The sequence below is a fragment of the Copadichromis virginalis genome, linkage group LG6, assembly GCF_057382275.1.
Source record: "Copadichromis virginalis isolate Kocher_CV1m ecotype Utaka linkage group LG6, C_Virginalis_male_GT1.1, whole genome shotgun sequence".
In the NCBI taxonomy this organism is placed as follows: Eukaryota; Metazoa; Chordata; class Actinopteri; order Cichliformes; family Cichlidae; genus Copadichromis; species Copadichromis virginalis.
Genome location: NC_140623.1, coordinates 9,452,049 through 9,659,081, shown reverse-complemented (window position 1 = coordinate 9,659,081; position 207,033 = coordinate 9,452,049). Strand labels below are relative to the sequence as shown.

The 207,033-nt window shown below is 36.4% G+C and overlaps 6 protein-coding genes, 2 long non-coding RNA genes and 2 pseudogenes across 10 annotated transcripts; 5 read left to right on the top strand and 5 right to left on the bottom strand.

The window, feature by feature from the left end:
- The first annotated feature begins 23,509 nt into the window (after positions 1-23,509).
- Positions 23,510-29,064, top strand: LOC146707172 (trypsin-4-like). The gene is made up of 6 exons (XM_085458499.1): positions 23,510-23,566; positions 23,871-24,063; positions 24,183-24,389; positions 28,297-28,358; positions 28,627-28,766; positions 28,860-29,064. Exons 1-6 carry the CDS (start codon positions 23,521-23,523, stop codon positions 29,016-29,018), a joined length of 807 nt encoding a protein of 268 aa, XP_085314625.1. The 5' UTR covers positions 23,510-23,520; the 3' UTR covers positions 29,019-29,064.
- A 13,254-nt stretch (positions 29,065-42,318) lies between these two features.
- On the top strand, positions 42,319-47,028 carry LOC146707171 (serine protease 1-like). 2 transcript variants are annotated; one of them, XM_085460842.1, is made up of 6 exons: positions 42,319-42,433; positions 42,739-42,931; positions 43,050-43,256; positions 46,268-46,329; positions 46,598-46,737; positions 46,831-47,028. In XM_085460842.1, exons 1-6 carry the CDS (start codon positions 42,388-42,390, stop codon positions 46,987-46,989), a joined length of 807 nt encoding a protein of 268 aa, XP_085316968.1. In that variant the 5' UTR covers positions 42,319-42,387; the 3' UTR covers positions 46,990-47,028. The 2 variants fall into 2 exon arrangements, with proteins under 2 accessions (XP_085316968.1, XP_085316967.1); XM_085460841.1 differs by lacking the exon at positions 42,319-42,433 and having other exon boundaries at positions 42,569-42,931.
- A 16,901-nt stretch (positions 47,029-63,929) lies between these two features.
- LOC146707170 (F-BAR and double SH3 domains protein 2-like) lies at positions 63,930-70,139 on the bottom strand. 2 transcript variants are annotated; one of them, XR_014920770.1, is made up of 5 exons: positions 69,921-70,139; positions 67,923-68,006; positions 66,249-66,432; positions 66,020-66,164; positions 63,930-64,552 (listed from the first exon to the last, which is right to left on the bottom strand). XR_014920770.1 is itself a non-coding variant. In XM_085458498.1 (4 exons), the coding sequence occupies exons 1-4, from the start codon at positions 70,020-70,022 to the stop codon at positions 66,079-66,081; spliced, it is 456 nt and encodes a 151-aa protein (XP_085314624.1). In that variant the 5' UTR covers positions 70,023-70,139; the 3' UTR covers positions 65,287-66,078. The 2 variants fall into 2 exon arrangements, 1 of the variants encoding a protein (XP_085314624.1); XM_085458498.1 differs by lacking the exon at positions 63,930-64,552 and having other exon boundaries at positions 65,287-66,164.
- A 357-nt stretch (positions 70,140-70,496) lies between these two features.
- On the top strand, positions 70,497-146,602 carry LOC146707169 (uncharacterized). The gene is made up of 2 exons (XR_014920771.1): positions 70,497-70,996; positions 146,477-146,602. It is a non-coding gene; the product is annotated as an uncharacterized LOC146707169 (long non-coding RNA).
- Positions 144,759-149,340, bottom strand: LOC146707168 (ras-related C3 botulinum toxin substrate 2-like; annotated as a pseudogene).
- An 811-nt stretch (positions 149,341-150,151) lies between these two features.
- On the top strand, positions 150,152-153,364 carry LOC146707167 (uncharacterized). The gene is made up of 3 exons (XR_014920772.1): positions 150,152-151,426; positions 152,608-152,784; positions 152,945-153,364. It is a non-coding gene; the product is annotated as an uncharacterized LOC146707167 (long non-coding RNA).
- Positions 153,365-160,535: 7,171 nt separating this feature from the next.
- Positions 160,536-163,908, bottom strand: LOC146707166 (uncharacterized). The gene is made up of 2 exons (XM_085460840.1): positions 163,699-163,908; positions 160,536-162,234 (listed from the first exon to the last, which is right to left on the bottom strand). Exons 1-2 carry the CDS (start codon positions 163,748-163,750, stop codon positions 161,006-161,008), a joined length of 1,281 nt encoding a protein of 426 aa, XP_085316966.1. The 5' UTR covers positions 163,751-163,908; the 3' UTR covers positions 160,536-161,005.
- Positions 163,909-166,575: 2,667 nt separating this feature from the next.
- LOC146707165 (uncharacterized) lies at positions 166,576-172,756 on the top strand. Its single transcript, XM_085458497.1, has 5 exons — positions 166,576-166,650; positions 166,796-167,112; positions 167,231-167,380; positions 172,293-172,353; positions 172,424-172,756. Exons 2-5 carry the CDS (start codon positions 166,842-166,844, stop codon positions 172,626-172,628), a joined length of 687 nt encoding a protein of 228 aa, XP_085314623.1. The 5' UTR covers positions 166,576-166,650; positions 166,796-166,841; the 3' UTR covers positions 172,629-172,756.
- A 5,326-nt stretch (positions 172,757-178,082) lies between these two features.
- Positions 178,083-181,617, bottom strand: LOC146707164 (ras-related C3 botulinum toxin substrate 2-like; annotated as a pseudogene).
- A 2,601-nt stretch (positions 181,618-184,218) lies between these two features.
- Positions 184,219-196,258, bottom strand: LOC146707163 (somatostatin receptor type 3-like). Its single transcript, XM_085458496.1, has 2 exons — positions 196,156-196,258; positions 184,219-185,365 (listed from the first exon to the last, which is right to left on the bottom strand). The coding sequence occupies exon 2, from the start codon at positions 185,298-185,300 to the stop codon at positions 184,518-184,520; it is 783 nt and encodes a 260-aa protein (XP_085314622.1). The 5' UTR covers positions 185,301-185,365; positions 196,156-196,258; the 3' UTR covers positions 184,219-184,517.
- Positions 196,259-207,033: the final 10,775 nt, after the last annotated feature.

The following is a 207,033-nucleotide window of genomic DNA, read 5'->3' as shown; positions in this document are numbered from 1 at the left end:
AGGAAATATTCTGCAGTTATTCAGAGGTCATTTACATAAAATGGACAGATGTCTAGTTTACCACTAAAAGAATGTCAGAACAGAGGAAAGAGGAGCTGATGTCTGAAGATATCCAGAGGAGAATAAATACATCAGGAAATTTGTTAAAGGAGTTTGTTAAAATGACGGTGAGCTGTAGGAACGTGTTCCCAATCTTTTGCTACTCCTCAGCCTCGTGTTTTCAGTAAAACCAAACAGCAACAATCAGAGGCTGACTTAGCCTCCCATGAAAGCAAACTATGAGAACTTTGAGAGGACGACGGTTCACCAATGTGAGGCAGCAACGTTTTTCAGAGACTGTTCCATGTGAAGTCCAGCTGTGGACATAAAACGAAATGACTGATTGAGCGTTATTAGTTTAAGCTCCAACATATGCTAGCAGGGACAACAAGAAAACCACAGTTGTTGTTATGGGCACCAAAAGCACACAGCATGCAGCTAACATGCAGCTAGTGCACATGGTGTTTGTCAGCAGCAGAGCTCTCGTACAGAACTCGTTTGTTCCACTGTTACTTTTAATAAAAAGAAAAGACGCACTAAGCCAGAGGTTGCAAACAGAATATAATGGCTAATGTGCCTGGTTGGTCATTAAACAGGACATATCACACTTGTTGTTTCTGTAAACTGATTGTTTATTATGAATGTTTATTTTTTTCATTTACTTGCTAATTTCTTTATTTATCCAAACAATGTAAGAACACACATTTTGCCATGGTTCTGGGTCATTTTCACCCAGCTTTCTGAGTTTCTATTCTCTGTTTAGTTCCCTGTTTATTGGGTTTGCTTGTGTCTCTGTCCTCTACGTCCCTCTCTGTGTGTTCTTGTGGATTTCCTTGTGTCTTGCTTTCCATCTTCTGTTCCCGTGTTCCCCTCAGTGGGTTTCATCCATGTTTCTCCAGCTCGTCCTGTCTCTTTCATCCTCTCTCTCTCGTGTCCCCTCGCTCCCTCTCGTCTGCCTCTCCTCCACTCCTGTGTCAAGCTCGTGTGTCAGTCTTGCGTTCCATTGTCTCCTGTTTTATTTTGACAGTCTTGCGTCCCATATTCAGTGTGTCCAGTTTGCTTCCTCCTCCTTCCCATTACGCTCATTTATCCCAGCTGTGTTTCCTTTTCCCTCATCACCCTCGTGTGTATTTGTGTGTAGCTATCATTCAGTGATTGTCAGGTCATCTCTTATGTTCACGCCATGTCTCCAGGTTTCCTCGTATCCACACCTTTATCACTCTTTATCAGCCCAAAAAAACGGCTCACCTTCTGATTGAACTCACTCACACCTCAGTGTCTGCATTTGGGTCGTCCTCCTCTCACCACGTGACACATTTACAGAAGCAGCTGGTGTAATTATTAGCTATGTGCACACCATAAATCTTGTTTTTGTATATCACAAAAGGTCTAAACTCATCTATGTTTCAGGAAAGTTTCAGCAAAACAATATTTCAATATCACAAAATCCATCAATTTTAGGAGTATTTCAAGAACTTTTGGTGGTGTGCATGTTTCCTGAGGGGAAAAAAAAGTTTTTCTAATCGACTGAATGTGTGCCCATGTTAGAGTGAAGATGTGTCGGAAGGAGGGTCACTCTTTCAAGGGTGCCAGTGTTCACATTTTGGACAGAGAAGGCAGATAGTTTGAAAAAAGGAGTGAAACAAGCCTTTTTTGTCCACTGTGAATGACCATCTTAGAACAGAGGGGGTGGCCTAAAACACCAGCTGTCTGCCACTTATAATCCAGTTTTGAGATCCCTACCCAGGCACCTTAACACCCACTCACATCTTGTCTCAGTTGACCTCAGCAAGTCACATGATAGGGTGAGGCAAGGTCTCATAATGGTTTCACCCAAAACCTCTCTGCTGATAATGAACCACACCCTTTTTCACATCTTAAAATCTGGGACTCTCCACCATTTGTGTCATACGGCCCGAAGGCCACCTTGAGAAGTGCAGACACCAATGCAGGAACAGCGATCAGATTCACAAATCCTTACTGAACACACTATTTACAACACTAAGAATGTGTGGGAAATGAATGGGGTGAGGTAGACTGAACACTGGGACTGAAGAGAAGTAACTGACTTGTCACGGAGCTGGAGCAGAGAATGGCTAGAAAGCAGGGAAAACAGGATTAGTGGTGGAGTCCCAGAGTCTGGGACATGTTTGAGAGTAAGAGGTTGCTTCTTTGCAGTGGAGGATGTTCTCCGGCTAGAGGAGGGAATCGCAAACAGAGTGAGTAGCTGGCTGTGCAGTGAGTTTGTCTGTCCTGAGGTGGAGAACTTCCAGAGCTGACTGGAGAGCAGGAGGGCAGGCAGCTGAGGTGAAGAGAATCCTAAATTCAGACAGCGAGGCTAGACGGTTGATGTGGTGTTGTGCTGGAGGCAGCAGACTACTGTCGGGGCGAGTGGTAAAACCAGGACTGTGAACACAAGGAGATGAGTTAAGACAAATGCACATGAACCCAAAGAAAACACCTGAGGTATGTGGCCTGATACCACCATTAGTAGCTGACAGACTCTCAAAGGAGAGAAGACAACACCTGGGTTTATATGCAGCCTACTGATTGCAGCTGATGAGACACAGGTGAAACAGATTCTCCTGGGATCTGCCTCCAGGTGCATCCTGGGAAAACACAGCCAGCCTTGAAGGCACACCCACCACTCACTCAGATCATGACAATTTGGTCTAGAACTGAAGAAGTTTCTCGGATGAGACGTGAGATGTCCTAAGAAAATTCCAGTTGCTTTTCTTTCCAAGCTCCTTGGACTTCTAAAGACTTCAACTTTATTTATTTAGTCCAGCCAACATGTTGAGTGCCCCATTTTCTTTCCTAATGTCCTGTGGGTTTAGAAATATTTCCTGTGTGCAACATTTAGAATTTGGCACATTTATATTTGTGTCTGATAACAACAGCAGACTCTGCCTTGCAGCTAATGTGCAGCACAGCTGATTCTTTCTAGAGTTTTTATTTATTTATTTGTTTCATTTTTTATTGGAGTCCCCTTCAGTCACAGTCTTGCTGTGAAACATTAACACATAAATGAATGTGCATTTAAAAATAAAATACATATTATTTATGTATTTATCTATAATGTATTTATTTAATATTTATGGGAATAATATTTATGGGAAAAGTAGTTTATAATGTAATACTGTAATTTACTTGCACCTTCCATACTTTACACTTTCACTCTGACAGATCTACTGCCTGGAGCGAGGCCTGTGATCCCAGAGGAGCTATGAAGGAAACAGAGTTTAGGAGCTGGAGATGTTCCAGCAGTGATCATGGGTAACACGCGGTGTTTGTACAATAATATGAACACACTTGGTTAGCTGATTGATTTGTTTGTTTTTAGTTGCAGTAATTTATAAACTATTGTAATTAAATTGACCTATTTGATATCTTACATCTACTTTATTTATAACCTGTTTTCATGGTAAATTTGTTTTGCTCTTTTATCATTTTTATGAATGGAGTTACTGTGAGTATAATATGGCTTTTTTGACAAGAATGTGTGTAAGAAATAAAAATTTGTAATATAATGTTAATTAAATCATTTAAATGATTATGTAAATTAACATCATGACATACGAACACCCAAAAACATGGTGATAGCAACTTTATTTATACCAAAGCATCAGACAGAGAAAGGCAAAAGGGAATGCAATCATTTAAGTATGTATGAAGTTGAACTGTGTGCGATGCTGCTTATCCATCTATACAGGGACAGCTCCTAACCACCCAGTTTATTTATTTGGTTGGCTGGTTGGATGGATGGATGGATGGATAAGTTTCAGTCAGACAGTTTCTGATCAGTCTGTTGGAGGAGGGATGATGTCAGGACAGAGATGAGCTAAGATAAAAACAGGGGGAAGAGGAGGGGAAACATGCTATTTTGTACACTGTTGTAGACACTATTGAAAACAGTGTCCTGTCTTGTTCTGTTGCCTTGACCTCACACACGTGTGGCTCCATTAAAGTGTTTTCAGTGAGTAAAGTTGTAAAAAGAAATTGTGAATGAATCCCACACACATAGAGACTGTTCAGGAAGTGATCCTGAGCTGCTGCTGTGAGGTTTTTTTTTGTTTTTGATAGGTTTGTAGCTTGTACCTATCCGCTGGAATGTTGAAGACAATATAGTTACACTGCAAAGCAAGACACAAGCAGGCTGGTTTACTCATGCATGAGGGAAACCTGGCTGGGGCCAAGTGTCGTCCCACCACCTAGCCCCCGTCAGTCTCAGCCAGGCTCCCCATAGCACTCCTTTTATTGTGGTTACATGAATATGCATAGGGTCATTAACATATGACATCTTACATAGGTATACATGTGAACAAAGAATACTGTGTGTGTGTGTGTGTGTGTGTGTGTGTGTGTGTGTGTGTGTGTGTGTGTGTGTGTGGTCAAGGTGTGACCCTGTGAAGACTCCCCAAACGCTGGTGCCAGGAGCGGGTCCATCTGAACAAAAGACTCTTATACTTAAACAGATATACGTGTGTTTGCTATACCATATATCAGCAAGAGAAGATACGACCTCTCCTAGGAGGTGTGTGATCTATGCCAGAACACTCTGTAGAGGGAGTGAACGCCCTCCCCCTTCATGCTACTCAGAGCTGTTACAGACCTCCTAGGATGAGACATTCTTTCAATCTACAAATGATTATACACTTCTAAGCATATGTGGGTAAATGTTTCTAAGCATAAATGACAATCAACAATACAAATCTAACAGTTTTGTTTTGTTTTGTTTTTTGTATTGTTTTTATTTTTTGGGAGAAATGTGCTGCTGGATCCTGTTCTTGATCCCAAGCAGATAACATTTCATATTCAATGTGTTGTACGCACAGGTGGCATATAAATCTCCCTAATCCAAACCTAATTCTAGCAAAAATTAAGTACTCTTAATATTTTAAAAAGAAGGCGAGTGACGGAAGAGAAGGCGAGTGACAGGTAAGTGACAGAAGTGACGGGAGAAGGTAAGCGAATTATGCTGTAGGTGACGTCAGACGCCGGAGATTTGGCGGAAAAAAGTAAATGGTAGCATAGAATTTAAAAAATGCTTTAAAACTTCAGGTACACTAATACACTAATCAATTGTCATTTAACTAACCACATTTGTCCAACTATCTCCAACACCCTGGAGGACAATGAGGAGAGTTTAGACGCTCTCCAAGATTTCGTCGACCGGTGCTTCCACGACCTACTCTCAGAAAAAGGATGATGTCTTCATGGTGTTTTGAATGAATAGAAATGTGACACATGAGAAAGCGTGTCTTTGACTGTTCCTGTATAACTTATTTTCACACTAGTTGACAAATTATACTCCGGTCATTTGATGTTACCAAGATAGATGTTCTTTTGTAATATAGTAAATTTTCTTTGTACATTACATTTATCCACCATCATACATTAAGCCAAGAAGAGGTCATTATACTAACAAGTCGTATCAACGCTGGGCACGTGGTTAAAGTGGGCACGTCTGCACAGTCGGCCCCCTGAATTATTGGTGGACTCTACGCATGTTTTGTTTTTGGACTCGCTGCGGCACACCTGCACCAGGGTAAACCTCCGCCTACCTCACTCCTGCTTTACAGGTGAAAATAGAGCAACAGGACCGCAAGTCTTTGATTTTATTTATTTTCTGCTGTGTTTTACTTGCATCTATTTGAAAGACTGAGTGTAAACACACACAAAAAATTATTTTATGTGCTGGAATGTGCAGAAAATAAGTTTAAATGTTAAACTAATTTCTTCCAGTCAGAGAATGTTGCATATAATTACATTTTTGTTTGATGCATAAAGTTAAAAGATTAAAACTAATAAAACAAGTTTTAAAAAGAGACTTTTCCATTTGATTACATTTTGTATGATGAATTATGCAGAAAAAGTAGAATTGGGCTGAAAGATCTATCGCTTTATCACCTATTCAGGTTGTAAATCGTGTTTTTAAAAAGTAACTAAGTAATTAATTACTTTTGAAAATAAGTAATCAGTAAAGTAACAGGATTACTTTTGGGGGGAAGTAATCAGTAATTAGTTAGAGGTTTGAACAGCCGGTTACGCTTTCTTAATTTTTCGATAAGTCAGGGCCAAGCCAGCTCCGATCCGCCAGAACCCTGTTACCATGGTTCCGAATAGGTAGATATCTTCAGCACTCAGGCTCACCCAAGCCCAGACTTCTTGTTGAGAAAGGGGGGTCAATTGCATTTAGGGACCAGTTGATCCAATCCATAATTCCTCTTTTAGGTTTTAGAGAACAGACTGTGAGAGAAAAACACGAAAAAAGTGTACAGTCGAGTCTTGATAGCTTACTTACAACTGGGCTCGTCAGGCACTCTTTTTGGTTGCAGTGGTTATTATTATATTTGCATGGTTCCATCATCCGCTTCTGCTCGGTGGCAACTCGTACTTTTTGACTCTCCTTTTTCTCCCTCCCTCACTCACAGACACCATAACGGGAATGGCAGTCCATTCTCCCTGCAGCACGGACTACATTGCCCATGATGCTACATTCTCTAGGCCTATGCCTGTAACACTCTGCCTGTTGCCTTCATATTAAATAATTTTTGTGAATAATTTTTAAAAATATTTCTTCACGCCATTATGCGGGCCGCAAGTAGAGGTGACATGGACTGCAAGATTGAGACACAGACATTAGAGCCTCTTAATGCGTGTTTTGTCAAAAATAGAGAGGGCATAGCCAAACATATGAAACAGGAAAATACCGCCGTGTAATCCCTTTATTTTAGCAAAGTAAATGTATTCTGAATACCACCTTTTTAAACGGTAACTGTAACGGAATACAGTTACTCATATTTTGTATTGTAAATACGTAACGGCGGTACATGTATTCCGTTACTCCCCAACACTGCTCTTCAGTAGGGCGCTCCTAACGAGGCCATCTGCTGCAGCTATGGGTGATGAGCAGCAGGTGTGGCAGCATCCAGTAAGGGAGCACTTCCAGGGTCACGATCCCTCCGGCGACCCAAAACATCCGGGAGCGAACATAAACATAGGCAGAGATGGAGGGAGAAGGAGAGAACAGAACAAACACTGCACACAGTAAATAGTACATCATCCAGACTGCTGGGCTGGACGACCTGCGAGGATCGCCAGTCCAATGAAACACAAAATACACACGAGTCCTGGGTCCCTAGACAGTGATGCACACGTGTGGCTCCATAGAAAGTGGTTTCAGTGAGTAAATTGTGAATGAATCCCACACTGTTGAGGAAGTGATCCTGCTTTTTTTTTGGAGAAATGTGCTGATCCTGTTCTTGATCCCAAGCAGATAAGATGTAATGAATTTTATATTCAATGTGTTGTATGCACAGGTGGAATATAAATCTCATCAATCCCAACCTAATTCTAGCAAAAAATAAATACTCTTAATATTTTAAACTCAGTATACTTGCGTGTACTTGTGTGCCTCCATAATGTACTGGTTTACATTTTCACTCAGCCAGAAACACAAATCACCTTTGAGGACTGCATCAGGAAGGTCTTTTAAAATGCTGGTCTGGAGGGTGTGCTCCAACTATGAGGGGGATCTCACTCCTCAGCCACCTGGTCCGTCGCTATGAGCAATTTGATCCGTGCACAACTCCTGTTTTCCACCTGGACTCAGCGTTTGCATTGCAATCTGTCTTTAGTGGCTTTTTGGCTAACAACTGTGACATTCACTAGTTCCCTCACTGTTTTGACACACAAAACAGAACAAACCACTAAACTACACATTAACTACACAAGGCAAACACAAACTAACTACACACTCCAAAAGATTTGTAAATGTCAGACATCTCTAACAATAGTTGGGACAGGGCCATTTTTACCATGGTGTAGCATCTCCTCTTTCCAAAACATTTTGAAGACATCTGGGCATCGAGGTTATGAGTTTCTGGAGTGTTAGTTTCCAGGACCTAAAGAGTTTGTGCTCATCTTTGATGTATTTTTCATTTAATGATACGCCAAATGTTCTCTACAGGTGAAAGATCTGGACTGAAGGCTGGACGATTCAGCACCCAGGCTCCTCTCCGATGAAGCCATGCTGTTGCTGTAGTATGTGGTTATTTGTAAACTGTAATTCCCAGCACTGATTTGAATTGGCATTAAAAGGGGGCTGGGGAGGATTAGATGTTTATACATTTTAAATATGTTTAATACAATACAACTGCCCATTAGCAATCAAACAAACTTGGTATAATTTCCTTTTAGCATAATAAACACAGGTAAATCAGCATGAAGGTACTGAGGAAGACCCTTGCTTAGTTTGTCAAATAGATGAGCTAATGCTAATGTCAGGGCAGCACACTGACTGTGTGGATGGGTGGGTGAATAGTTTTGCCAGTGTAGTATATATACATACATGGTGATTTGGATTTCTCTTCTAATGTTGCAATTTAGTTCCTTTTGTTTACAGCGAGCTTGAGAACATCTGCTGTTTGACTTACAGATTGAAGAAGTTGATATCAAGTAAACAGGAGCTGATGTCTGAAGATATCCAGAGGAGAATATATACATCAGGAAAAATGGTCTAGAGTTTGTTAAAATGACAGTGGGCTGTAGGAACGTGCTCCTAATCTTTTGCTGACAGACTTCCTGTCAAATGTCCAGCAGATTCACTGATGAATGGACTGATGAATCAAACCCATCTGTCCGGACACTCAGACGGCCAACACTTCTCACTCCTAGGCACTCTCTACCTGCTCTTAATTGAATTGAATTGAATTGAATTGAATTGAATTGATATACCTGTATTAGTCCCACAAGGGGAAATTTCATAAGGCTGCCGACCTATTGCACGCAATGGCGGTGCCATCTTACCCTCCGACCATACATACATTACACAAAACATCACATGGGGAAGACAGGTCAGAGAGGTATAACAATGGAAAATGCACCACATGAGGAAAGATAAGGAGAAAAAAATAACTCCCCGCAGTCTGAGCTCCAACAGGGAGATCAGTTTGAGAACAGAGAAAAACACCTCTGCACATAGCACATGAAAAAACTCTTAGTACACCAAAGAAACACATGACAAGCAACAGGGGTGGGTAAAGGGTGAGAGACAGCCGATTTAGACAGTACATCCGGGCCTGCGTGCACTGGTCTCCTTGATCCACCATCAGCATCGGAACGGAATAAGCGTCGAAGCCGTTTGGAAAGGGAGGGGGGTGAGTGTGTGCATATCAGTGTATATGTATGTGTGTGCGTGTCCAGAGTTCAGCTGAGACAGTGTCCTTCGCCCTGCCAGGCTAAGTAAACAGTCTTCCAGCCAACCCAGGTGGCCTTGCATGGAATGGGAAGGAACAGTCTAAACACAGTCGTTATCAGGGTGTTTTTGTTCAGCTCCAGCCTTGAGACCGCAGCTGGCGCCAAAGGGGTATCCGCATGAAGTGATGTTGGTTTTTACTTTAGTGCGAACAGCTCATATGAATTTCAAAGCAGTTCTACAGTCCAACACTGGTCTCTCAATCTCCCGTTGGAGAGCCGCGAGCTTCGCCATACTTGCGTTCTGTGATGTTGTCATTTCTTGTGCTCAAGGACCCAGTTCTGAGAACTCATGGCAGTGTGCCTCCCCGAGATGTTATCCAATTTGCGCCCAGAGATGTTATTCTGAGCGAGCCCTTCCGAGATGTATCCAGTCTGCAGTCAGAGATCTTACTCTGAGTATTCACAGCAGCCGTAGCCTCTCCAAGATCTTATCCGTGCTGCACTCAATGAGCCCATTTTGAGAAACTCATGCCTCTCCCATCGTTCCAATCCCAGTGGGCAGCCTTGTAGAGGTTTGAACAGCCGGTTACGCTTTCTTAATTCTTCGATAAGTCAGGGCCAAGCCAGCTCCGATCCGCCAGAACCCTGTTACCATGGTTCCGAATAGGTAGATATCTTCAGCACTCAGGCTCACCCAAGCCCAGACTTCTTGTTGAGAAAGGGGGGTCAATTGCATTTAGGGACCAGTTGATCCAATCCATAATTCCTCTTTTAGGTTTTAGAGAACAGACTGTGAGAGAATGTTTCAGGGAAAAGTAATACAAAAATCACAAGACTAGACAAGGACATAAGAGGCTAAGCAGGGAAGCTAAGGGAGAGGAGGAGAGGAGAAAAGTAAGTCTTGTAAGTCTTGTAAGTAAGTCATAAAAGATCAGAGTACCACATCTCCTCTCGTCTCCATTCCCTGGTGTACCTGCTTATCACTCTCTCCCTCTGTTTCAGAGACCTAGTTCGAGTTCCACATGCCATGCACATTTGCCTCATTTACTGTAGATAAAGTCTAGTTAAATCTGATTCCTGCTGTCCGTGTCTGAATCTATGTTTGAGTCCACGTTTACAACCTGGCTTCCAGGCCTGCTTTGACAATTGTCATTTCCAACATGTTGCTAATACAAACAATGGCAGTTTAAGCACAGTTTCAAAGATGTTTTATGTTTGACCTTGAAGTTTGACTTTGAAGAAGCGGGTCAGAGGTCCAAAGTAAAGCCTTTATGCTGTGAATACAAACACTGACAGTAAGAAACATAGTTTTAAAAAGCTCTATATAGTATTATTAGCACTTTGACCTTTAGCTCAATCTATTGACCTTGAAGGGGAGGTCAAAGGTGACATGACATTATAAATCTTTATATGAACTTTCTTTATGTTGACCATACTCACCACACCTTTAAAAATCCCTATTTTTAGTTATAAGACACAGACGCAAATGCTACCAAAAACATCAGCTTGTTGGTGGAGGTTATAAACGGCATCATGTCAGTTTGATATAAGCAATCATTACATGATAAGAATATCAACAACCTTGTTTCTTCATCTTCACCAAATCACTCAGAGTCGTAAACATTTCAAACAGCAATCATTTTTGTTTTTCCAGGTGTTAAATTCTCCAGTTCTTTTGATCTTTGGGCTGAAGGAAGGACAATACTTGGTGTATAAATGCTCAATAAACAATCATTTTATTAAATACAATTCTCATTATTCCATACAACACTTTTGAGCATAAACCATCCAGAGGGGAGATGAGCGCGGGAGAGTGTCCGCCTGATCTCGACGTGTCTGAGCGTTTCTCACATTCTTATACCCTCAGCCCCCCTCCAAAGTCATAAAACCTAAACCTATCCACATTCTCTCTCTCAGTGAGCCTGAGTTATGACCTTGGCTTCCTGTGCAGTATGTTCTGTTCTTTTCTAATCAGACAAATAAGGCGATGACTCTCTGTAAACAGTATTTCTTATACCTCAGCAGTATAATGCATCATAAAACAATATCATTCATTCACAATAAATCAGCAGTCTAATGTAATACAAATCAGTTTAATAACTGTAATAGTTATCACCTTCTTCTAAGTTAGGAGAATAATGCAAACTAAAACTACATAATGATTTCACAATCTTTAATTAGGAGTATAATGTGGCATAAGATAATATAATAATCTCACACAGGTCATGTTGAAATCCCTCACCTAAAAGACTAGACGGATTCTTATGTGTGGAGACTGGATCTCTGCAGTGTTTTGTTTAGTGTGGACGTGGAAGAGGGAGAATTCGCGATGAGGGCTTGGGGGTATAATGGACATACAACTGTTTTGATATGTAGTTCGACTTTGCTGTTGCTAACTTTGTATGTCATGGTTGAAATCAATAAAACAAAGTTGGAATAAAAAGACTAGACGGGCATGGACTGTAACAGGAAGATAGCAGCAGGCAAAACCACCCTTTAATCTTTGATGACTCAATTGTTGTAGCTTATCAAATAAGGAAGGTACAACAAAATAGTAAACATCCTTAATCAATAAAAAGATTTACTGAATGATGAGAATCCATACTTACAAAATTACATGAACTACTAAAACCAACAGTTTCTCAAAACAGTAGGATTTACTGCTAACATCATCATCTCAATCAGGTTATCCTTTAAGTTAAAGATTTTTATTTTCAGTGTACCTTAAGTCATCTTGAAGTTATATAGAAAATTTCTTACAAAAATGAAAAATCAATCTATAGTTTTCTACAGTGAATCAGAATAACCGCTGTTTTATTTCAATGAAGATGATTTACAGAGAATGTGCTGTTTTGACTCTTCATCCTGACTTGCAGATCGAACAAACAGATTTCACATGAAGAAAAAGAAGAACAAAAAACAAAGAGTCACTCTCACAGAAGAAGTTGGCATTGAGCAGATGTTTGTTCTCATTGCAGAAGGTTTTGCTGAGTCATCACCCAAATGTACTCAAATATTATACATGCCAACAAATAATGAGAAATGCAATAAAGGTTGTAAATAAGTTCACAATTTGTTTTGATGACTTCCACTGCTGTTTTATAACTAAGCCAGAGTGGACACTAGTATGGATCACCAGGTTCAGCATGTGATCCATATGCTTTCAAAATGTGTTACTTCCATTATTTTATGTTAGCATTAATTAGAATGTATTTATGGTATGTTATGGCTTCACCTTGCCGAGCAATATTTGTAGGATTAGATGATAATTTAGAATTCCACATTATACATCAGAATATCATCAGAATGGTAGTGTGCAAATAAACAGCTGAGTTACAATTGTTCTGTAATGTTGGATAAGGATGAATAATTAAAGGTCACAGTGCTGTAAGATCCATCATATGTATTTTCACAAAACCAAACAAGTTGCACAATAAAGGTGTATTCATACACACACAACTTGTGATCTTCTTTGCTAGAAGACAGTAAATAAATTTTCTGTATTTACCTTTAAGATGAAAAGAAAAATAATAGGAAACTATTGTTTTCCAATAATAATATTAATTTAGAACTCTCTGATGTGAGAGATCTATCATCAGCTAATTGGAGATCCACTAGTCTTACTTGCCCAGTGGAATCCAGATCAGTCTGTGTCACAGCCACAATGCTGACTAAACACTTTACTTTACTTTGCACCTTCCTTATTTGATAAGCAACAACAATTGAGTCACTGAAGGTTAAAGGGTGGTTTTGTCTGCTGCTACCTTCCTGTTACAGTCCATGCCCGTCTAGTCTTTTAGGTGAGGGATTTCAACAAGAGCTGAAAAAATCTAAATGTTTGCTGTGTGAAATGTTTATGACTCTGAGTGATTTGATGAAGATGAAGAAACAAGGTTGTTGATATTCTTATCATGTTATGATCACTTATATCAGTGGTTCCCAAACTTTACAAGAAAATCTTTGCCCCCACAGCACAAAAACATTCTCCAACAATTTCACACCTCAAACCTTTTGTAAACAGTAAAACAAGTAATGTAAACTGCAATAACAGGTTGCAATAAAATAAACTACTACCTCTTTTAAATAACAGAAAAATAAACCATCTTTATGGTGTAATTATTGTAGGGGGAGTTGCTTTTTTTTTGTTTTACTGCATAAGACTATTCAACATCACTATCAATACATTTTTCAAAAAATGCCTCTCTGTGCAAAATGGGTTTAAAAACCTGTAGGATACTGTTTGCCTGTGAATTGGACAACCCAGCGCATGCTCCTGATGCAGGGGAAACAAATTCTGTCGGGGATACCTATCTTGGCACTATGGCTGGGTATCCTCATTGATTTCTAAAATCAATTGGATTCTGATTCGACTGGATTCAATTTTGACTCAGTCAGAAATATTATAAGGATCACAGCAGATGCCTTTGTGTCAAAGTAACTGAAGATAAAACACAGAAAAACATGAAGGAGATTTTCCTGGCCTGGCTTTTTATAGCAGATAATCTTAAAAATATTCTGCAGTAGATCAAAAACTGAAGAAAACCATGAATTAACAGATGAACATTACCTGATCCTGCTAAAGTGAACCAGACCAAAGTTACAGAGGTTTTATTGAAGAAATGTCTAAGAGATTTTCAATTTGGCAAGTTTAAATTTTTTTGGTATTGAACAGCAGAAATGAGGCTTTCTTGTCAGAAGTCATTTTTGAAAAAAAAAAGAAAAAAAAAAGAGTGACAGCATTGTACACAATGGTAGACTCGTGTGAAATAAGCAAGCAAATAATGCAAAGAACTGAGATTTTTAGATGGGAAACTGTTCTCCTCCTCTTTCCCTCATCCACCTGCTGGCCTCTGAGGAAGGTCCTCCATAGCTGCCACCAAACAACTGAGTTATTTTTACACATCAGCCAGCATCTGGCCAATCTACCACCTTTCATTGTTTATACCGTTACAAAAAAACCGAAACCCCCCCAAAACACATCGGCCCATAAAAACAAAAAATCACCATCAGGCATACCGGGCAAATGGTATGCCTGATGGCCAGTCCAGCTATGGTTGTGCCATCAGTTAACCCTTGGCATGCCAGCTGTGGCATGTATGCCCAGGGTTGCCGACCCCTGACTTAGGACTTCTGATCACTTCTTCAAGGTCAGATAAGGTCAAACTTTCATAAAACATCTTTTATCTTTAAAATTGTGCTTAAACTGCCATTGTTTATATTAGCAACATGTAGGAAATGACAATTGTCAAGCTGGGCCAGGAAGCCAGGACGTGAACGTGGACCCAAACACAGATTCAGATACGGACAGCAGGAATCAGATTTAACTAAACTTTATTTCCAAAACAGCAAATAAACAGTTCATGAGGGAAATGCGCATGGCGTGTGGAACTCGAACGTGGGTCTCTGAAACACAGGGAGAGAGTGATTAGCAGGGGCACCAGGGAATGGAGACGAGATGAGATGTGGTAGTCTGATCTTTTATGATCTTTTATGACTTACTTTAAGACCAGGAGGAGAGTGTTTTGGCCGAGTGAGTGTCCGGACAGATGGGTTTGATTCATCAGTCCAAGCTGAATAATACAGTGATTCAGGATTGCAGCAGCAGGAAGACAGGCAGGTGTGGAGTTGTGAGCATGAACCAGCAAATACTGTTTCCAAAGATGACCAGTGTCCAGGTGAGTGAGCATCTGCAAATGATGAGTATGGTTTATCCAGGAAGCTACTAGAGATGGCACGATACCACTTTTTTATGTCCGATACCGATATCATAAATTTGGATATCTGCCGATACCGATATGAATCCGATATAGTGTTTTTTAATCAACAAAACTGTTTTTTAAATATCTTGCTGCATTTTGTATAAGTTCATACTCAAGTTTAAAACAACAACTACACTAAAGCTATTCTGTTATACCTGTATGCAAAAAAAAATATTTCATAGTTCAGCAATACTGATCAATCTAATAAACTTAAACCTACACCATCCTCCCTATTCTGGTATTTTAAAGAGTACTTAGCGTAAATATTAAGCAACCTAACTAATAGGGTTCCAACTCCCAGCAACAACAAAAATAAAAAAATAAAAAATAGGGAACCACCCCTCACGCGCCACCTCATGATGTTTAATCGACGTAATCAACCTTAATTTGATGCAGTGTGAAAAAAAATGCACAGAAATCAATTATTTTTCAAGAAATATTAAATAGATTCAACATCTTCAACAAAATTGCAGACTACACAGATGGTACCTTCCCAAAGGAAAAAGTACTATAGCTTACTAGGGTATATATATTAGACTTAATAGTTACTATATACAGTAATTGACTTCTATTCATTTTACATCAAATTAAAACTTTGGGTGTCAGATAATTATTTATTAAAAGCTAGACATTTTAAATGAGAATAAGAAAGAAAAGTATGTCTTTGTGCCCCCTTTTCCCTGTTAATGCCCTATCGGCCCCCCTGGCTAAACTTTGCTAGATCCGCCCCTGCACAGTTACCAGCGTCAGCTACGTAGAAAAAGATCCTGGAGTAGAAAGTAATATTAAATACATTCTAACAACAGCTGATCAAGCTTAAACGTGCTGCTGTTGTTCAGCCGCTGGTTTCCTCTTTCTGGTGCAAAGTGGGCCAAAAACAAACTAGAGACAAGGACTGGCGACAGAAAAGCCGATCAGCTGATCGTTAAGCAGTTTCATGATCGAAGTAGCAGCAGGAGAGGCAGTCGCTCCATATATCGCTTGTTAAGCTTAACGCAGGAATGCTTTACATTCAGAGATGGACTTACACACTTGCTTTACTTCTCTCGGGATAACTTTGTCGGAGATGAAATGCCAGGTTGCTAGCGAAGCTCCAAATGCTATCCAGACCACCGACAGGTCCCGCATGCCACAGCCGCTCTATCACGTGATGCATACTGCTCTGACGTGCTAACGTTCTGAGGTGAGTTACGGCGTGTTGCAAGTTTTGTGAGGTGCTTTCGTGATATTTAATGGATCGGATTACATTTTTTATTTTTCTCCGATATCCGATCCAGTAATTTAGGTCAGTATCGGACCGATACGTAATATCGGATCGGTCCATCTCTAGAAGCTACTAAGGACACAGGGAAAACGAGGTAAGTCAACTTGAAGATAAAAAACTAAGGCGACCTATTCTAGCATGGGTTAGAATAGTTGTGAATGCTGCTCTTAAATACTACTTGCTGATTATCCCAGATCATGGACAGGTGAGTTGCCAGGTGGACTGATGAGGGCTCCGCCCACAGGTGGAACCACAGCCAAAACATGGAGAAACACAGCCACTCACCGGCCTATGACAGATAATGTTATATGGCAGGCGTGTCGAACTCCAGGCCTCGAGGGCCGGTGTCCAGCAAGTTTTAGATAACACCCTGGGTCAACACACCTGAATCAAATGATGATTTACCAGGCTTCTGGAGAACTGCAAGACACGTTAAGGAGGTAATTTAGCCGTTTAAATCAGCTGTGTTGGATCAAGGATACTTCTAAAACCTGCAGGACACCGGACCTTGAGGCCTGGAGTTTGACACCTGTGTTATATGGAGATTCTAAATATCACATTATAGTTAGGTATAGTTTGCATTCAAAAATCATGACACATTAGATGTCTGCTGTAACTTTGTTCTCCTCTGGATATCAGACATCAGCTCCTCTTTACTCTGTTCTGACATTCTTTTAGTGGTAAACTAGACATCTGTCCATTCTTATGTGAATGATCTCTGAATAATTACAGAATATTTCCTCTTTCTAAAAACATCTTCTCACTTCTGTGTAATGTGTCTGTACTTTAGTTCTTGGTATTCTTTCTCCCCTGATATCACCTTCTTCAATCTGTAAGATAAACAGCAGATGTTCTCAAGCTCGCTGTAAACAAGAGGAACTAAAATACAACATTAACACAGAAATCCAAATCACCATGTATGTATATATACTACACTGACAAAACTATTCACCCACCCATCCAAATCATTGAATTGAGTTACAGTCTCTTGCATGTACACACGTGTATAACATCAAGCACTTAAGCATTCACACTGCTTCTACAAACATCTGTGACAGAATGGGTCGCTCTCAGGAGCTCAGTGAAATCCAGCGTGATACTGAGATGCCATTATATTGACTCACTACTAAATATTCCACAGTCAACTGTTAGTGGTATTATAACAAAGTGGAAGTGACTTAGAATGAACGCAACTCAACCGCGAAGTGGTTGAACACATGAAATCACAGAGTGGGGTCAGAGGATGCTGCTGGTGTGCATAGTGTGCAAAGGTCAACAACTTTCAATAGAGACAATCACTACAGACCTCCAAACTTCATGTGGCCTTCAGATTAGCTCAAGAACAGTTGCAGAGAGCTTCATTGAATGTGGGCTTCCATGGCTGAGCAGCTGCATTCACGACTCACATCACCAAGTGAAATACAAAATGTTGGATGCGGTGGTGTTAAGCACACTGACACTGGACTCTAAAGAAGTGCAGATGTATTGTCTGGAGCAATGAGTCACGCTTCTCCGTTTGACAACCGATGGATAAGTCTGAGTTTCGTGGATGCCAGAGGAATGGTACTTTTCTAAATGAATTATCCCAAATGTCCCAAGAGTTTGAATTTCTTTGTTTTATAATATTTGTTTGACACAAATCATTTAGACTTTTTTCCAGTTTCTTTGGATTAATTCTTTTTTATATATATCTTTTGGGGCCTTTGTCAGTTGAAAGTGGAAAGACAGCCAGGACAGAGAGCAGGAAGAAGAAACACAGCAAAGGGCCCAGGGCAGATTCAGTACCAAGCTTCTGCAATAGCAATAGCTTTACAGCATATGTATCACATACTGAACCTGGTGATCTATACTAGTGTCCACTCTGGCTTAGTTATAACATGGCAGCGGAAGTTATCAAAACAATTTGTGAACTTATTTACAGCCTTTATTGCATTTCTCATTATTTGTTGGCATGTGTAAATATTTTTGTACATTTGGGTGATGACTAAGCAAAACTTATGATGTGGACAAACATTTGCTCAATGCCAACTTCTTCTGTGAGAGTGACTCCTTGTTCTTTGTTCTTCTTTTTCTTCATCTGAAATCTGTTTGTTCAATCTGCAAGTCAGGATGAAAAGTCAAAACAGCACATTCTCTGTAAGTCATCTTCACTAAAGTGCTAGCTAACTAGCTATCCAGCTTAATTATCCTGATCAGTGTGTGTAAAATTTGATCTGCTTGGGATCAAGAACTGGATCAGCACATTTCTCCAACCCCCCCCCCCCCCCCCCCCCCCAAAAAAAATAAAACAATAAAAAAACATATATATATATATATAAAATATCACTTCCTCAACAGTCTCTACTGTGTGTGGGATTTGTTCACAATTTCTTTTCTTGACTTTACTCACTGAAAACACTTTTATGGAGGCACACGTGTGTGAGGTCAAGGCAACACAACACGACAGAACACTGCTTTCAATAGTGTCTACAACAGTGTACAACAACAGCTAAAATTTAATATGTAGATCTATCTATCTAGCTGTCCCTGTATGTTAAGCTAAATGATTTTACTCCCTTTGCCTTTCCCTGTCTGATGCTTGGGGATAAATAAAGTTTCTGTCACCTGCAGGTGTGGGTCCTTTGGGACGTCTTAGTCAAACTGCAACTTTAAAGTTTTAAAACTGGCAAAAAGAAAGAGAACTGGCTTTTCAAATTTGGTCTGTGTCACAGCCACACTACAGACTTTTATTACAAAACTTCTCTCACAATCAAAACTCAGTGAGAAAATTTCCAAGTCTGTAGAATAAGACATGCAAAATAATAAGCTCACAGAACAGTTTGGAATGTAATCTGCTTTCCCCAAATCACAGATCACAGATATGTGATCGCACATATGCGATCGCACAATGGGGTGCTTATGTGTACATGTTGAATGAATGATGAATGACACCATATATGGTGTATTATTTATAGGGTATTTATTATTATTATTATTATTATTATTATTATTATTATTATTATTATTATTATTATTATTATAGTGTCGTTATCAGGATAATTTAACAAACCTTTGCAGTTATTGAACTTATGATGTTTCTTTAACAAATATAGATAGATAAATAGAATAGATCTCGCAAGTCAACATCCACAGCATGCATTTTTACAAAGACATTATAACATTAATGCCGACAGCGAGAGGTCACAACCTTGCAGGAGGACAAAGTATTCATTTTGTGTATCAACTTTTTATCAAGCTGATAAATACCTGACGGTTACAAATGGACCAAAAATTAGTTAACGTTCCAGGGAATCTGCTTCCTATAATTCAAGGATTTGGATCCAGCTAGCATCCAGGCCACATCGCTGTCTTCACCCACATTTCCTATTATAAAACTGACAGGAGGTAAATGTGGTCATAGAATGTCTTTTCCAAGCCACACATATGCATAGATTCAGATAAACATGCAGTACAATGGGGTGCTCGTGTGCATGACTCATGTAGCACCAAGAAACCGATTAGATGTAACAACAGGAGAATGTGCAGCACCCACTGTACAAAAGTGCACATATAGAGTGTCCTTTTAGAAAAGTACACATGACTTTTGAATGAATTTATGCTGACATACATGCCACAGTCTGACACAAAGAATATTAGCAACAATTTCCTTCTCTTCCTACAAAGTGTGCAGCATTAAAGTTCAAAATGAATAAATAAGTAAATTAATGAATAAAATATCCCAAAATAGTCCCGCAAACAGAAGTGAATAAAAATCTTTAAAAGCTAACAAACAACTCTAATAATTTTTGTTTTCACAGGCAGTGAAAGAATCAGAGAGAGAGAAGTGTCATGAGAAATAGACGGTTTGTTACCAGGTGTTCAACCTGTTCACTCCCTGTTCACTCCCTCATCACCTCGTTTTTGTCTCTCTGTCGTCGACTACTGTTTATGAACGTTATTACAATGAGGTAAATTTAATCAACTTTAGCGAGGAAGGTGACAAACTGTCTCTGCTTGCCTCTGTTTGATAAGCCAACAGCAGTAGAGGCTATTTTACTAATGAAATGCAGAAAGTTTTACAGTAAAGTAGCTCCTGCAAGTAAAACACAGCAGAGCCAACAAGCACAATTTTCATCATAAAAATACACTTAACACCATCTTTCTGTTTATTGAAGGGGCACAGTATCCTTACATGTTATTTAGTGGTTCTAGTTACACTTGTAAAGAAACATTGTGCACAGACATACTTGCCTTTCTATCCTCAACATAACACACATCCTGTCCCTGTAACCCTAACCCAAGGAACCCAAGTGGAAAGACAATATGTTAGTCTGATATGTTTATACTATAGGTAAAACTGCACTGATCTTAGGAACCTGTACTAGTTTCTAAGAGCATGTTAGCAATATAACACCATGTTAAAAAAATGATGAACAGTTGCATCATCCTTTGGCCTTTCAGCAGCCCTTATGGAGTCCTAAAAGTGGTAGAGCAAGACAGAGAGCAATTAACAAGCTACGCAAGCTTTTTATGTGTTTTGCTCTTGACCAAACCAGATGGAGCGTGTGTTTATTTCTTGGAAACTATGGTGAGTTACTAAAATTGATAAGCTAGCAGGAAAACCTATGCTAACTTTACACGTGGTAACTACTGCAACAGTGTGAACCCTGTAATGTCTAAAAAAAAAAAAGCGAAAACCAGTTGGAGTACTTGACCTGTGTGTGAAATGGAGTGTTATGTTTTATTTTATTGTCTATTTGATTAAGCACCTTCACAAATGCACCAAAATAATGCAAGATGCACTTTTCTTTTAGTTGTTATTCAGTGCCTTTTCGGGACATTGTCATTTCAGTTATAAGTTATTTCATATGAATAAGTTGTTTAAAACTAATTAAGTTACAAAAATTTCATGATTTGATTACACATGCCCTAAAAAGGGATCTATAAATATATTTGATTGTAATGCTGCAAAGCAATACGAATTCATAGAAACTGAAAAGATGTTAAAACAACAGTGTACTTGATTTTGAAAACTTTATGAGATTTCATTTTATTTAGAAACAACTGTAAGAACTATTTTGTTCATTGCTCTGTACTGTATGGGTAGACTGGATTTTTGTGATCCTGGATCTGATCTTATTTACATTGGTTTATCACACCATTGTAAAGTTGTAATAAACCTGTTCAGTTCTCTCAAATTTATTTTACTCCTATTGAATCTAGTCTCTCTATATATAGACTATAATAATATAATATCATATCATATCATATCATATCATATCATATAATATAATATAAATCTGACTGATGTCTGCACTCATGTCCATTTGAAATCTAGCTTGTAGAGCACGATTCATGGTTTAATGTTTGTAACATGTAAAAAAAATTCACAATTAAAATCTGAACATTTCTAATGTTTATAATATTTATGGGGAACAAATTTCACATGACATAACAAAACTACAGTAAATTTTCAATGGATCTCTTCACTTTCTGTGGAGCCCAAACCGGTCATGCTGAACGATGTTAGAGGCAGCATATTCTCTAGACTCTTTCATGTCTGTCACATGTGCTCAGGATGAACCTGCTCTATCTGTGAAAAAGCAGAGGATGCCAGTACTGGACCTGTCAACTCTCCTATTCTATGACAAATGCTAATCAGGCTCCACGGTGGCAGACAGTGAGCACAGGGCACATCAGAAGACTGGGCCCTCAGGCCACCCTCATGAAGTCTGTTTCTGATTGTTTGGTCAGAGAACTTCACACCAGTGACCTGCTGGAGTTCATTTTGTAAGATTCTGTTGGGACTCCTGTTCTTCCTTGCACAAAGGAGGAGACTGTACTGGTCCTGATGGGTTAAGGACCTTTTATGACCCTGTCCATAGAAGGCATCAACACGTGTCTTCTGGCAGTGGCACGTGTTGATGTTCCATCCTGGAGGAGTCCTACATGCTGTATATTTACATTACACAGTGTTCTTCAGGATCTGCAGCCCGGGAAAATACACTGAACTGTAACAGTGAAACTCTGCTGCTAGCATGACATGGGGCAGGATAGGCAATCAGATGTAAGTCTAGACACAGCAATGCTCAGTAGCTAGTGGATCTGAGAGCAGACCACAGCAACCTCCTTAAGCACGGTCCAATAACCATTACAGTGGCAAGAAAGGGTCTCCAGTATGAAGAGTTGGATAGCACCAGGCCCCGATATAGTTCATGCCTACTGGCTGAAGAAGCTGACTGCACTCCATGAGTGTCTGGCAGCACAAATGAACCAGCTGCTAGTCAATGAGAGACACCTGGAATGGCTAGCTGAAGGCCGGACAATCCTGATCCTCAAGGAACCCCAGAAGGGACCGGCCCCATTCAACTACCGACCAATAACCTGCCTCAGCACCACATTGAAGCTCCTGTTAGGAATCATAGCGGCTAAGATGAACAGGCACATGGGTCAATGCCTGAGTGGGGCACAGAAATAGATTACTTTACTCCTAAATTTCCTAACAGTGATTCCACTGGTGCATCCAAGTTTAATGAGAATGTTTGTTTGGCAGCATGGTGGCACGGTGGTCAGCACCGTTGCCAGCAAGAAAGCCCTGAGTTTGAATCTGTGTGTGCATGCTCTCCCCGTGTTTGCGTGGGTTCTCTTCATGTACTCAGCATCTAAAGAATGTAGGCAGTGGGGTTAGCTTAATTGATGATTCTCACTTGCCCATACGTGTGAATGGTTGTTTCTTTGTGTTAGGCCTTTGATAGACTATCCATGGTCTAACCCGCCTCTCGCCCTATGATAGCTGGGATAGGCTCCAGACCCGCCCCCCTCAACTCTGATAAAGTGGAAGAGAATGGAAGCAATGCTCATTTATCTTTTGCTTTTTAAAAACTTTACCAGACATTTTGGCGTTCAACATTCATCATATTTATTTTAACAAAACAAAATTTTAATAATTCTTTTAGCGAAACTAACAAGTTGCACATTAAAGATGTATTCACATATTTGGATACATATGTTGAAAAAATATATATTAATATATATATATATATATATTAAAAAAAGAAACTTATCTTATTTATGTCTGGAGTGTTTGAGAGAAAAATACTAATTAATGACATGCAACACGTAAAAAAAGATAAAGTCATATTTAAAATTTGCATGAAGAATGTCCCAACCAATGGGGTTTTGTGATAAAATTATGCTCTGTGATTGGTGGCTTCATGGCCACCAGCACAGTGAGAACAGGCTTAAAAAGGTCCCAGCACAGCATTCACTGCAAGCTGAATGACAGCAATGGCTCATCTGAAGCTTCTTCTTCTTCTGTGTGTTGGTGAGTGAAATATTGCACTTATTTCTCAGGTTGCGACAAATTCTGTGTTACTAAAGGATTATTTAGGTTTTCACTAAACCACCAGATACTGTTTTTGTTCTTCTTTGTCTCTGCTTTGATATCAGTTATTATACATTTGTCAGAATGTTACAGTATCAGGAACACTGTCTCTACAGTATGATTGTACTTTTTCTTCTTTTCATCAATTTGCAGACACATTTCTGCAAGTATAATAGCTAGAAAGAATATGTTGTTCTTCAGATGGAAGAACAACCAGTTGTGAGTAAATTATTTTCTTTTTCAGGCATCACAGTCAGCACAGGAGTAGATTTGCACAAAAGGATCTATGGAGGCCAAAAGTGTCCAGACACTGAGCGTCAGTATCACGTGAAACTAAAGGCAACCAGTGCAACACATGAAAGTCTCTGTGGTGGCTCACTGATCCATGAACGGTGGATTCTGACTGCAGCCCACTGCTGGAAAAATGAACCTGGATGGTGAATAAATAACAGTTTGACTTAAAATTGTGTTTTATAAGAATTTAAAAATAAAGATAGCATTTCTTATGCTCATGTTCACTAATTACAGTCACTAACACCCATTTCTCCTTGTGCAGGGATATGTATGCAATTTTAGGAATTCATCCAAGTCCATGGTGGACAAAGTTATTACCATTTTTAAAAAAACAAAAAAACGTGAAAGTCACAAGTGGACCAGTGTTTGTGGGCACAAATACGATTGATGACATCATGCTACTGGAAATTCCTTCACAACCAGGCAGGAAAACCGTTGCCTTACCGGACTGTGCAAATCCTCCCAATATGTAAGTTGTGCGCTTACCTAATAAGTCTGAATCCTTTCTGACTTTTCCACTTTTTTATTTTTATTTATTTGTATTATGATATTTCTTTATTCACAATGTTGAATATAAATGAAACTTGTATGTTTTGGATACTTACTAAAACAATATATGAAAGTGGCCACTTTCATGAGTAAACCATATCAGCCTTATATGATTCACTATATGAAGTAGGCCAAATCTGCCAGTCTTTTATAAGTTTTCACTATTGCTTTTCCATATGGGACAGCTCAATCAACACAATATCACAGTAAAAACTTACATTACACTAAAGAAGGAGTTTAAACATAAACAACAGCAATGACAAACTCCCTCAGCAAGCATAATGTTTTTGTGGGATTGCACCACTATTGAATAACAAGTACAATCCTTCCAACTTTTCTTTATGTCAGGGCTCTGTGGCAGGCCTGAGGTGCCTCAGGCAGGGATGAGGACCCAAAATACAGGACTCATAGAGAATGAATGGCAAACTCAAAGAACCTCAGCTTTATTGCTGGCATGAAACAAAACATAAACCAAACTGAGAATGGTATGACAAGAACACATAGGCAATTCTGAGGATACAACACAACAGCGAGCAAAGGAAAACACAGGGCTTATATACACAGAGGCGTAATCAGGGAATGGGAAACAGGAGGGAGACGCAGCTGGGAGAAATTAGGGGTAACGAGTAGGGATGGGTATTGATAAGATTTTCACGATTCTGATTCCATTTTCGATTCTGTTTAACGATTCGATTCTTTATCGATTCTTTTAAAAAAAGGATAACACTAAAGTCGAATAGCTTAGAACTTTGTTTTATATCTTCTCTTTGAACAAGATAGAAATTTAGGAGTAACATGGCCTTACAAACCCAACAGTGAGATCTTAAGAGATCCACAGCCTACGGCTCTTCAATGGGGTGTCACAGGGTCCCCAGGAAAAAACATTGTAAATGTAAAATAATAAAATAAATATTCTTCTGTAGCAATAACAAAGTATAACATAAATTATTCAGTAGCAATTACACAAGAATATCCAGTAATGTCCCTGCCTACAATTAAACACATTCACTTACCGAAAATCGGGGCATCTGCTGGCAAATGGGTGCAAGCCTTTGACCACAAACTTAGTCACTGCTCGGTGACATTCGTCTATCCTGGCCTGAAAGGAGACGCTACCGGTAGACTTCAGCGAGAACTGCCAGCATCTGAGCCAGACTCTGTCTGTCTCTCTCATCATGGTCACCTAAATGCACAGTAATGGCAGGTTTTGTAATAAGGCAGATCGCGCTAACATAATATGCGCTGTTAGTTGATTATTTACCTGCCGCATTAACGGGAGAGGACGTGCAAACGTTACCGCTGCTGCTGGGCTGAGATTCACGAGTCTGGAGCGGAATTAAAGAAGCGACATTCATTTAAGGTTATCGTGTGTCTTGTGAGCAAATGCTTTTGCATATTCGTAGTGTTTCCTCCCTTAAATGAAATATCTACTTTGCAAGTTGCCCCGTTGTCATCCGTTCTCGTAAAGTATAACCAAACTTTTGAGCGTTTGAGCCGCCATGTTTCCTGCCAGGTAAATGATGCTCCGCAACGTGGTGATGTCATTCGGGGCGACTGGAATCGATAAGGGAATCGTTTGCAAAAATGGCAAACAAGTCCAAGGAATTGAAACAGTGGGAACCGGTTCTCAACAAGAACCGGTTTTCGATACCCATCCCTAGTAACGAGACAGGGGGAAGCAAAACTGAATACACTGACATAAGACATGGACCTCCAAAGTAAAAGAGGAAACAATCCACAAAGGCGCAGATTTGACACTGAACTAAACCTACACAAAGTACGAGGGCACAAGACATAAAACCTAAGAACAAAACCCTAAACCAGAATAAACTGAAACATGGAATTAAAACAAGACAATCAGAAGACATAAAAACCATAATACATAAAAATATAACAAACTGCAAATGCTGGGTCAAAATGACCCAGAACCGTGACACGTTATACTGTACACATTAACATCATTAACAACATTAAAAATAGTATTTCTGTGTCTTTTAGACAGTGAATTTCATTCAACAAGTGGAATATGAAACATGAATGAATATAAAATAGGACCATTTAAGAAAAATAATATAATATAGTAATAATAAACATACTAATACCAGTTTAAAATAAATGATTATCATTTTCATTCATTCCCTCTAAAGAGAAAATCTCCGTCCCAATCACACAACTTCAATAACATTTCTGTATTTTTAGCATATTATTATGATGTACTGGGTTGGCAGCCTTTTCAGAATTTAGTCTCCCTCTTCTGGGCGACTGGCTTCAGAGTGGTGGACAGTGAAGCAAGGTTAATCTGTTAGTGATGCACGCTGAGCCTAATTTCTAAGTTTCCAGTGTTTCAGGTGGCTCTCTTGTTACCTGGTAAGATCACCATGGAAATATGCTCCTGTTGAGATTATGTTCAGAGTTTTTGTGTAAAATGAGCAGGAAGCATCAAATTTTCATTAGTTATTTAATTTATAGTATGCTTTAAACATGACATAGATTGTCTGCTGAACTAATAAGTTTTATATAAGCAACTTGTTAAGACATACATTACTAACACCATCAGTTTAGGAGCAAACAGGTTTGGTTTGAATCTGCTCTGCTTCACACTGCTGGAAATACAGCTAATAGAACACAGATTAGAAAATGTATCAGTTACATTTGTAAACTATTTATCAGCTGTTCAATCTATAAAATTTCAATTTGATCTGGAGCCAAAATAAAGTGACTTCCTGGCCTTCTTTATTAAGCTATGGGCATTGAAAACAGTGAGTGACCTGTTTTAAATGTACGCCGTTTAAAGTTTCAGATCTCCAATTTGTGGCTGTCATGTTAGATTAAAAACAGCAGCACCAATAGCACAGTGATGATCAAATCATAATGTTTCTGCAACTTTTCTTTGATTTGCAACACCAGTGTTGTATTTTGCTGTTATATATTTTTATATTATTTATAGCACACACACACACACACAACCATCTCTAGGGTATACAGAAAGTGGCATGAAAAAGTAACATATATCCAGTGAGTCGCAGTTTTCTGGATGAAAATGCTTCGTCAGTGCCAGATATCAGAATGGCCAGCCTGCTTTGAGTTGATGGGAAGGCAACATCTCGAACACTTAAAATAAAATCGCAGGAAGGTTAAGAGCCTCTGTAACCACATGTATCTTTGTTTTGTTTTTTTAAACACCATCTAATATGCTTAACACAACTTAACACATTAGACATAAAGACATAACTCAAAGCAACACTGTAGCAAGATCTGCAACATCTCTTCAACTTTTATTTTGAGTGTATTTTTACATTTTGAGTAGATGTTTGCTGGGTTTCTGCTGACGTCAACCCATTTTTGCGATCATACTAATTTGCCCTGTCTGACTAATGCTGACAGTCTATGGCTGAGAGGATTGCGCCTAATTCATGGATTCTGCATTGCTTGAGAACTGTTTGCTCATCAAGATGACCAAATCCCAAGACTGTAAAAAAACAGCTCTCAATTTGTTCATTCTTGTGTTATAAGCAGACCTTGACTAAAAAATAGTATCTAGTATCTTGTAGCCCATACAAATGGAGCCAAGCCATGAGGCAGTAGCAGGTAAATGACAGTGTGTTGTTAATGCAGCAGAAAGTGTCAGAATTTTCCTTGTGAATCAAACATGTTTATAAGCTTCTTAGTAAAGCTGTGTGGAAGCGACTTGATGACCAGAAAAAAAACATAGTATAGATCATTTTGAGAATAAAGTTGAAATTTTGAGATTTATTAATTTATTTGATGTTTAAAACACATGGATGGACCTGAAATTAATTGATTATTATTTATTGGTCTGTTTCTAGAGGAGACGTCGTTCAGGTTGCAGGACTTGGTGGGTATAGGGTAAATGCGACAGGCCACACACGTAAGAAAGTTTTTTGATGAATTATTTCACAGTTTATGCTAGACTTTATTTTGGTTTCTGTGTCTGTTTTACAGTTACATTCGCGTTTTATTTGACTACTGTAATATAAACAAAGATTTTATATTTTATAGTAGATATACTGTATGCCAGGTTCCTTGTTTAAAAATCATTTGGAAACATCCAGAAAAAAGACAAAACATCAATTTCCTCAAGATTTTAGTTTTTGAAAGGTTATGAATGACTTTTGTTCTTTGGCTTTTTTCTCCAGTCCCTGGCCAACCACCTCATCTCCAGTGTGCAAACATGCATGTTGTTGACTGTGAGCCTACCAGAAACGCTCGATGTGATTCACATGTGCCGTATAACAACAGGCTGTGTCTGAAAGAACCTAATGTAGATATACGTAAGGTAAGTTGACTGCTAACATCACTGTATATCATCTCTGTATGTTTTAGATCTTTTGGAAGAAACTTGAACACAAACTATATTTTTCTCTCTCAGGGTGATTCTGGTGGTGGAGTGATTTACAACAACATGATTTATGGTGTAATCAGTGGCTGTGGTGTACGTGTCTGTACTGTACCAGCTGTTACTGTGAATGTTTGTTCTTACATGAAATGGATAAACCAGACAATTTATCCAAAAAGTAATGGAAAATAACTGAATGAAAATAACATCCAGAATAAACAATCATCTCTACATGAAACTTGTGTGCTGTGTGTTGTTTCTGCTCTAGAATATCTTCATGTTAACTGCAAATTGTGAACCTTTTTGTTTGGTCTAAATTATTGTGTTAGATTTGCAGCTTGTGTGTGTTTGAATGTGGTGTCAGGTGTGTAGCAGCTCATCCTGTTGTTCAGAAACTCTCAGACTCACACTGTGAAGATGCAGAAAGGCTTTCTGATCAGACAATCCACCAATCAGCTGCAGGGCCTGAACATGATAAACTTCATAAATCTGAGTTGATTGTTGGGGGTGGAAATGTTTACGTGGAGGCTGTTGGCTCATTGGTGGCAGATAAACTTTTCTTTTAATCACTTCACTATACAGGGCATTAAAATAAATACAATAACTATCAAAATAAGTTTTGTTGATAAAATGCATTTTTTGAAACTGTCCATTGTTTTGTCCCAACTCTAATCACACAACCCCCACCCCCAAAACAGAACATAAATAAAATAAAATCATAATACATATGAACATATGTATTTTATATCTCATAATACATTGTTTCCATCTTATCTTCAGTCCTGCATTTTTATACTTCTAAGACCAAAGTGAAAACTAATCTTTTAATATTCACAAAGCTCATGGACACTATTACTCAAACCAGATGTCGCTGTTACACAAAACTATTTCACTCTAATGCTTCTCGCGTAAACACTGTCATAACTATTCTCATAACCAATAAACTGAGAATGTGTTTCACCTCATCAAAGCTCTATAACATATAGTTTTTAAAAAAAATATTTATATTGCTTATTATCACTGGAGGTTTTTATTTTTAGACCTGTAGAACATTAAAAGAAAATTAATATGAGAATAGATTTCAGGATTTCATCATGATTCATTTTCCATATTAGGCAGCACGTTCAAATTTCCTGGGAAGTAGTGAAAACATTTAAAAGTAGATATCATTAAATGCTAATTAAAACAACGTCTTTTAAATTGCATCAATATTTTCCTACTGAGCAGTAAAAGCACACAGAGCTCTTTTAACGTGAAGCAGCAAAGTGATGTTTAAATATTGTTTATTATTACAATAAGAGACTAAATTAACTTGTTTTGAACTCTTCAGTTTTCTCTTTCAATGCTGCTGTTTGTTTCCTCCTCCACTTGTATTTTTCTTAACGTCAGGGAATGTGCATAGCGCCCTCTGCTGTGTGTTTGAGAGCACTGCACTGCATGGTCATTAAATTAAACTGCCCGGAGGTATAACATGAGCAAAGGAAGCTCATGAAGTGAAGACGTTTCTTGGATAAGAAGTTAAACATCATCCAGAACCTTAAAGAAGTAAAGTCGCTTTCTTTCCAGGCTCCTTAGACAACCATGACCTGGATGACTGAGAACCTACAAACACACATGAGCAGCAGTTTATTTAATGTGGAGGTGAGCAGTGCACAAACCAACAACCAACAAGTTTTATTGAACCCTACTTCAGCCAATCAGCTGTGTGTGTGTGTGTGTGTGTGTGTGTGTGTGTGTGTGTGTGTGTGTGTGTGATTATATTGTATGATATTTTAATCGTGCTCTGTTACAATGTTACTGTTTTGGTTGTGCTGCATGAAAGACGTTGAGTGTGTATTAGGGAAGGTTAGTTACCGGAGCTGGAGATGAGTTATTCAGGCAAACTCTCGACAGCATTAACTGTCCTGTTAATGTAAAACCTTAATAAACCACGGTGAAGCAAAATGTCTTGTGCTTAAGACTCTTTTTTTTTTTTTTGTCCCGTTTGGATCTTTAGCCATCAGAATTGTTGTCTTAAGGCCAAGAAAGATGTCAAGCGGATCTATTTTACCGAGTGGATCATCATGGCCTTGCCATATTGGTCCATTTGATTGACCTTTATTATAATTATGTATTTATTTTATTTTATTTTCGGTTGCTACAAACGGGACAGACATGACTGAGGGATAGGACAGGGAGAAAGAATGAAAGAAAGAGAGGGAGAGAAAGAAAAACAGAGGGGAGAAGAGACGGTGAGAAAGGGGGGAAGAAAGAAAAACAAACAAAACACCTGGATCACCTGTATGGAGAGAAAAAAAAACAGAAGAGAAAACAAAACACAAAAAATGATAAATACAGCACCATCACAATAAACTAGCTAGCAGTAGATAACAGTAGATACTAAATATTAAACGCTATTGTGCAGCACGCAAGATAGACAGCGCACAATGTGCTTTGAGGCAGCAGCCAAGAAAGGTGTAGTCCGCTCAGATGTAGTGTTGCTGTGTGCTGTTCTAAAGTGCATGCTTTACTAGCTGACTCTACTTTTCCAAGCGATATTTAGAATAGATAACACTCTAATCGAATTTTTAAGTTGTTCCATTCTCCAGGAGAGCATGGTCCTGCTTCCTATCAGAGAGCAGCACGGCTCCTCCCGAAAACCCTGTGCTTAAGACGCTACATGAAAGTTACAGTGAAAATTAGAGTATATATGTTCAGTGCAGATAGGCATATAGTGTATATAGTTAGATAGTTATACATATCATACAAAAATCCACCACAAACTATTAACTATTTTTCTTCCTCACTCCCTTTCCTCTTCATCCACTTGCTCTCTCAACCAAACCTGTTTTATTCTCTCTTCATTCATTTTCCTCAGTGAGGAAATGAAAGATGATATCTTCTAGAAGTATTGAACAGACTGTTAGTGAACACAGGCTTGTAATTGTTACTTTTTATTGGCATTAATCACAACAGAGAACAGAGTAAACTTCAGACTAGTTGCGATCAGGTTCTAAACCTGCAACATAAAGTAGAGACCAACACAGCAGTTTACAACAATAAGAGTTTCAGTTCAAGAAAATAACTGAAGATAAAATCTTGGGGATGAAGCACCAAACAGACTTGAACTGCCTTTAGTGACTTTTTACTTGATACATGACCTGAAATATTGATTTGAAATCTCAAACATGATTTCACATCGTCATCGACTTGTCTGAACTTTTCTCAGCTGACCTGATCCAAAACACTGAAAACATCATAAGTTCATAAATTCAAACAATGTTTTGGAGTATAACTAACAAAATAGTAAGAGTGCTTTAAAAAAGTGCTGAACTTTTTAGCTCACAATGTCACACAACATCATTGGTCAAAATGATTTATTCTTATGATCCTAAACAGAACAATCAGAGATAAAAAGACAAATGGATACACCACTACGAAAAGTCAATAAGAAATTCAACATCAATATTTAACCAGTTCATTTAACCCTTTAAAACCGGTCAGAGCGGGCACGCTCCGTTTTGCGTAACTATTTTAAAATCCCGGTAGCACTGCAACCACGTGAGCTAGCGTGGTAGCGTGGTAGCGCAATAATTGTTTTTGCATATGAAACCGGAGGAGTTGTACTTACATCTTATGGCATCAGCTTGTCCTAGGTCACAGTTTCCTTCCACATAAAGCTTTGCAAAAACTGCATAAGAAGCACTTGCAGCAAAAAAAACCATAATATTCCAGAAACAGGCTTTGCCGATCTGATCAGCTGTTCATAACACTTCCTACGTCCATCAGCACAAACTATCGCATGTCCGTCATGTCCTGCCCGAAACCGGAAGTGACATCATTGTCGCGGAAATGTAGTTTTTTACCACCAAGGCCTCATGAGCCTATACTGGTGTTTTTAAAAGTTATGTTTGACTTTATGACTTTCTCTGTCGTTTCTGGGATGCTTAGGACTCATATTGCACTGCTGGAAATAGTTTATTTTGATGCATATGCTGCTTTTTTGCAAATTTGCACTATAATATTTATTTTCGTTTTTCCTGCAGTGTATAGAAATTGGTGTATTTCAAAAATAAAACTATGAAGACACTCAAAATAAATTTCCTGTGGTGGGAAACTTGTTTGTGCAACTTTTTTGTATTTACAGTTTTGAGGGATAAGCCTCTTAAATTTCTCTAACTAGAAATATATGTTAAAAAACAAAAACGATTTTCAATTTTTTTGTAGTTTATTGCAATTTTTTGCAATTTATGTAATTACTATGCACTTAATGCATGCATATTATTAACATTTAGGCTGTAATGGTTGTATTGATGTATAGCAACTTGAAATGCTCCCAAAAATGGCACTACAACATGTAAAAATATAATATAAGCTCTGGCAGACTTGGTTCTGTGGTAGGTCTTAAAGGGTTAAACACTTCATTCTGCCCAGACTGAAGGGGACACTTAGGCTACGTTCACACTGCAGGTCTTAATGCTCAATTCCGATTTTTTGATCAAATCCGATTTTTTTGTCTGCGTGTTCACACTACAAATAAAATGCGACAGCAAACGCGCTCTAGTGTGAACGCTAAAAGCGGCCCGCATGCGCAAAAGAAGACGTCACACACAACGCACTCCGGTTATACCCTGAGCAAACAATATTGTTTGACTGATGGCCGTTAATATAAAGACTTCCGACTTTACGTTTCCCAATTTTTGCTTTAAGTTATTTTGTTATTTACATAATAATGTAAATAACCTAATAATTATCCTTATTGCTGTTTTAGAGGAGCGGTGCTTCAAAGGATAGTTGCAGATTTCTGTCAGAATCTACAGAGTATACAGTACAAATAAAATGTTCACGTTTCTCCAACGTTGTCTTCCCAACAGTTTCACTAACATCTACACTGGATGGCCAGGAAGCGTTCGCAATGTCTTATCGGGCGCTTCTCCGACGCTGATAATTGGCGTCTGTCTTGTGTCAGTGACGTAAAAGACGGATTTAATGCGAAATGACCATTCACACAGCAGTCGCTTTCTGAAACATCGGATATGTATCGGATTCAGTACCACATACGAAAGTGACCCAGATCGGATTTGAAAATATCGGATTTGTGCCGTTCACACTGTCATACCATGATTGGATATGGGTCGCATAGGGTCAAAAAAATCGGATTTGATGCGCTTTCGCCTGCAGTGTGAACGTAGCCTTATTTCCTGTCTGCTAATTTTCACCAGTCCAGCTGAGGGAGACATTGTTGAACAATATGACTGAGGACACATCATCACTGTAACATCAGCACATTCAGTTTGTGTTAAAGCTTGTTTTTCCTGAAGAAACATGCACACCATCTTTCAAGTATTATGGCGTCGGAAAAGATCACAAAATCTTGAGATGCTCCAAAAAGATGCAGACAAAAACACAACAATGTTTGTCATATTCTCTAAGGTCTCCCAGGCTTGAAATGGATTCTTGTATAACAGCATTTTAGTGCAAATATGGTTAAATGAACAGATATTGTGATAAAGCTTAGAAATAGAAAATGGTGCTAAATAATGCAAAGTTTAATGAGAAACACAAACTGTAAACTAATAATGGAAGCTGTGATTCATCCCAGAGTGTGACAGAGAGCAGAGACACTCTACATATTAGAAAACACAGAATTTGACCATCTGGAATGCAGGTGACAAAAAAAGGCATCAAAACTTGAAGGCTGGTGTCCTGAAATAACATAATACTAATACTACTAAAACTACTACTAATAATAATAATACATTTTATTTAAGAAAGCGCCTTTCAAAACACTCAAGGACACTGCACACAAGCAATAACAACAACAAACATAACAATTTACAAAATAATAACAACAAGTTATTAGAAAAGTTGAGTAAAAAATAAAATAAATTAAAGTAGCGGGATGGAAAAATTGATGGGGAACAGGCTAATGTGGATAGGTGAGTTTTGAGTCTGGACTTAAAAAGAGGGAGGGAAGTGATGTCATTAGCAAGACTATAGAACTTGACTGCACGCTGAGGTGTTCAGGTCAGGTTCAATACCAGGGGTGGGCAACTCCAGGCCTCGAGGGCCGGTGTCCCTGCAGGTTTTAGATGTGTCCTTGAACCAACACAGCTGATTTAAATGGCTAAATTAGCTCCTCAACATGTCCTGTAGTTCTCCAGAGGCCTGGTAATGAACTAATCATGTGATTCAGGTGTGTTGACCCAAGATGAGATCTAAAACCCGCAGGACACCGGCCCTCGAGGCCTGGAATTGCCCACCCCTGTTCTATACAGTCTTGCTAATGACCTTCTAATTGTATTCAGATGTGTTGCAGCAGGGGCACATGTAAAAGTTTCAGAACACCGGCCCTCGAGGATTCGAATTGGACACCCCTGATCTAGATCCACTGAGTAAACACAGCACTGCAAACACAGAAATAGAGTTGGTGGAAATTTCAAATATAATACTTTTACTCAAATGTTTGACTCTCACTTCTCCTCCACCTTGTGCTGTTTAGTCTTAAATGTCTGACTGTGCTGAGAATATGTGTCAGCTATGGTCAGTGTTTTACATGAAGTTTATGATGTGGCGATGAGGAAAAAGGTGGATCTATCTCTAAGTTCGATCTCTTAGGAATAACTCAAGTGCTTTGAATATATTATATGATTTGAAAACAAATAATTGACATTAGAGCCCAGGTTTCCTGTCCACCATCACATTAGCTGAGTAGTTGGCAAATCTGTGGGGAACAGAGAAGATCAGCCATCAGTCAGTCAGAAGTTTCTGTTTTTTGAAGAAAAACAAAATCAGTTGATTTTGACTACAGACACTCCATCACACTAATGCAGGGACCCATTATGAGACATCAGTCCTCTGAGATCTGAGAGGAGACGGTTTGTATCAAGTAAACCAAACTGACAACTGACCACAGAGCATATAATTAAAGTCATTTTGTTGCTCTGTTGGGCATTTATAAAGAGACCATGCCTGGTAAGATAACACAACATTTATACAGCACTGCCCCTGTGTGGTCACACTGAAACACAACAGCTTCTCATTTTCTTTACTAATCACTGCTGAAAGTGTAATTTTAATCATCCCTTCACTAAAAACAAAACAGTAAGATAAAAATAATGAAACTAATCAAATGAATTAACTCTTGATGATCTTATTATTAGTTTCTATTATCCACCTACTTTCTTACTACCTCATCTCACATCCACCCTCTCTACTCAGCATCCTCCAGTTTTTATTTGTCTGTCCTTCCAGAACAATCAGTCAATATAATCTGTCATCACCAATAAAATCCTGAAAGTTTATATAAGAACAACTTACAAAATATCTTGTGTAGTATTTTGCAAGACAATCCAGGGATCAGAGTCAAGCTTTTAAAAATGGGTTAAATAAAATTATGTGGCCACATGTTTGTAGTCAAAGTAAATTATTGTGTTTGTGTGCAAAATCCCAGTCATAAAAAGAGCAGCTTATAATAATGTGTTCACTGTTATAACAATGCAAATTGAATCGAACGCACTCTGAGGGAGTATAAGTTAATGTACAACACCACCTCGCCTCTGTTTGATAAGCCAACGGCAGGAGAAGACATTTTACTAACAGAGATAAACGTTAGCAGCTGCTAACCATCTGCAGGCAGACTGGAGGTAAAACAGCTCCTGCAAACCCAAAACTTGCCACTGTTTTATCTTTTTATATAAGTGGCACAAAAATGTAAAGAGACTAAATTTAACTTCACTTGTAAACTGTTGTTTTTGTTAGTCTGTGAGCTTTGAGTGCAGAAACAGTGAGTATCCTCAAACCACAAAACACATACTGTGCACACTTTTTTCTTTCTGCTGCATTAATAAACGTGCTTGACATGAATTCTCCTGTTGTCATGTCTTGACCACAGCTCTGACTTACAGCTGGAATTGAGTGCCAACTTCGCAGTAGCTCCAGTAGTGATTGCAAAATGCATGGACGTGTCTTCTCTTTCAAAATATTGTATATAGTCAGGGCTGGACTGGCCATCGGGCATACTGGGCATTTGCCCGATGGGCTGCTCGTGATTTTTCGTTTTTATGGGCCGATGGGGTTTTATTTCTTTTCTTTTTTAACGATATAAATAAATGGTGGTGGATTGGCCAGTTGGTCATGATCGACTCTGGGCTTGACCAGTTACAGCAGAGGAGGTCGAACTTTAAAGTTGAGGTGAAAAGGAACGCGATTTCATAACTACTTCAGCTAGAAAGATGCTAATTCAATCATGAAACTGATCAATGATCAGCTGATCAGCTTTTCTCTCTGCGCCAGAAAGAGGGAACCAGCAGATGTCGCGCTAAACAACAGCAGCACGTTTAAGCTTGATCAGCTGTCGGTAGAATTTAGTTAATGTTAATTTCTAGTATCAGCTGATGTTGGCTGGAGCCACGGCTGTAAAGCTGCTGGTCATGATTTCGGTTTGGATATGTGGTGAGAGGGAAACATGAAGATGAAACCAGGAGATGTCCTTACTGAATCATCAGAGCTGAACAGGTGATGGAGAAACAGGGTTACCTTTTAGGTGACATGAATGAGTTGAAGGGAAGTTATGAACTGTTTCTGAGAGACAAATAACATCAGGATCCTTACGTTTCTTTCATATTCTCATTTAAAATGTCTCGCTTTTAATAAATATTTATAAGATAAGATAAGATAAGATAACCTTTATTAGTCCCACACGTGGGAAATTTGTTTTGTCACAGCAGGAAGTGGACAGTGCAAAAGTTATGAGGCAAAAATTAGAATACTACATAATATCTGAATCTTACAACCAAAGTTTTCATCTGATGTAAAATGTATAGAAATACATTATTGTATTCAGTAAATATTAAGTCTAGTATATACCCTAGTAAGTTATAGTGTTCTTTCCTTTGGGAAGGTACCATCTGTGCAGTCTGCAATTCTGTTGAAGAAAGATGTTGAATCTATTTGATTACAGGAGAAAAATAATAGATTTCTGTGCATTTGTTTGGTACATGCATTAAATTAAAATCAGTTTTGTCAATTAAGCATCTTAAAACAGAGGGTGGGGGAGTGGTTCCCTATTTTTTTCTCTTTTCTTTTTTTGCTGGGAGTTGGCAACCCTATTAGTTAGGTATATGTAATTATAAATTTGGTTGTTTTATATTTTTGCTAAAGACCGTTTAGAATACCAGAATAGGGAGGGTGGTGTAGGTTTAAGTTTATTATAAAGGCTTTATGGCTTTTCCTATAATACCATGGTGGGCCGGTCACTAGTCAAAATGCCTGGGCTGATTTTTTGTCCCAGTCCAGCCCAGTATATAGTCAGCAGAGCAGAGAATAGACAATAGACAACACAATGGGTATTATGAGAGGAAGTGTATGAATAACCATTGATGTCTCTGATTTGCCTTCCTCGGCTGTAGTTTGCATTGAGTACAAATGACCACGTTTGCATTGATAAGAAGCAAATTTTTTACTGTGGAACTGATGCTGATATTTCCAAGAGCAGTAAAACAGCAATAAAACATCATGAAGATGAAAATGCTCCTGTGTCCCCTTACCAACCTAAAAGGTGAATTTGACTTGCAAATGGCATTAAGGAGTTCTGTCTAAGTAGCAGCTGCTTCAGTGCTTACTTATCTTTCACCACTATAAGGAACTGTGGGCACAGCAACATTAACTGCCAAAGAAAAGACGACTCTCTCACTTCTCTTCAACCTCGTGCTGTTACTGGTTGAGCTTTGGTCTTTTGAAGAAACACATGTTTCCAATTCAGCTCCCAATTTTAACCAGTTAAGCAACATCTCAAAATTAAAAACACTTCTGGAGGTGAAGAAGGCACATCTGGCTGCCCAATATATATCAACACAGCAGAACCTGTATGACAGTGAATGACCTGGACATAGTGCTTTTAATAAGTAATTACTGATTATTCACGTGAAATAAAATTCATATCAATCAACAAGGAACATTTGAATTTGAACTAGCACCACTGAATGAACAATGGTCTGGGAGGTCAGTTCCTTGGTAATTAATATACAGATTCTCATGACCATTGATGAACAACTACTGATCAAAGGCCATTGATCAATGGGATCAGTGGTGCTAGTTTCAGTCATTTTGCAAATGTACTGTTTATAAGACTGGGGAAACCTGCAGTCAGCTGAGACTGAAGAAGTCACTTGGATGAGTGACGAAACGTTTCTCTCACTGAAAACGCTACGTCCAGATGATGCATGCTCAGTCATCCAGGTAAGTAAATCCCAAAAGGTTGATTCTTTTCAAGTCAAGTAATAATTACAATAATTAACTTGTGGGTGGGGCAAAACACGCCCACACTACTGTTGCTGTGCTCTTAGCTGCTTCCATGCTACGTTAGCCCTCCTGTGGCATGTTGAAGTAAAACCAGAAGTGAATAATAGATCAGCTCATTGTCACCGATATCTGACCAAGGTTTTTTTGTAAATATGGGACTGATATCTAATCAAACTATTGGATTAGTGGGTCCCTAATACTAATAGCCTATGCAAAATAAACAAATAAAAATCTCTTCCAAGGTTGTTAGTGAGTTAAATTTTGTTTGAACAATTATTGCACACTTTCTGTAAATCCAGTAAACTTCATTTCACTTCTCAAATATCACTGTGTGTGTCTGTTTAACTGACATTTTTTATTGTAACAACCAACGATTTATACAGGAAAATAATGACTATTAACAATGTTGCCCAAACTTTTGCATCCCACTGTACGTTATACTAACAGTGGACTATTGCAGGCTGCTCTTTTCTTACTTCTTTACTGATTCATCTCACATCTACTCTCTCTACTCTGCATCATCGCACTTTATATTTTTCTTTTCTTTCCCCCGTGTCCTTCTCTATTCCTTTTTCATCTTCCTTGTCTGATTCCATCTTTTAATATTCTCAGCCACAGCCTCTCAGAACAATCAGTCAATATGATCTGTCATCAAAAATAAATGCTCAAAGTTAATATTACAACGACTTCTCAAATAAGTATTTTGAAATTATGGTCAGTGATCATAAAATATCCTCCACAGCGTTTGCCATGACACTGAAAATTGAGCACAGATACTTCCTGTTTCGAGTGATCATCTGTTAGTTGCTCATGTGCACGAGTCATGTAGCACCAAGAGACTGATTAAATGTTAGAACAGGAGACTGTGCAGCACCCACTGGACCATAGTACATGTAGAGCACTTTTAGAACGGTAAACACGACTGTTGAGTGAATTTATGGTGACATACATGGCACAGTCTGACAAAAATACTATTAGCAACAATTTCATTCTTCCTCCAAAGTGTGCAGCACTCATACTGTGCAAAACAAAATCCCCAAATGCCAAAATGGAACAGAACAAAATAAAAACCTTGAAAAACAACAACTCTATGAATAAAGTCTTCTGTTTTCACAGACAGTGAAAGAATCAGAGAGAAAGAAGTGTCATGAGAAACAAAACAGATGGTTTTATCAGGTGGGAGTGGGAAAACTGCATAACGCTCTCTCTTCACTTCCTCATCTCACCTGTTTTGTCTCTCTGTCCTCAACTATATGTACACTATTACACTGTGGTAATATTTAATCAAGTTTAGGGAGGAAGGTGACAGACTCTCTCTGCTTGCCTCTGTTTGATTAGCTAACAGCAAAAGAGGCTATTTGCTAAATGCAGAAAGTTTGGAAGTAAAGCAAACAAAGCAGCAGCAGAGCCAACAGAGCCAAACTAGAACCACATATCTAGTGGTTCTAGTTTCACTTGTAAAGAAACATTGTGCACACACACACACACACAAGGACCATGTTAACGTTTCACACTCTCAGGAACCGAAGCTGTAGGACATAACTCTAGTCTGATATGTTATATACTGCAGGTGAAACTGCACAACACAACAGCTGTCAGGCTCTTTCTTGTTCACCTTCAGTTGACTCAGCTCATATTTCACTGCTGTGGTTTAAACTCCTGTTTGCTTTGAAAAGACAATGACAAGAAAACACAATTATGGATTGGATTATTGTAATTATGATATTCAAAAAACACATTTTAAAGAAAATACATGATTGTATTTTATACAATAATACATAAACGTTGTGCCTGCACCGAGTGGATAGTCAAACAAATTGAATCATCATACATACATTATTGTATATTTATTACTTCATTTTTTTATTCTTATCGCTTTTTTTTTATAGCACTAGGAATTAACAATAAGGGAAGGATTCTGGATCAGCGCCATGATGCAAACTTGTGGCCACAGTTTGAGTATGTGAGCGAGAGGAGCAGCGGAGGAGAGGAATTGGACTTTTCTGTGAGAGAGTGGAGCATGTTGGACCCTTTCCCTGTTTCCTTCGGACCCTGGAGCCCCGGACCGCCTTTTCACTGGCACTCTGTACATATATTCACCTGGTGTTTTCTCACTGTAAATAAACGCACTGTCTTCTTTCACAAGGAATTCCTGGTGTGCGCCTGAGTCCGTCTAAAGAACGTGTCAGAAAGTGTTACAGACTAGTTGAGAAAAACTGCTGCACTTGTTTTTAGTCCGGGTAAGAAAAAACATAAAACTAAAAAATTTAATCTTCTGTTGCACCATCTGAGCCCATAGTAGAACCTTTGAAACATCATCATATGTGACAACAGTCAAGACAAAGGCCACTTTAATTTACTTAGCATAATATCACAAATTTGACCCAAAAGGCTTTGTCACCTGGACACATCACAAACTGATCTGAAACAGCACAGAGTGAATATCAGAAAAATATGATGAAAAATCAAAGAAACAAACTGATTATTATTAAAATTGTGCTGTTATTAAAAAGCTAAGAATATGATCCGGGAGGATGTCAAACAACTTTTTATCCAAAAATTGATTTATATTTGATTATGAGTATTATTATTTATCCATGCGAACATGAATGACTAAGCTGCGCTGAAAGAATAAGAAATACCAACAAAAACTTAGAAAGTAGTAGCTGACCACTGAAAGAGGCACAGAGAAAAGTTTTAAGGCTGTTACCACAACTGATATGTGTTGCTTCTTGAAAATATTGCTTCTCATAAGCAAGTATTGAACTGAACAGGAAATTCTAAGGCCCCGAGTTTTGTGCTCAGTGAGCCAGACGTAGTTGTTCAGCAGTATCACTTATTAAAATACAGGAAAGTGTGATACAAAATACAAACAAAAAAGAAAATAAAAACATTGTTAAATTAAGTCAGTCAATATCTTGCTAATTGAAGAACAGATGTTTTATAGTTTTTCCTTTATGCTACTCTTAGAAAAAGATATACACACACCCTAAAAAGTTGTGTGTGTATAAATTAACTTCAACTTTGAAATTATTCTGTTAAAAAACAACTTATTTTAACAAATGCAGTATCATTTCCTGGAGTATGTGGATGACAAAGACTACAAATAATGAGGACACTTTTTTGTTAAGATGAAGAGATGTTCAACATTTGCATGAAAACTGTCTCAACGAACCAATGGGGTTTTGTTGATAACATTAGGCTCTTTGATTGGTGGATCCATCACTAACTAAAAAATGAGGCTTAAAAAGGTCCCAGCACAGCATTCACTGCAAGCTGAATGACAGCAATAGCTCATCTGAAGCTTCTTCTTCTTCTGTGTGTTGGTGAGTGAAATATTGCACTTATTTCTCAGGTTGTGACAAATTCTGTGTTACTAAAGGATTATTTAGGTTTTCACTAAACCACCAGATACTGTTTTTGTTCTTCTTTGTCTCTGCTTTGATATCAGTTATTATACATTTGTCAGAATGTTACAGTATCAGGAACACTGTCTCTACAGTATGATTGTACTTTTTCTTCTTTTCATCAATTTGCAGACACATTTCTGCAACTATATTAACTAGAAAGAATATGTTGTTCTTCAGATGGAAGAAACAACCAGTTGTGAGTAAATTATTTTCTTTTTCAGGCATCACAGTCAGCACAGGAGTAGATTTGCACAAAAGGATCTATGGAGGCCAAAAGTGTCCAGACACTGAGCATCAGTATCACGTGAAACTAAAGGCAACCAGTGCAACACATGAAAGTCTCTGTGGTGGCTCACTGATCCATGAACGGTGGATTCTGACTGCAGCCCACTGCTGGAAAAATGAACCTGGATGGTGAGAAAACAACAGTTTCACTTATAAATGTTTTTAATAGAATTTAAAAGTTAGGACAGTATTTCAAATGCTCATGTTTTGTAATTAGAGTCGCTTACACCCATTTCCCCTTGTGCAGGGATATGTATGCAACTTTAGGAGTTCATCCATCATGGATAAAGTTATTATTTCAACGATCTTCAGATAAAAAAAAAAAGGTGGAAATCACACGTGGATCAATTTTTGTGGGCATAAATACAATTGATGACATCATGCTACTGGAAATTCCTTCACAACCAGGCAGGAAAACCGTTGCCTTACCAGACTGTGCAAATCCTCCCAACATGTAAGTTGTGCGCTTACCTAATAAGTCTGAATCCTTTCTGACTTTTCCACTTTTTTATTTTTATTTATTTGTATTGACATTTTACATTTATTTACATTATGATATTTATTTATTTACAATGTTGAATATTAGTTACCTGCTTACTGAACCCTGACCATATATTTGTATGTTTGTATGTCATGATGTTAATTTACAAAATATATTAAATTATTTAATTAACATTATTAACCTTTTCCTTAAGTTTTTGTCAGAAAACCATATTATACTCACAGTGTTTCCATTCATAAAAACAATGAAGGGAAAAACAGGGGCGCACACTTTTTATAGAGCTGTATGGTACAGAATATAAGACAAACATAAAGAAAAAAATCAAAGTAGAAAGAACCATAAAATAATAATGTGCTCTGTCTATAGTACGCCTCTCAAAGCACAAGTGTAGTATCATATAATAAATCCCCATAGTACCTCACCACTTGCAATATCTGCAGCATATAAAGAGTTATCTAATACTTTATGATAAAATTATGACTTTATCATCAAAACAAAACTTTGATGGTAAATAAAATAGATAAAAAATAAAATAGATAAGTAAGTAATTTCCAAAATAATGCTTTATTTTGGAAATTACTGCAACCAAGAACACACAAATAAACAAACCACCCCATATGGAAAAGATATATATAAATCTTATAAAGTTTGTGTCTGTCTTGTGTGAAACTTGTATGAAAAGCATACAAGAGTGAAAACAAGAGATATAAGATCCCTTGAAAATCATATAAATGAAACTTGTATGTTTTGGATACTTACTAAAACAATATATGAAAGTGGCCACTTTCATGAGTAAACCATATCAGCCTTATATGATTCACTATATGAAGTAGGCCAAATCTGCTAGTCTTTTATAAGTTTTCTCTATTGCTTTTCCATATGGGACAGCTCAATCAACACAATATCACAGTAAAAACTTACATTACACTAAAGAAGGAGTTTAAACATAAACAACAGCAATGACAAACTCCCTCAGCAAGCATAATGTTTTTGTGGGATAGCACCACTATTCAATAACAAGTACAATCCTTCCAACTTTTCTTTATGTCAGGGCTCTGTGGCAGGCCTGAGGTGCCTCAGGCAGGGATGAGGACCCAAAATACAGGACTCATAGAGAATGAACAGCAAACTCAAAGAACCTCAGCTTTATTGCTGGCATGAAACAAAACATAAACCAAACTGAGAATGGTATGACAAGAACACATAGGCAATTCTGAGGATACAACACAACAGCGAGCAAAGGAAAACACAGGGCTTATATACACAGAGGCGTAATCAGGGAATGGGAAACAGGAGGGAGACGCAGCTGGGAGAAATTAGGGGTAACGAGTAGGGATGGGTATTGATAAGATTTTCACGATTCTGATTCCATTTTTGATTCTGTTTAACGATTCGATTCTTTATCGATTCTTTTTAAAAAAGGAGAACACTAAAGTCGAATAGCTTAGAACTTTGTTTTATATCTTCTCTTTGAACAAGATAGAAATTTAGGAGTAACATGGCCTTACAAACCTAACAGTGAGATCTTAAGAGATCCACAGCCTACGGCTCTTCAATGGGGTGTCACAGGGTCCCCAGGAAAAAACATTGTAAATGTAAAATAATAAAATAAATATTCTTCTGTTGCAATAACAAAGTATAACATAAATTATTCAGTAGCAATTACACAAGAATATCCAGTAATGTCCCTGCCTACAATTAAACACATTCACTTACCGAAAATCGGGGGCATCTGCTGGCAAATGGGTGCAAGCCTTTGACCACAAACTTAGTCACTGCTCGGTAACATTCGTCTATCCTGGCCTGAAAGGAGACGCTACCGGTAGACTTCAGCGAGAACTGCCAGCATCTGAGCCAGACTCTGTCTGTCTCTCTCATCATGGTCACCTAAATGCACAGTAATGGCAGGTTTTGTGATAAGGCAGATCGCGCTAACATAATATGCGCTGTTAGTTGATTATTTACCTGCCGCATTAACGGGAGAGGACGTGCAAACGTTACCGCTGCTGCTGGGTTGAGATTCACGAGTCTGGAGCGGAATTAAAGAAGCGACATTCATTTAAGGTTATCGTGTGTCTTGTGAGCAAATGCTTTTGCATATTCGTAGTGTTTCCTCCCTTAAATGAAATATCTACTTTGCAAGTTGCCCCGTTGTCATCCGTTCTCGTAAAGTATAACCAAACTTTTGAGCGTTTGAGCCGCCATGTTTCCTGCCAGGTAAATGATGCTCCGCAACGTGGTGATGTCATTCGGGGCGACTGGAATCGATAAGGGAATCGTTTGCAAAAATGGCAAACAAGTCCAAGGAATTGAAACAGTGGGAACCGGTTCTCAACAAGAACCGGTTTTCGATACCCATCCCTAGTAACGAGAGTCAATATGATCTGTCATCAAAAATAAATGCTCAAAGTTAATATTACAACGACTTCTCAAATAAGTATTTTGAAATTATGGTCAGTGATCATAAAATATCCTCCACAGCGTTTGCCATGACACTGAAAATTGAGCACAGATACTTCCTGTTTCGAGTGATCATCTGTTAGTTGCTCATGTGCACGAGTCATGTAGCACCAAGAGACTGATTAAATGTTAGAACAGGAGACTGTGCAGCACCCACTGGACCATAGTACATGTAGAGCACTTTTAGAACGGTAAACACGACTGTTGAGTGAATTTATGGTGACATACATGGCACAGTCTGACAAAAATACTATTAGCAACAATTTCATTCTTCCTCCAAAGTGTGCAGCACTCATACTGTGCAAAACAAAATCCCCAAATGCCAAAATGGAACAGAACAAAATAAAAGCTGTGTGGAAGCGACTTGATGACCAGAAAAAAAACATAGTATAGATCATTTTGAGAATAAAGTTGAAATTTTGAGATTTATTAATTTATTTGATGTTTAAAACACATGGATGGACCTGAAATTAATTGATTATTATTTATTGGTCTGTTTCTAGAGGAGACGTCGTTCAGGTTGCAGGACTTGGTGGGTATAGGGTAAATGCGACAGGCCACGCACGTAAGAAAGTTTTTTGATGAATTATTTCACAGTTTATGCTAGACTTTATTTTGGTTTCTGTGTCTGTTTTACAGTTACATTCACGTTTTATTTGACTACTGTAATATAAACAAAGATTTTAAATTTTATAGTAGATATACTGTATGCCAGGTTCCTTGTTTAAAAATCATTTGGAAACATCCAGAAAAAAGACAAAACATCAATTTCCTCAAGATTTTAGTTTTTGAAAGGTTATGAATGACTTTTGTTCTTTGGCTTTTTTCTCTAGTCGATGACCAACCACCTCATCTCCAGTGTGCAGACATGCATGTTGTTGACTGTGAGCCTACCAGAAACGCTCGATGTTTTTCAGATATGCCGTATGACAACAGGCTGTGTCTGAAAGAACCTAATGTAGATATACTTGACGTAAGTTGACTGCTAACATTACTGTATATCATCTCTGTATGTTTTAGATCTTTTGGAAGAAACTTAAACACAAACTATATTTTTCTCTCTCAGGGTGATTCTGGTGGTGGAGTGATTTACAACAACATGATTTATGGTGTAATCAGTGGCAGTGGTGTACGTGCCTGTACTGTACCAGCTGTTACTGTGAATGTCTGTCCTTACATGAAATGGATAAACCAGACAATTTATCCAAAAAGTAATGGAAAATAACTGAATGAAAATAACATCCAGAATAAACAATCATCTCTACATGAAACTTGTGTGCTGTGTGTTGTTTCTGCTCTAGAATATCTTCATGTTAACTGCAAATTGTGAACCTTTTTGTTTGGTCTAAATTATTGTGTTAGATTTGCAGCTTGTGTGTGTTTGAATGTGGTGTCAGGTGTGTAGCAGCTCATGCTGTTGTTCAGAAACTCTCAGACTCACACTGTGAAGATGCAGAAAGGCTTTCTGATCAGACAATCCACCAATCAGCTGCAGGGCCTGAACATGATAAACTTCATAAATCTGAGTTGATTGTTGAGGCTGAAAATGTTTACGTGGAGGCTGTTGGCTCATTGGTGGCAGATAAACTTTTCTTTTAATCACTTCACTATACAGGGCATTAAAATAAATACAATAACTATCAAAATAAGTTTTGTTGATAAAATGCATTTTTTGAAACTGTCCATTGTTTTGTCCCAACTCTAATCACACAACCCCCACCCCCAAAACAGAACATAAATAAAATAAAATTATAGTACATATGAACATATGTATGTTATATCTCATAATACATTGTTTCCATCTTATCTTCAGTCCTGCATTTTTATACTTCTAAGACCAAAGTGAAAACTAATCTTTTAATATTCACAAAGCTCATGGACACTATTACTCAAACCAGATGTCGCTGTTACACAAAACTATTTCACTCTAATGCTTCTCGCGTAAACACTGTCATAACTATTCTCATAACCAATAAACTGAGAATGTGTTTCACCTCATCAAAGCTCTATAACATATAGTTTTTAAAAAAATATTTATATTGCTTATTGTCACTGGAGGTTTTTATTTTTAGACCTGTAGAACATTAAAAGAAAATTAATATGAGAATAGATTTCAGGATTTCATCATGATTCATTTTCCATATTAGGCAGCACGTTCAAATTTCCTGGGAAGTAGTGAAAACATTTCAAAGTAGATATCATTAAATGCTAATTAAAACAACGTCTTTTAAATTGCATCAATATTTTCCTACTGAGCAGTAAAAGCACACAGAGCTCTTTTAACGTGAAGCAGCAAAGTGATGTTTAAATATTGTTTATTATTACAATAAGAGACTAAATTAACTTGTTTTGAACTCTTCAGTTTTCTCTTTCAATGCTGCTGTTTGTTTCCTCCTCCACTTGTATTTTTCTTAACGTCAGGGAATGTGCATAGCGCCCTCTGCTGTGTGTTTGAGAGCACTGCACTGCATGGTCATTAAATTAAACTGCCCGGAGGTATAACATGAGCAAAGGAAGCTCATGAAGTGAAGACGTTTCTTGGATAAGAAGTTAAACATCATCCAGAACCTTAAAGAAGTAAAGTCGCTTTCTTTCCAGGCTCCTTAGACAACCATGACCTGGATGACTGAGAACCTACAAACACACATGAGCAGCAGTTTATTTAATGTGGAGGTGAGCAGTGCACAAACCAACAACCAACAAGTTTTATTGAACCCTACTTCAGCCAATCAGCTGTGTGTGTGTGTGTGTGTGTGTGTGTGTGTGTGTGTGTGTGTGTGTGTGTGATTATATTGTATGATATTTTAATCGTGCTCTGTTACAATGTTACTGTTTTGGTTGTGCTGCATGAAAGACGTTGAGTGTGTATTAGGGAAGGTTAGTTACCGGAGCTGGAGATGAGTTATTCAGGCAAACTCTCGACAGCATTAACTGTCCTGTTAATGTAAAACCTTAATAAACCACGGTGAAGCAAAATGTCTTGTGCTTAAGACTCTTTTTTTTTTTTGTCCCGTTTGGATCTTTAGCCATCAGAATTGTTGTCTTAAGGCCAAGAAAGATGCCAAGCGGATTTATTTTACCAAGTGGATCATCATGGCCTTGCCATATTGGTCCATTTGATTGACCTTTATTATAATTATGTATTTATTTTATTTTATTTTCGGTTGCTACAAACGGGACAGACATGACTGAGGGATAGGACAGGGAGAAAAAAAAACAGAAGAGAAAACAAACAAAACACAAAAAATGATAAATACAGCACCATCACAATAAACTAGCTAGCAGTAGATAACAGTAGATACTAAATATTAAACGCTATTGTGCAGCACGCAAGATAGACAGCGCACAATGTGCTTTGAGGCAGCAGCCAAGAAAGGTGTAGTCCGCTCAGATGTAGTGTTGCTGTGTGCTGTTCTAAAGTGCATGCTTTACTAGCTGACTCTACTTTTCCAAGCGATATTTAGAATAGATAACACTCTAATCGAATTTTTAAGTTGTTCCATTCTCCAGGAGAGCATGGTCCTGCTTCCTATCAGAGAGCAGCACGGCTCCTCCCGAAAACCCTGTGCTTAAGACGCTACATGAAAGTTACAGTGAAAATTAGAGTATATATGTTCAGTGCAGATAGGCATATAGTGTATATAGTTAGATAGTTATACATATCATACAAAAATCCACCACAAACTATTAACTATTTTTCTTCCTCACTCCCTTTCCTCTTCATCCACTTGCTCTCTCAACCAAACCTGTTTTATTCTCTCTTCATTCATTTTCCTCAGTGAGGAAATGAAAGATGATATCTTCTAGAAGTATTGAACAGACTGTTAGTGAACACAGGCTTGTAATTGTTACTTTTTATTGGCATTAATCACAACAGAGAACAGAGTAAACTTCAGACTAGTTGCGATCAGGTTCTAAACCTGCAACATAAAGTAGAGACCAACACAGCAGTTTACAACAATAAGAGTTTCAGTTCAAGAAAATAACTGAAGATAAAATCTTGGGGATGAAGCACCAAACAGACTTGAACTGCCTTTAGTGACTTTTTACTTGATACATGACCTGAAATATTGATTTGAAATCTCAAACATGATTTCACATCGTCATCGACTTGTCTGAACTTTTCTCAGCTGACCTGATCCAAAGCACTGAAAACATCATAAGTTCATAAATTCAAACAATGTTTTGGAGTATAACTAACAAAATAGTAAGAGTGCTTTAAAAAAGTGCTGAACTTTTTAGCTCACAATGTCACACAACATCATTGGTCAAAATGATTTATTCTTATGATCCTAAACAGAACAATCAGAGATAAAAAGACAAATGGATACACCACTACGAAAAGTCAATAAGAAATTCAACATCAATATTTAACCAGTTCATTTAACCCTTTAAAACCGGTCAGAGCGGGCACGCTCCGTTTTGCGTAACTATTTTAAAATCCCGGTAGCACTGCAACCACGTGAGCTAGCGTGGTAGCGTGGTAGCGCAATAATTGTTTTTGCATATGAAACCGGAGGAGTTGTACTTACATCTTATGGCATCAGCTTGTCCTAGGTCACAGTTTCCTTCCACATAAAGCTTTGCAAAAACTGCATAAAAAGCACTTGCAGCAAAAAAAACCATAATATTCCAGAAACAGGCTTTGCCGATCCGATCAGCTGTTCATAACACTTCCTACGTCCATCAGCACAAACTATCGCATGTCCGTCATGTCCTGCCCGAAACCGGAAGTGACATCATTGTCGCGGAAATGTAGTTTTTTACCACCAAGGCCTCATGAGCCTATACTGGTGTTTTTAAAAAGTTATGTTTGACTTTATGACTTTCTCTGTCGTTTCTGGGATGCTTAGGACTCATATTGCACTGCTGGAAATAGTTTATTTTGATGCATATGCTGCTTTTTTGCAAATTTGCACTATAATATTTATTTTCGTTTTTCCTGCAGTGTATAGAAATTGGTGTATTTCAAAAATAAAACTATGAAGACACTCAAAATAAATTTCCTGTGGTGGGAAACTTGTTTGTGCAACTTTTTTGTATTTACAGTTTTGAGGGATAAGCCTCTTAAATTTCTCTAACTAGAAATATATGTTAAAAAACAAAAACGATTTTCAATTTTTTTGTAGTTTATTGCAATTTTTTGCAATTTATGTAATTACTATGCACTTAATGCATGCATATTATTAACATTTAGGCTGTAATGGTTGTATTGATGTATAGCAACTTGAAATGCTCCCAAAAATGGCACTACAACATGTAAAAATATAATATAAGCTCTGGCAGACTTGGTTCTGTGGTAGGTCTTAAAGGGTTAAACACTTCATTCTGCCCAGACTGAAGGGGACACTTAGGCTACGTTCACACTGCAGGTCTTAATGCTCAATTCCGATTTTTTGATCAAATCCGATTTTTTTGTCTGCGTGTTCACACTACAAATAAAATGCGACAGCAAACGCGCTCTAGTGTGAACGCTAAAAGCGGCCCGCATGCGCAAAAGAAGACGTCACACACAACGCACTCCGGTTATACCCTGAGCAAACAATATTGTTTGACTGATGGCCGTTAATATAAAGACTTCCGACTTTACGTTTCCCAATTTTTGCTTTAAGTTATTTTGTTATTTACATAATAATGTAAATAACCTAATAATTATCCTTATTGCTGTTTTAGAGGAGCGGTGCTTCAAAGGATAGTTGCAGATTTCTGTCAGAATCTACAGATTATACAGTACAAATAAAATGTTCACGTTTCTCCAACGTTGTCTTCCCAACAGTTTCACTAACATCTACACTGGATGGCCAGGAAGCGTTCGCAATGTCTTATCGGGCGCTTCTCCGACGCTGATAATTGGCGTCTGTCTTGTGTCAGTGACGTAAAAGACGGATTTAATGCGAAATGACCATTCACACAGCAGTCGCTTTCTGAAACATCGGATATGTATCGGATTCAGTACCACATACGAAAGTGACCCAGATCGGATTTGAAAATATCGGATTTGTGCCGTTCACACTGTCATACCATGATTGGATATGGGTCGCATAGGGTCAAAAAAATCGGATTTGATGCGCTTTCGCCTGCAGTGTGAACGTAGCCTTATTTCCTGTCTGCTAATTTTCACCAGTCCAGCTGAGGGAGACATTGTTGAACAATATGACTGAGGACACATCATCACTGTAACATCAGCACATTCAGTTTGTGTTAAAGCTTGTTTTTCCTGAAGAAACATGCACACCATCTTTCAAGTATTATGGCATCGGAAAAGATCACAAAATCTTGAGATGCTCCAAAAAGATGCAGACAAAAACACAACAATGTTTGTCATATTCTCTAAGGTCTCCCAGGCTTGAAATGGATTCTTGTATAACAGCATTTTAGTGCAAATATGGTTAAATGAACAGATATTGTGATAAAGCTTAGAAATAGAAAATGGTGCTAAATAATGCAAAGTTTAATGAGAAACACAAACTGTAAACTAATAATGGAAGCTGTGATTCATCCCAGAGTGTGACAGAGAGCAGAGACACTCTACTTATTTGAAAACACAGAATTTGACCATCTAGATCACAGGTGACAAAAAAAGGCATCAAAACTTGAAGGCTGGTGTCCTGAAATAACATAATACTAATACTACTAAAACTACTACTACTAATAATAATACATTTTATTTAAGAAAGCGCCTTTCAAAACACTCAAGGACACTGCACACAAGCAATAACAACAACAAACATAACAATTTACAAAATAATAACAACAAGTTATTAGAAAAGTTGAGTAAAAAATAAAATAAATTAAAGTAGCGGGATGGAAAAATTGATGGGGAACAGGCTAATGTGGATAGGTGAGTTTTGAGTCTGGACTTAAAAAGAGGGAGGGAAGTGATGTCATTAGCAAGACTATAGAACTTGACTGCACGCTGAGGTGTTCAGGTCAGGTTCAATACCAGGGGTGGGCAACTCCAGGCCTCGAGGGCCGGTGTCCCTGCAGGTTTTAGATGTGTCCTTGAACCAACACAGCTGATTTAAATGGCTAAATTAGCTCCTCAACATGTCCTGTAGTTCTCCAGAGGCCTGGTAATGAACTAATCATGTGATTCAGGTGTGTTGACCCAAGATGAGATCTAAAACCCGCAGGACACCGGCCCTCGAGGCCTGGAATTGCCCACCCCTGTTCTATACAGTCTTGCTAATGACCTTCTAATTGTATTCAGCAGGGGCACATGTAAAAGTTTCAGAACACCGGCCCTCGAGGATTCGAATTGGACACCCCTGATCTAGATCCACTGAGTAAACACAGCACTGCAAACACAGAAATAGAGTTGGTGGAAATTTCAAATATAATACTTTTACTCAAATGTTTGACTCTCACTTCTCCTCCACCTTGTGCTGTTTAGTCTTAAATGTCTGACTGTGCTGAGAATATGTGTCAGCTATGGTCAGTGTTTTACATGAAGTTTATGATGTGGCGATGAGGAAAAAGGTGGATCTATCTCTAAGTTCGATCTCTTAGGAATAACTCAAGTGCTTTGAATATATTATATGATTTGAAAACAAATAATTGACATTAGAGCCCAGGTTTCCTGTCCACCATCACATTAGCTGAGTAGTTGGCAAATCTGTGGGGAACAGAGAAGATCAGCCATCAGTCAGTCAGAAGTTTCTGTTTTTTGAAGAAAAACAAAATCAGTTGATTTTGACTACAGACACTCCATCACACTAATGCAGGGACCCATTATGAGACATCAGTCCTCTGAGATCTGAGAGGAGACGGTTTGTATCAAGTAAACCAAACTGACAACTGACCACAGAGCATATAATTAAAGTCATTTTGTTGCTCTGTTGGGCATTTATAAAGAGACCATGCCTGGTAAGATAACACAACATTTATACAGCACTGCCCCTGTGTGGTCACACTGAAACACAACAGCTTCTCATTTTCTTTACTAATCACTGCTGAAAGTGTAATTTTAATCATCCCTTCACTAAAAACAAAACAGTAAGATAAAAATAATGAAACTAATCAAATGAATTAACTCTTGATGATCTTATTATTAGTTTCTATTATCCACCTACTTTCTTACTACCTCATCTCACATCCACCCTCTCTACTCAGCATCCTCCAGTTTTTATTTGTCTGTCCTTCCAGAACAATCAGTCAATATAATCTGTCATCACCAATAAAATCCTGAAAGTTTATATAAGAACAACTTACAAAATATCTTGTGTAGTATTTTGCAAGACAATCCAGGGATCAGAGTCAAGCTTTTAAAAATGGGTTAAATAAAATTATGTGGCCACATGTTTGTAGTCAAAGTAAATTATTGTGTTTGTGTGCAAAATCCCAGTCATAAAAAGAGCAGCTTATAATAATGTGTTCACTGTTATAACAATGCAAATTGAATCGAACGCACTCTGAGGGAGTATAAGTTAATGTACAACACCACCTCGCCTCTGTTTGATAAGCCAACGGCAGGAGAAGACATTTTACTAACAGAGATAAACGTTAGCAGCTGCTAACCATCTGCAGGCAGACTGGAGGTAAAACAGCTCCTGCAAACCCAAAACTTGCCACTGTTTTACCTTTTTATATAAGTGGCACAAAAATGTAAAGAGACTAAATTTAACTTCACTTGTAAACTGTTGTTTTTGTTAGTCTGTGAGCTTTGAGTGCAGAAACAGTGAGTATCCTCAAACCACAAAACACATACTGTGCACACTTTTTTCTTTCTGCTCCATTAATAAACGTGCTTGACATGAATTCTCCTGGTATCATGTCTTGACCACAGCTCTGACTTACAGCTGGAATTGAGTGCCAACTTCGCAGTAGCTCCAGTAGTGATTGCAAAATGCATGGACGTGTCTTCTCTTTCAAAATATTGTATATAGTCAGGGCTGGACTGGCCATCGGGCATACTGGGCATTTGCCCGATGGGCTGCTCGTGATTTTTCGTTTTTATGGGCCGATGGGGTTTTATTTCTTTTCTTTTTTAACGATATAAATAAATGGTGGTGGATTGGCCAGTTGGTCATGATCGACTCTGGGCTTGACCAGTTACAGCAGAGGAGGTCGAACTTTAAAGTTGAGGTGAAAAGGAACGCGATTTCATAACTACTTCAGCTAGAAAGATGCTAATTCAATCATGAAACTGATCAATGATCAGCTGATCAGCTTTTCTCTCTGCGCCAGAAAGAGGGAACCAGCAGATGTCGCGCTAAACAACAGCAGCACGTTTAAGCTTGATCAGCTGTCGGTAGAATTTAGTTAATGTTAATTTCTAGTATCAGCTGATGTTTGCTGGAGCCACGGCTGTAAAGCTGCTGGTCATGATTTCGGTTTGGATATGTGGTGAGAGGGAAACATGAAGATGAAACCAGGAGATGTCCTTACTGAATCATCAGAGCTGAACAGGTGATGGAGAAACAGGGTTACCTTTTAGGTGACATGAATGAGTTGAAGGGAAGTTATGAACTGTTTCTGAGAGACAAATAACATCAGGATCCTTACGTTTCTTTCATATTCTCATTTAAAATGTCTCGCTTTTAATAAATATTTATAAGATAAGATAAGATAAGATAATCTTTATTAGTCCCACACGTGGGAAATTTGTTTTGTCACAGCAGGAAGTGGACAGTGCAAAAGTTATAAGGCAAAAATTAGAATACAATAAAATATCTGAATCTTACAACCAAAGTTTTCATCTGATGTAAAATGTATAGAAATACATTATTGTATTCAGTAAATATTAAGTCTAGTATATACCCTAGTAAGTTATAGTGTTCTTTCCTTTGGGAAGGTACCATCTGTGCAGTCTGCAATTCTGTTGAAGAAAGATGTTGAATCTATTTGATTACAGGAGAAAAATAATAGATTTCTGTGCATTTGTTTGGTACATGCATAAAATTAAAATCAGTTTTGTCAATTAAGCATCTTGAAACAGAGGGTGGGGGAGTGGTTCCCTATTTTTTTCTCTTTTCTTTTTTTGCTGGGAGTTGGCAACCCTATTAGTTAGGTATATGTAATTATAAATTTGGTTGTTTTATATTTTTGCTAAAGACCGTTTAGAATACCAGAATAGGGAGGGTGGTGTAGGTTTAAGTTTATTATAAAGGCTTTATGGCTTTTCCTATAATACCATGGTGGGCCGGTCACTAGTCAAAATGCCTGGGCTGATTTTTTGTCCCAGTCTAGCCCAGTATATAGTCAGCAGAGCAGAGAATAGACAATAGACAACACAATGGGTATTATGAGAGGAAGTGTATGAATAACCATTGATGTCTCTGATTTGCCTTCTTGTCTTACTGCTGTGGTTTACACTGAGTACAAATGACCACGTTTGCATTGATAAGAAGCAAATTTTTTACTGTGGAACTGATGCTGATATTTCCAAGAGCAGTAAAACAGCAATAAAACATCATGAAGATGAAAATGCTCCTGTGTCCCCTTACCAACCTAAAAGGTGAATTTGACTTGCAAATGGCATTAAGGAGTTCTGTCTAAGTAGCAGCTGCTTCAGTGCTTACTTATCTTTCACCACTATAAGGAACTGTGGGCACAGCAACATTAACTGCCAAAGAAAAGACGACTCTCTCACTTCTCCTCCACCTCGTGCTGTTACTGGTTGAGCTTTGGTCTTTTGAAGAAACACATGTTTCCAATTCAGCTCCCAATTTTAACCAGTTAAGCAACATCTCAAAATTAAAAACACTTCTGGAGGTGAAGAAGGCACATCTGGCTGCCCAATATATATCAACACAGCAGAACCTGTATGACAGTGAATGACCTGGACATAGTGCTTTTAATAAGTCATTACTGATTATTCACATGAAATAAAATTCATATCAATCAACAAGGAACCTTTAAATTTGAACTAGCACCACTGAATGAACAATGGTCTGGGAGGTCAGTTCCTTGGTAATTAATATACAGATTCTCATGACCATTGATGAACAACTACTGATCAAAGGCCATTGATCAATGGGATCAGTGGTGCTAGTTTCAGTCATTTTGCAAATGTACTGTTTATAAGACTGGGGAAACCTGCAGTCAGCTGAGACTGAAGAAGTCACTTGGATGAGTGACGAAACGTTTCTCTCACTGAAAACGCTACGTCCAGATGATGCATGCTCAGTCATCCAGGTAAGCAAATCCCAAAAGGTTGATTCTTTTCAAGTCAAGTAATAATTACAATAATTAACTTGTGGGTGGGGCAAAACACGCCCACACTACTGTTGCTGTGCTCTTAGCTGCTTCCATGCTACGTTAGCCCTCCTGTGGCATGTTGAAGTAAAACCAGAAGTGAATAATAGATCAGCTCATTGTCACCGATATCTGACCAAGGTTTTTTTGTAAATATGGGACTGATATCTAATCAAACTATTGGATTAGTGGGTCCCTAATACTAATAGCCTATGCAAAATAAACAAATAAAAATCTCTTCCAAGGTTGTTAGTGAGTTAAACTTGGTTTAAACAATTATTGCACACTTTCTGTAAATCCAGTAAACTTCATTTCACTTCTCAAATATCACTGTGTGTGTCTGTTTAACTGACAATTTTTATTGTAACAACCAACGATTTATACAGGAAAATAATGACTATTAACAATGTTGCCCAAACTTTTGCATCCCACTGTACGTTATACTAACAGTGGACTATTGCAGGCTGCTCTTTTCTTACTTCTTTACTGATTCATCTCACATCTACTCTCTCTACTCTGCATCATCGCACTTTATATTTTTCTTTTCTTTTCCCCGTGTCCTTCTCTATTCCTTTTTCATCTTCCTTTTCTGATTCCATCTTATAATATTCTCAGCCACAGCCTCTCAGAACAATCAGTCAATATGATCTGTCATCAAAAATAAAGGCTCAAAGTTAATATTACAACGACTTCTCAAATAAGTATTTTGAAATTATGGTCAGTGATCATAAAATATCCTCCACAGCGTTTGCCATGACACTGAAAATTGAGCACAGATACTTCCTGTTTCGAGTGATCATCTGTTAGTTGCTCATGTGCACGAGTCATGTAGCACCAAGAGACTGATTAAATGTTAGAACAGGAGACTGTGCAGCACCCACTGGACCATAGTACATGTAGAGCACTTTTAGAACGGTAAACACGACTGTTGAGTGAATTTATGGTGACATACATGGCACAGTCTGACAAAAATACTATTAGCAACAATTTCATTCTTCCTCCAAAGTGTGCAGCACTCATACTGTGCAAAACAAAATCCCCAAATGCCAAAATGGAACAGAACAAAATAAAAACCTTGAAAAACAACAACTCTATGAATAAAGTCTTCTGTTTTCACAGACAGTGAAAGAATCAGAGAGAAAGAAGTGTCATGAGAAACAAAACAGATGGTTTTATCAGGTGGGAGTGGGAAAACTGCATAACGCTCTCTCTTCACTTCCTCATCTCACCTGTTTTGTCTCTCTGTCCTCAACTATATGTACACTATTACACTGTGGTAATATTTAATCAAGTTTAGGGAGGAAGGTGACAGACTCTCTCTGCTTGCCTCTGTTTGATTAGCTAACAGCAAAAGAGGCTATTTGCTAAATGCAGAAAGTTTGGAAGTAAAGCAGCTCCTGCAAACAAAGCAGCAGCAGAGCCAACAGAGCCAAACTAGAACCACATATCTAGTGGTTCTAGTTTCACTTGTAAAGAAACATTGTGCACACACACACACAAGGACCATGTTAACGTTTCACACTCTCAGGAACCGAAGCTGTAGGACATAACTCTAGTCTGATATGTTATATACTGCAGGTGAAACTGCACAACACAACAGCTGTCAGGCTCTTTCTTGTTCACCTTCAGTTGACTCAGCTCATATTTCACTGCTGTGGTTTAAACTCCTGTTTGCTTTGAAAAGACAATGACAAGAAAACACAATTATGGATTGGATTATTGTAATTATGATATTCAAAAAACACATTTTAAAGAAAATACATGATTGTATTTTATACAATAATACATAAACGTTGTGCCTGCACCGAGTGGATAGTCAAACAAATTGAATCATCATACATACATTATTGTATATTTATTACTTCATATTTTTATTCTTATCGCTTTTTTATTATAGCACTAGGAATTAACAATAAGGGAAGGATTCTGGATCAGCGCCATGATGCAAACTTGTGGCCACAGTTTGAGTATGTGAGCGAGAGGAGCAGCGGAGGAGAGGAATTGGACTTTTCTGTGAGAGAGTGGAGCATGTTGGACCCTTTCCCTGTTTCCTTCGGACCCTGGAGCCCCGGACCGCCTTTTCACTGGCACTCTGTACATATATTCACCTGGTGTTTTCTCACTGTAAATAAACGCACTGTCTTCTTTCACAAGGAATTCCTGGTGTGCGCCTGAGTCCGTCTAAAGAACGTGTCAGAAAGTGTTACAGACTAGTTGAGAAAAACTGCTGCATATGTTTTTAGTCCGGGTAAGAAAAAAATAAAACTAAAAATTTAATCTTCGGTTGCACCATCTGAGCCCATAGCAGAACCTTTGAAACATCATCATATGTGACAACAGTCAAGACAAAGGCCACTTTAATTTACATAGCAAAATATCACAAATTTGACCCAAAAGGCTTTGTCACCTGGACACATCACAAACTGATCTGAAACAGCACAGAGTGAATATCAGAAAAATATGATGAAAAATCAAAGAAACAAACTGATTATTATTAAAATTGTGCTGTTATTAAAAAGCTAAGAATATGATCCGGGAGGATGTCAAACAACTTTTTATCCAAGAATTGATTTATATTTGATTATGAGTACAGAAAAGTGCAATACAAAATACAAACAAAAAAGAAAATAAACACATTGTTAAATTAAGTCAGTCAATATCTTGCTAATTGAAGAACAGATGTTTTATAGTTTTTCCTTTATGCTACTCTTAGAAAAAGATATACACACACCCTAAAAAGTTATGTGTGTATAAATTAACTTCAACTTTGAAATTATTCTGTTAAAAAACAACTTATTTTAACAAATGCAGTATCATTTCCTGGAGTATGTGGATGACAAAGACTACAAATAATGAGGACACTTTTTTGTTAAGATGAAGAGATGTTCAACATTTGCATGAAAACTGTCCCAACGAACCAATGGGGTTTTGTTGATAACATTAGGCTCTTTGATTGGTGGATCCATCACTAACTAAAAAATGAGGCTTAAAAAGGTCCCAGCACAGCATTCACTGCAAGCTGAATGACAGCAATGGCTCATCTGAAGCTTCTTCTTCTTCTGTGTGTTGGTGAGTGAAATATTGCACTTATTTCTCAGGTTGCGACAAATTCTGTGTTACTAAAGGATTATTTAGGTTTTCACTAAACCACCAGATACTGTTTTTGTTCTTCTTTGTCTCTGCTTTGATATCAGTTATTATGCATTTGTCAGAATGTTACAGTATCAGGAACACTGTCTCTACAGTATGATTGTACTTTTTCTTCTTTTCATCAATTTGCAGACACATTTCTGCAACTATATTAACTAGAAAGAATATGTTGTTCTTCAGATGGAAGAACAACCAGTTGTGAGTAAATTATTTTCTTTTTCAGGCATCACAGTCAGCACAGGAGTAGATTTGCACAAAAGGATCTATGGAGGCCACATGTGTCCAGACACTGAGCGTCAGTATCACGTGAAACTAAAGGCAACCAGTGCAACACATGAAAGTCTCTGTGGTGGCTCACTGATCCATGAACGGTGGATTCTGACTGCAGCCCACTGCTGGAAAAATGAACCTGGATGGTAAGAAAACAACAGTTTCACTTATAAATGTTTTTAATTGAATTTAAAAGTTAGGACAGTATTTCAAATGCTCATGTTTTGTAATTAGAGTCGCTTACACCCATTTCCCCTTGTGCAGGGATATGTATGCAACTTTAGGAGTTCATCCACATCCATCATGGATAAAGTTACTATTTCAACGATCTTCAGATAAAAAAAAAAGGTCAAAATCACAAGTGGATCATTTTTTGTGGGCATAAATACAATTGATGACATCATGCTACTGGAAATTCCTTCACAACCAGGCAGGAAGACCGTTGCCTTACCAGACTGTGCAAATCCTCCCAATATGTAAGTTGTGCGCTTACCTAATAAGTCTGAATCCTTTCTGACTTTTCCACTTTTTTATTTTTATTTATTTGTATTGACATTTTACATTTATTTACATTATGATATTTATTTATTTATTCACAATGTTGAATATTAGTCACCTGCTTACTGAACCCTGACTCTGACCTGACCATGATGTTAATTTACAAAATATATTAAATTATTTAATTAACATTACATTTTGCATTTAACTTAAGTTTTTGTCAAGAAGCCATATTATACTCACAGTGACTCTTATTCTGGCTAGACACGTGGCAGCACTTCTGCTATCATTTTGCATGTATTCAACGAAAGAAAAAACAGACATAAGTGTACACATTAGTTTTTGACTGCTAGTGAAAATGGTTTTCTTTACAAATGACTCTCTCACTGAACTAACACAGCCAGTCCCTCAACATGTTTGTACTCTCTGCTCATATGGCCTTCATGTTAAATCACATTTTTCTTAACTTTAATTGCATTTAACTTATTTTAGCATTGAATAGAATTAGAATAGAATAGAATAGAATTCAACTTTATTGTCATTGCACATGCACAGGTACAGGGCAACGAAATGCAGTTTGCATCCATCCAGAAGTGCTTTAGTGATATAGATATATTACAATATATATTAGCAATAGTATAGATATGTGAGTATATTACAGAAATGGGTCTATTATGGTATGTTATAATGTACACGGTATGAAGTATGTTGTGAATATTCTATAACTATAGGTATGTACAGGCTGTAGTGAGTACAAGCTATGTACAGGATATGAACAGGATATAAATATGAAAAACTATACAGAATATGAAATAAATAACTTTACAGAATCTGAGATATACAGCTATACAGAAATGGGAACTATGCAAGTTGTAAACAGTTGTAGGGTTAAAAATTATCGTATGTACAGAATGATTATTACAGAGCTATACAGTAGTGCAGTTAAGATAAGTGAGGGTGTAGATAGTTTCTACAGAGGCTATATAAAGTGCTAGTGGTTGTGAGTGGTGGTTCAGTCCATGTTATTATTGTGTGTTTGAGGGTACGGTTGTCCATTGTGGGTGTGTGTGTGTTCAGTCCATGTGTTAACGTGGGTCAGAGGGTACAGTTGTCCATTGTGGGTGTGTGTGTTCAGTCCATGTGTTAACGTGGGTCAGATGTCAGGAGGCAGAGTTCAGGAGTCTGACAGCTGTGGGGAAGAAGCTGTTCCGGTACCTGGTGGTCTTAGTCCGGAGGCTCTTGTAGCGCCTCCCAGAGGGCAGGAGGGTGAAGAGTCCATGTGATGGGTGACTGGGGTCTTTGATGATTTTCCCAGCCCTTTCCAGACACCGCTTTCTGTAGATGTCTTTTATGGCAGGAAGTGGTGCTCCGGCGATGCGCTGGGCAGTTTTCACGACCCTCTGCAACGCCTTCCGGTCCGAGGCAGAGCAGTTCCCGTACCAGACTGTTATACAGTTGGTCAGGATGCTCTCGATGGTGCAACAATAGAAGTTCACCAGGATGTCTGAGGACAGGTGGTTCTTCCTCAGAGTCCTCAAGAAGAAGAGGCGCTGGTGAGCCTTCTTGACCAGCTTGGAGCAGTTGGTTGTCCACTCAACAACAAACAAATCCTCCCTAACAACAACAACAAAAAACCCTTCAAGGGTCAAATTGCATTATATTTCTTCATGTCAATATACCAAGTAGGGTTAACTTGGGCTGCAAGTGGACTCAAGGCTTGAATCCCAGGTATAGAATATAATTGGAAATACTTATTTTTTGTCTTTTTCTAGAGACAAAATTCAGATGGCCGGCTATGGTTTGTTTGAAAAAGATCCTAACACTGGAGAGTTAAGTAAGACCATTTTTGCTTGATTATGTCACAGCTAGACAATTTCTGTTTAATTTGGGGTTTTGTGCACTTTTGAAATTAAATTTTATTTAAAAAATGTTTTGACACATAGTATTTCTTCCGTTCTTCTTTTAACTTCAATTTCTCTTGAAGAATACATTTCTTTTAGTTGGTAATATCCTGAATAAGATAAAATATCCGTCTTGTTAACATAGCATTTAATTTAATGTGTATAGAATTCAACACTATAAAGTGCTTTGTTCTTTTCACTTTTTTGTAGTGGAAACAGAACCAAGTAAACTGCAGTGTGTAGAAATGGATGTTGCTAGCTGTGAGGATATCAGACACAAAAAGTGTTATGACAATGTGCCGTATGATAACAGGATGTGTTACAAAAAATCTAACATGCGTACATGTCCGGTGAGTTGGCATTACTGTTATCATTATTGTATATTTACTGTGTAGACAGCAATTATCCTGAAACAAACTCATAACAAATTACATTTTTGTCTCTCGCAGGGTGATTCTGGTGGTGGAGTGATATACGATAATAAGATCTATGGTGTACACATAGGTAGTAGTAGTTGTGGCTGTACTAGACTATCTGTTTCTGTAAAAGTCTGTCCTTACATGAAATGGATAAATGAGAAAATTAATCCAAGAAGTAATGGAAAATAACTGAATGAAAATAACATCCAGAATAAACAATCATCTCTACATGAAACTTGTGTGCTGTGTGTTGTTTCTACTCTAGAATATCTTCATGTTAACTGCAAATTGTGAACCTTTTTCTTTGGTCTAAAATATTGTGTCAGATTTGCAGCTTGTGTGTGTTTGAATGTGGTGTCAGGTGTGTAGCAGCTCATGCTGTTGTTCAGAAACTCTCAGACTCACACTGTGAAGATGCAGAAAGGCTTTCTGATCAGACATGCCACCAACCAGCTGCAGGGCCTGAACACGATAAACTTCATAAATCAGAGCTGATTGTTGGGGGTGGAAATGTTTACATGGAGGCTGTTGGCCTCCGTGCACTGAGGGCATTAAAATAAATACAGTAACCATGAAAATAAGTTTTGTTGATAAAATACATTTCTTGAAACCGTCCATTGTTTTGTCCAAACTCTAAACACTGAATCCAATTTTCAAACTAAAAGCAGTGCTTTCAAAATTTACACTAAAGCAAAAAACCTACAAGAACAAAAAATAAACAAAATAAAATGATAGTACATAGTGACATGTTTTATTTCTCATAACACATCATTTCCATCTTGTCTTCAGTCCTGCATTTTTATACTTCTAAGACCAAACTGAAAACTAAACTCTTCATATTCACAAACACTATTTGTTTCAGGATTTCATCATGATTCATTTTCCATATGAGGCAGTGCTTTCAAATTACTTTTGAAGTAGTACAGAGAAATTACTCTTCTCCTCTTCTTTTAAATTGCATCAATATTTTCCAACTGAGCAGTAAAAGGACACGGAAGTCAAACATGAAGCATCAACGTGATGTTTAGATGTCGATTAATATTACAATAAGAGACTAAAGTAACTCGCTTTGAACACTTCAGTTTTCTCTCTTGATGCTGCTGTTTGTTTCCTCCTCCACTTGTATTTTTCTGCACTTCAGTGAATGTGCATAGCGCCCTCTGTTGTATGTTTGGGAGAACTGCACTGCATTGTCATCAAACGAAACTGTGCAGAGGTGGAAAATGAGCAAAGGAAGCACATCAACTGAAGAAGCTTCTTGGATCAGAAGTTAAACATCATCCAGAACCTTAAAGAAGTAAAGTCGCTTTCTTTCCAGGCTCCTTAGACAACCATGACCTGGATGACTGAGAACCTACAAACACACATGAGCAGCAGTGTATTTAATGTGGACCTGAGCAGTGCCCAAAACAACAACCAAACAATTTTTATTGAACCCTACTTCAGCCAATCAGCAGTCTTTATCTCTTTCAGCATCAAACACAAACCACACCTTGAAGAGAGGTGACAAATCCACAAACACCTTCAAATGTAAACACACATCACACATGAGGAACATGGATCCTAACATAGTTGATACTTTTTTTTGTAAAGCCTGATACTAAATGTGTGCAGGCCACCTGAACTGCTTCGTCTCGAGTGCCGCCCACTGGGTTGGTCACTAGAACTGTGTGTTGCCATCACTGGAGCCGTGGTTGGTCTTTTAGATTATTTAGACTGGGACTGTTTTTTGTTGATTAGGCGGCATGGTGTCCTGACGGCTGCCTCTGTTGTTTTTTTCCCAGGAGGAGGAGAGTGGAGCACAGGTGGACAGCAGCCACGGAGCAGATAGCACGGAGTTTTGGGTGAAGACATGACACAGGAGTCGAGGGAGCTCACTGGATTGTTGTGTTGTCTTATTTACTCCACTGTAAATAAAGAGCACTGTCCATCGCACGAGTCCTGCTTTTGGGTCCTCCTTCCCCACTTCACAAACACTGAAACTAATTATACAGGTAATAATAAAGGAACCAAAAGTTCACATCTATAGCTTTAAATTTGGACAAATCTGTCAACACAACCATCAATAATAGAATAAAATACAAACAAACACTGAAACTAATGAAAAATTACACATGATATATGAACTGTGGAAACTAACTGAACAATAAAACTCAGAATAAACAAATTCAAACATTATATGAAAGGTATAAACTGATTTGCATCTTATTGATTTGCAGGCTCACTTTGCTCCAGGACTTGACGACTGGCCCAACCCGTACAGTCTTTGTCTCTTAATACTGAATGTTGAAAACTGATACTCATGGACACCTTATTTCAGCCTCTTTACTTTGCATAAGAGACCCAAAGCTTTACATCAACATGATGTTGTCTAGTGGACCAGCACGTCCATTACATGTTTTGCCGTTATTGCTGTTTGTTACGAGTTCAAACATTGAGGGTGAGCACAAAACAATAATGGTCCAGAAGAGCTTCGGTCAAACAATGTTTTTAATGAACACGCGCGTGGGGAGATGAACACTGCCCACAGACAGCATCGATCTCCGCCCAATGATACACAAGCAGTTGTTTTATACCATCAGGGTTTACTTTTATGACGCCCCCTCATGCGTCAAGCAGATACAACACAGGCATAAGTTTCAAAACCACAAATGTTCTGTTGACGACTTTGGACACATTTAAAAGGACATCTTCTCCGTCTGGAGGCCAGGTGCTTCCTATTAATCTTCTAACTCTCGCTTATCTCCTGGAACAAACTGTCCCTTAGGCAGACACAATTTTGCAGTCACAAGCTTTTGCAAACTATTATTTGAACTCTTACACCAACAACGCCGTTAAACTCGCCCTCCCAGAAGCCATCGTCCTCGTGGGTCTCTCTGCTCAGGATGGGGATGATGGCGCCTTCTGGGAACGACAGCTCATCTTCCGTTTGTCCGCGTAGTCGTACAAAGCCTTTGCGAATGAAACTGCAACACAGACAGTGGCAACGAGGGTATTAAACAAAGCAGGAAATCAAAACTCCGATATTATCTGGTGGAGGCGGATCTCACTCCTCGAGTCTCCGTTGACGGAGCCGGTTGGGGGTTCGGTTTCAGGTTCGGTGGAGTTGCTGGAGGAATGGGATCGGGCGTCCAGCGCGGCCAGCGACTGCAGCATGCTCAGCAGGCTGTTGGAGGAGGGCAGCTGCAGGTATTTCTCCGGGACGTAGCCCACCTGTCCGCTACGGTTTCTGGCCTGGAAACACAGACAATGCACACAGACGATGACAACAGCCAAAAATGTTTCAACAGGAAAACTCCTAATGAGAAAAAATAAAATCAGATGTAAAGAGTAGGGCTGTAACAATATCACTGCATCGTCGCCAGAATTTAATAACAGCCACAAAGAGAATAATAGGAGAGCTTTTGTTCGCTCTTCCTGAATTAACGAGAAATCTAAAATCCTAAACAAGCCTCTGCTGAATTCATGAAGCTTGATTTCATGAACACCGGTGGCCTCCCCTTCCGCTGCTTACTTATTTTTATTCAGATTGAAAACACTCAGAGGTATTGGGATCTCTGTTGGGGCATGCTGTGGGGAATCACAGCACTAAAACAGATCTATATAAATGATATTGCTCACATTTTTATGTATGATTATATTCATTAAAATAAATACCCCATTAAAACACTATATCTGTATATGAAAAGATAATCACCTAAGTAAATATACATAAAATATTGGCTCAACACGTGGAACATTTGCACAATGGCTCACAGGAAAGCCAGACTTACACAATAAACAAAAGTAAAACAGCAACAATGCACAATGTTCCTTCAGGGAAATGATCTGAAAACAACCACACACAAAGTACACAATGACTACACACCAGCAGCTCTGCAGAGGCGTTTATAAAAGAATGACTTCACACAATGATGGGAGCATCCACAGCTGACATTTCTACATTTAAGTAGACACCACTGACCACCCGAAAAATGTCCTCAAAGACTTCTCAAATTTTCTCCCAAAGGTCCAGGAGCAACTTTGTAACAGTCTGTGACAAACAAAGTGAAAATGACAACTAAGTAGCTGGGAGATCATCAAATTAACATTTTATATCCATGACCAGGTCACTCCGCAGATCTCAAACTGATCAAGAGTCCACGAACCGCTGTTAAAAAGCAGAAGCTGACAAACTGTGATCAAACCGGAGCGCTGCTGAGGCAGGATTGGATCACCATCAATCAGGATTTGGTCCAGATTTTCAGTAGCTGCACTTAAGGTATGAATTTAAAAACTGCCTCATTCATGAATTATTGCATTCACAAACTTGGGTGCCATGCCCGCCCACCTGCCTGCCCGGCTGCGTGACGAGAATCTCCCATCAGCCCTTTACGGCTGCAGGGCCAAAAAAGAAGCAGAGAACTGTGTATTTGTACATTTTTTGATTTGTCTGTATGTTCAGCAGAGCTTCTACCACCCAGGCCAACCTGACCTGCCTCAATGCACCGCACGCATTTTAGTTGAATTATTCTAATTCCTGAAGCCACATCAGTTCAACTGATCCCAGAGAAACACTAAAACGTCCAGTAGATAGTCTGTACCGGTGCGGGGTCTTATAAAAACTGAAACTAAATGTTTGTCAAACAGTCTAAGAGCCAGAGAGTGAACTAATACACAAAACAACCAACCCTCAAACATGAGAGTGCATCTGCTACATAACTGTGTTTGTGTTATTTTTGTACCTTGACCCAGTCCTCCATGTCGCCATCATCGATGACCTCCAAGATTTCCTGCTCCTCGATGGTCAGCTCGTCTGGCTGAGAAGCCTGCAGACAGACAAACACGTTCATTCAAATTAAAGCTGCGATGTAACAGTTTAACCATCTTCATTTCACCCGTGATGTATATTTTTCAAATACCGCCACACTGGTGAACGGACAAAAATGCTCACTGTGGCTTCAATAACATCAGCCAGAACACTGAAGAAAACACTGAGACCATGCCTGCATTTATACCACACTTTACTCAGGACTCAGGTAATATAAAACAACTAATACTCCAAAGCAGCACAAAACTCAGACTTAAACTAGAATTTCTGTACAAATTCAAAGAGCAGGTGTTTTAAACCTGGACACAGAATCATTAGTGCCACAAAGTTTGGGAAAGTAAATCTAAATGGGGGTTAAACACGACTGGAACTGATTAAAAACAGCCAAAACAAAAAGTGGCTTCACTTCAAAGTCAGAATTATAACTGGTATCCCAGTATTCGCTGCCTGTCTGTTGTCAGACGCATTTGTGTGACCATAAATACCACTTAAGTGGGAAAAGGAACTTCTGGTCATCTCTGCTTGGACTGCTGACTCAAGTGTCAAAAAATGATTTGATAGAGGAACTTGTATTGGAAAAAAGAGGAGCAGGGTATTGATCCCTGTTGATTTACCCGTCAGTCTACAGTCATAACTTTACCTATGACTAAAATCTGACACAAATGAGCATCTTCTGAAGGATGTCACCAGTCCTTCACCTGGTGACATGTTAAAGATCCACGTCCAATCCAAATATTTAATTAAAAGTGGAGGTTGTGCATTTATTTAGGAAGATAAACAGTCTGATAAAGTCGGAACAAACACGAGCTGGAAATAGTCCCACGGTGAGGAAATGAGACGACACATCTGTAAATAAAAACTAAAAATGGGAAATAATCTAAGTTCCTGTGCAGGGCAAGGAGTACAGTACAAAGTTCACTGTTCTGCCTTCAGGCTCATAGTTCAGACTAACAAAGATAAAGACCAATCACGCAGGACTTATTATGTTTCCTGCTTTGACTTCTTACCCAGACTGTTCCATAATGTGTGTGCAGCACTTTTGTGATTAAAATCTATTTAAATTAGTTGTTTATTTCAGTGCAGACAGATTATTGACACTCAAACAATGGAGCTACTTTGTCTGTTACTTACAATTTTTTAGAAAATTAGAACAGTTTTTCCTGCTTGTGTATCAATTTAGAGGAAAGGTCATCACCCAGCTTCTCAAGCTTCATACTCCAGTGATCATGAATGTCTAAAAAAAAAAAAATCTTTTCTGCATCTGGTATTGTTGAGATGTTTAACTCTGGACCAAAAAGGTGGATCTGCTCTGCCTAAAGCCGCTTTGAGCATCAAGGTCCTGAGCCGAGTCCAGTCCGGGCTTTTGTGGCCACGGCCAGCTCAGCTTTCAGGATGCCCGTGAGCTGCTTGTTCCACTCGTCTGATTTTGTATTGATTGTTGTCTAAACAAATTAATCTGTCATCTGTTGAGCTTTGTTCCACTTCTCAACAATCTCCTCTGATCTGTGTTCATTACAGCATTTTACCTGTGGTTTCCAACCTGTGCAGTTCAAACCTGAAGGATCCACATTTCACTTCACTTTTCTGTAGAAATTGATTTTCCGGTAAACTGATTAACACCTCCTGCCAACTAAATTAGTCAAACACGAACCTTATTTTATGCTACAAAATTTGTATTAAAAGCAACCCAAACACTTTGAGATTTGGATTTTAATAGTTTCAAAAATTATTCTTCAAGTTTTACTTGAACATTTTAGAGAAATCATGTTAAGTTCTAAATTTTTAAGGTTGGGGATTTCATTCCATGCATAATAAATACGAGTTTATTTTCCCCAATAATCACTAAAAGCAATCGCATGTGATATTTTATGCATTTAATAATGAATAAAAAGAGAAAAACATCAGTATTTACCGTACTGCTTGCTGGAACGCCATGTTCTTCTGCACAAACAGCTGCTGTTGAAACTCCTGCAGAACCTGCATGCGTTTCAAGGGAACAGACAAAAATATACATATATACTTATTTAAGGTTTATCACAAGCTTACAAATCAGCCCATGTCTAAACCTGCATAATTAACACTTAGTAAAGCCTTTAGGGTTCAGGCTTGCTCCCTATTTAGTTTAAATTTCTTGCCCACATTTATTTCTATTTAAAATTAACTTTGAAAAAAAAAAAAGACCTCCAGCTGAATGAATTGTGGCCAGTGATCCGTGTAGCTTTGGGCCACATTTATAATTTTTTATTTTCCATTACTCTGTCAGTTTATTTCTGTTGTATTAAGTTATGTGATTTGCTTATAAAATGAACCCAAATCAGCTTTTTATTATTTTAAACAAGTCAAATAAAAGAAAACGCCAATAACAATTAAGAGAATGACCATAAAGCCGTTTCTGGTTACTATCAGCTGATCTGAATGCTGATGACCACTCTGGTGTTTGTGGTCACAGCCTGACATTAAAAACGTATCACAGGCTCGAGTTCACCGCCTGCCTATTTTCACACAGACTATTTTTAACTCTCCAGCTGCTGAAAGCTTAAAGAGACAGTTAACAAATTACATAACATATCACTGTAAGTAACACAGGTGAAGGTACAAACAGTTTTAATTCTAATTTCAGGTTTTTTCTAAAGCCAGCTAAAGCAGCCTGGACCACAACCTGGACCACAAAGCTCTCTGCCCACCCGAGGGAGGACGAAGTACCTGTGTGGATATTTTAAGCTGAACTCATGGGGCACAGCTATTAGCTGTTCTGGAAAACAAAGAAACCTCCCCAGTACTGGTCCCAGGCTAGTAACTTTGGTCTTTTGAATTGTACTTAAGTTTGGCCCCTCATCAAGAACCAGTTGCCTTGGGGAGACCATACCAGGGGACAGCATAGCTTCTCCTCCTCAACTGCGATCATTCACAGAAAGGAAAGGAACCAGTGTAGGTGGTTTGACTGGCATCTGAAATAGGAGGCCTCCAGAATGTCTCCTAGACGAGCTGGTAAGGGCAGACCAAACACACACTGGACACATTATGTATCTCGGCCGGCTCGCCGTGGTATCCCAGTATTCGCTGCCTGTCTGTTGTCAGACGCATTTGTGTGACCATAAATACCACTTAAGTGGGAAAAGGAACTTCTGGACATCTCTGCTTGGACTGCTGACTCAAGTGTCAAAAAATGATTTGATAGAGGAACTTGTATTGGAAAAAAGAGGAGCAGGGTATTGATCCCTGTTGATTTACCCGTCAGTCTACAGTCATACCTTTACCTATGACTAAAATCTGACACAAATGAGCATCTTCTGAAGGATGTCTGACCTCTGCCTTAGAAACACGATGAAGAGCTGAGTTATTTGGAAAGCTACTCGTTTACACCGAAAGGCACCAGAGTGGCGGCTCACTGTTCTCCAGGAAGAGCAGGAGTAGGTGGCTGGGGAGGGGGACGTCTGGGCATCATGACCGGACTCAGATAAGCAGCAGAAAATAGATGGAAGGAAATCAGGTTTAGTAATATCAGTTTTATATTCTTTAATCTTGTACACCGTATAAATGCTTAACATTTTAATCAGGCTTCCTGTAGAAACAAGATGCTGCTGCGTCTCTGCTCACATGGAGAGGCAGAGGTTGAGGTTGTGTGTGAGAAATATATTACTATGAATTACAAGGCTAACAATTACACCAAACTGCCAGGCTTGACACCATCTGAAAAGTAAAATGAGCATAAAATGAGCAGCTTACCCAAGCCAAGTTAAATAGTATCCCACAAGTAGCTCATTTTACTTTTGCTCCCCCAACTTATTTAATCAACCAGCCACAGTGTGGAGCTGACATTCCAATCAAGCTTAATCAAACAATTAAGCTCTCTCTTTCATAGATATAAATAACTGCTGCTAGCTATGACGTTTAAGGAGTGAATAGTGAACTTCTTTTAATGGTGTGTTTAATTAATTTTATTTAATAACTTGTGACCTTTGAGTCCCTTCCTTGCAAGAATTATGGCCAATGACGGAAATGTATGTATTACATTTAAATCAAATCAAATCACTTTTTATTGTCACATCACATGTGCAGGCACACTGGCACAGCACATGCGAGTGAAATTCTTGTGTGCGAGCCCCACAAGCAACAGAGATGTGCAAACACAACAACACAAACGAGCAAAATACAAGAATGGCCAACCTGAAACTAATAAATATATGTACAATATATAATAGTGTATGCATTTCTGGATGTGTATACTAAATATTTTCCTACGTGTGTGTGTGTGTGTGTGTGTGTGTGTATACACATTTTTACAAATTAAATAGTAAAAAAATAAAATAAAATAATAATAATAATAATAATAAAATATATAAAATATACAGAGTTGAATATGTGCAAAACAAGTGGCATTTATATACAGTGTGGAGTGCATAATGTTGAAGTTCCAGTAGTGAAGCTGAGGTGTCTATGACGTGTTCAGCAGTCTGATGGCCTGATGGAAAAAGCTGTCTCTCAGTCTGCTGGTACGGGACCGGATGCTGCAGAACCTCCTTCCTGATGGAAGCAGTCTGAACAGTTTATGGCTGGGGTGACTGGAGTCCTTGATGATCCTCCCCGCTTTCCTCAGGCACCGCTTTCTGTAGATGTCTTGGAGGGAGGGAAGCTCACCTCCAATTATCCGTTCAGAGCACCGCACTACTCGCTGGAGAGCTTTGCAGTTGTAGGCGGTGCTGTTGCCATACCAGGTGGTGATGCATCCAGTGAGGATGCTCTCAATGGCACAGTGATAGAAGGTCCTGAGGATGCGGGGGCTCATGCCGAATCTTTTCAGTCTCCTGAGAAAGAAGAGGCGCTGCTGTGCCTTCTTCACTGTTTTGTTTGTGTGTACTGACCACGTAAGATCCTCAGCCAGGTGTACGCCAAGGAAGCGGAAGCTGCTCACTCTCTCCACAGCAGCGCCGTTGATGGTGATGGGGGTGTGTACTTCTCTGCACCTCCGGAAGTCCACTATCAACTCCTTTGTCTTTGCGACGTTGAGGGTGAGATGGTTGTCTTGACACCAGTGGGTCAGGGCGCTGACCTCCTCCCTGTAAGCCGTCTCATCACCGTTGGTGATAAGACCCACCACTGTAGTGTCGTCCGCAAACTTCACAATGATGTTGGAGCTGTTAGTGGCTGTGCAGTCGTAGGTGTAGAGTGAGTACAGGAGAGGGCTCAGTACACACCCCTGTGGAGCACCAGTGTTCAGTGTGATGGGGGATGAGGTGATGCTGCCCAGTCTGACCACCTGGCGTCTGTCAGACAGGAAGCTAAGGATCCAGCTGCAGAGGGAGCTGCTCAGTCCTAGATCCTGCAGTTTCCTGTCCAGCTTCGAGGGAACGATGGTATTGAATGCTGAGCTGTAATCTACAAACAGCATCCTCACATACGTGTCTCTCTTCTCCAGGTGTGACAGGGCAGTGTGTAGTGTCAGGGCTATGGCATCATCAGTGGACCTGTTGTGGCGGTATGCAAACTGTAGAGGGTCCAGTGAGTCGGGTAGTGCAGAGCAGATGAAGTCCCTGACCAGCTTCTCGAAGCATTTGCTTACGATGGGGGTCAGGGCTACAGGTCGCCAGTCGTTCAATGAGGAGATGGTGGAGGACTTGGGTACAGGGACGATGGTGGCCATTTTGAAGCAGGCTGGGACTACAGACAGAGAGAGGGAAAGGTTGAAGATGTGCGTGAACACTCCAGCCAGCTGAGCCGCGCATGACCTGAGGACGCGGCCGGGAATCCCGTCCGGACCAGTAGCTTTGCGTGCGTTCACCTTCCTGAAGCACTTCCGCACATCCTCCTCAGACACAGTGTGCGCACTGACGTCATCCGCGGTGCGCACACTGTCCGGTCTCATGGTGTTCGCTGTGTCGAATCTAGCGTAGAATACGTTTAGATCCTCACACAGAGAGGCCGTGGTCTGCGGTGTGCTGGTTTTCCCTCTAAAGTCTGTGATCGTGTTTAGTCCCTGCCACATACTCCGAGGGTTGTCAAACTGTTGTTCCACCCTGTCCCTGTACTCACGTTTGGCTGCTTTGATCGTCTTCCGGAGTTGGTAATGTGCGTGTTTGTAGTCCGATGTGTTCGCGGAGGCAAAGGCGGTGTTCCGTGCCGCCAGTGCCGCGCGAACATCTCCGTTAATCCAGGGTTTTTGATTTGGGAAGGATTTGACTGTTCTGGATGGGACGACATCTTCCACGCATTTCCTGATAAATCCACAGACTGAGTCTGTGTATTCATCAATGTCTCTGGCGGCCACGTGAAACATTTCCCAGTCCGCGTGATCAAAACAGTCCCGCAGCGCAGACTCCGATTGGTCCGTCCAACAGTGCACCGCCCTCCGGGTTGGAGCTTCCTGTTTCTGTTTAAGATTGGAAAACAATGTTAATGCCACAAACGTGAGTTGTCATATACATCTGTGAGTTAATCTGCACAACCGTGTGCACATGTGCTCTGTGCATGTACACACACAAAGAATTGACCTTCGTTCCTTAAATTTGTAGCATTGCCTCTGTGCTGACTGATGGTGCTCAGTGGCTTTTGGTTCTTGCTTTTAAATCAGATGTCACTCTCAACATAAACACAAGCCACAGCAGCCAAGCAGTCTTAGCTGAGGAAACAAAGATACATTTCCTCATTTAATGTAAAATATTGTGGTGATGTTATGTTATATTAGGCAGGCAGCTGCCCAAATAACACTGTGACAATCAAAAGTATATCTATTTTGAACGCCTCAGCTGGAAAAATTCAAAATGGTTTGTAAAGTTGGCCACAGGTCTGTATGTAAATGGGAGTTAAAACATTGCTTCATATTTGGATATGTATGATGTTAGTGTTTCTAAAATACTAAAAAATGTGTTTATTAACAAAGTAAACTAAAAATAGACATTATTAAATTTTATACTTTTAACTACTGAATTGAACATAATATGAGATAATGTGTTTCCACTGTGGGAATGATGGATCCAATGACAAATAACTTTCAGATTAGTAAAGCTATATTTTTAATCTTTCTAGTTTTCCATTTCTATTTAGATGGTTTATATTTATATTTAAAAGGAACAGGATCATAACAAAATAACACCACTGCAAGTGTAACAAAAATATGTTGAAATCAAATGGTATGTTATTTGAAATCAATATGAAACAATGACACATGCATTTTATCCAATTCTTTTTATTTATTTAATTTTTCCCAATTGTCCAAATTAGTCTGTGATTTGCCTTATTGTCCAACAAATCATATTTATATACAAATATATGTGACTCTCAAATATGATTTAAATGGATCATTCCTCACTTGATGACGAATTATCCATTTAAATATTTGCAGAGTCCTAAACTTGATGCCAGTGAACTTATCAGCGGTTGGTTTTAAGAAAAAAAGCCCAAAAAATCCCCTATGAGCAAGCACTTGGCGACGGTGGGGAGGAAAAACTCCCTTTTAACGGGGAGAAACCTCCGACAGAACCAGGCTCAGGAAGGGGTGGCCATCTGTCGCTGCCGAGTGGGCTTAAAATGTTCACTGTCCATCCTCCTTCTGACAGGAACTTCCTACAGACCAGGTATGAAGGATGCCTGAGTGGATATACAAAACTCACAAGTTCCTGGCTCTCACGGCTCCTCTGCAGAGGGTTAGTCGAAGAAGGAGGGGCATCGCGAGGGGCGTCGGGGGACGGGGGACTGTGCCTCACTGCCCTCCCCTTCTCCAAGAAACCCGTCTTCAACCGAGCCGAGAGAGCCGGGAACTTGTGAGGTGTGCATGTCCTGGTGAGCCTCCACCGTTTTATGGGTGGGTGCAGCCTCGACTGTACAGAGACAGACCAGACCAGCTGCACCACACAGACACTTCAAACCTGATCTGTGGACAATAAACAGACACAAACAGACAGACAGACACACATACACACACACACACACACACACACACACACAGACAGACACACATATATACACACACACACACACACACACACACACACAGACAGACACACATATACACACACACACACACACACACACACACAGACAGACACACACACACACACACACACACACACACACACACAGACAGACACACACACACACACACACACACACACACACACACACATACATACATACATACATACATACATCTTACTATTAAAAAAATAAATAAAGTTAGGGTTCCTAACAATTAGCAATACAAGACATAAATACACACATAAACAATATAAGACATAAAAACAAGGCAAAGATATTTGCAACAAACAGACCTCAGTGCAAGAAAGTTACTTACCAGCAATACAAGACATAAATACACACATAAACATTACAAGACATAAAAACAGGTCAAAGATATTTGCAATAAACAGACCTCAGTGCAAGAAAGTTACTTACCAGCAATACAAGACATAAGTACAAATATAAACATTATAAGACATAAAAACAGGTCAAAGATATTTGCAACAAACAGACCTCAGTGCAAGAAAGTTACTTACCAGCAATACAAGACATAAGTACAAATATAAACATTATAAGACATAAAAACAGGTCAAAGATATTTGCAACAAACAGACCTCAGTGCAAGAAAGTTACTTAACAGCAATTGAAGACATACATACACACATAAACATTAAAAGACATAAAAACAAGTCAAAGATATTTGCAATAAACAGACCTCAGTGCAAGAAAGTTACTTACCAGCAATACAAGACATAAATACACACATAAACATTAGAAGACATAAAAACAAGTCAAAGATATTTGCAACAAACAGACCTCAGTGCAAGAAAGTTACTTACCAGCAATTGAAGACATACATACAAATATAAACATTATAAAACATAAAAGCAAGTCAAAGATATTTGCAACAAACAGACCTCAGTGCAAGAAAGTTACTTACCAGCAATCCAAGACATACATACACACATAAACATTAGAAGACATAAAAACAAGTCAAAGATATTTGCAACAAACAGACCTCAGTGCAAGAAAGTTACTTACCAGCAATCCAAGACATACATACACACATAATCATTACAAGACATAAATACACACATAAACATTAAAAGACATAAAAACAAGTCAAAGATATTTGCAACAAACAGACCTCAGTGCAAGAAAGTTACTTACCAGCAATACAAGACATAAATACACACACAAACATTAGAAGACATAAAAACAAGTCAAAGATATTTGCAACAAACAGACCTCAATGCAAGAAAGTTACTTACCAGCAATCCAAGACATACATACACACATAAACATTAGAAGACATAAAAACAAGTCAAAGATATTTGCAACAAACAGACCTCAGTGCAAGAAAGTTACTTACCAGCAATACAAGACATAAGTACAAATATAAACATTATAAGACATAAAAACAGGTCAAAGATATTTGCAACAAACAGACCTCAGTGCAAGAAAGTTACTTAACAGCAATACAAAACATAAATACACACATAAACATTATAAAACATAAAAGCAGGTCAAAGATATTTGCAACAAACAGACCTAAGTGCAAGAAAGTTACTTAACAGCAATACAAGACATAAATACACACATAAACATTATAAGACATAAAAGCAAGTCAAAGATATTTGCAACAAACAGACCTCAGTGCAAGAAAGTTACTTACCAGCAATATAAGACATAAATACACACATAAACATTATAAGACATAAAAACAAGTCAAAGATATTTGCAACAAACAGACCTAAGTGCAAGAAAGTTACTTACCAGCAATATAAGACATAAATACACACATAAACATTATAAGACATAAAAACAGGTCAAAGATATTTGCAACAAACAGACCTCAGTGCAAGAAAGTTACTTACCAGCAATATAAGACATAAATACACACATAAACATTATAAGACATAAAAACAAGTCAAAGATATTTGCAACAAACAGACCTAAGTGCAAGAAAGTTACTTACCAGCAATATAAGACATAAATACACACATAAACATTATAAGACATAAAAACAAGTCAAAGATATTTGCAACAAACAGACCTCAGTGCAAGAAAGTTACTTACCAGCAATTGAAGACATAAGTACAAATATAAACATTATAAGACATAAAAACAGGTCAAAGATATTTGCAACAAACAGACCTCAGTGCAAGAAAGTTACTTAACAGCAATTGAAGACATAAGTACAAATATAAACATTATAAGACATAAAAACAGGTCAAAGATATTTGCAATAAACAGACCTCAGTGCAAGAAAGTTACTTACCAGCAATTGAAGACATAAGTACAAATATAAACATTATAAGACATAAAAACAGGTCAAAGATATTTGCAATAAACAGACCTCAGTGCAAGAAAGTTACTTACCAGCAATTGAAGACATAAATACACACATAAACATTATAATACATAAAAGCAAGTCAAAGATATTTGCAACAAACAGACCTCAGTGCAAGAAAGTTACTTAACAGCAATTGAAGACATAAGTACAAATATAAACATTATAAGACATAAAAACAGGTCAAAGATATTTGCAATAAACAGACCTAAGTGCAAGAAAGTTAATTACCAGCAATACAAGACATAAGTACAAATATAAACATTATAAGACGTAAAAACAGGTCAAAGATATTTGCAACAAACAGACCTCAGTGCAAGAAAGTTACTTAACAGCAATTGAAGACATAAATACACACATAAACATTATAAGACATAAAAGCAAGTCAAAGATATTTGCAACAAACAGTCCTCAGTGCAAGAAAGTTACTTACCAGCAATGCAACACATAAGTACAAATATAAACATTATAAGACATAAAAACAGGTCAAAGATATTTGCAACAAACAGACCTCAGTGCAAGAAAGTTACTTAACAGCAATTGAAGACATACATACAGACAAAAACATTAAAAGACATAAAAACAACTCAAAGATATTCGCAATAAACAGACCTCAGTGCAAGAAAGTTACTTACCAGCAATATAAGACATAAGTACAAATATAAACATTATAAGACATAAAAACAGGTCAAAGATATTTGCAATAAACAGACCTCAGTGCAAGAAAATTACTTACCAGCAATACAAGACATAAGTACAAATATAAACATTATAAGACATAAAAACAGGTCAAAGATATTTGCAACAAACAGACCTCAGTGCAAGAAAGTTACTTAACAGCAATTGAAGACATACATACAGACAAAAACATTAAAAGACATAAAAACAACTCAAAGATATTCGCAACAAACAGACCTCAGTGCAAGAAAGTTACTTACCAGCAATACAAGACATAAATACACATATAAACATGATAAGAAATAAAAACAAATCAAAGATATTTGCAACAAAAAAAACTCAGTGCAAGAAAGTTACTTACCAGCAATACAAGACATAAATACACACAAAGATTACAAGACATAAAAACAAATCAAAGATATTTGCAACAAACAAAACTCAGCGCAAGAAAGTTACTTACCAGCAATACAAGACATACATACACACATAAACATTACAAGACATAAAAACAAGTCAAAGATATTTGCAACAAACAGACCTCAGTGCAAGAAAGTTACTTACCAGCAATACAAGACATAAATACACACATAAACATTATAAAACATAAAAGCAAGTCAAAGATATTTGCAACAAACAGACCTCAGCGCAAGAACGTTACTTACCAGCAATACAAGACATACATACACACATAATCATTACAAGACATACATACAGACATAAACATTAAAAGACATAAAAACAAGTCAAAGATATTTGCAATAAACAGACCTCAGCGCAAGAAAGTTACTTACCAGCAATACAAGACATACATACACACATAATCATTACAAGACATACATACAGACATAAACATTAAAAGACATAAAAACAACTCAAAGATATTCGCAATAAACAGACCTCAGTGCAAGAAAGTTACTTACCAGCAATACAAGACATAAATACACATTTAACAGCAATACTAGACATAAATACACACATAAACATTATAAAACATAAAAGCAAGTCAAAGATATTTGCAACAAACAGACCTCAGTGCAAGAAAGTTACTTACCAGCAATGCAACACATAAGTACAAATATAAACATTATAAGACATAAAAACAGGTTAAAGATATTTGCAACAAACAGACCTCAGTGCAAGAAAGTTACTTAGCAGCAATACAAGACATAAGTACAAATATAAACATTATAAGACATAAAAACAGGTTAAAGATATTTGCAATAAACAGACCTCAGTGCAAGAAAGTTACTTAGCAGCAATACAAGACATAAGTACAAATATAAACATTATAAGACATAAAAACAGGTCAAAGATATTTGCAACAAACAGACCTCAGTGCAAGAAAGTTACTTAACAGCAATTGAAGACATACATACAGATATAAACATTATAAGACATAAAAACAAGTCAAAGATATTTGCAACAAACAGACCTCAGTGCAAGAAAGTTACTTAACAGCAATACAAGACATACATACAGACATAAACATTAAAAGACATAAAAACAAGTCAAAGATATTTGCAACAAACAGACCTCAGTGCAAGAAAGTTACTTACCAGCAATACAAGACATAAATACACACATAAACATTATAAAACATAAAAGCAAGTCAAAGATATTTGCAACAAACAGACCTCAGCGCAAGAAAGTTACTTACCAGCAATACAAGACATACATACACACATAATCATTACAAGACATACATACAGACATAAACATTAAAAGACATAAAAACAACTCAAAGATATTCGCAATAAACAGACCTCAGTGCAAGAAAGTTACTTACCAGCAATACAAGACATAAATACACATTTAACAGCAATACTAGACATAAATACACACATAAACATTATAAAACATAAAAGCAAGTCAAAGATATTTGCAACAAACAGACCTCAGTGGAAGAAAGTTACTTACCAGCAATACAAGACATAAATACACACATAAACATTACAAGACATAAAAACAGGTCAAAGATATTTGCAATAAACAGACCTCAGTGCAAGAAAGTTACTTACCAGCAATACAAGACATACATACACACATAATCATTACAAGACATAAATACACACAAAAACATTAGAAGACATAAAAACAAGTCAAAGATATTTGCAACAAACAGACCTCAGTGCAAGAAAGTTACTTACCAGCAATGCAACACATAAGTACAAATATAAACATTATAAGACATAAAAACAGGTCAAAGATATTCGCAATAAACAGACCTCAGTGCAAGAAAGTTACTTACCAGCAATATAAGACATAAATACACACATAAACATTATAAAACATAAAAGCAAGTCAAAGATATTTGCAACAAACAGACCTCAGTGCAAGAAAGTTACTTACCAGCAATGCAACACATAAGTACAAATATAAACATTATAAGACATAAAAACAGGTTAAAGATATTTGCAATAAACAGACCTCAGTGCAAGAAAGTTACTTAACAGCAATTGAAGACATACATACAGATATAAACATTATAAGACATAAAAACAAGTCAAAGATATTTGCAACAAACAGACCTCAGTGCAAGAAAGTTACTTAACAGCAATACAAGACATACATACAGACATAAACATTATAAGACATAAAAACAAGTCAAAGATATTTGCAACAAACAGACCTCAGTGCAAGAAAGTTACTTACCAGCAATACAAGACATAAGTACAAATATAAACATTATAAGACATAAAAACAGGTCAAAGATATTTGCAATAAACAGACCTCAGTGCAAGAAATTTACTTAAGAGCAATTGAAGACATACATACACACATAAACATTAAAAGACATAAAAACAAGTCAAAGATATTTGCAATAAACAGACCTCAGTGCAAGAAAGTTACTTACCAGCAATACAAGACATAAATACACACATAAACATTATAAAACATAAAAGCAAGTCAAAGATATTTGCAACAAACAGACCTCAGTGCAAGAAAGTTACTTACCAGCAATACAAGACATAAATACACACATAAACATTACAAGACATAAAAACAGGTCAAAGATATTTGCAATAAACAGACCTCAGTGCAAGAAAGTTACTTACCAGCAATACAAGACATACATACACACATAATCATTACAAGACATAAATACACACAAAAACATTAGAAGACATAAAAACAAGTCAAAGATATTTGCAACAAACAGACCTCAGTGCAAGAAAGTTACTTACCAGCAATATAAGACAAAAATACACACATAAACATTACAAGACATAAAAACAACTCAAAGATATTCGCAATAAACAGACCTCAGTGCAAGAAAGTTACTTACCAGCAATATAAGACAAAAATACACACATAAACATTACAAGACATAAAAACAGGTCAAAGATATTTGCAATCAACAGACCTCAGTGCAAGAAAGTTACTTACCAGCAATACAAGACATAAATACACATTTAACAGCAATACCAGACATAAATACACACATAAACATTATAAGACATAAAAACAGGTCAAAGATATTTGCAATAAACAGACCTCAGTGCAAGAAAGTTACTTAACAGCAATTGGAGACATAAATACACACATAAACATTACAAGACATAAAAACAAGTCAAAGATATTTGCAACAAATAGAGCTCAGTGCAAGAAAGTTACTTACCAGCAATACAAGACATAAGTACAAATATAAACATTATAAGACATAAAAACAGGTCAAAGATATTTCCAATAAACAGACCTAAGTGTAAGAAAGTTTCTTACCAGCAATACAAGACATAAATACACATATAAACATTACAAGACATAAGAACAAATCAAAGATATTTGCAACAAACAGACCTCAGTGCAAGAAAGTTACTTACCAGCAATACAAGACATAAATACACATATAAACATGATAAGACATAAAAACAAGTCAAAGATATTTGCAACAAACAAAACTCAGTGCAAGAAAGTTACTTACCAGCAATACAAGACATAAATACACACATAAACATTACAAGACATAAAAACAAGTCAAAGATATTTGCAACAAACAGACCTCAGTGCAAGAAAGTTACTTACCAGCAATACAAGACATAAATACACACATAAAGATTACAAGACATAAAAACAAGTCAAAGATATTTGCAACAAACAGACCTCAGTGCAATAAAGTTACTTACCAGCAATACAAGACATAAATACACATATAAACATTACAAGACATAAAAACAAATCAAAGATATTTGCAAAAAAAAAAACTCAGTGCAATAAAGTTACTTACCAGCAATACAAGACATAAATACAAATATAAACATGATAAGACATAAAAACAAATCAAAGATATTTGCAACAAAAAAAACTCAGTGCAATAAAGTTACTTACCAGCAATACAAGACATAAATACACACAAAGATTACAAGACATAAAAACAAATCAAAGATATTTGCAACAAACAAAACTCAGCGCAAGAAAGTTACTTACCAGCAATACAAGACATAAATACACATATAAACATGATAAGACATAAAAACAAGTCAAAGATATTTGCAACAAACAGACCTCAGTGCAATAAAGTTACTTACCAGCAATACAAGACATAAATACACATATAAACATGATAAGACATAAATACACACATAAATATTACAAGACATAAAAACAAGTCAAAGATATTTGCAACAAACAAAACTCAGTGCAATAAAGTTACTTACCAGCAATACAAGACATAAATACACATATAAACATGATAAGACATAAAAACAAGTCAAAGATATTTGCAACAAACAGACCTCAGTGCAATAAAGTTACTTACCAGCAATACAAGACATAAATACACATATAAACATGATAAGACATAAAAACAAGTCAAAGATATTTGCAACAAACAGACCTCAGTGCAAGAAAGTTACTTACCAGCAATACAAGACATAAATACACACATAAAGATTACAAGACATAAAAACAAATCAAAGATATTTGCAACAAACAAAACTCAGTGCAAGAAAGTTACTTACCAGCAATACAAGACATAAATACACACATAAAGATTACAATACATAAAAACAAATCAAAGATATTTGCAACAAACAAAACTCAGCGCAAGAAAGTTACTTACCAGCAATACAAGACATAAATACACACATAAAGATTACAAGACATAAAAACAAGTCAAAGATATTTGCAACAAACAGACCTCAGTGCAATAAAGTTACTTACCAGCAATACAAGACATAAATACACATATAAACATGATAAGACATAAAAACAAGTCAAAGATATTTGCAACAAACAGCCCTCAGTGCAAGAAAGTTACTTACCAGCAATACAAGACATAAATACACACATAAAGATTACAAGACATAAAAACAAATCAAAGATATTTGCAACAAACAAAACTCAGTGCAATAAAGTTACTTACCAGCAATACAAGACATAAATACACACATAAAGATTACAAGACATAAAAACAAGTCAAAGATATTTGCAACAAACAGACCTCAGTGCAATAAAGTTACTTACCAGCAATACAAGACATAAATACACATATAAACATGATAAGACATAAAAACAAATCAAAGATATTTGCAACAAAAAAAACTCAGTGCAAGAAATTTACTTACCAGCAATACAAGACATAAATACACATATAAACATTACAAGACATAAAAACAAGTCAAAGATATTTGCAACAAACAAAACTCAGTGCAATAAAGTTACTTACCAGCAATACAAGACATAAATACACATATAAACATGATAAGACATAAAAACAAGTCAAAGATATTTGCAACAAAAAGACCTCAGTGCAATAAAGTTACTTACCAGCAATACAAGACATAAATACACACATAAAGATTACAAGACATAAAAACAAATCAAAGATATTTGCAACAAAAAGAACTCAGTGCAAGAAAGTTACTTACCAGCAATACAAGACATAAATACACACATAAACATTATAAGACATAAAAACAAGTCAAAGATATTTGCAACAAACAGACCTCAGTGCAAGAAAGTTACTTACCAGCAATTGAAGACATACATACAGACATAAACATTATAAGACATAAAAACAGGTCAAAGATATTTGCAATAAACAGACCTCAGTGCAAGAAAGTTACTTACCAGCAATACAAGACATAAATACACACATAAACATTATAAAACATAAAAGCAAGTCAAAGATATTTGCAACAAACAGACCTCAGTGCAATAAAGTTACTTACCAGCAATGCAAGACATACATACACACATAATCATTACAAGACATAAATACACATATAAACATTAGAAGACATAAAAACAAATCAAAGATATTTGCAACAAAAAAAACTCAGTGCAAGAAAGTTACTTACCTGCAATACAAGACATAAATACACACATAATCATTACAAGACATAAATACACACATAAACCTTAGAAGACATAAAAACAAATCAAAGATATTTGCAACAAAAAAAACTCAGTGCAAGAAAGTTACTTACCTGCAATACAAGACATAAATACACATATAAACATTACAAGACATAAATACACACATAAACATTACAAGACATAAAAACAAGTCAAAGATATTTGCAACAAACAGACCTCAGTGTAAGAAAGTTACTTACCAGCAATACAAGACATAAATACACATATAAACATGATAAGACATAAAAACAAGTCAAAGATATTTGCAACAAACAAAACTCAGTGCAAGAAAGTTACTTACCAGCAATACAAGACATAAATACACACATAAACATTACAAGACATAAGAACAAATCAAAGATATTTGCAACAAAAAAAACTCAGTGCAAGAAAGTTACTTACCTGCAATACCAGACATAAATACACATATAAACATTACAAGACATAAATACACATATAAACATGATAAGACATAAAAACAAGTCAAAGATATTTGCAACAAAAAAAACTCAGTGCAAGAAAGTTACTTACCTTCAATACAAGACATAAATACACATATAAACATTACAAGACATAAATACACATATAAACATGATAAGACATAAAAACAAGTCAAAGATATTTGCAACAAACAGACCTCAGTGCAAGAACGTTACTTACCAGCAATACAAGACATAAATACACACATAAACATTACAAGACATAAAAACAAGTCAAAGATATTTGCAACAAACAGACCTCAGTGCAAGAAAGTTACTTACCAGCAATACAAGACATAAATACACATATAAACATGATAAGACATAAAAACAAGTCAAAGATATTTGCAACAAACAAAACTCAGTGCAAGAAAGTTACTTACCAGCAATACAAGACATAAATACACACATAAACATTACAAGACATAAAAACAAGTCAAAGATATTTGCAACAAACAGACCTCAGTGCAAGAAAGTTACTTACCAGCAATACAAGACATAAATACACACATAAACATTACAAGACATAAAAACAAGTCAAAGATATTTGCAACAAACAGACCTCAGTGCAAGAAAGTTACTTACCAGCAATACAAGACATAAATACACACATAAACATTACAAGACATAAAAACAAGTCAAAGATATTTGCAACAAACAGACCTCAGTGCAAGAAAGTTACTTACCAGCAATACAAGACATAAATACACATATAAACATGATAAGACATAAAAACAAGTCAAAGATATTTGCAACAAACAAAACTCAGTGCAAGAAAGTTACTTACCAGCAATACAAGACATAAATACACACATAAAGATTACAAGACATAAAAACAAGTCAAAGATATTTGCAACAAACAGACCTCAGTGCAATAAAGTTACTTAGCAGCAATACAAGACATAAATACACATATAAACATGATAAGACATAAAAACAAATCAAAGATATTTGCAACAAAAAAAACTCAGTGCAAGAAAGTTACTTACCAGCAATACAAGACATAAATACACATATAAACATTACAAGACATAAAAACAAGGCAAAGATATTTGCAACAAATAGAGCTCAGTGCAAGAAAGTTTCTTACCAGCAATACAAGACATAAATACACATATAAACATTACAAGACATTAGAACAAATCAAAGATATTTGCAACAAAAAAAACTCAGTGCAAGAAAGTTACTTACCAGCAATACAAGACATAAATACACATATAAACATTACAAGACATAAAAACAAGGCAAAGATATTTGCAACAAATAGAGCTCAGTGCAAGAAAGTTACTTACCTTCAATACAAGACATAAATACACATATAAACATTACAAGACATAAATACACATATAAACATGATAAGACATAAAAACAAGTCAAAGATATTTGCAACAAACAGACCTCAGTGCAAGAAAGTTACTTACCAGCAATACAAGACATAAATACACACATAAACATTACAAGACATAAAAACAAGTCAAAGATATTTGCAACAAACAGACCTCAGTGCAAGAAAGTTACTTACCAGCAATACAAGACATAAATACACACATAAACATTACAAGACATAAAAACAAGTCAAAGATATTTGCAACAAACAGACCTCAGTGCAAGAAAGTTACTTACCAGCAATACAAGACATAAATACACACATAAAGATTACAAGACATAAAAACAAGTCAAAGATATTTGCAACAAACAGACCTCAGTGCAAGAAAGTTACTTACCAGCAATACAAGACATAAATACACACATAAACATTACAAGACATAAAAACAAGTCAAAGATATTTGCAACAAACAGACCTCAGTGCAAGAAAGTTACTTACCAGCAATACAAGACATAAATACACACATAAAGATTACAAGACATAAAAACAAGTCAAAGATATTTGCAACAAACAGACCTCAGTGCAATAAAGTTACTTACCAGCAATACAAGACATAAATACACATATAAACATGATAAGACATAAAAACAAATCAAAGATATTTGCAACAAAAAAAACTCAGTGCAAGAAAGTTACTTACCTGCAATACAAGACATAAATACACATATAAACATTACAAGACATAAATACACATATAAACATGATAAGACATAAAAACAAGTCAAAGATATTTGCAACAAACAGACCTCAGTGCAAGAACGTTACTTACCAGCAATACAAGACATAAATACACACATAAACATTACAAGACATAAAAACAAGTCAAAGATATTTGCAACAAACAAAACTCAGTGCAAGAAAGTTACTTACCAGCAATACAAGACATAAATACACACATAAACATTACAAGACATAAAAACAGGTCAAAGATATTTGCAACAAACAGACCTGAGTGCAAGAAAGTTACTTAACAGCAATTGAAGACATACATACACACATAAACATTAAAAGACATAAAAACAACTCAAAGATATTCGCAATAAACAGACCTCAGTGCAAGAAAGTTACTTACCAGCAATATAAGACAAAAATACACACATAAACATTACAAGACATAAAAACAGGTCAAAGATATTTGCAATCAACAGACCTCAGTGCAAGAAAGTTACTTACCAGCAATACAAGACATAAATACACATTTAACAGCAATACCAGACATAAATACACACATAAACATTATAAGACATAAAAACAAGTCAAAGATATTTGCAATAAACAGACGACAGTGCAAGAAAGTTACTTAACAGCAATTGAAGACATAAATACACACATAAACATTACAAGACATAAAAACAAGTCAAAGATATTTGCAACAAATAGAGCTCAGTGCAAGAAAGTTACTTACCAGCAATACAAGACATAAGTACAAATATAAACATTATAAGACATAAAAACAGGTCAAAGATATTTCCAATAAACAGACCTAAGTGCAAGAAAGTTACTTACCAGCAATACAAGACATAAATACACATATAAACATGATAAGACATAAAAACAAGTCAAAGATATTTGCAACAAACAGACCTCAGTGCAAGAAAGTTACTTACCAGCAATACAAGACATAAATACACATATAAACATGATAAGACATAAAAACAAGTCAAAGATATTTGCAACAAACAAAACTCAGTGCAAGAAAGTTACTTACCAGCAATACAAGACATAAATACACACATAAACATTACAAGACATAAAAACAAGTCAAAGATATTTGCAACAAACAGACCTCAGTGCAAGAAAGTTACTTACCAGCAATACAAGACATAAATACACACATAAACATTACAAGACATAAAAACAAGTCAAAGATATTTGCAACAAACAGACCTCAGTGCAATAAAGTTACTTACCAGCAATACAAGACATAAATACACATATAAACATGATAAGACATAAAAACAAATCAAAGATATTTGCAAAAAAAAAAACTCAGTGCAATAAAGTTACTTACCAGCAATACAAGACATAAATACACATATAAACATGATAAGACATAAAAACAAATCAAAGATATTTGCAACAAAAAAAACTCAGTGCAATAAAGTTACTTACCAGCAATACAAGACATAAATACACACAAAGATTACAAGACATAAAAACAAATCAAAGATATTTGCAACAAACAAAACTCAGCGCAAGAAAGTTACTTACCAGCAATACAAGACATAAATACACATATAAACATGATAAGACATAAAAACAAATCAAAGATATTTGCAACAAACAGACCTCAGTGCAATAAAGTTACTTACCAGCAATACAAGACATAAATACACACATAAATATTACAAGACATAAAAACAAGTCAAAGATATTTGCAACAAACAAAACTCAGTGCAATAAAGTTACTTACCAACAATACAAGACATAAATACACATATAAACATGATAAGACATAAAAACAAGTCAAAGATATTTGCAACATACAGACCTCAGTGCAATAAAGTTACTTACCAGCAATACAAGACATAAATACACACATAAAGATTACAAGACATAAAAACAAGTCAAAGATATTTGCAACAAACAGACCTCAGTGCAATAAAGTTACTTACCAGCAATACAAGACATAAATACACATATAAACATGATAAGACATAAAAACAAGTCAAAGATATTTGCAACAAACAGCCCTCAGTGCAAGAAAGTTACTTACCAGCAATACAAGACATAAATACACACATAAAGATTACAAGACATAAAAACAAATCAAAGATATTTGCAACAAACAAAACTCAGTGCAATAAAGTTACTTACCAGCAATACAAGACATAAATACACACATAAAGATTACAAGACATAAAAACAAGTCAAAGATATTTGCAACAAACAGACCTCAGTGCAAGAAAGTTACTTACCAGCAATACAAGACATAAATACACATATAAACATGATAAGACATAAAAACAAATCAAAGATATTTGCAACAAAAAAAACTCAGTGCAAGAAATTTACTTACCAGCAATACAAGACATAAATACACATATAAACATTACAAGACATAAAAACAAGTCAAAGATATTTGCAACAAACAAAACTCAGTGCAATAAAGTTACTTACCAGCAATACAAGACATAAATACACATATAAACATGATAAGACATAAAAACAAGTCAAAGATATTTGCAACAAAAAGACCTCAGTGCAATAAAGTTACTTACCAGCAATACAAGACATAAATACACACATAAAGATTACAAGACATAAAAACAAATCAAAGATATTTGCAACAAAAAGAACTCAGTGCAAGAAAGTTACTTACCAGCAATTGAAGACATACATACAGACATAAACATTATAAGACATAAAAACAGGTCAAAGATATTTGCAATAAACAGACCTCAGTGCAAGAAAGTTACTTACCAGCAATACAAGACATAAATACACACATAAACATTATAAAACATAAAAGCAAGTCAAAGATATTTGCAACAAACAGACCTCAGTGCAATAAAGTTACTTACCAGCAATGCAAGACATACATACACACATAATCATTACAAGACATAAATACACATATAAACATTAGAAGACATAAAAACAAATCAAAGATATTTGCAACAAAAAAAACTCAGTGCAAGAAAGTTACTTACCTGCAATACAAGACATAAATACACACATAATCATTACAAGACATAAATACACACATAAACCTTAGAAGACATAAAAACAAATCAAAGATATTTGCAACAAAAAAAACTCAGTGCAAGAAAGTTACTTACCTGCAATACAAGACATAAATACACATATAAACATTACAAGACATAAATACACATATAAACATGATAAGACATAAAAACAAGTCAAAGATATTTGCAACAAACAGACCTCAGTGCAAGAAAGTTACTTACCAGCAATACAAGACATAAATACACATATAAACATGATAAGACATAAAAACAAGTCAAAGATATTTGCAACAAACAAAACTCAGTGCAAGAAAGTTACTTACCAGCAATACAAGACATAAATACACATATAAACATGATAAGACATAAATACACACATAAATATTACAAGACATAAAAACAAGTCAAAGATATTTGCAACAAACAAAACTCAGTGCAATAAAGTTACTTACCAGCAATACAAGACATAAATACACATATAAACATTACAAGACATAAAAACAAATCAAAGATATTTGCAAAAAAAAAAACTCAGTGCAATAAAGTTACTTACCAGCAATACAAGACATAAATACACATATAAACATGATAAGACATAAAAACAAATCAAAGATATTTGCAACAAAAAAAACTCAGTGCAATAAAGTTACTTACCAGCAATACAAGACATAAATACACACAAAGATTACAAGACATAAAAACAAATCAAAGATATTTGCAACAAACAAAACTCAGCGCAAGAAAGTTACTTACCAGCAATACAAGACATAAATACACATATAAACATGATAAGACATAAAAACAAGTCAAAGATATTTGCAACAAACAGACCTCAGTGCAATAAAGTTACTTACCAGCAATACAAGACATAAATACACATATAAACATGATAAGACATAAATACACACATAAATATTACAAGACATAAAAACAAGTCAAAGATATTTGCAACAAACAAAACTCAGTGCAATAAAGTTACTTACCAGCAATACAAGACATAAATACACATATAAACATGATAAGACATAAAAACAAGTCAAAGATATTTGCAACAAACAGACCTCAGTGCAATAAAGTTACTTACCAGCAATACAAGACATAAATACACATATAAACATGATAAGACATAAAAACAAGTCAAAGATATTTGCAACAAACAGACCTCAGTGCAAGAAAGTTACTTACCAGCAATACAAGACATAAATACACACATAAAGATTACAAGACATAAAAACAAATCAAAGATATTTGCAACAAACAAAACTCAGTGCAAGAAAGTTACTTACCAGCAATACAAGACATAAATACACACATAAAGATTACAAGACATAAAAACAAATCAAAGATATTTGCAACAAACAAAACTCAGTGCAATAAAGTTACTTACCAGCAATACAAGACATAAATACACACATAAAGATTACAAGACATAAAAACAAGTCAAAGATATTTGCAACAAACAGACCTCAGTGCAATAAAGTTACTTACCAGCAATACAAGACATAAATACACATATAAACATGATAAGACATAAAAACAAATCAAAGATATTTGCAACAAAAAAAACTCAGTGCAAGAAATTTACTTACCAGCAATACAAGACATAAATACACATATAAACATTACAAGACATAAAAACAAGTCAAAGATATTTGCAACAAACAAAACTCAGTGCAATAAAGTTACTTACCAGCAATACAAGACATAAATACACATATAAACATGATAAGACATAAAAACAAGTCAAAGATATTTGCAACAAAAAGACCTCAGTGCAATAAAGTTACTTACCAGCAATACAAGACATAAATACACACATAAAGATTACAAGACATAAAAACAAATCAAAGATATTTGCAACAAAAAGAACTCAGTGCAAGAAAGTTACTTACCAGCAATACAAGACATAAATACACACATAAACATTATAAGACATAAAAACAAGTCAAAGATATTTGCAACAAACAGACCTCAGTGCAAGAAAGTTACTTACCAGCAATTGAAGACATACATACAGACATAAACATTATAAGACATAAAAACAGGTCAAAGATATTTGCAATAAACAGACCTCAGTGCAAGAAAGTTACTTACCAGCAATACAAGACATAAATACACACATAAACATTATAAAACATAAAAGCAAGTCAAAGATATTTGCAACAAACAGACCTCAGTGCAATAAAGTTACTTACCAGCAATGCAAGACATACATACACACATAATCATTACAAGACATAAATACACATATAAACATTAGAAGACATAAAAACAAATCAAAGATATTTGCAACAAAAAAAACTCAGTGCAAGAAAGTTACTTACCTGCAATACAAGACATAAATACACACATAATCATTACAAGACATAAATACACACATAAACCTTAGAAGACATAAAAACAAATCAAAGATATTTGCAACAAAAAAAACTCAGTGCAAGAAAGTTACTTACCTGCAATACAAGACATAAATACACATATAAACATTACAAGACATAAATACACACATAAACATTACAAGACATAAAAACAAGTCAAAGATATTTGCAACAAACAGACCTCAGTGTAAGAAAGTTACTTACCAGCAATAGAAGACATAAATACACATATAAACATGATAAGACATAAAAACAAGTCAAAGATATTTGCAACAAACAAAACTCAGTGCAAGAAAGTTACTTACCAGCAATACAAGACATAAATACACACATAAACATTACAAGACATAAGAACAAATCAAAGATATTTGCAACAAAAAAAACTCAGTGCAAGAAAGTTACTTACCTGCAATACCAGACATAAATACACATATAAACATTACAAGACATAAATACACATATAAACATGATAAGACATAAAAACAAGTCAAAGATATTTGCAACAAAAAAAACTCAGTGCAAGAAAGTTACTTACCTTCAATACAAGACATAAATACACATATAAACATTACAAGACATAAATACACATATAAACATGATAAGACATAAAAACAAGTCAAAGATATTTGCAACAAACAGACCTCAGTGCAAGAAAGTTACTTACCAGCAATACAAGACATAAATACACACATAAACATTACAAGACATAAAAACAAGTCAAAGATATTTGCAACAAACAGACCTCAGTGTAAGAAAGTTACTTACCAGCAATACAAGACATAAATACACATATAAACATGATAAGACATAAAAACAAGTCAAAGATATTTGCAACAAACAAAACTCAGTGCAAGAAAGTTACTTACCAGCAATACAAGACATAAATACACACATAAACATTACAAGACATAAAAACAAGTCAAAGATATTTGCAACAAACAGACCTCAGTGCAAGAAAGTTACTTACCAGCAATACAAGACATAAATACACACATAAACATTACAAGACATAAAAACAAGTCAAAGATATTTGCAACAAACAGACCTCAGTGCAAGAAAGTTACTTACCAGCAATACAAGACATAAATACACACATAAACATTACAAGACATAAAAACAAGTCAAAGATATTTGCAACAAACAGACCTCAGTGCAAGAAAGTTACTTACCAGCAATACAAGACATAAATACACATATAAACATGATAAGACATAAAAACAAGTCAAAGATATTTGCAACAAACAAAACTCAGTGCAAGAAAGTTACTTACCAGCAATACAAGACATAAATACACACATAAAGATTACAAGACATAAAAACAAGTCAAAGATATTTGCAACAAACAGACCTCAGTGCAATAAAGTTACTTAGCAGCAATACAAGACATAAATACACATATAAACATGATAAGACATAAAAACAAATCAAAGATATTTGCAACAAAAAAAACTCAGTGCAAGAAAGTTACTTACCAGCAATACAAGACATAAATACACATATAAACATTACAAGACATAAAAACAAGGCAAAGATATTTGCAACAAATAGAGCTCAGTGCAAGAAAGTTTCTTACCAGCAATACAAGACATAAATACACATATAAACATTACAAGACATTAGAACAAATCAAAGATATTTGCAACAAAAAAAACTCAGTGTAAGAAAGTTACTTACCTTCAATACAAGACATAAATACACATATAAACATTACAAGACATAAATACACATATAAACATGATAAGACATAAAAACAAGTCAAAGATATTTGCAACAAACAGACCTCAGTGCAAGAAAGTTACTTACCAGCAATACAAGACATAAATACACACATAAACATTACAAGACATAAAAACAAGTCAAAGATATTTGCAACAAACAGACCTCAGTGCAAGAAAGTTACTTACCAGCAATACAAGACATAAATACACACATAAAGATTACAAGACATAAAAACAAGTCAAAGATATTTGCAACAAACAGACCTCAGTGCAAGAAAGTTACTTACCAGCAATACAAGACATAAATACACATATAAACATGATAAGACATAAAAACAAGTCAAAGATATTTGCAACAAACAGACCTCAGTGCAATAAAGTTACTTACCAGCAATACAAGACATAAATACACACATAAACATTACAAGACATAAAAACAAGTCAAAGATATTTGCAACAAACAGACCTCAGTGCAAGAAAGTTACTTACCAGCAATACAAGACATAAATACACACATAAAGATTACAAGACATAAAAACAAGTCAAAGATATTTGCAACAAACAGACCTCAGTGCAATAAAGTTACTTACCAGCAATACAAGACATAAATACACATATAAACATTACAAGACATAAATACACATATAAACATGATAAGACATAAAAACAAATCAAAGATATTTGCAACAAAAAAAACTCAGTGCAAGAAAGTTACTTACCTGCAATACAAGACATAAATACACATATAAACATTACAAGACATAAATACACATATAAACATGATAAGACATAAAAACAAGTCAAAGATATTTGCAACAAACAGACCTCAGTGCAAGAACGTTACTTACCAGCAATACAAGACATAAATACACACATAAACATTACAAGACATAAAAACAAGTCAAAGATATTTGCAACAAACAAAACTCAGTGCAAGAAAGTTACTTACCAGCAATACAAGACATAAATACACACATAAACATTACAAGACATAAAAACAGGTCAAAGATATTTGCAACAAACAGACCTGAGTGCAAGAAAGTTACTTAACAGCAATTGAAGACATACATACACACATAAACATTAAAAGACATAAAAACAACTCAAAGATATTCGCAATAAACAGACCTCAGTGCAAGAAAGTTACTTACCAGCAATATAAGACAAAAATACACACATAAACATTACAAGACATAAAAACAGGTCAAAGATATTTGCAATCAACAGACCTCAGTGCAAGAAAGTTACTTACCAGCAATACAAGACATAAATACACATTTAACAGCAATACCAGACATAAATACACACATAAACATTATAAGACATAAAAACAAGTCAAAGATATTTGCAATAAACAGACCTCAGTGCAAGAAAGTTACTTAACAGCAATTGAAGACATAAATACACACATAAACATTACAAGACATAAAAACAAGTCAAAGATATTTGCAACAAATAGAGCTCAGTGCAAGAAAGTTACTTACCAGCAATACAAGACATAAGTACAAATATAAACATTATAAGACATAAAAACAGGTCAAAGATATTTCCAATAAACAGACCTAAGTGCAAGAAAGTTTCTTACCAGCAATACAAGACATAAATACACATATAAACATTACAAGACATAAGAACAAATCAAAGATATTTGCAACAAACAGACCTCAGTGCAAGAAAGTTACTTACCAGCAATACAAGACATAAATACACATATAAACATGATAAGACATAAAAACAAGTCAAAGATATTTGCAACAAACAGACCTCAGTGCAAGAAAGTTACTTACCAGCAATACAAGACATAAATACACATATAAACATGATAAGACATAAAAACAAGTCAAAGATATTTGCAACAAACAAAACTCAGTGCAAGAAAGTTACTTACCAGCAATACAAGACATAAATACACACATAAACATTACAAGACATAAAAACAAGTCAAAGATATTTGCAACAAACAGACCTCAGTGCAAGAAAGTTACTTACCAGCAATACAAGACATAAATACACACATAAACATTACAAGACATAAAAACAAGTCAAAGATATTTGCAACAAACAGACCTCAGTGCAATAAAGTTACTTACCAGCAATACAAGACATAAATACACATATAAACATGATAAGACATAAAAACAAATCAAAGATATTTGCAACAAAAAAAACTCAGTGCAATAAAGTTACTTACCAGCAATACAAGACATAAATACACACAAAGATTACAAGACATAAAAACAAATCAAAGATATTTGCAACAAACAAAACTCAGCGCAAGAAAGTTACTTACCAGCAATACAAGACATAAATACACATATAAACATGATAAGACATAAAAACAAATCAAAGATATTTGCAACAAACAGACCTCAGTGCAATAAAGTTACTTACCAGCAATACAAGACATAAATACACACATAAATATTACAAGACATAAAAACAAGTCAAAGATATTTGCAACAAACAAAACTCAGTGCAATAAAGTTACTTACCAGCAATACAAGACATAAATACACATATAAACATGATAAGACATAAAAACAAGTCAAAGATATTTGCAACAAACAGACCTCAGTGCAATAAAGTTACTTACCAGCAATACAAGACATAAATACACACATAAAGATTACAAGACATAAAAACAAGTCAAAGATATTTGCAACAAACAGACCTCAGTGCAATAAAGTTACTTACCAGCAATACAAGACATAAATACACATATAAACATGATAAGACATAAAAACAAGTCAAAGATATTTGCAACAAACAGCCCTCAGTGCAAGAAAGTTACTTACCAGCAATACAAGACATAAATACACACATAAAGATTACAAGACATAAAAACAAATCAAAGATATTTGCAACAAACAGCCCTCAGTGCAAGAAAGTTACTTACCAGCAATACAAGACATAAATACACACATAAAGATTACAAGACATAAAAACAAATCAAAGATATTTGCAACAAACAAAACTCAGTGCAAGAAAGTTACTTACCAGCAATTGAAGACATACATACAGACATAAACATTATAAGACATAAAAACAGGTCAAAGATATTTGCAATAAACAGACCTCAGTGCAAGAAAGTTACTTACCAGCAATACAAGACATAAATACACACATAAACATTATAAAACATAAAAGCAAGTCAAAGATATTTGCAACAAACAGACCTCAGTGCAATAAAGTTACTTACCAGCAATGCAAGACATACATACACACATAATCATTACAAGACATAAATACACATATAAACATTAGAAGACATAAAAACAAATCAAAGATATTTGCAACAAAAAAAACTCAGTGCAAGAAAGTTACTTACCTGCAATACAAGACATAAATACACACATAATCATTACAAGACATAAATACACACATAAACCTTAGAAGACATAAAAACAAATCAAAGATATTTGCAACAAAAAAAACTCAGTGCAAGAAAGTTACTTACCTGCAATACAAGACATAAATACACATATAAACATTACAAGACATAAATACACATATAAACATGATAAGACATAAAAACAAGTCAAAGATATTTGCAACAAACAGACCTCAGTGCAAGAACGTTACTTACCAGCAATACAAGACATAAATACACACATAAACATTACAAGACATAAAAACAAGTCAAAGATATTTGCAACAAACAGACCTCAGTGCAAGAAAGTTACTTACCAGCAATACAAGACATAAATACACATATAAACATGATAAGACATAAAAACAAGTCAAAGATATTTGCAACAAACAAAACTCAGTGCAAGAAAGTTACTTACCAGCAATACAAGACATAAATACACACATAAACATTACAAGACATAAGAACAAATCAAAGATATTTGCAACAAAAAAAACTCAGTGCAAGAAAGTTACTTACCTGCAATACCAGACATAAATACACATATAAACATTACAAGACATAAATACACATATAAACATGATAAGACATAAAAACAAGTCAAAGATATTTGCAACAAAAAAAACTCAGTGCAAGAAAGTTACTTACCAGCAATACAAGACATAAATACACACATAAACATTACAAGACATAAAAACAAGTCAAAGATATTTGCAACAAACAGACCTCAGTGCAAGAAAGTTACTTACCAGATATACAAGACATAAATACACATATAAACATGATAAGACAAAAAAACAAGTCAAAGATATTTGCAACAAACAAAACTCAGTGCAAGAACGTTACTTACCAGCAATACAAGACATAAATACACATATAAACATGATAAGACATAAAAACAAGTCAAAGATATTTGCAACAAAAAAAACTCAATGCAAGAAAGTTACTTACCTTCAATACAAGACATAAATACACATATAAACATTACAAGACATAAATACACATATAAACATGATAAGACATAAAAACAAGTCAAAGATATTTGCAACAAACAGACCTCAGTGCAAGAAAGTTACTTACCAGCAATACAAGACATAAATACACACATAAACATTACAAGACATAAAAACAAGTCAAAGATATTTGCAACAAACAGACCTCAGTGCAAGAAAGTTACTTACCAGCAATACAAGACATAAATACACATATAAACATGATAAGACATAAAAACAAGTCAAAGATATTTGCAACAAAAAAAACTCAGTGCAAGAAAGTTACTTACCTTCAATACAAGACATAAATACACATATAAACATTACAAGACATAAATACACATATAAACATGATAAGACATAAAAACAAGTCAAAGATATTTGCAACAAACAGACCTCAGTGCAAGAACGTTACTTACCAGCAATACAAGACATAAATACACACATAAACATTACAAGACATAAAAACAAGTCAAAGATATTTGCAACAAACAGACCTCAGTGCAAGAAAGTTACTTACCAGCAATACAAGACATAAATACACATATAAACATGATAAGACATAAAAACAAGTCAAAGATATTTGCAACAAACAGACCTCAGTGCAAGAACGTTACTTACCAGCAATACAAGACATAAATACACACATAAACATTACAAGACATAAAAACAAGTCAAAGATATTTGCAACAAACAGACCTCAGTGCAAGAAAGTTACTTACCAGCAATACAAGACATAAATACACATATAAACATGATAAGACATAAAAACAAGTCAAAGATATTTGCAACAAACAGACCTCAGTGCAAGAAAGTTACTTACCAGCAATTGAAGACATACATACAGACATAAACATTATAAGACATAAAAACAGGTCAAAGATATTTGCAATAAACAGACCTCAGTGCAAGAAAGTTACTTACCAGCAATACAAGACATAAATACACACATAAACATTATAAAACATAAAAGCAAGTCAAAGATATTTGCAACAAACAGACCTCAGTGCAATAAAGTTACTTACCAGCAATGCAAGACATACATACACACATAATCATTACAAGACATAAATACACATATAAACATTAGAAGACATAAAAACAAATCAAAGATATTTGCAACAAAAAAAACTCAGTGCAAGAAAGTTACTTACCTGCAATACAAGACATAAATACACACATAATCATTACAAGACATAAATACACACATAAACCTTAGAAGACATAAAAACAAATCAAAGATATTTGCAACAAAAAAAACTCAGTGCAAGAAAGTTACTTACCTGCAATACAAGACATAAATACACATATAAACATTACAAGACATAAATACACATATAAACATGATAAGACATAAAAACAAGTCAAAGATATTTGCAACAAACAGACCTCAGTGCAAGAACGTTACTTACCAGCAATACAAGACATAAATACACACATAAACATTACAAGACATAAAAACAAGTCAAAGATATTTGCAACAAACAGACCTCAGTGCAAGAAAGTTACTTACCAGCAATACAAGACATAAATACACATATAAACATGATAAGACATAAAAACAAGTCAAAGATATTTGCAACAAACAAAACTCAGTGCAAGAAAGTTACTTACCAGCAATACAAGACATAAATACACACATAAACATTACAAGACATAAGAACAAATCAAAGATATTTGCAACAAAAAAAACTCAGTGCAAGAAAGTTACTTACCTGCAATACCAGACATAAATACACATATAAACATTACAAGACATAAATACACATATAAACATGATAAGACATAAAAACAAGTCAAAGATATTTGCAACAAAAAAAACTCAGTGCAAGAAAGTTACTTACCAGCAATACAAGACATAAATACACACATAAACATTACAAGACATAAGAACAAATCAAAGATATTTGCAACAAAAAAAACTCAGTGCAAGAAAGTTACTTACCTGCAATACCAGACATAAATACACATATAAACATTACAAGACATAAATACACATATAAACATGATAAGACATAAAAACAAGTCAAAGATATTTGCAACAAAAAAAACTCAGTGCAAGAAAGTTACTTACCTTCAATACAAGACATAAATACACATATAAACATTACAAGACATAAATACACATATAAACATGATAAGACATAAAAACAAGTCAAAGATATTTGCAACAAACAGACCTCAGTGCAAGAACGTTACTTACCAGCAATACAAGACATAAATACACACATAAACATTACAAGACATAAAAACAAGTCAAAGATATTTGCAACAAACAGACCTCAGTGCAAGAAAGTTACTTACCAGCAATACAAGACATAAATACACATATAAACATGATAAGACATAAAAACAAGTCAAAGATATTTGCAACAAACAAAACTCAGTGCAAGAAAGTTACTTACCAGCAATACAAGACATAAATACACACATAAACATTACAAGACATAAAAACAAGTCAAAGATATTTGCAACAAACAGACCTCAGTGCAAGAAAGTTACTTACCAGCAATACAAGACATAAATACACACATAAACATTACAAGACATAAAAACAAGTCAAAGATATTTGCAACAAACAGACCTCAGTGCAAGAAAGTTACTTACCAGCAATACAAGACATAAATACACACATAAACATTACAAGACATAAAAACAAGTCAAAGATATTTGCAACAAACAGACCTCAGTGCAAGAAAGTTACTTACCAGCAATACAAGACATAAATACACATATAAACATGATAAGACATAAAAACAAGTCAAAGATATTTGCAACAAACAAAACTCAGTGCAAGAAAGTTACTTACCAGCAATACAAGACATAAATACACACATAAAGATTACAAGACATAAAAACAAGTCAAAGATATTTGCAACAAACAGACCTCAGTGCAATAAAGTTACTTAGCAGCAATACAAGACATAAATACACATATAAACATGATAAGACATAAAAACAAATCAAAGATATTTGCAACAAAAAAAACTCAGTGCAAGAAAGTTACTTACCAGCAATACAAGACATAAATACACATATAAACATTACAAGACATAAAAACAAGGCAAAGATATTTGCAACAAATAGAGCTCAGTGCAAGAAAGTTTCTTACCAGCAATACAAGACATAAATACACATATAAACATTACAAGACATTAGAACAAATCAAAGATATTTGCAACAAAAAAAACTCAGTGTAAGAAAGTTACTTACCTTCAATACAAGACATAAATACACATATAAACATTACAAGACATAAATACACATATAAACATGATAAGACATAAAAACAAGTCAAAGATATTTGCAACAAACAGACCTCAGTGCAAGAAAGTTACTTACCAGCAATACAAGACATAAATACACACATAAACATTACAAGACATAAAAACAAGTCAAAGATATTTGCAACAAACAGACCTCAGTGCAAGAAAGTTACTTACCAGCAATACAAGACATAAATACACACATAAACATTACAAGACATAAAAACAAGTCAAAGATATTTGCAACAAACAGACCTCAGTGCAAGAAAGTTACTTACCAGCAATACAAGACATAAATACACACATAAAGATTACAAGACATAAAAACAAGTCAAAGATATTTGCAACAAACAGACCTCAGTGCAAGAAAGTTACTTACCAGCAATACAAGACATAAATACACATATAAACATGATAAGACATAAAAACAAGTCAAAGATATTTGCAACAAACAGACCTCAGTGCAATAAAGTTACTTACCAGCAATACAAGACATAAATACACACATAAACATTACAAGACATAAAAACAAGTCAAAGATATTTGCAACAAACAGACCTCAGTGCAAGAAAGTTACTTACCAGCAATACAAGACATAAATACACACATAAAGATTACAAGACATAAAAACAAATCAAAGATATTTGCAACAAAAAGAACTCAGTGCAAGAAAGTTACTTACCAGCAATACAAGACATAAATACACACATAAACATTATAAGACATAAAAACAAGTCAAAGATATTTGCAACAAACAGACCTCAGTGCAAGAAAGTTACTTACCAGCAATTGAAGACATACATACAGACATAAACATTATAAGACATAAAAACAGGTCAAAGATATTTGCAATAAACAGACCTCAGTGCAAGAAAGTTACTTACCAGCAATACAAGACATAAATACACACATAAACATTATAAAACATAAAAGCAAGTCAAAGATATTTGCAACAAACAGACCTCAGTGCAATAAAGTTACTTACCAGCAATGCAAGACATACATACACACATAATCATTACAAGACATAAATACACATATAAACATTAGAAGACATAAAAACAAATCAAAGATATTTGCAACAAAAAAAACTCAGTGCAAGAAAGTTACTTACCTGCAATACAAGACATAAATACACACATAATCATTACAAGACATAAATACACACATAAACCTTAGAAGACATAAAAACAAATCAAAGATATTTGCAACAAAAAAAACTCAGTGCAAGAAAGTTACTTACCTGCAATACAAGACATAAATACACATATAAACATTACAAGACATAAATACACACATAAACATTACAAGACATAAAAACAAGTCAAAGATATTTGCAACAAACAGACCTCAGTGTAAGAAAGTTACTTACCAGCAATACAAGACATAAATACACATATAAACATGATAAGACATAAAAACAAGTCAAAGATATTTGCAACAAACAAAACTCAGTGCAAGAAAGTTACTTACCAGCAATACAAGACATAAATACACACATAAACATTACAAGACATAAGAACAAATCAAAGATATTTGCAACAAAAAAAACTCAGTGCAAGAAAGTTACTTACCAGCAATACAAGACATAAATACACACATAAAGATTACAAGACATAAAAACAAGTCAAAGATATTTGCAACAAACAGACCTCAGTGCAATAAAGTTACTTAGCAGCAATACAAGACATAAATACACATATAAACATGATAAGACATAAAAACAAATCAAAGATATTTGCAACAAAAAAAACTCAGTGCAAGAAAGTTACTTACCAGCAATACAAGACATAAATACACATATAAACATTACAAGACATAAAAACAAGGCAAAGATATTTGCAACAAATAGAGCTCAGTGCAAGAAAGTTTCTTACCAGCAATACAAGACATAAATACACATATAAACATTACAAGACATTAGAACAAATCAAAGATATTTGCAACAAAAAAAACTCAGTGTAAGAAAGTTACTTACCTTCAATACAAGACATAAATACACATATAAACATTACAAGACATAAATACACATATAAACATGATAAGACATAAAAACAAGTCAAAGATATTTGCAACAAACAGACCTCAGTGCAAGAAAGTTACTTACCAGCAATACAAGACATAAATACACACATAAACATTACAAGACATAAAAACAAGTCAAAGATATTTGCAACAAACAGACCTCAGTGCAAGAAAGTTACTTACCAGCAATACAAGACATAAATACACACATAAACATTACAAGACATAAAAACAAGTCAAAGATATTTGCAACAAACAGACCTCAGTGCAAGAAAGTTACTTACCAGCAATACAAGACATAAATACACACATAAAGATTACAAGACATAAAAACAAGTCAAAGATATTTGCAACAAACAGACCTCAGTGCAAGAAAGTTACTTACCAGCAATACAAGACATAAATACACATATAAACATGATAAGACATAAAAACAAGTCAAAGATATTTGCAACAAACAGACCTCAGTGCAATAAAGTTACTTACCAGCAATACAAGACATAAATACACACATAAACATTACAAGACATAAAAACAAGTCAAAGATATTTGCAACAAACAGACCTCAGTGCAAGAAAGTTACTTACCAGCAATACAAGACATAAATACACACATAAAGATTACAAGACATAAAAACAAATCAAAGATATTTGCAACAAAAAGAACTCAGTGCAAGAAAGTTACTTACCAGCAATACAAGACATAAATACACACATAAACATTATAAGACATAAAAACAAGTCAAAGATATTTGCAACAAACAGACCTCAGTGCAAGAAAGTTACTTACCAGCAATTGAAGACATACATACAGACATAAACATTATAAGACATAAAAACAGGTCAAAGATATTTGCAATAAACAGACCTCAGTGCAAGAAAGTTACTTACCAGCAATACAAGACATAAATACACACATAAACATTATAAAACATAAAAGCAAGTCAAAGATATTTGCAACAAACAGACCTCAGTGCAATAAAGTTACTTACCAGCAATGCAAGACATACATACACACATAATCATTACAAGACATAAATACACATATAAACATTAGAAGACATAAAAACAAATCAAAGATATTTGCAACAAAAAAAACTCAGTGCAAGAAAGTTACTTACCTGCAATACAAGACATAAATACACACATAATCATTACAAGACATAAATACACACATAAACCTTAGAAGACATAAAAACAAATCAAAGATATTTGCAACAAAAAAAACTCAGTGCAAGAAAGTTACTTACCTGCAATACAAGACATAAATACACACATAATCATTACAAGACATAAATACACACATAAACCTTAGAAGACATAAAAACAAATCAAAGATATTTGCAACAAAAAAAACTCAGTGCAAGAAAGTTACTTACCTGCAATACAAGACATAAATACACACATAAACATTACAAGACATAAAAACAAGTCAAAGATATTTGCAACAAACAGACCTCAGTGTAAGAAAGTTACTTACCAGCAATACAAGACATAAATACACATATAAACATGATAAGACATAAAAACAAGTCAAAGATATTTGCAACAAACAAAACTCAGTGCAAGAAAGTTACTTACCAGCAATACAAGACATAAATACACACATAAACATTACAAGACATAAGAACAAATCAAAGATATTTGCAACAAAAAAAACTCAGTGCAAGAAAGTTACTTACCTGCAATACCAGACATAAATACACATATAAACATTACAAGACATAAATACACATATAAACATGATAAGACATAAAAACAAGTCAAAGATATTTGCAACAAAAAAAACTCAGTGCAAGAAAGTTACTTACCTTCAATACAAGACATAAATACACATATAAACATTACAAGACATAAATACACATATAAACATGATAAGACATAAAAACAAGTCAAAGATATTTGCAACAAACAGACCTCAGTGCAAGAACGTTACTTACCAGCAATACAAGACATAAATACACACATAAACATTACAAGACATAAAAACAAGTCAAAGATATTTGCAACAAACAGACCTCAGTGCAAGAAAGTTACTTACCAGCAATACAAGACATAAATACACATATAAACATGATAAGACATAAAAACAAGTCAAAGATATTTGCAACAAACAAAACTCAGTGCAAGAAAGTTACTTACCAGCAATACAAGACATAAATACACACATAAACATTACAAGACATAAAAACAAGTCAAAGATATTTGCAACAAACAGACCTCAGTGCAAGAAAGTTACTTACCAGCAATACAAGACATAAATACACACATAAACATTACAAGACATAAAAACAAGTCAAAGATATTTGCAACAAACAGACCTCAGTGCAAGAAAGTTACTTACCAGCAATACAAGACATAAATACACACATAAACATTACAAGACATAAAAACAAGTCAAAGATATTTGCAACAAACAGACCTCAGTGCAAGAAAGTTACTTACCAGCAATACAAGACATAAATACACATATAAACATGATAAGACATAAAAACAAGTCAAAGATATTTGCAACAAACAAAACTCAGTGCAAGAAAGTTACTTACCAGCAATACAAGACATAAATACACACATAAAGATTACAAGACATAAAAACAAGTCAAAGATATTTGCAACAAACAGACCTCAGTGCAATAAAGTTACTTAGCAGCAATACAAGACATAAATACACATATAAACATGATAAGACATAAAAACAAATCAAAGATATTTGCAACAAAAAAAACTCAGTGCAAGAAAGTTACTTACCAGCAATACAAGACATAAATACACATATAAACATTACAAGACATAAAAACAAGGCAAAGATATTTGCAACAAATAGAGCTCAGTGCAAGAAAGTTTCTTACCAGCAATACAAGACATAAATACACATATAAACATTACAAGACATTAGAACAAATCAAAGATATTTGCAACAAAAAAAACTCAGTGTAAGAAAGTTACTTACCTTCAATACAAGACATAAATACACATATAAACATTACAAGACATAAATACACATATAAACATGATAAGACATAAAAACAAGTCAAAGATATTTGCAACAAACAGACCTCAGTGCAAGAAAGTTACTTACCAGCAATACAAGACATAAATACACACATAAACATTACAAGACATAAAAACAAGTCAAAGATATTTGCAACAAACAGACCTCAGTGCAAGAAAGTTACTTACCAGCAATACAAGACATAAATACACACATAAACATTACAAGACATAAAAACAAGTCAAAGATATTTGCAACAAACAGACCTCAGTGCAAGAAAGTTACTTACCAGCAATACAAGACATAAATACACAAATAAAGATTACAAGACATAAAAACAAGTCAAAGATATTTGCAACAAACAGACCTCAGTGCAAGAAAGTTACTTACCAGCAATACAAGACATAAATACACACATAAACATTACAAGACATAAAAACAAGTCAAAGATATTTGCAACAAACAGACCTCAGTGCAAGAAAGTTACTTACCAGCAATACAAGACATAAATACACACATAAAGATTACAAGACATAAAAACAAGTCAAAGATATTTGCAACAAACAGACCTCAGTGCAATAAAGTTACTTACCAGCAATACAAGACATAAATACACATATAAACATGATAAGACATAAAAACAAATCAAAGATATTTGCAACAAAAAAAACTCAGTGCAAGAAAGTTACTTACCTGCAATACAAGACATAAATACACATATAAACATTACAAGACATAAATACACATATAAACATGATAAGACATAAAAACAAGTCAAAGATATTTGCAACAAACAGACCTCAGTGCAAGAACGTTACTTACCAGCAATACAAGACATAAATACACACATAAACATTACAAGACATAAAAACAAGTCAAAGATATTTGCAACAAACAAAACTCAGTGCAAGAAAGTTACTTACCAGCAATACAAGACATAAATACACACATAAACATTACAAGACATAAAAACAGGTCAAAGATATTTGCAACAAACAGACCTGAGTGCAAGAAAGTTACTTAACAGCAATTGAAGACATACATACACACATAAACATTAAAAGACATAAAAACAACTCAAAGATATTCGCAATAAACAGACCTCAGTGCAAGAAAGTTACTTACCAGCAATATAAGACAAAAATACACACATAAACATTACAAGACATAAAAACAGGTCAAAGATATTTGCAATCAACAGACCTCAGTGCAAGAAAGTTACTTACCAGCAATACAAGACATAAATACACATTTAACAGCAATACCAGACATAAATACACACATAAACATTATAAGACATAAAAACAAGTCAAAGATATTTGCAATAAACAGACCTCAGTGCAAGAAAGTTACTTAACAGCAATTGAAGACATAAATACACACATAAACATTACAAGACATAAAAACAAGTCAAAGATATTTGCAACAAATAGAGCTCAGTGCAAGAAAGTTACTTACCAGCAATACAAGACATAAGTACAAATATAAACATTATAAGACATAAGAACAAATCAAAGATATTTGCAACAAACAGACCTCAGTGCAAGAAAGTTACTTACCAGCAATACAAGACATAAATACACATATAAACATGATAAGACATAAAAACAAGTCAAAGATATTTGCAACAAACAGACCTCAGTGCAAGAAAGTTACTTACCAGCAATACAAGACATAAATACACATATAAACATGATAAGACATAAAAACAAGTCAAAGATATTTGCAACAAACAAAACTCAGTGCAAGAAAGTTACTTACCAGCAATACAAGACATAAATACACACATAAACATTACAAGACATAAAAACAAGTCAAAGATATTTGCAACAAACAGACCTCAGTGCAAGAAAGTTACTTACCAGCAATACAAGACATAAATACACACATAAACATTACAAGACATAAAAACAAGTCAAAGATATTTGCAACAAACAGACCTCAGTGCAATAAAGTTACTTACCAGCAATACAAGACATAAATACACATATAAACATGATAAGACATAAAAACAAATCAAAGATATTTGCAAAAAAAAAACTCAGTGCAATAAAGTTACTTACCAGCAATACAAGACATAAATACACATATAAACATGATAAGACATAAAAACAAATCAAAGATATTTGCAACAAAAAAAACTCAGTGCAATAAAGTTACTTACCAGCAATACAAGACATAAATACACACAAAGATTACAAGACATAAAAACAAATCAAAGATATTTGCAACAAACAAAACTCAGCGCAAGAAAGTTACTTACCAGCAATACAAGACATAAATACACATATAAACATGATAAGACATAAAAACAAATCAAAGATATTTGCAACAAACAGACCTCAGTGCAATAAAGTTACTTACCAGCAATACAAGACATAAATACACACATAAATATTACAAGACATAAAAACAAGTCAAAGATATTTGCAACAAACAAAACTCAGTGCAATAAAGTTACTTACCAGCAATACAAGACATAAATACACATATAAACATGATAAGACATAAAAACAAGTCAAAGATATTTGCAACATACAGACCTCAGTGCAATAAAGTTACTTACCAGCAATACAAGACATAAATACACACATAAAGATTACAAGACATAAAAACAAGTCAAAGATATTTGCAACAAACAGACCTCAGTGCAATAAAGTTACTTACCAGCAATACAAGACATAAATACACATATAAACATGATAAGACATAAAAACAAGTCAAAGATATTTGCAACAAACAGCCCTCAGTGCAAGAAAGTTACTTACCAGCAATACAAGACATAAATACACACATAAAGATTACAAGACATAAAAACAAATCAAAGATATTTGCAACAAACAAAACTCAGTGCAATAAAGTTACTTACCAGCAATACAAGACATAAATACACACATAAAGATTACAAGACATAAAAACAAGTCAAAGATATTTGCAACAAACAGACCTCAGTGCAAGAAAGTTACTTACCAGCAATACAAGACATAAATACACATATAAACATGATAAGACATAAAAACAAATCAAAGATATTTGCAACAAAAAAAACTCAGTGCAAGAAATTTACTTACCAGCAATACAAGACATAAATACACATATAAACATTACAAGACATAAAAACAAGTCAAAGATATTTGCAACAAACAAAACTCAGTGCAAGAAAGTTACTTACCAGCAATACAAGACATAAATACACACATAAAGATTACAAGACATAAAAACAAATCAAAGATATTTGCAACAAAAAGAACTCAGTGCAAGAAAGTTACTTACCAGCAATACAAGACATAAATACACACATAAACATTATAAGACATAAAAACAAGTCAAAGATATTTGCAACAAACAGACCTCAGTGCAAGAAAGTTACTTACCAGCAATTGAAGACATACATACAGACATAAACATTATAAGACATAAAAACAGGTCAAAGATATTTGCAATAAACAGACCTCAGTGCAAGAAAGTTACTTACCAGCAATACAAGACATAAATACACACATAAACATTATAAAACATAAAAGCAAGTCAAAGATATTTGCAACAAACAGACCTCAGTGCAATAAAGTTACTTACCAGCAATGCAAGACATACATACACACATAATCATTACAAGACATAAATACACATATAAACATTAGAAGACATAAAAACAAATCAAAGATATTTGCAACAAAAAAAACTCAGTGCAAGAAAGTTACTTACCTGCAATACAAGACATAAATACACACATAATCATTACAAGACATAAATACACACATAAACCTTAGAAGACATAAAAACAAATCAAAGATATTTGCAACAAAAAAAACTCAGTGCAAGAAAGTTACTTACCTGCAATACAAGACATAAATACACATATAAACATTACAAGACATAAATACACATATAAACATGATAAGACATAAAAACAAGTCAAAGATATTTGCAACAAACAGACCTCAGTGCAAGAACGTTACTTACCAGCAATACAAGACATAAATACACACATAAACATTACAAGACATAAAAACAAGTCAAAGATATTTGCAACAAACAGACCTCAGTGCAAGAAAGTTACTTACCAGCAATACAAGACATAAATACACATATAAACATGATAAGACATAAAAACAAGTCAAAGATATTTGCAACAAACAAAACTCAGTGCAAGAAAGTTACTTACCAGCAATACAAGACATAAATACACATATAAACATGATAAGACATAAATACACACATAAATATTACAAGACATAAAAACAAGTCAAAGATATTTGCAACAAACAAAACTCAGTGCAATAAAGTTACTTACCAGCAATACAAGACATAAATACACATATAAACATTACAAGACATAAAAACAAATCAAAGATATTTCCAAAAAAAAAACTCAGTGCAATAAAGTTACTTACCAGCAATACAAGACATAAATACACATATAAACATGATAAGACATAAAAACAAATCAAAGATATTTGCAACAAAAAAAACTCAGTGCAATAAAGTTACTTACCAGCAATACAAGACATAAATACACACAAAGATTACAAGACATAAAAACAAATCAAAGATATTTGCAACAAACAAAACTCAGCGCAAGAAAGTTACTTACCAGCAATACAAGACATAAATACACATATAAACATGATAAGACATAAAAACAAGTCAAAGATATTTGCAACAAACAGACCTCAGTGCAATAAAGTTACTTACCAGCAATACAAGACATAAATACACATATAAACATGATAAGACATAAATACACACATAAATATTACAAGACATAAAAACAAGTCAAAGATATTTGCAACAAACAAAACTCAGTGCAATAAAGTTACTTACCAGCAATACAAGACATAAATACACATATAAACATGATAAGACATAAAAACAAGTCAAAGATATTTGCAACAAACAGACCTCAGTGCAATAAAGTTACTTACCAGCAATACAAGACATAAATACACATATAAACATGATAAGACATAAAAACAAGTCAAAGATATTTGCAACAAACAGACCTCAGTGCAAGAAAGTTACTTACCAGCAATACAAGACATAAATACACACATAAAGATTACAAGACATAAAAACAAATCAAAGATATTTGCAACAAACAAAACTCAGTGCAAGAAAGTTACTTACCAGCAATACAAGACATAAATACACACATAAAGATTACAAGACATAAAAACAAGTCAAAGATATTTGCAACAAACAGACCTCAGTGCAATAAAGTTACTTACCAGCAATACAAGACATAAATACACATATAAACATGATAAGACATAAAAACAAGTCAAAGATATTTGCAACAAACAGCCCTCAGTGCAAGAAAGTTACTTACCAGCAATACAAGACATAAATACACACATAAAGATTACAAGACATAAAAACAAATCAAAGATATTTGCAACAAACAAAACTCAGTGCAATAAAGTTACTTACCAGCAATACAAGACATAAATACACACATAAAGATTACAAGACATAAAAACAAGTCAAAGATATTTGCAACAAACAGACCTCAGTGCAATAAAGTTACTTACCAGCAATACAAGACATAAATACACATATAAACATGATAAGACATAAAAACAAATCAAAGATATTTGCAACAAAAAAAACTCAGTGCAAGAAATTTACTTACCAGCAATACAAGACATAAATACACATATAAACATTACAAGACATAAAAACAAGTCAAAGATATTTGCAACAAACAAAACTCAGTGCAATAAAGTTACTTACCAGCAATACAAGACATAAATACACATATAAACATGATAAGACATAAAAACAAGTCAAAGATATTTGCAACAAAAAGACCTCAGTGCAATAAAGTTACTTACCAGCAATACAAGACATAAATACACACATAAAGATTACAAGACATAAAAACAAATCAAAGATATTTGCAACAAAAAGAACTCAGTGCAAGAAAGTTACTTACCAGCAATACAAGACATAAATACACACATAAACATTATAAGACATAAAAACAAGTCAAAGATATTTGCAACAAACAGACCTCAGTGCAAGAAAGTTACTTACCAGCAATTGAAGACATACATACAGACATAAACATTATAAGACATAAAAACAGGTCAAAGATATTTGCAATAAACAGACCTCAGTGCAAGAAAGTTACTTACCAGCAATACAAGACATAAATACACACATAAACATTATAAAACATAAAAGCAAGTCAAAGATATTTGCAACAAACAGACCTCAGTGCAATAAAGTTACTTACCAGCAATGCAAGACATACATACACACATAATCATTACAAGACATAAATACACATATAAACATTAGAAGACATAAAAACAAATCAAAGATATTTGCAACAAAAAAAACTCAGTGCAAGAAAGTTACTTACCTGCAATACAAGACATAAATACACACATAATCATTACAAGACATAAATACACACATAAACCTTAGAAGACATAAAAACAAATCAAAGATATTTGCAACAAAAAAAACTCAGTGCAAGAAAGTTACTTACCTGCAATACAAGACATAAATACACATATAAACATTACAAGACATAAATACACACATAAACATTACAAGACATAAAAACAAGTCAAAGATATTTGCAACAAACAGACCTCAGTGTAAGAAAGTTACTTACCAGCAATACAAGACATAAATACACATATAAACATGATAAGACATAAAAACAAGTCAAAGATATTTGCAACAAACAAAACTCAGTGCAAGAAAGTTACTTACCAGCAATACAAGACATAAATACACACATAAACATTACAAGACATAAGAACAAATCAAAGATATTTGCAACAAAAAAAACTCAGTGCAAGAAAGTTACTTACCTGCAATACCAGACATAAATACACATATAAACATTACAAGACATAAATACACATATAAACATGATAAGACATAAAAACAAGTCAAAGATATTTGCAACAAAAAAAACTCAGTGCAAGAAAGTTACTTACCTTCAATACAAGACATAAATACACATATAAACATTACAAGACATAAATACAAATATAAACATGATAAGACATAAAAACAAGTCAAAGATATTTGCAACAAACAGACCTCAGTGCAAGAAAGTTACTTACCAGCAATACAAGACATAAATACACATATAAACATGATAAGACATAAAAACAAGTCAAAGATATTTGCAACAAACAAAACTCAGTGCAAGAAAGTTACTTACCAGCAATACAAGACATAAATACACACATAAACATTACAAGACATAAAAACAAGTCAAAGATATTTGCAACAAACAGACCTCAGTGCAAGAAAGTTACTTACCAGCAATACAAGACATAAATACACACATAAACATTACAAGACATAAAAACAAGTCAAAGATATTTGCAACAAACAGACCTCAGTGCAAGAAAGTTACTTACCAGCAATACAAGACATAAATACACACATAAACATTACAAGACATAAAAACAAGTCAAAGATATTTGCAACAAACAGACCTCAGTGCAAGAAAGTTACTTACCAGCAATACAAGACATAAATACACATATAAACATGATAAGACATAAAAACAAGTCAAAGATATTTGCAACAAACAAAACTCAGTGCAAGAAAGTTACTTACCAGCAATACAAGACATAAATACACACATAAACATTACAAGACATAAAAACAAGTCAAAGATATTTGCAACAAACAGACCTCAGTGCAATAAAGTTACTTAGCAGCAATACAAGACATAAATACACATATAAACATGATAAGACATAAAAACAAATCAAAGATATTTGCAACAAAAAAAACTCAGTGCAATAAAGTTACTTACCAGCAATACAAGACATAAATACACATATAAACATGATAAGACATAAAAACAAGTCAAAGATATTTGCAACAAAAAGACCTCAGTGCAATAAAGTTACTTACCAGCAATACAAGACATAAATACACACATAAAGATTACAAGACATAAAAACAAATCAAAGATATTTGCAACAAAAAGAACTCAGTGCAAGAAAGTTACTTACCAGCAATACAAGACATAAATACACACATAAACATTATAAGACATAAAAACAAGTCAAAGATATTTGCAACAAACAGACCTCAGTGCAAGAAAGTTACTTACCAGCAATTGAAGACATACATACAGACATAAACATTATAAGACATAAAAACAGGTCAAAGATATTTGCAATAAACAGACCTCAGTGCAAGAAAGTTACTTACCAGCAATACAAGACATAAATACACACATAAACATTATAAAACATAAAAGCAAGTCAAAGATATTTGCAACAAACAGACCTCAGTGCAATAAAGTTACTTACCAGCAATGCAAGACATACATACACACATAATCATTACAAGACATAAATACACATATAAACATTAGAAGACATAAAAACAAATCAAAGATATTTGCAACAAAAAAAACTCAGTGCAAGAAAGTTACTTACCTGCAATACAAGACATAAATACACACATAATCATTACAAGACATAAATACACACATAAACCTTAGAAGACATAAAAACAAATCAAAGATATTTGCAACAAAAAAAACTCAGTGCAAGAAAGTTACTTACCTGCAATACAAGACATAAATACACATATAAACATTACAAGACATAAATACACACATAAACATTACAAGACATAAAAACAAGTCAAAGATATTTGCAACAAACAGACCTCAGTGTAAGAAAGTTACTTACCAGCAATACAAGACATAAATACACATATAAACATGATAAGACATAAAAACAAGTCAAAGATATTTGCAACAAACAAAACTCAGTGCAAGAAAGTTACTTACCAGCAATACAAGACATAAATACACACATAAACATTACAAGACATAAGAACAAATCAAAGATATTTGCAACAAAAAAAACTCAGTGCAAGAAAGTTACTTACCTGCAATACCAGACATAAATACACATATAAACATTACAAGACATAAATACACATATAAACATGATAAGACATAAAAACAAGTCAAAGATATTTGCAACAAAAAAAACTCAGTGCAAGAAAGTTACTTACCTTCAATACAAGACATAAATACACATATAAACATTACAAGACATAAATACAAATATAAACATGATAAGACATAAAAACAAGTCAAAGATATTTGCAACAAACAGACCTCAGTGCAAGAAAGTTACTTACCAGCAATACAAGACATAAATACACATATAAACATGATAAGACATAAAAACAAGTCAAAGATATTTGCAACAAACAAAACTCAGTGCAAGAAAGTTACTTACCAGCAATACAAGACATAAATACACACATAAACATTACAAGACATAAAAACAAGTCAAAGATATTTGCAACAAACAGACCTCAGTGCAAGAAAGTTACTTACCAGCAATACAAGACATAAATACACACATAAACATTACAAGACATAAAAACAAGTCAAAGATATTTGCAACAAACAGACCTCAGTGCAAGAAAGTTACTTACCAGCAATACAAGACATAAATACACACATAAACATTACAAGACATAAAAACAAGTCAAAGATATTTGCAACAAACAGACCTCAGTGCAAGAAAGTTACTTACCAGCAATACAAGACATAAATACACATATAAACATGATAAGACATAAAAACAAGTCAAAGATATTTGCAACAAACAAAACTCAGTGCAAGAAAGTTACTTACCAGCAATACAAGACATAAATACACACATAAACATTACAAGACATAAAAACAAGTCAAAGATATTTGCAACAAACAGACCTCAGTGCAATAAAGTTACTTAGCAGCAATACAAGACATAAATACACATATAAACATGATAAGACATAAAAACAAATCAAAGATATTTGCAACAAAAAAAACTCAGTGCAAGAAAGTTACTTACCAGCAATACAAGACATAAATACACATATAAACATTACAAGACATAAAAACAAGGCAAAGATATTTGCAACAAATAGAGCTCAGTGCAAGAAAGTTTCTTACCAGCAATACAAGACATAAATACACATATAAACATTACAAGACATTAGAACAAATCAAAGATATTTGCAACAAAAAAAACTCAGTGTAAGAAAGTTACTTACCTTCAATACAAGACATAAATACACATATAAACATTACAAGACATAAATACACATATAAACATGATAAGACATAAAAACAAGTCAAAGATATTTGCAACAAACAGACCTCAGTGCAAGAAAGTTACTTACCAGCAATACAAGACATAAATACACACATAAACATTACAAGACATAAAAACAAGTCAAAGATATTTGCAACAAACAGACCTCAGTGCAAGAAAGTTACTTACCAGCAATACAAGACATAAATACACACATAAACATTACAAGACATAAAAACAAGTCAAAGATATTTGCAACAAACAGACCTCAGTGCAAGAAAGTTACTTACCAGCAATACAAGACATAAATACACACATAAAGATTACAAGACATAAAAACAAGTCAAAGATATTTGCAACAAACAGACCTCAGTGCAAGAAAGTTACTTACCAGCAATACAAGACATAAATACACATATAAACATGATAAGACATAAAAACAAGTCAAAGATATTTGCAACAAACAGACCTCAGTGCAATAAAGTTACTTACCAGCAATACAAGACATAAATACACACATAAACATTACAAGACATAAAAACAAGTCAAAGATATTTGCAACAAACAGACCTCAGTGCAAGAAAGTTACTTACCAGCAATACAAGACATAAATACACACATAAAGATTACAAGACATAAAAACAAGTCAAAGATATTTGCAACAAACAGACCTCAGTGCAATAAAGTTACTTACCAGCAATACAAGACATAAATACACATATAAACATGATAAGACATAAAAACAAATCAAAGATATTTGCAACAAAAAAAACTCAGTGCAAGAAAGTTACTTACCTGCAATACAAGACATAAATACACATATAAACATTACAAGACATAAATACACATATAAACATGATAAGACATAAAAACAAGTCAAAGATATTTGCAACAAACAGACCTCAGTGCAAGAACGTTACTTACCAGCAATACAAGACATAAATACACACATAAACATTACAAGACATAAAAACAAGTCAAAGATATTTGCAACAAACAAAACTCAGTGCAAGAAAGTTACTTACCAGCAATACAAGACATAAATACACACATAAACATTACAAGACATAAAAACAGGTCAAAGATATTTGCAACAAACAGACCTGAGTGCAAGAAAGTTACTTAACAGCAATTGAAGACATACATACACACATAAACATTAAAAGACATAAAAACAACTCAAAGATATTCGCAATAAACAGACCTCAGTGCAAGAAAGTTACTTACCAGCAATATAAGACAAAAATACACACATAAACATTACAAGACATAAAAACAGGTCAAAGATATTTGCAATCAACAGACCTCAGTGCAAGAAAGTTACTTACCAGCAATACAAGACATAAATACACATTTAACAGCAATACCAGACATAAATACACACATAAACATTATAAGACATAAAAACAAGTCAAAGATATTTGCAATAAACAGACCTCAGTGCAAGAAAGTTACTTAACAGCAATTGAAGACATAAATACACACATAAACATTACAAGACATAAAAACAGGTCAAAGATATTTCCAATAAACAGACCTAAGTGCAAGAAAGTTTCTTACCAGCAATACAAGACATAAATACACATATAAACATTACAAGACATAAGAACAAATCAAAGATATTTGCAACAAACAGACCTCAGTGCAAGAAAGTTACTTACCAGCAATACAAGACATAAATACACATATAAACATGATAAGACATAAAAACAAGTCAAAGATATTTGCAACAAAAAGACCTCAGTGCAATAAAGTTACTTACCAGCAATACAAGACATAAATACACACATAAAGATTACAAGACATAAAAACAAATCAAAGATATTTGCAACAAAAAGAACTCAGTGCAAGAAAGTTACTTACCAGCAATACAAGACATAAATACACACATAAACATTATAAGACATAAAAACAAGTCAAAGATATTTGCAACAAACAGACCTCAGTGCAAGAAAGTTACTTACCAGCAATTGAAGACATACATACAGACATAAACATTATAAGACATAAAAACAGGTCAAAGATATTTGCAATAAACAGACCTCAGTGCAAGAAAGTTACTTACCAGCAATACAAGACATAAATACACACATAAACATTATAAAACATAAAAGCAAGTCAAAGATATTTGCAACAAACAGACCTCAGTGCAATAAAGTTACTTACCAGCAATGCAAGACATACATACACACATAATCATTACAAGACATAAATACACATATAAACATTAGAAGACATAAAAACAAATCAAAGATATTTGCAACAAAAAAAACTCAGTGCAAGAAAGTTACTTACCTGCAATACAAGACATAAATACACACATAATCATTACAAGACATAAATACACACATAAACCTTAGAAGACATAAAAACAAATCAAAGATATTTGCAACAAAAAAAACTCAGTGCAAGAAAGTTACTTACCTGCAATACAAGACATAAATACACATATAAACATTACAAGACATAAATACACATATAAACATGATAAGACATAAAAACAAGTCAAAGATATTTGCAACAAACAGACCTCAGTGCAAGAACGTTACTTACCAGCAATACAAGACATAAATACACACATAAACATTACAAGACATAAAAACAAGTCAAAGATATTTGCAACAAACAGACCTCAGTGCAAGAAAGTTACTTACCAGCAATACAAGACATAAATACACATATAAACATGATAAGACATAAAAACAAGTCAAAGATATTTGCAACAAACAAAACTCAGTGCAAGAAAGTTACTTACCAGCAATACAAGACATAAATACACACATAAACATTACAAGACATAAAAACAAGTCAAAGATATTTGCAACAAACAGACCTCAGTGCAAGAAAGTTACTTACCAGCAATACAAGACATAAATACACACATAAACATTACAAGACATAAAAACAAGTCAAAGATATTTGCAACAAACAGACCTCAGTGCAAGAAAGTTACTTACCAGCAATACAAGACATAAATACACACATAAACATTACAAGACATAAAAACAAGTCAAAGATATTTGCAACAAACAGACCTCAGTGCAAGAAAGTTACTTACCTGCAATACAAGACATAAATACACACATAATCATTACAAGACATAAATACACACATAAACCTTAGAAGACATAAAAACAAATCAAAGATATTTGCAACAAAAAAAACTCAGTGCAAGAAAGTTACTTACCAGCAATACAAGACATAAATACACATATAAACATGATAAGACATAAAAACAAATCAAAGATATTTGCAACAAAAAAAACTCAGTGCAAGAAATTTACTTACCAGCAATACAAGACATAAATACACATATAAACATTACAAGACATAAAAACAAGTCAAAGATATTTGCAACAAACAAAACTCAGTGCAATAAAGTTACTTACCAGCAATACAAGACATAAATACACATATAAACATGATAAGACATAAAAACAAATCAAAGATATTTGCAACAAACAGACCTCAGTGCAATAAAGTTACTTACCAGCAATACAAGACATAAATACACACATAAATATTACAAGACATAAAAACAAGTCAAAGATATTTGCAACAAACAAAACTCAGTGCAATAAAGTTACTTACCAGCAATACAAGACATAAATACACATATAAACATGATAAGACATAAAAACAAGTAAAAGATATTTGCAACAAAAAGACCTCAGTGCAATAAAGTTACTTACCAGCAATACAAGACATAAATACACACATAAACATTATAAGACATAAAAACAAGTCAAAGATATTTGCAACAAACAGACCTCAGTGCAAGAAAGTTACTTACCAGCAATACAAGACATAAATACACACATAAACATTATAAGACATAAAAACAAGTCAAAGATATTTGCAACAAACAGACCTCAGTGCAAGAAAGTTACTTACCAGCAATACAAGACATAAATACACATATAAACATGATAAGACATAAAAACAAATCAAAGATATTTGCAACAAAAAAAACTCAGTGCAATAAAGTTACTTACCAGCAATACAAGACATAAATACACACAAAGATTACAAGACATAAAAACAAATCAAAGATATTTGCAACAAACAAAACTCAGCGCAAGAAAGTTACTTACCAGCAATACAAGACATAAATACACATATAAACATGATAAGACATAAAAACAAATCAAAGATATTTGCAACAAACAGACCTCAGTGCAATAAAGTTACTTACCAGCAATACAAGACATAAATACACACATAAATATTACAAGACATAAAAACAAGTCAAAGATATTTGCAACAAACAAAACTCAGTGCAATAAAGTTACTTACCAGCAATACAAGACATAAATACACATATAAACATGATAAGACATAAAAACAAATCAAAGATATTTGCAACAAAAAAAACTCAGTGCAATAAAGTTACTTACCAGCAATACAAGACATAAATACACACATAAAGATTACAAGACATAAAAACAAGTCAAAGATATTTGCAACAAACAGACCTCAGTGCAATAAAGTTACTTACCAGCAATACAAGACATAAATACACACATAAAGATTACAAGACATAAAAACAAGTCAAAGATAATTGCAACAAACAGACCTCAGTGCAATAAAGTTACTTACCAGCAATACAAGACATAAATACACATATAAACATGATAAGACATAAAAACAAGTCAAAGATATTTGCAACAAACAGACCTCAGTGCAAGAAAGTTACTTACCAGCAATACAAGACATAAATACACATATAAACATGATAAGACATAAAAACAAGTCAAAGATATTTGCAACAAAAAGACCTCAGTGCAATAAAGTTACTTACCAGCAATACAAGACATAAATACACACATAAAGATTACAAGACATAAAAACAAATCAAAGATATTTGCAACAAAAAGAACTCAGTGGAAGAAAGTTACTTACCAGCAATACAAGACATAAATACACACATAAACATTATAAGACATAAAAACAAGTCAAAGATATTTGCAACAAACAGACCTCAGTGCAAGAAAGTTACTTACCAGCAATTGAAGACATACATACAGACATAAACATTATAAGACATAAAAACAGGTCAAAGATATTTGCAATAAACAGACCTCAGTGCAAGAAAGTTACTTACCAGCAATACAAGACATAAATACACACATAAACATTATAAAACATAAAAGCAAGTCAAAGATATTTGCAACAAACAGACCTCAGTGCAATAAAGTTACTTACCAGCAATGCAAGACATACATACACACATAATCATTACAAGACATAAATACACATATAAACATTAGAAGACATAAAAACAAATCAAAGATATTTGCAACAAAAAAAACTCAGTGCAAGAAAGTTACTTACCTGCAATACAAGACATAAATACACACATAATCATTACAAGACATAAATACACACATAAACCTTAGAAGACATAAAAACAAATCAAAGATATTTGCAACAAAAAAAACTCAGTGCAAGAAAGTTACTTACCTGCAATACAAGACATAAATACACATATAAACATGATAAGACATAAAAACAAGTCAAAGATATTTGCAACAAACAGACCTCAGTGCAAGAACGTTACTTACCAGCAATACAAGACATAAATACACACATAAACATTACAAGACATAAAAACAAGTCAAAGATATTTGCAACAAACAGACCTCAGTGCAAGAAAGTTACTTACCAGCAATACAAGACATAAATACACATATAAACATGATAAGACATAAAAACAAGTCAAAGATATTTGCAACAAACAAAACTCAGTGCAAGAAAGTTACTTACCAGCAATACAAGACATAAATACACACATAAACATTACAAGACATAAAAACAAGTCAAAGATATTTGCAACAAACAGACCTCAGTGCAAGAAAGTTACTTACCAGCAATACAAGACATAAATACACACATAAACATTACAAGACATAAAAACAAGTCAAAGATATTTGCAACAAACAGACCTCAGTGCAAGAAAGTTACTTACCAGCAATACAAGACATAAATACACACATAAACATTACAAGACATAAAAACAAGTCAAAGATATTTGCAACAAACAGACCTCAGTGCAAGAAAGTTACTTACCAGCAATACAAGACATAAATACACACATAAACATTACAAGACATAAAAACAAGTCAAAGATATTTGCAACAAACAGACCTCAGTGCAAGAAAGTTACTTACCAGCAATACAAGACATAAATACACACATAAACATTACAAGACATAAAAACAAGTCAAAGATATTTGCAACAAACAGACCTCAGTGCAAGAAAGTTACTTACCAGCAATACAAGACATAAATACACATATAAACATGATAAGACATAAAAACAAGTCAAAGATATTTGCAACAAACAAAACTCAGTGCAAGAAAGTTACTTACCAGCAATACAAGACATAAATACACACATAAAGATTACAAGACATAAAAACAAGTCAAAGATATTTGCAACAAACAGACCTCAGTGCAATAAAGTTACTTAGCAGCAATACAAGACATAAATACACATATAAACATGATAAGACATAAAAACAAATCAAAGATATTTGCAACAAAAAAAACTCAGTGCAAGAAAGTTACTTACCAGCAATACAAGACATAAATACACATATAAACATTACAAGACATAAAAACAAGGCAAAGATATTTGCAACAAATAGAGCTCAGTGCAAGAAAGTTTCTTACCAGCAATACAAGACATAAATACACATATAAACATTACAAGACATTAGAACAAATCAAAGATATTTGCAACAAAAAAAACTCAGTGTAAGAAAGTTACTTACCTTCAATACAAGACATAAATACACATATAAACATTACAAGACATAAATACACATATAAACATGATAAGACATAAAAACAAGTCAAAGATATTTGCAACAAACAGACCTCAGTGCAAGAAAGTTACTTACCAGCAATACAAGACATAAATACACACATAAACATTACAAGACATAAAAACAAGTCAAAGATATTTGCAACAAACAGACCTCAGTGCAAGAAAGTTACTTACCAGCAATACAAGACATAAATACACACATAAACATTACAAGACATAAAAACAAGTCAAAGATATTTGCAACAAACAGACCTCAGTGCAAGAAAGTTACTTACCAGCAATACAAGACATAAATACACACATAAAGATTACAAGACATAAAAACAAGTCAAAGATATTTGCAACAAACAGACCTCAGTGCAAGAAAGTTACTTACCAGCAATACAAGACATAAATACACATATAAACATGATAAGACATAAAAACAAGTCAAAGATATTTGCAACAAACAGACCTCAGTGCAATAAAGTTACTTACCAGCAATACAAGACATAAATACACACATAAACATTACAAGACATAAAAACAAGTCAAAGATATTTGCAACAAACAGACCTCAGTGCAAGAAAGTTACTTACCAGCAATACAAGACATAAATACACACATAAAGATTACAAGACATAAAAACAAGTCAAAGATATTTGCAACAAACAGACCTCAGTGCAATAAAGTTACTTACCAGCAATACAAGACATAAATACACATATAAACATGATAAGACATAAAAACAAATCAAAGATATTTGCAACAAAAAAAACTCAGTGCAAGAAAGTTACTTACCTGCAATACAAGACATAAATACACATATAAACATTACAAGACATAAATACACATATAAACATGATAAGACATAAAAACAAGTCAAAGATATTTGCAACAAACAGACCTCAGTGCAAGAACGTTACTTACCAGCAATACAAGACATAAATACACACATAAACATTACAAGACATAAAAACAAGTCAAAGATATTTGCAACAAACAAAACTCAGTGCAAGAAAGTTACTTACCAGCAATACAAGACATAAATACACACATAAACATTACAAGACATAAAAACAGGTCAAAGATATTTGCAACAAACAGACCTGAGTGCAAGAAAGTTACTTAACAGCAATTGAAGACATACATACACACATAAACATTAAAAGACATAAAAACAACTCAAAGATATTCGCAATAAACAGACCTCAGTGCAAGAAAGTTACTTACCAGCAATATAAGACAAAAATACACACATAAACATTACAAGACATAAAAACAGGTCAAAGATATTTGCAATCAACAGACCTCAGTGCAAGAAAGTTACTTACCAGCAATACAAGACATAAATACACATTTAACAGCAATACCAGACATAAATACACACATAAACATTATAAGACATAAAAACAAGTCAAAGATATTTGCAATAAACAGACCTCAGTGCAAGAAAGTTACTTAACAGCAATTGAAGACATAAATACACACATAAACATTACAAGACATAAAAACAGGTCAAAGATATTTCCAATAAACAGACCTAAGTGCAAGAAAGTTTCTTACCAGCAATACAAGACATAAATACACATATAAACATTACAAGACATAAGAACAAATCAAAGATATTTGCAACAAACAGACCTCAGTGCAAGAAAGTTACTTACCAGCAATACAAGACATAAATACACATATAAACATGATAAGACATAAAAACAAGTCAAAGATATTTGCAACAAACAAAACTCAGTGCAAGAAAGTTACTTACCACCAATACAAGACATAAATACACACATAAACATTACAAGACATAAAAACAAGTCAAAGATATTTGCAACAAACAGACCTCAGTGCAAGAAAGTTACTTACCAGCAATACAAGACATAAATACACACATAAACATTACAAGACATAAAAACAAGTCAAAGATATTTGCAACAAACAGACCTCAGTGCAATAAAGTTACTTACCAGCAATACAAGACATAAATACACATATAAACATGATAAGACATAAAAACAAATCAAAGATATTTGCAAAAAAAAAAACTCAGTGCAATAAAGTTACTTACCAGCAATACAAGACATAAATACACATATAAACATGATAAGACATAAAAACAAATCAAAGATATTTGCAACAAAAAAAACTCAGTGCAATAAAGTTACTTACCAGCAATACAAGACATAAATACACACAAAGATTACAAGACATAAAAACAAATCAAAGATATTTGCAACAAACAAAACTCAGCGCAAGAAAGTTACTTACCAGCAATACAAGACATAAATACACATATAAACATGATAAGACATAAAAACAAATCAAAGATATTTGCAACAAACAGACCTCAGTGCAATAAAGTTACTTACCAGCAATACAAGACATAAATACACACATAAATATTACAAGACATAAAAACAAGTCAAAGATATTTGCAACAAACAAAACTCAGTGCAATAAAGTTACTTACCAGCAATACAAGACATAAATACACACATAAAGATTACAAGACATAAAAACAAGTCAAAGATATTTGCAACAAACAGACCTCAGTGCAATAAAGTTACTTACCAGCAATACAAGACATAAATACACACATAAAGATTACAAGACATAAAAACAAGTCAAAGATATTTGCAACAAACAGACCTCAGTGCAATAAAGTTACTTACCAGCAATACAAGACATAAATACACATATAAACATGATAAGACATAAAAACAAGTCAAAGATATTTGCAACAAACAGCCCTCAGTGCAAGAAAGTTACTTACCAGCAATACAAGACATAAATACACACATAAAGATTACAAGACATAAAAACAAATCAAAGATATTTGCAACAAACAAAACTCAGTGCAATAAAGTTACTTACCAGCAATACAAGACATAAATACACACATAAAGATTACAAGACATAAAAACAAGTCAAAGATATTTGCAACAAACAGACCTCAGTGCAAGAAAGTTACTTACCAGCAATACAAGACATAAATACACATATAAACATGATAAGACATAAAAACAAATCAAAGATATTTGCAACAAAAAAAACTCAGTGCAAGAAATTTACTTACCAGCAATACAAGACATAAATACACATATAAACATTACAAGACATAAAAACAAGTCAAAGATATTTGCAACAAACAAAACTCAGTGCAATAAAGTTACTTACCAGCAATACAAGACATAAATACACATATAAACATGATAAGACATAAAAACAAGTCAAAGATATTTGCAACAAAAAGACCTCAGTGCAATAAAGTTACTTACCAGCAATACAAGACATAAATACACACATAAAGATTACAAGACATAAAAACAAATCAAAGATATTTGCAACAAAAAGAACTCAGTGCAAGAAAGTTACTTACCAGCAATACAAGACATAAATACACACATAAACATTATAAGACATAAAAACAAGTCAAAGATATTTGCAACAAACAGACCTCAGTGCAAGAAAGTTACTTACCAGCAATTGAAGACATACATACAGACATAAACATTATAAGACATAAAAACAGGTCAAAGATATTTGCAATAAACAGACCTCAGTGCAAGAAAGTTACTTACCAGCAATACAAGACATAAATACACACATAAACATTATAAAACATAAAAGCAAGTCAAAGATATTTGCAACAAACAGACCTCAGTGCAATAAAGTTACTTACCAGCAATGCAAGACATACATACACACATAATCATTACAAGACATAAATACACATATAAACATTAGAAGACATAAAAACAAATCAAAGATATTTGCAACAAAAAAAACTCAGTGCAAGAAAGTTACTTACCAGCAATACAAGACATAAATACACACATAAAGATTACAAGACATAAAAACAAGTCAAAGATATTTGCAACAAACAAAACTCAGTGCAATAAAGTTACTTACCAGCAATACAAGACATAAATACACATATAAACATGATAAGACATAAAAACAAGTCAAAGATATTTGCAACAAAAAGACCTCAGTGCAATAAAGTTACTTACCAGCAATACAAGACATAAATACACATATAAACATGATAAGACATAAAAACAAGTCAAAGATATTTGCAACAAACAGACCTCAGTGCAAGAAAGTTACTTACCAGCAATACAAGACATAAATACACATATAAACATGATAAGACATAAAAACAAGTCAAAGATATTTGCAACAAACAGACCTCAGTGCAAGAAAGTTACTTACCAGCAATACAAGACATAAATACACACATAAAGATTACAAGACATAAAAACAAATCAAAGATATTTGCAACAAACAAAACTCAGTGCAAGAAAGTTACTTACCAGCAATACAAAACATAAATATACATATAAACATGATAAGACATAAAAACAAGTCAAAGATATTTGCAACAAACAGACCTCAGTGCAAGAAAGTTTCTTACCAGCAATACAAGACATAAATACACATATAAACATTACAAGACATAAGAACAAATCAAAGATATTTGCAACAAAAAAAACTCAGTGCAAGAAAGTTACTTACCTGCAATACAAGACATAAATACACATATAAACATTACAAGACATAAATACACATATAAACATGATAAGACATAAAAACAAGTCAAAGATATTTGCAACAAACAGACCTCAGTGCAAGAACGTTACTTACCAGCAATACAAGACATAAATACACACATAAACATTACAAGACATAAAAACAAGTCAAAGATATTTGCAACAAACAGACCTCAGTGCAAGAAAGTTACTTACCAGCAATACAAGACATAAATACACATATAAACATGATAAGACATAAAAACAAGTCAAAGATATTTGCAACAAACAAAACTCAGTGCAAGAAAGTTACTTACCAGCAATATAAGACATAAATACACACATAAAGATTACAAGACATAAAAACAAGTCAAAGATATTTGCAACAAACAGACCTCAGTGCAATAAAGTTACTTACCAGCAATACAAGACATAAATACACATATAAACATGATAAGACATAAAAACAAATCAAAGATATTTGCAACAAAAAAAACTCAGTGCAAGACAGTTACTTACCAGCAACACAAGACATAAATACACACATAAAGATTACAAGACATAAAAACAAGTCAAAGATATTTGCAACAAACAAAACTCAGTGCAATAAAGTTACTTACCAGCAATACAAGACATAAATACACATATAAACATGATAAGACATAAAAACAAGTCAAAGATATTTGCAACAAAAAGACCTCAGTGCAATAAAGTTACTTACCAGCAATACAAGACATAAATACACATATAAACATGATAAGACATAAAAACAAGTCAAAGATATTTGCAACAAACAGACCTCAGTGCAATAAAGTTACTTACCAGCAATACAAGACATAAATACACATATAAACATGATAAGACATAAAAACAAGTCAAAGATATTTGCAACAAACAGACCTCAGTGCAAGAAAGTTTCTTACCAGCAATACAAGACATAAATACACATATAAACATTACAAGACATAAATACACATATAAACATGATAAGACATAAAAACAAGTCAAAGATATTTGCAACAAACAGACCTCAGTGCAAGAACGTTACTTACCAGCAATACAAGACATAAATACACACATAAACATTACAAGACATAAAAACAAGTCAAAGATATTTGCAACAAACAGACCTCAGTGCAAGAAAGTTACTTACCAGCAATACAAGACATAAATACACATATAAACATGATAAGACATAAAAACAAGTCAAAGATATTTGCAACAAACAAAACTCAGTGCAAGAAAGTTACTTACCAGCAATACAAGACATAAATACACACATAAACATTACAAGACATAAAAACAAGTCAAAGATATTTGCAACAAACAGACCTCAGTGCAATAAAGTTACTTACCAGCAATACAAGACATAAATACACATATAAACATGATAAGACATAAAAACAAATCAAAGATATTTGCAACAAATAGACCTCAGTGCAATAAAGTTACTTACCAGCAATACAAGACATAAATACACACATAAAGATTACAAGACATAAAAACAAGTCAAAGATATTTGCAACAATCAAAACTCAGTGCAATAAAGTTACTTACCAGCAATACAAGACATAAATACACATATAAACATGATAAGACATAAAAACAAGTCAAAGATATTTGCAATAAAAAGACCTCAGTGCAATAAAGTTACTTACCAGCAATACAAGACATAAATACACATATAAAGATTACAAGACATAAAAACAAGTCAAAGATATTTGCAACAAAAAGACCTCAGTGCAATAAAGTTACTTACCAGCAATACAAGACATAAATACACATATAAACATGATAAGACATAAAAACAAGTCAAAGATATTTGCAACAAACAGACCTCAGTGCAATAAAGTTACTTACCAGCAATACAAGACATAAATACACATATAAACATGATAAGACATAAAAACAAGTCAAAGATATTTGCAACAAACAGACCTCAGTGCAATAAAGTTACTTACCAGCAATACAAGACATAAATACACACAAAGATTACAAGACATAAAAACAAATCAAAGATATTTGCAACAAACAAAACTCAGCGCAAGAAAGTTACTTACCAGCAATACAAGACATAAATACACACAAAGATTACAAGACATAAAAACAAATCAAAGATATTTGCAACAAACAAAACTCAGTGCAATAAAGTTACTTACCAGCAATACAAGACATAAATACACATATAAACATGATAAGACATAAAAACAAGTCAAAGATATTTGCAACAAACAGACCTCAGTGCAAGAAAGTTACTTACCAGCAATACAAGACATAAATACACATATAAACATGATAAGACATAAAAACAAGTCAAAGATATTTGCAACAAACAGACCTCAGTGCAAGAAAGTTACTTACCAGCAATACAAGACATAAATACACATATAAACATGATAAGACATAAAAACAAGTCAAAGATATTTGCAACAAAAAGACCTCAGTGCAATAAAGTTACTTACCAGCAATACAAGACATAAATACACATATAAACATGATAAGACATAAAAACAAGTCAAAGATATTTGCAACAAACAGACCTCAGTGCAAGAAAGTTACTTACCAGCAATACAAGACATAAATACACATATAAACATGATAAGACATAAAAACAAGTCAAAGATATTTGCAACAAACAGACCTCAGTGCAAGAAAGTTACTTACCAGCAATACAAGACATAAATACACATATAAACATTACAAGACATAAAAACAAGTCAAAGATATTTGCAACAAACAAAACTCAGTGCAAGAAAGTTACTTACCAGCAATACAAGACATAAATACACATATAAACATGATAAGACATAAAAACAAGTCAAAGATATTTGCAACAAACAGACCTCAGTGCAATAAAGTTACTTACCAGCAATACAAGACATAAATACACACAAAGATTACAAGACATAAAAACAAATCAAAGATATTTGCAACAAACAAAACTCAGCGCAAGAAAGTTACTTACCAGCAATACAAGACATAAATACACACAAAGATTACAAGACATAAAAACAAATCAAAGATATTTGCAACAAACAAAACTCAGTGCAATAAAGTTACTTACCAGCAATACAAGACATAAATACACATATAAACATGATAAGACATAAAAACAAGTCAAAGATATTTGCAACAAACAGACCTCAGTGCAATAAAGTTACTTACCAGCAATACAAGACATAAATACACATATAAACATGATAAGACATAAAAACAAATCAAAGATATTTGCAACAAAAAAAACTCAGTGCAAGAAAGTTACTTACCAGCAATACAAGACATAAATACACATATAAACATGATAAGACATAAAAACAAATCAAAGATATTTGCAACAAAAGAAACTCAGTGCAAGAAAGTTACTTACCAGCAATACAAGACATAAATACACACATAAAGATTACAAGACATAAAAACAAGTCAAAGATATTTGCAACAAACAAAACTCAGTGCAATAAAGTTACTTACCAGCAATACAAGACATAAATACACATATAAACATGATAAGACATAAAAACAAGTCAAAGATATTTGCAACAAAAAGACCTCAGTGCAATAAAGTTACTTACCAGCAATACAAGACATAAATACACATATAAACATGATAAGACATAAAAACAAGTCAAAGATATTTGCAACAAACAGACCTCAGTGCAATAAAGTTACTTACCAGCAATACAAGACATAAATACACATATAAACATGATAAGACATAAAAACAAGTCAAAGATATTTGCAACAAACAGACCTCAGTGCAAGAAAGTTACTTACCAGCAATACAAGACATAAATACACATATAAACATTACAAGACATAAATACACATATAAACATGATAAGACATAAAAACAAATCAAAGATATTTGCAACAAACAGACCTCAGTGCAAGAACGTTACTTACCAGCAATACAAGACATAAATACACATATAAACATGATAAGACATAAAAACAAATCAAAGATATTTGCAACAAAAAAAACTCAGTGCAAGAAAGTTACTTACCAGCAATACAAGACATAAATACACATATAAACATTACAAGACATAAAAACAAGTCAAAGATATTTGCAACAAACAGACCTCAGTGCAAGAACGTTACTTACCAGCAATACAAGACATAAATACACATATAAACATGATAAGACATAAAAACAAATCAAAGATATTTGCAACAAAAAAAAACTCAGTGCAAGAAAGTTACTTACCAGCAATACAAGACATAAATACACATATAAACATTACAAGACATAAAAACAAGTCAAAGATATTTGCAACAAACAGACCTCAGTGCAATAAAGTTACTTACCAGCAATACAAGACATAAATACACACATAAAGATTACAAGACATAAAAACAAGTCAAAGATATTTGCAACAAAAAGACCTCAGTGCAATAAAGTTACTTACCAGCAATACAAGACATAAATACACATATAAACATGATAAGACATAAAAACAAGTCAAAGATATTTGCAACAAACAGACCTCAGTGCAATAAAGTTACTTACCAGCAATACAAGACATAAATACACATATAAACATGATAAGACATAAAAACAAGTCAAAGATATTTGCAACAAACAGACCTCAGTGCAAGAAAGTTACTTAGCAGCAATACAAGACATAAATACACATATAAACATGATAAGACATAAAAACAGGTCAAAGATATTTGCAATAAACAGACCTCAGTGCAAGAAAGTTACTTAACAGCAATTGAAGACATAAATACACACATAAACATTACAAGACATAAAAACAAGTCAAAGATATTTGCAACAAATAGAGGTCAGTGCAAGAAAGTTTCTTACCAGCAATACAAGACATAAATACACATATAAACATTACAAGACATAAGAACAAATCAAAGATATTTGCAACAAAAAAAAAACTCAGTGCAAGAAAGTTACTTACCTGCAATACAAGACATAAATACACATATAAACATTACAAGACATAAATACACATATAAACATGATAAGACATAAAAACAAGTCAAAGATATTTGCAACAAACAGACCTCAGTGCAATAAAGTTACTTACCAGCAATACAAGACATAAATACACATATAAACATGATAAGACATAAAAACAAATCAAAGATATTTGCAACAAAAAAAACTCAGTGCAATAAAGTTACTTACCAGCAATACAAGACATAAATACACATATAAACATTACAAGACATAAAAACAAGTCAAAGATATTTGCAACAAACAGACCTCAGTGCAAGAAAGTTACTTACCAGCAATACAAGACATAAATACACACATAAAGATTACAAGACATAAAAACAAGTCAAAGATATTTGCAACAAACAAAACTCAGTGCAATAAAGTTACTTACCAGCAATACAAGACATAAATACACATATAAACATGATAAGACATAAAAACAAATCAAAGATATTTGCAACAAACAGACCTCAGTGCAATAAAGTTACTTACCAGCAATACAAGACATAAATACACACATAAAGATTACAAGACATAAAAACAAATCAAAGATATTTGCAACAAACAAAACTCAGCGCAAGAAAGTTGCTTACCAGCAATACAAGACATAAATACACACATAAAGATTACAAGACATAAAAACAAGTCAAAGATATTTGCAACAAACAGACCTCAGTGCAATAAAGTTACTTACCAGCAATACAAGACATAAATACACATATAAACATGATAAGACATAAAAACAAATCAAAGATATTTGCAACAAAAAAAACTCAGTGCAAGAAAGTTACTTACCAGCAATACAAGACATAAATACACACATAAACATTACAAGACATAAAAACAAGTCAAAGATATTTGCAACAAAAAGACCTCAGTGCAATAAAGTTACTAACCAGCAATACAAGACACAAATACACATATAAACATGATAAGACATAAAAACAAGTCAAAGATATTTGCAACAAAAAGACCTCAGTGCAATAAAGTTACTTACCAGCAATACAAGACATAAATACACATATAAACATGATAAGACATAAAAACAAGTCAAAGATATTTGCAACAAACAGACCTCAGTGCAAGAAAGTTACTTACCAGCAATACAAGACATAAATACACATATAAACATGATAAGACATAAAAACAAGTCAAAGATATTTGCAACAAACAGACCTCAGTGCAAGAAAGTTACTTACCAGCAATACAAGACATAAATACACATATAAACATTACAAGACATAAAAACAAGTCAAAGATATTTGCAACAAACAAAACTCAGTGCAAGAAAGTTACTTACCAGCAATACAAGACATAAATACACATATAAACATGATAAGACATAAAAACAAGTCAAAGATATTTGCAACAAACAGACCTCAGTGCAATAAAGTTACTTACCAGCAATACAAGACATAAATACACACAAAGATTACAAGACATAAAAACAAATCAAAGATATTTGCAACAAACAAAACTCAGCGCAAGAAAGTTACTTACCAGCAATACAAGACATAAATACACACAAAGATTACAAGACATAAAAACAAATCAAAGATATTTGCAACAAACAAAACTCAGTGCAATAAAGTTACTTACCAGCAATACAAGACATAAATACACATATAAACATGATAAGACATAAAAACAAGTCAAAGATATTTGCAACAAACAGACCTCAGTGCAATAAAGTTACTTACCAGCAATACAAGACATAAATACACATATAAACATGATAAGACATAAAAACAAATCAAAGATATTTGCAACAAAAAAAACTCAGTGCAAGAAAGTTACTTACCAGCAATACAAGACATAAATACACATATAAACATGATAAGACATAAAAACAAATCAAAGATATTTGCAACAAAAGAAACTCAGTGCAAGAAAGTTACTTACCAGCAATACAAGACATAAATACACACATAAAGATTACAAGACATAAAAACAAGTCAAAGATATTTGCAACAAACAAAACTCAGTGCAATAAAGTTACTTACCAGCAATACAAGACATAAATACACATATAAACATGATAAGACATAAAAACAAGTCAAAGATATTTGCAACAAAAAGACCTCAGTGCAATAAAGTTACTTACCAGCAATACAAGACATAAATACACATATAAACATGATAAGACATAAAAACAAGTCAAAGATATTTGCAACAAACAGACCTCAGTGCAATAAAGTTACTTACCAGCAATACAAGACATAAATACACATATAAACATGATAAGACATAAAAACAAGTCAAAGATATTTGCAACAAACAGACCTCAGTGCAAGAAAGTTACTTACCAGCAATACAAGACATAAATACACATATAAACATTACAAGACATAAATACACATATAAACATGATAAGACATAAAAACAAATCAAAGATATTTGCAACAAACAGACCTCAGTGCAAGAACGTTACTTACCAGCAATACAAGACATAAATACACATATAAACATGATAAGACATAAAAACAAATCAAAGATATTTGCAACAAAAAAAACTCAGTGCAAGAAAGTTACTTACCAGCAATACAAGACATAAATACACATATAAACATTACAAGACATAAAAACAAGTCAAAGATATTTGCAACAAACAGACCTCAGTGCAAGAACGTTACTTACCAGCAATACAAGACATAAATACACATATAAACATGATAAGACATAAAAACAAATCAAAGATATTTGCAACAAAAAAAAACTCAGTGCAAGAAAGTTACTTACCAGCAATACAAGACATAAATACACATATAAACATTACAAGACATAAAAACAAGTCAAAGATATTTGCAACAAACAAAACTCAGTGCAAGAAAGTTACTTACCAGCAATACAAGACATAAATACACATATAAACATTACAAGACATAAAAACAAGTCAAAGATATTTGCAACAAACAGACCTCAGTGCAATAAAGTTACTTACCAGCAATACAAGACATAAATACACACATAAAGATTACAAGACATAAAAACAAGTCAAAGATATTTGCAACAAAAAGACCTCAGTGCAATAAAGTTACTTACCAGCAATACAAGACATAAATACACATATAAACATGATAAGACATAAAAACAAGTCAAAGATATTTGCAACAAACAGACCTCAGTGCAATAAAGTTACTTACCAGCAATACAAGACATAAATACACATATAAACATGATAAGACATAAAAACAAGTCAAAGATATTTGCAACAAACAGACCTCAGTGCAAGAAAGTTACTTAGCAGCAATACAAGACATAAATACACATATAAACATGATAAGACATAAAAACAGGTCAAAGATATTTGCAATAAACAGACCTCAGTGCAAGAAAGTTACTTAACAGCAATTGAAGACATAAATACACACATAAACATTACAAGACATAAAAACAAGTCAAAGATATTTGCAACAAATAGAGGTCAGTGCAAGAAAGTTTCTTACCAGCAATACAAGACATAAATACACATATAAACATTACAAGACATAAGAACAAATCAAAGATATTTGCAACAAAAAAAAAACTCAGTGCAAGAAAGTTACTTACCTGCAATACAAGACATAAATACACATATAAACATTACAAGACATAAATACACATATAAACATGATAAGACATAAAAACAAGTCAAAGATATTTGCAACAAACAGACCTCAGTGCAATAAAGTTACTTACCAGCAATACAAGACATAAATACACATATAAACATGATAAGACATAAAAACAAATCAAAGATATTTGCAACAAAAAAAACTCAGTGCAATAAAGTTACTTACCAGCAATACAAGACATAAATACACATATAAACATTACAAGACATAAAAACAAGTCAAAGATATTTGCAACAAACAGACCTCAGTGCAAGAAAGTTACTTACCAGCAATACAAGACATAAATACACACATAAAGATTACAAGACATAAAAACAAGTCAAAGATATTTGCAACAAACAAAACTCAGTGCAATAAAGTTACTTACCAGCAATACAAGACATAAATACACATATAAACATGATAAGACATAAAAACAAATCAAAGATATTTGCAACAAACAGACCTCAGTGCAATAAAGTTACTTACCAGCAATACAAGACATAAATACACACATAAAGATTACAAGACATAAAAACAAATCAAAGATATTTGCAACAAACAAAACTCAGCGCAAGAAAGTTGCTTACCAGCAATACAAGACATAAATACACACATAAAGATTACAAGACATAAAAACAAGTCAAAGATATTTGCAACAAACAGACCTCAGTGCAATAAAGTTACTTACCAGCAATACAAGACATAAATACACATATAAACATGATAAGACATAAAAACAAATCAAAGATATTTGCAACAAAAAAAACTCAGTGCAAGAAAGTTACTTACCAGCAATACAAGACATAAATACACACATAAACATTACAAGACATAAAAACAAGTCAAAGATATTTGCAACAAAAAGACCTCAGTGCAATAAAGTTACTAACCAGCAATACAAGACACAAATACACATATAAACATGATAAGACATAAAAACAAATCAAAGATATTTGCAACAAACAGACCTCAGTGCAAGAAAGTTACTTACCAGCAATACAAGACATAAATACACACATAAACATTACAAGACATAAAAACAAGTCAAAGATATTTGCAACAAAAAGACCTCAGTGCAATAAAGTTACTTACCAGCAATACAAGACATAAATACACATATAAACATGATAAGACATAAAAACAAGTCAAAGATATTTGCAATAAACAGACCTCAGTGCAAGAAAGTTACTTACCAGCAATACAAGACATAAATACACACATAAACATTACAAGACATAAAAACAAATCAAAGATATTTGCAACAAACAAAACTCAGCGCAAGAAAGTTACTTACCAGCAATACAAGACATAAATACACACATAAACATTACAAGACATAAAAACAAGTCAAAGATATTTGCAACAAACAGACCTCAGTGCAAGAAAGTTACTTACCAGCAATACAAGACATAAATACACACATAAAGATTACAAGACATAAAAACAAATCAAAGATATTTGCAACAAACAGACCTCAGTGCAAGAAAGTTACTTACCAGCAATACAAGACATAAATACACATATAAACATTACAAGACATAAAAACAAGTGCAAAATATTTGCAACAAACAGACCTCAGTGCAAGAAAGTTACTTACCAGCAATACAAGACATAAATACACATATAAACATTACAAGACATAAAAACAAGTGCAAAATATTTGCAACAAACAGACCTCAGTGCAAGAAAGTTACTTACCAGCAATACAAGACATAAATACACATATAAACATTACAAGACATAAATACACATATAAACATGATAAGACATAAAAACAAGTTATTAGATTATTCTGTTATTATATGTTACCTTATATATGTAATCAAAGTAGTTGAATTAGAATACTGCTGTAGATCACATTATACCCTTTAATATAGAGTGTGTGAGCTGTATGTAGTTTAGTTCTCATTATACTTTTGAGTTAACAGAACATATTCACATATTAGTTCATTAGATAAATGTGCATCACTCTGTATCCTTGATCTGCTGGGAATGTGTTACACTGTTTTCTTGACATGCTTAATTGTTGAATCATGAAGAGAAGGTTGTAAGCAGGAGACTCTGTGTCTAAAGACAGGGGAGATAGACAGACCACATTCCACACCCCCACCTTACAGAAAGCAGAGAAACAACTGCCGAGGTCATAACTTAGGCGCTGTAACAGAGAAAAAATTTGATGTTTTGGCTTTTACGACTAGCTGGGGGCCACTAGAGACTATAAAAAGCTGAGCAACCCGTCACCATTCTGAGACATGTGCCTGACCCTCTGGTAGCATCTCTCCCGTCCGGACGTTGTAATGCTCTTATTGTTGAATTGTATGGAAATAAATGATTGTTGATTGAGCATTGATACACCGAGTATTGTCCTTCCTTCAGCCCAAAGATTCAAAGAATTGGGAGAATTCAACAAAGTGAAAAATATTTGCAACAAACAGACTTCAGTGCAAGAAAGTGGGGACGGGGGACTGTGCCTCACTGCCCTCCCCTTCTCCAAGAAACCCGTCTTCAACCGAGTCGAGAGAGCCGGGAACTTGTGAGGTGTGCATGTCCTGGTGAGCCTCCACCGTTTTATGGGTGGGTGCAGCCTCGACTGTACAGAGACAGACCAGACCAGCTGCACCACACAGACACTTCAAACCTCATCTGTGGACAAAAAACATATACATATATATATATATATATTTACACACACAAACACACACACACACACACACACACACATATATTCAAACCTCAAGGACAAAAACCAGAGGACAAAAACTACAAGAACAATATAAATATGGAGAAAACTAACCTTAGAAACATGCAGGGTGACAGGAGACAGCAGCACTGCAAACATGAGGACAGATAGACAGTTAAGGCTGTGTGAGAGTCAAGTTCACTCCTATATATGACCTCCTATCGCAGAATGCGTTACTGTGACAACGCAGGCTTTGTGCTTTGAAGTGTGGTGATTGGTGACGTCATTGGAACGGTCTGTGATCTTACGTCACACTAGGCCGGATCAATTTGAAAAAGGTGTTTTTGTCTGAAAATGCTCGTGTCCAAACTACCGTTTTGACAGAGTTGTTCCAGCACTGCGCATGCGTGAAACGCAAGGTGACTCGACCTGCCTCATTTCTGTCTGCCGTTTATTTACTTTCCGGCTCTTTGAAACATGCAGCAAAATGAAAAGGAAAAGCGACTAGTTTTTTAAATGGACTAACAATGAGGTGGAGTTGTTGCTGCAAGTAATACAAAAGTACAAAGTTACAAAAGCGATTGAGAATTAAAGAATTTGAAGAAAAGCTATCTGGAGGATGTACAAACTGATATTAATCTTTAACGGGGCTGTCACAATTTATCACATGATTGCATCACTTGACTAGGCTATGTCCACATGTATGGGTATTTTTGAAAACGTAGATTTATCCACTGAAAACGGAGAGTTTTAAAAATTCCTGCCTGGGTGGAGATTTTCAAGAACTCCGTTTTTGCGTTTACTATGGACAAGGAAAACGGAGAAAACGCAGGGTCAAAGGTGTGCGCCTTTTTTGACGTCACACTGTGCGCCAAGTTATTCTTTCGGTGAAATTAATTTCTACAATGGCGGACTTAGACAAAATACTGTTAATTTTACTCTCTGTAGTGTTTAAATGCTTACATACACAGACAGTTACGGTCCCTCCACACATAGTACTGGGTTCTGCTTCTTTGCGCCGCCATCTTTGTTTACTCTTTCCCGCCCAGGCGTCTAGACATCTGATTGGCCAACATTTCTACACGGTTAGGAATATAGCGCCACCTGTTGCTTTGGCATGCTCCTGGCAGCATTTTCCTTCGTTTTTGGTGTTGAGGTGTGAATGGGATTTAAAAAAAAAACGAAAAATCTCAGTTTTCAGAAATACCCGTGTATGTGTGGACGTAGTCTACAATGTGTCATTGTTTTTTAAAAAGGCTCCAGTTCGCTTTCCACAATGCTATGCGAAAACGGCGTCAAATGTATACGCTTTGGAGAGCGTTTTCAAAACGCTGCGCTTTCCTTGACCGAAAACGCTGTCTCAGTGTGGACGGAAGGCCAAAACGGAGAGAAAAAGATGCGTTTGAGTGATGAGTCATGATAGCATTATAGGCTGTTCACTTTTAAGTGTGGTAATTAGAAATATTGCAAAATAAAATACACACAAATATACTGTAAGAAAAGGCTTTATTTTTTAGTATATGCTGAATTATCAGTTTCAAAGCTACTCTACCAGAGTTTCACTAAAAAATGAAACAAAGGATATGTTTTAACCCTTTCATGCATGAATTATGACAACCTCTCAGCGAATAGCTTCTCTAAAATCAATAGAAACCCAACATTAAGTTCAGCTGAAGGTCAAACTGCAACAAAAAACTCTATAATCAACAGTTTACGTTAAAAACAGCTTCTTCTTTTGGAAAATAAAAACAAAAACGAACAGAAATCCCAGTACAGTACAGTTCCTTTGTATCGTGCTGCTGCCACCTGCTGCTCTGGGGTGGGAACAACAACACTTTGGATTTGCGTTCGTTATCAGCAACAAATGAGTTTTACTTTTGAGGCTGCAGTTTTTAGTTATGTTTATTTGTTGGATTCCATCAGTTTTTCTTCGAAGAGCCGAAAGACTTTCAGTTACTTATGATAAACTGTTTGTCTTATACAAACAGATAAATACAGAAAACAAGGAAGAAAACAAAGCTTGTATTCTATTTGATTTTCAAGATATTGAACTTTATTTTTTCCATTTCACCGAGTTCTTTTTTCCATGTACTTTTTGTCCAATAATTTTTTTTAATAATCAGATTAATGTTTATTTTAAAATTAAGAATTATTTATATTTTTTCTATTTGCTATATACTGAGCTGAAACATCCTTCTGTGTAGTCATGTAACACATTATTTTAAAATAATATATTTTAAACAGGTGGATGCAGGAATTAAGTGTTAAAACAGAGTCTTGTTCCATTTAAGCTATCTTTATTTCACATTTATTTGTACGCAATAAATACAGTTAAACATCCATGGGTGTGTAAATACGACGCCTGGCAGCCTCCGCATAGCCGACGCTGTAAAACGTGGGAGTTTTTACGTCCTTTTTAAAAAAAATGAATTTCAGATTCTGACTTGATGCATAATCAAGACCAGTAAACAGGTTAACAAAAAATTCTCTAATGGAAAAGAAACTTTAGGTATTCTTTTAATACAACAGGGTAAATGCAAACTTCAAAAATAAGTTTGATGTCATTCAGATCTCAAGGAGATCAACGAGAACGCAGCGTCACAGCTGACGGATACCTCTTTTCCTCTGATCAGATTCAGCTACGGTTTAATTGTTTTTCTTTTCTTAAAATCTTAATTCTAAAAACAAAAAAGGGGAAAAAAGCTGTGCCATTACTTACACAGATATCCATCTCTAAGCTCTCCGTAAATTATCAATACGATCGATAAGTCATATCTCAATCAAAGACACTACAATGGCTATTTACGGCTAAATAACAGGAAGTATTGATACCAATACGGCTGGTAAACAAACATCAAAAAGGAAATATTGAACAAAACATCCACAATACTGAAAAGGAATAAGAAGACATCAGAAAGTGCTTCACTATAGATTTTAAACTGGACAGCTAGCAGCTCAGGATGGTTTCCTCCTTAAAAATAAAAGGCATCTTTAAACTGCACATGCTCAGTGTAAACTGTCCTCCCCAACAGCGACTGTTACTGGCATCATTAGTGTCGTAAAAACAGTTTTTCTCTGTATTATGCAACATAAAAACAAAAGAGTTAGACTGTGTGTTGCCTCTTTCATATCAGATTTTGTATGTTAACTGAATTTTTTTGTGTCCTTTCTTAAACCGATGGTGATTTGCTAATAGGGTCATTTTGTCTCAACTCAAACAATTTTTAGAATTTTTCCTGGTCCTTCCAACCATGAAATTAAATCAGGATCTGTCATCAGGGAAATGTACCACAAAAAAATTCTAGGTATGGTCTAGTTAAATTATATTATTAAAAAAAAATTATTTAAGGTCCCATATTTGAGCAAACACCAAAAAGAATTTGAAAAGTACTCTACATGCTTTATTTTGTCCATTCGTCCATTGTCTTCTGTGTATCCTTAATAGGGTCATAACTATAAACCATTCAGAAAAGATTACCAAATGTTTTGCAGTGTGGCGGTCCACGTCCATGTTGATTTCTTGTCTATGGAATTAATTTCTGTTACTGTCAGTCTCCTGAAAATTACAATACCACTACAATACAATACTAACTGGCAAGAGAAAATATTTTGTGAATGAAACATAATTCATGTTCATTATTATTATTATTATTATTATTATTATTATTATTATTATTATTATTATTACATGAATGCCTATACTTTCATTGATATTTGGAAAGTAGTAAAATATTTTTTACTACTACTGTATAGTTAAGAGTTTAATGATAATGTATTATCATATATCATTGCTTATTTATTTTTACAGTATCCACTAGAACAGCGGCATATGGAGCCTCTTGCAGAAAGGCAGAGAGGATGACAGTCATCATCCTGGCAAACTAACCACAAAATATCAAAGTTAACCTAATAATTCAAGAGGAAAATATTCCACATCAGTTTTATATGGACTAACATTACTGTTCTGTTATGAGTTTAAGATTGAGCTTCTTTTAAATGGTTTATATTCAGTTTAATCTTCAGTCGCACTGGGGATTAATAAAGTAAACAATCTCTCTGTATGCCTGTGTAGCTATCTATATTATAAGACATTAAACTGTATTAATTAAATAACAAATAAAATCACAGCTGAAGACTTGAGCACCATGTCACATGATTAACTGTTCGCAGGATTACTAAAATGATTGAAACATGAAGGTGTTTTGGCAAAAAAGCTGGTCAAACATTAAACTGCAAAACTGAAAGTGCTGTTTGAGTCTGAACATTTTCAACTCACCACCAGAAAAAGATGCTGTTCTCCACAATATGTAAATAAGGATAGAGTATAGGCGATATCAGCAGCTGTATCAAAATGAGAATTTTATATCCCCCATAGTTGAGTATAGGCATTCAATCCAAAAGGTCACATGTTGTGGAGAAATAATGTGAATCTTTTGTGCAATCAAATGTTTTATTTTTATTTTAATAGCACAACAAATAATACATTTGTTAATAAATCTTATTCAGACACAAGTTTGCTTGTTGCTTGCTTCCTCACAAACGACCATTTCTGCTCCTTACATTCATCACCCTGAAAACAGCACAGTGAACAAATCATACTGAAACACTGTGTTTATTTCAGTTACAAAAGTTATTTTTATTTTAGGTTTCATGAAACACATATATATTGTTGGCAGTACTTTAGATGAAGGCAGCATGCTGCTCTCAGACTTACACTTAAACTCAAAGGGTCTATAATCTCTAAACTGATATATTTTACAAAGAAATCCTGTCTGGGCAGCGTCTGGATTTGGACTGAAGAGCTCGTTGGCATTTCTAAAACAATAGCAAACCTGCACACCATACATTGTTTGGTTTTTTGTTTTGTTTAAAGTTGTAGATATACATTAGAGACATGGCAGATTTGCATATATTCTTCAGGGTCTGCAGTCCTTTTCTCTTCTTCTGTGCTCCTGTGAGAATCTAAAACAAAGGTCACATAAATCATGGGGTTAAATTGATGCCTGTGGGACAAAATTACTCCAACAATATTCAGGACAAATTTATTTTTCCTCTGCAAAAAAATGAAATTGAGTACAAAGCATGTGAAACTTTTCTGTCTTGTGTTGTGTTCATTTATGTCTTTTCTTTTCTCTTTAATGTTTCTGTCCATTATATGTGCAAGAACAAACTTCTGAATCACCTCTTAGTGATAAGTGTCTACAGTTTCCTTTCTCGTTTGGCTCTGGACGAAGGCAGTCGCACTTTTCTCCTCTCCCTCTTCCTTCTCTTTCCTGCTTGGCTTCTCAATGTCCTTGTCTAGTCTCGTCTACTTTTCTACTTTTGCCCTGGATGACTCTCACGGTCTGTTACAACCTAAAAGAGGAATTATGGATTTGAACAACTGGTCCCTGATTGCAAGTGACACCCTCTTCTCAACGAGAAGCCTGGGCTTGAGTAAGTCCGAGTGTCCTTTCCTGCCGGATACACAATGGACGGGTGGAGGAACTGGAGGGTCGTGTGCCTGGCGGGACTGTCAATCGAGGACATTGTAGACATCTACCTTTTCGGAACCATGATAACAGGGTTCTTGTTGTTCGGAGTTGGCTTGGCCCTGGCTTATCAAAGATAGCAGAATTGGCTTTTCAAAACCCCACAAGGCTGCCCGCTATGATGGAAATGATGGGACGGGTCGTGACTTCTCAAAATGGGCTCATTGAACGCAGCACGGATAAGATCTTGGAGAAGCTCACGGCAGTCTCTGCTCTCTGAGCACAAGATTGATAACATCTCAGAGAAGCTCTCCAACGGGAGACTGAGAGACCAGTGACGGACTGTTAGACCAACTGTGAAATTGACATGCAGTTGTTCGCACTAAAGGAAAACCACCATCATTTCATGCAGCTACCATATCGGTGTCAGCTGTGGTCTCAAGGCTGGAGCTGATATGTATGTATGTTCGGGGGGGGGGGGGGGGTCCAATTTCACTGCAGATGTAAACATTGCATGTGACAAATAAAAGGCTTGATTGAATAGCTTCAGACTTATGTTCAAAGAAAAGAAAAGAAGCCCTCAAACCTCTACTCTACTTTATGTGTTGATTTAATGAGCGAGTTCACTTTGTTTCTCTCTTCTCTCAAACGTCTAATCTCTCCTCCTCCTCTTCCTCTGTGTTTTATTCAGTCGTACCGTTTACAGCAGCGAGCAGGGCTTCTTCTTGACCTTGGCGGGCTGAGGGCAGAGGACGGCACGAATGGCCTCATCAAACACAGTCTTCAGACCACGCTGGGTCAAGGCTGAGCACTCCAGGTATTTGACTGCATCTATACATGCGAAGACACATATATGTTAATAAAAGAAGAGAAAGAACTACAAAGACAAAGTAAGAGAAGAAAGGTTTGCTGGTAGTGGAGAAGAATAAGTTCAACTTTCAAAGAACACTATAGTCAACTACAGCTACTATACTTTTACTGTGATGCCAGGAAATGAGGGGAATAACAAAAATTTGCAGAGGCAGTCAGGCTACAAAGTTCTCTAGCATCTTCATCTGCTAGTTTCATATCTTCACTGGTGAGGAGAGCTTCAAATCTTAAAGTGCTTTTCAAGCAAATAAAGTAAGAGTGACTGACCTATCTCCTTAGCCAGAGCTAGGCCCTGTGGATAGGTGATAGGCGCCAGCTTCTTGTCCTTCAGTTTCTCAATGGTATCCTTTTCATCCCTCAGATCCAGCTTAGTGCCAACCAGGATGATGGGCGTGGAGGGGCAGTGGTGACGGACCTCAGGGTACCACTGGCAGAATACAGAGTAAAGGAAAACTAAATAAGAGGCAAGAAAGGGGAACACGCAAAATCAAGGAACGTGTTAGAGGCAAAAAACAGAATCAAAGGTGGAGGGAGATGAAGCTCTGATGCCAGGTGTTACAGAAAGGTGGATGAAGGCATGAAAAACAAATGATATGCTGTAGCTATTAAAGATGAGAGAAATACATCATCCAACTTTCACCCACAGCATCAATCATTCATTCACATCAATTATTAGACCTGTTTAGGCTTTTTCTCCATTTTGTAATCCAAGTACCTATTTTTTTTCTCTATAATAAATTCCTGCTTTTGTTCCGTTTGTTCTTTTTTACATTTTGTTCCTCGGCAGCTGAGAGACAGGCCTCATAAAAAACAGCCAAAACTCACCTTAGCTCTGACGTTCTCATAGGATGCCGGGCTAACCAGGGAGAAGCAGATTAGGAAAACATCCTGGATGGAGAGACAAGGAGACAAAGAATTAGAATAGCTGCTGCAGTTTTAATTAGCTGACATGTTATACAAGTTCTGTCTCTGTAACTTTATGTCCATTAGTTACTGTGTGTGCCTGTGTGTGTATGTGTGATTCTGTACCGTCTGTGGCTAGGACAGTGGGCGGAGCCTGTCATAATCTTCCTGTCCAGCTGTATCCCAGAGGCCCAGGTTGACCGGCTTGCTGTCCACCATCACATTAGCTGAATATTTGTCGAATCTGTGGGGAGAGTAGAGAAGGTCAGCGATCAGCCAACAAGTCATAGGCAACCTTTCATTTCATTGGTTATTCATTCATTCAACAATCTTTCAATTCACTGATTGTTTAACCAGTGAAACTCCTGTAATGGAGAAAAAAACAGGACCATACTTGAAATACCACTGTTCACAAAAACATTAACCAACAACATTACTTTGGTTAGTTTGACACAAAAGCCATCCTAACCATGTCTAGTAAGAGAGAATAATACATAATAAGGCAGGGCTGCCCCCGTGTGGTCTCATAGTAGAATAACAGTTTAATTTCTCATTTTTAAAAACTTGAGAAATTTCATATTCATATTCAAATGTATTCAGGCTCAAATGAAACTGATAACACAAATGTTTGCAGACACAGATGTTTTTTTAAAGAAAGAAAGAGACTAGTGTACCAGATTAATCCTGTTTTATGGCCTGTCCGAGGTCTACCCCGCCCTTTGCCTAATGACAGCTGGGATGGGCTTCAGCCTCCTTAATGACCCAGTAGTTAAAAAGATGGATGGATTTCCTGAAATAGAAAAGTCACTGAAATAACGTAAACTGTCAAACATAGAACAACTATGACAAACAGTCAACACTATCTGAGATCCTGCTGGTGGTTAGGGAGGATATACGTGATTCTGTTTGTTGTTTAAACATATTTATAGAGTTAAGAGTTCAGATTGCTGGAAGAACAACATTCACGCAGTCTGATTGCTGTTTTTCTCCCAAAATGTAGAAACACCTGCTAACCATGGCACACTCTGCTTTTCCATTAGGTCTGTGCAAATACTACTTAAGTACACTCATCCTCCTGTGCCATTAGTGATATTAACAGAGTGTATTTTTTGACATATATAACATAGTTAGTATAGTTATTATACTAGCCGTAGCTGCCCCGCTTATTTTAGACATTCACAATAAAAAAGTAAGCGATAATATTTCAATATCAAACGTCATAATTAAGGTCAACATCTAAATAATGCTGTGTACAGACTCACACAGGTGTTAAATTACAGCATAAACTTACCTTAGACCTTCCTCCGTCATTCTCCTCCTAATTGTGCTCGGAGACACAGAAAACATATCGGCAATTACCCCGATGGTTATCCAGGACAGCACTAAAGTCCTGAGTGCTGCAGCCGGGATTTCAAGACGTGGACGACCAACATTTGAAGACTGTTCTTCCTCGGCGTATTCCAAACGAACACGGTGCTGAATTGATCTTAAACTTTCGACAATGCTGTCATCGATGCTAACATCTTGAAGAGCAATTATCATCCCAAGCATTTCAGAAACATCATCTAAACGACTCAAAACAGTATCTACAGGTAAATGTATCTACCCTCTCTATCTGATCTGCTAAAATGAGCAGAATTGACTGAAGTTCACACCAGTCCGCCATCCTCCCTGACCTTTGACCTAGCACGTTTTTGCTACCTGTGGCAGCCGTCCGCGGAGCAGGTATCCAGGAAAACTAGTCGATAGTAAACGATCAGCCAATAGGCGCAAAAGTCAAGCCCACTTGTTGTGTGCCCACCTTATTACTAAATTAGGCAGATCACTCTGAATTGAATCAGGACATAAAGCACGGTCTTTATGTTGCTTTATTGAACACTGTCCATCTTACAACTAGCCACTTAACGGGGCTTCCTTCGGACAACCACATCCGGTTCAAAGGTCATCACATTAAGACAGCCATATCAATACATGACACCCCCCTTTTCCTTAGATTCAAACTTTAGTTGTAATAACTTTGATGTCTTTTTTTCCCCCAACATTGAACATTCTTCTTGTCTTACTTTCTAACAATTATATAATCTAAATGTCTCACCACACATGTACCTTTCTTTTTTCAATATATACATGTCGAAATACACATATGAACTTGAAACTTGCCAAATGTAAGTTACCTCTTCACCTTAACATATTATAGTTCATTTCACCACAAAATCACGAAACCTCTCGGGTATCTTTTTAGCCCTCTGTGATCTACTTGGTCTCTCTGGCCCCTGGGAGCCCTCTTGTGGTGTTGGAGTGAAGGTGTCAGTCTTTGTGGGTGTTTCACCTTCCTCCCTTTCAGGTATTGTGTCATAGTGTCCTTCTCTGGTCTCATTTGTCTCGTATTTCTTCACATGTGTGGTATTCCGGTGATAGCGAGCTCCTGTTGGTGATTCAATAATGACTTGGTTTCCAGTTCTGCTTACAACTTTGTGTGGTGTTGCGTTGAATGGTGTTGTAAACTTGTCCACTTTGTCTTGTTGAACCAGCACTGTGTCTTCCTATTTTTATTTCTTTTTTATTTTTATTTTATTTATTTTTATTTTTATTTTATTTTTCTGAAATTACACACGTTACTAACGTGTGTAATTTCAGAAAAATAGCTCTACCATTGACCAATCTCACCTGTCCTAAGGTTATTTTTCTCACCTCCTATCACTTCCTGTTCCAACACATGGTTGTGTTTTTGTGTAGCTTATCTGGATAGCCGAAATAACTAAAAACTTATAGATAACTTCTTATTTCATAGTTTAATCTTCACTTGCTTCATCCGAAGCACACTCTCTTGTATTCACTCCCTGTATTTTTAGGAATTTGCTACCTTAGCTTAGCTAAGCCAAATAACACAGACCAATTAGTTAAACTACATGAATGTCTCAAAGCCATAAAGACCTGGATGACCTCTAATTTCTGCTTTTAAATTCAGATAAAACTGAGGTTATTGTACTCGGCCCTTAAAATCTTAGAAATATGGCATCTAACCAGATTCTTACTCTGGATGGCGTTACCTTGGCCTCCAATAACACTGTGAGGAACCTTGGAGTGATTTTTGACGAGGACATGTCCTTCAATGCACATATTAAACAACTATGTAAGACTGCTTTCCTCGATTTGAGCAACATCTCTAAAATTAGAAATATCCTGTCTCAGAGTGAAGCTGCAGTTATTACTTCCAGGTTGGACTACTGTAATTCATTATTATCAGGATGTCCTAAAAACTCCCTGAAAAGCCTTGTAGTACCATATCACCCTATTAGAGCACTTCACTCTCACACTGCAGGCTTACTTGTTGTTCCTAGAGTATTTAGAAGTAGAATACGAGGGACAGCCTTCAATTTTCAGGCCCCTCTTCTGTGGAACCAGCTTCCTGTTTGGACAGACACTATCTCTACTTTTAAGATTAGGCTTAAAACTTTCCAAAATATATAATTAGGGCTGGACCAGGTGACCCTGAATCCTTCCTTAGTTATGCTGCAATGCGGTGGGCTGCTGGGGGATTCCCATGATGCACTGAGTATTTCTTCTTCAGTCACCTTTCTCACTCACTATGTGTTAATAGACCTCTCTGCACTGAATCATACTTGTTATTAATCTGTCTCTCTTCCACAGCATGTCTTTATCCTGTCTTCCTTCTCTCACCCCAACCGGTCCCAGCAGATGGCCCCGCCCCTCCCTGAGCCTGGTTCTGCTGGAGGTTTCTTCCTGTTAAAAGGGAGTTTTTCCTTCCCACTGTCGCCAAAGTGTTTGCTCAACAGAAAGGCAGTTGTTAGAGGGTGAATGGCAGGAACACTGTGTCTGCTGCCTCTTCTCTTGCCTCTGTGTATCAGTGAGTATTCAACAACAGTTTCTATATTTAACTGCAGGTTCTTACTGCATAATTCTGTCTGTATAATATGAAAATGATTCAATGCATCGAGTTATGCCAAACCTCACAGAAACTGTGCACGGTGGGTATTCTGAATTGCTGCTCGGCACATATATGCAGACCACAGTCAGAGCCTTACCCTCTGCAGCTTGAAGTCACACAGAGGTAACCCACTCGCTCTCTGTCAGCACGCAGTCGCAGACTCGTGAGCGAGGTTTTTTTTTTCTTTTGTTTTGCTCTTCTACTCTTAAGAGCTCCATTAGCCACACAGAGGGCACAATATGTTCTGCATTGCTTCTCAAAGTTAGCATTGGTTAGTGATCATGAGCTGTTTTAGGTTTATAAATCATTGGTTTACACCACATTCCTCTGAATTAATGTCACAAATTGACAAACTGACAGTGAGATACAGTGAAGTGTGTAGAACATGTAATTCAAATCAGAGCACGAGCAGAACAAGAACATGAAGCTGAGATCAAACTTCATTTGCTTCCATCTATAAGGTGCAGGTCACTGAGGTCTTCTGACAGAAACCTGCTGGTGGTTCCTCGTTCTAGGCTGAAAACCAAAAGAGACTAAGTGTGTCTTCAAGGCTGTTGGCTGATAATCTATGGAATGCACTAATATTACATTTGATCTCTGCGGTCTGAACATTTGAAAGAGCAGCTCTACTTATTTGTACAGGCTTAATTTTAGGTAGTGGATATTATTATTGTCTTTTAATGTTTGTATTTATTTTTATTGATTATTATTGTGAAGCACTTTCTCTATAGAAATATTTTACCTTCATTTCCCTTCTGTAACTTTATGAAAGCCAAAAGCAAAAAGAGACGATAAGTAACTTTGCATAAATGTGTGGAGCTTTGCAGCTTTGCAGTTCATAAAGCTTCATAATGACACTATGTGACTATGCAGTGTCCAATATTCAAACTGAAATGCAGTCATTAGAGAGTGAATGGCAGCAACACTATGTGTGGTGCCCTTTTCTCTTTTCTCTGTATCACCGAGTGCTCAGCTACAGTATCTATATTTAATGGCTCTGGTCCTCACTGTGTGTTTCTGCCTTACTTCTGAGAGCAGATATTTTACAGGTACAAAGAAAAACTGGCAGTGACCTGGTGGGCGGGGGATTCCTCTTTCAGGTGTGACGGCGAACACAGAGGTCGCTCTGCAAAAGAGAGTCATTGGAGGTGATGAATGTGAGCGACAGTATCATGTACAGCTCAGAGCAGTTTATCCACATGGACCTTCCAGCTTGTGTGGAGGCTCTTTGATCAGCGACCGCTGGATTCTGCAGCTCACCGTCTGAAGCCAGGAGGGTGAGGAGACCAGAGCAGCAACTAAAACTTGTTAACCCAAGGAATGTCTAGTAGCCATGTTTTTGCTATTCAGTAAAAAGTAAAATACATTCAGACAAGATGAGAAATAAAATATGGTGACCATCAGTAATCATGTTTTATGTTTGCTGTGCACATGCAGGACCATGTTTGCAAATCTAAGTGTGCATCAAGGGGGTCCGGAACAAGAAGTGCAGATAACAGCAGAAGCTGAGATCTATACAGACAAAGACACCAGCACAGGCAGAGTTCATGACATCATGCTGCTGCAGCTACTAGCAGCTCTGATATCCAACCTATAAAACTACCTGACTGTGAGTTGTGGATGTTTCTGCTTCAGGTTCATGTGTTCTGACAGATACTGATACGTCGTGCTAACTTCAGTTTTAGATTCAAATGATACTTTGATGTTCCTGTGGCTCAAAGTTTCTTGCTTTGAAGTTTTTTTTCTTAAAGTTTCTTCTTGACCTGAGCTCTGTGCTGTGAAGTGAGTTCAGCATATGTAGAATATATTTCCTTTATCTTATCCCAACAGTGGGAATCAGGATAAGTACTCACAGGAAGCTGCTTATCAATTCAAAGCCCTGGTTATCAAGTTAACCAGGGCTTTCAATCCTAATGGATGTGGATAAACTATACTGGCAATGCAGGTTTTAAAAAGGAAGATAAAACTATAATATTAGAAAAATATGAAGGGTTTAAATGCATAATACAGACTGAAAGTAACAGCTGCTGCAGAAAAACAAAACCAGTGTTGTGTGTGTGTGTGTGTGTGTGTGTGTGTGTGTGTGTGTGTGTGTGTGTGTGTGTGTGTGTGTGTGTGTGTGTGTGTGTGAGTGGAAAATTGCTTAGTAGTAAAAGCACTATATGAATGTGCAAGAACTTCAGATGCTTTGTTCAATAAGACTATCAGGAGAGACTATGCGCTTACCTGCTGCTCCTTGGCAGGTAGCTCTATGCCCTCCTGGGTTTTAATTGCACCTTAGAACACACATGCATCAACACTACAATGAGCGGGTGGAGGGAGGTTTGGAGTCTTCTCCCACCCCCGTTCTCTGCGGCCTGCTGGAGCGGGAGGGCTAGGAGAAGTTGGCCGTCCGACTGCGGTCTGGGGTGTGGGGCCTCCCTGCTGCTACGGAGTCGGGGTGGTCTGCCTCTCCCCACCGCAGGGAAAAGGGTAACACCACCTGGGTCTGGGTGCAATTCCCCCCTCCAGGGGCAAGGGTACCTAGACCCGGTTTGTAGAGTACGCTTGGGGAGTGTGATCGTGTGTACAGCGTCTCTTTATGTCTGTCTCCACGTTGGTTGAGTGTGGAGTAAGTGCACATGAGAGCATGAGGGTGGGAATGGATGTTTGTGTCTGTGTGTGCCTGTATGTCTGTGTCTATATGTCAGGTTGGGTATCAGACGCCACCTCTCTGGGGACACCTCAGGCCCTCCAAGATTTGGAGGCCTATCTCCACCCACCACCACTTCCCCTGCCGGTGGCGGACTCCCTCAGGTGTCGGTGCGTTGGTGGTTCTTTGTGTCTGGGGGTGGGTGTCCAGGTACACACCGGCTCACTCCTTGGTGGCCGCTTATCGGGGCCTGGAGCCTGGGGCTCGCTCGGGCCCCTTCGGAGGTGGGGTGCCCCCGGCCTCTCGGCCTGGGGCTCGGTCACTCAGGCGCAGCTGGGGGCCGGCGGAGCTCATGGGCGCGTCACTGCAACTCCCCCTGGCTTCTGCTCCGCGGCTGCTGAGTGAACCCTCATCTGGGACTCTCCTCAGCTCTTACTGGGACAGTGGCGCGGCTGCCCCTCTGTTGGTCTTCCATGGTCTCTTGTGTTCTGGGGGCCTCTGGATGTCTGGAGTTTTGACCTCCTCCATACCCGCTTCACACCCTGGAGGACGGGGCTGTGGCCCCCCCACACTCCCTAGCAGATCGTTACATGGAGAAACCTTTGGAATACAAGCGCGCTGATCCACACAGGTATGCACACGGGTGTTCACTGCTCGTAGACCCAAATTACACCTTTCTTGGCCGCTACTTCGAAGCACATCTGTCCTGCGTGCTGCACAACAACATTGAATATTTAGTATTTACTGCTGTTTACACTTAGCTAGATTAATGCGATGGTGTTGTGTTTAGTATGTTGCTTTGTTTTTTTTGCTTGTTTTCTATTTTTCTCTCAACAGGTGATCCAGGAGATTTTTTTTCTCCCCCCCCCTTTCTCACTGTCCCTCTCCCCTTCTGTTTCTCCTTTCCTTCCTCTTTCTTTCTTCCTTTCCTATCCCTCACTCATGTCTGTCCCGTCTGTAAAATCTGAAAATAAAATATAATAAATAATAAAAACAAAGATCGACCAAATGGACCAATACGGCAATGCCACGATGATCCATTTGGCAAAGTAAATCCATTGGGTATCCTTGTTGGTCTTCAGACAACAATTCTGATGGCTAAAGAACCAAATGGGACAGGCAAAAAAAAAAAAAAAAAAAAAGACAGCAAAAATCCTGACTGACATCACGACCTATCATTACACAGGAGAATCTGATGGATGGATAATTAAGTATTTCATTTAATTAATGTTTGAAAGACAGTTTCAGCTTTTATTCTGTCAGCTGCAAACTTTCTGCTGTTTATTAGTTTAAGAGAAAATAAAACTTAATATAACAACAGAATTTAAACATAGGCTGCAAACTGAAAAATGTCTACGAAAAAATGCTATTGAAGAATTTTAGCCCCTCCCACTGTCCATGTAGTACAGTAGGAGGGTCTAAAGTTGAAAGTTTCAAGGGATCTTCCAGGAATGGTGATGCTGCTTTTCTGGACAAATGATCTCTAAGCTTGAACTTAACCAGAGGGATATAGTACAAAGAAAATTCAACAAGGCTTGGCTTACTTTGCGTTAGCTGGCTTGAGAAAACGTAAAACACCAGTCAGTGTCACGCCGCCGGGTATATCAACTTCTCTTTTAAGCTGTGCTTTCTGCTTCACGCTCCGTGCCCACGCATGTAACAAGGGCTGCTACAAGGCCCTTTAAAACAGGAAGTAGCATGTGCTGCAGTGAGCTTGAATGGTGTCCCAATGCGCTGAGCAAGCACAGTGCAAGCATGCTAGCCAGGTGTGGTGCGTGATGATAAAGTGGTGACTAAAACTCTATAAAGGACATAACTAATATAACAGCAGGTCAGGGTTACTCTTACAATTTTCTCTGGTAAGAAGTCAAAATCCTTCATATAGAACTCTGAAGTTACCTGGAGAGATGAGATCCTGCTTCATAGTACAGGCCTCAGGGCAACATTTCAAAGTTAACGTGCAAAACAATCAATATATGTATTTGTATGTAACTGACAAAAAAAAGGAGAGAAAAGCGTCCAAACACTTCTTGTGTCATTCCAGAGTTGAGGTCGCAGGTTATGGTGCCACCACTGGACTAGCTAATGAGAAAAGGAGTAAGATGATTTTTAACAAATTTGTTGTATTAAGAAAAAAGAAAACAAACCATCCAAACTGTTACTTTATTAGTAAAGAGATGTTGCAGATATTTGTACTGAAATTGTATTTTTCTTCATTTCTAATGTGTTCAAAGCAAAAACAAGCTTTTCCTGTGAGCTCAGACCATTTTATTTCTTTCTGCATTTCTGCATAAAATACAAATCTGCATCATTTTTTAAAAAGTGCTTTAAGCTGAACTAATTGTCCCTTTATTTCTAGAACCTGGTGAATCACCCTCTCTTCACTGTGCAGAGACTGAGGTTGTCAGCTGTACAGAGCTCAATGATATTTTACAGAAATAATTCCCCGAGGTCCACCGAGTCAGGAGCTATCAGCACTGGTTCTGTGGACAAAGTCCTGGGAAAGATATATGTCGAGTGAGTTTGCATGATCCCTCAGCTCACAGCTGCATTTATTAAACATTCAAAATACAGAAAGATTTTATAAAACTGGGAAACTGTATTTCTGTCTTGCAGGGAGACTCTGGTGGAGGAGTGGTTCATAATGGCAGGATTTATGGTGTCTCTTCTTTTGTGGGAGATCCAGACTTTGTATGCAGAGCACCGGCTGCCTTCATGGACCTCTGTGATCCTGAGTATGCAGATTGGATCAGGAAAACTATCAACCCATAAAAAGCTGTGAGGTGTGGATAACTGTAAACAAGCTGAAATAAATAATCTTTTAGAGTTTAGCTTTGGTTTCTTTTATTCTCTTTGATATAAGCAGTAGAGGATTTCAGAATTTCTGTTTTATTTGCCAAAAGACGTTTTTTCAGCTGCACCCACACACAGTTTCTTTAGATAACTTCAACTGCAGAAAGTAAAAACTCAGCATTAAGTTTCAAATGCAGTTTTAAAGATAATGATAATATGGTGGCCCTGAAGAAAACACCCGTCAATAGAAAAAGCTGCAAAATCCTGCAAAATGTAACAGAAGTTGAATAAAACACAACGGAAATAGAAAAAAATGCAACAAGGCTGAAAAACTGAACAAACAAACAAAAAACAAACACAAATTACAACAGAAATAATAACAACGATATAAAAAAAAAAAAAAGTAGAAAAAAAACATTCTCATCCTAAAACTTGGTGACAAAGTGGAACATGGTAAGGAAACACTCACTTAAGTGCTGTCATTACTCAAAGGTTCCTGATAATCATGCATGAAGTGATTTCTGGAGGGGAATGAAACTTTACTGAACTGCTCCCTGTGACATTTTGACCTGTCAAACGCAGGCGTAACTCCTGTTATTCATTGTTGTATTGCAGGTCTGCTGTGCACGACGTCTGTGAATCTGAGTAATTTGGTACAGATGAAGGAATAAGACTGCTCAGATGCTTTGGGTGTCACGTAATGATCCCTCAGGTTTGGGTGTCTTTGGTGCCCTTTGATTTCAATCTACCTGCACATTGAACAGAAATCCTGCCATGACAGAACACACTAATGCCTTTTCAAGGGAGAACCGATCCTAATCTGAGCTGTCAGCCCCAAGTTCTCTGCAGTCATCAAATCAAGCATAATCTGGTTTGAACAGGCTCCCTGCCTCACTGCAAAAGCCTTTTTACCAGCTGCTGTTTGACAAACTGCAAAGCCTCTGAAGAGACTTTAGAAAGGGGGAAAAAGGATACGACGAAAAAGCTGAACAAAAAGCTATCCATGCACTGTTTAACATTTCACTTGGAGCTTATTGACTGTATTCTATCTGTGGATTGCATTATAGCTTCTCTGAGAGCTTTGCTCCCTGAAGATTTTATGATCTGTGAACGCTGAGTCTCTCTTGTGGCTGTAAACCAGTCTGCTCAGCATGGCACTGCATGGCAGAGTTTCTCTCCATTTTTTTGAATCACCTTTGCTCAGTTGTGCTCCTAACTGATCTCCTGAGTTTGGCTGTATTCCTGGACTTTGCCCTTTAGTTACTCTTCAGTCTCTTTGACACACAGGCTGCCAAATTTGAAATAACATTTTTAGTTTTGGAAAAAGAAGAGCGTGTCTAGCAAATTCTTGCACATCCTTGTTCTTAAATAGCACTTTTCTACTCAAGCACTCAAAGTACTTTATACACCTCATTCACCCATTCATACAAGCACTTTTCTGTACCTAAGTTCTTTCTATCTAACATTCATACTCTGATGGACACATGAAAGAGCAGTTTGGGGTTCAGTATCGTGTCCAAGGATACTTTGAGATACAGATCAGATTAGGCTGCGATCGAACCTCCAACCTTCTGATCGGTACTAATTGGACGTTTGCTGCTGCACATGTAGCATCACAGCTTAGAAGATGGTGGTGTGGAAATGTGTTTCCCATTAACAATTGACTAAGAAACTCTTAGTCAAGGGTTAACGTCACTAATGTCAGTATTTTCACTGATCTTCATTAGATTAGATCAACATTGTGCCTTAAACCTGAGCTGTACAGGAAAATAGATTTCTGATACACATGTACATAAACAAATAAAGAGAGATGTTTCCCACCTGCTGAGAAGACAACAAATGCATAACCTGATTACCACCATTAATCTCACATCCTCTGATTTCTGGCACCTATAAGTGAGATTGAGTTCACTGTCCTGCTGTCTTGGCCTTTAGGAGAACACAGTGAGACAGATGAAGCTTGCACCAGATGGTGGAAACACATTGATCGTGGTCTTAGACACAGCATCCACACTCTGTACATGATAGTGTGTGTATGGTGCTGTTTGCAGGAACTTGATGAGGCTTTGCTTAAGTGGAAATCCACTGATGTTCAAGCCCCAGGGAAGTGGGCGGGGGGATAGGACCTCTGGGGCCCTCTTCCTGATGGAGCCCTACCTGACTCCTTTCACTGCTAAAGCAAGAATGGTGCCACAACTCATTGAAACAATACTTCATTTCATCAGAATCTTCAAATGATTCTGTTAAAAACAACCGCCCAGTGTACTTGCATGGCAAACATCGTGATTAGATATTCAAGAAGAGCCTCTTAAAGATGAAGGTCTGTGTCTCTTGACCTAAACACATAATCCAGTTAAATCTGATTTATGTTCATTAATGCCCCTCACACTGTAACTTAAAGTAATAAATCGGTCACTGATTAATTACAGAAGTACGTCTGTGAGCATAAAGATGTAAGCCTTGGACCATCAGGATAAAATGTGGTTGGGAAACTTAACAAGCGTTGATAAAACTTCATCAGTAGCTCAAGCAAGACCTCAAAACCTTCGATCACCACGGGTGGTTAGCAGACTGTGGTTGTACCATGCAGCCTAACAACATGCAGTAAATTGCAGGTTAAAGCAGTCTGCTTACACATTGTTAAACGAGGGAAGGGAACTAATGTGGCTGTCACATTACCCTTTTGTCCCATTTCATCCCAGGACTTGATTCAATTGCTGCTCACTTTCTACAATACTTAAAACTGATCAGTAGGACCTGAAACTGCAAACATTCAAACATTCAGGCCAACAATCAGTTGGTGAACATATTAATCTACTACAATTAGCAAAAATGAATAAATAAACAGAAGAAAGTTAGAGTGATATCAGAGTCATGCAAGTTTTTGACCAGCAGGTTAAACTCATGCAAATTAGCTTCATCCAGGCTCATGAAAACACTGTCCTGCTTATAAACAGCAGATCATTTGTGTCAGTGTCAGGATGGTTTATATTTGAGCTTTTAGTTCACACAGAACAATTTTTATTAATTGTTTTTAGCGATTACGAAAGTCTGTGAATCCCCAAATTGTTCAGTTGTTCTCTTTGCTCCCCATGAGGTCACTTTCACCATGTGACAAAAACAACACCCCACTCTACACACTCGGGCCACCAGCAACTTTCTAAATCCTCAATAAAAAGCTGACAGGTTGCAATGATGTTCCAAAGAACTTATTAAGAAAACAACTAAATACACAGAAAATGTTATGAAAATTGGTTTATTTTATATCTCATAGTTTTAAATGATGCAATAAAAATATGTACAAAACATCACAAACTGTAATATTTTACAAATGCTTACGTCCTGCTGATGCAATGGAGACATCTTCCAGTGACAGTCTTCATCAGTGTGAGTGTGAGGAGGATCCTAAACCCACCAACACAGAAGTGCATGTTCACAACTCCCTCTGTGCAGGCGGGGTCAGGACCCTCCTCACCTAGGGTGAGGAGGGTTGGTGCTGTGGCCAGTCAGGTATGAAGTGCTGAGAGTGGATCTTTGGTCCTCTGTGCAGCTCTGTCCACTCTCAGCTGCCCTGCAAAGTAATAACACGAGAAAGACGTCATTTTAACACAAAACAGCATTTTCATTGTTGGTAGCTGCAGTATGTTGTTAAAAAGCAATTTTAAACCCAACGTATACACATGAAAAATATAAATAAAGCTAAACCTACAGTGCTGCTGACATAGGATGATGATTTATACCAACTATTGGAAGAATTTTGTCTTCAATACAGTTTGTTGTCAATGTGAGGTGATAACTTACATAGTTGGAACACAGCACCACTCTCCCGTTTTTCACTTGGTCATCCATCCTTCTCATCGGGTTGGTCGGGGTAAGGCTGTCTTCTGGGTGGGGTGTTTGCTCCATCTTGGACGTAACTGGAAGTAATAACAACTAAAAAACTACCTTTAATTCACAATGTAATATTAATATTAATGTCACATATCAACAAAAAAAGCAATACATTTCACATGTGCGAGTCACATGTTCTTATATCTGTAAAAACAAAGTTTAAAAACACGTTCTAACATAAACTAATCAGAGTCACTGTCATCCATGGAAAGGCTAAAAGGCCTCTCCCAGAAACGTCTGACTCCAAAACTACCTGAGGATGTTGAAGGGGCATCAAACTGGTCACTCACCTTGCACCTCTTTGCACTTACCTCTTCGGTGCAGATGTCTTCTCTGCTTCTCTTTTCTGAGGAAGGAGCAGCAGAGAGATCAGCTGAGGAAGAAGCAGCAGAGGGAGCAGCTGAGGAAGAAGCAGCAGAGAGAGCAGCTGAGGAAGAAGCAGCAGAGGGAGCAGCTGAGGAAGAAGCAGCAGAGGGAGCAGCTGAAGAAGGAGCAGCAGAGGGAGCAGCTGAGGAAGGAGCAGCAGAGGGAGCAGCTGAAGAAGGAGCAGCTGAGGGAGCAGCTGAGGAAGGAGCAGCAGAGGGAGCAGCAGAGAGAGCAACTGAGGAAGGAGCAGCTGAGGAAGAAGCAGCAGAGGGAGCAGCTGAGGGAGGAGCAGCAGAGGGAGCAGCAGAGGGAGCAGCTGAGGGAGGAGCTGAGGGAGGAGCAGCTGAGGAAGGAGCAGCAGAGGGAGCAGCTGAGGGAGGAGCAGCAGAGGGAGCAGCAGAGGGAGCAGCTGAGGGAGGAGCTGAGGGAGGAGCAGCTGGCGGATCACCAACTGGGGCAACAACTCGAGGGAAGAGTGGGGCATTGGCCTGGCCGAAAGGCGGCATGGCGATGGGGGCAGCACCTGGAGCAATAGGACGTTGCCAATCGTGCCAAAACGGCTCTGGAGGGTGCTCCCGGATGAGAGGGGAATCATCTCTCTCATCCATGGTGTCATACCCAGAGTCATCGCTAAGCCAATCCCCCCACTCTTCTGAGTCGTTCCAGTCAGATGAATTGTCAGTCTGTTCACTAAACTCTTCATCGTCTACAGGTAGGTAGGGGGGGTACTCACCATACTCACCTTGCTGTTCACCGACATCAGCATCTGGTGCTTCATCAGAAGAGGGTGAGGGTGAGAGAGGGATAAAATACTCACCATACTCACCTTGCTGTTCACCGTCATCAGCATCTGGTGCTTCATCAGAAGAGGGTGAGGGTGAGAGAGGGATAAAATACTCACCATACTCACCTTCGCTGATACGCTGGGTATCAGTGTCCTGAGCTTCACCAGAAGAGGTGGTGCTCTGGAGACTGTCATCCAGGATCCTGATGACTTCAGGAAGGCCTTCTTCTGCAGGGCGTTCAACCACATAGTCAAGACGCCCTGTGAGGAAACAATTTTTAAAATAACATTAGGAATGTAATAGACACCCAGTGTTAAAGCAACAGACCTACATCTGTTAGTTTGAGCAGAGGATGAGAGAAAAGCATTTTATGTCAGACTGAATGACACTTCTACTTGTTCAATCTTTAAGTGAAGTTTTTTAATAGAAGACCACCAAACCTCCACCAAGGCAGCTCACTCTGTGTACTTTTAAGGTGACACTATATTGACACTATATATGACACTGTATTTTGTGTACATTCAATTTGTTTTATTTGTTCCTTGTAAGCCTTTATGCAAACACTATGTTGGAATAGGTAATGGATAATAGGTATTGATTTGTAAATAGCCGGACATGAGTAACTTATTATATAAATATACTACAGTACATTTATAACTAACCATGCAGCTCATTCTCCTGTTTTATTTACAATTCACGATGTCACACATTTTGAAAAAAGCTCATAGGTTAAATATGTGGATACAAACCATAATGTAACATTTAGACCACATGTACCAATTGCATGTCCTATATATATATATATATATATATATATATATATATATATATATATATATATATATATATATATATATATATATATATATATATATATATATATATATATATATTTTTTTTTTTTTTTTTTTTTAAATAAAAACACAACCTTCTTGGCAAGAGTTGGCAAGAATTGCACACACAAAGCTCTGCAGGTATGTCTGAAAATGATGGTCAAGTGAAAAACAAACAAACAAGCAAACAAACAAACAAACAAACAGAAACTCTTAACTCAGAATCCACATTTTTAGAAATGTGCACAAGGACTGTATCTGCCATAAGGACAGGTACATCTAATCTGTGGTAAACATGCTATCCCTGTGTAAATATCCCTGTGTACAATATCTCTCTCTGCTATCTAATAAGGTTAAAAGCATTACAGTAACAGAAGATAGGTCTTAATGCCATTATTACTACTGTTTTCATATTCTTTTGATATTATTTTATTTGTATTTTTTTATCTTTGTGTTTTGCAGCAGAGAAAAAATATAGTTTATGTCAATAAAGTCTTTGATCCGGAGAAGAAAAGGATGTCAGGAGGGGACCTGGATCTGTGTGTTTACGCCTGCGTGTTCTGAGGCCATGACATCTTGAAGATGCCGTTACCACAGAAACTGATTTTTGGGCATTTTACAAATTTTAGTCCATTAAGCTATTTTTAACCATTTCATTTTAAAGAAAAGTGTCAAATTTGAAGCCTTCAAGTCAAAGTAACACCTTTTTTTCATATTCATACATCAGTCGTTAATAATTTCTACACCTCTCCCGGAAAATTTAAAACATACAAACAATTTACGGGAAACAATCTTGAATACACATATTTGATCACGTTAAAACTTGATATTCACACTGGAACTTGTTAAATTATTACAGTAATTTACATTTAAAGAAATTTTCACACTTACCTGCAGCGAAGTCCAGGTGACAGTCGGGGAGTCCGGGTCCACGGCGAGCCATCTTCAAACTTGAAAAACAAAAACAAGTACAAACGATCGACAGATGAAGTACTTGTTATGCGTTCAAGTTATATCCGCTTCCAGTAAAATGTTTTGCAAAACTTAGCTTTCCACAGGCTGAGGTTGGAGCAGGTCGAAACAAGTCCACGAGCAAGTGTAAACAGACGTTTGGAACCTTGTGCAGCATTTATATACCCTCGGCGGCCATGGTTACGGTTGTCAACGTGTACACGTGCACCTGATAGAACTATCCGGTTGTTCAGTCTGACCTCACTAGCCGTGTCTGGGTCTAAACTCCGCTGCAGGTCCATATATCAAACGATCACTATGGCATTACTGAGAGTTGAAAAACTGTCTAAAGTCTTTCATCTTTAATAAAATGATCAGCGTTCTGCTCTACCAGGTGTAACAATTGAGTTTAACATCCAGGCATCCATGAAAACGGAATTTATGACATTTAACAGAGTTAGAAGTTAGCAGGGCGTTAGCTCGCTAGCTTCTATCTAAATACAATATAGCATGTCCTGACTGCAGGGTTTTGGAAACAAATTCAAACGTACAGCTCTGCTATCACTTCCAGCATAAATGAAGACAGAAAACTAAACAGCAGTGACGTTTGTAGGGTTACTGAAGTTTGGCTAGCTGGTATATAATGATGTGCTACGTGACCGCTAGCGACACAGCTATGTTAGCATAATATAAACAAGCTAACTTTTTTCCACTCCATAAACGTTAATGTGAGTGTTCTCGGTGATCAGGAACAAATGTAATCGCATGGCAGGATGCTGAGATAATCCATCCACAATACGAGGTTAGTCATTCATATACTGCTGCATGGGCTGGGCTGTAGTTACATACTAAGGTTTTAAAAACTGAGCTAAAATAAATGATTAGCGGTAATAAAAGCCGAGGGAGGTCAACAGTGATCACTGACTGTTTTAGGAGCTTTTTGAGATCAAATAGAAGAAAATACATGACATTAAACATGTTAACAATACAAAAGCCATATTAAACGCAGACTACTTTAGACCCGGAAGTAGGATTCGTGCGTCACCACTGAACAGCTAAATTCGTAGGAATGTTTTAGCTTATTATTTGGATAACCACCGTCATTACAATAAATTAAATTTGTAGTCATTTAAAACTCACAGGCCTACAATCAGCTGGCCTATATAAAAAACAAAAACAAAATTTGAACACAGTGCTGAGCTGCATCTCAAATTAATCTTCCAGCTCTCAGCTGACATGTACCAGAGCCCGATTGATGGATCAGTTGATCAGGATCATTGGCCTGATATAGGTCTATCATAGTGACGTGGCTCTTAATCAGTAGGGTTATATATTTCCCGATATGATATATTTTTTTAAAGAACATAATGTGGATTGTTTTTATTTGTTAGCTGTATGGGCAGCATTTTTGTGTATGTGATCCCTTTTCTTAAATTACATTTGCTATATACACATATTTTGGTCTCTTAGTATTTTTAGAACCTGACTAATACTGAAAACTTTAGGGTGATACTGATAAAAAGGAGTTAAAAATTTAGATACTGATACATTGGTCGATACTCTTTTTACAGATAGTATACAGATTACAGAACTTAGAATGTATACAGAAATTCATGTTTTTTGCAATGATCGTTCAAAATTGGTTTACATTTGTAAATAAATACAGCAATATATCTGCAAGATTTGACCAAATTCACCACTCTTTTATACTATGCTAAACAATCAAAGATTAGCTCATGTCTAGTTGAATGATGTTTTAAAAATGTGTTTTCCTGTAGTGTTAATCACAGTGATGTTATGAAGTAATGTATGAACCTGACGTGTGATAATATTTATCTCTACAGAGGAAACATCCATCGAAGATTGAGCAGTACAATATCACTGTGGCATCAACATCTCGTCAGCGAAAGACCACAGCCACACCAAACAAGCTCTCAGCAAATACACAAGCCAAGTTACCAGACCTGATGTTGAGAGCTGCAAACAAACATGTTCCACAAGCAACTGTTGACATGCTTGTCATCAATTTCACATGTGAGGGTCTACAGCCATTTGCAGTGCTAGAACAGCCATCTTTCAAAGAATTGGTTACCACATTACAACCTCAAGCCAAAGTCATCTCCAGACCCACTGTCCGTGCCAGAATCTGTGAAGCTGCTGATCACATGAAGATGACTTTGGTTGCAGCATTGGATAAAGTCAAATTGGTTGCTACCACTACTGATTGTTGGTCAGCTCATCAGAAAAGTTACCTTGGAGTCACATGCCATTGGAGGAAGAGTCCCTGGAAAGAAGATCTGCAGCACCAGCATGCAAAAGATTGAGAGGGTCTCACACATTTGACATGCTTGCTGGTGCGCTTGATGATATCCATTGCCAATACAAGATTAGAGGCAAAGTTGTAAGAACCACAACTGATAGTGGATCCAACTTTGTCAAGGCCTTCCACATGTTTGGGGCACAAAATGATGCAGATGAAGCTGAAGATGAAGCAGACCCAGAAACTATTGACCTGACTGACCATATTGACTACCATGAGGCAAGTGCAATTCTTGATGAAGACTCTGGTTTGGAGTATCAACTCCCGCCTCATCAGCGATGTGCATGTCACCTGCTAAACCTTGTGGCAACATCTGATGCTGCCCTAGCAGAGAGCATGAATGAAACCTACAAGAGGCTCTCCCGTGCAACCTTTGCAAAATGCCAGGCCATTTGGAACAAAACTCATTTGGCTAATGAAGTGGTAGAGGACAAGTGTGAACTACAGATCATTCGTCCCAATGCAACAAAGTGGAATTCAGCCAACCTTGCCAGTGAAAGGATAATACGCATCATTGATGAGAAGGGGGAAAATGCCATCAGGAGCATTTGTGAGGAGTTCAAGGTGAAAGTGTGAGTAAAATTGGACACCTACCAATATGGTTGCAAATTTTGTGAATTTTCCTTAATGGATGGTTAAAAACGTGAGCAGACTCTTAATATTAAATCAGAAGATCCCTATTATAGTCATGGTGGGTTTTGTTGTTGTGTCTTACAGGTTGAGTCCTGCAGAAGTTGCATTCCTTAGGGAGTACTGTACCACCATGAAGCCACTGGTGAAAGCTTCAAACATTCTTCAGTCTGAGTCCACTTCCTTTATGGGATGGCTCCTGCCAGTAATCCAACAACTACTGTCCAAACTTAGCAGGCTGGAGACATCAAGCAAGACATGCGTGCCACTCATCAGAGCCCTGCAAAATGGCCTTCAAAAGCGTTTTGGAGCGATGATGGAGGATCCAGAGTTGGCTGCAGCTGCAGTCCTCTTATCCAAGTTCAAGACTTCCTGGACTGACAGAGCAGATGTAACAGAGGCTGGTAAGGATTCATGTGATCCCATTTTTGTGTATTTTTACATTTGAACAGATGCTTAAGTGAGTATTTCACCTAATACATTGTAAGTTATTGATGGTCTGTCCTGAATACTAAACAACAGAGCATGAGAGTGAGGATCAGCAAAGAGAGTCATCTGATGAAGATGAATTCTTCTCCAGACCAATCTCCAGAAGGCTCCAAAGTGCAGTTGAGCTTGATGGTTACCTTGCTTGTGCCACAGACACCATGGAGCTGCTGCACTCCTTCTCAGGTATCAAAAACCTCTCTCTTAAACTGAACACAGCTCTGCCTGCTTTTCTCTTGTTTGTTTATCACACATTTCGAGCCAGAAAGAGGAAACCAGCGGTGGTCGCTCTAAACAACAGCAGCAGGTTAAAGCTTGATCAGCTGCTGCTAGAATTAATTTAATATTGCTTTCTAGTATCAGCTGATGTTGGCTGGAGCCACAGCTGTAACAGCTGCTGGTCATTGATATCGGTTTGGATATGTGGTGAGAGGGAAACGTGAAGATGAAACCAGCAGATGTCCTTACTGAATCATCAGAGCTGAACAGGTGATGGAGAAACAGGTTTACCTTTTAGGTGACATGAATGAGTTGAAGGGAAGTTATGAACTGTTTCTAAGAGACAAATAACATCAGGATCCTTTTCTACTGACAGCTGGTAACTGTGCAGGGACGGGTCTAGCAAAGTTTTGCAAGGGGACAGGTAACCATATACATGCACTGTTCATACAGGGAGTGCAGAATTATTAGGCAAGTTGTATTTTTGAGGAATAATTTTATTATTGAACAACAACCATGTTCTCAATGAACCCAAAAAACTCATTAATATCAAAGCTGAATGTTTTTGGAAGTAGTTTTTAGTTTGTTCTTAGTTTTAGCTATTTTAGGGGGATATCTGTGTGTGCAGGTGACTATTACTGTGCATAATTATTAGGCAACTTAACAAAAAACAAATATATACCCATTTCAATTATTTATTTTTACCAGTGAAACCAATATAACATTTCCACATTCACAAATATACATTTCTGACATTCAAAAACAAAAACAAATCAGCGACCAATATAGCCACCTTTCTTTGCAAGGACACTCAAAAGCCTGCCATCCATGGATTCTGTCAGTGTTTTGATCTGTTTACCATCAACATTGCGTGCAGCAGCAACCACAGCCTCCCAGACACTGTTCAGAGAGGTGCACTGTTTTCCCTCCTTGTAAATCTCACATTTGATGATGGACCACAAGTTCTCAATGGGGTTCAGATCAGGTGAACAAGGTGGCCATGTCATTAGTTTTTCTTCTTTTATACCCTTTCTTGCCAGCCACGCTGCGGAGTACTTGGACGCGTGTGATGGAGCATTGTCCTGCATGAAAATCATGTTTTTCTTGAAGGATGCAGACTTCTTCCTGTACCACTGCTTGAAGAAGGTGTCTTCCAGAAACTGGCAGTAGGACTGGGAGTTGAGCTTGACTCCATCCTCAACCCGAAAAGGCCCCACAAGCTCATCTTTGATGATACCAGCCCAAACCAGTACTCCACCTCCACCTTGCAGCTGAGTCGGACTGGAGCTCTCTGCCCTTTACCAATCCAGCCACGGGCCCATCCATCTGGCCCATCAAGACTCACTCTCATTTCATCAGTCCATAAAACCTTAGAAAAACCAGTCTTGAGATATTTCTTGGCCCAGTCTTGACGTTTCAGCTTGTGTGTCTTGTTCAGTGGTGGTCGTCTTTCAGCCTTTCTTACCTTGGCCATGTCTCTGAGTATTGCACACCTTGTGCTTTTGGGCACTCCAGTGATGTTGCAGCTCTGAAATATGGCCAAACTGGTGGCAAGTGGCATCTTGGCAGCTGCACGCTTGACTTTTCTCAGTTCATGGGCAGTTATTTTGCGCCTTGGTTTTTCCACACGCTTCTTGCGACCCTGTTGACTATTTTGAATGAAACGCTTGATTGTTCGATGATCACGCTTCAGAAGCTTTGCAATTTTGAGACTGCTGCATCCCTCTGCAAGATATCTCACTATTTTTGACTTTTCTGAGCCTGTCAAGTCCTTCTTTTGACCCATTTTGCCAAAGGAAGGGACGTTGCCTAATAATTATGCACACCTGATATAGGGTGTTGATGCCATTAGACCACACCCCTTCTCATTACAGAGATTCACATCACCTAATATGCTTAATTGGTAGTAGGCTTTCGAGCCTATACAGCTTGGAGTAAGACAACATGCATGAAGAGGATGATGTGGACAAAATACTCATTTGCCTAATAATTCTGCACTCCCTGTAAGATTGGGGAAACCTGCAGTCAGCTGAGACTGAAGAAGTCAATTGGATGAGTGACGAAACGTTTTTCCCACAAAACGTAAAGTCCAGATGAACAGAATCAACTTTTGGAGATACTATATAGCTCATGCTAACATCACATCTTCACATTTTTCTTTTTAGAGGTAACAATAACTTTGCATTCTCGCTACTCACCATGCTCTAAAACAGGTATATGTTAGTAATGACAACATTTAACAAATGTTTTTAAAATTCTAGCCGTGCTAATTAGCCTTAGGATTGGTTGAGGTCTGTGAAAGCCTTTGGAACAAAATCAGTCTTGTAAAGCTCACTATTTTCCAGCTGAGCCTATAGCACATTTGTTAAAGTCAGTCCGGATTGTACAGCTTCTAATCAGAAACAATTAAAGTTTGTTTCTTTTTTTCTGCTCATCAATCTTTTTCTGTAAACAGGATACCTGGAAAGTCTTAAATAACTCATGTTAAAATGTTGCAGTGCTGTAGAGTGGGGTCATGTTAACAATCCATTCAACTTGTGGTCTTCGAGGTCAACTTTAAGATTTATTGGTTGAAAATTGACAAAAAGCTTTAGAACTTAGAAACTATCATTCCTACAACTGTGCTGTGTATATGTCACAACATATAGCAGGAACCTATAAACGTAACTGACCTTTGACCTCTCCTTCAAGAAGGTACATGTAATGTCCACAGTGATTAGACATACTTAATAAAACAGTGTGGGGCCCAGAGTATTGTTGTGCATCAGTGTGGAACATGTCAGTAACACTGAGGGTTACACACACTTTGCCAGGTACACCTGTTCACCTGCTCGTTAAACACAAATGTCTAGTGAACCAATCAGACGTCAGCAAATTAAAGTATTTTAGCATACAGACATGTTCATGATGACCTGCTGAAGGTCAAAGCAAGTATCAGAATGGGGGAAAGAGATTGCGTGGTTGTTGGTGCCAGATGGGCTGGTCTGAGTATTTCAGAAACTGCTCATCCAATGAGCTCACAAAATTACCTCCACAGTTTACAGACTGTAGTGGCAATCCAACCAGCAAAAGGCCACCTGAGGGAATTTGAGGTATTTCCAACTCATCCTGGTGATGAGGTCAAACACAACCAGTACTTTTAACACTTTATCAATTATTTACCAATTTAAAAAACAACTTGTGGTAACTTATTTTTTAATTTTGCTGCAGACAAGTTGAATGAATGCTTACTGGATCTAGAACACCATTTAGATCATAACAGCTCCTGATCAGGATGAATTTCATTTTCAAATCAAATTTCATGTCCCAGTTTCACAATTTTGTAACATAATATTTCAAAGCTTGCTTATGGGCTTGTTTTGGAGCAGACCAACAGTCAGGCTCGTCTTCACCCTTACTGTCAGACTCTGAATTGATGGTTCTGCTATATCTCACCTGGCTGAGTGGGGACACATGTACTAAAGGTTAGAGTTCCCACTGCAGGAGCTTGGGTTTGAGTCTGCCCTCGACCGTTTCCTGTGTGCCATACCGCCTCACTCTCTCCCCACCTTCCTGCCTCATGTTCTGAAATCTCTTCCTCTCCATCATCTTTGAGTTTCTTTGAGTGGAGCTTCTTTTGCAGCTGTGACAAAATATAGAACGGTTTCTGCAACCAGGGGAGTAAAATGTGCTGCAGTGTGAGGGCGCACAGGTGTAGGTGTGGAATTTTACATATAAATATTATAGTTTACTTCATGCACAAGAAATGTAAACATTTAATCTAACCCACTTTTCATCAACTACATAACCTTTATTGGAGAGTACATTCATAAATTGTGTGTATCACACACACAAACACACATCCACTAAACTCTCTCGTTCTATATCTCTCCCTCTCTCTGGTGAATGATGGAAGTTTGGTGGACTGTGTGGTTTGTCTGGCTGAAAGTTGTGTTTTTTTATGTGTGGCGTGTTGTGAGGCTGATGATGAGTTAGTGTAATTGTGTATGGTGTTGTTAGTGTAGTTTATGTGGCGTTAGTGGTTTTTCCTGGATGCAGAGCAGGTCAGTATGCCGTGGACTTTTACACCACCATGTTAGGGATGGAGTAAAGTAACAAAGCTTGCGTGGAGAAGCTGCTGCAGGGGCTTCCTCAGCTGAGCTCTGAGGACAGAGCTGTCCTGGATGCTAACTTTTCTTTGGAGGAGATTAGTGCTGCTGCTGGTCAGCTGGCTCCTGCACAGGGTGGGCTGCCTGCAGACTTCTGTAAAAGACTGTTACTGGCATCGAGTCATCATGTGGGGCTCTCTCTTCTCCCTAAAAAACAGAGATTTGTCTCTGCTTAGAAATGGAGACGTGGCTCTGTTATGCACAGATTACTAACTTCCTTCAAAGGTACTGGCCACCAGGCCGAAACACTTTGTGAAATGAATCACTCACAGAGATCAGTCGTACTGTGTACCACACAGCTCTAATGTGAACAAGAGTTTTCTCATGAGAGACTTGGTAGTTATTTGTAAATTGTACAGTTTGATGTTGGAATAATTTCTTTAGATTAAGAGAAAGTGTTTGATAGGACTGACAATCTTTTTTGTTTTTCCATTATGAGAAGTTTTGCTTTTTGGAGGTGGATTTTTGTCACTTTTGGGGCTGTTGTATCAGGCGGCTTTCTGTTTTGTAAAAGTGGATGATGGGCTGAGCTGCCCAGTGTAAGTTTGGAGAGGATCTAACTGGAATGTCCTGTTTCTGGAATATATATTGATATTGGTATATTTGTTAGAAATGTAATCTTTGTTGAATGTTTTAAGAGATAAATAAGCAAAGTTATCTGGATTTATGTTGCCAGGTTTATGTCGGAGGCCTCTGCTGGTGTTGTCATTGTTTTTCTGTTTTCATTACAGATCAGAGTGATGTGGACTTTCTCAAAAGATGTTTAGATTTGTATGAGAACCTTCAGCAAAGGTGAGCTGGTGAAAAAATATGGTGTAACAGGTTTGTTGGTGGTCATATAGAGACTTTTTTTTTTTTTTAGGAAAAGAAGAGTCTCGGAGGTTGCCATGGAGACGGTCTGTGTCAGACTGTCTAAACCAAAAATGGATGCTGTACATACACTGATAAATGTCATTTCTGGAGTGGCCAGATTGAAATCCAGAGAAAACTATGCTAGAGGTGAAAGGTCAAACATTGGTCATCATGTTGAGATTTTTTTAATACCACAGACTGACAAAGAAAAGTGAAATTTGTGAATTTTAAAGGTGCAAGATGTGCTGTGTTCAGTCGCAGGGCCTTGCCTTTTATTTCATTTGTCTTTGGTTTTTATTTGTGCTCTTGTAATTATTTTGTGATAAAACTTTTTCTATTTTGAGATCAAGATTCAAGTGGAAATCTTTGTGTGTCTGTCTCTCTCCCTTGGTTTCTGTAGAGGTACAGTGTGGGGGCGCCTGGATAAATGTTAAACAGAAGCTAATGTAGTGTTCCTCCACTGTCCATTAAGGATATGAGGAAAAGAAATGGTCAAGAACAAAGTGTATGGTGTATTTATAAAAGAAAATGGCTTTTAAATTGTATACCAAAACCACCACCAGAAAGTCAACTACAACTTGTTACATAATCATCATGACTGTTGTATCAGTTTAACAGTTTATGGGTTGACTTCTTTCAGTTCATTCACTGTTTACATCATGAAGGAAAAAGAAGGCAACAGGCTGAGAAATGAAGCTGTTGTGTGTCTTTGTGGCCACACGGGGGCAGTGCTGCATAAATAGTAGAATCTCTTCCTGGACACTTTTTCTAGACCTCTTTTTAAATGACTAATAAAGACAACAACAAAATGAATTACATCAGGATCTGATATGGTTTTGTTTTTTTGTTGAGCTTTATATATTTCAGAATGCCTAGAGTTTGTTTGTTTCCCATGTTTTGTGATACAGAACATCTCCTCTCAGACGGCTGTTGTCTCATAATGGGTCATTACCTGGTCTGATGGGGTGTTTGTTCCATTTATAAATCAAGTGATTGATTTGTGAAATGAGAGATGGCCTCTGACCTGCTGACTGGTGTCTGATCTTCTCTGCTCCCCTCAAATTTGACAACTACTCAGCTAATGTGATGGTGGACAGGAAGTCACTAAACCTGGGACTCTGGAAACACATTTCTAGGGATAAAAAGTTAATGTAGATCGTTTCAGGAGATAAATATGAAATGATCGATTTGGTGATTATACTAATATAGTAAGAACATAATGCATGAAAAAAAGATTTTTTATCTATACACTTAAGCAACGACCAGAGTCTGAGAATTGCGCTTTCACCAGGTTTTACTTGACTGAACAACAGAACTTCTCTGTCTCCTTTATAAGGGGTCACATCCTGAGTTACACAATGAGTCTTTCAAATGTGTGCGATAACCCACTGCATGTGTAGTCGTGCTGAGACCGCGTGGTCTTACTTTTATTACCCCTTGATTCAGCTGTGACCTGCTTATCAAGTCTTTTTACAAGTACATCATAATTATCTGCTCTGTGCAGACATAAGTTGAGCAATGGTTTAACAAACTTTCCCATCAAAAACATGAAGGTTTAGCTTTAAGCTTATTTGTCCAAACAACAAAGGATAAACTGCCAGCACCTGGACTGAAACAGAACATAGTAGTGTTGGATGTAAGTAAAGGAAATACAAGCATAACTGTGACTATGGAACAAATCTCCTTCAATGTTAAACCTTAATGTTAACCTGATTGTGTTTATTAGAAAAATCAGCCATTACAGTGTCTGTGATTGCTTCACATAGTTAACTCTGGTTGTCTGTGGGTTTGTGTCAAACTTGGAGTGAACAAAAGCATAAAAACTGTGGAAGATGCAGACTGTGAAAGTCTAGTTTATTTCATGAATACAATTATTTTTTACAGTCGCTAGAACAAAGTAGCGTACATTCATGATAAAGTAAATACCACAACACAACATGGACAGTAAGAAGTAAACTGAATTGTCTTAGAACTTATTATATTCTTTAAGCTTAAAAGCAACACCCAGGATTAGACTGTTTGTGTTTTAAGCCTTTTATTCAAAGCTAGTATGTGTCAACACTTCTTTCTGCCAGCAGCATTATTGAAGTGACACTTTAACGACACTTTACCTGCTGATGCTTCACATCACAATCTTTATGACGAAAAAGCTCAGATGTCTGTGCTGTCACTTGTTATGAAAATGGACAGAACCTGGGCTCAGGCTTCCTCTTCTTCTTTCCTTCCTCTTTAATAATAACCATAGATCAGTAAAACAGCCATATTTTTAAACAAATGATTGTGATGAAGAGAATTTTTTTTCCAGTGTCATGAACTCAAAATCTTTTAAGTTTAAATCTTTTTTGTTTACCAACAACTGGGCAAATCCAAACTTGATGTACCAGGTCAACTCAGCTCCTGCCTTGACCTCCCCTCTGCTGAGCGTACACACACACACACACACACACACACACACACACACACACACACACACACACACACAACATAAAGCAACATTAAATAACGGATCTTTCATCTGAAAAAATTACAGTTTGTATAAATTTACACTGAAGACCAAAATACACACACATACATAAAACCCATAAATCACTAAAACCTATTAAAACACATGGAAAATTACCTCATTTGTTGTGCTATTCAAAGATGTGTATGTGTGTGTATTCAGGCCAAGTCATAAAGAAAACAATAGAGGTCAATATACTTTATGTTCTACAGTCGCTGCAGATTAATGAAATATAGTGGAAACCTGAAGATCCTAGGTATAGTAGTTTGTGGGAAATAAATACAGTGACGTGACCATTTAGCTCTTGTGGCATGAAACTGCTTAGTGCATTATTATTTGCATTTCTACAATATGATATTTGTTTAATAATTGATTGATTTAGTGCATAAAATAGTTGATAAATAAAATGTTAAATATCTAATCATCATATCAAAAATCATATATTTGGAGGGAGTGTCTTTGACACATGCTGACTGCATTCTTCTTATAACCAGAACAGGAAGTGAGATCAGAGGAGAACAAGAGTGAGCAGTTTGGTGAAAGGAACAGGAAGGATGAAGAAGAGGTGAACATCCACACAGTTTAAAAGGAGACATCATGGCACAATAAGAGCACAAGCTCTAAGATGAAGACTGGTAATGATTAAAAACTGCACTAAATAGTATCATTCTGTGACTTCACACTTTAGGTAGTGCATAACATTTACCACTTTATATTAATTTTACTATATGTTTAAATAAATAAAAACAAATAACTTTAAAAGGTGCTGTTATTGAGTGAAAATTCAAAAGACTTCAGGGCTGGGGAGGAAAAGGGAGAAAGATGGAGGAACACAGCACACATAAGAAACAGGTAAGAGTGGACATGAAGTCAAAGTCAGCGACATGTCCGATAATAAAGACCTTCCACTTGGCTACATACAGTGGGGCAAAAAAGTATTTAGTCAGCCACCGATTGTGCAAGTTCCCCCACCTAAAATGATGACAGAGGTCAGTAATTTGCACCAGAGGTACACTTCAACTGTGAGAGACAGAATGTGAAAAAAAAATCCATGAATCCACATGGTAGGATTTGTAAAGAATTTATTCGTAAATCAGGGTGGAAAATAAGTATTTGGTCACCTCAAACATGGAAAATCTCTGGCTCTCACAGACCTGTAACGTCTTCTGTAAGACGCGTTTCTGTCCCCCAGTGAAACTGGTTCACCCGAAAGATAAAACGCCAAAACACAGACTTAACAATGTGGTGTATGCTGTACAGTGCAGCGAGGAATGCCCAGACCTCTACATTGGAGAGACCAAACAGCCACTTCACAAGTGCATGGCACAACACAGAAGAGCCACCTCCACAGGACAAGACTCAGCAGTCCATCTGCATCTTAAGGATAAAGGACACTCTTTCGAGGATGCCAATGTTCACATTTTGGACAGAGAGGACAGATGGTTTGAAAGAGGAGTGAAAGAAGCCATCTATGTCCACTGTGAGCGACAATCTTTGAACAGAGGCGGGGGTTTACGACACCAACTCTCTGCCATCTATAATCCAGTTTCGAGTTCCCTCCCCAGACGCCTTAACGCCCACTCACATCCTGGGCCATCTGATCTCAGGAATTCGCATGATAAGGTGGGGCCAGGTTTCACAATGAACTCACCCGAAACTCTGGCTGATTGGGACCCACACCCAGTTTCACACCTTGGCTCAGGCGATTAGAGGATCATCAGGGGGTCCTTTTGTCCCTCTGTGGGGGGGATACTCCCACTAGGTTTATATCTGGGACTCTCCACCATTTGACCTTAGAACTAAAGAAGCTTCTCGGATGAGAGGTGAAACGTCTTCAAGTAACTTACAGTTTTCTACAGACGCTAGGACACATTTCTCAATACTTAGGTCACATTTGCAAAACTCCTCACACAGTGAGCACAACAGAAGTCTATGTGGGCTAAACTGAGGACCAGTTATCATTGTTTTGGCACAAAATGCATTCAATGACTACATCTCTCAAATTTCATGAATTATCTTCTCACTCAGACACAACAACTGCCAAAAACCTTTGTACGTGCAGGACATTTTGCATGTGCTTACATACTGTTTTCAAAACTGTTAAACTTATGGCCAAAACAATAACACAATGCAAAACTTGAAAAGACAGCAAAATCCAACAGCAATATTTTATTGACACATATTTTAAATCTAAAAATGCAGTTTAACCAGCCACAGCTTGTTCTCATTGTAGATGAACATCTACACAGGTGTTACTCCTCCAATTTTTCAACTCCTTCAATTCTGGCAGCCAGAAGATTCTTTCCTAGGTGTATTGCCCTAGATGACATAAGATGTGATGTGGATGAGAACCTGTGGCCAAATGGAGAAGACCGAGTAGATTAGCATTACTATTGTATGAGTATCAGTGGATGGTGTGTATACAAATTCTTGTATTTTGGGATTACTTAGTGCAGAAAAATAAAAATACATAAACAAATATTAATGAATTCTGCATGATGTCTGATTCATTCCAGTAACATATATTGAAATTATAAACAGAGATGTTTCCTTGTTTTACACAGGAAAACACTGTGTAATGCTACATGTTGTTAGTGTTTTTTAGGTCATTGTTTTGTGGGTGACAAAGTGTGTTTGTCGGCTGTCAACCTTTGCTAGTGTTCTGGAAGAATGAGTTTATTTGAGACCTGAATGAAGTGTTTTGGTAGTTGTAGTGCATTTTGAATGTGAAATGAACTGCTTTGCCACGCTGAGGGTCAGTTAGGAGAATTGTGTGAAGAGTTTTGCAAAAGTGACCTAAGTATTGAGACATGTGTCCTAGCGTCTGTAAAAAACTGTAAAGAAGTCCAGACGCTTTTCTTTGCAAGCTCCTTTGACTACAATGACCTGGATGACTGAGAACCTTCACAGACATGAAGGTGTTTTGGCAAAAAAAGCTGGTCAAACATTAAACTGCAAAACTGAAAGTGCTGTTTGAGTCTGAACATTTTCAACTCACCACCAGAAAAAGATGCTGTTCTCCACAATATGTAAATAAGGATAGAGTATAGGCGATATCAGCAGCTGGATCAAAATGAGAATTTTATATCCCCCATAGTTGAGTATAGGCATTCAATCCAAAAGGTCACATGTTGTGGAGAAATAATGTGAATCTTTTGTGCAATCAAATGTTTTATTTTTATTTTAATAGCACAACAAATAATACATTTGTTAATAAATCTTATTCAGACACAAGTTTGCTTGTTGCTTGCTTCCTCACAAACGACCATTTCTGCTCCTTACATTCATCACCCTGAAAACAGCACAGTGAACAAATCATACTGAAACACTGTGTTTATTTCAGTTACAAAAGTTATTTTTATTTTAGGTTTCATGAAACACATATATATTGTTGGCAGTACTTTAGATGAAGGCAGCATGCTGCTCTCAGACTTACACTTAAACTCAAAGGGTCTATAATCTCTAAACTGATATATTTTACAAAGAAATCCTGTCTGGGCAGCGTCTGGATTTGGACTGAAGAGCTCGTTGGCATTTCTAAAACAATAGCAAACCTGCACACCATACATTGTTTGGTTTTTTGTTTTGTTTAAAGTTGTAGATATACATTAGAGACATGGCAGATTTGCATATATTCTTCAGGGTCTGCAGTCCTTTTCTCTTCTTCTGTGCTCCTGTGAGAATCTAAAACAAAGGTCACATAAATCATGGGGTTAAATTGATGCCTGTGGGACAAAATTACTCCAACAATATTCAGGACAAATTTATTTTTCCTCTGCAAAAAAATGAAATTGAGTACAAAGCATGTGAAACTTTTCTGTCTTGTGTTGTGTTCATTTATGTCTTTTCTTTTCTCTTTAATGTTTCTGTCCATTATATGTGCAAGAACAAACTTCTGAATCACCTCTTAGTGATAAGTGTCTACAGTTTCCTTTCTCGTTTGGCTCTGGACGAAGGCAGTCGCACTTTTCTCCTCTCCCTCTTCCTTCTCTTTCCTGCTTGGCTTCTCAATGTCCTTGTCTAGTCTCGTCTACTTTTCTACTTTTGCCCTGGATGACTCTCACGGTCTGTTACAACCTAAAAGAGGAATTATGGATTTGAACAACTGGTCCCTGAATGCAATTGACACGCTCTTCTCAACGAGAAGCCTGGGCTTGAGTAAGTCCGAGTGTCCTAGAGGGACGTTCCCCTCTGGATACACAATGGACGGGTGGAGGAACTGGAGGGTCGTGTGCCTGGCGGGACTGTCAATCGAGGACATTGTAGACATCTACCTTTTCGGAACCATGATAACAGGGTTCTTGCTGTTCGGAGTTGGCTTGGCCCTGGCTTATCAAAGATAGCAGAATTGGCTTTCCAAAACCCCACAAGGCTGCCCGCTGTGATGGAAATGATGGGACGGGTCGTGACTTCTCAAAATGGGCTCATTGAACGCAGCACGGATACGATCTTGGAGAAGCTCACGGCAGTCTCTGCTCTCTGAGCACAAGATTGATAACATCTCAGAGAAGCTCTCCAACGGGAGACTGAGAGACCAGTTAGACCAACTGTGAAATTGACATGCAGTTGTTCGCACTAAAGGAAAACCACCATCATTTCATGCAGCTACCATATCGGTGTCAGCTGTGGTCTCAAGGCTGGAGCTGATACGTATGTATGTTCGGGGGGTCCAATTTCACTGCAGATGTAAACATTGCATGTGACAAATAAAAGGCTTGATTGAATAGCTTCAGACTTATGTTCAAAGAAAAGAAAAGAAGCCCTCAAACCTCTACTCTACTTTATGTGTTGATTTAATGAGCGAGTTCACTTTGTTTCTCTCTTCTCTCAAACGTCTAATCTCTCTTCCTCCTCTTCCTCTGTGTTTTATTCAGTCGTACCGTTTACAGCAGCGAGCAGGGCTTCTTCTTGACCTTGGCGGGCTGAGGGCAGAGGACGGCACGAATGGCCTCATCAAACACAGTCTTCAGACCACGCTGGGTCAAGGCTGAGCACTCCAGGTATTTGACTGCATCTATACATGCGAAGACACATATATGTTAATAAAAGAAGAGAAAGAACTACAAAGACAAAGTAAGAGAAGAAAGGTTTGCTGGTAGTGGAGAAGAATAAGTTCAACTTTCAAAGAACACTATAGTCAACTACAGCTACTATACTTTTACTGTGATGCCAGGAAATGAGGGGAATAACAAAAATTTGCAGAGGCAGTCAGGCTACAAAGTTCTCTAGCATCTTCATCTGCTAGTTTCATATCTTCACTGGTGAGGAGAGCTTCAAATCTTAAAGTGCTTTTCAAGCAAATAAAGTAAGAGTGACTGACCTATCTCCTTAGCCAGAGCTAGGCCCTGTGGATAGGTGATAGGCGCCAGCTTCTTGTCCTTCAGTTTCTCAATGGTATCCTTTTCATCCCTCAGATCCAGCTTAGTGCCAACCAGGATGATGGGCGTGGAGGGGCAGTGGTGACGGACCTCAGGGTACCACTGGCAGAATACAGAGTAAAGGAAAACTAAATAAGAGGCAAGAAAGGGGAACACGCAAAATCAAGGAACGTGTTAGAGGCAAAAAACAGAATCAAAGGTGGAGGGAGATGAAGCTCTGATGCCAGGTGTTACAGAAAGGTGGATGAAGGCATGAAAAACAAAAGATATGCTGTAGCTATTAAAGATTAGAGAAATACATCATCCAACTTTCACCCACAGCATCAATCATTCATCCACATCAATTATTAGACCTGTTTAGGCTTTTTCTCCATTTTGTAATCCAAGTACCTATTTTTTTTCTCTATAATAAATTACTGCTTTTGTTCTGTTTGTTCTTTTTTACATTTTGTTCCTCGGCAGCTGAGAGACAGGCCTCATAAAAAACAGCCAAAACTCACCTTAGCTCTGACGTTCTCATAGGATGCCGGGCTAACCAGGGAGAAGCAGATTAGGAAAACATCCTGGATGGAGAGACAAGGAGACAAAGAATTAGAATAGCTGCTGCAGTTTTAATTAGCTGACATGTTATATAAGTTCTGTCTGTGTAACTTTATGTCCATTAGTTACTGTGTGTGCCTGTGTGTGTATGTGTGATTCTGTACCGTCTGTGGCTAGGACAGTGGGCGGAGCCTGTCATAATCTTCCTGTCCAGCTGTATCCCAGAGGCCCAGGTTGACCGGCTTGCTGTCCACCATCACATTAGCTGAATATTTGTCGAATCTGTGGGGAGAGTAGAGAAGGTCAGCGATCAGCCAACAAGTCATAGGCAACCTTTCATTTCATTGGTTATTCATTCATTCAACAATCTTTCAATTCACTGATTGTTTAACCAGTGAAACTCCTGTAATGGAGAAAAAAAACAGGACCATACTTGAAATACCACTGTTCACAAAAACATTAACCAACAACATTACTTTGGATAGTTTGACACAAAAGCCATCCTAACCATGTCTAGTAAGAGAGAATAATACATAATAAGGCAGGGCTGCCCCCGTGTGGTCTCATAGTAGAATAACAGTTTAATTTCTCATTTTTAAAAACTTGAGAAATTTCATCCAAAATGTATTCAGGCTCAAATGAAACTGATAACACAAATGTTTGCAGACACAGATGTTTTTTTTACAGAAAGAAAGAGACTAGTGTACCAGATTAATCCTGTTTTATGGCCTGTCCGAGGTCTACCCCGCCCTTTGCCTAATGACAGCTGGGATGGGCTTCAGTCTCCTTAATGACCCAGTAGTTAAAAAGATGGATGGATTTCCTGAAATAGAAAAGTCACTGAAATAACGTAAACTGTCAAACATAGAACAACTATGACAAACAGTCAACACTATCTGAGATCCTGCTGGTGGTTAGGGAGGATATACGTGATTCTGTTTGTTGTTTAAACATATTTATAGAGTTAAGAGTTCAGATTGCTGGAAGAACAACATTCACGCAGTCTGATTGCTGTTTTTCTCCCAAAATGTAGAAACACCTGCTAACCATGGCACACTCTGCTTTTCCATTAGGTCTGTGCAAATACTACTTAAGTACACTCATCCTCCTGTGCCATTAGTGATATTAACAGAGTGTAGTCCATTTACGTTGGGCTTCAGCATCTACGCACATGTTGGCAGATTTTCTGAGTAATGTAAGTTTAGGAGGACGTCACTGTGGAGAGGAGTGAGGTTCTTTTTTTTTAAACAAAAATAACCGAGACAGAGTTTTAGTGTGGAAGGAGCCATTATGTTCCCAAAGTTCATTTATGTTTCCCACAGATGCAGCAACATGATTCACAATGAGTCAACATGAGCAATGTTAATCATGACTGCAAAAAGATTAGCAACTGTGAAAGTGGAAGATGAAAAGTTATAACCTTGTTTACATATAAACAAGTTACAGTAACAGTGTACACACACACTCATGCAGATACCGATCAGGGATAACATTATGACCACAGGCCACAGGTCCCCCTTTTGATACCAAAACAGCCCTGAAGCATGGACTCCACTGGAGCCCTGAAGGTGTGCTGTATCTGCAACAAGATTCTAGCAACAGATCCTTTAAGTTCTGGAAGTTGCGAGGTGGGGCCTCGGAGCTTCTCAACCTTAAACATGTTGTTGTACTCTTTAAACCAGTCCTGAAACATGTTTGCGTTGCTGAAAGAGGGCACAGCTTTAGAGGCCATGTATTTCTGTTGCTCCGTGGTTCAGTTCTGATGCTCATGTGCCCATTTTTGGTGCTTTCATGAATGGACAGAGGTCAGCACGGGCACCCTGACTGGTCTGCAGCTATGCAGCCTCATGCGCTGCACATGACCCTGTTGCTGGTTCACCACTGCGCCTTCCTTGGACCACTTTTGATAGATACTACTGCAAGCCGGGAACCCCCCACAAGAGCTGCAGTTTGGAGATGATCCAGCCATCACAATATTAATATTATTAATATTGCAGACTTACTCAAATCCCTGTGCTCGCCCATTTTTCTGCTTTTAACTCATAAACTTTGACTACAAAATGTTCAGTTGCTCTGTAATATATCCCACCCACTAACAGGTGCCCCGATAAAGAAATAATCAGTGTTATTCACTTCACCTATCAGTGATCATAATATTAAGCCTCATTGGTGTATACTGTTAAAATTAGATACTCATGTTAAACATGGCCCAAATTTGTAAACCTTGTGGCCAATGCATGTGCAAGTAATCGCTGTGCACAGTGAGGTTTAGGACAGTGTTTACTGCTTGTTTATCTGTGTAATATGTAAGAGTGGGGACATCGTTAATATGGTCATCTCATGCTCACAGCTCTGGCTGTGAACACAGCCACCGCCTGCTCTTTCAACCTGTTTATAATGAACAGAAGAAAGCTGGCTTAAAGTGAGGGTGGCTGTTATAACCCTAGCAGGCTCCCACAGGTTCAGCTGCCGCCCATTTCTCCTGAGGAGCCAGTGTATAGCTGGATACAAGCTTGTGAAGAGCTCCTCGGTGTACGCCAGTGTCAGTACTGTGGTGACCTTAGGTGTTTGTTTCCCAGCCTGCAGAGGCTTGTGTAGTGATGTGCTTTGACGTATTTGACGATGAGTTTAGCGCTGTGTTTGAGCTAGTAGTGAGCAGCCAGTGCCCTATGTGAGAGTGAAGTTTTTCTTTGATTAACCATTTCTTGTCTTTTCAGCAGATTCTAGTCTGTTGACATCCTTTGTTGGAGTGATATAACAGTATAGTTGACTCGTTATCTGTCCCCTGAGCTTATCATTGTTAATCCCCTCATCCCCTAGCCCTTTCCTGAGGGTGTAAGAGTGGCCTTAAAGGAAATGGCTTTTTTCAGACAGTGGATGAACAGTTAAATGTCAATCATAAAATGTCAATAAAGTACATCAACATTAGTTGACTGAAGCCACAATACTCTTAAAACAGTTTGCAGCTGAAATCGGTTTACTTGTGGACTCTAGTTTGATTTAAGGTGACCACGACACTAATGCTGCGGTGTTTTAATCAACAATAAAAGGCTCCTACTTCACTATTGCTCATCTGAGTCAGACTATGTAATATTTTTAGAAAAGAGTATTGAATAGACTACACTTTTTCAAAAATGTCTCCAACTTCCTCCTCTAGGCAAGGCAAGGCAAGTTTATTTGTATAGCACAATTCAACAACAAGGTGATTCAAAGTGCTTTACAGAGACATTAGAAACAAAAACAAATAAAAAGCATGATTTAAAATTGAATAAAACAAGCAAATAAACTAACTAACTAATTAACAAACAAACAAACAAACAAACAACAGTATATAAAATCAAAACAGATAAAATCAGAACAGTAGATAAGATCAGTAGTTAAATGTAAGTTTTGAAATTTAAGCTTAAAGTGTGGATTTGGTGCTTTATTCAAATGCAGCTGAGAACAGGTGAGTCTTCAACCTGGATTTAAATAAACTGAGTGTTTCAGCTGATCTGAGGCTTTCTGGGAGTTTGTTCCAGATATAAGGAGCATAAAAGCTGAATGCAGCTTCTCCGTGTCTGGTTCTGACTCTGGGAACTGATAAAAGACCGGATCCAGATGACCTGAGGGATCTGGATGGTTCATACTGGGTCAGGAGGTCTATCTTAAAAACTCAAATTATTTCAGTGTTACTCTAAAAGTCATACCTTGATGACGATCAGCAGGTAGCACAAACAGATGACCAGCAGGGGGCAGAAGAATCCAACAGTGCACGTGTAGACAATAAACGATGTCTTCCACACTTCTGCTGGTTCAGGCCACACGATGCTGCAGTTCCCATCATCCTTCAGCACATCCGCGAACACCACTACCGGCAGCACCACCACAAAGGACCCCGCCCAAACGGTGCCACTGATAGCCTTAGCCACGTGGGGGCGCCGCCACCAAGAAGAGCGGATGGGATGCACCACAGCCAGGTATCGGTCCACTGACATCACAGTTAGACAAAAGATGCTGGTAAACTGGTTGATGGCATCCACTGTCATAACCACTCGGCACATCAGAGAGCCGAAAGGCCACGAGAGCAAAGCGTTCTGTACCGCCAAGAAGGGTAGGCCCAGCATGAAAAGCTCATCTGCAATGGCTAGATTGAGGATGTAGATGTTTGTGACTGACTCGTGTTTTGTGTAGTTGACAACAACATGGATGACCAGAGTGTTTCCCACCAAGCCAACGACACAAACGATGCCATAAATGAGTGGGATGAAGATTCCAGCCAAGCCAGGGAGGGATCCTGGTTTACTTTTGGTGCAATTTTGACAGGAGCTGTTAAGGAGAAACGAAGTGTCATCTTGGTTGAAGCTGTGAAGCGGTTCGGAGGGAGTAGAAAGGAGCAGGAAATGAGAGTAGGAGGGGGCAGAGGTGTTGCTCCAGGTAGCTGTAGGGACTTCCTGAGGCAGCAAAGCAAACTGGACGAGCTCCATCGAGGCGTTAACGACTATCAGGCAACAGTTGTTGGTAAGCTCACATCAGTAGAAGATCAGCAGCCCTACAGAAAGCAAAGTTAATTAATTTAGCACACTTCATGTGGACATGAAATATAAAGCAATTAATGCATTAAAGGTGTATTCTAACATTTTGGAGATGTCCAGTTAATCAACTCTTCCAACAAATCAGCCGTGTTGGTTGTTCGTCCACTGAAATGTGTCTGTAAAGCTATAAAGTTTCTTCTGGGACCTTTTCTGAGTTCTGTTTTCAGTTTCTGTTCGAGCAGATCTGTTGTTGGAGAAAATGCTTCATCCTTTGTAGCATCCTTTACATCAGGGGTCCCCAATCCCAGTCCACGAGGGCCGGTGTCCCTGCAGGTTTTAGATGTGTCCTTGATCCATCACAGCTGATTTAAATGGATAAATTACCTTCTTAACATGTCCTGAAGTTCTCCAGAGGCCTGGTAATGAACTAATCATGTGATTCAGGTGTGTTGACCCAGAGTGAGATCTAAAACCTGCAGGGACACCGGCCCCCGTGGACTGGGATTGGGGAACCCTGCTTTACATGGTGGAATAGACACAGCACACAGTTTGCATGCAATTATACACACTGCAGCAAACTTGTTGCTTAACTTTAAAATATAAATATAGTACATAATAATAAGTATAGAATTTATGTAAAACCCTTAGGAGTAAGAAAGGTGCTCGGTGTTATTTAGCACCTGGATTATCATTAATGTAACGTTAATCCAGGTCCATGAAACTTCAACTAAACTGCATTATAATTGTGTTTTAGAGTTTTAGAGGAAACATCTAGGCTGACTGTGTAAAGGTAACAGATTTCCCATCACGTCTTAGATTGTTCTTTGCTAGTATGGACTTTGAATTTTTATTGGATAGACAGCAACTTGGGAAGTCTTGTTACCTTGAGGTTGCCTGGAGACAGCCGGCACTCAAGTGCTGTATTGTTCTTGGTTTCAAGTGGGCAGGAGACTTTTGCTGCATGTTTAGTGTTTATGTCTTCTCTGTAAAACTCACAAGTGACATTTTTTTGCATCTAGACAACAATACTATATAACTAGCTAATGTGAGCTTTAGGGGTATTTAAATGTTTTAACAGGCTTCTGTCAAAAATAGACGTGCAAGCACTATTACATTTTTCATCTGACTATTGGCAAGAGAATGAGTGAGCCAGTTTAATAAAATATAAAACTGTGTCTCTAAAAGATATGTAGCAAAGAAAGATAAAACATAGAAAACAATGGCATACACAGCAGTAAGAGAGAATGAACAGGCAACAACATGTATTGACAAAGACACACTTTTCTATGTACACATAACGTTGACTGCTGCTGATGTTGGACAACACCTAAAAGTTTCAAAAGTTTGGCCATATCTGCCCAGTGGCTTGATGAATACTAAGCTATTAATAAACATAACAACCTTCCTTCCGTCACAACAAAGCAAGCGAGCACCAGAACACAGACATAAGGTATTTAGTTTTATTAGTACGAGACTTGTTTATGAAGCCATCCCAGCTTCTTAATCACCACTGTTCCACACACAGGCACACCCTCATCCCTCACAGCGATGGTTAATAATTGGTGGAACAAAATGCACTGACCTATGGGGGAAAAATAGCAGAGGCATATCTTCTGCGACCTCAACTGAGTAAAGTACATTAATGCAGATGTGAAGATGAGCGGAAGAGCGGGGAAGGTAAGGTGAATTATATACACCACTAAAGAATCCCCCCAGAGACAGTTACTTTAGATTAAAATAAGTACAAATATTGGCAGCACACAGGAAATGTACACACTTTGAAGCATGACTGAATTCTCTTTCAGTGTTTGGAGATTTTTTTTGCTTTGCTTTAATTACATTTCATTCATTACAACCTAAAGGGCACCAGTACCACCAGTGGAGAATAAGACCACAGTGTTCACTGGTCAAACACGTGATCAAATCATGGTGAATGTCAATCCTTATGTACAGTTTTTAGACCAAACCTAAGAGCCATCCATAGGTCATGACCTCAGTTACTAAATGTGAATGCCAGAGGATGGTATATGCCGTGGATCTCAACTGCTTAATGCTGCTACTGCTTTTATGAAGCAACAGGGTAAAGACAAGAAGTCGATAAATATAGAAATATTAACTTGTACCTAATATCGAATTACACTTATACTTGGGGTTATTTAGGCTTTTAAAACCTCATGTTTAAATCAGAAATTATTCAAATGAAAGAAGGCTAAGATTGATTTTTTTATAATGTGTGCACATTGTGTAAGGAGTCTTTAGTGAAGAGATGCTATTGTGACATCATCATATAAGGGAGTAGTGATATATTGAGCTGTACTGGAAAAATCCTCTGGAGGGAGTCTAGACGGTGGTGATAGCAGCGCAGGGGTGAAGGATGATGCTGGAGATCTGGATGGATGTGATGTGGAGCATGACAAATGGTGAGATTAATGGATGGACCTGAGGACAGAGGTCCTGATTAAAAGTGAGGATGAATGGGGTGGAAGAGTTTTCCATCAATCTGACAAGGAAATGACCACAGAGAGCAGCAGAGGCTTAGACATTTTTTAAATGACCACAGTGCAAAAAATTGGATAAGAGACAGAAACTATGATAAACACAGAGAGGAACATCATCAGTCAGTCGCCTTTATAAACTAGGTGCTGTGTGAGAGGGAACATGAATGGGTGGTATAAACGTGAGACAGTCTTCTTGACTAACCTTTGACAGGCTTCGTATCACAAACAGTGCTGTGATTGTGAATATGGAGTTGTACAACGTTCAGGTGTCACACTGTACAAAGACACGGAGCTAAAATGGTTCAACAGATTAAATCGAGGCACCAATTATTTCTCTGGCCTCAGTCATTGATTTTTTTTTTCCAGTCAGCGAACTTGAGTGACGTATAAAGTCTCAATAAGTCCTTTTCAATAAAGCGTATCAGGAGTACACAAAAGAAAAGAATGTTGTAATGCAGTAAAAGTGGTTCAGCAAAATATTAAAAATCAGCTGAGGCACAAGAGCCAGTGTTCACTCTTAAATCCTGTCTCCTTAAATAAAAAATATAAAAAAAATTATCGTTCTGGTTTTTATGGTTCCAACATTTATTAAAAAAACTGTTTTGGATAGATAATGAACAAATAGTAGGAAACCAAAACCTTTCTGTTGTTACACATTGTGACTATTTGAAGTGCATTCTCTTTGTAATCCAACCTTGTGGCTAGTATGTAGAGCTGGGCGATATATCGAGTTTTTAAAAAATATCGATATATTTTTATACGAGATATAAGATGTGACAATATCCTTTATATCGATATAGTCTATGTTACGTTATAATTATACTTGTGGAGCCGCAAGTTTGCCTCTCTTTCGTCCACTTCCGTCTCTACGCAACGTTACTCGGCCTCGCCTCTCCTTCACTGAACACAACTCCCCCTCCTCCCCCATCGCTTCACCTGCAGGAAGCGACAAGATGGACACGGCAAATCTCCGTTAACGAGTTACTGCGCATCGCCCCGTGTGTGGGGCTGGACGCCGTCAACGTGTTAGCTAGCTAACCACGCTAACGAGCTAACCACGCTAACGCCATGCAGCCCAGAGGGGCTGCACGGACTAAAATCCTTTCATTTTCTCAAAAGTTGACAGCGCACCTTATGTATGAATTCTGGTTGTGCTTGATGGCCGCGAACCGATTTTATGTGGAACACGGCGCTCAGCAATCTGTCAAAAATGTTTTAGTACGACTTTGGTAAGCTACGGAGCTGCACCGCTTGATGGATTGTCGGAGGATTACGGCTGAGCCTCGCGGAGTGATACGTACTGTGCTTCAACGTAATATTACCCTACTGTGTATAAGGACCATAAATGGCACCTGTTAAGAGACGTGGTTGCGAAGCGGATTTCAAACTCCAGGCTGTCAGTCACGCAGTACAAGTTGGGAACAGAGCAGCTGTGAAATCTGTCTTTGTTATTGTGCTCAGCGTCTTTTAGTTTACATTTTGATTGCACAATTGTGAGCTTTTTGTTATGCACAAAAACAACATTGTTTTCTTTTATTTATGGAGCATTATTATTTAATAAATGCTCATAATTTATTTTTGAGTAAATTTTATGTACATCTGCTCTATGTTAATAAAAGTGCCTGTGTGACATCTGGGACACAGCTTTGACTAAGAACTTTCTTTTTGTTCTTACTTTATGACTTTAAAAAAATATATCGAGATATATATCTTATATCGCCATCCAGCTAAAAAATATCGAGATATGAATTTTGGGTCATATCGCCCAGCCCTACTAGCATGTGCATCATTTATTAAGCTTAAAAAAAAATCCACAATTACCTTCAAGTTCTGTCCTTGTCTCTCTATGCTCCCTTTTCCTCCTTCTCTTTCCTCTCATTCAGCAGCCAGTCACAGCACAAGGCTGCCCCTTCCTGAGCCTGGTACTGCCACATGTTGCCTCTTATTAAAATGAGTTCTTCCTCCCCTCTGTTGCCATGTGGTTGCTCACAGTGAATTGCTGGGTTTTTCTCTATGATATTGTAGGATCTTTGTCTTGTGATAGAAAGCGCCTTGAGGCAACTGTGGCTGTGAATTGGCACTATAATAATAAAATGGAATTGAACATATAAAAACTATAGTAATGCAATTCACATCCATGGTTAGTGAAGACAAATGATTTTCTAACATATCACAGGCTTCACATCACTGTCATAACGCGAATATATGTTAATTAATATATAAAAGGGGAAATAAGAAGTTTAATGGTTCCATAACACAAACTGGAGTGGTTGCAGGTATCTTTTGTTTTTTTTACTCACACCATACATTAGATAGTCACTGAATGTCCCACTGAGATGTGAACAGTCAGCAAGGCTAACCTAATCACACACACACACTCCCCTACACTCTCCTCATTTTGCCTTTGCTATTGCCTCCCACCCTAATCTCTGATAAACACAATAAGAGCAGACTGACAATTTTTCTTCCTGAAGTGCATCACTTCTCTTGTCTGCCATTGCACGAGCAGCTCTGTGAAAACCCTCCCAGGAGGTGTTGCTATGGTAACATAAGGTCAAGACAAGGCTTAAAGGTCCCTGCATGGAGCAAATTGACGAGATAAGTGAGAGTCTGAATGACTGCTGATTGAAGAGTCCTTGCATTTACATTCAAATACAAAGAGTATTGTGTGTGAGAGGCCAGGTGTGTGACAAATGCATTTGTGCATGTGTGTACACAAAACCTGCCCTCTGTGCATCTGCAGAGTGAAGATAATATAGTCTTAGAGATCTCAGGGTAAATTTATGTTAACTGGTTGTTATTTAAAGTCTGATGCTAGCTGAAGTGATGATTACAATTCTAAATGTTCACTTGTTTGCTATACATATCTATATTTATGTGCCATTTGTGGCATAGAATGGAATATGTATAGTTTTCAAAACAAATCTTAAAATAATAGGTTCAACACAAAATATGATTGAGCTGCTGCTTTGGCAAATTTTGCATAGTCTGTTCTCTCCTAATGCAGACATCCGGAGAAACAGAAGCTAGAAAGTTTGTTAAAAATAGGAAGGTACTTACTTTTTTATTATTTCACATCTCAAGGATTACTCTATCATTCTAGCAAACAAGGTTATCCAGTCATATGGCTTACTAATTCAGTGTTCTGGTTCACTTTCCCCACTTTTTAGCTCATTTTGTGGCTGCAGCAGGGAAAAGCAAATGCCAAGCATACAAATTTGAATATCAAACACATTTGGAAAAGACTCAAGACTGGATCGAGGGCGTGAAACGGTAATCTTCTGTGGTTTCGTAACCTTATCATTCTGTGCAAGCAGGAAAAAACTTAAATGACGTTGAAGCTGTGCTGAAAAAAATAAATATAGAAAAAAATCTCACGTGTAACTGAAATATGTATTTTGCCTGATCATTAAACTTTAATGGTAACTTACTGGTTGTCATTTACAGTAATTTAACTATTAATAATAAGTGAATGCCATATGCCACATATGAGACTGAATAAAAAATATAATATATATTAATTTTACAAAGTGACACAATGAAAAAGAATAAAAAATTTAATTTAAAACCTTGATTTGCAGTTTTTTTTTTTAAATTAATAAATTGAATGTAAATATATTTAAAAAACTGAAAAAAGTCTAGAAAAAAACTCTGTTTAAGTGAGACAGCACAGGGTTTACAAATGAACTGGTGAAATTGTACCTATTTGCTGAGGCAGTACAATGAGAGGCCTGGGTGGGGTGACTGCAGCTCCGGAGGTAGAGCAGGTCACCTACTGATCGGAAGGTTGGTGGTTCGATCCCTGGCTCATGTATCCTTGGGCAAGATACTAACCCCAGGTTGCTCTCGATGCATCCATCGGAGTATGAATGTGTGTGAATGTCGATAGAAAGCACTCAGTTTAGAGACAGTGCTTGTGAGATTGGGTGATTGTGGCATGTTGTATAGAGCGCTTTGAGTACTCCGGGAGAGTAGAAAAGTGAAAGCTATATAAGAATCAGTCCATATGTACAGTATAATTTGAGGCAACAGCAGCAGTTCATAACCTACCAAAATTATGCAACGCTTTCAAACTGTCGGTGGTCTAAGCAGCAGTCCTTTCTATCCACTTGTTCACTACACACTTTAACGACATTACAGTTCAATGTGTTTTTTCTTAATCTCATCAGTCCCATGTTTTCCTGTGCTGGCTTGAACACCTTTAGGCTTTCACGTCAGAGACTTTCTCACTGCTCTAATTCAACTCTGACTAAACTCAATGCTGCAAACTCAGTTTGTGATTACCAACACATGCATGTCACTTTGTTCCTCATGAATCAGTAGAAAATAAAATCCACTTTCACTGAAGCCTCAGTGTATTTCAGCATAGGCTTTACAGTTAGCCTTTGAATTAGCGGAAGCCAAGATGTCATCTTGAGATTTTCAGAGCCTTTTCCAGAGGAAAGACTATTATACTGAGTCATGCACCACCTCAGCAGTTATTGTCCCTCGATGGAATTCACTGAAGGTGTGTGTACTCATAACTGGATGCCACGGCTGACACTGCAGGACAACACACTTCTCTACTCCCATATCGATCATTCCAGCTGTTCATCCACAACATCACTGAATCCCAAATTCAGTTATTTCCATAATGATGCTTGCTCATAACTGCAAAGCGACACTAGCAGTATTGTACTTAGAGATTAGCTGGTGAAGCGACAATTGCTTGGCACATAATAACCCTGGATACTATTGTTATGGTTTCTGCTAATGAAAATAGCTTGCACCTGCTGTGAGCTTCAGCTGTTGTGTCTTTCAAAGGAACAAGCTGAAAACTTTAAAAAATCCACATTCATGCTGACAGCGGTTTGGTGCACGATGCTTTAATAAACACTTTTAACATCAGTTTCCATGGTTTTTTTTAATGTTTTTGTTTTTTTCCTATCACCATTACGTGTTGTACAACCATCAATTTGGCTTTAACCTCTCGTATTTCTGGTGTGATTAACCTCTCTTAAAGACAAAAGAGAGCATAAGAGACAGAAAAGAGATGTCCTTGAATAAATTTCAATAGTTGAATTTTTGGAAAGCATTTATACTAACATTAATGGTGACTCTCTTTATAAGAGGCCTGGTGATGATTACATGGTTGATACTGGTGGTAAATACATGTTTCCTCCTCACTGAAAACTCTGTTGACGCCTGCGTAATACCTCGTAATTGTTCAATCCACAGCTTGGAACAAACAACCTCCTGATGCAATCTAGAGGCCACAAGGTACCCATTAACACAGACGCCTGTCTGGCAACTGTTTCGTTGGGGAAGTGAATGCCTGCTGATTGCCCAAAGGGCCGCTCATTATTGTTACATTCACTAAGTGCATTTTAGGGCATTTCTATTGTTTCTTTTAATGTCAGTCTGGTCTTTTCTTTTTTTTGCCACCCTTATTCCTAGCATATAAAAAATAGGACAGGAAAAAGCAAAGACTGTTGGTGGTGTGGCCACCAGGCTGCAGAGGGTATCTCATAAAGGGTCATGGGAAATGGGGAAGAGTAACCATCACTCACTGCACAAAATAGATTTCAAAGCCTTACTTATCACGCTGTCATTAAGAAGGTGCCAAGGAATTGCAGCATAAACTATATACATTTATGTGCATCTGTCCATTTATTTCATATGGTTTATAATGTTAGTTATAATTGTGGATACAACTGATCATCACACGACGATGATGCTGCACAAAATCATCACTTGAATTCCTTGCTGCGACGCTTTGAGCTTGGACATGAACACACCTAAGTATATGTACACTTCGTGTAGACAAAACATTTAGAGACTGGAGCTTGAAACACACTCCTGCATCTGTGAATTTGCATTGTATGCCAATAAAATACAACAATAATGTTAATGACACACACATTTAAAAAAAAGCTTACCAAAGTCAGTACATTCTAGGTTGGCAGCAGTCTCCAGGGTTAGGGTCGCTAAAGCTGCTAGCAAATGCTAGGTAACGCCTCAGCTAGTTAAAAATCACTGAACATGTTTGTGCTCTTTTGGACCATTTTAACGAGTTTATCTGGCAAATTATATGTCTTCTGTCACAAAAAGGTCTGTGACTTAAATTGTAATACTGTATGAATATGCTTCAGTCTATGTATGCAAGTTGCTAATCAAGATAAACCACATTAGCTGCTAACTAGCTGCTAGCACTACAGCCTCTCATCCAAATATGGCCATTGTTTACTTCCACAGAAAAACAATGGTGACAGCCAAAATGCCAAACTTGAAGCTTCAAAGCAGTAGTCCACAAAAGAGTATGTGCTCTTGTTGTGATTGGGTCCAAATTTTATGTAGAGTGTTTGACTTTAGGTAACATTTAAATAGTGATAATATTATCAGTGTGAAATATTGTACTTTTTGTTTACTAAATTTAGCCTATTCAATATCTACAGTTACTAAAAATAGCCCCATCTTTGCAAGATAGACCAGTAAACATTTGTGAGTTACTTTAGCCCAAAGTACAAAGATCCTAAGCTTGTATTTTCACAAAAACACATATGCTTTCAGCAAGGCAAATATTTGGACTATAAATATTCATTTGTGATATTTCTTTGGGGAAAATAGTGGGTTTATGATGTGTGTACACTTACATGTAATACACAGTAATGTTCTTTTTTTTTTTTTTTAAAGCAATTTCACTCGAAGCGGGAGAGCATAGATTGAGCAGAGATACACCATCAGCTAATTGGCTGTCCATTAGTCCTACTCCCTCAGGGAATCTACTTCCTCTGTTGCGGTTTAATTAACAGATTTGGACTGGATCCAGTCACCTCCACACCGCTGCCCGCCTCCACACTTTTTATTACAAAGCTGACAAGTGCTCACAGATTGCACAGAGTGTGATCAATAATCTTACAAGCATGTCATGTGGATCAAAGATCTGCAAATGCAAACATGGTCACAGAATGGTTTTGGTTGTATTTCAGTTTTTCTGAACGACACATATGGATGGACTTATCTATGGATAGATAAACACGCAGGGAGGTGTTCGTGTGCACACATGAGTCATTTGGCCCTAAGGCAGTGACTGAAGTTAAAAAACACAGGAGACTCTGCAGCACCCACAGTGTCACACTGCTTGTGGAGGGTAGATTTTTGGGAAGGTATACAGGAATTTGTGGGGGGTGCATTAATGCTTACATGCATTGCCACAGTTCTGGTAAAACCAATATCAGCAACACTTTTATCCTCTTCCTACACAGCGTGCAGGACACATGCAGTTTATGAGAAAAAAAAAAACGTACCACAGGTGAACAGACGAGAATGAAAAGCTTTAAAAGCTAAAGAGTGGTGACCAATTAAATTAAAAGCTCTGTTTCCTCGGACAGTGAAAGAAAGAGAAAACAAAGGGTCACGTAGAGGTTAATTGTTTTTTTTACCTGTTTCACAGCAGTCCATTAATTCAAGCAGCAGGGCTTCAATAACAGTGTTCTAAACCTTATCAGTGATAGTGGAGCAGATTTCATATTCCTTCCTCTTCTTTCCTCTTTCTTTTATTTCCTCTCTACCCTGTTGTTGTTTTCCCCTCATCTCTTCTTCTATCTCCTACACTGCATGTCACCCTTCTTCATCTCACTTGGTTTCTCCTCATCTCTTCTCTCGTGACTCCTATTCCTCTTAATTCTGCATTTTTTGTTTTTAGTTTGAGTTCAATTTCTATTCCAGTCCCCTTTTTGTATGTGTGACCCTTTAGAGCAAATCAAGGCCTCCACTTCCACCTGTATCGTTTTTAAAAGCCACATACACAAAAATCCTCATTTTTACAGTAATTCCAGGAGTTCTGTATCAGCAGCAGACAGATGAGCACCGTGACTGATAATGTTTTTGGCTTGCTGCACCTCCAGAGACACGGCGCGAAATATATCTCACATTAATAAAGAGTATTAGAGATTAAAATAAATCCCACCAATACACAGCAACAACTAGGACAAAACAGAAAGACACGAGCAACACACAAAGCACAGACTGCTAAAGTGAACCTAAACACGACACCAGCCACCTTCACCTGATGTATTTACATGTAAGCACGAGTTTATGGCTGTGTGCTGTCCGCTATCACAGGTGAATTCTGCAAATAAAAATGTATCCAGCTGACGGCAATGGCTGCTTTTGTTTGGACGAGCCATCAAGTTTATGTTACTAAGTAAGACAAACTTAACGACGCTTCATTTTCACAGGCTTGTGTTAGCGGCAGTGTGGATTAAAAAGGCTGTCCTGCACACTCTAAACAGAGACTAAAGACATGACGAAGGGAAAAAAATACTTACAACTATCCGCTCACTGTGTTTCACCGGTCTGCACTTCAGCTGAGAACAGACTCACTCGGAGCCGTGAACAGCGGAGACTGTCTCAGAGCTCTGAGAGCTGAGGGGGTTTGTAAGAACAGCCTCCACCTACAATACCCACGCGCGCACACACGCGCCCGTGTTTCTTTTTTTTTTTCTTTCCTTCTGTTTTTTGTTGGAATTTCGAGGACCCTGCAGACACGACGTATTAGCAACACTCTTAACCAATAGAAACCACAACCCTAGTTCTAGAAACAGTTTTAGATGTTTTATATATACATTATATTATAATGGTTATGCTCGGCTTAATCACATCCTGTATTATCCTCTCTCGTAGCTGAGAGCAAATGTTGTGGAAATCTGAAATAAATCAGGTTTTCTCTGCGACTTTAATTTGACTTTGCATTGGTTCAAATTACCAGCAGGTCCATGTGCTTTTTTACAAAGCACCTCCAATATTTACACATCACTGCCACGATCACACAATACGGTCAGAACACTGTGTGCGAAAGATAACTGATGCATGAGCGTGTGGTATACCTGAAAGATTATTCTTTGCCCTCATAACAATAAATAAAATCTGTTTATTTATTCAAATTATTAGGAAGATATGCTCATAATAAATTGAATACATACCAATCAAGTACATTTCTTTTGGCCAGATTCCATTAAACTTTTTTTCATGGACTTAAAAAAAAACAAAGACACAGAAAGTTGACATGTAATTAAATTAAAATCAGCATTTTGAGCATAAATATTTTCTGAGTGCATGAAGACAGAATGACAAAACATGGAGCCTTTCACTGAGTCAGGTCAGCTTCACACAGTCTTAAAATTTCCCATTACACTAATCAGTTGTTAATACCTTTGCGGGGAGTGCACAAATGAACAAACAGCTAAGCACCTGAATCTCTGGAGCCATTACTCATAGCAGCAGCTTTGGAAAACCATCACTTTATGCTTTTTAAACAAGTGCCATTAACATAGGTTCATTTTTTACTTTTTGTGCACTTAAATTTGAGTCCTCAAGACAAATTGGCGGTAAGAAGTACTGTATAACAAAGTACAGGGATAGTGCAATCACAGTGTCACATATTTTACACAAAGCAATTTTAAAATGCTGTGTTTGTTTAGACATTTAATTCTGATTCAGAAATGCAAACAAAGTGTTCAAAAATAGAGATTCATACGAACATAGCAGGCACTTTGCTTTGCTCTCTCGTCTTTCTGCCTCTGTGAATAGCTGTAAGTAAAAATGGAGGGGCCATTGACTAACAGTCCATGTTCAGACCAGACTTTTTAACTGAACGAGGCAGTCACTTTACGACCGTCAGCCAGTGCATTTCACCTTCCTCCTTAGCAATAACTAAGGCAAAAATGCAGTTCAACCCAAGGCATAGTGAGAATGGGCTTCATGAACATGGCTGAAGCAAATGTCATGTTCACAGTGTGAGATATGCTGAGTGGTGCATAAGTAGTTTGGGTCTCCTTAGAGAGTACTCTGAAGGTGTGCCTGCATGTATGTGTTCTTCTATTGTCTGTCATTCCAGCACACAGTTCCAACATTGTTACTTTTCAAGCACCTACACCTGTGCGGCAGACTCACACCCAAGCTCCTGCAGTGGGAACTCTAACCTTTAGTACGTGTGTCCCCACTCAGCCAGGTGAGATATAGCAGAACAATTCAGAGTCTGACAGTAAGGGTGAAGACGAGCCTGACTGTTGGTCTGCTCCAAACAAGCCCATAAGCAAGCTTTGAAATATTATGTCACAAAATTGTGAAACTGGGACATGAAATTTGATTTGAAAATGAAATTCATCCTGATCAGGAGCTGTTATGATCTAAATGGTGTTCTAGATCCAGTAAGCAAACAGGAAGAGCTGCAATGTGTGTGCTTTTTCAAAATAATACAAAGCTATAGTGCAGACTACAGCGCCATCCAGTTGGTGTTCGCTCTCTCTGCGGTAGAGTATCACTTCCTGTTCCAACACATAGTGGTGTTTTTGTGTAGCTTATATGCGTAGCAGTTTAATTATAACCTTATAGATAACGTCCTATTTCACAGGGTTAGGGTTAATCGTCCTGCTTGAAAATGACGTGCTCAAAGTGAATTGACTATTTCGCTTTGGACGTCTGCTTTCAGCACCTGACGGCATGTCCAGGTGAATGAGCCGCGCTTTGTGTTTACATCTTTTTGCGGATTCTGTTTACACATTCAAAATAAAGAGAGAGAAGTTTGTTTGTTAATTTCCCCCAGGGATCAATAAAGTATTCTGATTCTGATTCTGATTGTTTGTTTTTTGTTTCTTTAACTTTCATCAAAGTCAGAAGTATGCATACACTTCCTTATTATTTGGTAAAATTGCCCCAAAACTGTTTCACTTGGGCCACACGCTTCAGGTGTCCTTCCACAAGCTTTCTGCAACAGTTTGCTGGAATCTTGGCCCACTGCTCTTGACAGAACTGGTGTAACTGGGTCAGGTTTGTAGGTCTCCTTCCTGAGCGGTATGATGGTTGTACGTTCCTGTACTTTTTATTCTCTCGTATTATTGTCTGAATGGATGAATGTGGGACCTTCAGGCATCTGAAAATTGCACCTAAAGATGAGCCACACTTGTGGAGTCTACAATTCATTTCCTGATGTCTTGGTTGATTTTCCTATGATGTCAAAGAAAGAAGCTCTGTGTTTGGGGGTGTGGTTTTACATGCATCCACAAGTGTGCCACAAATGAACTCAAATGGACTTAATTAACCGATCGAATCATCTTAAGCTCAAAATAGAAAATATCTGGAGTTTAGCTTTTGTTTAAAGACACTTGCTTTTACTTTACTTGAGAGATACTGACCTCAACAAACAGCTTGGGTTCTTCAACTGTATCTTATGGACACTTAGGTGAAGAACAGAGCTGAGCTATGAACTGATGGTCACCTGATGGTGAGTTGGGTCAGGTGGTGGGGGAGGATGCTGGACACCCTTTAACTGCCAGTTTGACAGCATTCTGAGGGAGGCTTTGGACACATTCAAAATCCTGCTCCTCACATACAAGGCCTTAAATAATCAGGCCCCATCTTAACTTAATGACCTTGTAGTACCATCACCCTATTAGAGCACTTCACTCTCACACTGCAGGCTTACTTGTTGTTCCTAGAGTATTCAAAAGTAGAATAGAGGGACAGCCTTCAATTTTCAGGCCCCTCTTCTGTGGAACCAGCTTCCTGTTTGGACAGACACTATCTCTACTTTTAAGATTAGGCTTAAAACTTTCCAAAATATATAATTAGGGCTGGACCAGGTGACCCTGAATCCTCCCTTAGTTATGCTGCAATGCGGTGGGCTGCTGGGGGATTCCCATGATGCACTGAGTATTTCTTCTTCAGTCACCTTTCTCACTCACTATGTGTTAACAGACCTCTCTGCACTGTATCATACTTGTTATTAATCTGTCTCTCTTCCACAGCATGTCTTTATCCTGTCTTCCTTCTCTCACCCCAACCGGTCGCAGCAGATGGCCCCGCCCCTCCCTGAGCCTGGTTCTCCTGGAGGTTTCTTCCTGTTAAAAAGGAGTTTTTCCTTCCCACTGTCGCCAAAGTGTTTGCTCACAGGGAGTCATGTGGTTATTGGGTTTTTCTCTGTATGTATTATTGCAGGGTCTACCTTACAATACAAAGCACCTTGAGACGACTGTTGTTGTGATTTGTTTTCTGTATAAATAAAAATGAAATTGAAATAATATAATAATATAGTTTAATAAGATTACAGTCACATGGAGACATAGGGCACTATTAATTCCTTTAGTACGTTTTCATGACAATATAGTCATATTTTTAGTTTATGTGCAGAGAACAGAGACAGTTTGCTGAAGTACAGATGATGGTGTTGGGCCATCACCAGAAGAGCTTCACTTCATTTGGCTGTGATTGGTCCAACTATCAGGAACTGTAATTATATGATGAAACAAAATTCTTTCACGCTGGCCTGAGATCTGACATCTGTGAAGACTATATCATATAAATAAATCCTTTTACGAGTCCACAAGAAACACCACAAATCACAGGGCAGTCTGTGATCTTTCAGGACAGAGACATCAACAACAGTGACAGGACCCTCAGCGTCTTTCTACTGAAGCTGTCAGGCCCTGCTCAAATTTGAGCCACAAGCCTTTGGATGAAATTTAATTCAGGTCTTGACCAAAATACATTTATGGTCAGTTCATACTGTAGATCTTCTATAATAAATCGACGGTTTACACAATACTCAAAGTTTCATTTCTCAGCTTCATTTCCCTCCCAGCACTTTATGAAAGGCAAAAGCAAAAACTGCTGATGAGTAACTTTGCATCAATGTGTGGAGTATTGCAGCTTTTCATGCAGCATGATAAGGCTTCATCATGACACTGGTGACTATACAATGGTCACCATTCAGACAGAAAGGCAGTTGTTAGAGGGTGAATGGCAGGAACACTGTGTCTGCTGCCTCTTCTCTTGCCTCTGTGTATCAGTGAGTATTCAACAACAGTTTCTATATTTAACTGCTGGTTCTTACTGCATAATTCTGTCTGTATAATATAAAAATGATTCAATGCATCGAGTTATGCCAAACCTCACAGAAACTGTGCACGGTGGGTATTCTGAATTGCTGCTCGGCACATATATGCAGACCACAGTCAGAGCCTTACCCTCTGCTGCTTGAAGTCACACAGAGGTAACCCACTCGCTCTCTGTCAGCACGCAGTCGCAGACTCGTGAGTGAGGTTGTTTTTTTCTCTTGTTTTGCTCTTCTACTCTTAAGAGCTCCATTAGCCACACAGAGGGCACAATATGTTCTGCATTGCTTCTCAAAGTTAGCATTGGTTAGTGATCATGAGCTGTTTTAGGTTTATAAATCATTGGTTTACACCACATTCCTCTGAATTAATGTCACAAATTGACAAACTGACAGTGAGATACAGTGAAGTGTGTAGAACATGTAATTCAAATCAGAGCACGAGCAGAACAAGAGCATGAAGCTGAGATCAAACTTCATTTGCTTCCATCTATAAGGTGCAGGTCACTGAGGTCTTCTGACAGAAACCTGCTGGTGGTTCCTCGTTCTAGGCTGAAAACCAAAAGAGACTAAGTGTGTCTTCAAGGCTGTTGGCTGATAATCTATGGAATGCACTAATATTACATTTGATCTCTGCGGTCTGAACATTTTTTTTTCCATTTTTGAAAGTTACTGCATGCACAGGTTTTTATTCCCACTTGTAATACAGTTAAATATATTGGAAATATCAGATATCATAGAAGTTGTTTTTAGTCAGCATATAGTTCAAAGTAAAAATTCACTGTGCTTTTATATTAAAATTCATAGATCGATAAGGCTAAGCTAGACAGGCTTTGCCTTCACATAGTTGTTTGGTAGTTATGTTGGTTGGCCTCCTCTATTTCATTGCTCTGGATAAGTGGTTGTCTTTCAGGGAGAGCAAATGCATGTTTCCAGCTTCTAGCACGCAACCAGGATGATCCTTTGTACCATCGTTTTGTAGTTATTGTCAAAATTCCTCCACAAAGCCCTGCAAGAAGCAGCCACGGCCACACGTCCCGCAACTCATCGAGGGAAGGGTGCAATGATTCTGCTAGCTTTTGACTAGCATCTAGCAGGTGGGTGTATTCATATCCCAGGTCTTTGCTGGAAATGAAGAAGTCTCTGTTCCTATGCAGAGGTAGGAATGGTGCCATGTGGTATTCACTGCTATGGCCTATAGGAGCATTTGACTCTGGATACTTGCATTTGCAGAAAAAAGAAAACAAGCAGAAGAAAACGAGAGCAATAGAATAAACAACATCACGATGATATATGGGAATATAACTGTAAATACTAAATATTAAACATTACTGTGCAGCACGTAAGATTGACAGCGCACAGTGTGCTTTGAGGTAGGAGCCAAAAAAGGGTGTAAAACACCAGTCAGTGTCACGCCGCCGGGTATATCAACTTCTCTTTTAAGCTGTGCTTTCTGCTTCACGCTCCGTGCCCACACATGTAACAAGGGCTGCTACAAGGCCCTTTAAAACAGGAAGTAGCATGTGCTGCAGTGAGCTTGAATGGTGTCCCAATGCGCTGAGCAAGCACAGTCCAAGCATGCTAGCCAGGTGTGGTGCGTGATGATAAAGTGGTGACTAAAACTCTATAAAGGACATAACTAATATAACAGCAGGTCAGGGTTACTCTTACAATTTTCTCTGGTAAGAAGTCAAAATCCTTCATATAGAACTCTGAAGTTACCTGGAGAGATGAGATCCTGCTTCATAGTACAGGCCTCAGGGCAACATTTCAAAGTTAACGTGCAAAACAATCAATATATGTATTTGTATGTAACTGACAAAAAAAGGAGAGAAAAGTGTCCAAACACTTCTTGTGCCATTCCAGAGTTGAGGTCGCAGGTTATGGTGCCACCACTGGACTAGCTAATGAGAAAAGAAGGAAGATGATTTTTAACAAATTTGTTGTATTAAGAAAAAAGAAAACAAACCATCCAAACTGTTACTTTATTAGTAAAGAGATGTTGCAGATATTTGTACTGAAATTGTATTTTGCTTCATTTCTAATGTGTTCAAAGTAAAAACAAGCTTTTCCTGTGAGCTCAGACCATTTTATTTCTTTCTGCTGCATTTCTGCATAAAATACAAATCTGCATCATTTTTTAAAAAGTGCTTTAAGCTGAACTAATTGTCCCTTTATTTCTAGAACCTGGTGAATCACCCTCTCTTCACTGTGCAGAGACTGAGGTTGTCAGCTGTACAGAGCTCAATGATATTTTACAGAAATAATTCCCCGAGGTCCACCGAGTCAGGAGCTATCAGCACTGGTTCTGTGGACAAAGTCCTGGGAAAGATATATGTCGAGTGAGTTTGCATGATCCCTCAGCTCACAGCTGCATTTATTAAACATTCAAAATACAGAAAAATTTTATAAAACTGGGAAACTGTATTTCTGTCTTGCAGGGAGACTCTGGTGGAGGAGTGGTTCATAATGGCAGGATTTATGGGGTCTCTTCTTTTGTGGGAGATCCAGACTTTGTATGCAGAGCACCGGCTGCCTTCATGGACCTCTGTGATCCTGAGTATGCAGATTGGATCAGGAAAACTATCAACCCATAAAAAGCTGTGAGGTGTGGATAACTGTAAACAAGCTGAAATAAATAATCTTTTAGAGTTTAGCTTTGGTTTCTTTTATTCTCTTTGATATAAGCAGTAGAGGATTTCAGAATTTCTGTGTTATTTGCCAAAAGACGTTTTTTCAGCTGCACCCACACACAGTTTCTTTAGATAACTTCAACTGCAGAAAGTAAAAACTCAGCATTAAGTTTCAAATGCAGTTTTAAAGATAATGATAATATGGTGGCCCTGAAGAAAACACCCGTCAATAGAAAAAGCTGCAAAATCCTGCAAAATGTAACAGAAGTTGAATAAAACACAACGGAAATAGAAAAAAATGCAACAAGGCTGAAAAACTGAACAAACAAACAAAAAAACAAACACAAATTACAACAGAAATAATAACAACGATATAAAAAAAAATAAAGTAGAAAAAAAACGTTCTCATCCTAAAACTTGGTGACAAAGTGGAACATGGTAAGGAAACACTCACTTAAGTGCTGTCATTACTCAAAGGTTCCTGATAATCATGCATGAAGTGATTTCTGGAGGGGAATGAAACTTAACTGAACTGCTGTGACATTTTGACCTGTCAAACGCAGGCGTAACTCCTGTTATTCATCGTTGTATTGCAGGTCTGCTGTGCACGACGTCTGTGAATCTGAGTAATTTGGTACAGATGAAGGAATAAGACTGCTCAGATGCTTTGGGTGTCACGTAATGATCCCTCAGGTTTGGGTGTCTTTGGTGCCCTTTGATTTCAATCTACCTGCACATTGAACAGAAATCCTGCCATGACAGAACACACTAATGCCTTTTCAAGGGAGAACCGATCCGAATCGGAGCTGTCAGCCCCAAGTTCTCTGCAGTCATCAAATCAAGCATAATCTGGTTTGAACAGGCTCCCTGCCTCACTGCAAAAGCCTTTTTACCAGCTGCTGTTTGACAAACTGCAAAGCCTCTGAAGAGACTTTAGAAAGGGGGAAAAAGGATACGACGAAAAAGCTGAACAAAAAGCTATCCATGCACTGTTTAACATTTCACTTGGAGTTTATTGACTGTATTCTATCTGTGGATTGCATTATAGCTTCTCTGAGAGCTTTGCTCCCTGAAGATTTTATGATCTGTGAACGCTGAGTCTCTCTTGTGGCTGTAAACCAGTCTGCTCAGCATGGCACTGCATGGCAGAGTTTCTCTCCATTTTTTTGAATCACCTTTGCTCAGTTGTGCTCCTAACTGATCTCCTGAGTTTGGCTGTATTCCTGGACTTTGCCCTTTAGTTACTCTTCAGTCTCTTTGACACACAGGCTGCCAAATTTGAAATAACATTTTTAGTTTTGGAAAAAGAAGAGCGTGTCTAGCAAATTCTTGCACATCCTTGTTCTTAAATAGCACTTTTCTACTCAAGCACTCAAAGTACTTTATACACCTCATTCACCCATTCATACAAGCACTTTTCTGTACCTAAGTTCTTTCTATCTAACATTCATACTCTGATGGACACATGAAAGAGCAGTTTGGGGTTCAGTATCGTGTCCAAGGATACTTTGAGATACAGATCAGATCAGGCTGCGATCGAACCTCCAACCTTCTGATCGGTACTAATTGGACGTTTGCTGCTGCACATGTAGCATCACAGCTTAGAAGATGGTGGTGTGGAAATGTGTTTCCCATTAACAATTGACTAAGAAACTCTTAGTCAAGGGTTAACGTCACTAATGTCAGTATTTTCACTGATCTTCATTAGATTAGATCAACATTGTGCCTTAAACCTGAGCTGTACAGGAAAATAGATTTCTGATACACATGTACATAAACAAATAAAGAGAGATGTTTCCCACCTGCTGAGAAGACAACAAATGCATAACCTGATTACCACCATTAATCTCACATCCACTGATTTCTGGCACCTATAAGTGAGATTGAGTTCACTGTCCTGCTGTCTTGGCCTTTAGGAGAACACAGTGAGACAGATGAAGCTTGCACCAGATGGTGGGAACACAATGATCGTGGTCTTAGACACAGCATCCACACTCTGTACATGATAGTGTGTGTGTGGTGCTGTTTGCAGGAACTTGATGAGGCTTTGCTTAAGTGGAAATCCACTGATGTTCAAGCCCCAGGGAAGTGGGCGGGGGGATAGGACCTCTGGGGCCCTCTTCCTGATGGAGCCCTACCTGACTACTTTCACTGCTAAAGCAAGAATGGTGCCACAACTCATTGAAACAATACTTCATTTCATCAGAATCTTCAAATGATTCTGTTAAAAACAACCGCCCAGTGTACTTGCATGGCAAACATCGTGATTAGATATTCAAGAAGAGCCTCTTAAAGATGAAAGTCTGTGTCTCTTGACCTAAACACATAATCCAGTTAAATCTGATTTATGTTCATTAATGCCCCTCACACTGTAACTTAAAGTAATAAATCGGTCACTGATTAATTACAGAAGTACGTCTGTGAGCATAAAGATTTAAGCCTTGGACCATCAGGATAAAATGTGGTTGGGAAACTTAACAAGCTTTGATAAAACTTCATCAGTAGCTCAAGCAAGACCTCAAAACCTTCGATCACCACGGGTGGTTAGCAGACTGTGGTTGTACCATGCAGCCTAACAACATGCAGTAAATTGCAGGTTAAAGCAGTCTGCTTACACATTGTTAAACGAGGGAAGGGAACTAATGTGGCTGTCACATTACCCTTTTGTCCCATTTCATCCCAGGACTTGATTCAATTGCTGCTCACTTTCTACAGTACTTAAAACTGATCAGTAGGACCTGAAACTGCAAACATTCAAACATTCAGGCCAACAATCAGTTGGTGAACATATTAATCTACTACAATTAGCAAAAATGAATAAATAAACAGAAGAAAGTTAGAGTGATATCAGAGTCATGCAAGTTTTTGACCAGCAGGTTAAACTCATGCAAATTAGCTTCATCCAGGCTCATGAAAACACTGTCCTGCTTATAAACAGCAGATCATTTGTGTCAGTGTGTCAGGATGGTTTATATTTGAGCTTTTAGTTCACACAGAACAATTTTTATTAATTGTTTTTAGCGATTACGAAAGTCTGTGAATCCCCAAATTGTTCAGTTGTTCTCTTTGCTCCCCATGAGGTCACTTTCACCATGTGACAAAAACAACACCCCACTCTACACACTCGGGCCACCAGCAACTTTCTAAATCCTCAATAAAAAGCTGACAGGTTGCAATGATGTTCCAAATAACTTATTAAGAAAACAACTAAATACACAGAAAATGTTATGAAAATTGGTTTATTTTATATCTCATAGTTTTAAATGATGCAATAAAAATATGTATAAAACATCACAAACTGTAATATTTTACAAATGCTTACGTCCTGCTGATGCAATGGAGACATCTTCCAGTGACAGTCTTCATCAGTGTGAGTGTGAGGAGGATCCTAAACCCACCGACACAGAAGTGCATGTTCACAACTCCCTCTGTGCAGGCGGGGTCAGGACCCTCCTCACCCTGGGTGAGGAGGGTTGGTGCTGTGGCCAGTCAGGTATGAAGTGCTGAGAGTGGATCTTTGGTCCTCTGTGCAGCTCTGTCCACTCTCAGCTGCCCTGCAAAGTAATAACACGAGAAAGACGTCATTTTAACACAAAACAGCATTTTCATTGTTGGTAGCTGCAGTATGTTGTTAAAAAGCAATTTTAAACCCAACGTATACACATGAAAAATATAAATAAAGC

Excerpts from the sequence above, each read along its gene's own strand:
- LOC146707172 (XM_085458499.1), top strand. The coding sequence starts at position 23,521 with ATGACAGCAATGGCTCATCTGAAGCTTCTTCTTCTTCTGTGTGTTG. Across the intron at positions 23,567-23,870 it reads TCTTCTTCTTCTGTGTGTTG|GCATCACAGTCAGCACAGGA; the intron begins GTGAGTGAAATA and ends TTTCTTTTTCAG. Across the intron at positions 28,359-28,626 it reads AAATGCGACAGGCCACACAC|TCCCTGGCCAACCACCTCAT; the intron begins GTAAGAAAGTTT and ends TTTTTTCTCCAG.
- LOC146707171 (XM_085460841.1), top strand. The coding sequence starts at position 42,681 with ATGTTGTTCTTCAGATGGAAGAAACAACCAGTTGTGAGTAAATTATTT. Across the intron at positions 42,932-43,049 it reads TGGAAAAATGAACCTGGATG|GGATATGTATGCAACTTTAG; the intron begins GTGAGAAAACAA and ends CCCCTTGTGCAG. Across the intron at positions 46,738-46,830 it reads CTAATGTAGATATACTTGAC|GGTGATTCTGGTGGTGGAGT; the intron begins GTAAGTTGACTG and ends TTTCTCTCTCAG.
- LOC146707170 (XM_085458498.1), bottom strand. The coding sequence starts at position 70,022 with ATGTATATTTTTGTCTGTTCCCTTGAAACGCATGCAGGTTCTGCAGGA. Across the intron at positions 68,007-69,920 it reads GCGTTCCAGCAAGCAGTACG|GCTTCTCAGCCAGACGAGCT; the intron begins GTAAATACTGAT and ends GTCTGTCTGCAG. Across the intron at positions 66,165-66,248 it reads CGTCAACGGAGACTCGAGGA|TTTCATTCGCAAAGGCTTTG; the intron begins GTGAGATCCGCC and ends TCTGTGTTGCAG.
- LOC146707166 (XM_085460840.1), bottom strand. The coding sequence starts at position 163,750 with ATGGCTCGCCGTGGACCCGGACTCCCCGACTGTCACCTGGACTTCGCT. Across the intron at positions 162,235-163,698 it reads TCACCTGGACTTCGCTGCAG|GGCGTCTTGACTATGTGGTT; the intron begins GTAAGTGTGAAA and ends GTTTCCTCACAG.
- LOC146707165 (XM_085458497.1), top strand. The coding sequence starts at position 166,842 with ATGAAGCCACTGGTGAAAGCTTCAAACATTCTTCAGTCTGAGTCCACT. Across the intron at positions 167,113-167,230 it reads AGCAGATGTAACAGAGGCTG|AGCATGAGAGTGAGGATCAG; the intron begins GTAAGGATTCAT and ends ACTAAACAACAG. Across the intron at positions 172,354-172,423 it reads TATGAGAACCTTCAGCAAAG|GAAAAGAAGAGTCTCGGAGG; the intron begins GTGAGCTGGTGA and ends TTTTTTTTTTAG.
- LOC146707163 (XM_085458496.1), bottom strand. The coding sequence starts at position 185,300 with ATGGAGCTCGTCCAGTTTGCTTTGCTGCCTCAGGAAGTCCCTACAGCT.